Source organism: Notolabrus celidotus, chromosome 21, assembly GCF_009762535.1.
Source record: "Notolabrus celidotus isolate fNotCel1 chromosome 21, fNotCel1.pri, whole genome shotgun sequence".
Taxonomy (NCBI): Eukaryota; Metazoa; Chordata; class Actinopteri; order Labriformes; family Labridae; genus Notolabrus; species Notolabrus celidotus.
In genome coordinates, this window is record NC_048292.1 from 4,056,030 (window position 1) to 4,315,637 (window position 259,608).

At 41.7% G+C, this 259,608-nt stretch overlaps 4 protein-coding genes and 1 long non-coding RNA gene across 12 annotated transcripts in view; 2 read left to right on the top strand and 3 right to left on the bottom strand.

The window, feature by feature from the left end:
* syt1a (synaptotagmin Ia) overlaps positions 1-14,525 on the bottom strand; it is a 262,791-nt gene extending 248,266 nt beyond the window's left edge. For 2 of the 7 annotated variants that reach the window (XM_034673888.1, XM_034673889.1), the window contains exons 1-5: positions 14,086-14,525; positions 13,632-13,749; positions 13,233-13,350; positions 12,846-12,954; positions 9,751-9,885 (exon numbers count right to left, since the gene is read on the bottom strand). The gene's annotated coding sequence lies outside the window, so the exon portion shown is untranslated. The remainder of the gene's footprint in view (positions 1-9,750; positions 9,886-12,845; positions 12,955-13,232; positions 13,351-13,631; positions 13,750-14,085) is intronic. The other 5 variants (XM_034673887.1, XM_034673882.1, XM_034673883.1 and 2 more) reach the window with 4 other exon arrangements.
* A 14,434-nt stretch (positions 14,526-28,959) lies between these two features.
* On the bottom strand, positions 28,960-120,401 carry pawr (PRKC, apoptosis, WT1, regulator). Of its 2 annotated transcripts, XM_034673890.1 has the most exons (7): positions 120,252-120,400; positions 119,335-120,013; positions 55,887-56,012; positions 45,370-45,404; positions 39,307-39,433; positions 35,308-35,412; positions 28,960-30,308 (listed from the first exon to the last, which is right to left on the bottom strand). In XM_034673890.1, the coding sequence occupies exons 2-7, from the start codon at positions 119,887-119,889 to the stop codon at positions 30,222-30,224; spliced, it is 1,035 nt and encodes a 344-aa protein (XP_034529781.1). In that variant the 5' UTR covers positions 119,890-120,013; positions 120,252-120,400; the 3' UTR covers positions 28,960-30,221. The 2 variants fall into 2 exon arrangements, with proteins under 2 accessions (XP_034529781.1, XP_034529782.1); XM_034673891.1 differs by having other exon boundaries at positions 119,335-120,401.
* Positions 48,748-50,442, top strand: LOC117805219. Its single transcript, XR_004629372.1, has 3 exons — positions 48,748-48,944; positions 50,064-50,142; positions 50,320-50,442. It is a non-coding gene; the product is annotated as an uncharacterized LOC117805219 (long non-coding RNA).
* A 12,678-nt stretch (positions 120,402-133,079) lies between the features above and the next one.
* Positions 133,080-215,585, bottom strand: ppp1r12a (protein phosphatase 1, regulatory subunit 12A). Its single transcript, XM_034673304.1, has 26 exons — positions 215,216-215,585; positions 184,612-184,742; positions 176,979-177,097; positions 169,050-169,209; positions 168,305-168,449; positions 168,147-168,221; positions 167,972-168,063; positions 166,126-166,283; positions 165,946-166,037; positions 162,294-162,521; positions 160,692-160,783; positions 160,317-160,430; positions 158,367-158,519; positions 156,207-156,374; positions 155,667-155,828; positions 152,520-152,610; positions 151,930-152,106; positions 151,675-151,849; positions 149,814-149,935; positions 149,565-149,630; positions 148,271-148,287; positions 148,071-148,179; positions 145,719-145,823; positions 145,578-145,625; positions 142,239-142,289; positions 133,080-134,845 (listed from the first exon to the last, which is right to left on the bottom strand). Exons 1-26 carry the CDS (start codon positions 215,450-215,452, stop codon positions 134,759-134,761), a joined length of 3,174 nt encoding a protein of 1,057 aa, XP_034529195.1. The 5' UTR covers positions 215,453-215,585; the 3' UTR covers positions 133,080-134,758.
* Positions 215,586-245,400: 29,815 nt separating this feature from the next.
* Positions 245,401-248,577, top strand: rps16 (ribosomal protein S16). Its single transcript, XM_034674139.1, has 6 exons — positions 245,401-245,524; positions 245,612-245,663; positions 246,568-246,669; positions 247,018-247,114; positions 247,223-247,270; positions 248,390-248,577. Exons 2-6 carry the CDS (start codon positions 245,616-245,618, stop codon positions 248,533-248,535), a joined length of 441 nt encoding a protein of 146 aa, XP_034530030.1. The 5' UTR covers positions 245,401-245,524; positions 245,612-245,615; the 3' UTR covers positions 248,536-248,577.
* Positions 248,578-259,608: the final 11,031 nt, after the last annotated feature.

The following is a 259,608-nucleotide window of genomic DNA, read 5'->3' on the forward strand; positions in this document are numbered from 1 at the left end:
AAAATATAATACTACACATTGATACACTCAATATGTAATTAGTATTTCTCTTCCCGGCTGAGTGAAAGCAGTAAAACCGGACGTTATCAATGGACTTTTTTGATAAGGCATTCTGGGTAATAGACTTGTTGAAATTCTGATTGAGAGCCTTAATTCTTTCAGACGTGCCTGCCAATTTCCCTGATCTCTAAAGTGAGTAAACAGCTCTAAGTAATGTTCTGTATGCAGCCGGATGGATTAATCTTCTTACATTGATTCGTCCCATCCTGCCATCACTTAAACCCTCCAAACACATATTCTCCAAAAAGAAAGGCAATTAGAGGACCGCTGGGCTCGCAGTCAATACTGAGTGACAACAAGTTTTGTGTTCCTGCTTTCAATCACAGCGTCTGTGATTCTCAATCAGCGCAGCAACACAGATCTATAGCGCTCTTTCACAACAACAGACCATGTGGACCCTGCTACATTGTGAAGGTATTGTTCCCTTCCCCCTTTTATATATCTTATATCCCTTTTTTATATTATATTAATTTTTTTATATTTTATATTTCTTATTTTACATTATATATTTCTTATTTATATTTATATTCATTTTCTGTATCTAATATTTCTTTTTTATATTTTAGATTTTGTTTTTTATCTATATATTTTTTTATATTTATTTTTTATATTGTATATTCTTTTTTTATATTGTATATTATTTTTTATCTTATATTTTTATTTTTTTATATTCATTTTCTATATCTTATATTCCTTTTTTTTACTTAATATTTATTTTTTATATCTTATATTTTTTTATATTTCATATTTATTTTTGTATTTTATATTTATTTATTTTTTACTGTATTTATCTATTTTTATTTTATTATCATTTTTTTATATTTTATATTTCTGATCTTTCAATTGTTTTAGTCATGTATATTTTGTTGTTTTTAGTATTCCAACATTGTTTTATCTTTACCTTTTTATCTACCTTTCTGTAATTTCTTTTTGCTGTCATCTCTCTGCAGGTTATGTCTTTTTTTTATTATTTTATAATTTTCATTGTCTTCCTCACATTTCTCTTTTATTGTCTTTTAGTTTCTTTCCTATTTGTAAAGCACTTTGTAACCCTGTTTTGAAAAGTGCTGTATAAATAAAGATTATTATCATTATTATTATCAATCATGTCTGATGAAGGGAAACGGCCTGAAATGACAATTGTGGTGATATGTTTCATTCAATCCTAACTTATTGTTCCCACTGGAGCCTTTACATTTTATAATATCTGTGATGCAGCAAGCACAGATGGATTTGCAGCATTTGATAATAAAAATTGAGGTATAATGAGAATAAAAAAGAATATTTTTAAGGCCCGCTTCCACAGCCAAATCCATCTTTGGGATATTTTCTTACTGAATTATCGAATTTCACTTCATTCGCCACCAAACTTTTCTGCAAGCTAGAACTGCCAAACTCAGAATTCAATATTAGGAATAAAAATCAATGGTTTGTCCAAATTTGTTTAAGTGGAAACGACTGCATCCTGGAAGCTGAGGATCCAAACCAAGCCTTTTATTTGTTAAACCATTTTCAGTGTCTCCCATTAGAAAATCAGCAGAGGTTCTGATGACTGTCTTCACCACTGTTCTCGTCCTCTCTTGTGAATGATTACTGTCACAGGTCATCAGTCATTTCCCGGTAAATTAAGCTCCACATTTGAAGGCAACCAGATGTGTCTTGGCAGTAGCCTCAGTGGAATTAGTTACCTTTCTCTGCTTCCACAGATAAAGTAGCCTCTGCTTTGCTACAGGTCAACGAGGGTACGGCGCTCCACAGCTTCATTGAATTGCAAATCCATCCCTGAACAAGTCTTTCCCGAGTCCCTTTCATTGCTGTGTGCATTGTAGCGTTTCCGGACACTCTGGGAATTCCTTTGTTAAACGACGGACGGCAGGAAAACCTCAGGAAACACAGGATAGCAGCCTTTTCTGGAGTTCTGTGTGATAACTTCACTGACACAGGATGAAAAAAAACAATCATCACGCCAAAATAAATCAAATTACGTTTGTATAATGTTCATTTAAACTGAATTAGGCAGCAGTTTCAGCACTTCACTAATCCAAGAGCCCTGAGGGGCAGAGAGATGCTGTAATGTTTCACCACCACTGAGCCCGCTAATGGTTTCCATTGTTGTGGCAAAATTGAGTTTAGCAGATTGGCTTAAAGCTGAGACATGGTGAGGTTATTCTCTAAATACACTCAGCGCATCACTGACTGAACGGGGAACTGCAATAATATCAAGTCTACTTCCTGGTCCTTTGACTGGAGATGACAGGACGGATGTTTTATTTCATTTTGAGTTACTTGAAGAGTCCATAAATGTCCTTCACCTCAACAACCTTCATCCTCTCCGGGGTCATCTGAGTAGAAGGTCCTCTTATCAGTGCATCCAGACCTCGCAGCAGCCTTATCGCCCGGCTCGCCCTGGAGATGTTTGGGCTGCCATGCACCAACACCTTCACGTGGTCGCACGATAATACCTGTGATCGTGTGATCAAACATCGATCCGTCTGTCTGCTCAGTCATTTTCAGGTCCCGGAAAAATAGTGCTAGCATGTTTGCCTGAGAGCACATCATCTTCCTCTGCTTACAGGAGGCAAGATGGCCGCCTGGCTGGCTCCCAGTGACAGGGCAGCAGACTCAGAATATATAGTGCCTGAGAGGTAATATATAACCATGCAGTGTGGTACAATCCCATGAGAAATGACTGATACATGAGATCGTTACTCTGTTCACCCGGGGGCGGCACACCTCACACATACATCAACTAAATCAATGAGCAGAGTGTGGTTTACATGTTATTAGGAGAAAAGGTGATGGTACAGTTATAGAAGCGTGCAGTCACATATATAACCTTCTGTTAAGGCAATAAGCTGTCCGATATACGGGCACTAAAATACCAGAATGAAACAGAAAGAGAAGTGTTCCAGTATTTTACCCAGAAGATGCACTAAAGCCATCGCTTCACCAGGCAAAGCATGCTGGATACTAGGTAGACCAGTCTAGCGTAGAGCTGGGCAATATTATCATGATAAAATATTTAATATCAGTCGATATAGACAATTATCACAATAAATATCAAATCAGTATTCCATTTAAATTAAATTTTTATTTTGGTCCTGAGTGAAAGTTGAAGACATCAGACGGTTTATTATTTTGTATCTGGATTTAGTTTTCGGATAAGCTTCTTGAATCCATCGTTTCTGAGTGCCGTCTTCTTCTTCCATCTAATGGTGGGTGGCAACTAGCGTTTAAGGCTCATTAGCGCTAGTTGCCACCATTCCAGTGGTTGGGAGGTGTAATTACAGGTTTATATAGATTGATTTTTTTATTGAACATTTGTTTTATTGGTATTGAGAAAAATCACGTTAATTATTGTTGTTGAATTATCGCCCAGCCCTACGTACACTATCTAAACTTTGTGGAGAGCTGCTTTGATTGAGAATGCAACAAGCGACCAACGGAGGCGGGTGGGTCTCGTGCAAATACGTAGGTTGCCGGGAGTGGGTCCATCGATCACAAAAATCAAGCCAAGTTCAACTATTGTACCTGTATGGGGCCTAGGGCTGTCAACCAATATTCTAAATTCGAATATATATTCGAATATTAAAAAAAAACAGAGATTCGATTGTGAAAATTAATATTCCACTGTGGAAAAAAACACATCGGCGGCTGCTTTGTGAGTGGGCGCACTGCATGACGGGTCAGGGACAGGTCACAGGAGTCACACATGCACAGCGTGAAGCAGACGGCAGAGAGAAATCCTTCCGTCCCCGGATCCTCAGTGTGCTCTGAACGCCTCTTTTCCTCCGTTGGGAATACAGTGAATAAAAAGAGATCTGTCTTCTTCACATGTGGACTGTCTTCTTCACATGTGGACTGTCTTCTTCACATGTGGACTGTCTCGTGTTTTTGGCAAATAACCTGTCAGGCCTAAGACCCTACATTGACAGTGGACTAAAAGAGCCCAACAATCAGTGACACTGGGATAAAATGCAGTTTTTCCTCTCTTTTTTTTATACAAGCGCCAAGAATGTAAGTGGAATACTTTTTCGTTTTTAACTTCAATTAATGTTAATAATATTTGCTTGGGGGCGCTGGTGGCCTAGCGGTCTAAGCGCCCCACATATAGAGGCTACAGTCCTCGTCGCAGGGGTCGCCGGTTCGATTCCCGGCCGGTCGACCATTTCCTGCATGTCTTCCCCCACTCTCTACTCCCCACATTTCCTGTCTCTCTCCACCTGTCCTATAAAATAAAGGCAAAAAGGCCAAAAATATAACTAAAAAAAAAAATAATATTTGCTTGAATCACTGAATGAAGCCTGTCTATATTAGGGACAAGAGTCGGGACCTTTAATTACTCGCACAAGTCTTGTTCAGCACTCATGCAGTGCATTACGCACAGAGAGGGCAGAGGGGCGAGCGAACGAGAGCTCTACGGTCTTAAAAGTGTTACGGTATAGACCATTAGGTCATTTACTTGTTTTGTAATGTGTAGGTATGTTGTAGGCATGTTATATTTTAAATAAAAATACATATACAAGTAGTTATGTCTCCTTGTATTAGTTTGTCCACCTGTTATTGACATAATGCGCAAATATAGATATTTGAATGGTTCGAACCTATGTTTTTTTTTTAGAGCGAATATTCGAACGTCATTTTGGAGCAATTTTGACAGCCCTAATGGGGCCTAGCAGTCTAAGCGTGCGCCCCATATACAGAGGGTTTAGTCCTCGTCACAGAGGTTACAGGCTTGATTCCAGCCTCGACCATTTGCTGCATGTCCTCCCCCACTCTCTGCTACCAACATATCCTGTCCCTCTTCAGCTATCCTATCCATTAAAGGCGAAAATGCCTAAAATACATAACACTAAAAAAAAAAAAATTATTAAAAAACCTTGTGGAGAACTGCTTTTATTGAGAATGCAACAAGCGACCAGTGGAGGTGGGTGGGTCTTGTGCAAATACGTAGGTTGCAGGGAGTGAGCTCATCGATCACAACAATCAAGCTGAGTTCACTAATATACCTGTAGCTCAACACAGCAAAAACAGATGAAACCAGAAGAGCTACATGGATACACAAAACTACACGTCGAGCTGATGCATATAAACTGGAGTGTTACTAAAATTACAATTTTACTATGACAACAGCTCTTTAGTTGAGTAAAGGGTATAAAGGGTAAAACTTATAAAAATACACATGAAAGCACAGTGTAGACTCGAGAGCTTTAACCACATGCAAAGATTGAATTTGTACATATTTTCTACAACCAAGTATGACAAATATCCAGAGAAATTAACTTCTGTTGTATGAGCCAGTACGTTCTTACCACAGCGGGGACCAGCTAAAGCAGCTGCAAACTGAAATCCTGTTCCAAACAGTGGGGGGGAATAAACTGTGTACCATAACGGTAGCATAATAGGATGATACACCGCTCAAGACTGAGAGCTGGGTATGGTTGGTTTAAAGAAGCCTCTCAAAGCAATTGTTTCTCCTTCCCACCAACATCGAATCCCAACATCAATCCCATCATTCTCGCTGCACTCCTACAGTTCCTGTAAGAGTTAGCAATAAATTCACAGTTTGCATCCAAGACTACAAACAGCTCCTTAGCTCCAGGTCAATGTCCTGCAATTCAATCTATACGCCACAATCCTTTCACTTTGAGGTTCCTCTTCTTTTCTTTGTGTTGTTTTGCAGAAGTTGAACATATAAAGTGTCATCAGTTGCCATGTTGGCTGTCTTTGTTTACCCAGAGCTCCAAGGTTACAGCTAGATTTATTTTCCACCAATCCTTCCTCCAGTCAATTAGCAGCTTGTACACCTGACAGGTACCGAGCTCTAGCTGTACCCGGCAAATTATCCTGTCACAGGCTCTGCTGATATCACATTGTTCCCAGGCCGAATTATTAAAACCTTTCTGTGTTGCACCACAGCCGCTGCTTCACTCATGATTTACTATCATACCGTTTCCCTCCAGTGCGCCTATTCTTAGTGCACGTATCATGCTCATCATGTGTGTTGGAGAGAGGGTTATTTTTAGTCCGGCTGTCACGTGATGTCAGAGCAAGTGGAGTCTCACAGCTGTAGGCGACTGGTACAAACATGTTACAGACTCACAGCTTCCAGCCTGGAACAAATGACTGGCTTCCTGCAGACCTCAGGATCAAATATTGAGTATCATCGCCTTAATAATTCAGGCAGATTCATCTACATGCATTTCTGCTTTCCTCCTGTGCTTTGGACAACAATCGGCTCTTCAACCTCGTTTTCCAAATGCACTTAAACTGTTACCCCAGTGGTCGTTTCTGATGCGTAATTGCAGCGTGTCAAATGAGACAAACGTTTAATCAACGACTCGCCTGCACACGGCAAATCCACCGGCTGACAGTATGTGGGAACAACTCATACGCCTGATTGAGAGTCCTTCTGAAACACTGACAGAGACAAAACATGAATGTAATTACTTATTCTCCCAGTAGAAAGGACATTTTCTGCTTCACAATGATTCCCCTCTATAAATTATGAATTAGAGCAGTTTGTATGCTGCGTCAAGTGGATCACTTGAAGAAGCTTGAATAATTTATTGACGCGCTATACCATTTCAGAACCCAAGGTATGTATAAGCCACAGAGACGCAGGTGAAGGGTGTGCTAAATGTTCATTATTTGATGGCTTCATTTTTGTATCAGTGCTTTAGGGCTCCAGGATATTGGAAACACTTTACTTTGCTGCAACAACATTTAGAGTTATATATAAAAGTAAGTCTGGGGTGCATGCTAACGGCAAAATTCCACCAGATCCGTGTCCAGTCCGTCTCCGATCTGTCACAGCACCGAATCTGATAGGTTTCTATTCTAGTCAATGTGTTAACTTCCACTGGATCTGCTCTGTTGCGTTCCGGCTGCGTCTCTGATCCAGCAGGTCGGAGTCCTCCGGATCAGATACACAAGACTTCTATTTTTGCCAGATGCCAGGCAAATGGAGCGGGACAGGAGGTCAGGCACCAAAACAAAATGAAAACATCCGGTTAATTTTCAGAATAAAACACTCTGTGTCATCACCAGATCGTATTTCACTTAACTACAACAACAAACCGTCATGATGAGCGGAGCCAGGCCTGGAGTCAACAGGTCCGAGGTTTTCAGAGGACCAGAAAGACAACATGGATGAGGAGAGGAGGAGGAGAATCCTTGATTCAGTGATTACCGCAGGAAAACCTCGGTCACATGACTCCAGCTGTCTCCGTGCTGCGTTCTGAAAACGCAACCGGTGGATGTTGACGGACAAAAGAGCACGGAGGCGGACCAGACACGGATCTGGTGGAAGTCCTGTATGACATTTAGTTGACAATTATGTGACACTCAGACTCTCCAGACAGAGCAGTCGCCTCTTTTTGTTCAAGTGAGTTGCTCATCGGTGGCATCAAATACACTGAATGACTTATTCACTGTAGATAACTGGTGGCAGCATGACCTGCTTCAGGTCATGAGTGTCATTCCACATCCTGTGATGTGACTGTTATGCTTCAACGATATATTATCACGCCCTCGCGTGCATTTCTCTCTGTCTCCCTCTTTTGTCTGCTGTTTTTGCACCTGTATGTAAATCAAGGACCTGTTGTGATTGTGAATACATGAATACTTAACGAATGCTTGACCCCGGTAAAATCTGTAAAACAGAATCCTTAAACTTAAACCCGCCCTGTTAAGTGAAGGCTGATTTATGTGTGTCTTATTTATGTATATTAATTCAAATTTACAGTTGAGCACATGCCTTGTAACCCTTTCCTGCATGGAATCAATCTCTTTCACGTTTAAAATGGCCTAGAAATGTTACAATTATATAGTGTGTGTCTCTGAAAGGAGTAAATCTAACAAACAAAGACAGGCTGACAGCAGAGACTCACACAGCAAACACGCAGCTGGGATGAAAACCATGTTGGTGGGAGCTGGAGCCGTCATGCAGCCGACACCTTGGCTCGTTGACGCTGGCCTGAGGCGCTCATTTGCATAAAAAATAAAAGCTATTTGTTGCATTTTATGACTAAACCTACAATTTAAAAGTAGATCAAATAATTATACAGTATCACTTTGAGATAAATGTTGAGATTAGCGCCTGTGTTCTAAATAAACCTGAGAGGAACAAAGAAGATTTCAGATGTATTCTTGTGAAGCAGACTCATCCACACCTGTAGGGATCAGAGCTAATCTCAGGGCCAGAGTAATTAACCACAGGAGCATGTGACACCCTATAATTTCACCGGCAAGTATTATCTATAATTTAGCTCATTACATAACTCAAAGACACCTCCACCATTACTGAGATGTGCTGATAGGAGAACCTTCTGTCGCTTTTTTGAGGAACCAAAGGTTCTGTCATACCATCATGCTTGGAGGATCTGCACTGTAATTTTCATCTCAGATCATCCACGGTTATAAGTCATGGTCAACAGACTCACTCGTCCGAGCTCCCACCGCCTCAGAGGGAAAAGGATCGGTTCAATGGTTTCAGAAAGCAGAGGGAAATGAAAGGAGGTTGACCCGGCAGCCAAAGTTTGACTAAAGGGAAGAGTTGAAAGGCTGTAATCAAAAACTTTCTCTTCTCCAAGTTTTCGGTGAGGAGAAAATGGGAGGTCAGGTGTCATGTCAGCATAAAGCTTCCACAAATTGTTTACTGTGTTGCCTCAGCACAAACTCGGGCTCTGTGGCTCCTCTGAGATGAAATAATATCAGAGATTCAGTAAACTCACAAAGAGCAGCTCAGACAGCTTTGAACAAGGTACCGCAGTTTCTCTAATATTTGAACAGAGATGATGGTCTTGCTAACAGACAGGCTGTGCAATCGAAGGCGACAGTGTGACAAATGTCTCTGTGACTGTCATGTTGACATGTGGGTTATAGGAGATCTGGCGGCATCTATTCTCTCCTCATACCTCAGTAATTAATCAGGACAATGTCAGGAAACTGGAGGGAACAAGGGTTTGATGATTTAGAGCAGAAATATTTACATTAAGTCTGATTGCACTATCCTGTAAGTGTTTTAAATGATAATCAACTGGCCTTAGAGCGCATGCTATGAGGGGATTATTCAAGCGGCAACCTCCGGTCTCAAAATATGAAGCCCATGCTTAAGTGTTATAACTGCAGTTCATCGAGAGTCCACTTGAGGCTGGCTGCAGAAACACGAGAGGGGTCCAGCTGCAGACCTCCACTCTCAGCCGACTCTCTTGCAGGCTCCACTCTGAGATCCCCTCCACCGTCAGAAGGAAGTGACGTCAGGATTAAGCCGGCTGCAAGTGGAGGTCTGCAGCTTGACCCCTCTCGGTTTTTCTGCGTTTTGATCACCTTGGTTAACCTGATTCCTCAATAGTGTGACATTGAAAAAACAAAGTACGGTAGAGGAGGGGGAGCTGGAGCAGGAGGAGCCTATCAGAGTGTTACTGTGGGTGAAAAGTGTTTACATAAGAAGTAGGCAGCAAAAGCCAAGGTATCAGGAAATCAGTCATTCCTGCCTATGATTTTCTGTGACTTCTTTTAATGTTAGCTCATCAAACACGCTGGGTAATGATCTCTCCTACTTTAAAATAACACAAACATTTCCATGTTGCTTTCAGTGTGTATGTAAACATCTCTAAATGTGTCAACGTAAATTCTCACATTCAGCTTAAAGCAGCCCAGACTGACTCTTCCTCCATCACAACTCACCAATCACAGCCTCAGCATGGACCAGTCGGGGTGGAGGGGGCTGATTGCATCTCATCAGAGTGTCAGCTGGAAGCGCAGACTGAAGGGAGCACATGGTCCAGTGGTTTCCCCCGCTGCCACATTTTCCTCACTTGACTGCAAATCAAACGGTTGTTGTTTTAGTCCTGAGATCAGTTAAGTTGTGGAAAAGATGAGAGACGGACAATTATTCTACACGGCTGAGAGAGGCATTTGAAAAGCAGATGAAGGCCCCGGTGAGATAAATGCGATGCGAGTGGACACATGTGATCAGCTGTTCTTGCTATCCTCCGCCTGCAGCTAGGTGCTTTGGTGAAAAGCCATTACAGCTGAGCCTGCTTCCCCATACACTCCGAGCTGAGCTTATCCTACAGGTTTCACTTCTGTGCCGTCCTTGGATCCTATAGACGCAACCTCCGGCGTGCACTGCAATCCTTTAGCTGCTTAACGCGATTAAAAGTGATGGAAGTAGCTGTGCCATTCTCCAGCCTCCTCTAAACTGTTAAAAGTGAGGGACTCCATCTCTTTGTTCAGCCTCGACACTTTGGCTGTGTCTGCTAAATGAACTTTCTGCTGAAGCCCTGTTTGTCATCATAAAGTGACTGCTGCTGCTGCTGATACTGATGCTGCTGCTGCACAGGAGTGTATTGAAGGAACTGCAAAACCTAGAGAACATCTATCTGTATTATTAAAAACAGAGAACAAATAAATACTGCATTTCCTTAAATGGTTTAAAGACTTCTAAAACCACGTCGGAGGATTACTGTTGAATTTCAGTGACATTCTTTATAGTACACTGCAAATAATTTGGCACTTGCCAAGATTTGAAAAGAGAGAGCATAATTGTGTGTTGAATGTAAATAAACCCGTTTGATGTCAATGCACAGAGTTTGGACCGTCATTCATTCATCCTGCTGAGGAGGACATGCATCAACTGAGTCCCAGAAAAGCAGCCGCTCTGTGGCTTATAGGGTTTACAGCAGTTTGTATGCTGCGTCAAGGGTTATTGTTTCAATTGGCGAAAGCAAGCCACTAAAGACTGTTTTAAGATAAGATAAGATATACTTTATTTGTCCCCCGTTGGGGGAAATTTCTTTTGTTACAGCAGCTTACAACACGGGACAGGGGAATACAACAATGTACTAACATAGTTAAAAAATATAATAACAGTAAAAATAAAATGTCTTGAAGTATGCATCAACCCTGAGCCACTATTAATAGTGTTCTTGATGTTATATGTTGTTAATACTGATTTATTAAATGTTGCCAGTAATCCAGCTTGCTGTTGTGGTGTCTGTAGAAATATTAAAGAGGTATATTCTAAGAATAAGAACTGGTTTAAAGATTTTAATTTTAGTTTTAAAATGGATTAGGGTTTAATTTAAGATGAGCCAGCTTATATCAAGAAACAGCGTAATCATAGTTTTGAGATAGTGAGTCATTTATTGCTTACATTGGTGTTTTTCTTGTCCCCAGGCATTAATTTGCTCAAATTAAGTATACAAAATAATTAAATGGGGCGCTGGTGGCCTAGCGGTCTAAGCGCCCCACGTACAGAGGCTACAATCCTTGCGCAGGGGTTCGATTCCCGGCCAGTGGACCATCTCCTGCATGTCTTCCCCCACTCTCTACTCCCCACATTTCCTGTCTCTCTTCAGCTGTCCTATAAAATAAAGGCAAAAAGGCCAAAAATATTACCTTAAAAAATAATAATAATAATTAAATGAGATTTTCTTTGCTTATATTAAGTATATTTCACTTATAACTGTGCTGTAGGAAGTTTGTTTTCAAGTATTTTGAGCAAAAAATCAGCATATTCTACTTATTTCAACCCTTTTAATACTTTTCAGAGCCTGCTTATTTCTAGATTTAACAATCTCATTTTAAGATGTCTTGTCAAGTGAAATTAACTCGCTGCATGGACAGATCATTTCACTAGTTTTAAGAAATTTTCAACTTGAATTAATTTTTTTCATCCTATATTTAAGCTACCCTTTTTTGCAGTGTATTCAGAGTGGAATCAATTCCAACAACGAGCAAACACATGCCCTTTTATTTTCAAGGCTCCAAAGGCTGTGTTCACTGTGAGTGTGCATATCATTTCTATGAATCAATTGCTCCAGTTGCAAATAAATTAGCAGAAAATATCACATTATTCGTCTCAATTACAGAGTTTTTAATTAGGGAGTGCAAATGTGTTTTGAGAACACAGATGCAAATCCAATCAAAACGTTTTTTTCCCCATTTTATTTGCTTCTTACGACTATCTGCACTCCTTCAACGGCACTTCAAGCAGACAATCTCCCACACAAGTCCACATCAAAGTAGTAATACTGCAATTTTAAATTAATGTTTTGAAAAGCTGCAATTTTCAATGATGACTGTGTGTTGTGAAACCCCAAAAGATGTGCCTGGAACAGACTCTGCTAGTATCCGTACTGAGGGAGAAATCTGAAGCACAGAAAGTGAAAACCCAGACACAGCAAGGTCATCTGTGTTTGTGGCGTTCTTTGAAAAAAGCTGATGTACTGTATGAAAGAAAAGAAAGCCACAGTGTCAAATCAATAGATGGATTGCTGCTTTCTGAATGTCTCTCGCTGGTCTGGGATAATAACTGCAGCAATTCAAACTCTCAAGGTTGGAGAAAAACAACCTACAAACTCACAGCTCTGTTTATGCAATTCATGCAGAGAGTTATTTGAAGTGAACGCGGGATACAGATTATATTAAGTGGACTCTGATGTTGTCAGTATCAATAAGCACAACAACAACACGCTCAGATGTTACAGTGGGATGATAAAAGTCACATTATGAGTGCTAGAGATATTCTTTATGTTATGGTAGAAGAGACAAAACAAGAACACAGCAGAATCATGCTTAAAGACTACTCTCTAGGTGGCCAGTTATGTAGATTGATGGAAGAGGATAAGTGCATGTATAGGTTTGCAGAGAGTACCATAATAACACATCTAGTGAGCTGTACACATAAATACAAGTGTTTCTTGAATTACAGCTGCTCACAATGCAAAGATAAGTATGGAAACCATGTCTGTGTGATGCATGCATCTTGTACATACCGTATTAAAGAGCTGAACATCCACAGAAAGGTCCCAGGTTCGATTCCAGCCTAGACCACATCACCCCCCACTCTCTGCTCCCCACGTATCCTGTCTCTCTTCAGCTGTCCTGTCCATTAAAAGGGGAAAAATGCCCAAAAAATATGACTTTAAACATCTACAGAAAATGCTAAGCTGACAGCAAACACATGTAGCAAATTGTAGACCTTACAGCAACATTTAAAGTATTGAAACATAATTTATTATCTTGAATATCTTTGCAAAGAGCACCATATGAACAAGCCTAGTGAGCTTTACATATGAATAAAAGTCTTCTTAAATTACAGCTGCTTACAACGCAAAGACAACGGAAATCATGTCTGTGTGATGCATGCATCTTGTACTTACCATATTAAAGAGCTGAACATCCACAGAAAGATCTCAGGTTCGATTCCAGCCTTGACCATTTACTGCGTGTCCTCCCCCACTCTCTGCTCCCCATATTTCCTGTCTCTCTTCAGCTGACCTGTCCATTAAAAGGGAAAAAATGGCCAAAAAATATTACTTTAAACATCTACAGAAAATGCTAAGCTGACAGCAAACACATGTAGCAAATTGTAGACCTTACAGCAACATTTAAAGTATTGAAACATAATTTATTATCTTGAATATCTTTGCAAAGAGCACCGTAAGAACAAGTCTAGTGAGCTTTACATATAAATAAAAGTCTTCTTAAATTACAGCTGCTTACAATGCAAAGACAAGTATGGAAGTCATGTCTGTGTGATGCATGCATCTTGTACTTACCATATTAAAGAGCTGAACATTCACAGAAAGGTCACAGGTTCGATTCCAGCCTTGACCATTTACTGCATGTCCTCCCTCACTCTCTGCTCCCCATATTTCCAGACTCTCTTCAGCTGTCCTGCCCATTAAGGGGGAAAAATGGCCAAAAAATGACTTTAAACATCTAGAGAAAATATTAAGCTGACAGTAAACACCTGCAACATTCTTGCTATGATTTAGAGTGTTTGAAATTAATTTAATATTAAAAGCAAGCACCAAACAGGAAGCAAATGAGCACAGCAACAACATAAAAATAAATTAATTACAACTCTAGTCAGGTAGCAGCTAGCTAGCTTGCAAGATTTGCTAACTTCCATGACCTCCTTGCTCATTATACGATGCTTACCTTAATTTTAAACACATTTACTCACTCTCTTTAAGTTAACTGTGATGGCATAAAGCTGAAATTTCATACCTTGGTGTTATAAAAGCAGACATAAATCCTCCAAGGGGGACCAGGTAACAGCAGGACCAGCAAACTGCTATTAGTTTCAGGTGTTCTGTTAGCAGTTGGAGTTGGCAGCAGCTGTCTCCTGAGCTCGTTCGAATGTGGACCGTTAGAAACAGAGCGCTCGCGCAGCAACAGTTCGAACGTAGTTAACGGTTTGAAGGTTAGCTAACCAGCAGTGAAGCTAATTAACGTTAGCAGGAGCAGCAGGGGATACAAGATGAATATTTCACTCAGAAACACTTCAAAAGAGACATTCAGAGAGTGGGCTGTCGAACTGTAACAGTTTTTCATTATATACTGTTTATACAGGCCGGTTTCAGGGAATCACGTGACCAACGCACACGTCTAAAGGGCAAAACGGGAGCCTAGTAATCTGACAGCCCCCATTAGACGCTCTAATGCAGGGGTTCCCAAAGTGTGGGTCGGGACCCCCTGGGCGGTCGCAAGACACAAATGAGGGGTCGTGAGATGTCTGCCAGAATTTTTTTTTTTTTAAAGTTATCTAAAAATATTACATTTTACCCATTAGTAAAAAAAGAAATCTACAAAAATAGTAGCTAAACTTGAAATAAAACCTTGAAAATAGAAAATGTAATGAGTTTCCTGCCTTTCTTTTTGCCAGATGACTCCTAAGCATACTGTAGACTGTATAAATAATGGACGTAGTATCCGTGACGTCACCCATCTGTTCCTGAGCACTGTTTTGAAGCCAATTGGCGTCAGCAGCCATATTGGAAATGCGGAACTCAACCAGTCAAAGTGTTGCGTAAAGGGGCGGAGTTTGAGCCCCCTAGCCAACACCTATGTGTTCCAAGCATAGACTGTAAATAAAATGGACAGCGTTGCTCTGCCTCTTCCCGTTGTACGGTTCTGAAGGCAAAAAATCCCGCTCCTGGGCGCAGCCATTGTGCAGCCAGAGCCTGTGAAGCCACTGTAACGAGCGCCACCCTACAGTGTAATGTCACAAGACGCTGTGTGTCCTTTGGAGTTTCACTCTACGGCGGCTGTGAATCAAAGGAAACCCGGAAGTAAAACCCCGTTTTTTAACCTCTAATAAGTAACGAAAAAGAAACTTTTCAGGAAAAAGAGGCCTTGAACACAAAACAGTCAAATAGTAACTACATTTCACCACAGCAAACGGATGTGAGAAACATTCGTACGACGTGTATTTATTTTTTGAAGTTTGACTGCTCCCCCTTTCTGACCTATACTGCAGCCAGCCACCAGGGGGCAGACACACTGCTGAAAGCCTCACCACCAGGGCCGTGTCCGGCACGCTTGGGTGTGACGTGTTGTCCATCAGAGAAGATAGCTTTGTTATCATCCTCCTGTCAGCCACCACCTCCACAGGGTCCAGTGGGCAGCCCAGGCCAGAGCTGGCCTTCTTCACCAGTCTGTTCAGCTTCTTCCTGTCTGCAGCAGAGATGCTGCTTCCCCAGCAGACCCCTCCAAAGAAGATGGCTGATGCCAACACAGAGTCAAAGAAGGACTTCAGAAGAGCCCCCTCCACACCAAAAGACCTGAGTCTCCTGAGCAGAAAGAGTCTGCTTTGTCCCTTCTTGTACAGCACATTTGAGTTGTCTGACCAGTCCAGTTTATTGTTCAGGTGAACACCCAGGTACTTGTAAAATTTCACAATCTCAAGCCTTTTGCACCATATGGTCATACTGTAAGTTTCCTAGTCCTTTGGCTTTTAATACAGGAATTTAAATATTTTTATGAAGACCTAGTGCTGCTTTGCTGTAAGTTAAAATTGGATCTAAGTTAATTTTAATTTATTTGATTTAAGTCAATATATATGTGCTATCTAATCCTTGTTGTAGATTAACTTGAAGTAGTTTGCAGTATATGGTATTTTTCTTTCTTTTTTGATCTTATACCTTACCTTAATGCCATATTTCTGCCTGGCATGTGTCATTCTCTCCTTTATTGTATTATATAATAACTTGTTTTCTGCTTGTCAGTCAGTGGAAAATATCAGAGCTTGTAATCAGACATAAAAACCCTACTTTATTACAATTTAAGTGTCTGATACAGCTCCTTAACGTCAATCAAATCCGACAAAATTGCCTGAACCAACTCTGGCTCAACTAAATTCCAGCCTTCATATTATTCATGCTCCTATTTCTTACCTATAAGCACTGATCAAAGCAGACAGGTGCAATTGCAGGTGGCTGAGTGGCCATACGCTGCCTGTAAGGGTAAAATAATGTCCACAACAAAAGGCCTTGTGAGGCTCTTGCTGTCTTTCATCTGTGTGAGGCGGGAGATAAAGAGAGAGAACATGCGAGAGAGCATCATTACAAGTCCATCTACACTCTTTATCTAATCACTAATGGCTTTGGAGAGGAGTTTCAGAACCATCAACGCTGCTGTTTCACAGTGTTTCCCGCAAATATCCTCCTCACAGCAACCCATTATGCAAACCAGTGCAAAAACATGGCTCTTCAAGTCCATTCTTCCTCCGTCTCTCGCTCTCATACGTCACAATCAAGATGATCTTTTTCTGGTGATGGATGTTAAAGATACAGCGGTCCCTTGTGGACTTCCAGTAGTTTTGACTTCTGATGTGACAGCCACATTTTGAGGTGATTGTAAAGCTGTCAAAGTGACCCCCGTATCTGAGAAGTACAATCTTTACGTGCAGATTGATTTACAAAGACACATGATAAAAGAAGAATGGTATGAGGTGGACATATAAACTCACTGACATGCTTTCCTTGTGTTAAAGGTCATTTTTTCATATCGTCCTGGAGGCCACCTCATACCAGCAGCATACACCTTCCCATGGATCTATACCATCATGCACACAGTGGATTATTCCTGCTAGTGTGGGATCATGGGTAGCACCACGTGGAGAGTGACCTTTTCAGCCATGTGTCACCTGCCCGTGTTCCTCCAGGTGGCCTCTCTCAGCGTAGCGTGTCTGACTGTCTGTGTCATAATGCTCCAGTGACTCCTGCAACTGGAAGTAACATGAATATGAAAAATGGACAAAAGATCACAGAGATAAAATTAGACTGAAGCACACTGACACACAGACTCACAGTCACTGACACATTTTAGTTTTGAGCAGTTGTTGAATTTTTAGATGAAATATGGGTACTTAGCCGATTTGTTTAAAAGCTGCAGATACATTTTAAATCCTGTATTATCATGACACAAAATCAAAGCAGCATAATGTTAATACATTGCATTGCCTACCTGGAGCAAAAATAATCTACAAAAGTGACAGAAGGAAATTATGGATGACCTTTAACAGGTCGCTGGTTTTGGCGCGTAATGAGGAAACTAACTACAAAATAAATGTAACTGCAACTGGTTACAGTTTCTTAAAAAAAAATTGAATTATAATGTAGCTCTAGTGAAAGTTCAGACATGAAGACTATAAAAGCAATCACAAAAGTTGTTTAACTCTCACCCGCTTCCAGCTGCATGCTCCAGAGCTGTCATTGGTTAATCAGCGGCGCCTGTCATCCAATAGCTCAGTGGCACGCCCTTATCATCAGCCTATCAACTCTCTGCTGTCTTTTTAAATGTGTCTCTCTCTCCAGCTAGTTCCTTCTTGCATTGATGGTGTGCACCCCTCCACCTCCCCATCTCCACCTGGTCTCTGCAAAGTCTTCAATTCCTAGGATCATCAACCACCACCACCAGTGTCTGGACTCTAGGGGGATTTCTTCTGCTGCCAAATTCACACATCCTACGCTCACTAAATGATCCCCATAGAGTCCTTACAGCAAAGATTTATGTCAAGTTTCATTATTCATTAAGTCGTAATAAATAACATTTAATCTTCAAACTGTCTCTCCTGATTGAATTACAGTTACTGATTAATATGTCGGTGATTACAAAGTTTAAATAGCAATTATACAATTTTCTGTTCCTAGTTTATTTATTAGACTCATTCCTGTGCTTCACTATATCTTATCTCTCTTATTCTCGCGGCTGCAGGTTGCCGCTTGACACATTTTCTAATATATTTTCAGAATTGAAACGAAATTCAATACAATTTTTTGTCCACTAAATTAGAAAACAGCTCAAATTTAATTGAATATTCAAAGCTTTTGATGTTTTACAACTTTTAATGTTATCGATCAACACCTTTAAAAAATAGGGCAAGCAAAGCGTTAAAAATTACGGACGCCTTAAGCAGTCATGCATCCCAACATGTGCTGTAAAGTGATTTTTAAAAAGAAATCTAATTAATAACAGGCTTTGTGATGAATCACTCTCATTACCTTACTTTCTTATTAATCACCTTGCTGTTAAATACTTGATTCTGATTGGTCAAAACCTCATAACAACAGTTGTTAACTTTGAATAGCAAAAATGAATACTAATAATCAATATCAACCCTGAAAAAAACATTGTGATGCTTTTTATAGAGTGACTTAGAAAGCCATCTCTTCTCATGCTATAGGTCGCAAACCAGCCTGGAAACTTTTAATGGACTGTCAGTAAAGTAAACTAACTTTTGAAGACATTAGGCTCATAACTAAAGAAACCTAAAGCGATCATTTGTCCTGTTTATCTCCAACAACAAGAAATTAAAGCCTCCCAGACATTCAAGGCCCTCCTCCTCCAGGACAGGGCATCATCTGCTTGAGTAAAAAGCAGCCTTAAAGCCTTAATTATCTTCTTAGGACTTTGAATGAAGTAAGCTCCCCCACTGAGCATCATGGGAATGATCATGAATACATGGATGAACCATGTGCTCCTCCTCCTCCTCAGCTAGTAACCACCTGCGAGCTGTCAGGAAACGCACGTTTTCCATAGATACGGCGGGCGGGCGGGCGTGGGTGGTGATGGCTGACGGATGAATGGAAGGACAAAGAAGATGGAGACGGCTACGTTTAGAAGCGGCTGACAGCCATTTTTCCGTTGGAGTGTGGATGACAGATGGATGATTAGCGTACGTGTCTCTCTGATCCATCTGCACACGCTCTTTTCACACTCTGTTTACATTGTGAAGGCCGGAAAGAGGAGTGGAACTGTGCTCACTCTGCTTCTGCTCAACCACAGCTCTGAACGGCATGCGGGAGGGAAACATGGGATTGCATTGTTCAACATCACAATAACAATATTTGTGCCATAATTATGCACATGTTAGTGAGTGTGTAGTAGCTATAACACACATTCTTTATGTCTATGAGATGTTCTACACATTGTGCACCGTACCAGTTGGACACAACAACCTTTGTTGGCGCTAATTAGACGGAGGTAGCTGACACTGAGATGCATAATGGTGTGAAAGCATGTGTCTGTTGTAATTAGGATGAATTCATACTGCTGTACTAGCTTTATCTTGAATGCTCATATTGCAATAACACTGAATTTCTGCTTAAAAGAGTTTACAAGAGACAGTTTTGAATTCTGTCCTAGGCTGTATGTATTGGGTGACCCATCTATAGTGAGAGGCTGCAGAAATGCAGAATTGATTCAAACAGCCATAATGGTGGGCAGACAGACTCTATTAAGAGGAGGGAGAAAAACAGAAGCCCCCTCATATGGAGAGTGGTTCCTTGAACTAGGCAGGGTGGCCTCAAATGAAGAACTTCTCTATAGACAGAATAACAAGTGGAACAATTATCTTTTAAAGTGGAAGAGTTACCAGATCTTCATTACTAACTAACAAGGATACAGTATAAATTTTATTATCATGTTTGTTTTTTTATTTTTTTATCTATTTGTGCTTTTGTTTATTTTCATGATCACTATTTTGTTGCAATTATATTTGTCTATTATTATTATTATTATTATTATTATTATTATTATTATTATTATTATTATTATTATTATTATTATTATTATTATTATTTATATTACATATATTTTTTCTGTTTGCTGACTGAAGCAGAAACACAATTGTTTTCTGTTTTGTGCGTTAATGAATATCTGTAAATGCATGAGTGCTGCAAAAAGATGAAAAAAGCAATAAAATTGTAAACCATATTAAAAAAAAAAAGAAATTGGGATTTTCTGTGCCATGCTACACTGCAAAAACTCAAAATCTTACCAAGTGGAATTGTCTCATTTTTAGTCAAAATGTCTTCTCCCACTTGATTTAAGATACATTTACTTAACAAGTAACATTTGAGCAAGATAGAGGGACTTGTTTTAAGACATCTTAAATATCTTGTTGAGTCAAACAATCTTGAAATGATCTTGTTTTGAGTTGTAATTAAGAAGAAACAAGGTTTATTTCACATTTCAAACATTTTCAAACTGAGATCTTATTTGTAGAAGACGGATAATCTTGATTTAAGACAAACACTTTACTTGATTTAAGTAAATGCCTTTTACTGGAGAATCCATCAGAAAACAGCTCCATTGATAAAAGAAAGAAAGAAAGAAAAGGTTGTTGTTTTTAAGGGTGGGTTTCAGTTTTCAGACACTGTTTCTTCTAAATCAGATAAAAATATACATCCTCAAACTACATGCACACAATGAAACACCTACTTTAGAGCATAGCTGGCTTATCCTAAAAAACAACATGACTGAATATTAGTATATCCAGCTCACTATGAGAAGACATTATATCTCAAAATGCTCAAATTAAACTTTGTCATCTTATTTTAAGTACAAGATGGTCTTAAACCTAGAGATGTGCCGCTATAATACAACTCAAATGAAGGTGAATATATCTCAAATGAAGAAGTTGACATGAAATGTATTAGTGCAAACATGTTTTTAGAGTAAAAACATACTAATTGTAAACATTCCTGGCTTATTCTGAGACACTAAGCTTTAAAATACTGGTCAAATATTACTTAAAATAAGTTTTCCCTGCTAATTTTAAGATCACAGTTTTCTAAATATTAAGTCTTATTTTAAGAAATCTTACCAAGCAAATTTCACTTGTTCTATCGGCAGATTTTTTTTCTTATTTCAAGGTAAAAGTGCCTTGAAATAAGTTATATTTTCTTGTTTTTGGAGGGGCATTTTTTCCAGTGTAACGACCCAGGTTCACTAGTACGATTATTTTTGCCTCTCAGAGAGCTCACTTGATGTTTTTGTTCGCCCTTCCCTGGAGGAAACTCAAAATGAGGCTCTGCTCAGGGCTGAACATGCACCTCTGCTGCTCCCCTGCTGACTTAGTAGTGCTGCTGATGATAACAAGGACGAGGAGGAGGAAGAGGAGGGGACGCACATGCCGAGAAGGACTTGCTGTTTTCACATGCATCCCAAAAGGCAGGTCCCCCTCCTCTTAAACCATGCTACGACTACGACGACAACAACAACAACGACAGCAGAAACAACTTCTCAGAGGGAGGCCGTGGCTGTCATGGTAACAGCGTAGAGTGACCTTCAGAGGCTGTTGCTGCTCCCCAGAGCCGCCTCCTATTCTGCTTGGCACGGACTTTGTGAGTCATCATCAACAACATTTAAATTCACATGCTCTCTCTCTCTCTCTCTCTCTCTCTCTCTCTCTCTCTCTCTCTCTCTCTCTCTCTCTCTCTCTCTCTCTCTCTCTCTCTCTCTCTCTCTCTCTCTGGAGGTTGGGGCTTATTAAAATGGATGAGCAAATGGGGAAAATGATGCAAATAGCCACAACTGCTAACAGTGCAGCTCTGTCATTAACAAGATACATGAGATGATGATGGAGGTACATGCAGCGTCCGGGACAGTTTATAGCTGTGTTTACAAACAATAGCATGAGGGCTATTATAAAGATTCTTACACAGGGAGTGTGTCATGTTAACATCACTGAGTTTACAACAATAAAAGAACAGGTGGAGTATGACGCATGACTTTATAACTGCACCGTTTGGCACAGAACGCCCTGTTCCTGAATGAAATGTTATTCTTCTATTTTCACAGTGTCACATTCTGGAGTTTCAGCAGACTTTTTATGGTGTTCAGAGACTGACAGACCAACTAGTTCAGACCCCTCCATCTTCACAGTCATGGATGTGTGTGTTTAATTTCCATATTCTACATCATGATAATAATTAGAATAACTTATTACCTGGCTTTCTTTTGAGTGGTCGAAACTCAAAAATAACATTTGTTAATTCTCAACAGCAAAAGTAACGCCAGAGACAACCTGATCACACGTCATATTAAATCAATCCACAGAAATGTAATATTTTAGGGGCGCCGTTGGCCTAGCTGTCTAAGCACGCACCCCCTATACAGAGGCTATAGCCCTCTTTGCAGAGGTTGCAGGCTAGATTCCAACCATGACCATTTACTGCATGTCCTCCCCCACTCTCTACTCCCCACATGTCCTGTCTCTCTTCAGCTGTCCTATCAAATAAAGGCAAAAATGCCCCAAAAATATGTATTTTTAAAAATTAAAAAACAGAAATGTAATATTTTCCCTCTGCCTGTTGACACTGTGGTAAAACATTAGAACAGAATGGAATGGAATGCTTCTGATTGGTCAAAACCCACATAACAATGGTGAACAATTCTCAACATCAAAGCTCATTCCCCCTCTGCCTGTTGACACTGTGGTAAAAACCTTTCTGTGGTCTCAGGTTGGTCTTGAGAGTGAGGAAATAATGACAGTTAGAGGGCACAGATGTGAGAGCATCCTGAGGAGCTACTGGACCCCAAACATCTCTGAGAGGGAAAAGTGGAGAAACATCCTGTCCTGTGATCCAGACAACAGCAGCAGAGCTGGAGAGAGCATCTCTAAGCTGCTGATCTCTACAAAGACACTTAAACCCGAAGAGGTAGTCAACATCATAAGTCCCGTTCACCTCCTGTAATGTTACCTTCAATGGAAATGTTCACTTTAATTTGAGTTACTCTCAACAGGACTGTAAATAAATCATTTTAAATCAATATTTTGAGTCAGCTGACATAAAGTTGAGTTATTTAATTAACATCTTAAAAACAAGGGTTTACAAAATGATGACAAAGATGCAAATCCCCAAACTTAGTTGGCAACATAAGAACCAAAACATAACGTGGACAACATGAAGCTACAGAAAATATCAGGTTAAATCAAGAGGACAGAAGATGTTAAAGTTTCAAAATGCAGCACAGAGGGAAAAGAGTTAAAATGGTTAAATAAATAAAAGACAATATAGAAAATATGAAAAACACAAAAGCAACAAAAAGAAATGAAAGGCAAACAAAAAGCAATAAAAAAGCAATAAAGGGAGCTCCATGACAGAGTGAGAGAGGCTGAAGAGGAGAGAGATACGTCTGCATACGCTATCATGAGCCCGCTCCACCAGAGAGGCTTTCACCAAGCATCACTGAGCATATAAGCGTGTAAAATAACAACACCAGAGACATGATATGATATCTGTTGGTTCCACACTAATGGGCTCCAGCACTGCCCCCCTCTGGAGGAGGACAGGAAGTGACGTGAAGGGATGGTGATGGTGGGAAACTCTCCTTCGTCTCTTTCCGGTTACTGCTGGAGCAGAATGTTTTTTGTCAGCGTGCAGTCCAATTAGAGGACGGCAGTGATGCATGGAAGAGATAGAGCATCAATAATGCTCCTGAAAAGCATTAAGGGCCTGCGGGTGGCAGATGTAGAGCAGCACTTTGTCATCACAGTTGTAGTAAGAGTGAGTCATCTATCTGGCAGCCGATACTTTGGCATTTTGAGCACAGTGTGATGCTTCTATATGCGTCCTGTTTATGTGTATCTGTGTGTGTGTGTGCGTGTGTGTGTGTGTCATACCTCTCAGATGGATGGGACCGGACATCCAGACATTTTTTTTTTTTTTGACAGGATTGATTGAGATACACATGTCATATCCCGTCGCTTTGGCAACCCCCTGGAGGGCACAAGAAATCCTCAGAACAGACGACTTAATCCCAACGGAGGACACGAGACACTCAGGTCTACGTCCTCTGTTTCTGCTGGGCATAGGGGGCTACACCCTCTGAGGAGAACACCCCGGCTGATGATGCCGAGAGCTGTGAATGTAGATTTGTTTGCCTCCACTAGACACAGTCTCAAGGTGATGAGAGATTGTATGCAGCTGAAATTGCTCAGAGATGAGAGGTTTGAGACGATAAGGTGAGAAAGAAAATGTGGCATCAAATATAATATGAGTATTTTTTATTTAAAGCTCCTGTGAGGATTTTTTTTGGATCATGTGATGTTGGCGCCCCCTTGTGGACAAAGTGATACCTCTTATTTCTTCTCCTGTTCATCCAAAAGTAGTGTTTTCAAGAAAACCTCATCCTGTTGTCTTTAACAGTCAGATTTATCATGCAATGTGATTACTGCCATGAAAACAGTAAAATAAGCTGTTTCTAAAGCCAGATGTCCATCATCTGTTCTGACACTGACCCCCTCAGAGCGGCTTCAAGCATTAAAAACGACAACAGAGAAGGTATCAGTGTTGTTGCTGATTGTCTTGTTTGCTTTTGAAGGTCATAAAGAGGCACCTGTATCAGTTTCAGTCGGTTTTTCAGCCAATTAAATACTCCTCATTGTGCCTTTAAGCGCCTGTGAGGAACTTTGAGGATCATGTGATTTTGGCGCCCTCTGCGGACAAAGTGGGGCGTCTTATCTCTTTGCTGATCTTGTCCTACATCTAAGTAGTAAAGCAAATCTTCTCCTACTGTCACTTAACAGTCAAATGTATCACTCAACACTAATATTTACTGTGAAAAATGTGAATAAGGCTGTTTCTCACCTCATCTGACACCTACCCCCTGATGATGAACACAGGTGTTAAATATAAAAACACAGGGGGCGCCGTTGGCCTAGCGGTCTAAGCATGTGCCCCATATACAGAGGCTATACCCCTCGTTGCAGGGGTCGTGGGCTTGATTCCAGCCTCGACCATTTACTGCATGTCTTCTTCCACTCTCTACTCCCCACATTTCCTGTCTCTCTTCAGCTGTTCTATCCGATAAAGACGAAAATGCCCAAAAATTATATCTTAAAAAAAAAAAAAAATAACACAGAAAGGTTTTGTTTGCTTTTTTGGGGTCATAAAGAAGCATCAGCATTCATTTCGGTCAGTTTCATAACCATATAAAAAACTCCTCACAGGAGCTTTAACTCAAATGTTGTTTTTCATTTACTGTCTTTGCATTGTTTCGCTTACATAAGGTGTTTAAATCATTTAGAAACCATCAAATCCCCAACTTCTTTGGATTTCGTTGGGGTTGCACATTATAAAACTCCACTATCTTAATTGAGGTAAACTACCAGAGTCCTACTTTCTTTAAAAGCAGCCAAACATAACCACCAAGAGGGAAATTAATCCGCCTACAGGAGTGTAATGGGTCCAAAGTTTACAAGCCAAAGGGAGTTCAGATTATGGGTTTGTAGTGCCCTCTCAAACAGGTCTCTCTTTTTTAGGATAATGGAGGATGCAGGGTGAAGAGGTAGATGGAAGTCATTTTTGGTGGGAGAGTAATTTAGGTGACAGCTCAGTGATAAAATGGGCCGGATGGGACCAGTAAAAGGATCTGGATGTGCTTTATAGAGGATGATAATGCAGCAGGCTTTGGGGAACGGTAATAACTCGCCAAATGGAATAAATGTAATCCAAATGGGTTAAAATATCATTCTGCTTCAGGTGATAGGAAAGTATCATCAGCATATCATCACACTTTACATTTACCGCCATTATCATTACTCACAATGATTTTTGGGAGACCTTTAGGGGTTATTTCACCAAATTGTGTTCCTTTGTTTTCATTGTAAATGTTCCTCTTTGGGATATTATTCTAGTTTTGTTGTACTGACTCCTAAAAGTCTCATTTTCTCCTCTGTACACTCAATGTTTCACGCCTTAAGGTGAAGCCAAAAAAGACAACAAAACTTTTCCATCACTCCGAGCCAAACAAGTTAAACTATGCCAGTTTTCAAATGTCATGCCTTTGGACAGCCATTACTTGATTCCTCTCTGTTTATGAACTGTATCAGAATCCTGTTGACTTTTACAGGACATTTCAACAAAGGGCAGCTCCGCATGTGGTCCAGGTGTTGACAGAAGTGCGTCTGAAGTCTTGTTTTTTTTTCAGTTCCAGCTCCAACATGTCACTGTTTGTCTTCAGAGAACGCCGGGCGACACAGCGGGACTTCAAAAAGCACTCACAGTGAGGCGTGGGGAAGAAATCTCTCTGACTTTAAAGTGGTGTTGAGAGATTGTTCCTTCTGCTGGAAGAAAAGTGTGACATGAAGGCGAGATCGGAGGTCTGGACGCAATCATTTTCCAAACACAGTCAATTCAATTCGATTCAATTTGAATTCCACCTCTGATATCACTTAGTTTGAGATGATGAGGTATGAGAAGTTGCACAGGTAGGCACAAGACCTTTTCAGACTGCTGTGATAAAGTGCATCAGGAGGAACAGGCAGAGGAAATTGCATAAATATGTTCAGTATCATCCTGACCATTCGCTCTGGCTCTCTCTGGCATCCTGACCCCTGCCTTACTCGGTGTGGATGAGTGCTTCCCCGCACCACAGACCCTGGAGATTGAGGAGATTGGCCGTAGAACCCGAGAGCTTGAAACCAGCTGATAATGAAATATGGCCGAGTTTCTACAAGGACAAGATAAGGCCTGCCTCTCATCTCGGTCCGGACTATCAGCCTCTCAGGATCTAATGGACTTTGTGGAGGCAAACAAACAAACCAGATAGGACACAAGATCTTCATTACAAGCTATATTCGGCACTTTGTGGGTGCATTAACGTCCAACATTGAATAAATGGTCCACTGAGGTGATGCAGAAAGGACAGAGGATAATGTTTCAGTGTGTTAGGAAAGACAATCCTTGTAGTGAACTTAAACATTTGCTGCTGTTTCATGTCTGGTATGTTAAACTTGGAAGCAACTCTTCATGTAATGTATTTAGATTACACTTTGACTAAATTTACACAGTTTCAGGAACGTCTGGACTGAAAATAAGCTGTGTGGATGTTTTTGCCAGAAGATTGAAATTCTGTGATCTTGTGTCCTGAGATGAGTGCTCACTGTCTGGTATGTGAAAATAAAAACCACATATTCAAAAAAGTTCTGTATAAAATGTCATCAGCAAAACATCCAGACCCCATTTTTAATTAAAAATAACACACAGACAAGATATCAAATGTCAATATTGAGGAAATTGTAATATTTTTGTGAAACTATCTGTCTATTTTGAATTTGATGCCAGCAACACATTCCGAAAAAGTTGTGACAGGGTCATGTTTACCGCTCTGTTTGATCACCTCTTCTCTTAACAACACTCGGGAATCCAGAAGACCAGTTTCTGGAGTTTCACAGACCAGTTTAAGACCTGGACTCTCCTACTTCTGAGCCTTGCTGTTGCAATACAAGCAGAATGTGGTTTGTTATTGTCTTGATGATATGTAAATGGCTGTCCTTCACCTTCAGCATATGTTGCACCAAAAACTGTATTTATCTTAAGCATTAATTACACCTACCTACATACATGTGCAGGTCACCCTTGCTATATGTGCTAATGCATCCCCGAACCTTAGACCTTTTGAACTTGGTGCACTTAACTTCATCTGACTCATGGATGCACTTACTCTGCTGCTTTCTAACAGCTCCAGTGTCTGGTTCAGTGCAGTACGAGTATATCTATATCTTCTCCTGAACGGTGGAAGGTTTTCGTATGTTGTGCACCTATGTGTTTTCTGTGTTTTTGATGCCAGTTGCAGACTAAGATGCCCTTCAGGATAATAATGATAAACTTGAATTAGAGCAGAGGACACAGCGTCCATGATTTCCAAAAAGAATGTCAGATTTTGTCACCTCAGTCTATCTTGAACAGGCTCAGGTCCAGAGAAGTCTCTGGTGTTTCTGGATCATGTTTATATGTGGTTTCCTCTTTGCATGGTGCAGTTTGAATCTGTGTTTGTGGATGCAGCGACAAACAGTGTTCACGTTTGTTTTTGGATGCAATTTCGAGCCCATGCAGTGACTTCCACTACAGAGTCATGTCTGTTTTTAATGCAGTGGTGCCCGAGGGCCTGATCCTCACTATTTTCTTTTAGAAACTGGGTTGTATATGATTTTAAATTTTAATTTTGGTACTTTAAAAAACTATTAGTTTGTTTACCATCTTTTTAAAATATTATATGCATAATAGAGGTGTGACAAAACAGCTGAAATAGATATACCATGTCAATACAGCAATATGAGTCGTCATGCGCACAAGTAATCTCATCTTACAGAGATCATAAAACAGCTTTAGTCTAAAACAAAACAATGGATGGATGCCTTGGTTCCTCTCTCCTTCGTCTCTTCCTTGCCTCCTCCCTTATTGTCTCTGGTAGAGTGAACAAAGACGCAAGAAAAGGAGGCAAGGAAAGACACTGAGGATTTGAAACCTGCAAAGAACAAGGAAGCTGAAGATATTTGCTCAAATCATAAACCTTCATAATTCCTGGAATGATTTGATGGTACGGTTGTTGATGTCGTCTGAACTTCAGCAGAGGTCTAATTTCTCTTTTAATAGCCTATAAGCGGCCTCATGTGGAATATCTATAGGTAGATATGAACCGTCTTTGCCCTCTGTCGCTAAGAACAACCGCTTCTCATAAAAATGCTAATAGGAATAATGGAGAGAGCCTCAGGCACTCTGGATCGACTGGAATCAGACATTATCTGGGAATGTAGACGTCTCCTTATGTGCTTCATATGTAGGAGGATTAGTGGTGGTGTAATAGAGGTTCTGTAGGGCGGGTGGAGGTTCTCACTTCACAGGATGTTGGCTGTAAATAGTCAAGATGCTGATTGACATGTTGAATCATCAGGACTGTGAGTGTGTGTTTGTGTTTCCACTGCCTGGCAGAGGAAGTGAACCCCCCGCCGCCGTCACATTGCATTACTGCCTCAGCGGCGCGGCATCATCTCCGCAAATTAGTCTTAATGAACACGAGCGAGTCGACTGAGGAGAGAGATAATCAAACTTTTATTAAATGTCTTAATCTTCTGTACATGCATAATGTAATGGAAAGAGAGATGGGTTTGTGATGTCTGTCTTTACCCTCAAAGTGTGAGCATGGATATGAACGCAGAGCTACCTACTGACCGTCTACAACCTAAAGATGAATCACCACAGAGCAGGAGTGCACTGAGCAGCCGCTCTGTGGGATCAGAGGATTTAAATACAGAGACTAAAACCAGCCAAGCCGTTTCCCTTCAGTAAACAAAGGAGATGCATTTCATAAAGTCTGATCCTTCAGTTCATTTTGGTTATCATACAAAAAAAATGCACTGTAGCTCACTCCACACATCTTAGATGCCTTAAACAGAGCAGCTAAAACATCTATGCAATATCACAAGGAGATAACTTGTAAACAATTACAGGAAGAAGAATGCGTTAAAAAGGATCCACGTATAGAAACTAGGCGAGTGTTCACTCTAACGTCACTCAGTGTGACACTCAGAGGTTAACTCAGAGTGAAGTATGAAGTTGTTTGTCTTACATCTGATATTTGGAGTATCATTTTCTGTACTCGAGTTAAAAATGTACCAAAAAGAAAGTTAATCCGGCACTACTGATTCTGATTAAAGCACCAGGCTTTAACTACACTTTCAAAGAACTGACAGGTTAAAATTGCACATGCACTGCCCCCTTTGGCTGATGGTCATAAAGAAGACACTGTGTTTAATTTGGTCCAAGTGTTCCTCGACACAAACGCCATCACTGATGAAACTGAAGCCAGACTAAAGTCCGACGCTGCAACACTGGAAGTCTTTAATCTGAAGGGTGTGAGCAGAGAGAGTAACGTTTCTGAACCTCTGTAGACTCGGTGTGCTCGTTTGTGCTGCACATACATTCATTTTTACTTCTGCTTTTAAAACCTTATCAAAAAAAATCTAAAATTAACAATCTTAACGACCTATGTACAATACATTTACATTAAATATGGATATGATGACAGACAGTCCCCGTGAGAGTGTTGAGACAGGACAACCATAGCCACGAGTCCCCTCAGCTTTCACTCCTCCTCCTCCTCCTCCTCCTCCTCTTCCTCCTCCTCCTCGGGGATGTATCAGAGGCTGTGAGGCTGAGGGAGACGCTACTTTACAGACAGAATCAAACAGGGAAAGGCCGTGACCCAGGGCGGGAGGTCAGGTAGAGAGGACAGAGTAGAGATGCTCCTTTCATCTGTGTCGTCCGTGTCGGGTCCAGGTGGGTGCACTTCTACCTCGTCAGCTGACCGACCACTTTCAGCAGAGTCTTGTTCTCCTGTTTGAGCTGCTCGTTCTCGTCTTCAATGTCATCCAGGTCCTGCAGAGGAGAACAAAAACACACAGCTCTGAGGATTCTGGACACACTCAGACGACATGAATATTCAGGGCCCTGCCTGTGTACCTGTGAGGGCTCGGTCAGGCTGGAGTGTTAGTCTGAGAGTTAAAGCGAGCGTTACATGCCAGGCGGCCTCGATAGCAACAAATTAGACATTAACAGCTTCAATTAGCTGCAAATGAGAGAGGCTCTCAGTTGCCTCAGTGCCGTCTCATCAGAGTGACGCCGCCGGTTCTCAGTTTCCTCCATTACTGGTCATGATGGCACGGCTCCTGAGATCGAGCCCGGCTGCACTTACAGGGACTTTTAAAGTGAAAGTAAGGAGAGAGGTTTCTTAAGAGCACTTTGTCTCCTCTGCAGAGGAAGAGAGCTAACTAGAGAAGTTTCAGATGAACTCTCAGATGTTAGTTTGAAGCCGCCATGATCAACATTTTTATCCATATGAAACCAAAAGATGCAACATTTTATTTATTCTTTAATTCATTTTTGCCTTTGTGGATAGGAGGAGACAGGAAATGTGGGGAGTGGAGAGTGGGGGAGGACATGCAGTAAGTGGTTGAGGCTGGAATCGAACCCGAGACCTCTGCGACGAGGGCTAAAGCCTCTGTATGTGGGGCGCTTAGACCGCTAGGCCACCAGCGCCCCGAGATGCAACATTTTACCCTCACTCAGCTGCTCTCCTTGGCTTTGTGAATCTATTTACTCACAGTTTAGCTGCTCGATTAGCAACATTTCTATTCTACAGAAGAGGCAGTCCAGACCTCGTCACAGTTAAAGACTAGCTTGTAAACTATGGAAGCATTTAGCGTCGACTGAGCAACATATTTCTATCAGGAGGTGGCAGCAATGACATAAATGTTACACCTCTCTTTCTGCTACCTTGCATCACTCCACTAAGCCCCTCCCACCAAATCATGCACCAATCAGGCACCTCAAGCAAACTGTTAGCTCCACTCAGCTAGTTATGCCAGACTCAGAGGACAAACAGCTGCCGACACAGGTTGCACAGAAGTTGGATGAAACTAGTTTGTACAGAGTCGCTGTGATTGGCTCATTACGTGCAGAGCTACTCCTGATTGGCTGTTTGATTTAGACTGAACTGGTTGAAAAGTAAATATTAAGGGAGTGGCACTCACACACCGATCAGACACACATTAATATAAAGGGCCGTTCTAATTTACTGTAGTTAGTGACATGCAGTTATCAAAATGTGTTATTTAGGGCATGAATTTAGCCTAATGGTTAAGTTGAACATCCATAGAACAGGCGGCCTGGGTTCATTCCAGCCTGCTGCCTCTTCCCCCACTCTCTCCTGATTTCCTGCTCCATCCACTGTCTTTGTTTCTAAAATAACAGGTGTTAAATCCCCAAAAATGTCATATTTAACCAAAAATATAAAAGGTAACGTTGCATACTGTAGCTTTAATGCTCTGCAAAGCTTAAATAAGCAACTTTAAGCTTGTGTCATGGACTAATTTCAGTGTTCTGTCCACTTTGTTCCTCATGTAAGCACTGATGGAGCATTTCCATACACAGCATGACTAATAAGATCAGGTACACACTTACTTAATTCCTTAAATCACTATGTTTCAACCTGCTGTTCTTCATCAGGTGATAGCTTCATGAAGAAATAGATTTTGCACACCAGTAGGCTGATGCATTGTCAGCATAAAGTCTCTGTATTATGTTGATTAAAAGGCATATGCATGTTGGAAGACGCTACCTAGCCTGGCTGCCTATGATTACACCATATACTTTCTGATTGGTTGTAGCGTCATGTAGCATTTGTTGCTAGACTGAGTGATCTTGCGATTCCAAGCTTGGAGGATGTCATCACTTTGAATTTATAAAGAAATGTTATCATGCATCAGCTCTCTACTGACAGTATTTCTCTCTTCAAAGCACATCAGCTTCATCTCTCCTTGCTCTCTTAAATAAACTTCTGCAGTGACCGAGGGTTCAATCAGCAGAGACGGCACACTGGATCAGCCTTTATCTCCTGCTTTCCCATCATGCCTTGCAGGAGCCTCTCTCTGGGACATTTCTGATAGCTATCACGCTGCCAGCTGCCCTCCTCTCATGACCAGCTTCCTGTCCATGCGATGCTATCAACAACATGTCTCTCGCAATACTGCTGTCAGTGTTTGCAGATTTGTGGCGTCTCGTCAAGACTTAAGTGTAAAGATAATACCCGAGCATTATTTCATGGGCTCTAAACGTACACATCTCTAACTGCTGTGTTTGTTGGCAGCGCTCAATCTCGTCTACATTTGATTGGCTCCACAGGAGAGAGCCGAGATCTCTTTTCTCCCACTTTTTGAGACATCGCAGTCTTTCTGATCTCTCCCCTCCTGCTGAGATTCCCAAAAAACAGAAGTGTATTTTACCCCCAGCCTCGGTGACCCAGAAAACACGGGCAGAGGCTGTGAGAGGAGACAGATTGTTGACAGACTGGGGGTAAAAAAAAGGAGATGAAGGTTCAGGAAGTTCAGGGAGGTTTCACTCCGCTTGCTGAATACAAAACAGACTCTTACATGAGAATCCTGAGGAGGACCTGGACCCCGACCTGTTAGGGCAAACCAGACCTAAAAAACACCTCCGATAGAGTGAAAAACTCCAGACTGAGATAACCACAACATCTCTCTAAGATCATATCATCAAAGATCTCATCTTGAAGATTATCTAGAGGAATTAAAGACAGTTAGCGGGCACAGATGTGAGAGCAGCCTGAGGAGCTACTGGACCCCAACTATCTCTGATAGAGAAAAGTGGAGCAACATCCTGTCATTGAAGAACAGCTCCAGGTTTCAGTCAAAATTGAGATGCAAATCCAGCTCGCTCAGGGCTTTGTTTACAAAGACGTTATCAGTGAAGAAGCAAGCACTGACAGCTACATGAGGACTGTTGTTGTCCTGAAACCATCAAAATTTCCCACCGAGATACTTTCTGAGACGTACTAAATAAACAACGTGCACAGAGGACGGAAAGCTGATCAGTGAAACTGACTTTCAATGTGAGGGAAAATCTAAACAAGCTTCCGGGTCGGCATGTCCTTCAACGTTGTCCTAAGAGGACAGGAGAGCATGATGTCACATCAAGGCCAAGTGTTGCAAAGTTTTTGAAACGAGCCGTTCAAGGAACCCAGAAAACAGGTCTGGTGATAAAACCAGCATCCCAGTATCTTGAGGTTTAGGCTGATTTATACTTCTGCGTCGCCCCTACTCATCAGTGGTCGACGCGGACATGAGAAACACATACTTGTGCGTTGATGTGTCCACGATGGACAACAACTCTCCACCGAAACGCCTGAGGGCAGTGTGGTCTCTCTGATGGCCAGTCGCCTCCTTCCATCCCCGCTACGATCTCTGTTTACTTTTCCACAGAGATTCAGAGCGTGTTCTGTTAATCTACAGCTGATACATGTTGCTGTTTATCATACAGACATGATTACATGAGGAATAGAGAGAAGGAGATGAAATACACGGCTGATGTGCGGCCGATTAGCGGGGATCCCAGAAGTGCTGTAAATGCAGGAAATACAATGCCGCCAAGTGGACCAATCACAGGGCTTGCGGTCCGTGTCGATTCTATGCAAAGTTACATTTTGAGGAGGTGCACGTCAGCTACGTGTGTAGGCCTCTGTCTAAGTACAGGAGCTATGCAGACCTCCGGCGTAGGCTATGCCCTCGATTCAACGCAGAAGTATAAATCAGGCTTTAGTTTGGACATCCAAGATTGAAGCATTATATGCATGTAGGAAAATACGGATCAGCATAATAGGTCACTTTTAAAACAATATTCTGTCAACTTGTTCATGTCTTTGGTTGGAAGCTGGGTAGTAAACAAGATGGGGTCTTTGAAGTGATTCTTATCAGCATAACCACCTGCTCATGATGCATTAATCTCCTGCGTGGAGGCTGGATGGGTCAACAAGTCAGCGAGTACACATTCCTTCCCAAAGTGGTCATTTTCTCCTACTTATGATTGTTGTTTGACCTCAAGAAGGTAGATTATTTTGATCCAAAACATGGCCTTTCACTTGTTTTATATAAACTTTTCCAAACTAAGCAAGACTAACAGACTCAACAACCACTTTCTGCTGCAACCAACATGTGAGACATCTGTTTTTGGCTCTCCATCAGAGTGACGGTGAGTAAACTTAGCTAGGTATAATCAGTAAACTCTCTGCAGTGAGCAGTCATCGTGTAAAAAGTAATCTTAAGGTCTTTTCTTCTTCACAGAGGCTGATTGTAATCTTACCAGAGGGAGACTGACACACTGACTGCATGGAGATGAAAAGGCTGTAATTTGTCGATCATTGAGTCTGACTTGAGCTTCTACTTTACTGAATAAGGAATGTTTAATAAATGATTGAGTGTGAGGTTAGAATTCACTTTGATAATTCACCATCAGGGTGTTTGAACTTCAGAGTCCACCATTAGAATAATAGTTAAAGTTACCGAGAGAGAAGCCGGGTGTAAAAGTTAGAGATTGTTGTGTTCACAGCCGTCACCAAAACACTTTCCAACTTATCGATCCCTCTTTTTGTTTTTCACCAGAACAATCTGTCCAATCCTCTCTGGGACGAGGACAACAGCAGAGATTGTCGATTGTGGCTGAAAGCAGCCTCAAATTTAAGTCAACAAACAAGGCTTTCAAAATTTCTTTAAGGCACCTGAAATTCTTGTTTTGCTGGAAAAATCAATGAAGCAACACAAAGAAAGAGCTGGATTGTCGACAAACTGTTTGTGAAATTGAATTTGTGCTAATGCCTCTGAGACAAAATTAAAATCCAAAAATAAAGGTCTGCTGGTGTTTAAATCCTAATGGACTTTAAGTAATAAACAAAGCTATTAAATACAACCCTGTTAAGTGCCAGATGATGATACACAGCCCCCTCACGCCTCCCACACATGGAAACACAGAGAACAACTCAAACACATCAGACATCAGAGCAGAGAGTCTGGCAGGCTGGACTCACTCTGTTCAGCAGGTCGATCTCCTCCTTCAGCTTCCCGATGAGGTCGTCTTTGTCCTGGTGAGCCTTCACGAGCCGGGCGCTCTCCTGACGCTCTCTGGCCAGCTCCTACAAACACACAATGAAGTCACATGAGATCACATCAGCATGGAAACAAGAACATGCATATAAAGATGGACAACGCGCCTCCTCTCCTCCCTTTGGAAAATAATGACGCCAAAATAACACCCCGACAGGTGCTGAAATATTCAGGTAAAATATTTTGGAGCCAAGAAATGTGCAACAGTTATTCAGCAGGTGGAGCAACAAAAGTGATGTCATACCTCTTCAACTTACCTCACCAATAAGTCCTAGTTATGCTGCTATAGGGTTAGACTGCTGGGGGAACTGACACACTGGAATCCTGTCTTTCTCTCTCCCTCCTCTGTCTACCTGTCTCATTTAAGTTACTAACCATAGACCTTTCTGGAGTCCCTGAGCCCCCTTGTCTCGTAGGTTCCTGCTGCTGTGGACGTACCAGAATCCTGCTACTATCCGTCTCCCCACTATCATCTCTCCCTCTCTTCATCTCCCTCTATCCCTCTCTCCAACACGGTCTCAGCAGATGTGTGTCTAACATGAGTCTGGTCCTGCTGGAGGTTTCTGCCTGTTAAAGGAAGTTTGTCCTTGCCACTGTAACTTGCTAAATGCTGCAAAGTGCTCTGCTCATGGTGGATTAAGATGAGATCAGACTGAGTCCTGTCTGTAAGATGGGACTGGATCTGATCCTGTCTTGATGTTGGGTCTTTGCTGATAATAGAACATAGAGAGTACGGTCTAGACCTGCTCTGTTTGGAAAGAGCCTGAGGAGAACATTTGTTGTGATTTGGCACTATGTAAATAAAGATTGATTGATATTAGAGATTATATTTGAGCAGAAAGGTGATGTGTGTTACATGAATTAATTAAAATTTGACATCAAGTCACGCATAAAATTCTTGCCTACATTTCTAAGACATTGTTTCGTCTTGAGCAGGCATTCATGTCCTCGGAAATTCATTTTTCCAACATATCTGACAGCACGTGAAGGCAGCATCAGTATTTGTTTTTATCCTCTGTTTTTAGTTCTTATTTCATCACCTGTAATGGTAATATCGGTTCCCTTTGTGTTTTAAATTGTGATGTCTAGACCTCCTGTACCTCCCGCCTGAATACTCAACCCTGTCCTGGTGCAGATACCTGCAGCAGACAAAGGATGTGAAGCATACTTTAGAGGGAGTTTCCTCAGGTATAAAGGTTTAGATCTCCCCCATGCTCGGGGTCTTTCTTCACTATGACCGCTCGTCTGTTGATCGACCTTTTCTTTGCAAAGAAGATAAAACCTTGTCGGCTAGCAGAAGCCTCTATTTCATTATTCACCAGTGAGAGGAAAAACTTCAAAGACATCGCCTCCCTCTCAGAGAGAATAAAGTTTTTAAATTGAACTCTAAATTGATTTAAGAAGTCATTCTTCTTCTTCTTCTTCTTGATTGAAGGCTTCTTTTACTCTTAAAAACATCCTTTGCTGAAAGCTGTTCAGCCTCAGTCAATGGGAGCATTAGCTTTCATTATATGACAGTTTAAATAGTAACTCTTTTATTCCTGTATTCTTCTGTGGTGATTAGCAGGATACAAAGTGTCAGTGAGCGGAGCATTAAGAGCTTAAAACTGTACCTTTCTTTAAAGACAGCGAGTGTGACTGTCCGCCTTCTTCTACAACTGAACGTTTCAATAGACTCACATGCATCCACGTGAAAAGTGTTGCCATAGAAACTACAGGAGCAGGTTGAGGTGAAATATAACTAAGCTTTGAATAACAAGTGTGTGCGTGTGTGTGTGTGTTTGTGAGACGGATATTTATGACGATCAAACAAAGCAAACATCCCTGCTCTCGTGAGGCGTCGCAGTAACGTCTTAAGTTGCACTCTGGAGAAGGTAATCTCATATAAACGGATCTGTCCCCGCAGGAGAGTGAAGGAAACAAGGTGTCAGAGATAAGTGTGTGAAATCTTTAAAATGCCTCTCCCCCCCGTTTGACTCCTCGCACAGAGAGTCGCTCAGGTCATAACAGTACTTACTTTAAAACCTTTCTGAAAGCCGCCCAGGCGACATTCGTTCAGAGTTGAATTTCTCCTCTGAGGGTTTGAGAGTTTGATCGGCGCGGCGTGGGAGGAAAAGACATATCTGCGCCGTGAAAAGGTCATCTCCTCGACGGAACCGAGGAGAATTTCTGACACAGCAGAGCCGCGGATCCCAGACAGGGGAATCAGAGCCGGGGCCGGTCAGTGCTCGAACTTCTCAAAGTGGAAATTCATCCAAATAAATTGCTGCAGATGGAAGCTTTCAGTCAGAGAGAGGAGTTCAGGATGGAGCCTTTCAGAACTCAAGGAGGATTTTAAGGTTGATGGGATTCGGATGTGACAGCAGCATGAAAGGAAAAGCTTTCTCTTACTGACGTTTTGTTTTCACAGAAAAGAGGACAATCTGAAAGTTTGTCTAGGATGTGCTCTTTCAATAACGTCATCAGAAGTGTTCGTGTCTTTTAGAAATAGATTCAGCACATGAACAAGGAACGTGTGGGCAGGGGACGAGAGACTGGGAGTCAGAAGCTTTCTGGTTTGTCGCCCAAGAACCACAATCCACTTGAGTTTCTGGCGGTTTCACACAGGAAGAGTTTGTGTAGAGAGCAAAAAAGGCAAGGAGAAGACTTAGCCTTTATTAACTCTTATATTCAGACCACTTTATGGAAATGGAAACAAACAACCCTGTCCCAGAAGTCATCTCTCAGCTCCAGCTTTATTCTCATAGGACATAAAGCAATAACCAAGACATGGGAAAGAGATCCTTTATCGCTCAATTGATGCAGCATCAGCAGTAACTCAGGATGTCATGGTGAAGAGGGAGCCAAGCCTTAAAGCAAAGCCAGTCCATCTACGTAGACTTTTAAAGAATGAGATCCCAGATACACGCCGACAAAATGAGTCTCTTTAAAGGGAGGCTGGGTCAAGCTCAGAGAATAGCAATGTAGTTTCCTGGGAGAGTCCTTTTGGAAGTTTTCTGGCCATCTCAAACTAGGAAGAGACCCTAAGGAAGAACCAGAGCTTAAGTATCCCTTGGAATCCTCCAGGAGGAGCTGGAAATCATCGGAGCAGAGAAGGATGCCTGGATGGGCTTCTCTAGCTTACCGCCACTTGAACCGACCCCTGATTAAAGCCGGAGATATACCTGCTGTGTAGCCTTGCATTCGAGCGTAACTGTAAATATGCTTGGCTCTCTGCTACGTGTGTTATAGGAGGATACCTCCAGAGGGTACGCCATAAAGCTAAGGGTATTTGGGATGTAAACAACAGACATGGAGACACTGGAGAAGGTTACTTTATGTTAATGCTGAGATCAGGGCAGAAAAGCGACAGCAGCAGGTTGCCTGGATCTCAGCGTGTCTTCAAAGCGTTCCACCATTTTTAATCCCTGCGTCTGTTTACGCCATTCTACCCTCTCTGCCTCTACACTGCCCCCTACTGTTCACATACATACTGCACCTTGCATCTGCATTGTGTTCATTTTTGAGGACGTGAAGAGTGGACACCCCAAACGAATGCTGGGGATGCAAGGCAGCCTTCATGTGCTCGCTTATGTGTCTTGACTGATGACTTTTCAAGAAGCCATGAAGAAATAGCCATCAGTCCCAGAGGCTTTGTTGCCATCAGATGATAGCTGATGGATCCATCCAACACTGAACCGTGTGACAACTGGAGAAAGATACAAAAGACCAGGAGATCTCCACCCTGCTGTCTCTTCCTGAGTCGTCTAACTTCTTTGAACCCAACTGAGAGTCCTTCCTCATAGCCTCCCCTAAATCCTCCCACATCCAGGTCTTTACTTTAGCAGCCAAAGAAGCACATATAAAAGCATTACCATGTTTGTTCTAAGTGAGGACATGGCAGACTTCATAGCAAATCTTTCCCACAGAGGAAGAAGACGTACCTTCTCCAGCTCTTCGACCCTTTTCTCCAGACTTCCTGTTGCCGCAGCTCCTCCATCTCTGCCGTGACGGGTGTGTCTTTGTCTGGTGTTCCCGACCCCGTCCTCCTCAGACGCCTGCCCTTCAGCGCTGTAACAAACAAGAAAAACATTCAAGCAAAGCACCAAATACATGCAGAAACTCTCACATGAAAAATAAAGATGTAAAAGCTGAGAATTATGAGGCAGCATCCACTCCACAAAGTGTCCAGCACTGTTCCCACTGAGGCTGTTTAAAGGTATGAATCATCGCCACTTTATTAAACTTCAATAGGATGACGCATCCATCATCAAAAGAGCAGGTGGGAATATCTTCTGTGATTTTGCCCTTTCAATTAGGCATGCATTATTAACAGCCCTCTGCCTTTTATTCCATTAATGGAAAAAAAGGCCTGTCAAGGTTTTCCAACTCGGGTGCAGCAAGGATTCTGATGTAGAGACAATTTACATGTTACAGCTTCAAATAGACTCTAGAGAAGAAGAAGCTGTTCTCATGCTGGAGAGAAAAGCTGCAGTTTAAAGGTTTGTACTTGCAGCTCCAGCTGAACATCAGCCTCTCTCAGACACATTCAGGAGCAGCTAGGGAGAAATATTCATGTGCAGTTTCTTCTCCAACTGACCTTATTTGCAAAACGATCGATTTGGAAACTTGGAATGAGCGGCTGGTTCTGTAACCGCCCCCTCGAAAAACCTGTCAGATTGAGCCAGGTTTAAAAAAGTCTCCCTGGAAATCAAATTACTGCCGAGTCTGAAGACGCTGCAGGATTTTCTGTAGGAGGCTGTCTGCATATTTCTGCAGCTGAAACAAACAGGAAAGCTGCTGGCAAGACAAAGAACAAACACTATTCCTTTGTACCATCTGGACTCTTTTCAGGATCTGCCAAATATGATGTCCCCATTATTAGACAACTTTACAGAACACTTTTGACTATGAGACGGGAAGCAGCAGAGGGCTGAGTGGTTAACACTGTCAGAGCACAGATTATCTTTGTACGGGGGGAAAATGGTGAAGAGGAAACACGGCATGAAAGAGAGGTATGAGAATGTTTTAGTTAGGTGTACTTGAGAACCTACAGTGCAGCATTTCATTCAATAAATCTGGTAGAATATCAGACGGCGTATCAAGGTCACTGTAGAGGGAATAAAAATGAAGCTGGAGAAGTGTAAAACTCTGTCTATTTCTATTATAAATCTACAAAATTAAGGAAAAAGTCACAGAATTAGAGAAAAAATTACAAATTTGGGTGGAAAATAATTGTAAATCTGTGACAAAAAAAATCTAATTTGTGAAGGAAAAATGTTCCAAATTTAAAGGAAAAAAAAAACTTGTGAATTTGTGAGAAAAAAAATGGAAATATGAGAAAAATGTGCAAATTTCCCACATTTCCTTTTTAAGAAGTCAAATATTCTTGTGACTATGAAGTCACACAATTGGAAGGAAAAAAGTTATACATTTGTGAGAAAAAAAGAGTTCAAAATTTGTAAGAAAAGTCATGAAACTTTGAGAAAAAAAAGTTGCAAATCTGTCAATTTTGCAAGAAAATTAAAAAAAAAATGTGTGAAGAAGAATTTGCAAATTTGTGAGTGTTTTTTGGCTGAATTAGTGAGTTTATTTAGATAAAAAAGTCACATATCTGTTGTGAGTAGGGACGCACCGATCCTACTTTTTAGGTCCCGATACTGATATCTGGGCTTTGGTGTCTGCCGATACCAATACTAGCCGATCCAATCCCGGTATTGATTTAACAATCTCTATTCCTTAATGTGAGGATAGAATCATGTTTTGGCAACTGCAGGCTTTTCTGACTTTGTAAACCAAAATAAAATGAACATTTTTAAACTGACAGTATCATTATTCAAGAGATTATAAATGTGTACCAGCAGTCTAGTGAGTTAATCTTCATACGAATAGACACTGTAAACACAGAAAAGCATAGAACTGGGATGAATAGATCTGCCATATGGATCGGCACTATATATCGGCCCCTTGTCACCGATATCCGATCTAGCTTTTTGAGTTCGATCTAGCCGATATCCGATACCAGGATCGGATCGGTGCATCCCCAGTTGTGAGATAATAAATCTGCAAAATTTGTAAGTAAAAGTAATACATCTTAAAAAAAGAGTTGAAAAACTGTCAGATAAATGTATAAATATACATAAAAAATAAAACTAATTGTGAAATTACTAAGTAAAAAAAAATTTGCAAAAAAAAGGCTTCAAATTTTGTGAGAATCATTATTTTTTTAATTTTATTTATTTAATTTTTTTTTTTTTTATTGTAGTTCTTATTCTTATTCCTATTCTGCCTTGTACAAAGAGAGCACAGTTTACTGAAGTCAAATTCCTTGTGTGTTCAAGCATACTTGGCGAATAAAGCTGATTCTGATTTTGCAATTTTGTGAGGAAAACAGGCAGATGGTGGACAAGACCCCTTTAAGTCTTGTGGTGGCGTCTTGTCTCACCCTGTGAGATTCTGTTTTGAGTAACCACCTTCTCACGTTACATCATCTCTTATGTGTGTAACTTTTCATTTAGCTCTTTGCTCAGGGGTTTTAAGTTGGATAATGTGACGTCTATTACTGTCATTCATCAAACAAGTCAGAGGAACTTAAGTGCTAAACGTTTCAGTTTTATTTTTAAATTTAAGTTGGATTCATGAAAAATAAGAAACTCGTCTTTTCATGCTTTAAGTAATTGATGCTCTTATATTTGCTCCGTCCATTTGGTCTTAAAGCTAGAGAAACACTTCAGTAAAGCTCTACTGAAAGAAACTGAAAGGATGGAAGTTTGTAATGGACGTGGGATCTTTTCTTAGTTTTATTAATAACAAGTTCAACAATGTTAGGCTGGAGATCAGAGGTTACTTAAAAAGCGACAGTAGAGACATGAACTAAACAAACTTCTCTCTCCTCTTTCAGAGTTTCATATCTCTTTAACTCAGCCCGGCCTGCCTCCCGTCTTTTATTGGAGCTTAGTTTCTCAAACACAAGCTGAGAGGTTATTTTCTGTACCTTGACATTTACGGGACCGACAGCTCATTTTCGCTCACTCTCACAAAGAGCCGAACATTAGAGCGACCATGGCTTTTGATCAAGAGGGAGTCCTTGAAACATTCTCCTTTGCGCTCGCCCACGCCAAGATAGAGTGAATTCATTTGTCTCCCTCATCGTGGCCCTTCACGGCCACTTGTCCTTTATCAGCATGAGCACACACACACACACACACAGCACACACACACAATAAAGGTGCATAAACACACGTTTACACATGCAAACTTAACAAAACATGACAACACATACATCTTCTCACCATGAAGAGTCAAACGTGCATCTTTATGTGCATGCTTATCTTTTCTTTTTCAAGATATATCTCCATGCTGGCATCCTCACACACACACACACACACACACACACACACACACACACACACACACACACACACACACACACACACACAGCAGGTGTTGAAGCTAAGCCTAAACAACCATGGCCTCCATACTAAATATCACACCACGGCCCATTAGCACCCTGCAGGGGGAGGTCTGGGGGAGAGAGAGACTGAGCCAATCACATACTCTTTGGAGCCTCAGCAGGTGGGCAGGAGAGAGAAGAGACAGCAGCAGCAGAGACGGGTATGACAATGTCTCTTATGGGCTCAAGTGTCAGCGAGGAAGAAGTAAAGACTACACAGAAATCACAACACACGATACACAACTATCTCATTAACACTCCGCCTGCTGCTGAGAGAAGCTGTTTCCTTTGAATGGAGAGAAAACGTCCATCTAAAGTCTCTTCAGTGCTGATGTTAGTGATGCACTCATCTCATCTGCAGAAGAGTTGTAACAAAGAAGCTGAACTGTCGGCCATCTTTGTGCCACTCTACACAAACTGGAGCGCCCATGTGTGGCCAGGCCATCTGATCAGAGCAGCAGCCATGATGACACAGCCGGGCTGACTGTCAGCTGGTGAACTCGGCTATTGTTGTTGCTCACTGTTTCTCAGTTTGGTCACAAATACTGGAAAATAAACACACACTTCACACCAGGAGTTCAACATCAGAGTGATTCTGTGTTTGAGACTGTATTGTCAAGAGTTTGGCTCCACAGAATCGTCACTTTTGTTAATTTAAGGCATCATAAGGTTTGTTATTTCTACAAGGGCCCCAGAGAAAACAAGAAGAGACACACAGATTATCCCATACAGAATCGCGGGGGGCTAGGGACTATCCCAGCTGAAATCAAGAAGAAGTCAGAGGGGAAGAGAGAGAACAAGGAAGAAAGAGACAAAAAAGACAAGGAGAGGGAGGACAAGGAAGGAGACAAAGAGGGCATGGAAGAAGGAGACAAACAAGATAAGGAGAGAGAGGACAAGGAAGAAGGAGACAAACAAGACAAGGAGAGAGAGGACAAGGAAGAAGGAGACAAACAAGACAAGGAGAGAGAGGACAAGGAAGAAGGAGACAAACAAGACAAGGAGCGAGAGGACAAGGAAGAAGGAGACAAACAAGACAAGGAGAGAGAGGACAAGGAAGAAAGAGAAAAAAGAGAAGGAGAGGGAAGAAAAGGAAGTAGGATACAAGAAGAGAGAGGACAAGGAAGAAAGAGTCAAAGACAACAAGAAGAGAGAACAAGGAAGAAAGAGACAAAAAAGACAAGGAGATGGAAGAAAAGAAGGAAGGATACAAAAAGAGAGAGGACAAGGAAGAAGGAGTCAAAGACAACAAGAAGTGAGAACAAGGAAGAAAGAGACAAAAAAGACAAGGAGAGGGAAGAAAAGGAAGGATACAAAAAGAGAGAGGACAAGGAAGAAGGAGTCAAAGACAACAAGAAGTGAGAACAAGGAAGAAAGAGACAAATAAGACAAGGAGATGGAAGAAAAGAAGGAAGGATACAAGGAGAGAGAGGACCAGGAAAAACAGAGGCAACAAACGTAAAGAGAGTAGATGAGTCTGCACACCAGAAGCTGCTGCAATGCAAATGTATTAAAAAATGTCACCACAAGTAAAGTTTTGGGATGTTATCAGCAGCATTGGAGCAGCTTCTGGTGTGCAGACGTCTCTATTCTTTTTACATTTGTTGTCTCCTTCCAAGACCCAGCCCTTTACTATTTGGATGTGCGTACCACCCTTATTTTTGCAGACGGTCCTTTACCTAGAAAATGGCGCTTTAACCCAGCTAGAGCTAAGTCACTGACATGCACCTCCATGACCGCCAGTGCAGGAGGAATCAGAACGAAGAGATGCAAAAAACATCGATATCAGAATCGGTAATCGGCTGAATTGTTAAACGTCAACATTGGTATCAGTGTTGGCCTCGATCATCACAATCTGTGTGTCCTTAATTATTTCTTTGGGGCCTGTTTGCAGAAATATGAGACCTTAGGACTCTTGACAATACAGGCTCAAACACTTAGATACATCAACATTTTTAAAGTAGCGTCTAATAATTGAATCGTCTGTCTGAGTTTTGCATTAAAAGGCACAGTCCACTTTTGAAATCTTGTTTTGAAAAGATGGAATAAAGGTGTTTCAGTGCGTCTTATATGTTGAATTTTGTGTCGACTGTATCCAACAAAGAAAATAAATCCCCCTTCTTTCCAAACATTGATTTTTCTGCAGGTTGTTTGGGGAGAAGAAGCCTGTTATCAAAACCCAAAAGCAACCTTCACAGGATGGAAGCACACATTTATAACTCCCAACCTCTGAAAGCAAATGATAAACTCTCAACACTCCCAGCCAGCAACAACAGAGCCGTGTCTGAGGTCCAGATGGTGTCCTGTCAGCTACTGCTCAAAACACTCACTCACACACTTTCTCCGGCTAAGAAAGTAGAAGAAGAGCAACCCTGAGGGGAAAAACAAACAGTGACGCACGAGGAAAAAAGGCCCTTCGGAACATTTCAGTATCTGCTCTTGTAATTAATGACTTCAACTGCTGTTTCGTACTCTGCCCCGTCTCCTGACACATTACCAGAGATCCTGCAGCAGATAAACTCAGCTCAGTGAGGATAATAAAAAAGAGTCTCACCATTTGTGGCGGCCGCTCCCAGATCTGGGGGTATCCTGGAACAAAAAGAAGAGAGCAATACATTCAGTCCAAAAACAATGAGAGCAGAGAGATATGAGAATGAGTTTAGGGAGGTATCATCCGTCCTGCTCGTGTGCCTTGGGTTGAAAAGAGGAACAATCGCAGAATCTCATCAAGTGGATAAGAGAAATTTATCAGGAGCAGCGTTAATAGAAAGCCTTTAGGATGTGTGTGAGCTGATATATATGATGAGCTTTGGTGCATTTAATAGTTCAGCAGGAGCCGAATAGCCTCAAGTTGTATGAGGCAATCTTGTTTAGCAGCGTGGAGTTGAATGTTTATCTTCTTTTCCCATTATTGTATGATCTAAAGGTTGTTTAGATCTATAAGGCGCTGATGCTCCAATAAAGACGCCTCCGGTGAAAGAGCCGCGCTGGAGAAATGAGGCGCTGTGAGACGAATACACATCCTCCCTCTCCTAAGGTCTTGTGCAGTGAAGGGTCCCGGGTTTGATGGAGCGGCCTTGGCTCTGTTGCGATCTATCAGTCAGAACTTTAGCGGGTGAAGGGAAACGCTTTCCCTGAATCTAAGCGTGCATCGTCCTCTCTGTCTCAGTGACATGTCATTTATTACCAAAGGATGCAACCCCGGCCCGGCCTTCATCGCTACTCGGCTCAGATAGATTTACTAAGATGATGTCAGCGAGCTCTCCACGAGCTGCAGGAGGACTAGAAATAACTCTTCATCTGGACGCAAGTTCAAGTTCAAGACACGTATGAATTAAAGAGGGAGGAGACAGGTCCAAGGATCAGGTCAAATCCTGATTCACTGATGGTTCCACTTCTACCCGTTTTAGTCAAAGAAGTAGAGGAAGAAGACAACAAAGACAAAAGAGAGAGAAGAAGAGGAGGTAGATAAAAATATAGACAGGAGAAAGATGACAAAGAAGACAAGGAAGAGGAGACAAACAAGACAAGGAGAGAGGACATGGAAGGACACAAAGGAGATATGGAGAGACAGGACATGGAAGAAGGACATAAAGGAGACATGACAAGAGAGGAAAGGAAGAAGGACATAAAGGAGACATGGAGAGAGTGGACAACGAATGAAGGGAGAAAGAAGACCAGGAGAAGGAGGACGAGGACAAGGAAGGATCCAAGGAGAGGGCGGGCAAGAAAGAAGGAGACAAAAAGAGAGGACAAGGAAGAATAAGACTAAGAAGAGATGAGAAACACATAAGGAAAAAAGGAGGTAGGGGAACGAGGCGACAAGGAGAGAGATGACAAGAAAGAAGAAGACTAAGGAGACATGGAGGAAGGGGACAAGGTAGAAGGAGACAAAGATGACAAGGAGAGAGAGAAGAAAGGAGGAAGGGGACAAAGACAACAAGGAGAGAGAAGACAAGGAGAAAGAGGAAATGGGAGACAAGTAGAAGACGAAAAAACAAAGACAATAAAGAAAATGAAAAAAATGAGAACAGGGAAGAAAACAAAGAAGATCAGGAGACAAGGAAGTAAAAGAAAAAGAGGAAGAGGAAGAAGACTTGAAAGAAGGAACGAAGAAGACAATTATGACAGGAAGAAGAAAAAGAGGAAGAAGGGAATACTAGAGAAGAGTAAAAATAGGATGACAAAGAGAAGAAGATGAACACATCTTCTTCCAGGTAACTCAAGGTCAAAGTAAAAGTATCTCTGTATTGAGGAAGATTATTTGAACATGTTAAGAGACGATCATAGCGTAGACTCTTCTTTCTCTGACATGTCTGAGGTTGGATTATTTAACATGTTTACTTTAAAAGTTTCTCTAAAGCTGCCTCCCCAGAGATTGTTCTCCTGAAGGTAAACAAAAAACCTGAAAATCATCACTTTCAGCTGAGATATGCTGCGTATAATTTTCAGGGCAGTTCTCTGAAACACAGACTCGCTCGCTGCAGCATCCGAATAAAAATGCTGTCTAAATGTAAATGTGTGTTTGCACGAGCTCTGTCACAGTCTCCTGTAGCCTATATGAACCATAAGGATGTGCTGAATAAACAATTGACCTGCAAACCAGGACAGTATCTCCAGGAGGAACCTGACACAGGATGAAAGAAGAGTTTGCTTTCAGATTTCCTCGGATCATTTGAATAAATCTGTTTTTATGAGATCCAACCGGAGCCAGACTCGTGTTTGAGGGTCAGGAGACTGGATTGATTGTTTTCTGAGGTGAAAGTGACAATATGGGAGAAGGTCACGACAGTCAGGGGGTCTGGAGGTTGTGTCAATCCTTATTTGCACTTTACGACGTCTGCAGTCAACAAACGAGGAAGAAAGATACGTATCGTTTCGCTTCGTTTTTGACAGCTGAGATAACTATGCACATCTTTTTTAGACTCTCCAAAGTGCACGGCTAGTTCCTCACTTTTGATCTTGACAGCACTGAGAAGACTTTAAATGATGAAAGAAGTCACAGAGCATGATTGGGTTTTTAATGACAGCTGATGCTCCTCAGTGTCAAACTGCACAAACTGAATCAGAGACCAGAACAATGTTACAGAAAGAAAGCATCGATCTGTAAATAATCACTTACATTTTGCACGACTCTGACAGGATAATGGACTTTAAGATAATGGAGTGGCGTTAGATTCTGACAGTTTAAATAATCCCTCTCAGGCAGCTGCTCCACCTTAATGAAGATATACCAAAAGAAAGTGATATTTAAGTGTCGACTCTCACAGAAGTCAGACTAAAATTACAATCCTATATTTCTTTAAATGACTGAATTATTGTTTTCTTTCTTTAAAGTCAAAGTTATTCTTTCTGGCATGTTTTTGCTTTTATTGATTGGACAGCTGAAGAGACAGAAAGTGTGGGGAGTAGAGAGAGGGGGAAGACAGTCGAATCAGGGGCTGTATCTCTGCTTAATGTCTGCTGTCCATAACGCTCTAAAGCTCTACTACCTGGATGTAAACAAGCACAGGTGACAGATGTTGTCTTATAGCGCGGCGTGGATTGTCAGTATGTTGATCCAGTAAATGGAGAAAAAGTTGTATGTAGGCTGTGTCTAGTTAAACTGACATATAACCACTCCACCACAGCAATGAGGAACCAGCACAGGCATGAGGACATTAACCTGCAAGGAGGACTGGAGGCTGGTGGTGCTAGCTCTGCCATTGGCAAACCAATGTGACATTATTTACCCTCAGACCTAGATGTGCATTTTAAAATCTTATAGTATTAACACAGTTTTTAATATGAAAAATGCATCCCTGTCATACTTGTATAGTTTCTGAGATGCTTATGTCACGGCACACTGTCTCCCCATTGGCTGATCGCCATGGCTGTCAGGCTAGGGGGTGGGTGAGTTGATTAGAGACTCTGAACAGGTGAGAGACGCCAATAGAGCTGCAGCTGATTTGAGAGTTTCGGGAAAAGAGAAGATTGTTGCCGAAGCTCCCCTTATTTGTCTTTGATTGAGTTTTGTCTGCGTCTATTTATAAAGTAACTGGTGTCGGAGTCATGGAGAGACGCCGATGGACCACAGTCAGGGCTGGCCGAAGCCAACTAGGTTGAAGACAGAGGAGAGGCGGCGTAAGGGTAAGCCCATGTTTTACTGGTTTCCTCTAACTGGCAATCAAATGTATGCACGAGCATCCAAGCCTCGGAAGCCCTCGACATGACGTGAATCCCTAGGGTTGTGTTGCCGTAACACATATGTTTAAATTATATTTGCATGAGATGATTTGTAACATCATAATCTGCATCTTAAAACTTTTACACCTCTAGTTTTCCCTCATCGAGCAGGTTTGATTATAAACATTAGCCTGTAAGCCATCTTTATGTCTAACGTTGAGAATCTGAGTCTAAGACGATCATCCTCATCCCTCTGAGGCTGATAAGCAGACAAAAAGCTGAAAATGAATCGTATTTATAGAAAACATCCCGGACTCGATTTGCCACATTACACATTACTATTGCTTCTTTGGAATTGGTCCCCCGTGTGCTCCTCCTATCTGGGATACGAATCTGTGAGACAAGGTCAGCGTAATTCATGTTCTTCACTGAACACAATTCACGCCTGTGCAACTTTATTTATCATGCTTGAGCTGCGCTGACAGCTCCCATAAGCCCCGCTGTGGAGCTCCGAGCTGCTGAGAATACCCAGAGACAAATATCAACAATAAAACATGCACTTTATCACTGAACTCAAACCCATCACTCCTTCATGTGTTTGTGTGTGTGTGTGTGTGTGCTGCTTTGAATGTTTGAAAACACATTCATCTTTCTTGGACATTAATGGTTTGATTTGATCTCTGAGTTACGTCCTGACAGCTCATTAAATTAGAAGTCTTTAAGTGTCCCACCTCCGTCTATCGAAAGGGGATACTTGCTGTTCAACCGGCCACCCAGCAGGGCAGCGTTCAAAGCATTGCTCCGGGAGGTTTTCAATGAATTCAAGAAGAGAGCTCAAAAGGAATGAGAATCTAGTTTGTTTATTTCATTTGCACTTAGAAGAAGTCTGCAGGTCAGTTATTGTCACCAGCAAAACTAGACTTCTGGAAAGTAAAGGTGCATGATACTGAAAAAAAGAACAATTTTTGATCAATAAACTAAGTTGTTTCAAGTATCTTATTGATATACAGATAATACTAATAGCCTATGGGTACATAATTAGACCAGCAAAACAAACCATCCTTGCACTTCTACCACACTCAGCTTGGACTCCTTCCCCTTCAAGATTCTCGTCTGTGACCCTGACACCAGCATGGATAAATGAAGCATCATGGACGGAGAGGTACGAGGAAAAAACATCAAACTTCTTACTTAACTTTACAAATGTGTGGCGCAGTGTTTCTATCAATGTTTCAAAGGATCACCAGAGTGTTCAGTTCTTCATGCGGTACTGTTCTACCTACGTAAGACTTTTACTGTGTTTCATTCAGGATCTCAAAGTAGTTCTCTTTTCCCTCAGGATCACAGCTCTTCCAGGATTTTGAACTGTTTGCCTCAACCTGCCCAGCTGCCAGATCATCTGTTCCTTCACAGCTTTAAACTACATCCAGCCTCACTTTAAAAATAAACCTTTTGAACAGTGCCCTCTGTCTGTTGTTGGGTCAGAGAACTGCAAAACCTGACACATAATACATCCAGACGTGTTCAATGTGCACATTATGATGTCAACGCTGACATATTTCGTCCAGTATGAATCAAAGAGCTCCTATAGTCGAAAACATCCCCGGTGAGAGCTGTATGTTTGTCTAAGAACACATTAATTGTTTCTTTAAAGAGATGTTTTGCAGTTCTGTCATGCATCGCTTTAATTTAGATGCCGGCCTCACCTGGCTGTCTCCGGCTTTGAAGCTGGCTGAAGGGATAAATGTCAAAATGCCAAACGGAAGCATAAATTGAAGGCTCAAGATGAAAGCAAGTCTGTTGCAAACTCAACAGTAAACACCTGCAGACAGGCATGTTGGACTTTTGGCCTTTTGTGCCGATGCAAGTGTTTTATCTAATCCACTTTATTTATATACACATTTAAAAGACATTCAAGTTTAGCAAAGTGCTGCACGGTGAGATAAAATGAGTTAAAACAGGAAGAACTTAGGGGAGCTGGTGGCCTAGTGGTGTAAGCGCCCCACGTAGAGGCTATAGTCCTCGTCGCAGAGGTCACTGGTTCGACTCCCGGCCAGTCGACCATTCACTGCATATCTTCTACTCTCTGCTCCCCACATTTCCTGTCTCTCTTCAGCTGTCCTATCAATAAAAGCAAAAAAGCTTCAAAAATATAACTTAAAAAACTTAAACTTAAAATGCTGTCAGAAGAATAACAGAATAAATAAAATAATAATAATAAATAAAAAATGGTAAAAAAAAAACACAAAAAAAATAAATAAAGAATAATAATAATTATAAAATAAATCTGGTTCCATAATGTAGCGGTTATCCCATCTGCTATACATGCAGAAGGTCCTGGGTTTGTGCCCCAGTGGAAACAAAGATTCTTGGGGCACAGGTGGCCTCGCGGTCTAAGCGCCCCACATACAGAGGCTTTAGTCCTCCTTGCAGAGGTCACCGGTTTGACTCCCGGTCGTGACCATTTGCTGCATGTCTTCCCCCACTCTCTACTCCCCACGTTTCATTTTGCTCTTCAGCTGTACGATGAATAAATGCAAAAAGCAAAAAATAAAATAAAATGAAAAAATAAAATAAATAATAAAAAAATAAAATAAAATAAAATAAAAATAATAATACAAAAAATAAAATAAAATAAAATGAAATGAAATGAAATAAAATAAAATAAAATTAAATAAAATAAAATAAAATAAAATTAAATAAAATTAAAACACTGCAAGAGCAAATAAAAATAAAATAAGACCACAGAGACCACACAACTCTCATGCTGGGTTAAAGCCAAGGAGTAAAAACATAAATATTTGAGTCTAATATAATTCTTATTTTGTTTCTGCAACTATGCAAAAGTCCTGTGCTTCTTATTCAATACTCTAAAATAAATCTGAGATAACTGTGACTTGCTTTTCTTTAGTCTCCCTCTGACTTCCTTACGTGTTTTCGCTGGTAACAGTCCCATCAAAGATAAACACTGTAAGGTTTAGTTGGCTTATATAAGAGTATCCCTACAATCTTGAACCAACAGAGGTGTGAACGTGAACAAATATTGTTTCAGGCAACAGGATGAGGTTTCCTGGTCTCACTGAGGCTGCAGCTCCTGGATGGAAAAGCCATGTGACAGGTAGTGAGCACGTCCCCACGGCTCAGACAACATGCTCTGCATCAACACCAGGTTTTGGACTGGAAGGTGATAATTAAAAATGCAAATGAGACTTAGAGGGAAACTGTTAGGGGAGAGTTGTTTTTTTTCCAGAGACCTGAGAGAGGCTGTGTTTTGGACCTGGCGCCACATCAGATGCAGATGATCCCGAGGAATGTTACATATGGTTCTGGCTCCTGGATCAGTGCAACAGGTTTGCTTGTAGCACATGCATACCAGAGGGAGGTAAGGCCTGATAACCAGGACCACATGCCTGCAGAGGGCCTCTCTGAGCCGGCTCATATCAGATACATGTGTCCTGTCACACACACAGACAGGACAGACACACAGCGTCCCAACACAGGCACACATATGGGAAAAAGGACGGAATTTTAACCATCTGATAAAATATTTCATATGCTAAACCCTCCGTGGAGTTTCCATTAAGTCTCCAGCAGCTGAGACAGAAGAGTTACAGCCTGGTTTGTTTGGGAAACGCTCCAAAACCTGAGGAGACTGTGAGCAGCTCGGAGCAGAAGCTGACGTGAGCTTCTTTTTAAGATCTCTTTGTCCTGATATCTTGATACCGGCTACGAGGCCCGACTGGACGCTGTAAATCATAACCCCGGCCTGACATGGCAATTGCTTGTCTCCCGTTGATAAATGGGGCCCTGGAGAAGAGGCACATTTTTGGGATGCTCTGTCTCTACAGATGTCGACCTGACAGCTTTGTTGTAAATCCACTGACCGCGCTGTCTACTCTCTTATTCCTCCCAGCCTGCCTCCTTATGAGCGAGCAGGCAGCGGACCCCCAGCAGAATATGAATGTCTCATGTGTTTGATTTGAGTGACAGTGAGACATCTAATGGTTACTTTCTGCATAGCTACATCTGGTCTGTGTTAGCCTTCATACAAGACGACTGTAGAAACAGATCCAGGAGGCATGAGTGGACATATTCTGTTTCACATGTCTCTCCCTTCCTTTCTATGGAAGCTGCTGGATGTTGTTTACTCCGTGGACTACCTCATGTAAACAGCAGAGCCTTTTGATTTTTGATTTTTCCTCCCCACATCTCAGCAGGTGCTGTCACAGTCTTCCTGTTTGTGTGGTGTTTGTGTACATATTTCATACACAAGCCCTCGCTGCTCGTAAACAGCCTCAGACGGCTCCGGCCCAAAACAAAATAAGCCTGCTGATGCGTATCAGCCGACCCATCTGGAACACGACTCTGAGCCACATCCAAGGAGCGTCACTCAGCAGCAGAGATGTTTCATCTGAAGGCTTGATTTCAAACTGAGGTTTTCACATCAGTTAGATGAGATTTTTAATTTGTGCAGAAATCAGGGAGGAGGTTTCAGTGTGTGTCAAACAGCTGGATGCTCTTATATGCTCACTGTGTGCACTTCAAGTGGTGTTGGAAATCACACACACTGCTCTGCTGAATATCAAATACTGTTCTCAAATGGCATAAAAAGACTCATGGTTCCATTTTTGATTTTGTTTTCTTTTTTTGTAATTTTACATGTTTTTAAACTCATAAATTAAAGATTTGTCAAACTCAAAAAATCTGGACTTTGTAATCTAGTACATTTCTGAGTTTCTAAAGTTGTAAATTTCTGACTTTATAAATTCATAAATTTGTGAGGTCATAAAGTCGTAAATTAACGATTTTACAAACTTGAAAATTTTGAGTTTTTCCTCAAAAATTTCAAGTTTTCTGAGGGGTCCTCAGAAGGAAGCAGCATGACCTGGTCCTGGGACCCGTGCATGGTGACCGGGGAAGGTAAGGTCCGCCTCTCTTTTGCCTTTGCTCGACAGCCACCTGTTTTTTTCTTCCCTTGTTTGTTTATTTTATTTTATATGAAGTTAAGGTGTTAACTTAAATTCGGGAGCAGGACCACGCCTAAACCACACCCTCAATCACCTGACAAGCCTACTTAAACGTAGCACGACTACTCAACCGTTCGTCTGTTGCTCTTCAACCCACCCTCCCTCACCTTGCTCTGCTTCAGTTGCCTTTCTTCTTATCCCTTACTACTCAACTTGTCTTCGCTCTTTTGTGCCCTTGTCTAATTCCAGGTACTGCCTGGGATCAAGATCAGCTCCGGCTAGGATAACGCTGAGACGTAATCCCCATCCTGAGTCTCCATCTGCTGGGCTATACGACGCACAATAAATCATTACATGTTCAAACTTATATCCTCGTGTGGCGTGGTTCTTGCTAATGAATTTTTATTTTAATATTTTTGGGCTTTTTCGCCTTTATTGACAGGACAGCTGAAGAGAGACAGGAAACATGGGGAGTAGAGAGCAAATGGTCGACCGGTCGGGAGTTGAACCGGCTACCTCTGCGACGAGGACTGTAGCCTCTGTACTTGGGGCGTTTAGACCGCTAGGCCACCACCTCTTCCTTTGTTTTAACACGGGCAGCAAACGCTTGCATGCCCTGGACTACAGTTGTGCCAGGGATGTATTGCAATGACACAATCATGTAACTAGTTTGTAAAACTGAAGATTAGAAATAGTTAAATCTTTAAATTGCATAGTTTGTTTATCTAAACCTTCATTCCCACTCATTTCTTCCCTGCATGTTCTCTGAGTGGCGCCCTCTAGTGGATGCATTATTTAACGTAAATGCTCATGTAAAGAACATGTGGCAGTAAGTGGGTAGTGATGGGTATATCTTTTAAAATGTACTTAAGTAGCTTCTTATTTAAAGGAAGAATAAATGAGTCTTAAGTTTCGATCTTAAAATTGAACATTTAATTTAGATATGACCTCAAAAAGCAGCAAATCCAAACTTAAGAGAAACTGAAACTAGACTTCTTTGGTAAAAATGAGGATCAAACTTCCTTCGAAATGATAAAAACTTGAGCTGCAGTCTGAATCATTTATGTAAACTCTTAAATTATCTGCTGATTTCCTAAACTGAGTCATGTTTTCAGACCAGAAATTCTAAGTTTCCTGTTCTTAGTTTCAGGAATGTGAACATTTTGTGGATTATTTTCTCCCCTGTGACAGGAAACTAATAATCTTTTGGTTTTGGACAAAAATAGACCTTTGAGAACCTGAACTTTGGCTCTGGGAACAGCTGATCCTTCTCTTCTTACAGAAAAAAGTCCATGTTAGTTACAGTCAGAATATATTCTAACACTTCTATCAGTACAGGCAATTTATCCACCACTCCATGAAGTCAGTTACACCTGCAGCTGCAATATCTCCCAGCGTACGACCCTGGAGGATTAAGCACATTACACCAGCAGAACCTCCCGGCTCCAGACTTGTGAGGAAGCCTCTCTTTGAGTATCTTTAAGAGCATTTTAGGCTGTTTCTCTTTGCTTTAACAGATTTCACAGCAATGATGAAATGCAGAGACACCTTTGAGTTTTTGCATCAGAGGAGTTTTTTCAGGCAGACTCAGATCGGGAGCTCTCTGGGTTACTCCTTGGGCAACAGTGCCTCTGTTTGGCAGCACTGATGCATCAATCTGTGCAATATCTCTGCTGAAGTGAAGCGAGAAGTAAAGGGGAACATAATGTAAGTTTATGCACTGGCACTGCTACAAAATATCATGCTAATTCGATGATAATGAAAGTCCTCATTCCGGCTGTGAATGAACTCTCTGTGAACTCGATTTGAAATTAAATTTTCCTTCATTTCTACAGTATTGAGGCAGAAGCTGAAACCCCCCCAGGACTATCCACATGCAGAAAATATCATATTGGTGCCTCTGTACTCTACTCCACCCTCTTGTGACGTCTCCTCTTACCATTAAGTGTCCAGTGACGGGGTCTGCTGTCATGGACTCGTTCTGGAAAGTGTTGGCCTGAACCAGCTCCTCTTCCTCCCTCCGCCCCTTCTCTCCTGCATCGTCATCGTCCAGCTCATCCAGGCTCTGAAAGAAAGAGGAGAGGAGGAGATGAAGATAAAGGTAAATCATGTTGTCCAATTTAAGAGGAACAGATATAGTCACAGAGGAGAGGAGCTAGATTAAGACCAACAGAAGTTAGGGATTGTGTTTACATGAGAAGAAACAACCTGGGACTTGTTTAAGTTTTGGGTTACAACTTGATATCAGTTCTTCATTTTGACACATTATTACACTGATGAAAACAAACACAGTAAGCATTTGAGAGCACTGCAGACATAGGGGGGTCCACAATTCACCATTGTGTGCTTTAAAGTGATAGTCTCTGCTGTTTTTATATCTGGTACTGTCAAAAGTGCTAAAGCTTTTTTGAAAACACAGATCTACAGGGTATAGATATATTTCTTTTTAAGTTACATTTTTGGGGCTTTTACACCTTTATTTCATAGATGAGAGTGTGGTGGAAAATGAATGAATAAAGTGTTATGCTTTGTGTTTCTCTGTGCTTCTGTAAAGGCTGATTTATACTTCTGCGTCTCCCCTACGCAGCAGGGGCTGACGCAGACATGAGCACCACATACTTGTGCGTCGGTGTGTCCGTGTCGCGCAGCAATTCTCCGCCGAAACGCCTGAGGGCAGTGCGGTCTCTCTGATAGCCGGCCGCCTGCTTCCGGTCCCGTTACGATCTCTGTTTACTTTTCCACAGAGATTCAGAGCGTGTTATGTTAATCTACAGCTGATACATGTTGCTGTTTATCATACAGACATGATTACATGAAGAATAGAGAGGAGGAGATGAAATACACGGCCGATGTGTGGCCGATGTCCGGGATCCAGGAAGTGTTGTAAATGCGGGAGGAGGTGCACATCAGCTACGTGCGTAGGCCACGGCGTAGGTACGGGAGCTACGCGGACCCCCGGCGTAGGGTACGCCGTTGATTCAACGCAGAAGTATAAATCAGCCTTAAGACTAATAGTTGCAGGTGCAGTTCTGTTTTGATTATTTTCTATATACTGTGTGAGCTCACATTTCTAGGGGCAGAAGACATCTGACTTCCACTGAGAGAAGTTCACTTGTTTTCTCCCTCTTTGCAAAGAGTGCTGATAATACAACTTGACAAAAGACAATCATTTGTCTCTCCATGAGTTTATGTCATCTATCACGCTGACATCATAGCCTGAACAAGAAATTGCCATTACAAGAGGAAAGTGGATAATGTAGGAACCTGGGGCCCAGTCTCAATGTCCACCCTCAAGCACTCACTGACTTTAAGGCACGTTCCGCTAAGTCCATGAGGCCTAAGGGCTATCCCACTGTCAAATCATCAAATGTGTGAGGGGATCTCTCACTGACGTTTTGAGCCCTTTATGCCCCCTTTCCGTAAGTGGACATTTTTGAAGACTTAGCGTACAGGAATTACCCAGAGTTCATAGCATTGTGACGTGAAACACGGGATTCCCATTGTAAGCCCACAAGCTTGGAAGGGTAAACGAATGGCGTAACATGACATTTTAAAAAGTGCGACAGTACAAAAGAAGCATGAAAGATGCAATGAAATTAACAGGCAAAAAGGTTTGCCATAAAGACACAGGAAGGAGAGAGTGTCAATAAAGAAGACAAAGTGGTGAAGGAGACATAAATGACTGGTTTTTGATTGTTGTGATGAAGGTTTATTAAATCAAACAGACATCAAAAGTGTTTTTATCCCAGAGCTAATTATTTCACTTGACACACAAAACATCTGAACTCTCATTGTGCGATATTCCTCTCATGCAAAACCACTAACCAATGTGCAATATATCTTCCTTTTGTGTATTTATTTAATGCAGTTTTATCACTAAAAGATTGTAATCCAATCTCATTTCACTTTCCCGCCTGCTGCGTGTCTCTGCTCTGCCCTCTGTCACAGCCTCTTTATCACCAACCATTCTCACACAGGAAGGCAAACACTGAAGTTTTGTTTGGCTTCTCATAAAGACGTACTCAGTATGTTAACGTCTGATGCAGACAGACTGAGAGCAGAGGAGGGAGACGGCTGTGTCGCCTGCTCTTTGAATGATTGTCAGTCCCAGAGTGTGAGCTCAGACGCAGACGCCGATAAAAGGTCTAAATCATACAAACAGAGAGCACACTCTCTGCAGGTACACACACCTCCACACACTCCTTCTGGATTATTATTGATAATGCAGAGGTAATGTTTATTTTCCTCTGCATGGGTCCACACATTAAGTCAGGAAAATCGTATTTATTCTACCTTTCATGACTACAAACAGGAAGTCAAATGTTGGTCTGTCTGCGGTGACTTTTTCTGCACCACCTCTATGTGCAGGTTGGAAATTGAAAATAATGAAACTAACTAGTTATGGTTGCCCAGGAGGATTATTTATTTGAAGCATATCCAAGTTATAATTCTGGTATCCTGACAACTCTGCTGCAGACGTGCAAATGTGTCCACAATCATTCAGAAAATTGCATTTGGCCACGATTTGCTAGAAAATTGGCTTCATAAAAAAGACCCAAGATTCCTCTAAAACAGCAATCTGACTTCTTCACTAATGAAGCCATATTTTTAAAGCTTGGCTGTGTCTTGTCGAGTCCTTATCTGAGACATTTCTGAATGTTTTTGTCGACTGACAGTGAAATTCGCAGCTCTGTGGTGACAGCTCTGCAGTGAAAATAGCTTTCTCTTGTGTTGGAAAATTCATCCAAACAATAAAGTCTGTTCAGTCCTGTGCATTTTTGTAATTATGGTTGGAAAGTTGTGATTCTTCTCAGGGCTGATAGTGTTATTTTGGATACCAAGCATGACTATGATATTTCCTTTAATCCCACCACAATTCCTCCTCAGCTGCCTTTTCCCTGGTGGAATTTTTGCCATGCTAATCAGACCATCAGAAACTAGTGGTTGCTCTTCATAAAGGCCAAGAAATCATCTTCCTCCAACAGGAATGTGGTGTTTCTTTAATCCTGTAGTTCTCATTGGTTTTCAAAGAAATCATGTCCCTACAGAAAGCTGACAGTAACTCTGTCGCCTCACTGCAGCCCAATACTGACAGATGTGCTGTGACAGTCGAGGTCGTTCCCACCATAACCATGATGTTGACCTGTGGCTGAACACCACCAGGGTCTCCTCTTAATCCTCTTAAGACATGATCACATTCACTTCCAGGAATCCCTGAGGAGCCGCAACTCAATACAACCAAACACTTCAGGGACTGTTTCTATCAGGCAACAGGAAGACGGCCTGTTGGAGGGCCTTTCACCTCGTGGAGACAGTCTGAGGGGGATTTTACAGCGGAGGAATGTCCCCTTGAAAACACGATAAGAAGGGAGCAAACATCTCTGACAGCAGAGCGGGGAGTCGGCTAGCATTTTGGAAGAACCTCCAATTTCACTCCTAAAGCTTTACTTTATCATGAAGTAGGGCTGGGCGATAAATCAATAACGAAAGGGGGCACTACTGAGTCTTAAACACTAGTTGTCACCCAACATTAGACAGAAGAAGAAGACGACATTGAACAGCCAATCATGTCGCAGGGTGGGAGGTAGGCGGGGCTTAAAGACGTTTGAAGCGGAATGTAAACACAGCTGAAACGAGCGACAGCAACACTGAAGAAAACTCTAAACCTAGCAGCTCAAAGCAGAGTCGTTAGTCTGACACTGAGTTGACTCTGTGATGACTGTTAACTTAATACACTTCATTAAATATTCTTACAGGATGAAGGTAAAAGAAGAGGACAGAGACAACTTCTGCTGTGAATTTCTAACACTTTTAACCGCGGCCGTAGGAAAACTGAACACTGAATAACTGTGATGCATTCACTGCACTGTGGGAAACAACAACACTCTGCCTGTAACTCTTAGTGATCTTAAAGGGGAGAGCACAACTCAAAACAATACTCTACTACAGTGGTTTTCAAAGTGGAGGCCATCAGGGGGCGCTAGGGGTGCCTCAGAAAATTGGAGGGAAGGGAAAAAATAGAATCTAATTTTTTTTTTTTTTTTTACAACATGTTGTATTAATAATTTCCTATGCTAAACAAATGTAATAATTCTTGAAAAGTGAATAAAAGTAAGAAAATACATTCTAAAAGTTGATGTTTCTTTGCATACTTTGGAGCATTGACTGTGGGTTTGCAAAGGGGGTCCACGGCCAGAAGCTAATGCTGTTTGAGGGGCCCTGGCATGGTAAAGCTTGGGAACCTGAATTTGATACATCTTTGTTGTAAATCTAAATCAAATTCTACAAATAATCTCAACCTGAGAAAAATAAGAATCTACAAACTAAAATCAGGAAAAACTCATCTTACAGTAAAGACCTGCTTCCTGTTAGCAAGGTCAGAAATGAGGTATTCAAGAAGCTTATCAGAAATCTAAATCCAGATACAAGCGAACAAACTGTCTTCAACTTTCACCCAGAACATTTAAACTAAATAATGATTTTATATTTATCGTGATAACATGATTTTCATTATCGCCCAGCTCTATCATGAAGTATGTGCATGACCTCTGCTTCCTTTTTGCATTACTTCACACTGACCTGTGAAGCAGAGTTACAGGGTTCAGCTGTCAGGAGCTGTTGAAGATTCATTGCGCAAACAGAGCTCGACATTAGGATGGATGGTCGGATGGTTGGATGAGAGACGGAGAGATGGCGGCCAAACTCCCACGGGACCACAATGCAAACTGGTCTTTCCTGTTTCACGCTGCAGGGCGAACAAAAGGTGCCCGCTCAAAAGGCTCTTCAGCGGTAAAAATAGCCTTACAAGGTTAACAAGGAATGCAGTCATTTCCAAAGCCTTTCCTGCCAAGCAGTTTATCAGCTGTCCTTCGGGAAAACTCCAGGCCGCCTTTCTTTTTGACTTGGTCTCTTGCTCCTGATGAACTCTCAACATGCATGCAGAACCAATCCCTGCTATAAAAACCAGCCTACTCATCACTCAAAGACTTTAAGTCAGTGCTTTGCATCAGACTCCAGTCCAAGCTGCACATGGAATACATTCCTGCAGCAATTTCTATTTACCAACTTGCAAGGGCATCAATTCAAGACTCCACCAAACAATCTACGGGAAACAAGGCACAGAGGTTTCAGAGTTTAAAGTCTGAAATTAAACAGAAGTTTGTCCGTGTCAAACAAAGTGAATTACGCACTGACTAACCGCTCTGCTATGCACTAAGTTGCCTGAAATGTGGAATTGGGAATCTAAAAGTTTACCTTGGAAACAGTCGCAGCCAGTTTTTGCCCTCCAGTATTTCAAATTGCTGCTCATTTCGTTCTATCCCAAATAAAGGGGGGAAAAAAGGGGAACAGTGTGCGACCATATAAGGGATGTTTTTGCTCCTGACATCATCAAATGGATCTGTGTATTTTTCTAGCCAAGTTGGAGCGTGGAAACGAGAGGAGACGAGATGTGGATGGATGGATGAGGGATGCGTTGATTGAGGATAAGAATGCTTTAAGGAAAGTGTTCACTCTCAGAGTCTAGAAGTTAGAGTTATTAAATCTTTACTCATTTTTCAGCAAAACAAAGTCAAAATATGAGCTTAGGCTCTTATGGATCTATACGTGGTGGAGGATTTTGAATCTTTGCTAAAGTTTCTGCATGTACAAGCTGGAATCATCATTTAAGAATCAAGAAAGCTTTAATGCCAAGTGAGCTCACACACACAAGGAATTTGACGTGGTGATTGGAGCACTGGTACTTAACAAGACAATAAATGAAGAGTTCAAAACAACACCTGTTGCAAAAACAGATAACTCCAATTTTATACATTTTCAAAAAACATACTTCTATTTAATATAGATTCCTGATAAAGTTACATTTTCAAGATATCGCTGATTAGTAAAGTCATTTTGACTTAATCAAAGCTACCCGACCTCAGTTGATTGATCATACCAAAAGCTAGTATTAGAATAAACATATTTTGAAACATTTTTTTAATGTTTCAAAAGTGAGTTAACTGTTTTTGCAAATGAACTCTTCAAATATAGAAACCTAAAATCTAATCTAAAAATTCTAAATAAAATAAAAATACTATCTGTACAAAGAAAAGTATAGAAGTACTTTTTATGTATTCTTTTTATATCAAATCTAAGAATATAAATTAGAATCAAGGGACTTCTTTCTAAGAGTGTAACCAGTAAAGAGATGGATAATCTGGCTTTCCCTCTTAAAATATTCATTTTAAAATCCTCTCCTCTCAATCTGAACTTCACTTTTTTTTAACTGGTGCACACAGCTCAGGTGTGTCAGATTAAACATGATAGTTTTAATGAGAAATCATGCTTTTAGATGAAATTGAAACCTTAAAAATTTAATTTCAATTTCAATTCCAGTTTTTTTTTTTTTTTTGTTTTGTCTTTATTTATGTTATTATTTATTTCTTACTAATGTATGATCTTGCTTCCCCTTTTGCTTACTTAAACATTATGTCAAATCTGGGCTGTGGGGATGAAGGGAGGGCTGGGGTGGGATAGGGTTGGGCATGGAAGGGGAATGGAAACCTTAAATGCTTAAATACTGCAGCAGCTTTTCTATGTTGTTTTTTTTTTGTATTTGTTTACCAGCAATGTGTGCTGCAAATAAAATGTATTATGGTAAAGTCTTTGGAAAACTCATTAAAGGAAGAATTCATGCTTTTAGATTGATTTGAAATGTAAAAAACATTTCAAATATCTGAAAACTTGATTATTATCCAAGGAGTGAGTTTATAAATCATCATCTGTGATAAACTGAGTCATAATTTAGGTAACTGCCGTCAGGAGTCGATAAACAGAACTTGACTGACACTGATGATGATCCATGACAAAGGACAGAAGTGTGAGCCAGATTCCCAGAATCCTCTCTGCTTCCTGTTTACAGCAGGACCAAGTGTCAGGGCCTCACAAGACTGTTTACTTCAGGGAAAGGAGTAAAGCACGTATCCCTGCTCTGCTCCAGCTTCTGTTATCGTGTCCATCACTCTGCACGTGAAGAATTAAAGAAGCTCCATCTGGAGCCGAGCTCCACGGTCTGTTGCAGAGTCTGATGTGGTTGGAAAGTCGCTTCTCAGGGAGGAAAATGATCAGACTCTAAACTCCTGTCCTGTCCGTCCCCCGCTGCAAATATCTGAATGCACTCGACTCTTTGCACAACAGGAGCAGGCAGCGTGCTTCAGCTCTCAACTTCAGCATTTACGTTTTAAGTGGCTGTCAGCAGAGTGAGGCCGCTCATGGTTAATTTGAGTGAGTGGAGGACATTGTGTGGTAGTAGACCTGGAGCATTAGCTTTAATATAAAAAGGTAGGAAATGATGGGCTGCCAGAGGCTTATGTCAAACTAATGTTCAGCAGCACGTAGATGCAGACGGGAGAGGACTGTGCTGAAGAATTCTGCAGATGGTGTGAACATTTTTAGGAGAATATTCATCACAGACGTATGAGTTAATAAAAAGAGGCATGTTTCTCAGTAAGCTGTGGCAGGGTACACAGAGTTCTTGATAGGAGTTCAAAATCATTAACCGAGCAGAGATCAATTTCAGTGACGAGGAAAGTTTCCCCCTGGGACTTTAACTTTAGGGTCTTGATTCTGATTAAAGAAAAAGAAACTCAACAATAAAGTGGAGCTTGCTGTGTGTCCTTTCTGTCGTTGCATGCGTGCTGAACAAAGACAGTTGTAAGGTAAGGACTCCAAATTACATCAAATCTCCACAACAGAAAACTGATCAGCAGCTTCAACACAATGCAGACAGTTAGAGCTACAGTGGGATCTGTGGCAACCACGGGTGCAGAAATGCAAACATACAGAGATTAAAGAATCAAATGTTGCTTCAGACTCAGGTGAAATATCAACATGGCAGCATGTGTTAATGCTAATAAAAGAGAGTCTGGAGTCTGGAAGGGTGTCAGTTTTGCAGATTCTGACGTCAAGCAAAGAACTGTCCACTTTGACATTTGTGCCAAGTGTGCTGCAGCAGAGATCAAGCAGTCAGAAAAATACCAGCTGAGGGTGACACTAAAGGCTGATTTATACTTCTGCGTTGAATCAACGGCGTACCCTACGCCGGGGGTCCGCGTAGCTCCCGTACCTACGCCGTGGCCTACGCACGTAGCTGACGTGCACCTCCTCCAAAATGTAACTCCCTGTAGAGCCGACGCGGACCGCAAGCTCTGTGATTGGTCCGCTCGGCGGCTTTGTAATTCCCGCATTTACAGCACTTCCGGGATCCCGCACATCGGCCGCGTATTTCATCTCCTCCTCTCTATTCTTCATGTAATCATGTCTGTATGATAAACAGCAACATGTATCAGCTGCAGATTAACAGAACACGCTCTGAATCTCTGTGGAAAAGTAAACAGAGATCGTAGCGGGACCGGAAGCAGGCGGCCGGCTATCAGAGAGACCGCACTGCCCTCAGGCGTTTCGGCGGAGAATAGCTGCGTGACACGGACACACCGACGCACAGGTATGTGGTGCTCATGTCTGCGTCAGCCCCTGCTGCGTAGGGGAGACGCAGAAGTATAAATCAGCCTTAAGCAGTATTTAGAGCTCTCCATGGTCAGGCCACACAGAACTTGTCAGCCAGTTCCCTCAGGTCCAACTCACTTCAGTCTCTGTCAGTCCCACTAACACCTTGAGAGTAGAGGTGATCGACTTTGTGCCTTTGCATACAGCTGACTGCTGAGTCCTCCAAAGTTAGCTCCTATTAGACAGACATGAGTAATCACACTCATTCTGCTGTGAATGATCTGTTCTTATTACACCATTTATTATTTATGGTTCTTGTTGTTCTCACAGGAGTTTTATTCTGTGTCTCAGTGAGCATATCTTGTGTTTATGCTCTTGTTTCTGTATGATATATTTTGCTGATTTAAATCACTTTTCCTCTACAGAAAGTGCTATAAAAATAGTATTTCCTTACTTACATTCACTTCAGCCTGGCATTAAACCATTATATGTTCAACAATGCGGTGCACAGACATAAGATCGTTTTCTGGAGTTGGATGCTGAGGAGTGAGACATCGTGCATCCTAACTTATCTTCGTTGATTTGCTGATAGCGGTGCATGCCAAACAACACCAGGAAGCAACAAGTTAGCAAAACATAGCAAGACAAATTACTGAGGAGCGAGACATTTCGCATCCTTACGGTCACTGCTGATGGTGGTGCATGCAAAACAGCAACCGGGAAACAACAGGTAAAAAATAACACTGCAACATTGCAGCAATCGATGCAACATCATCACGTCATAACATGTCTTAAGTCCAGACTCAGAGCCTTAAAGAAAAGACCTGTGAACCAGATCATGCTTTTCATGGGAGCATGTCAGTATGAAAGAGCGTTTGAAGGAAACAAAAATGACCGAAGACTGTATAAAGAAGGACAACATGGCGGCTCCTTAAAAGTGAAGCCAAAACATCTGGAGCTCCTCCCACTGAGTTAGTTAAGTTCAAACACCATGCTGTCTTCATGTTAACAGATAGAACAGGAGTCAAACTATATCAAATGCACGTCAAATTGGGGGCCGGTTTGGCCTAGTGGTTAAGTTGTGTACCCCGTGTGCAGAGGCTTTAGTCCTGGTATGATTCCAACCTGCAGCCGAATGTCACTCCACACTCTCTCCCTGTTTCCTGCTCTATCCACCATCCTATCTTCCCTGTATAATGACACAAAAGCCCAAAAATATAACTTTGAACAAAAGTTCTCTCAAACTTGATTTCTGTTGTTATATCACAGCTCAAAGATTGACATCTCTGTTGACAAATCTCGCTCCTGCAGCACCTTGTGCACTGGATTAGCACACTTTAGAGGAGGCAGGGCGAGAAGGGATGTGACGTACACTCACGCAGGAGTCATTAAACGTTCCATAACTGTAACAAAACCAACACAAGAAGCTGTAACAATAAGACCTGGGTAACATTTGCAGCCTTATAGCAGAGTTAAATGTGTGTTTTGGTCAGCAGAAGAAACAGGATTTCAACCCTGCTGACTCTGGATCACATTAGCACAGAAAGAGGAGGTGGAGAGGAATGTCAAACTTCATGTTGGTGTTTTGGTTTATAGTCCAGCCTGAACTAATGCCCCCTTCCTCTTCTTGATCCAGCTCCAATATGAACATCCATGCTGCGTTGTCACCCTGCCAGCGCCCTGTCCACTTATCCCTCAGATTTATCTCTAAACAAGCAAAGGGCAGCTTCACTCGGGGCACGCTCTCAGGCAGCAGGCTTAATGACTTGTGTGTATTAATCACCTGCCACATGCCACAGCTCGGTGACTTCATTAGGATGATCTATCAGAGGAACGGGGACGCTGATGCCCACTGTCTTTTAATCAGGACGACCAGTCAGCTCAGACGACAGAGCAGCGCTGAGCACAGGTATGGCACGGATCAAAGTGAGGACGAGCTGCCCCAGAGCTGTGGGCTGATTAATGCCACACCTTCAGACTGCCAACAGCAAGTCCAGGAGAGGAACGCCAACTCTGAGCAGGAGTGAAACACATTTGATGGTGTGACAGGCCCTTCACTGATCTGTGTCCAAAATGTTTGACTCATTTGGATGGACTTTAACTCTCCCTGTCCCATTAAAGTTACTAACCATAGACCTTTCTGGAGTCCCTGAGCTCGTAGGTTCCTCTGGATCTCTGCTGCTGTGGACGTGCCAGACTCCAGCTGCTACAACTACTACTATCCGTCTCACCACTATCATCTCTCTCTCTCTCTTCATCTCCCTCTATCCCTCTCTCCAACACGGTCTCAGCAGATGTGTGTCTAACATGAGTCTGGTCCTGCTGTAGGTTTCTGCCTGTTAAAGGAAGTTTGTCCTTGCCGCTGTAACTTGCTAAATGCTGCAAAGTGCTCTGCTCATCGTACTTTAAGTCTCTAAAAAGTAGTATGGGAGGTAGAACCTTCAGTTATCAGGCACCTCTCCTTTGGAATCATCAACCAGTCAGGGTCCGGGAGGCAGACACCCTCTCTACTTTTAAGAGTAGGTTTCAAACTTTCCTTTTTGATAAAGCTTATAGTTAGGGCTGTCTGAGGCTTGGACCAGCTCTTAGTTATGCTGCTATAGGCTTAGAGGGACACACTGGGATCCTGTCTTTCCCCTCTTTCTCCCCTCTGTCTGCCTGTCTCTTACTTTAACTCTACCTGCCCCATTAAAATCACTACCATAGACCTTTCTGGAGTTCCTGAGCTCCCTTGTCTTGTAGGTTCCTGTGCCAGACTCCAGCTGCTACAACTACTATGGTCTCTGCAGATGTGTGTCTAACATGAGTCTGGTCCTGCTGGAGGTTTCTGCCTGTTAAAGCAAGTTTGTCCTTGCCACTGTAACTTGCTAAATACTGCAAAGTGCTCTGCTCATGGTGGATTAAGATGAGATCAGACTGAGTCCTGTCTGTAAGATGGGACTGGATCTTATCCTGTCTTTATGTTGGGTCTTTGGGTCTTCAGATAATGTTTGTTGTGTTTTGGTGCTATATAAATAAAGATTGATTGACTGACTGGAAATATCATCAGAATTACTGGCAGCCCTGAAAGAGAAATGTTTGCACAGTGGAAAGAAAACTTTGTTCTGCTCTTCTTCAGCATCTGTAGGATTTGGTTTGACTTATAGGATCTCTGGAGATCAGGATGTCAAGCTGGGGCCAAAATGGGAGCGTAATTATGTTACATAAACCAACACTGACCAAGCAAAACAAACATAAAAGGCTTTCTCAGCAGAGAATAAAGATGTATATTTACAAGATTTACCACCAGTCCACTTAAAATGAATTACCGTTGCGACCCCTGTCTGGTTTTATTCACTTTTTCCCAAATCGAATCCTTTTTCATTTGATTAAAGCCCCAAAATTGCACAACATGGTTTTTATGTGGGGAGGTTGTTTGGGGACAGAGTCGAGTCAAACGGCGTACAAGACATTCTCAGGAATCAAAGCTTGTATTGGCCACAAAGCCCCGGGGTTGCTTTCTTTGAAACAGCCTGTTTATCAAGAGAAAGCCTCACACTCTCTGGCTTTGAACTTGAAGTCTGCTTGACCATCATTCTCACTCCAAGAAAGACTATAATATTTTAATCAGCACTCACCCAGACCTCAGAATGAGCTCGCTCCTCATGGGGGGGTGCGGAACAAAGACGTAAAAAGAGAAACTTTTGACAAACAAACAACAGGGGTCCGGCTGGGATTGTTGACCCAGAGATAGCAGCATCAGCATTCCTCTGGATGTGTCAGACGGCGCTGAGGCCTGAGGGCAGGATGGTCAGACTCAGCAGGGTCGGGCAGTGGTCCCTAGCTGTCTGAAAAGCTTCACTACATCTGTGGGAAACAGCCCGTGGCACACAGTTTAAGTTTGCCAGACGTCTTCTCTGCTCTATAACCTTCACAGCAGGTTGGAACGAGGCAGCGTTTTTCGACCTGGCTCGTGAGGAGTCTGCCTGCCAGTGTGTTTGAATCTGTGTGTGTGTGTGTGTGTGCAGGATGGGAGAGGACAGATTTGGAAGGGTTCATTCTGGACCTCCACAGAAAAACCACATGGCTCCTGCTCAGCTGTCTGCTCAGACTGATCAGGAAGTGTGAAACTTGAGCTGGACGATACCTGACGGGCTGATATCAGGCTGTGATGGAGATATCAGAGACAGAGCGTGCAGGGAGAGGTGCAAAAAGTTGGAAAGCAGAAAAACTGGCAGCATTCATGCATTTTCCAAGTACAGAGCATCTCCCAAGGCATTGTTTGCATGGTCTGACTTTAATCCTTTTTGAGTACTGATTGTTATTAGCCTATAAAAAGTATCAGCACAGCTCTTAAACCAGGTTTTAACAGCACAGGTGGTTCATAACACTAAATATTTTACAAGGCGTCATTTGTTTTCATCCTCTCGTGTTTTCTAAATTTGATCTGGATGTTGTCAAGTTGCCTTTAATTGCTAATAACTGCTGCAACAGATACTACAATATAGTTATAGTTAGGGCTGGCTCAGGCTTGGACCAGCTCTTAGGTTTGCTGCTATAGGCTTTGACTGCCAGGGGAACTAACACACTGGGATCCTGTCTTTCCCCTCTGTCTTTCTATCACTAACATTAACTCTTCCTGTCCAATTAAAGTTACTAACCATAGTCCTTTCTGGAGTCCCTGAGCTCCCTTGTCTCGTAGGTTCCTCTGGATCTCTGCTGTGGACATGCCTGACTCCATCTGCCACAACTACTACTCTCCGTCTCACCACTATCATCTCTCTTTGTCTCTCTTTATCTCCCTCTATAACTACAACAGGGTTGTCGGGAAAGGCATGCACCCGTAAAAGTGTGCAAGTTAAAGAGAGAAAAGATTTATCGGTAACCGTCATTTATTCCTTCCATGTCTTCAAAGTGGATTACAACACAGAGCAGAGTCCAAAAGGCCAGAGGAAGTTCTTAAATAACCCTCCTCCTCTGCTTTAAACAGGCTCTCTGCAGCCCCCACGCTGCGCTCTGACCCTCTGCAGACCATAATAATAATCCTGTGACTGTGACTCCTCTCTGCACGCCCTCACTCACAGGATTTAAGAGCAACAGTAGGTTACCAAACTTTTACAAACACCACAAGCTGTGCAACCAACTGAAGCCTAATCCAATAAAACATCATATCAGACTAAGAGAATCATCGCCGAGCAGGATCCAGCTGAGAGGAAGATCGTGAGGAAATTAAAATGAAGACGCAGGTGGAATTAAGAGTTGCACATATGCAACACTCAAAGTGACATGACTGCAGCATATGACTATAAAACACAGCTAATGTGTGACATTAAACTAATTGGTTTAAAGATGTGAAATTATTGTAGATCATGTAAATTGTTTAATTACATGTTCCCGGATTTAATAACTGATGAATATTCAGTTTCATCTGATTGGTTTTACATATCCGTTGAATCTGTTGGGGTTTTTTTGAGACGCTGTTTCTGCTTCGTAAGATAAAAACATCACCTTAAAAGACGGTGTTTAACCTTCTGTTTCCTGCAGGAGTAAACATCCTCACCCCAGGAAACAGAGAGCAGACTGAACCCTCCGACCAGAGGTCTTTATCTTTTTGTGTATTTGTTTAAACCCTCTACTCAAAACCTCATGAGCACACTTTTTAAAGACTGCTCACAGGCATTGATTGGCCTGTGTCAGTTTCTATCAGAGAGGTAAAGGAGCGGCTTTAGGGACACATCTGAATCACACTGTGTTTCATACTTTATGTTTTAATAACCTGGTGCAATTGTATCTGTGCAATAACTTACCTTCCTATCTATTCATAAGATAGAAGTGGACACAGTGTGTACATATCTGTAATATTTGCTAGATTTTATTTTATCTTATTTTATTTTGACCTTATTACTATTATTATTTTGATTTGCCACTGCCCTATTTGAGCTTTTTTAACTCACTTTAAATGCTAATTTTAATTTTTCTTTTTATATATTTCTAATTTTCCTTTTCTTTTCTGTTTGATTATATTTGTCATTTTAATTGTGCTCATTTATGCTTGTCTGAATGTTTCCAATGCTTTTAATGTTTTAATGTTAAGCACATTGAGTTGCCCTCATGTATGAAATGTACTGTACAAATAAATCTGCCTTGCCTATGCAGGTACAACTGTTGTATTCCCCTGTTGCATGTTGTAATGCTGGAACACAATAATTTCCCCCAATGGCAGATCAATAAAGTATATCTAATCTAATCTAATGCAAAAATTAAGGAGATTAAATTCAATAGATTTAATTTAATTACATTTTACTTTTGTTTTTTACTTTCAGCTTAATTATTATTATTATTATATATATATTTTTTTTACTATGAAAGCACAATTGTATCCCCCTGTCCCGTGTTGTAATGCTGGAACGAATCAAATTTCCCCAAAAGGGGATCAATAAAGTATATCTAATCTAATCAAATCAAATCAAATCTTAACTAATCTAATCTAATGCAAATATTAAGGAGATTAAATTCAAAAAAGTGCATATTTTCTTCATTAAACTATGACTGTCTCAATGTGAGCTACTAGTTTTTACATAAAACTGATATTATTTAAAATTCTGTTACATTCAAACAGCTGAATGTGAGTAAAATGGTGCATATACTATCCTCTACATGTAAGATGAAATCAGTAATTTGCAGCAAATTGTGGATGAACATCATGAAGATGCATTCAAACAAGTTTAAGACTTCTCTAACTGAATGTAAGTCATCAAGAATGAAGGAAGTGAACCAAAACTGGTCTTTAAAGTGAGAGTGTTGCACATTTAAGAAGGTACTGATTAAATAATATAAAACAGCATCTATACCAAAAGTTCAGAGAACACGGTGTCATTTGTGGAGTAACACTATCTGACCTGACATGCCTGCACGGACACTCATCCTCTTAATACATGACATTGACTAATAACTGCTGTCTCCTTCAGTTAGGACATGAGCTTCAGGCCGTCTTGAGGGGAGTAAGATAGTTTAAACATCTGCGTCCCGACCGCAGAGCAGAATGGCTGTAACTCAAGACAGATAGAGACGGCTGCTGCTAGAGCGTTTATCCCAGCAGCCTCTCCTGAGTCCTGTGTCGCAGTAATGAATCCAGTTCCTGCAAAACCAGCAGTAATAACGGGGTGCCTGCTGTGTGCCGTACAGAGGCCTCGGGGGGGAAGCGGTCCTGTGTTTTGTCTAAACCCTAATCTTGTTTTTCGCCCTGGTGCTGGCATCCGCACTTCTTCTTCCTTCCTGTCCCGATGTTTTCGCACAGCGCGGTGGAAAGCATAAACTCGGTGCTGCGACCAAGCTGCTGCGCCGGGTTGTTATTCCAATACTTCCACAAAGCAGACTTTATGGTCCTAGAAACATGCAGAGCGGGACAGAAATGCTGACACACTGAGTGACCCTTTTGTTTTTTCTTAATGTGCCAATGTGACTTCTCACTCGCAGCATCCAGAACACAGAAACACGTCTCTTCTTAGAATTTAAGACAGCTTGGAGAGGATTTAGAATCTTGGTGAATTCTTGAATTAAAGCCAAAGAATGACAAAGTTAATTGTCATCAGTGTTCCTGGAGATCACCTGTTTTACTTGAAAGACGGAGGGAGTGAGAGTGACAGATTTCGTAGGTGTTTTAGGTGCTTTCCAAAAAGTCCCATGGCTCTTTGCGATGTAGCTCAAGTTTCTGAAGTCAACTTGATGTTGTCTCCTCTGATGACGAAGGGGTTTTGTATCTGTATCAGCTACTTCCAGATATTAGTGAAGGTATCAAGGGTAGAAAAACCCCAATCAGTGCATCCCTACTTACAACAGGAAACAGAGCTTCTGGGTACACAAGCACATGAAGTTGATTTTACTAGCTTTGAACAAGCCTCATTCAAGGGCGGCACAACATATCAAATCCTAGCTGTGTCGAGGAGCCATTGGCCTAGCAGCTTGAGCAGGCGCCCCATGTACAGAGGCTGCTGTCCTTGTTGCAGTGGTTGCAGGTTTGACTCTCAGCCTAGACCGTTTGCTTCATGTCTTTCCTCACTCTCTGCTCTCCACATTTCCTGTCTTTCTTCAGCTGTCCTGTCAAAAATACCCCAAAATACCACTTTACAATACAATACACGATTTTGGCTTGCCTGCGCTCAAAGAAACACGATCGACAGCGATCACTGATGTGTAAAAAAAAGTGTGCTCTGCCTGTAGAAAACTCTACATTGAAAATATTAGGCTGTGGAAGGAGCGAGATGAGACGAGGCAGGCTGGAGGGAGGTCAGTCTTTACTCTGGACTTCCAACTTACAAATACATACCACATACACTCACTACTTCATATTTATCCACCTCAATTCTTCTTCTCCTCCCTCCCCTGTTCTGATGTGAATATAATGATACCACCACTTAGTGTCCACCACACAGCCCCCTCCTGAACACCCAGAATAGGTACACACAAAACAGCAGAGAGCAACCAGCGCAAAAACAGCCTCAGTCCCGTACACGAGGCCTGATGACCCGGCCAAACAGACTGCGCCGAACCGCCACCGGGGCAGAGACAGGGACAAGGCCAGAGGGTTGTCTCTGTGGCTGGGCATGTTTCCCACTGATATCAATATTTCTTCTGAAACAATTAAAAAAACCTGCTTGACTTGCATCTCTTCAGTTTTAATCCTCCGATACACGCACACACTCTCTGCCTGTACCTTTGACACAGAAGCTTCTCCCACCCTAACTTTCCTTTTCTCTTTACCTGCATGTGTCTGCTCTGATGACAGTATTCATCAGGTGTTCATTTTAAAAAGTCCCTGACAAGTGATTTGTGTGTTGACGAGGCTTGTTGTTAATGACGTAGTAAATCTTAGAGTTGTAGAGTAAAACTTCTGCAGAAGAGCGGGCTGAGAGCAGGAGGCTCGGGTGTGTGATAGTAAAGCAGAGGGATAGAGCGAGAATGGAAGCTGCAGCACTCCAGCTATGACAAAAGGAGAGGAACTGTATGCATTTTTAAGTAACAGTAAAAAAGTGTCCCTAAATTGAAAGATAATTGTGATTAGTGGTCAAAATATGGATCTAAACAATCATGATTTCTCATTTTGGCCATCTTCTTGCAGCCCTATCTGCTACTTCAAAAATGTCTGGATCGCAGGTCAAGGTTGAGCCTCAGGCCTCATGCTGAATTCCAAACAGACACCCTCTGGACATCAGTGCACCTTCATGTGACTGTATGCATGTTTGCACTTGTGACAGAGATGAACATGAAGGAGTTCTTACACCCAGATTTCATAACTGCTTCTCTAGAGGGGAACTTTATCAGCAGACTGCAGCATGACCACTGACCCCGAGCTGAGGCTGGCAGCCTTCGATTCTGCATGAACCTCCTCGCTGGAATGTCTGGTGTCTCCTCTCGCGTGAAGCTGATCCCTGCCCTGGTCCAACGCGTGATGCCGAACCATTTGTTCTGCCAGATCAGCGCGCTATTTTACCCACAATGCCTCTTGAGTGTGTTGGCTCTGGTTTGTGTTGCAGAACTTTATCGTTTGGCAGAGGAGGAACAAACCCAGCACTTAGACAGGGAGGTATTGTGTCACCAAGGACAACTCACTAAAAGAAAAGAAGTCTCGAGGCTTTGTGGGTTTCTGCAGAGACCTGCCCCTCCCCCCTTCTCTCCCTCTCTCCCTCTGTAGATTGGGTTTATCTAATGAGAGTGAAACAAGTCAGAGAGCCAAGTGCCATTCAGCGCTCTCTGGCTTTGTGTTTTTGGCTGCTGCTTCTGGGTTTTCTTGGCCGCGGTCTCGCGCTCATTCAGAGCTCCAACAACTCTGGGACTATTCAGGTTTCATAGACCTATCAAAAGAACCACAGACATGCTGGGCAGGAGTGCAGCCAGGTCCATGGCATCCAGGAAGCTGCAAAAGTGGCAGCAGTAACCACAGTGCAAATGGCTTTCACACATTGTCAGAGCGCTTGATGATAATACTGCCCAACATCCTCCAGAACGCCGAACAACAACACGATTTTGATTTCAGACGGGCGGAATAACAAGTCCTTCCTACGTGCTAAAAACACTTCAGTCCATCCTGTTACTGGCAAAACTGAATTTCAAAGCTTTTTATTATCTCTGCAGTTCTTTGTGTTTCTGATTCGGGTTTGGCTGCAAAGGTTTGGTGGTTGTAAAGGTTGGTGATGTTTATACGTGGGAGGAACGTCTGTATTTTTCTTTCAAACCAGGGCAGGCGAGGTTAGCCAGACTAAAGGAAAGGCTTGACAGTGATCCAAATCAAGCTTTCCAGGGAAAGTAAGCCGTTTAAAATTCAGGATATGTAGTGCGTCTCACCATGCTGGGTACTTTGTTAGGTTCTCTGTCAACGTAGAATGTCTGTTGTTCTTATTTCTATGGAGTTTTGGCGGTATCATGATTTCTCATTCAGTCAGAACCACTCTCTTCAAAGAAAATTAATCATTTGCATGCAATAAGTTATATTTGGTGGTATGGCTCTGTTCTGGGAGCTCCCTGCCCTTCCATATGCTTACGTGGAAGGGTAAGGTCTGAGGTGGGGAGAGCACACCTCCCCTCTCTTTCATGTGCATACATTAAAAGCCAAGGCAGGGGCGCTGGTGGCCAAATGGTCTAAGCGCCCTACACACAGAGACTTTAGTCCTTGTTGCAGAGGTTGCCGGTTCAATTTCCAGCCGTGACCATTTGCTGCATGTCATCCCCCACTCTCTACTCCCCACGTTTCCTATCTATCTACAGCTCTCCTATCAATAAAAGGCAAAAACACCTAAAAAAAGATACTTTAAAAAAACCAAGGCAGGGAGAGCAGCAGCAAAGACCCGGCAGAGCAAGCATCAGTAAGAATACATTACAGTTTAGTTTACAGTTTAAAGAGAACGCACATTTTGCTATTTGCTGATTGGCTGCGTGGATGTGACGTTAGGAGCAGCTGATGTTCTGTTGGCCAAGCTTAAAGCTGATATAAACATCCGTTCAGAGAGAGATTGCGAATGTCAACACTACCCCCCCACCAGATTTTGCCTACTTCTCATGCGCATTCTATGAGGAAGTAGTGCCGGCTTCCCAGCCAATCAGGACGATGCAGTAGGGGCCGCCACTCGACCAATCAGGACAGAGGGTCGGAGAGTAGCTCTGATTGGTCTGTGGTAAAGGGAACAAGGGGAATAATAACATTGCTTGATATAAAGGCATTGGAAAACAGAGATTTCGCCATAATCTCAAATTACTTCAATTACTGATGATGAGTAACGATGGGTATTATCACTTTTTTCCAAACCCAGCACAAAAAAGTACGTTTTTTTTACCCCATTCCTACCAACTGCACCTTTAACTTTGTGGCCTTTGCTCAATTATTGGTATTTATTGGGTTTTCTTTGATGGTGTTCTGCCATCCAGTCACCTGCTCTCTTGCATATTTTCCATCTGACAATCAAAGCATTCTGGACACTTTGAGGTGAAACTTTCATTAAGTATTTCCTCCAGATATCTGTTTCTGATTATAGCACCAGAACCAGCTCTTGTTTATCAAACTAAAGTAAAAACAGGTTCAACGTTTCAAACATTCAAAGTGTTACGTGAAGAAGTAGGAAACATGTCTTTCTCACATTTTCTTTTGAATGAAAAGAAAGTATAGTCACAAAAGAATCGATACCTCACCATTGACAACAAAGAAGCATTCGTAGCAGCAGACGTATGATGTGTTTACAGATGTGTTCTTTTTCTAAACATACTCTATTTCCTTCCTGGACAAAATAATGACAGAATGCGAATCAGGTTTGACAAAAGGAGAATCAGAATCGATACAAGCTGAACAACTAGATGATGAAGTGCTGAAATACATGAGATGCCTCTACAATGTATCTGAGAGGGATACTTCACAACACAAAAGACTGTTTCTGAGATGGCGTGTACCTGCTGAGTGAACGATGAGGACAGCTGTTTGGAAAACAAGACGTGATGAGTCAGCCTTGCCCTCATCATGTGTGTGTGTGTGTGTTTGTGTGTGTGTTTGTCAGGTGACTGCTGGGCAGCTGGAGAGCAGTAGCAGCCTGAGGGCACCTGATGGCAGTGCTTAACCATCCTGATTCCTGACCAGCACCTGAACACCACACCTGGCAATAAAGAGGTCTGCGGTTCTGTCACATGTCCTGGCAAACACAGGTGCTGCAAACATGGAGTCTCACGGGAGACGGGAGGAGGATCAAAACCTGTCCTGGTAAACACCTGGGCGGCTGTGTGGACAGTTGGCTTGCACGAAAACGCCTCCGTCAGTGTTTGATGTTGGTGCTGAAGTTATCTCAGACTTCTTTTGTTGCTGTTTTATTTTCTTTGTTTGCTTTTTTCAGTTCCTCCGAATATTCGTTTGGAGAGCTTGTCTGTCGGTGCCTCCACAAACTTAAGTTATCATAAAAGCTGAACAGACGTAACCCTTTGGTTTAAATCTTAATTACAGGCAAAAGGACCCGTTTCTACTTCTGACACAGAACTTAACCGTCTGCATGCAGTTCCTCTTCAATAAGTCTGCAAGAAAGTCTGTTAAAAACTTTGCAACCTTCAAAAATCAGGCTCCAGTGTGAGAGAAGTGCAAGGTTTCACTGCCACCCGCTGTGATTTGATTAATCAATGCACTCCTTTTGAAGTAAAAATATCCCCAGTTTCTGGTTTATAAGGACTCGCTTCCTTCCCTGACATGAAAGAGTTTGATTACCTGGCTTTCTTAGTAATCACCCAGCTTTGTTAAACACTTTATTCTGATTAGTCCAAACCTCTCAACCCAACTTACCAAAAGTTAACTTATTCGGAGGAGCAAGAGCAACGCCAAGGGCAACCAGCTCACACACGGCATGGTCATAAAGTTTCTGATTTGACATCTTACTCTTGAAGGTGGCTAAAATGAAAGAAGCCGAGGAGCAGAGGGAAAGAGACGTCAAGCAAATTGAAGAAAATAGAGGCCATAGTTATCTGCCAAAAATGGTGGATTGCTCTCTCTCGGTGGGAAGTGAGTCTTTGCCCCAAGTGGGGGAGTTTAATTATCTCTGGGTCTTGTTCGCGAGTGGGGGTAAAATGGAGCATGAGATTGACGGAACGTTCCAACCCTCACTTATGGTCATGAGCTGTGGGTCTTGACCGAAAGAATGAGATCTCGGATACAAGTGGCTGAATTGAGTTTCTTCTGAAGGGTGTCTGGGCTCAGCCTTAGAGAGAGGGTCAGGAGCTCGGACATCCGGAGGGAGTTCGGAGTAGAGCCGCTGCTCCTTCGCCTCCCGGACGCCTCCCTTTAGAGGTGTTCCGGGCATGTCCAACTAGGAGAAGGCCCAGGGAAGACCAAGAACTCGATGGAGGGATTATATATCCCGCCTGGTCTGGGACCGCCTCAGGATTCCCCAGGAGGAGCTGAAAAGTGTTGCTGGGGAGAGGGGTGTCTGGGTCAATTTGCTTGGACAGCTACCTCCGCGACCCAACTCTTGATAAGCAGAGGAAAATGGATGGATGGATATGGAGGAACCACAAACTGCAACCCGTATGAGCTTTGTAGAAGTTACAGGACTGGTTGAGTGAGAAGGAAATGCTGTGATCTTATAAAGGTGCTGCGGTTATTTTCTGCATCTGTTAATGCAAACAGAATAATGCTAATGTTTAGACTTGACTGTGAAAATAACTCAGACTAAGAGGAGGAGCTGTGGTTGCTTTGACGTGATGCTTCTGATACAAGAAGCAAGACTTTAAATAAACCAGGATGTCTCATGGCTAACAGATGGTAACCACACCTTAACAGTGGTTATTTAATTTTGTGTGATGATACATGCATTACAGAAGGAGAGTGCATTCCACCCATGCTAACATGTTTGTTTAGCTGGACTCCTCCACGCTGGAGCAGGGATCTCTTTGGAATGAATGAAGGTATTTCACTTCTCGCTGCAGAGCTGATGCGGGTCTGATTATGGGGCTTAGTTCATCGCCTGCAGGTGTACTTCTTGAAGGACTTGAGCTTTAAAGAATAGTCTTAACCACTTGCTGCGAGGCTCACATGAAATATTTAATCTGCAGAGTGCATGAAACCAAGCCAAACCCTAAAATTGCTGGATATTTAATCACATGGAGACGTGGAATGAAAAATGATGCCAGATTTTAAGTGCCTCTTAATATGAGGTCCTGCAGCTCCCATTTGTGCTTCATATTGCATAACAATCTGCGTGGCTGAACCATATGTGGAATTCATAGTTGAGCCAGTTAAGAGTAGCTGCAGACTGAGGATCATCTACGTACCCTCGTACCTACCTACCGCACAGCACGGCAGGAGAGAGGCCTCAGGGACTTCTGTAGGTATGACTGACAGAGTAAAGACAGAAAAACAATGAGTGGAACACACAGCAATACTTCTATTTAAAGCCCACTTCTGCCAGACTATTCTCCAAGCAATACCATTCCCCCCTTTCATTTCTATTCACGGTGGCTCCCGTTGAGAGAGGGACCTTTACAGATGAAAGAGAGGAGAGCTGGCGACAGACGCAACAAAACAAAAAAAAGATTTACAATGAAAATAAAAAGTGGGATGACTCACTCAGGATTCTTTATTCACGGAGGCATGTGTGGTGAAATAAGATGTTGAAGCAGGACGAGTCTTTCAGCATCTGTGTTTTGATGGCTGCTGTGATGTTTTGAGCCCGCAAGATGGGCAATAATAATGTCACTTGAACAACACATTCCCCGAGCATTTGGTTCCATTTAAGCCCAAAAGTATGCAATGGTTACGCTGGAGCATGGAAGTCTTCCCGTCATAAAACAAGACAGCTACAGAGGGTTCTCAAAGACTGGAGTAACTTACAGTGTTAGGGTGTAAAAGAGAAATGACAACATGAGCTAGAAGTGGTTGAATGAAGCTTATGAGGATGTAAATAGTACAATTAAGGACTTTTATCTGAGTGGTTTAAACAGATATTTGAATTGAGATGATTTGAGATGAGCCAGCTAGTCTAAAAGGTAAGAAGATGCTCAAAAAACAGTCACAATTGAGCAGCTTTATTTAAACATGGCCAACCATAAGATCTTAGAGTCTGCAGGTAAACAAAGCCAGATTACAAAGCATGGCTAAAGCTTGCAGAGCTAGCACCACCAGCCTTCAGTCCTTCTTGCTTTCACTGGTTATTAATCAAACACTGGTATCAGGTGGGTACTAGGCATCACGGTAAACCAACCTGGACTCAGTAAGCAAACGCCTGCTTTGCCTTGAGGCTGCATGTGCAGAGATAACCGCGTGCAATGACAAGTTAATGGCTAAAGCTGCTGACCAGGAAGCAAAGAGCTACAGCAAAGATATTTGCATCATAAGACTTCCTGAATAAATCCTGGATCCACGACCAATTTACCTTTTCTCCAAATTGTTGACCCAACTTTTTGCAGCACAAACCCTGCCGACCCCTCGAAAGCTGGAGTGGGGTCGGCAGGTAACACGTCCACCGCAGCTGCCGTATCTACCTCTATGTCCCTCACACTTCTCTATACAGTTTGGCAGTCGTTCAATTCATTTGAACATGTCTGAGTTCGTTTTTCCAAGGTTTCCTGAATGTACCATGAGTCCAACTGTTGCTTCCACCTCGGCGACCTAGGGCCACCACAAATGGTCACAAAAATATTCACCACGATGCAGGGAATTAAGTATGACATGCTCAAAGGGTTCTGGGGGAGGACCCTCAGAACCCCCTCTTATTAATTCTGCCTCAAGTACATTTTAATTCATCCTTAACTGGGAGTATCAGGGGACTGAAAGGAGATGCCCCCAAGTCCTTAGGCTCCAGTCCTTAAAGCAGCACCCAATTCTGGCTAGGACACGTCTTTCTCTGCTCCCAAGTTTCCTGTCCCTCTTCAGCTGTCCTATGCAGTTATAAAAAAAAAGAATAATAATCTAAACATCAAGATTAAAACACCATTTTGCGCTGAAATCTTAACAACCCTAACAATTTGTCCCCCTCACGTGTGAAATGATGGCTACGCCCATGCCCACAGGTCCTTGGTCCCAAAACCCAAGCAAGGTGAGAGGCAGAGGTGAGTAATCATCTGATTCCACAACTACCAAATCAGGGAAAAGTTTTACGTGAAGCTTGCAAGATGAGAGGAGCACCGTGCTACAATATCAGGGCAAACCTGTGGCCTTTTTCAAAGATTAAAACCCTGAGGTTGTGGAGCAGCGGGCGACATGTCAAGAGGTTATGGCAGACTTAAATAAGCTTGTTCGTCATGGCAGACAACGAGGACAGAACACAACTTTCTTAAGTCCATGAGATTAACAAGTTGGATCAATACATCCTTTATCCTTGTAGGCATAGTTTGTTGAAGACTCTTATCTACCTCTACTTATATAAATGCTCAAATATGTACTCCAGTAACTCACTGTGCTTTCTTCGCTCTCAGACTTCTAATTCTCAGAGCTTGTTTAAAAACCCTGATCCACATTCAGGCATCCCTCTGCATGGCTAAGAAATTAGGCCTCTTCACTAACAATCTAGCTTAACTAGGTTTATTCTTTAATCCCCTCCAAGACTAAGAAAACCGGATTTCCTGTTAAGATGAAAGAGAAAGCCGACATAACCAGGTTACATGAGTTCATCTCTGAATGTTACTGGACAGATCTGCAACCTGGATTTGGAGCTACATGAGTTTGGGAAGAGGAGAAAGAAGGATCAGGTGTTTGTTTGATACTAAAATGTATAAGAGATGTATTAAAGATGGTGTGTGTGAGTGGGAGTCTGTTCAACTAGGAGGAGAGACAATCAGCCCCAAAAAAAGGCACACAGTGGAGCGGTGAGTCCGGTTCCAATATCAGAGGAATTTCAATGAACTGCGAGTTGATCCCCAGAGTCACGGCAGCGGGACACTCATCAGGTTTCTGTGGCTTTGCTTTGGCAGGTTGCAGCACATTCTCTCCAGAGTCGGCTGTTCTCGCCAGCAGAGATGAGTAGCAGACACTTAGGAAAATAACCCCTCTTTCCCCCCCGTGCAGCTGCTGAACATGAAAATTACATCTGGTGGAGTAATTAAACTTGTGTGGCTACCGACACCTCCGGCCAAACCAGACTCTCCACATCCCGATGCAGATGTTCTAGTATGAAAAGTAAACACACATACAGAACGCTGCTTCCACCCGTCAGTATATTGAGTCTGCTGCTCTGTCAGGAATGCATGGTGTGAGATTAATATAACATGACAGGCCACCTGTGCAGAACTCGTGTTCAATAAGTGAAAAGATACTATCCAAGGCTTTACAATAACCAGGCTGAGACACCGGTCTCATCCCAGCAGCAGGTACAGTCTTATCTTCCTCCAACAGGCACATATCCAAACAGGAGACAACAAAGATGCTGCAGAAATGAAACAGAGTTACTTTTTTGTGCACCGGTGGGCTGGCTTTGCGTGATACTGGAGCTGCAGGCCGAGGACAAACAAAGATTGGTAATTCACCAACTCCAGAAACAGAACAGACTTGTCTTCTATTTTTCTTCTGGTGCAGGATCCTAACTGTGTTTCAATGCTCTGACCCATAAATGGCAAACTACCTGGAGAAGAACTCTCAGTTCCATGAAGTGTGCAAAATACAAGTCTTTGAATTACATCTAAGGTAGGTGTTAATATGTTTGTGTGCAGCCTATTTTCTTCCAGGTATCTGTGGGTAGTTTCTGTTCTATGTGTAGGATTATTTGGCCAAGATTGTAACTTAAAAGATCAATTCTGTTATTATATTACCTTCATTTCCATCTACTCTGTATCTAAACATTGTTCCCTCACATGGTCGATCCCTAGGCCGGTTTTCAAAGTACACTGCCGACCATTTTCATATGATTTTCTTTTATTATATCCATAAAAAAATCTCCATCCATGATTAGCCTTCAACTACATATCCCAGCATGCTCGGTTGAAACACAAGCATCGAAACAGGGAAGACTTGACCCTGATTAAAGATTTAGACAAGCTCTTGGTCGCTCTCTGCCTTGACGTCTAGTATCCTGCGGCATCTGACATGCTCTCCTGCAGGTGACAGAGAGGGAGAGGTGCTTCCTGTTGATGCATTAATTGAATAGGAACCATTCTGCACTCTCTTCATTTTGGATCACTGCAAAATGTAACGTCATTAACAAGCTTCATGCACACGCCGATCACCTATTGTGATAACAGGTTATCGACTGAGAGATTTCAAAAAGTGATCTGCTTTTTTGTTAAATTTTTCTGTAATATGTCCTGCTGGTGAAAATGGTGAAATTTACAGAAGCATCCAGGCAAAGAGAAAGGGTAGGAGGCGGGGCAGGGCACACCGCTGTGTGCATGAAAAGAGGAGAGCTGTCGGTGCAGTGCGTGTTGTGGAAAAGAGAAAATCCTGCACACTACTCTTGCTCAGCATCACCATTTTTAAGAGTAAGAAACACATTTGAGTCTTTTTTCTGATAAACGGTGATGCTAAGTAGACTTTAGTTTCCCTTCATAAGATAGTTTGACATGCATCTCCAACTATCTTCTTTAAGCATCGTTTGTGAGCATGATATAAAGCGGAGAATCAAGCACCACTAATATACAAACTAACCTAATAATAGAGGGAAGAGATAGATGATATAATCTAATTTAGAAAGAGTCATATGTTTCAAGATGTTCAACAACTCCTCCTCCTCTCTGGAAACTTAACTTGTGGCTCTGTGAGATGTTCCTGCAGCAGTCTAACTACTCACAACAACAAGGTTTCATTTTGCAGCTCCTCCTGTTGTAAGATAAAAATTCTCAGCATGCTTACAGACATATTTTCAATGTAACTTTGTTGATTAAAAACCTGTGTGTAGTCTTAAACTGTGACACAGAAAAACTGCTTCCCTCCCAAAATCAACATGTGGCTCAGCTTTACTGGAAGCTCTCCACCAGTGAGTGGGGGGATTTGATAAAGGCAGAAGAAGCTGCTTGTGGAATCCTGTAGTTACTGTGTGCAGGGCTGCAGCTTGTGATTATGTTATGTAATTTCCACTGGAGGTAACAATGGTTTGCCTCTAACTTTTACATGCCTGTGGTCCTCCCTCTCTCTCCCTCTCTCTCCCTCTCTCTCTCTCTCTACACACACACCGATTACATCCTTCCTGGCATTAATGGGGTCAGACCGGGCCCTTATCTTTTTAGGGCAGGGGTCTGTGTTTCCATGCACGGTAACTTTGCACTCTGCCCTCCTTCCTCATGCCTCAAGGGCAAGAGCACACTGAGGAAACTACAGGCTGCCATCTGCTCCCCTCTGGGTACACTCTCCGGAGCAATCAATGCCACAATCTCAACCATAAAGCTGCGGTTAAACCAATCTCTGGAGGGAGAAAATGGGACTCAAGGAACTGTGGAAGCAGATATAGCCTTCAACTACATATCCCAGCATGCTCGGTTGAAACATCGAAACATGGAAGACTTGCTCCAGCTGCACAGATTGCAGTACTTTCAAATTAATTGCTTTCTAATGAAGACCGGTTGCACGAGTTCCAGATGAAGCGATGTGATAATGTGCGTTCACATGCAGCACAGCACGCAACCTTCCCTGAATGATGGTGGCGTCATCGCCGGGCTCTAAGTGGTTGAACATGTGCAGGTCTTTCAGTTTATGACTCTAATTAGTTAAAATTCACTGTTTTTGGCTTTTTGAAGGACTTGAATCCAAACATCTGTTGAATGTGTGAACATTTAGCAAATTACATTGACTTAAACTTGACCTCAGAACCATAAAAGCCTTGCATCATGTCTCTCTTTGTATCGTGTTTATTGTGTTAGTCCTGCTAAAATATTAGTTAACACTCTCCGTCTAAAGAGGACGTTTGGAGCCTCTCCTGTGAACTCAGGGTCTCACACATCGTTGTGTGTTGAGTACACTTGGAAAGGTTTGATATATTACAACAGACATTGTTTCAGAAACACGGTACAGTGCATCTTGTACTCGTTCCGTGCATTTAATGTTCTTATATTCCACATTACATAATTACAGCGTGCGATTGGCTTCGTGTATTTATACGGGCTGTAAAATAGCAGATTAACTCGGCCTTGAAACAGGTCAAAAAGGCCAGCTCTGCAGGGAAGAGGAAAGACAAACAGTTGTGTTAATGTACAGGTTTTATAGACCTCCTTTTAAATGCCTGTTAACCCTTCACTGTCCGCTTCTACGTGCACACAACTCCTGAATACTCTGCTGACTCTGAGTGTGAAGTTAAGTCCTGAGGGCCACATCCTGAACTTGAACTTGAAGGTCTCTCATTGTTGGACTTCCAAGCTGATTTAAAGACACATCAGACTGAAGGTTTGACTAGTCTGCTATCAGTGCACTTAAAAGATGAGTGATATTTATGCAAAACACAGGATATTAACGTCGGACTTCCACTAGATCTGTGTCCGGTCCATCTCTGATCCGGGACCACCGGACAGCTGGACTCATGACCAAGGTTTTCCTGCAGTAATCACTGAATCAAGGATTCTCCTCCTCCTCTCCTCATCCATGTTGTCTTTCTGGTCCTCTGAAAACCTCTGACCTGTTGACTCCAGGCCTGGCTCCGCTCATCATGACTTTGATTTGTTGTTGTAGTTAAGTGAAATACGATCTGGTGATAACACAGAGTGTTTTATTCTGAAAATTTTGTCTTGGTGCCTGACTTCCTGTCCCGCTCCATCTGCTCTGTTGCAGATCGTCTTAAGTATCTGATCCTGAGGGCTCCGACCTGCTGGATCAAAGACGGAACCGGAACGCAATGGAGTGGATCCAGTGGAAGTTAACACAATGACTAGAATAGAAACCTATCAGATCCGGTGCTGTGCCGGATCGGAGACGGACCGGACCTGGATCTGGTGGAGTTTGGCACTAGGAGTTCATATTTATGTAATGGTGATGCACGGTGTCGTAATTTTGCAGGTATCCAATATTTACCATCTCAGTTTGACCAGTGCTTAAATAAACATGTAGTTTGTTCTCACTTAAACTTGTTGAGCTGATGCAAACATTAAATTATTTCTTTAAAAGTGTCAGAATCATCTGGACAACAAGCTAACAACTTCAACTACTCCAGGAATCTTCATTTTGGGTTTCCTGATTAATTCTAAAGCTTCTATTGTTCTCTTTAGAGCAAAATCCCTCCCTGTGTAGTTATGAAACCAGTGTTGGTGTAATGTCCCTTTATGCTCGACAGCTGACACTCATCTGTCATTTCATCTCTCACTCTTGATTCTCTTCTGGTCTCCTGCCTGTTTGATATTTCCTCTGTGTTGCACAAAGCATTGAAATGTAACATTTGGTAAATGTCAGATAAGACGTCTCTGGTCTCTGACTGTGAACAAAGTCGATACTGAGTCCACTTTGTCGGAAAGGTGTCGTGAAACACTGAAAGTTACTGCGAGTCAAACTGCCGGCCTTTATCGCACTGATTGGTCGTGTATCTCTGGGTTCAGCTGGCAGCTCCTCTTAATCTGACTCCGTGATTATGATGTTGTGTGTTGTGCTCCGGCACTCACTTAACTCACATTAACCCTGAATTAAAATAAGTGCTTTAATTTGGAGCCTGAAATGAAGGAGCTGGTTGAATGCAGTGATCAGCAATTTGAAAGCAATAACCAGCTGAAGGCAGAGACACCCCTGTGTGCTTTTAATCAAAGAGTAATTATATTAATGTGTCACTGATATCACTTATTTAATTGTGGTTTGAGACTCATTGTTTGCTCTGAAGCTCCTGTGAAGATCTGATTGTGTGGATTTTGGCGCCCCCTGTGGACAAAGTAGTACCTCTGATTTTATATGACATATTGAAGTTGTGTTTTCAGACAAATCTGATCTTTCTTTCTTTTATATCTCTGGTGGAAAAAGTAATTGTTTGACAATCACGAGGCAGCTGCTCCTTATGTCGTACCGTCTCCAGCCCTCATCAGAGTCTGACAGGTGCTTTCATGGACACCTCTGGACAGCACTTTCGTAAATTTGTAATTTTTAAATGCAGTTGTGGCATTACCAGCCTCACAATGCATCATTTAAAACAAATCCAGGAGACTTCCCCGCTACCTGACACTGCTGCGTCTGTAATTAAACACATCTCAGGCTCAATCTGCTGAAAGTAGGACAGGAAACTGGACCCGCTGCAGCATGTGACACACAGAGCTTTGATCAGCATGTGAGCGGCTCACAGGCTCCCTCTGAGTTTGCTTTGACATCCAGAACAATTGAGGGTCTTTAGTGTTTTGACTAGCGTTCTCAGACCCTGACATCTTCTTATCCTGCTGTCACACCGATGGATTCATTTCGAAGGCAGTGCGGCGGGTTATGATCCATAAACGAGGCAAACCATGAGAAAGAGAAGGAAGAATTGGTTCTTTGACAACCGCGGCTGCTTGTTTAACCAGCATGAGTCACGTAGACGAGTTGTTATGGAAGCACTTTGTGGAGTTAAGACGCACTAAATTTCCATCACACACTTCAGTTGTAAATTTTGGATGAAGAGAGAGGGGGGGGGGGGGTGATTCTGCACATGTGCAACTCTCTGTTAAAGCAGACTCACACCAGACGACTCTACACACTGCTTTCATTAACACAGTTTTCACATGATGCAGTCATCGTAATTATTTGGTCAATCAAAAACTCTGAAACCAGTCTGTCACAGACACAGAAATCCAGGCAGCTTATCTTTTGTCTGGTGCCTTTTAAAGGGATCACCAAACAGGGGCTTATTAAGCAGGATGAAGGGAGTCTGTGTTCAAATCTAACAGGCACCGGTAGAGCTGGGCGATACTGAAAAAGTTGTGTTACGGTCACGGTGTAAAAGTTGTCTCTGTGCTCTTACTTCACCGACATCCTGAAAGTTGATTTAATGAAGTATATTAAGTTAATAGTTAACGCAGAGTCAGCACAGTGTTAGACTAACCGTTTAGGTTCTTTCTTTCTTCCTGTTTTTTGTTCTTTTTTTGGGGTTCTTCCTTCTTTATTTGGTTCTTAACTCTCTTTTTGGTTTTCTGCTCATTTTTTGGTTCCTTGTTCTTTTTTGGTTCTTTATTCTTTTTTATGGTTCTTTGTTCTTTTTTTTTGGTTCTTACTTCTCTTCTTGGTTCTCTGCTCATTTTTAGGTTCTTTGTCCTTTTTTGGTTCTTTATTCTTCTTTATGGTTCTTTGTTCTTTTTTTGGGGTCTTAATGCTCTCTTTGGTTCCCTGTTTATTTTTAGGTTCTTTTTTGGTTCTTTATTCTTCATTTTGGTTCTTTGTTCTTCATTTTGGTTCTTTATTTTCCTTTTTGGTTCTTTTTGGTCTTCTTTTGGTTCTTTGTCCTTTTTTGGTTCTTAATTCTCTTTTTGGTTGTCTGTTCATTTTTTATTTTTTTGTTCTTTATCCTCTTTTTGGTTCTTTTTTCTTTTTTCAGGTTCAGGTTCAGGTTACTTTATTTGTACCCGTAGGTAAACTTGTTTTGCAGCCAGTGAGATGTTAGGCCGATACAAAATTACAAGATAGACTTCAGACATAACAATCTACTTAATGTGCAAAACATAAAAAAAAATATCCTAAAAACTAATCTAACACTAAAAATGGTTCTTCAGTGCTGCTGTCGCTCATCACAGCTGTGTTTACAGTCCACTCTGAACATCTTTAAGCCCCGCCTACCTCTCACCCTGCAACATGATTGGCTCTTCAATGCAGTCTACTTCTACTGTCTAATGTTGGGTGGCAACTAGCTTTTAAGGCTCATTAGCGCCCCCCTTTCCAGTGGTTTGGGGGGTGTAATTACATGTTTATTATATTGAATGTGTATCGAACATTTGTCATATCTATATTGAGAAAAATTACATCGGGATATTCAGCATTATTGAATTATCGCCCAGCCCTAGACACTGGTAAAGAATTATTTCTGTAGACATGCTGAGGGTCAGGATCTGTGATGCTGTATAACAAGAAAAGACCAAGTATCTAACATTAAAAGTGAGTCATCTACACTGGAATCAAAATGCATCAGGAGTCGTTAATCAATCGATTAACTCATCAGAGCGGCCCGTCACTCTTCAGAGGAAAAAGAAACATTCCTCACTTTTATAAGTTTGGAAAAGTCGAGAGCTGCAGCTCAATCAGTCACAATCAGGTCCTGATGAGCCAGGAGACAAATCACTGTTTCTCAATCAAACACGCGGTCTGATTATACTTTTGTGCTCTCACACAGCGCTGATGTAAACAAACCCGACACCCTCAGACATGTGGAATAAAATCCAGAGGAATATCTGTCACCTTGTGGAAGTGATTGAAGTCAATCAGTCAAGTCAATCTCAGAGACGCAGCAAAAACAGAAAACAACTTCTGCCATTAAAGTTTAATATTCTGAACCTGCTGCAACTTAAAGAGATGTATCTTACATCATTAGAGAAGCATGCAGATGTATTGTTTTCATGATAGTTTCCAAGTAAGAGCTAACAGAAGAGTTCATGAGTGGTTCGCTCACTTCTTAATGGTTGAAATATGCAAAACAAAGAAAATATAATTAACTTGGTGCAAAAAACAATGAGTCAGTTTGATGCGTGTGCCCTGAGGAAGACGAGGAGAAACTTCAGAGAACATGAGAGCTCTGCTGTCTGCGTCCAGCTGTCAATCACTCCTCCTCCAAACGGAAAAATACACTAGAGGGGAATAACACAAGGCTAATGAAAAATGTTCGCTGCTCCAGGCCAAACCATCAGATCAGACGCACACCAAGATTTATTTTCGTACAAATGCGACTGGTTACGACATTACACGGGAGCTGCTGTATGGTTTTACTGCAGGGAAGTGGAGCACAGCGTGTTCTAGGAAATACAAAGTTTTATGTCTCAGCTCAGGTTCAATCTCTCTGCTATGCGAAGCACTTGGCTCCTGTTCGGACACTTTTTGGCACAGTTTACCTGAGCGGCTCATTGTCTCGTGAAATATTTTAACTGAGTAAAAACAAAGGAGCTGGAAAACACCCCGACTGTGTTTGCATGCTGCAGGAGGAACACAAGAAGTCATAGTGTTAGTAAAGGCAGAGTTACTGTGACAACAAGGACACGTTTCTATGGAGCGCCGTTTGTAAAGTGGTGCACACTGAAAATAACATTTCTCCACATTTAGATCCAAAACGTCAGAAAAATGTAGAGTGAATTTTAAAAGTCACTTTTCACATTGAGAGGAATAATTGTGATCCTCTTCACATTTAATTTTGTTGTGAAAAATATATTAAGTTAAAATCATTGTTAAATCCAAATGTTAAATATAAATATAAATGTTAAACGATAAATCTAAATGTTAAATGTTCAATCTAAATGTTCAAAGATAAATCTAAATGTTAAATCTAAATGTTCAATCTAAATGTTCAATGATAAATCTAAATGTTCAATCTAAATGTTCAATGATAAATCTAAATGTTAAATCTAAAAGTTAAATTATAAATCTAAATCTAAATGTTAAATCTAAATGTTAAATCTAAATCTAAATGTTCAACTATAAATCTAAATGTTAAATATAAATATAAATGTTAAATTTAAATGTTAAATACAAATCTAAATGTTTAACGATAAATTTAAATGTTAAATATAAATATAAATGTTCAATGATAAATCTACATGTTAAATGTTAAATCTAAATGTTCAACGATAAATCTGAAAGTTAAATATAAATATAAATGTTAAATACAAATGTTAAATGTTGATATGCAGCTGTGTGAATTTGCATATCAGCTAAATATTTAGAATCGCAGAGCAACATTTAACATTTATATTTAACAATGAGATTTATATTTAACATTTAGATTTAGATTTAACATTTAGATTTATTGTTGAACATTTATATTTACATTTAACATTTATATTTATATTTAACATTTATATTTATATTTAGCATTTGTGTTGAGAATTGTCATTTTCAGTATACACCACTTTACAAACGGCCCCATAGAAACGTTTCTGACTGCATTGCTGACTTTGTCACAACATTCCCGTCATCTAGGGAGTAAAAGATGGGATTTAGAATCTGAAAAGGGGGGGGGGTGGGATCTTCCTGGAAGACCAAACAATGCCGCTCTCCTCTCACAGCCTCTTTCTTTCTTCCTTTATGTCACCGAGTGAGTAAAAGAAAGAAGGAGAGAAAGAAAGAAAGAAAGAGAGAAACGCTCCAAACCTTTGCAAGTTTTTTGTTTTGGTTTCCAAGTGCAGACAAAAGGCAGGGTGGCTGGCAAGGGCAGGGCAGCACAGTTGCATGATTAGTGCATTCCTCAGCACTCCACCCCGCCCGGTGCAACAGCACAGCACGGTACAGTGAGTGGACGAGCAGCAGCAGAGCAACAATAAAATCTCCCCTTCTCCATTCCCAGCCAGCTCTCCCTCTCTCCCTCTCTCTAAAGGGCTGATTCAACGCATCGCTGCATCGGCGTATTTACATACAAATAAGAGAGAGGATGTGGATAGTTATCGCTGCCTGCCCCCCCCTCTCTGCGTTCCAGTGTGTCTCCGGTTATTTGCCAGCTTTTCTTCAAAAAAGGCTGTGGGGATGTCAGATTAGAAAAGCCCCCCGATTTGCCGAGGGCTATGAGAGCCGTGGAGCCTGCGTGAACCTGGATAAGGCAACAAAAAGAGGAACTGAATGACAAATATGAGCAGCACTGTGAAACATATATGCTTATGATGACAGCAGTAGGGGGATAATGGTCTCTTAAATAAAGGTTTGTGTATGCAACACCGCCCTGTCGACTTCCTCTCCAGAGGAGTGTAAATCACGTCTCCTCTGCTCTGCTCCTCAGGCACGAGGCTCCGTCTCTCCTGTGTTTGTTATTTGATTGCAGCAGGTAGATGTGCAGCACGTCCACCCAGCTGCGCCCTATCTTTAAAGTCTAGCCCGCAGAGAGGATCACCCCAGAAATGTGCAATAAACTCTGTGGGGGCCTTCAGAAGCAGCCTGTGGATCTGAGGTGAGAAAGCAGAGCTGGAGAGTCGGTGTGAACTCTGAGCAGAGCGGTGTTTGTTATTCATGAGAACGCCGACTCTCCTCCTGAGATTCTGGGGGGGAAAATGACACTGTGGGGTCTGGGACAAATGGACTGCTTCTCTCTGCCCCGCTTGACAGAAATGGCTGCCGTCAATCCGCAGTGTTCCACGACCCTGCCCTGCTGTGGCTTATCTTGCCAAGCAGAGTAAAGAGAGAGAGAGGGGGGAAGAAAGAAGGATGGTTGGATTTGGTAAGTATGTGGGAGGAGGAGGAGGAGGAGGAAGGGGGAGAGACGGAGGAAAGAAAGACAAGCACAAGATGGAGTGGGGGGATTAGTTCAGTATTTCGATAATGGATATCTTTGGAGGAGGACCAACTGCTCATCTGGGCGTGAGGGGAGGTGGAGAGAAAGGATGAGGACAAAGAGTGCGAGATGAAAGAATGTACATCCAGGTACGTCCTGAGGCTGAAGCCAAAAACTCTTACACGGGACTCCCAACAGATCCGTGTCCAGTCAGTCTCCGATCCGCTGCGGTCGGGCTCCATGCTCTCACGCACCGGTTGCGTTTTCAGAACGCAGCACAGAGCAGGACCGCCGGACAGCTGGAGTCACGTGACCAAGGTTTCCCCTGTGATAATCACTGAATCACTGATTCTCCTCCTCCTCTCCTCATCCATGTAGTCTTTCTGGTCCTCTGAAAACCTCTGACCTGTTGACTTCAGGCCTGGCTCCGCTCATCATGATGGTTTGTTGTTGTAGTTAAGTTAAAAACGATCCTACAATGGGGGCGCCATTGGCCTAGCGGTCTAAGCGCACCCCATATACAGAGGCTATAGCCCTCGTTGCAGAGGTTGCAGGTTCGATTCCAGCCTCAACCATTTACTACATGCCCTCCCCCACTCTCTACTCCCCACATTTCCTGTCTCTCTTCAGCTGTCCTGTCCTATAAAAGGCCCCCAAAAATATATTTAAAAAAATAAGCGGATCAAGTGGAAGTTAACACATTGACTAGAATAGAAACCTATTAGATCCGGTGCCCTGAAGGATCAGAGATGGACTGGACACGAATCTGGTGGAATCTGGCCGTGAGATACTCTCCTAAGGAGGTGGTGGAGACCAAAAACAGAGCACAGAGTAACAGACTTAAGGACTTGCAGTTGTCAGGTGGCTTTCAATGACGACTTAAAATAGATTTTAATGGCAGACATTGCCTATATAGGTGAGTGAGTGACATCAGATCCAGTGCAGTGACAGATCGGACACGGATCTGGTGGAATTTTGCCGATACTGCATTATTCGAGGTCGCCTCCATGCACACAGAACTTTCACTCTCTGGTCTTGTAAGTGACGGTCTCCACAGTGGAGTGGAGGTATTGGGTTGCAGCACCTGCAACATAATATATATACGCACAGACGACTGATTGCACCCTCTTAATTTTTCAAGACATAAGCCTCTTATCTGTTCTTTGAAGCATCACTCCAGGAAAAAAGAGGAGCAGTTCTAAGCATGAAGAGAGAAAGAGAGAGAGAGAGTTGCAGCGGCAGAGCTTTGCATGCAAATGAGGAAGCCGGCTGAAAAAAGCACGTTAATTGAAAGCACCTCACTCCAGAAGGGCTCTCAGCAGGTCCTGAACTGCTGCTCATGTCCATCAACGTCTCACTGGAAATAACAATCAGAGCAATAAATCAGTCCTTCAAAGGAGAGGCATGCAGACGTGGATCAAGATGGCTCCTATATGAGAACTCTGTTTCATAACATGTCCAAACATTATGTAACAGATCTCTGGAGGAAATTGATCCCAGTTATAAATCACTCTCCTGAAGAAGTCAGGTTTTTATGGATCTCCAAGTAAAGAGCATCATCTTTAGGAGGCATACCGCTGTGTAACCTCCCTCACAGTTTCCTTCCAGCGTGCAAAGACATGCTCTTCAAAGAGAGGAGGGGGGAGCATCAAAGTGGAGGGTGGACGCTCTCTAAAGAAGGAAAGGCCTCACATTAACCCTGAGCGAGGGGGAGGAGGGTGGACCGTCGATAAAGACGGCCAGGAAACAGAGTGTGATGTGACAGTGCGACAGAGTCGTTTCCTCCCGTGGTGTTCAGAGGAGCGTTGTACTGATACACTCTTTCAGAAAGTCTGGAGCACATGAGGATAAGTCTGACAGCTGGAATGTGATTGGCTGTATCTTCATGCTGCCACAATAATCAGGGTAATGTTTGTGAATGTGCCACAGGTCCCAGAGGAGCTGGACTTCCAGGCACTGACATCAGAGACCTCTGCTCTGTCTCTTCAAAACACTTCCTGTTTAGACAAGTTTTAATATCAACACAGACGCTCATGTTCTTAAAAAAGAGCTCCAAGTTTTACATTTCACCAGATTCTTCTCCTCATATTGGACGCTCGTGCAGACGACGCTGCACAGTCCAGCACAGGAAACTTTATTGTTCCTGAAGGGAACATTTTTCTCAGACACGTCATAAAAACACAAAAAGCCTTTAACATGATGCGAGACAGTTGCTGCACATTAAACATTTAAGAGACATTTATAAGCTGGAGTGTCTGTTTATTTATAGCTCATCTCTCTGTTTTGCACAAAGAGAGATGTGCTCTCTGTTTCTGAATCTCACACCACTACACGTGTTTCTAGAGACTGAGCATGGCTGTAAAATGTAAACACACACGCCACGCCACTGTGTCACAGAAACACCAACATAAAGATGGAGACAGACGCTGTCAGTTCCCGCTACTAGCAGCACCTCGTCCTGCTGCTGGTTAACGTGGGTACCGTGAATGGGACAGGTCAGGTGTGTGGATGTGTGTGTGTGTGTGTGTGCCGGGGGGGGGGCAATGATTATCGAATAATATTTTGGCTTGAAATGCCCATCTCTAGTGAAAACACGACCATAGATCTGTGTTCTTTTATAAGCTTTAAGACTTTTGGAAACTATCAAACATTAACCCTCCTGTTATGTTCCGGGTCAGATTGACCCATTTCAAAGTTAAAAAATAAAAAAAAATGTTAAAAGTGTTTTTTTGGTATGGAACTTCTTCTGCTTGGCTTAATTAGCATAATCAACATATAAAATAAAAATGGTTCCCTTCACATATTTGCAACCCTCTCCCTCCCACGCCCCGCATGTTTATATTACATAGACACTGTTTGTGGGTCAATTTGACCCGGCAGTCAAAGTGGAGGCTAAAAGGAGTCAGAAGTGTCAAATACTAATTGTGTGACATATTTCACCCCAATCCTGGACAAACACACACACATGAAAAACAAGTGAGTTATCCTCCTTGAACCATGATCTGTGAGGATTAAAGAACACCAGTGAACTAAATATTTGCAGCCCTTCTACTCTCAATATATGTAGATGGGGCCCTGAGTTTGTTGCTTTAATTAACTTTAATGTGTTAACTCAGATTAACTTACTATTATTTATCTTGGGTCCTTAAGCAACCTTAGCACTGTTAGATATAACACACTATTAGGAAACCACCTTTAAGAAATAGAAAAGTGTACTGTCCCTTTAAAACCGTACTCACAACTACCACAGGCAGATAAATGTAAGCTGTTAGGTCTTCAAACCTTTAAAATGATAAAATACACTCAGAATCCAACTTTAAAATTAAAAGTGTCTCTTTCAATTAAATGTAAGGCAAAATAAAAATTATATCAAGTGTGTTCTTTTGTTTTTCACAAATTAAAAATGTCCTCTTGCAGATTCTCTTGTCGAAAATCCCAGACAACAGGTACAAAACAACAACTTCAGACGTCCACACCAAGCTACTGCATGACCTCGTTAACCTCTCACTGCTCACTCCCCCCTCCCCTCCTGTTTCTCCTCTCATCATGAGCTCTCCGCATGTCCACACACACACACACACACACACACACACACACACACACACACACACACACACACACACACACACACACACACACACACACACACACACACCATTTGTTTACAAAACCCAGGTGACCAGATAATATTTCTCTTGAAAATTACCACTCTAACATAAACAGATTTTTATCAAATTAAATGAAATGAAACCCATATGCAATTTTAACATTTTTAACATTTTAACCCATGAACTTGAAATTTTACCACACAATGAAAAACATGCATGAGTAGGGATGGGTACCTTTCACATTTGAACCGATACGGTACCGATACCCGGTACCTGGGAATCGGTACCGGTACTCAATGGTACCAATTTTCGGTACTGTTGTGTTTATGTGGTAATAAATTTTAATTTAAAAAAAAAATCTCAAATTTGTTTAATGTAACATATTTATTTAATTTAACATGAAATGAACAGAAACAGGATTATATAGATGATTAGATATATTAGCTGACACGTGCTCGTGGCGTCTAATTGCTCTTTCGGGAGTTTATCAATGAACACACGTGAACGCCTGCGGACGGGAAAAAGTCAGTTCTCCGTCTCTTTATAATAACAGGACACACAACTTACTTGTTGGGCATTCACGCACACAGGGACGGTTATAAACAGGGCAGGTAGTTGGAGCGAGAGGGTCAGTCTCAACCATAGACTCTATAAAATAAACGTAATCCTCCTGCTCTGCCTCGCAGTGAGTGCGCACGCCCGTCAGCTGCAGGCTCCGTTTGGCGCGCTCCCGCGCAGATGCAGAGAGCAGAGAGCAGAGACGTCCACCTGATCAGTCTCTGACTTTATTACAGGGCGAAAATGTGGAAACTTGCCTTCTCTTCCACTCCCTCACAGTCACAGGGATGCGTTCAGGTACCGAAACATGGTACCGTTTGGTTTTACGTGAGTCGGTACTCGGTAGTACCGACGGAATTCGGTCGGTACCTATAAAAGTACCGAATTCGGTACCCATCCCTATGCATGAGCCTTTTTTTTTTTTTTTTTAACCTTTTACCAAATCCTATTTATTCCTGTATTTATCACATAACTATATACACAATGTATGCACATTGTATGCATTTACCTGGGCTACATATTGATTTAAATGGTTAGTAGTGGAGTTTATAATGAGATTTTAAAAAATTATATTGGGTTTTTTTTTTGGTTCTGACACTTTTGGACAATTGAATATGCCCCGGGTAAAGTTGACCCAGGAACATTATTGCTGTCCCTGAGAACTTAACATGACAGGAGGGTTAAGTAACAGATGGTGTGGTTTCAAAGCATGCAAAGTGAACTACTACATAAACTACAAATTTGTGTGATGCAGGAAAACAAAATTCACACTCATAATTCAGCAGAGCACTTTCTGACTCAACTCCACTGAAACCAGGTTTCCAAAGAACCCTCTTTCATTTAATCCGGTGCCCATAAAAATCAATTTCCCTGGAAAAATAGGTCACCGTGCCTGTGTGTGTGTGTTTGTGTGCATTTTTGTGGGTTTGTTGTGCACCTTGCCCGCTCGTCGGGTAACACAATATACAGTATCGGAAACCGTTGAAGCATGTTTTGCATTCCAGCAGGACAGAGGCAGGACTATTGTGTACAGAGGCCATTGTGTTTGTCCTCTGGCAGACACCAAACCAGACCATGAGTCATGCTAAGCACCGTCTGAACTGCCCACCAGCAGCTCACACCACAGGCTGGGAAAGGTTACAGCCTGTTCGACACACACTCACACATTCACACACACTTTGAATCAGCTTTAAAATTCAAGCCTGGTTTACTTTTACTGTTCCTGCCATCCGTGAAAGACACACGCTAAGATATGACACGAGTACATGAGCCTGGAAATGAAAAACTGGATCACAGTACAAAAAGCACGCTGAACGTAAATAGTGTTTCCTGCCAAGAGAGCATGAACTGTGAGAGAAGGAGCACCGCAAATAAGAAATTCAATTTGACTTGTCAGTCTGGATATATCAGATGGTCGCTCTCCTGTAAGCAGAAGGAATTGATTTATCAAATGTGGAGGCTGGTTGTTTCTGCAGCGCCTTCTGAAGGAAGCGAGTGTCTGTGTGAGAGCAGCCAAACGAAAGGTTGTTAATGATCTACAAGGTCACAATCAGACAATGACAGGCGCAAAGGGAAGTGGCCGTCACATGATCCACTGCAATGCTTGATAACAAAGAGGCTGAATGCAAAAACTGTTTATGGTTTCATTTGTGGGTCCATAAAAATGTCTGTTTATGACTGAATTCCCACAACAGAAAGTGAACAGTTCATCACATGAGAACCACTTTCACAGGGTTTTTAGGAGGAATAGTTTCAGTGTTTGAAATGTTTTATCAAAATGATCCAAAACTAAGATTCACTGCAGAATACCCTCAGCAGCAAACAGGTGCAAAAAACTAGTTTAAAGTTATATATTTCAAGATCATATATGCCGGCCTTTGAAAGTGCAAGGCCCGACAGAGTGGATAGATGTCTTAAAGCATCTTGCTTGGTCAAAAACTAGAATCTCCAACCTCTACACTACATTTCAGACTATGGCCACCGGAGTTTCTGACACCCTCAAGGTAAGCTGGGAGGCAGAACTTTGGGAACAATTATCAGAGGATACCTGGAATGGAAGCTTGAAATATGTGCACAAGTGTTCCATTTATGCACAACATTGTTTGATGCAATTTAAAATTTTGCACAGACTGCACTATTCAAAGTCCAAGTTGCACAGAATATTTTATACATATTGAAACACAAGTTATATATTTTTAGGCATTGAGGCCTCTACTGGACAGAACAGCAGATGGAGCGAGGGTACAGCCTCCTTATATGGGGTGCACGCCCAAATTGCCAGACCAACGGCGCCCCTGAAGGTTTATCTTTAGGATGAGATGTCTCACCTCGCTCTGGAAGGATGTAGCGATGACCTCTTGACTCTAAGATCAGCTGCAGTGCTTTTATCAGACACTACTTGCATGGATGTGATGGGGTTGAAAGCAAAGAGTGGAATCCTATGGGGATACGTTCAAGTCAAATCATGTCAGCTTTATTTATACAGTACATTTAAAAGACACTAATGTTGGCCAAAGTGCTTAACAAGGTAAAAAGTACAAGGAGTCAGCTATAAACAGCACAACATACTCATATAAAATAGTAAAATCCAGGGAAATCATGTAAAATCTGTCGGGATATCAATGTTTACATCTTGAGAAGAGGCCAAAGAGAAGACATGAAGTACAAAAAAATGGTTTGTAGGTGTATGAGCCATGTTACCTATGTTGTTTTTTGTCACTCCCCTTGTGGCACAACCACCACAGGGGGCACTTCAGGTAAACAGACATGTAAATGCTACAAAAGAGGCACAGGTGAAGCAGTGATCTTGGGAACTTGACACTGTTTTACCGCTAACCTAAGACAGCACTGTTACCCTCATCACGCATATCACCTTCAAAGTAAGTTGTCTGTACCTGTTTTTTAATTTGGATCAATAAATATCAACAATAACCTTGGATTGGACATTAAACTCTTTTAGAAGCACGTCGAAAACACTTCACTCCCGCACCCAGACAGTGACTAAAATCAGGTCAGAATAGTCACTACAGTAGGGGTGCAACAATTTGTTGACGTCAACAAAATTAGATGACAAAACTAGCTGCAGATTAATTTAATTGTTGATAATTAGTCAGTAATGTTGTTGCACGTTGTCATGCTGCGCACAGACATAACAGTGTTCTAGTTCTACTGAATTGCTGCAGAGTGAGCCATCTTGCACCCGTGCTATCTCGGCAGGGATTGGCGCAGGGGTTGGAAAACGACGGGTAAGAAAAACATATCAACACAGCGTCAGATGATGTCATGCTGTTGTGTTCTGAAGCATTTCACCCTGGGTGCTGCTGCAAAGAAATAAGGCTGCATGCAAGATTTGTAAACTGGACCTGACTTTGGTAATGTGGGAGCATTTGAAGAGCATGCATGTTACATCAACTTAGGAGTACAAAGTGACCGCCACACCGCCTGAGGTTGACATTTTCAGTCCCTAACCTCCAAATCTTACCATCCTGATATAGTGACAGCACTTCACATTGAAACTAAACAGTCTGCCTTTCATTGATGGTGGTTATGTTTAAAGCCAAGACAGAAAAATGGCTTGAATTTAGATTTTTAATGGCAGTTTTGGAGATGGGTTAAATGTCAAATTTAAAGGCTGATTGCTAAATTAGAGCCTTTAAGTATTTGTTCAATTTATCATCCATAAAGTTGACTAATCATGTCAACAATCGATGACTTGTCAACAATCAAAATAGTCGCCATTTGCAGCCCTAAAGGTTGGGAAATACACGGTCATATATAGTTGAACCTAGTCATGAATGTTGGACATTTTCAAGCGACTTCAAGGTGCCAAACTTCAGGGCATGAATTAGTTTATTATGTGCATGTAAGCATTGACAGAAAGGTCTTCAACTTTGCATCAACTACCAGCAGACATCTTGAAAAGTTGTCATTAAATGACCCAAACACATTTTGAAGCACTTTTCATCAAAGCTGCTTCAACTCGGTCAATCTGAGGCACCATACTCCGACAGTACAGGCCTGGTTGGTGGTGCTAGAGTGGCTCCACTTTGTGATAAGAGATGTAAACATCATTCCTGTTAGAAATTGTATGTCCAGAGCTTCGGATGTGTCATACTTTTTGTCCTTTGTGACAAATATATAGCTCTTGCTCTCCAGAGGCATCCTGTTTACACCCAGTAACATCTCAAATGAATTCCCAGCAGCACACGCAGCGCTCTCTTTCTGTCCTCTAGATAACGCTCGGGCCAGCGAGTGTTCGCAGTTGATTGTGTGACCTTTCAAGCTGACATGAGGAAGATGAATCCAGCCCTGTGGAAAGACAGAGCTGCTGACATCAGGCCATTCATCCTCGCCTGGACAGCTCCACATTCAACGAACAGGGGGAAGAAGGAGAAAAATAGAGCTGAGAGGGAAAAGAGGGAGGACAGGGCAAACAGGCCACACACAGGCGTACCTCATGTTTACTTATGAGCCTCAAGCCCTGAAATCTGTGAATGCAAACAAATCAGTATGGACGTATGCAAGCTCCAGGACTGACTTACTAATGAGCTGTATGAGGACGCGTCTGAGGACAGAACAAACAGAAAGCACATACATCCAGAGGCAAAATGCCAGAGGAGAGATAAATCACAGAGAGAGCGAGACCAGACGAAAATATAAATAAGGACCCGGTGGTGGAAAAGAGGGAGATTCGTGACACACGGAAGGAAGAAAAGCATACAATCAAGCAGGGTGGCTTGTGATGAAAAACCAATCTGTCACGCTGTAGTGAGAAGTTTCATTGGCTATGAATCTTTTAGGAGCCACAGGCAAAGGTTAATACCCACAGAGGAGAGAGGGGAGAGCCAAAAACCACTGCTCTGCTCCTCTGTTCTCTGAACACAGAGGCATGACTGAAACGCTTCCACATCTGTCTTTTCAACTCTCACTTTTGGGATTTTTTGTGGCCAGACAGTGAAAGAGAAAGAAAAAAAGAACAAATCAGTTGCAGCATCAAATATGTAAGTGAGGGGGAAGTACAAAGAGAAGACACACCACAGACAGGAGAACAAATAAAAACTGAATAAAAACTCAAGGCTGTCGCCCCGGGGTCTGGAGTATCCCTTTGCTGTGCCGAGCTCAGTCAACAGTTTAAAGCTCAAAGCGTGGAGGACGCTAAATTAAAAGGGTGCATGGACTGACCCCCGAAGGAACAAACATGGAGGAAATTACATGCTCGGTCAAAGTTTGGTTGCGAGTCGTTCTCCGCTGAGACGCTCATGTTTGTGTCCCTTCTTCTAAATTAGTGAGCGGAGAGGAAAGACAGAGCAGGTTTGTTGATGGTTTAAATAACAGGCAGGGACAGAGCTCTGTAATAAATCACAGTTTCATCGATGCTGCAGGATAAGCATCCCAAAAGAGTCCACCCCATGTATAGAGGCTAAAGTCCTCATAACACTGGTGGTAGAGTCAGTTTCAGGTCAGGACAGTGTTTGGTGCATGCATCCTTCTATCAGCCAAATTCCACCAAATCCATGTCCGGTCCGTCTCTGATCTGTCACAGCACCGGATCTGATAGGTTTCTATTCTAGTCAATGTGTTAACTTCCACTGGATCCACTCCGGTCTCTGATCCAGCAGGTCGGAGCCCTCCGGATCAGATACACAAGACTTTGATTTTTGCCTGATCCAGGAGCACGACGCATCAATCTCAACAGAGCAGATGGAGCAGGACAGGAAGTCAGGTTTCACCAAAACAAAATGAAAACATCCGCTTAATTTTCAGAATCAAACACTCTGTGTTATCACCAGATCGTATTTCACTTAACTACAACAACAAACCAAAGTCATGATGAGTGGAGCCAGGCCTGGAGTCAACAGGTCAGAGGTTTTCAGAGGACCAGAAAGACAACATGGATGAGGAGAGGAGGAGGAGGAGAATCCTTGATTCAGTGATTACCGCGAAAAAACCTCGGTCACATGACTCCAGTCTGACGGTCCTGCTCCATGCTGCGTTTCGAAAACGCAAGCCGGAGGGTGTTTACTGACGAGAAAGACTAGACATGGATCTGGTGGAAGTGCTGTGTCTTTCTCCCCACATTTCCTGTCTCTTTTAACCTGTCCTTTCAAAATAAAAGCATAAAGCTCAAAAATAGTCTTCAAAATGTGTTTTTAAAAAGTGTACATTTCTTGCTTTCTCATTTCACGTTTGTTTCTACCTGTTTGATTAAGTTCTGGGTATAATGTCCGTACTTTCACATCACTCTACAGCAGTCAGATGAAGCTTCAGCTAGTTAGCTACTACCCCCAGATTAATAAGCGCCAATTTAGTGGTGATAATAACGTTTGGGGTTATTTTGTATTTATAAAGGGACATGGTGCAGAATTTAAAACATGAAGAGCAGTGATTAAAGATCACTTTTTGGGCTTAATTTACCTTTATATGATATTACATCCTAAGAGAGACAGAACATGTGTGGGGAAAGGACAGAGAAAGGAGCTCGCTTGAAGGAAAGGGTGAGGACGTTCAAGTATCTGGTTGCCAAAGTTGTGAAAACCTGTCTGTCACTTGATTCCAGCTGTTGGTTGTACCTGCAAGTTTGCACTGCCCCAATTAGCATAACAAGCCTCAACATTCTGGCGTTCAAATACACACGTGAACACAACACAACAATCTTTAAGCATGCATGAATGAATCATGCCAGAAATATAAACATTATTCCAGAGCAGAGACGTTTAATGTGTCCTTGCGTTAGAAATAATCAGGATCACTGCAGGCAATGACCTTGACCTTTAAGAGAGCACTCAAGTGGTAATTTCCACGCCTCGTTTGAACGCAGCACCTTTAAAGGTGAGGGTTCAAACACTTGTTTTTCCAACATTTGAATATTTGCGTCTCCACATCATCACAGCTATTAATCAGTGTGATGAGAGCGAGAACAGGTGCTGATATGGTGCCAATGAGCGAAGGTCAGAGATCGGAGTAAACACAAATCAGAGCGCTGAGTTCCCGCTCGTTGCTTCGACCTTCCTCTTTGATCATGACGGGCATTTTAAATGAATTTATTGCAGTCAGAAGCCATCAGTCTGAGGGCAGAGAGCACGGAGGAGAAAGGCTATGCAACAGTGACAACAGCTGCAACATCAAACATTCGTCACTTTAAAACAGAAAACACAGAAACCTGATGTAATATTTATCATCTGTTGGTCTGAAACTCAGCGTGCATGCCAGAACTCTGCAGCTCGTTTGTAAACAGCTTGGCAACAAATCCAAGAATCTTCCAGGTCAAAAACAGCTGATGACTCGAGGATCAAGGCGAGGTTAACACTCGTGGATTAAGGTACTCATTACAATGAAAACAACAACAGAACATTCAGCAAAACAAAGGTAGAACAAAGCAAAGGTTAACGTGAGTCAGACATGAGTTGTTTATGAGAACAGAGTGAGACTGATGACCGATGCTAAAGGAAGGCAGGAAGGATGTGCAGCATGTTTGTGTTTCTGTGGCAGAAGCATCGTCCTCGTCTTTACTACGTGACAGCAACACATTTGTTCATGGGCTGAAAGAATCTTTGCAAAGGAGACATGAACATTCATGCAGGATAAAGAGAGATATATGTGATACATGTTGTGAAGAATAGGTATGTTTACATTCCCTGGTTTTCTGTTTCTTTTGTTATTTGTTGGTCCTGTTTTTTCAAGTTTGGTTTTATTTTGAAAGGGTGTGCACTGTATGATAAAAACAGAAACTAAAAAAAGGGAATATTGCAATGACTTTGTAGTTAAGATCAAGCTGTAATATGAAGGTGTTTTTATCCACATTAAGGCTGGGAGAAGCCAGGACACTCAGGATACAGTATGATCACAATCTGGCCCATGATGTCAAATAAATCACCATACAGCGACTCTGTGATGATCACATGACGATACATCAGGATATTTGATTGACAGCAGGAAACGAAACACTCTTAATAAGTCAAAGTGCAGGATTCAAGTATTTCATCACTGCACTTTAGTTTGGTTTCACAGAGATGAAACTATGCACATGCTTTTAGTCTGTGAATTCAAGTTACAGCTGTAAAATTAGTGTAAAAAGACACAATTTGGGGCGTCTTTTTGGTCTAGTGGTAGCCCAAAGCACAATTGTGACAGTCCTCAAAGCAGACCGCCCTTTATCACTTCATTCCCCACTCTCTCTCCCAGTTTCCTCCTCTATATTCTCTTTCCTATCCTCTCAATAAAAAGCATAAAAGACCAAAATAAACTGAAGCACAAACACATTTTGAGACGACAGCTGTGTCTTCTTCAGTCAGCTTCAAGTCCTCTGCAACCTTCAGTAAAACTTCTGCCTTATGATCATCCCTGTAAGCATTGTGCATCGTGCTAGTTTGCAGCACGAAGGGATGCATCTTTAAGTCCCTCCATAGCAGGTGAATGCAACTCTCTCTGCAGACTGGCGTGCGTCCTCCATCTTTCTTATCATTTCAGCATCAAGAGCTGGAACAGATTTCTCTCTCCTCTTCTTTACAGCTTTGAAAGTAGCTAAAGGATAGTTTTATTTCCACACCATGGTCATGAAGTAATGACACAGTGAGGAAATCTTTTAAGAGTGCCGTACTATCTCAATAAAACTATCCATATTGGATAATTGTATTACATAAGTCAGGACAACTATGCATCGCAGGATCAATATTTCCACTTTTTAAGCACTGTCTTTAAAGAGACAGCAGCTAACATGATCTTCACTCTTTGTTGACTCTGTGTTTTCAAGTATTGCAAGCTGCCAGACACATTTATCCTCGTAGGTTTGAAGTAAGCTGCTGTGAATCTGTACAAGCTGTACCACAGTACTACACACGAGTATCAGACGACAAGGAGCCAGAACAAGGCGCAAAAAGTTGCAACAAGGGAGAGCTGGAATAATAAAATAAGGCGATTTGTGAGTACAGGACAGTTTAAGAGGACTCTCTCTGGTGTTGTGTGTCAGGTGAAACACACACATACACACAAACACAAAGACACTCCAGCTTCAAGGCATGCTCTTCCTCACAGGTAGGCCCTTCTCTCGACTGAAGCAGCTTCCAGGCCCCCTTTGTTGGGAAAAAAGGCTTAAAGATCAAGGCTCTGTGCGTTTGGCAGTTCAGAACCACATATTTATTCAATTTCAAAGGTTCAGCTGCATTCCTGAGCTGTCTCACTGAGCTGTGTTTCCAACGCTAGTGTGTCCTCTTGAAGAGCCACTTTCTGCGGCCTGTGTGCAGTTGTTCCAGCAGCCATGGGGGGAAAAACCCTGCACATCTATCACGTATAAAAGTGTCAGGAAGCAGAAATGAAACCAGTCTTCTGGTGGTGAAAATGTTTTTACTCCGATCTCAATTACAACATAAATCCTCAAGTGTCTAATTCTAATAAATCCTATTTGTTTTCGTTGAAGGGCAACACATGCGCCAAGAGCATCATTAAACTCAGGCCGGATTTATTTCTTCCCTTAAGTTGGGTTTGACCTCTCTGTGCAAAGACATGAGAAGTAAAAACCGCCAAACAAAACATCAAATCATGAGCCTGCATGCATTCCTCCAACTTTTACTTTCCCACTGAAGCAACACGAGGAAATCATGTCGGTTCATTGTTCCTCAGGTGCAGGCGGGACCGTGAAACCACCTTGACTCATAACACAGATGCTTATCAGAGTCTGTCTGAGAGGGATCCATGGTGACACAGGGGCAGAGCGTAAAACCTGTTCCACTGCAGACAGAATCAGTCCGTCGGTGTTCACTTGCTCTTACAAACATTACTGAAGCTGAGTGAGAGGAGGAGAGAGGCTGCACCGAATATTAAATATCAGAGAGGATTTTACTTTCAATCAACTATGAAAGGTGTTCATGTGAAGTGATAACTGGGACATGATTGGTTTGATAATGACTCCAGGCTGATGTTGGCTTCAAAACACTTTTAGTCTTACGGCCAAATTCCACCAGATCCGTCTCCGATCCGTCACAGCACCAGATCTGATAGGTTTCTATTCTAGTCAATGTGTTAACTTCCACTGGATCCGCTCCGTTGTGTTCCAGCTGTGTCTCTGATCCGGCAGGTCGGAGCGCTCTGGATCAGATATGCAAGACATCTATTTTTGAGGGATGCCGGAGCACGACGCATCAATCTCAACAGAGCAGATGGAGCGGGACAGGAAGTCAGGCACCAAAACATAATGAAAACATCCGCTTAATTTTCAGAATAAAACACTCTGTGTTATCACCAGATCGTATTTCACTTAACTACAACAACAAACCAAAGTCATGATGAGCGGAGCCAGGCCTGGAGTCAACAGGTCAGAGGTTTTCAGAGGACCAGAAAGACAACATGGATGAGGAGAGGAGGAGAAGAATCCTTGATTCAGTGATTACAGCGGGAAAACCTCGGTCACATGACTCCAGCTGTCCGGCGGAGTTAACACATTGACTAGAATAGAAACCAATCAGATCCCGTGCCGTGACGGATCGGAGATATTCCCCTAAGGAGGTGGTGGAGACCAAAAACAGAGCACAGAGTAACCGGGACAGACATTGCTGATATAGGTGAGTGAGTGACATGGGATAGGTTACAATAATTCTAGTTATGTTTATCATTTTTGTCTTGCTTTTGTTGGTGGCCTTATTACTTCTTTTCATGTAACAATACATTTTGTGGGGCGCTGGTGGCCTAGCGGTCTAAGTGTCAACATACAGAGGCTACAGTCCTCATTGCAGAGGTCACCGGTTTGACTTTCGGCCGCGACCATTTCCTGCATGTCTTCCCCCGCTCTTTACTCCCCACGTTTCCTGTCTCTCTTCAGCTGTCCTATCAAATAAAGGCAAAAAAACCCAATATATTTTGTGTCTGTATTATTTTTTTATTTCTTTCTTCTGATGTTCGTGTTCTTCCGTTTGTTCCCTGATTTGAAAACAATAGAAACCTATCAGATCTGGTGCTGTGATGGATTGGAGACGGACCAGACCCGGATCTGTTGGAATTTGGCCGTTAGTGGGAACCGGCGACAGGAAACTTATACATTTAAGCATCTCTTTGTTTTTATGATGAGTCTGCTTTTCAGTCATTGGCTGCTGGTTTTGTTTACTCATGAGTCCAAACTGGGAGAAACCAACATTGAGCTGACTTTAAACATACTGATCTCTGAGTCATGACGCTGTAATTGAGAGTCAAATAATAACATAAACGGATTGGCCTTGGAATCAGACGGATCTGCCAGAGCTCATGTTTCATTAGTCCCAGCAGATTTGCTGGTCTCCCTCCAGTTCAGACCTATTTCCAGCTGACCTGGCCCTGATTGGACCATTCACAACAATTTATTTAATGGAAGGGGGCGCGATGACAGCATAGACAGAGGAGCGCCACTGAAGTGTTGTTATACGTGTGAAACCCACCCTTCTTTATTTTATCTGTGAAGGTGATTTTTTTTTGGAGGAAAATGCAAACTAAGGCAGTTTGAGGAGCGTGCAGTTCAACACTACGACTCACAGGAGCTTTGAAGTAGCATGCATTTAAACACGAGTTGTCTCAAACTTCTTTATATGTCTTTGAAAAGAGGAAGTCTTGCTTGAAGACCTCTGAATTCATCTCTCTCTGTTCTCAAGAAAGTGAGAACCACGCTCCTCAAATGTTCGCCAGATTCTAAAATAGAGTTGGAACAGTGGGAAAATGAAGACTGAGGTCTCTAAGTAACTTTAACGAACACAAACAGACAGCCTCCCAAATGTCTAATCATGCACAGTGGCCTGATTAGAGCTGACTCACTTATTCCCCACAGGCGTCAGCAAACACACAGGAATGTCCGACAAATAGGTTACACATTACAGACACAAAATCACAACATGCACTCCCTCACTCCTTTTAATCCACCGCTCTGTCCCTGCACACCCCCTGCCATGTGTTTTTGTGTGTGTCTGCATTCTGTCAAACTAGCGATAGACGCCCCGAGAGCCGAGTACAGAAAGTCCCCCGACAACCGCAGATCAGGGGGAGAACTTGTTCCCCCGAAAGCAGAAGCATGAAACCGATTATCGCTTATCACAGCGTGCGTTCGAACTATTAAGACTGAACAGTAAATTTCTATAAGCTTCATGTCAGATAACGCTACCAGATCGTGTTAATGTTCTCAGCGGGAGAGCTGGTAATGAGGAGGAGAAGTACCAGACAGAAGTGTTGAAAAAGATGCAAATGAAAGTGACAATAAGGTGTAAGATGTCTCAGAGAGGATGGTCTGACTTGGACTGGAAACACTGGCCTACATTCAGGGTCAGACGAGGACAGGGCAACTCAGTGTGACATTGTTCGGTGCCTGAAGACACAACAGTCAACACAGATTTGGTTACACATTTACACGGGTTATTCTGCAAAGTGAAGCATTTTGTTCAGCTGATGTAAATTCCACAGGATCAATCACTTCTGCTCCAATAAGTAGCTTGTTCCAAATTTCCGGACGACAAATGTGGGTCTCCTGCATCTGCACACATTCAGAGGTTACATATTCGTGTCATTCAGCAGCTAAGTGTCACTGGTCGTCCATGCTGAAGCTGACAATATTAGCTTCAGCTGACCAGATTTTTTGGGAGAACACTCACAGAGATCTGAGCGAGCGCCTGCAGGCCAACAGCATGGCTCAGTCTCAATTCTTCACGAGATGTGCGCATGCGACGTCAGCGCTCTGGGGCAGTGCAGGTTTGCATGACTGTGCATTCTGGTGTATGCATGCCGTGCAGGGGGGGGGGCGGACTTTGGTAATAATCTACAATCTGTTCTGCAGCGCTTCTTAACAGCCATAACTGAAGAGCGGTGACCTGGATCAAACAGGACTTTGAACTAAATGTGCAAATATCAGCAAAATTCCAAACGGCAAAAACCGAACCAGGAAGGAAAAGATCTGCCTCTGAATGCTCCTATCACAACTGTAGTACTGAGGATAATAACAAACACAGAAACAGATTAAAGTGACACTATGATCCCCTGATCAATTTAAAGTAATGTGAACAAGTTCATAGACTTTATTTTTGTTTTGAAGCCTCACAGAGCAGATCATTTCAACAGACACTGAAGCTCAATTTTCTGGATTAGAGACTAACTTTCTCCCAGAACGCTTTCTAGAAGGGTATCTAGAGAAACTATAAAGTTTCATAATAAATTAGTCATATGTCTAAGGCAAACATTGTCACCCTAGAAGGTCAGCCCAAGAATTACAACTCTGCAGCATAGTTGGGGCTGCAGCTCCGGTTTATGGCTACTGCTGCCATAATGCTATAAAGCTCTACTGTAAACAAGCACAGGTGACAGATGTCATCCTGTAGCACGGTGTGGTTGGTCAGTATGTTGATCTAGTAACTGGAGATAAAGTTGTATGTAGGCTGTGTCTGGTTCAACTGATATAACCACTCCATCAGAGACATGAGGAACCAGCACAGGCATGAGGATGGTAACCTGCGAGAAGGACTGAAGGCTGGTGGTGCTAGCTCTGCAAGTGGTAGACATTGATAACCCGCAGACTATAGGTGCATTTCAACCAAGAGTTCCGGGGTCTTTAAGCCCCCAGAACTACTTCACCCTGAACTAAAAGGTTCCTGTGCCCCCATTGTTGTCTGTGAGTAGCAAAGATGTTTCAACACGGCTTTAAAATCCTTTATAACTCAAAAAGCCGTGGCAGAGATCGGCCGGTGTTTTGGTTTAAACAGCGACCCTGTTAACTGGAGACTCTCAGCCGGATGCATCCCTCATAAACGTCTTTAGACGATCATTAAATATCTGATGAGGATATTGAATTGAAAACTAGTTTTCATTCCCAGGAACTCCCTCTGTGTTTCAACAGCTGTGTAAACTCCACAAACACTGACACGTTCAGCTGAAGGTCTCCAGTTTACAGGGTCACTTTTAAAACTGTAACACCAGGAGAGACGCATTCACGGTGGGCTGAGAGAAGACTACTGTTACAAGCTGCTAAATCAAGAGAATCACAGATGTGTGTGATGCTATTGTGATCGGCGGTTGGAATAAAAACGCTGCGGTTAATCGACCAATCAGACACGTTCAGCACTGCAGGGCCTGCCCCCCGAAAGTCCCAGGACCTTTAAAAAGTACTACTCCCCTAGCAGGGGCTTTTCAGGGGGGAGATTATCTACCCCTGAACTAAATTCAGACCCTGGGTCCACCGGTCGAAACGCATGTAGTTCGGGGTAAAGTTCTTGCTGTCAAAAAACGCCTTCTGTGAGACTGAATAAATTGATGAATGATGTAACTGAACAGATGGACTCTATGGGTTCTACCTGACATCATGTACAAAGCACCGACTGCACCCATGGGCGTGCTGCTGTTAAAATACTGTGTCGTCAAACACTTTGTTAAAGGTCATGGGAGAGGACATCTGATTGGTCTCATGTCTTTGCAATGACTTGAAGAAGTACATGAAAAGACACGTGTAACTAACATACATAGCTCAGTATATTTCTTTACAAGTAGCAGTGACCTGTATTTGTGTTCCATGAGAGACTAGAGGTCAACATCTCTTCACCAAACCATGCAAAGATGCTCAGATAAGAACGCCTCCAGCGATGACAGAGCGAGATGGAAAGTTGTTTCCACCCATAGCGGCTAACATTTCCTTCTCCCAACCTCTTAATCTCTAATCCAGTGATGTGACGCCATCTGACAGCATAATGGGCCCTCACCTAGTCAAAAGGTCACCTCAACGGGAACCTTAGTTTACGTAACGTTCCCACAAACTGAACAAAACCACGTGCCACGGCTCATTACAAGGGCGCTGTGTGTTTTACGAGGTGTTGAGGGACCCTATGGTGCCTGTATGGAAAAAGGGGCGAGCTGGTAACAACTTCATCCCCGAGGCAGACGAGCTGCACTTCCTCTTTCTTCTGGAATTCCCTTGAATTCACACGGCAGCTCGACTGGGACTTTTTCCCCACATGAGTCACTGGTTTAAAATGCTCCCAGTGATGGTGGCCTTGTGAACAATCCAGGGTTCACTCTGATAAGTGGACCAAGGATGCTTCTGACTCGGCGGACTTCACTTTCTCAAACTGGAGTTTTAATTACCGAGTTTAGCATTCCTGTTGTTCAGCTAACAAGTGAAAAGAAGGAAACAGAACACCCTGCCCAAATAGCTCAGTGCCTACTAAGTCCATGAGTAAATCCCTGTGGTATTTGCTGTGATGATGTGCCCTTGTTTGGAGAAGGTTTTAACAGCAAGTAAAACACGCTCCACGTCATGCAAATTAACATTCTTGCATTCTTTAGCACAGCTGTGAGTGTGGAGCTCATTTAAATTTGATTAACAAACAAACAGAGTTAGGGAGGTAGTTATTCCCAAATTGCATGATTGTTTTATCAAGTTGTGTGCAGAATTTAATAATAATAATAATAATACATTTTATTTATGGGCGCCTTTCAGGACACGCAAGGTCACCTTACAAATGTAACAATAATAAAAGCACTCCATAAAACAGACAATATATAATATGAAAAGAACACAATGAGCAGAAGGGTGAAATGCAATAAAAATGTGAGGAGAGAATATGCTGTTCTGAAAAGGTGGGTTTTGAGGCGGGTTTGAAATTTGGAAGAGAGTCTGAGTTACAGATGGTTAGTGGTAAGGGGTTCCAGGGATTAGGGGCTGCACGGCTGGATGCTCGAGATCCCATGGTGGTGACGGGAGCATGGGGGACAGTGAGGAGCATGGAGGGAGAGGATCTGAGAGTGAGGGTAGGTGTGTATGTTTGAAGGAGATCAGAGAGGTATGGAGGTTATGGAGAGCTTTGAATGTGAGAAGAAGGATCGTGAAGTTGTTGTAGGACAGGGGGGATGGGTTCGATGGAAGGGGTTCTGGTTATGATCTGGACCAGTTGAAGTTTAGGAAAGAAAGGAGGGAAAGGTACTTTATCAATCCCCAGGGGGGGTTCAATTTTTTCACTCGTGCTATTTTTTGGACAATCTACACATAGTTTTTTTGGTATATACATTCAATGCACACACATGCAGTGAACATGCTTAGGAAGAGATGTTGATGACACTGCCATCAACCAGCGCACCCCAACTAGTTGGGGGTTCAGTGCCTTGCTCAAGGGCACCTCGGAAGTGAACCAGCACCTCTCCAGCCACCAGTCCACTTACCAAACTTCGTCCATACTGGGACTCGAATCGGCAACCCTTCGGTTCCCAAGCCAAGTCCCTATGGACTGAGCTGCTGCCGCCCTCTATGGAGAAGTTTGTGGGGAAGACCGAAGAGGAGGGAGTTGCAAGAGTCAATACGGGTAGGGATGCACCGATCCGATCCTGGTATCGGATTTCGGCTAGATCGGACTCAAAAAGCTAGATCGGATATCGGTGACAAGGGGCCGATATATAGTGCAGATCTATTTGGCAGATCTATTCATCTCGGTTCTATGCTTTTCTGTGTTTACAATATCTATTGGTTATGAAGATTAACTCACCAGACTGCTGGTACACATTTATTATCTCTTGAATAATGATATATTTTATTTTGGTTTACAAAGTCAGAAAAGCCTGAAGTTACCAAAACATGATTCTATCCTCACATTAGGGAATAGAGGTGACATTATTGATATGGGCTTCGAAGGAGAGTGTACTCTCCAGGATGACACCCAGACTCTTGACTTTTGGGAGAGAGAGGGACCGTGGAGTTGTTGATAGTTAGAGTGAAGCTGTTTGTTTTGGCTAGAGAGGATTTGGAACCAATGAGAAGAATTTGCATTTAATTTGTTCAGCTTTCCGTTTCACTGAAAACTTTTTAACGACCTCAGAAATCAGGATGTGGACTTCATCAGACGGACTAAAGAGAGAACCTGACAGCGAGTTCAGTTCTCTTATATCTCCATCGCTCTAATAACACTGGCAACATTAAACACTCATTACTATCTATTTAATTAAACCAGGGGGAAACCATGCGTTCACTCCAGCTGCACTCGAGTGAAACTAGATCTAATGTTGTCCAGAATCTGCCGTGGGCATGGCCCGTCTCCAAACAAACAGTACGACTTCACCCTCCACTGAACTTCAGCGCTGCATAAAATGGAGCAGAAACAAATTAGGGCACAAACAAGGCAGGGGTGTTTGAATTTAAGGCATCCGCTTATTTATGCCACAGCGGGCAGATGAAAGAGCTGCCGAAGCAGAAAGAATCATTTGATTCAACAAAGATTTACATAAAGTGCTCCGACATACGGATCCCACACTGAGGGAACTTTGAGTTTCACTTTGAGAGTGTAGCATCTCCTGTTGGAGTAATAATGACAACACGCCTCTTTAAGGGACAAAAACATGGTGGCAGGTAATGTAGACGATATAATCTGAACACTCAATACTTATAAAGCTTATAGTTAGGGCTGGCTCAGGCTTGGACCAGCTCTTAGTTATGCTGCTACAGGCTTAGACTGCCGGGGGAACTGGCGCACGGACACCCTGGGATCCTATCTCGCCCCCATCACTTACTTTAACTCTTCCTGTCCCATTAAAGTTACTAACCATAGACCTTTCTGGAGTCCCTGAGCTCCCTTGTCTCGTAGGTTCCTCTGAGCTGCCGTAGATGTCCTCCTGCTGTGGAAGTTCCAGACTCAAGCTGATACGAACGTGCTGGACTCCAGCGGCAACAGCTACTACTACTCGTCTCATCACTATCACCTCTCTCTCTTACTCCCCTCTATCCCTCTTTCCAGATCTAACTTGGTCGAGGCAGATGGCTGTCTAACGTGAGTCTGGTTCTGCTTGAGGTTTCTGCCTGTTAAAAGGATGTCAGGCCTGGAGTCAACAGATCAGAGGTTTTTAGAGGACCAGAAAGACAACATGGATGAGGAGAGGAGGAGGAGAATCCTTGATTCAGTGATTACTGCAGGAAAGCCTCGGTCAGATGACTCCAGCTGTCCGGCGGTCCTGCTCCATGCTACCAGTGAGCACAGAGCCGGACCGCAGCGGATCAGAGATGGGCCGGACACTGGTGGAAGTCCTGTGTAACCCAGTATATGTGTAAAAATAAGAGCTTTAAAAAAATGTTTTATTTGGTGCATCAAAAGGTAAGAGGGATAGCTCCTCTGTTATCCCAAAACTTGAGTGTTAAGCTGACAAATAATACTTTTGCCCTTCAGTAGTTTATTTAACTTTGTAAAGAGTCAAACTTTTTATAACATATATGTATCCATCCGTCCTTTCCAGCTGTTAAAAAGCCACACTATTTTATGGTTACACTTATAAACTTCTCTCCAGGACCGCTGGTGACTGCAAAGCCTGACTCATCTATCACCCTGACAGTAGTGTTAGAGACAGAGGTTAAGATAAAGGTGTGATTGTACAGAAATAAAAACTATTAACAACCCTCTACATTCACAAAAGTTCAGGCTCTAAACAAGGAGCCCTCTTGTCTGCGTGCTGTCCTATCAGCAGAGTGCTAACTGCCCCGGACGCCCGGCACAGTATCGCATGTTGAACCTTTTGACCTCTTTAGTGACGCTGCAGACAAATATCTGTGAGGCTCCACGCTCCCAGCCTCTGTGTGGGGGCAGCTCCAGTAATCCAGATGAAAACAGAGTTCACACTCTGTCTGGAAAAGAGCGACCACAGCCTCATAACTCAGTACGGTCATAAAAAAAAAGGCTGCACACATGAATCACCAGGAGACGGCGTGCGGCGTGTCCCATGGGAATCATGCTTACATCACACAACCCAAAACACATTCAGAGGCGTGAGCTCAACAATCACCGTGATGCTCAGCCTCCCTCTGTGCGAGCTCACGCTCTCGTTTCCACATTCTCCTGTTGCATAAGCACGCCATGAGAAGGTCAAAGGTCAGTGTAAACACAAACGCCCTCCAGTCTAAGGCAGCAAGCAAAGTGACAGAAAGGAGACACCTTGCCGGGTCGAGGAGGTCGTCCTGATTGATGCCTTTTCTCCAGTAGAGTGTGGAGCTTTTATGGAGCCATTATGGCCTCAACAGGCCAAAGATTGGGTTCCCCTGATGCCCTGAAACCCCGTTCAGGCGCTATTATGCTGCTGAACACAATCCCAGGCATCCCTATTCATACCTGTCGACTCATATTCACATCACAAAGAGAGTGTGTGTGAGGGGGAGCCTTCATTTGCATAGTTTGGTCTCTTAAAAAGCAACAAGAAGAGGAAAGGAAACATCTGACAAGAGGAATAAATATGTGCAGAGCTGCCAGACTTTGTGTTTTCATTTTTTCTCTCTTGCTGCTGTGAAACGTCTTTACATGGATGACTGAACAGGAATACTTCACAAAGGCACAGGGGTCCAAGAGGTCCAAGGTCACCTAAGCCGGAACCTCTCTGAGATATAATGTTTGCAAAGAGTCAGAAGTCAACAGTGCTGCTGAAAAACGTCTCTTTGAAGACATCACACTAAGTAAGTCATGATGACACCTGTGAGAATGATGTGCGTCTGGAGGTTAGCAGGCGCTGTCAGCGGGTTTGCAGCGGGGCCAAGGCGCTACAATGCTATTGATGAGGTTTCAAGACCATCTTTGAGTCAGACGAAAACACTAAAACAGAAATTAGCATTAGCAATGAGGAGTTTATGAGAAATAATGTAAACCACATGATTAAAAAGAAGTGAAGTGTCAAACTCTAACGGCCAAATTCCACTGGATCCAGACCTGATAGGTTTCTATTCTAGTCAATGTGTGAACTTCCACTGGATCCGCTCTGTTGCGTTCCGGCTGCGTCTCTGATCCAGCAGGTCGGAGCCCTCTGGATCAGATACACAAGACTTCTATTTTTCAATCAATCTCAACAGAGCAGATGGAGCGGGACAGGAAGTCAGGTTTCACCAAAACAAAATGAAAACATCCGGTTAATTTTCAGAATAAAACACTCTGTGTTATCACCAGATCGTATTTCACTTAACTACAACAACAAACCAAAGTCATGATGAGCGGAGCCAGGCCTGGAGTCAACAGGTCAGAGGTTTTCAGAGGACCAGAAAGACAACATGGATGAGGAGAGGAGGAGGAGAATCCTTGATTCAGTGATTACAGCGGGAAAACCTCGGTCACATGACTCCAGCTGTCCGGCGGTCCTGCTACATGCTGCGTTCTGAAAACGCAACCAGTGGTTGTTGACGGACGAGAGAGCTTGGCGCCGGACCGCAGCGGATCAGAAACAGGACAAACACGGATCTAGTGGATTTCCTGTGTCTCTCTCCCCACATTTCCTGTCTCTTTCAATCTGTCCTTTCAAAATAAAAGCATAAAGCTAAAAAAAATAGCTACAACAGTGTAAATTTCTTGCTTTCTCACTTCACATGTTATTTCTACCTGTTTGATTAAGTTCTGGGTATAACGACCTGACGTTCACACCACTTAAAAGCATACAGATGAAGCCGAAGCTAGTTATCTACCACCCTCAGAATTTTTAGAGCCAATTTAGTGGTGATAATAAAGTTGGGGGTTATTTTGTATTTCTAAAGAGACGGTGCAAAATTTAAAACATGAAGAACAGCATTAAAGATCAGTTTTTGGGCTTCATTTACTTTATTAAGAGGAGGAGGAGAATCCTTGATTCAGTAATTACCATGGGAACACCTGGGTCACATGACTCCAGCTATCCCGCGGTCCTGCTCCGGACCACAGTGGATCGAAAATGGACTGGACACGGATCTGGTGGAAGTCCCGGGTGAGGCTACACATACTCAAGACTCCAGTCACAGTCAGACTTTCACTTTCCTTTATGCATGTTAGCACAATACCTGTTTAACTGAGTATTACATAACCACACCTGTTTATGTGCACACCCTAATATCCATCCTCCATCTTTGCACTCTCACACCCCTTCTCAGGACTCTGCAGGTGGACTTAAACAAACTATCTCACAGATAAGCAGCTCCCTCAGCACCAAAGCCAGAGCTCTCAAGTTTGGATCAAAGCGTCTGGTTATTTCCCTCCGCCACACTAACACAAATCAGATCACCACTTCATCAGATTACCTCCCACCTCCCCTGGTAATAGCCTGTTCGCTCGCTTTACTCGATAATCAGCTGCCTATGGGCTCCGTCTAACATATCTGGCACAGCCCAGAGTGCTGCAGGCCTGTATTACAGCCTGGCATGTGACCAGTTTTTCAAACGGCTTTGCTCGGCACTGCTGAGCACCTAATAACAGGATGTGGAGCGCCAAGTGAGGAACTGGTCAAACTCCAAGTTGTGCTTCCCTGAGGGTAACGAGAGTCAGGGAAGAGATGGGAACACGGGATGAGATGTGGTTGTGGAGAACTTTACTCACCATCAGATCCAGAATTCAACATTTATGCATTAAATGATCAACATGGAGGAGGTGAGAGCGTCCATGTCTGGCACAACTTCCTATCAGAGTTCCTGCATGTGTCTGAACCACAGGAACGAGCAAGAGTGTGACTTGATTTTAATTCAATAACAAAGGTTGCCCAAACGCTGCCACCACCAGCCGACAACCCCTCCCTCTCTCTCTCCCTCCCTCCTCCTCCTCCTCTTCTCCCCCTCTCCTACATCTGAGAGCCGCTTACATTTCTCTCTCCACGGAGGGTCGATTAAACCAGACACATGTATGGGAGGAATTTGGAGACTTTTGGACAACAGCCTCTCTTCAGCCTCTTTTTTTTTTTATAAGTGAAGAATTTATGGATCTACAGCACACAGGGAAAACGTGTTTAAGTGAGAATGTGTTCTGACATGTTCCCAAGATGTTTGGAAAGAGAGGCTGCCAAGAAACCTGAAATGAATTAAGTTATAAGGAGGAAGAAAAGCCAAACTACAGCGGTAGGAACAAACCCTAAAAAGGACATGTGTGTAATGCAGAACAATAACAAACTTACAGAACCGAGCTTCTACCTCGCACCAACGATAACCCCTGATCCAGCTCCTATAAGTCCGTCTGTATTCGGAACGCTGTGGTAGTTTATAAAAATGACTTCTGTGGGCACAAGTACTCAAGAGCATGCCCAAACATTTGTTCTAGATAAGAGCCAGACCGATACGTCAAGAGGGTCGGTTTTATGGGCTGATGTTAGTCCTCAAAAATGTATATGAAGCCGTGTGAGAGGGTGAGGAGTTACAAATCACACAGGGAGTTCAGGTGAGATCATAACACAATGAAATGCATAGATTAGAGGTGACTGTGGATGCATGAACCTATCCAAATGGGTATCAGTAGATATGTATATTTCTGTAGATATGTACAGCCACTAATGTGATGCATTATGTCTGTGCATGCAGTTCCAACATCAGACTTCATCTCAGAGGGAGTTCAGGTAAATAAAAGATGAAGAACACAATTAAATGCATGAGTTTCAGGTGATGAGGGATGCAGGATACAGTCCTCATCTGTACCGGCAGATAAAGGCTTAAAAAGTTGACCATTGGTAACTGTGGACATGTATATTTCTGGGGACATGTACAGCCCCTAATGTGATGCATTATGTCTGTACATGTAGTGCCAACAATGGGCTTCGACGTGTTTGAAGATTAACTAAATGCAATGCTTGACACAAGGAGAAGCAATAAAACACTCAGTACCAATTTATCCATGCATCATCCTGAACGGCATCAAGTAGGTAAAGTAAGAATGAAAGAAGCACCAGGGAGCGCTCAAAGCTGTCAGCAGCCTCAACTTGAGTCATTCAATAAAGCTAAGAAACATAACAGAAACCACAGAAAGCGTAACAAAAACATCAGTGGATTCATTGCTGTCATGAGCCAGTCTTAAAGCTTGGTGAAGGATTTAGCCTTCTGCATGCTGAGGATGTATTTGGATTGGTATCAGTAGCTGTATCTGCAAAAATGTGCAATAAAGGGTCTGCAAAACTTCTAAATCGTGCACCTCTACTGGAGACAGGCCATGCATACACCCTTAAATGTTTCTGTGTGATGTTCTTGGCAATTTCTGGTAATATTTGGACATCTTTAGACACTTTCAACTCAGTTAACTGTTTGTAATCTACCTGGAAATGTTCAAGTTTGCAATTTAAGAGCATCTCAGTGTGCTTTAGACATTAAAAATGGCAACTAGTCCTTTCTTTATGCCACTTTCAACACAATCCAGCTGAAGTATTGGTTAAAAATGAGTGAGAGATTATGGAAAAAGTTGCTGATTGTTGTTGGAACATTTTGTTTTGGCTGAAGTAAGCTCCAAAGTTAGAGTGGCCATAGCTCTTAACTTTACAGGATGTTATCTAAGATGTTTTGTTATGGTTTGTCATGTGTTAAAAAAACTACAGAGACACCATGTTCAGGTTTTGATATTGGCCTCAGAAACTCAGGGGTGCAGACTCTTTGTGTTGCAGGACAGAAAGCCTCCTCATGCTGTCACAAGATGTTCTGGAGGGTGTGATTGAGTCAAAAGTGTCTGTGCATGTAAAGACACAATGCTCTAACCTTTAATCCATAATCTAACTTCTGGGACTGCAGTCTAAAAAAGAAAGGGGTTAAAAAAAAAAGCCTCCATAATCTGGATTGACTCACCTCATTGGATGGTATACTGACAACACCTGTTGATCTCCTCTTCTCCCTCAGCTTCCTCTTCTCGATCTGTCCTTTCCCCTTCCTGGCACTGTGCGCAGAGCTGCTCTTCTCCTTCACCTTGCTGGGTGAGGGGCTCTCCTTGCTGTCGCTGTCATTGCACGCCATGGGGCTGGGGCTGGAGTCCGGGGTCACACACTGAGCCTTCTCCATCTGCTGAGGAGGGGCCTTCTTCAGGTTGCTCCCAGGGGTGGCAGCAGCAGCAGCAGGGGTGGTGGGGTGGAGGAGGGCAGCAGCAGCAGCGGGGTGGTGGTGCGTCTCCTCCTCGGGTCTCTTTAGGGCCGAGCCGGAGGAGGACCGAGACACCGAGCAGGAGGAGGGGTGGCAGTTCCCCGTGGAGGCGGTTCGGTCCGGGTTGGTGGTGTTTGTGGCACCCAAAGGAGCACCAGTCGCTGCGGCAATGTCCCCCAACATCTTGGTCCTCATTTTCTCCCGTTTCGCCTTCCACTCCTCCAGGAAGTCTGTCGTGGCGCTGGACTTGAATCCTCCTGTTGCCATGGTCCCCCTTTAGAGTCTCTGAAGTTTATAAAAGTGATCCTAAAAAGTTGAAGTTGAAGTTGAAGTCCCAGCTCTCAGCTCCAGTCCTAATGGCACCACATTCCTGGGTTGATTAAGTCTCGAGCTGTTGACAGGTAGAGAGACAACAGTCAGACTATCTGCGCGTGAAGCTCTCCTCTCCTCTCTGGCACCTTCTCCAAACCCACGAGCTGTCTTTCTTTCTACGTCATGAGTCTGAATAACTTTAAAAAGCTGCACCTCTCTGTGTTTCTATAAAACTTCTCCCTCGAGTCAAAGTTCCTCAAAGTGTTCTAAAGTTCCTTAAAACAGGAGCAGAAGTCCAGAATGAGGGGCAGACTCACCTGAGAGGATCCGTTTCAGGCTCTAAAGGTCTCGTTTCGGTCCGACCAGGTGTGCGCGCGGTCTGCTCTGATGAATGGCGCTGGACCCGAGCGCGGAGAGGCGCTGCGCTCGTGCTCTGCCCTCTGGCACGCCGGGTGGGTCCGAAAACTACCGAGCAGTTCCGAGTAGAGCCGAAGTGACGACAGCGCTCGGGAGGGAAATAAAAGTCTGTCAATTTACCTGAGAAGAGGATTTATGGAGCTTTTAAAGGTGTGTAAGGTGTTTTATGGTACTTCTACTAAAACAGTTATATACATTAATGCAGAGTTTTACATTTATTATTTTTTTTTTGCAGTTTGCAGTCTTTCATTCACCTTTTTTTCCCCCTTTCTGTTGCTTTGAGTTGAATAATAACTTTATTTTTATAGAAACATGTTCACAAAGTGATTTGACAAGCAAATCATGGCAGGATTCAGAAGACAAAATAAACCTTTAACAGACAGAGAGGAGTGTAGGAATTCTATCAATGCAAAAACAAAATACAATGCAAAATATTAAAAAGAATAAACGCTAATTAAACAGGATAAAGTGGTGCAACAGTAGACCATTAATCATTGTTTGAGGTTTTTCGAAAAATACATAAATAAAAAAAGATTAGTAAATAAAAATAAAAAGTAAATTAAGTAGATTGATAAATAAAAATAGATAAGTAGAAAAAATAGATAAATTAATAAAAAAATATAAGTCAATACAATAGATTAGTTAATATAAACAGATTAATGAATACAAATACATAAGTAAAAAAATAGATAATTAAATAAAAATAGATAAGTTAATAAAAAAGATGAATAAATAAAATTGATCACTAAATAAATACAGAGAAATAGATAAGATAGATAAATAAATACAAAAGATAATTAAATACAATAGATGAGTAAATAAAAATAGATAAATAAATAAAAATAGAAAAGTAAATAAAGCATTTAAGGACAATATAAAGGTTTTAAGAAGAAGACAACATCACATTGGTGATAAAAGGATAAATTAGCAACATTAAAATAACTGAAAAATAAATAAAAGACCATAAATAACCAAATAAAACTAAAACAGTTCATTAGTTAGATAATAAATAAAAATAAGAATTAATCAAAATAAGAATAATAAGTGGTTAAAAGGATGAAGTCACATAAAAGTCACATAGTTTAGCAATAAGTAAACTTGTACAGCTACAGTTTTGTAAGGAAATACACATTCAACAGAAATAGTTTATTGAAAAACTCTGTACTCCTCTGTGACTCTAACTTACACCACCTCCACATCGTTACTGTTTTTTTTTCTTTAAGCTTTAAATAACTGCAGAGCCAGAGTGCAACATTTCCACGGAAGACTTTTTGTTACAGATTAAGTTCTCCCACGCACATCTCACAGACTGACTCCCTGAGGCTCCACATGACTCACCCAACCAGCTCTGATCAGAGGAGAGACTCCTGCTTCACCTCATCCTCACACATGATGATGAGCACACTGAGCTCCAGGTAGGGGTATGATTGAGGACACTATCAGATGACTGACAGGTTTAATACTTACACTTATGTTATGATTGATAGGAACAGTTCCTGTGAGGTGAAACCTGCAGACTTTGATACTCCTGGATCTTTACGGGTCACAGAAACAGCATTAGGTCCTCATTAGTTTTAGTGAGAGACATTTAAAATATCCCATGGATATGACACACATCTATGGCACAGGTATTTGCGTCATCTATAGATATATTTCTCTATCTAGGGTTTTATTCCTGAGGAATACTACAAGGCATATGCAAGGAAATTACAATGTTTAATTTGCTTTAACAGGAAGTTAGTTTACTTTAACAAGTGGAGCGTGATATGGAAGCCCTAAGCGGTCATGCATCCACACCAAGCGGCCAACTCCGGTCTTAAAATATGAAGTCCATGCTTAAGTGCTAAAAAACTGCAGTTCCTCGAGTGTCCACTTGAGGCTGGCTGCAGAAACACAGGAAACCACATACACACCCATTCAAAGAAGACGATCTTAACAGCAGAAATAAACATGTTCACAGCCTGGTTCAAAAAACAGTTTAGGTCTGAGTAGCTCATATCTCTATCGACACACACTGTCAAGGGTGATTTTTTTTTAAAACTTCCGAGTTTTGCCCATATAAGGACAGGTTAATTGACAGGTGGGCACCCTGTAGCTGTTAGCGAAGAGGCTAAAGGCCCGCCTCTTTACCTCACACTAGCTTGGACAAAGTTAGGTTGACTTCAGCATTTCCAATATGGCAACCGCTGACGATCGACTTCAAAACAGCGCTCAGAAACAGATGGGTGATGTCATGGATACTACGTCCACACATGTATTGCCTCTGTTTCCCTGTGAGGATTAAGTCCTTTCAGTTCTTTTCTGCAGTTGTACTTAACAGCACATGGTCATAACTTGTATCTCCAGAGTTACAAAAGAAGTAAAACAAACATAGTGATAGGATTAACTCGGAGCGCTGTTGGCCTAGTTGTTTAAGGGTGTGTCCCGTGTACAGAGGTTTAAGATCATGGTAGAGGTTTCTGGTTCAACACCTGACCACGTCCATTTACTGCATGTCTTCCCCACTCTCTACTCCCCACATTACCTGTCTCTCCTCAGCTCTACTATCAATAAAGGCAAAAACGCCCCAAAGAATAGCTTTAAAAAAAATAAAGACATAGGCTGAATTTGGAGAAATGCAAGAGGAACATTTTATTTATTTATATTTAACTTTTATTTAACAAGATGAGAACCCATTGAGATCAAGACCTCTTTTACAAGGACGACCTAGCAAAGAGGTCAGCAGCACATATCAAAATAAATACTACAGTTCAACAGAATGGAGCATATATACAGACAATATGTAGAAGCAATCCATAATTTAAAAGTGCAACTAATCTGCAAATAAAGTGCAATTCATGAACACAAAACAGCATGTTTTAAAAACACAGGTGCTGATCTTGGGTCTGTCTTTCTTTAAGATGGAGCTAAAGGCTTCAAGTGAAATAAAATCAGACAATTTCAAGTCCTTCTGGAGTTTATTCCAAGCAGTAAGAGCAGCAAAACTAAATGCTCTCTACCTAAGAACACGGGGAACACACAAAATAATGTGATGGGTAAAAAAACCTCCACACAGCTTAGATTTAATACAATAAATAGTTCTAAAAACTAGTCCCATAATCAGCATCCCTCTGCAGCTCTCCCATGTAATGACTGCATCTTAGAGGGGATAGAATATAATGAATCCACCTCACTACAAGTCCTCAATCCTGTAATAACTCTGCACAGCCTTCCAGTGATATTCCATCTCCCTGCATTGTGCCATTACCTCTGTGTGCGAGCAGGTTTCTCCCCATGCGGTGATTTAAAGCTGCTATACTGTCAGACGGCTAATTCCATGAGGATAATAGCTCAATAAGTTTGCTCTCCTGAAGCGTATGGGTCTTTTGGGGGTGTGCGTTCAGCCTCCTGAGGGTGCACTGACTCTCAGGTATCATTCAAAGTGTATATCATGTGCATGCTCATGGACCTGTTTGCCTTAAAATATGACACCCGTCCACATTGTGCCTTTATCTCTGCATGCACCAACCACAGCTGCAAGATAATGAGAAAAGTTGGGTGGAGCAAAGAAGGGAGTGAGGCCTCTCCTGAACTAAAAATAAATCTCTGCACCGAGGTCACTCTGCTGCATATTTAGCATATTTCTGTCTGCACTTGAGGAGGAAGAAAAGAAGGGAGGATGAGGGGGCACGAGGGTCGCCGCTGAGCATTTTCCTCCATGCCAACACAAACTTAATCCCATTAAGCATTCCGGTAATGGATTCCTAAAGTAAGCATGCTTAGTTTCCATTTTATTCAAATGTTTAGATTCAGACTGTCCTCACTGAAAGCTGGATTTGTATTCAGATAAAAGGCTGGGTCATGCTTTTGGTAACAGCTCGCAGTAATGTGGAAAAATGTTAAATCAGCACAGTAAGTAATCTAACATGCATATTAAATATAAGAGCGTGTTAAAGCCACTGGTGCATGCACACGGTTTTATTTATTTGACATTAATGCTGCAGTCCAAGACGTTTATAGGCCGGTCATTTTAAAATAAGGAGCTCACTCTCCTGTTAAATCTAAGAGTAAGCACGGACTGCGGATGCTGTTTTACTGGAGAGACGGAGAAATCATGAGTTAAACAACATGAAACCATTAAAGTTTGACAGCTAAGAAGGTAATAATAATAATAAGCTTCCTCAGTTTGTGTGTCAGAGATTTTAACTTTTATTTAAGTTTGATGAAGCCATTAATAAAGGCTGTTTTCTGTTTTAATGAAATAATTCTCTCTTATCCATTAACCCTGAATCCCTCGACCATCTTTGGGGGCGCCAGACTCTCCTGAATTTATTTTGTATATGATGAATGAGACAAATGTGGTATCAATGAAAAGCTGAGAATATCCGCTGTAACTAAGTTTTTATAGCTTGTTGGTAGGATTAGCGGTTCAAAAGTTATCAAGCTTTTAAGAAGAAGTAGCCGGCGGCTGTCTAGGTCTTTGAGGGTTAAAGCTCCAGTAGGGAACTTTCTGTTTGTGTGGATTTTGGCGCCCCCTGTGGACAAAGCAGTACCTTTAATTTCTTTCGCTGATTTTTTCCTGTACATGTGACGCAATCATCTCATCCTGCTTCCTTTTTAGCTTTTAAATCTGTTACTCATTGGGAATATTTGATGTGAAAACATAAAGAAGCTGTTTCCTTAGCATGCTGTTATTCGTCATATCTGACACCTACCCTGGGGCAGCATTTACAGGCATCAAAAACAGCTATACAGTGGTCAATAAACCTCTCCCTGATGGTGGTGTGTGCTTTTCCAGGTCATTTTGAGGGATTGGTATTAATTTGAATTGCTTTTATTTCCAGCTAAAAACTCCTCACAGGAGCTTTAAAGCCCCTTTAAGACGCCTGTAACCACTCTGATGGGGGGTAGGTGTAAGACGGACCGCCACAAACATTTTACTGTTTAAAGAAAGCAAGATTTTGTTGTCAGAAAACACAACTCACACATGCACAAGACAAAATCAGCAAAAGGTGCGAGGGGAACTGTTTTGTCCACAGGGGGGCGCCAGAATCCACTCAAACAAAGTCCCTCACAGGAGCTTTAAAGACTAAAAGAGTCACTATAAGTTCTACATTTTAAGTGAAAACGTTCCAATATGCTTTAGGTGGTTGCAAAGATTCTCATGTTTCATAAAATTTTGGTTGTAAATAAACAAAATAAGAAAGTAAGATGTGTTATATTTATGACATTTCTTGCTAGCTAGACGTTCCCTTTTTGTTTGCAGGGCTAATGCTATGCTAAGCTAACCAGCTGTAGGTGCATTTCTACCCTACAGTTTCAATCTTCTCATCAAACTCTTAACAAGTGTGAAACTTTGCATGTTTGCAGAAGTTAAAGCAGAGAGTGTTTAAACTTGTTTTATTTCTGTATCGATCAGATGATGAAGTATGAAATGTGTCGTCTACGTTCAGATCTGGACTTTCCTCTTCACAGGACTTCACAGTGTGGATGAGTTTCTGCAGTTCTGTCCTCTGAGGGAGGATCAGCTCGGTGCAGTCACTTCATAATCACCATAATAAAGTCCTAATGTCACACTGAAGCTCATAATCAGGCTGAGTCTGCTGCAGGAGGTTTGTTTTCTGCTCCTTCACCGGCTTTAAGAGGGATTAAAGAGACTCAGGTCAGCACACACTGAATATACACAGTCCTTATCCAGGAAATCAGATTCATTTAGAGAATTCTATTCGTTGACTTCTTATTATAAAAAAGAATAAGGTTTTATTTTTGTGTCTTGAGAAAGAAGTAGCTGAAATTTCCACCTCCTTAAGGAGCAGGGGCGTGTCCAGTGGGGTGGCACTAGCCCCCTTAAAGTCTGATTGGCTACCCCAAAATCCCAAGCTATGATTGGCTATTTGCCTTGTTAGAGGCAGGATTAATATTAAGTGTGAAGTGTTTAAATGACCACAGGGGGCGCCAAAGTCCACATATAGTGAACATTCCTCTGTGGAGCTTTAAAGAGAGGAAAGCAGCACATTAAGGAAGCTGGGACCTGCTTAGTTTATGCACTTCAAACAGCCCGTCTGTGCTCTTGAATTTACCCATGATCCATTGCAGCGTAGGTTCTTAAGTGTCCTCTGAAGCAGCCTGTGAACCTGTCGCCTCTAAAAGAAAGAGCCGTCTCTACATCCTCCTTTCTGGAAGCATCCACAACAAATCCTCCTCCACTTTGAGCCGCTCTCTCTCTCTCTCTCTCTCTCTCTCTCTCTCTCTCTCTCTCTCTCTCTCTCTCTCTCTCTCTCTCTCTCTCCGCTGAGTGTGTTTGTCTTTGTTTCAGCGACAGACTCGAGCTGCCACTTCACCGGGACGCCTCCATTTGTCATTGTTTGTCATCGCGGAGGAACCCCGCTGCTGCTTGTCCTCGCGCTGACTGAGGAGGGTTTGTGCTCATCCACTGTGTCTAAGTGTGCTGTTTGTGTTTGTGGGGCTTTAAGAACTGCAATTTAGATAGGGGGTGGAGGAGAGAGAAAGAGAGGAAGATTAGACCATGGTGGAAATAAGAATGAACAGGGGAGGATGTGTGTGAGTGTGTCCATGTGGGTGACAGCAGTTTCCAGCTCCTTCTTCATGGAGGATTTCCAGCCTGGAGAAGCGTCTGCTGCATGTCAGGAATTAAAGACAGAAGACCACAATCAGGAGCTTTCTTTGGAGGTCTACTCGTCACATTTCTAGAGCTTCTTACAATAACGCTTAAAGGACTGCATGTTAAATCACAATCTAGGAAACACATTTTGAGGGGTTTTGACACCTAGCTGCAGGAATTGGCTCACATCCAGTCACAAGAGCATCAAGGGTTGATGTTGGGTGATAAGGCGTGGCTCCTATGCATAGAGATCCAGCTCCACCATCTTCCATGAGGGCTCAGTTTCTGTAACCCAATAGAAAGGATGAGCACCCAGTGAATAAACTCACCCCACTTTGCCCTTTACTGATAAATTTAGTAGCCTACCCCATGGCTCCTGATGTCCCCTAAAGCCTGAGATAGAAAGGACAGATAGGGAGTGAGCCATCACTAGCGGGCTCCTCCCTTCACTGATGTTTCCTTTAGTTTGGCCCACGACACCTTCGGAGAGGCTAAACAGTTAGCTCTGGCGTCCCAGAACCAGCTCCCACTGTCCATCATGTCCACCACCAGAACACCCCAATTCCATAACCCAACCCATACAGAACTTTAACGTTCAATGGACCCAGGCTCCGTACATGCAAGCTCCAGGTAGTGACAACACCGATACCACCTACTCTAGCACCTGGCCCCTTGCAGACCCCACCACCTAACACACAATAAGAAGAGTCTGGAGCTAGATATTAGAAGACTTTATAGCATTATAGCGAGGTGGGGCATCCCAGATTTTATTAAACATGGACGTAGTCTCTGTGACGTCACCAATTGGTTTTGGAAGTGGAATTTTTAAGCCCAATGACGGTGGTTGCCATATTGGAAATGCTGGCTCAACCTGAATTTTGCAACTTGTAACCTTAGTAGCTCATTTGTTTTGAAGATATTTAAAAAATTACCCAGAATGCAGTGGGTAGGAAAAGAGGAATAAGCTAGCTAGACTAAAACATGTTTTAGTGCCGGGCTGTAAACATGTTTAATTCTGCTGTGAGAATGTGCATTTCAACATGACTGCTTATAGGATCTCTTAGGCTTTCGGAGCCAGCCCCTAGTGGACACTTAATGAACTGCAGTTTTAGGCACTTCTGCATTGGCTCCATTTTTTCACATTGGGGATTGTTGCTTGGATTGTATGCCTCCCTTGATATCTGATTGGCCACCCCAAGATCCTCCGGTATGATTGGCTACTGGCCGGACCAGAGGCGGGACTTATGCTCAAACATAATCTTTAGGGTTGTGTTTGATAATTTCTTCTTCTTCTTTGCTGCAACTTCAAACTTTAAAATCTCTTTGAGGAGTTTTCATGATGTGTTGACTCGGACGCCCCCTGTGGATGAAGTCCGTATTGCTTCTCAGGGATGAAGACAAGATTTCCAATGAGCACCGTCACCCTCAGTGGTTGAATCGAATGAATGAATATAGATCACCTTTTTATCCTTTGTTCAACTTCTATCAGGATGCAGAGTGACGAGGTCATGTTTTGATTTGTAGCTACGTCAATTTATTAACTGTGGCGTAATGATGTCATAATTTGTTGGAGTGTTAGCATACTTGAGTTAGGATTAGCAACAGCACTGTGCAGCCTCAGAGAGCTGCTAGCATGGCTGTGGATGTACAATGTATCCAGTAATATATAACATAAATGCAGCCCTGGAACTTTGCAGGTCAGCAAACCTCATGATGTTACTTAAAGAGCCTCCGTCAGTGTGGATTGAATACTGCAGAGAATCATTTATCATTCAGGACAGATGTGGAATAAAACCTAACATCACACTCTCAGATGACACAGACTAATCGCCTCATGTTGCCCTTCAGCCAGAAAGGCAGCCTGGCTTCAAACCCTTCATCACTCCACTCACACTGTGAGACTCTTCAAGGCCAGAAATCTGTCCTGAAGACTCTGTCCTCCTTCTGTTGGGATCCTGATGAAGACTTTGAGCTCAGGACGGTTGAGTAAGCGTATCCGTATCACAGCGCAGACACAAACCAGACTTCCTCACCACGCGCTGAGGCAATGGAAAACAGAGGAGCCAGGCAATTACTGCAGATACCACCGCTGATCCTCTGAAATCGAGTTTAAGTATTTGAGAGCTTCATCAGAAGTTCAGAGAGCAAGTGATCCAGCTGTGACCGACCTGCAGCACTTAATGAAGCAGAAACTAGATGGAGAACTCACACGTGTTGTCACTTTAAGATACATGTCTTCACACTTCGATTCAGGATCAAATCACAGATGAGTGATGCAGATTCAGAGAGCTGTGAGTGTTTAGATTTTGATGTGAGCTGCAAATTGGCCGCCTAAAACACTTTCTGGGTCCCAGTATGCACGGTTCCTTTCATGGAGTATACCCTGCACACAGTTTGGACTCTCGTCTTCGTCACAGCCTCGCCTCAAGTCTCTCAGTTGTTCCTCTGTGACAGTCCAAAGAGCAAAATTTGAATATGGCAGAAATAATGACCACTTTGAGGATACTGAACGCTCATTAGACCCGCCACAGTCTGCCTTCTTCACCCTCTAATGACTGCAAATCTTATGATTTCTTTTAACTACACACTTTTACTGTTTCAAATAATTTTGTAAAAGTCATTTTTGGGGCGTTTTATGAGACGGCTGAAGAGAGAGAAAACGTGGAGAGCAGAAGCAGGATTAACACCAAATTCCACCAGATCCGTGTCGGGTCCGTCTCCAATCCATCACGGCACCAGATCTGATAGATTTCTATTTTAGTCAATGTGTTAACTTCCACTGGATCTGCTCCACTGCGTCTCTAATCCAGCAGGTTGCAGCCCTCCTGGATCAGATACACAAGACTTCTATTGTTGCCGGATGCCGGAGCACGACGCATCAATCTCAACAGAGCAGATGGAGCGGGACAGGAAGTCAGGTGTCACCAAAACAAATGAAAACATCCGGTTAATTTTCAGAATAAAACACTCTGTGTTATCACCAGATCGTATTTCACTTAACTACAACAACAAACCGTCATGATGAGCGGAGCCAGGCCTGGAGTCAACAGGTCAGAGGTTTTCAGAGGACCAGAAAGACAACATGGATGAGGAGAGGAGGAGGAGAAAACCTTGTTCACATGACTCCAGCTGTCCGGCTGTCCAACAACGCAACCGGTGGGTGCTGACGGAGGAAAGAGCACGGAGCCAGACCCATCGGATCGGGGACAGACCTGACAACGGATCTGGTGGAAGTCCTGTGTAAAACGCAGCAAAGGGTCGAGGCCTTGAGTCGAACCAGGCACCACTGCAACAAGGACTACAGCCGATCTGTTCTATGTGAGGAGTATCCTGCAACCTTAAACTTGACATCTCAAAGATGGAGGACATCCTGGGTTCTCTGGCTCTGCAGGACACTCAATCCTCCTCTGCTGTAGAAATGAATCCTGCATATTTGACCTCACACGGTTACCTCTGTCAACATTAAAGGCTGAACGGCTGAGAGAAGGATCTGCTGGAAGTCTGGAGGTCGAGATATTTGACTTTGTGCAGCTGATGAAGATGAACAGGATCCAGGACGCTTTCATCTGCATGTCAGATTCATTTGTAATATATTTGTAATATAGAGTTACCTCAGCATTAAAGTGTGAAGATAAGTCATTGGAACAATAACTAGTCTGCACACTCCATAAAAACCATGAGCAGTAAAACACAGTCAGCACATCTGTGCACCATCTGCTGGTGTGACGGTGTGTAGCAACAGCTCTCTGCTGCTCTCCTGCATGAGGTGCAACATAAGGCCTTAACACTCACACACATTCCTATCATTTTATTAACCTTTATTTTTCCAGGAAGAGTCCCATTGAGATACAAAGTCTCTTTACAAGGGAGTCCTGGCCAAGACAGCAGCATACATTTATAGATTAGCCGTGTTAAGATCTAAAACGTGAGCACAAGCTGATCAGATGATCCTTTATCCTGGTTTTAAAATCCTCCAATCAAATCAAAGGATCCAGTTTTAGGTGAGTTTGAAGCTCAGACCAAGATGAGGGAGCAAAGACATTAAAAGCACTTTTACCAAAAACAGAGTGAGTCCAAGGAATGATGAAAAGAATTCGTCCATTGGACCGAAGATTACAGCCACTGATGACTTTTGGAGTCAATCCATCCATCCATTATCTTGATTGCTTATCCCGTTAGGGGTCACGGGGGGCTGGAGACTATCCAAGCTGGCTTCGGGCGGGAGGCAGGGTACACCCTGGACAGGTCGCCAACCTATCACAGGGCTTTAGGAGTCAATAAAGAGCGTAAATAAGACGGCAGCTCCTGGAGCATGGCCTACTAATGCTCCATTCTTCTGTTGAGTAAGGAAGACAAGCCTACCTTTTAATACAAGACACAGTGATGTGTGTGGAATCCTAAACCACCTATAAAAGGTGACAGTCTTAAAGGGAAAGTTCACTCAAATTGCAGATTCCTTTTTATATTTTTTCCCCCATTTCTTGTCGAGCCATGCAGGTGCTTTTGGTTTTATAAGCCCTTACTCTTCAGGTGGTGAGTCTTCAATATGTTTAACTCTTCCCCAGTGCAGTAAAGTCAAATAAGAAGGGTTTCTGGTGCTTGCATTTGTGTTTCCTCAATCAGTATCCAAGTCGTTAAACTTAATAATTTTCTTATCTCGAATACTGTCTGCACCTTAATATCATTTGCACTATTATCTATTTTCATTGTCCATTTTTAAACTGTCACCTGCACTGTGTACATAGGATGTTTTTATAGAACTGTATTTTATTATATTTTATTGTATTTTATATTTAAATTTTAGATATTTAAAAGCTGGAGGAGAGAAACAGCATCTTGTTTTTCCTGTATGTCTCATATATACAGTGAAAATTGACAATAAAAACCTTTGAATCTTTGAAACTAAAGATTTCTGTCAAACAAAAAGTCTGCAGGAACATTTCAGGGATGTTTTATGATTCAGTAACAGAGAAGAATTGTGTTTATAGAGGAATATTCCTGCTAATTTGTGTTAATCTAATATGCTCGAGGTGATGCTAGTTCATGTTTATCTGTGTTTTATTGAGGCAGACAGAGAAATCTGAAGTGTGTACTCCTTTAAAGGCCCTGTGAGGAGTTTTGAACTGGCTGAGAAACAGTCTGAAAATGATACCAATGCCTCTTTATGACCTTCAATAGCAAACAAGACCATCAGCAACAACACTGACACCTTCTCTGTTGTCATTTTTAATGCCTGAAACCGCCCTGAGGGGGTAGGTGTCAGACCAGATGATTGACATCTCGCTTCAGAAACAGACTTTATTTTAATGTTTCATGAAAAATAATCACATTGCCTGATAAAGTTGACTGTTAAACGACAACAGGACGAGATTTTTGTTGAAAACACTACTTTTGCATGTATAGGACAAGAGATAAGAGGTATCACTTTGTCCACAAGGGGGCGCCAGAATCGATACAAAACAAAAGTTCCTTACAGCAGCTTTAACTGAACATGGAAGCCTTAATATTCCACCAAATCCAGATTGTGATTGTAAAACCATAGACTGTATAAATAATGGACGTAGTATCAGTGATGTCACCTATCTGTTTCTGAAGCCCTGTTTTGAGGCCAATCGGCGGCAGTGGCAGCCATATTGCTGCTGTCAAGCGAGAGTCTGGCTTTGAGCCTCCTAGCCAACAGCTACAGTGTTCCCACCTGTCAGTCAAGTCAGCTGAGCCTCTCATTGGAAGACTTGTAATCTTAATATCTTTATCTAGTGTTATGAAGAAATTCACCCCCCGTACAGTGTGTAACAATCGAGAAATGAGCTATCAAGACTACACTTGTTTTTTGAACCAGGCTGTAAACATGTTTATTTCTGCTGTAAAGATCAGCTTCTTTGAATTGGTGTGTATGTGGTTTCTGGTACTTCCGGAGCCAGCCTCAAGCGGATCCTCGATGAACTGCAGTTTTTAACACTTCCACACTGGACTCATATTTTCAGACCAGAGGTTGCCGCTTGTGTAAAACCAAGATGAAATGTTGGAGCATGTATCCCTTTAAAAGGATCATTTCCACAGAGCTGGATGAATCAGTGTGCAGACGTGTCAGTATGAGTGAACAATGATGGAAAGAATCAGACGTGGGAACTTTACAATGTACAAGTTTATTTTTAATGAACTCTTCAGTGGTTGGTAGTCACAGCACAGCTTGCATGTATTAAGCCACACACCTATTTTACAAGATGACGGGAAAAAAAAACAAAAAAAAAACAAAAACAAAAAAAGTCTAAACCAGAGAAGATGGTCGTCAGTCCATCTGCAGTGACTTTCTCTTTAAACTTCTTCCACTAAAATATCCTTAAAAGGCCACTGAAATGCATAAAATGTTTTCAGATGCGTGAAATATTTAACGGTGGCGATTTTTGCGTTGTAACCTGACATCAAGACTCCTCACATGGCGTCGACAGTGCATGTAGACATTGTAAAAAGGACTGGGTTAGCGATACCTAAGATATTCTTTTTTTTATTTTAGTGACAACACCTCGGCTAGAATACTACAGCTTTAAAAAAAAAAACGAAAATAAAAGAGCACTCTTCCAAGATACTGGATACAATGAAAGTGAAATGTAGTGAAGCGATTATTTCTTTTTCATCTCACATTATGTGAACACGTATTTCAACTGGAAAAAAAAGAAAAGCACTGAACACTGCCGTCTTCTACTGTATCCAATGTTTTTATAACTAGAGTAAGAATTAAAAACACACCTGTTTGTCCTCTGGAATTTGTATACTTTTAATAGTAACAGACGGGAACCATAAACGCATGCCATGTGCTGCTCTCAAACAAATACATACAGGTATATACAGCGTCACTCAGTACCTGCTAAAACAAAGTGAGAAATACAGAGTATAAACTGACTACACTACAAACTTAAAACAAAAAAAAAAGAGGAGGAGGAGGGTGAGCGATGAAGCGGTGGAAGAGTGAAAATCCTAGGTGTGATGGACTCGTCATTAAAGCATTAAAAAGAAAAAGAAAATGCATATTGCACATACAGTGAAAGCTTAAATTCCACCAGGTCCGCCTCTTTTTTCGCTAAAGCGAGAATTCAAAATTTTTTCCCTCTTGGAGGAAGACACACAGAGGTACAAAAAAATGGAGGAGGATGTGTGTGTGTGTGTGTGTGTGTGTGTGTGTGGGGAAAATGAAGTTAAAAGGAGCCACGATGAGGAGGGGCAAAAAAAGGAGAAGTGGCACTTTAAGGAGGGAGGAAACAGCACAGCACACAAAGAAGGGGGAAAAAGGGGGACTGTGGCACAAATAAAATCAGGTGTGGGGTAATATCGGTCGTTCAGTGATAGCCGAGAGAGAAGAGAAGAGATCGATGCAGAGTGTTTTTTCTCTTTATGTACAACTAAGGCTTATTGGTTAAATAGTTCTCAGGCTTTTCCCCGCCCAGACGATGCTTTTACATGCTCATCACACGACCCCGCTCTCCTTTTTTCCGCTCTGTAAACTCAGTGGATCTAACCGGGACTCGATCGAGTGGAGTATAGATGATGGTGGTGGTGGTGATGATGGATGGATGAATGGATGGAGGGATGCTGCTGCAGCGGCGGCGGAGGAGGAGGAGGAGCAAAAAAAAGGGAGCAAAAGTTTGCAGGAGAGAAAGAATAAAAAGGAGTCTTGTCTCTGATGTCTGTTGCAATTAATATCTAAATGTGCAATTCCATTAGTCACTGCCATGGGGAGGCTAAAAGGGGGGAGGGGGTGCAGAAGACGGGGGGAGGGGTGTAAAAGGAGGGTGGGGGGGGGGGGGTGTTCTACTTGGAAAGCTTGCTAATGACTCGAATGAGCGCTCCGTTCTCGTCCTTTAGTCTCTGGTTGTCGGCTTTCAAGTCTGGGAGCATCTGAAAGGAGAGAGAGAGAAAGAGAGAGAGAGAAAGAGAGGAGGCTTAGACAAGTCTTGACAGACGTGGTGTGCGTCGTTAAAAAATAAAACCAGCCACGCCGGTCTGACAAATGTTAATAGCAGCCTGTGTAAAAGCAGTCCTGGAGTCACACAGCAGCTCTCAGGTTTGAGTTTGTCCTTTTTTTTTTTTTTTAAATAAATAAAACATCCTTTTTCCAAGAGAGAGAAAAAAGCGGACACACCACAGGCCAAAGATCCTGAGAAAGCCATGCAGAGTCTGACCGGCTGCTCGCTCACAGCCAGAGAAATGCACAGCAGACACAAACTCAGTCTTTGTTTGTTTTTGTTGTTCTGTCTCTGAGAGCTTCGTCTTTAAATGTTTGATCTCACTAACAGCAGCAGTCGATATCGCAGCAGCTGAGTACAAGTTCAGACTTAGTTTGTATTTACATTAGGACGAGTCTGAGTCATGAGTCATGTGTTTACAACATAAAGGAGGTTTAACCAGTGAGGAAATTACAACATGATCTGAAGCTACGCCTCCTCTCTCTCTGATAGTTGAAGCTTTTAATCTGTTATTGTGTCATACATACATTTATACGCTCAGCCCACATGAGCTCACATCACACCGTGGATTTAAACAGTCTCCTCTGAATGTTCCTGTCTTTAATATTCTTTAACTCACTTTGTCTTATTTAAATGAACACTACTCTTTAAGGGAGGGATGTGAGGAGACGGATAAATCAGTACACATTAAGGTTGATTCAAATGGATGGGATGAAAAATGAATATTGATACCCTTTCTGAACAGCAGAGGGCGCTGTCTGTCTTTGACTTCTGCTTGACCTCATTACAGCTCTAATGTGCGTTGTATCTACAATGTTGTGATTACTTTGTGACGTGGTGACATCAAAGTAGTGAAAAGATCAAACACGTTATAACAATGTAATGACAAAGTTACAACAACTTTATGATGCTACGACGTTAAGTTACAAATACGTTAAGATGTTACAACAATCTTATAAATTTGATGTTATGACTACTTTGATGTCATGACAATGCTACAACAATTTTAAAACAATGTAACAACAACTTTATGATAGGACAATATCACGATGTTACAAATACGTTAAGATGTTACCATAACTGACAACACTGTCACGGCAATGTTGTGATAATTTTGGCACTATGACTATTCTGACGTCACGGAAACTTTATATTTAACATTATAACAATATGACAACAGGGTTACGACTTATTAAAAATGTTACGACAACTTTGACTTTAAGACAACTTTTTGATGTCACGAACATGTTAGACAACTTTACAACAATGTTCAACAAACTAACAACATTATAGAAATGTTACGACAATGTTATGACATCATTGACGTTATGATGTTAGCGTAAGAGCTTATGTCTCTTCCAACAGTGTAAATACTAGTGATGCAACAGATCATCGTTGATCCGTACGGATGCCTCTTCACGGTTCGGCACGGACGTGGTCCGCGGATCGGTTGATGAAAAAAGTTGCGCGTGTTCACGTGATGACCGCATGTTCAATCCACACTCACTCGTCAAGCGCAGCTGTAGTCATGGCAAGTGAAGGAGCAGAGGAACTTGAAAAAACCTCCTGCATCTCTTAAGTCACATGTATGGGAGCATTTTGGTTTCCCTGTGAAATACAGTGAATGCTGAATGTGCTTGAGCTACGTTATGAAACTCCGTTGCGCACCCACTACACCACAGGCCGTCAATACGTGGCCCGCGGCCCGCATCCGGCCGCCTATGTGTGGTCCCCGAACTGTTATTCCTTCACTCTGTGTTTTGGTCTGGTCACCCTGTGTTTACTGGGACTTGTCTCCATGCCAACGATACGCAGACAGGCTGTTACTGTGTGACTTAGAGTCCACTGCTGCGAGTGAAATCTTTAACTTTCACTTTCGTTTTTGGAGCAGTTCGCATGTTGGCACTTTGCCAGCTGTAGGACCCTAGAATAAAACGGTGTGTTCAGTTTGCAGCTCAAAGAAAAGTGGACGGTGAAAATCAGCGATTGAAAGAAGAATGGAGTGAAACTTTTGAAGTTCCTCTGCTCCTTCACTTGCCATGACATGAAGTGCAGTGAATGAGGCAGGACTGGGCCCACAGATAGGGTGCTTTGCACATGCAGTACATTTTGAGTTGAATGTTGTTTTTATTTAATGGGCAAAGTGTTTTACAAAATAAATGGAGGGACAAAGTTATATTTGTCTTGTCTTCTTTTTTTTTTTGCTGATCCGAAAAATGATCCGATCCGTGACTCAAAACCGTGATCCGATCCGAACCGTGAGTTTTTTGATCCGTTGCACCCCTAGTAAATACATCAAACATAATTTACTGTTGATCATTTTTCCACCGTTTCCATTTGCTCCTATAACTTTAGGATTTTGCAGAAGTACCTTTATGTCTTTTCAAAATAAAAGCACGTTCAATACCAAACAGGAAATAAAGTAACTTAGCCAATGGCCAGTAAGAAGGCAAAATAAAAGCATCACAAATAATAGTTTAAAGAGGCACTTTCTTTTGAAAACTTACTTACACCCTTATAAGAAATCATAGAAAATCGTATCGTATGGCGAGTTGACCTTATCGTCACATTCCTGCTTTATAATTTAGAGAAAGTGATTTTGATATAGTTCAGATTTGTTGTCAAACTGTTGCTTTATCACGTTATTATGAGAGGAATCTTTGAAGATAAAGACTAAGCGTGCTAAAATCACATGTTGTGTTTTCTTTTAGATGAGTATTATTGATTTCATTTAACAACTTCAATAATTCAAGAGCTGAAAATGTCCTGCTTCTACGTGACACCTGCTGGGTGACCTGGTTCTAAATTTGAATTTTTTTTACAATACTGACTGAATTTGTTGATTCTGACCTGACTGTTGTATTACACCAAATAACACTTTAAGCACTTCTTATGAGAGCAGAATAACTTTGGAAAATCCACAGATTTGTGTATCTGTTCGGCTTCAGATCCACTAGATGCATTTTTAACTCTTCTTTCACAGAATGTGAAGGCACTGTGGTCCAGAAAATCAACATTTACACTCATGACAAAAACACTGAAACACTTTGATTACCTGTTAAAAGCTCACACACATTTTGATCATGTTTTAAAAGAACACTGACTTTCTTTTTCAGGCACAATGCTACATCTCCACATACAACCAGTCAGTGCATGCAGCTGACTGAGAGTTTTATATTGACTGATCGTTCATCAGTCAAATTCAAATCTGGGGAGTAAAGAAAGAAGGAGGGAAGAGACGGACTCAGTCTCTAGAAGGTTTGGACCAACAAACTGATGCCAAATAAAGAAGCCACTTCATGCAGAGAAGCCAGAACAAGCCAAACGGAAAAACGGAGCTCCTTCTGAAGGAAGCATCCCAACTAGGAACCACAAAGAGGACACTTTCCTTTACAGTACTGCAGGTGTCTGAGTGGAATTAAGAACTTCAGACACCTCTGACCTTAAATGAACCTCACCCGACGCCCTCTGTGTCTTATTCTTAGTGTGTTTGATGTGTTTGAGATGCTTCTGTTAGCTGAGAGGTAACAGAAGGTGCGTACTGTAAGAGGAGAGTGTCCTGCAGAAACAAAAACACCCTCCCCAATCTGAAAACCAAAAGCTCTGGGGAGGCAGAGGGGAGTTGACAAAAAACCAGTGGGCGGCTGGGCACCTGCCTGTCTATGGGTGCGGGCAGAGCACGAATGGAGCATGAGAAGAATGAGGGTTGGGAGGAAGGGGAAAGTGAAGAGGAGGGAGGAGGAGAAGAGGAGGAGATGGTGGTGGTGGACAGACGGACGTGGCTTTACAGGTCGACGGAGGGCAGCTGGCTGCAGGCGGACTGCGTGAGCTTTGCCAAGACGCGGGACAGCGCCCGGTTCTCAGCCTGCAGCCGCTCTTTAACCTGCCGCAGGGCCTGAACCTGCTTTACCTGGGGGAGGTTCTGCAGGGGAGGGAGGGGGGGAGAACCACAGAACAAGAGGACAGAGAAAAGAGGAGGGTGAAAGAATGGCAGGAGGAGGAAATGTGTGTCAGAGGAAGGATTAATGAAAGACAGGAGAGCGTAAATCAACAGGAGAGAGGAGGAAGAGGAGGAGGAGGAGGAGAGAGGGAAACAGAAGAGGAAGACTGTTAGAAAATGGGGACAGATTTCTGGAAGGAATGATTAAGAGCTGGTCTTTCTGCCTCAGCGTGATGCGTGTAGATAAAACCAGAAAGTGACACTGATAAGATCGGCCAGCTGTCTGGCACCTAAAAATAAACACACTTTGTTATCACAGCCAGGAGAACGACTCTGCTCCAGCAGAATTTAATGGATTTTTCACTCTATTTCCTCCTTGACTTCCAGAAAGGAGCGCTTAATTGGCCGTCTCTTAAATAATATGTCAACACAGATTACAACAGAGGACCTGAGATGTGCCCGGAGCAGAGGGAGAGATGTAGAGTTAACGCTCAGTGTGGGGCTGGATGTAAATGTTCATTCTGAGGACTAGATGTTCGGATATTAGCGACATCACATGACTTATTTAAAGATGGTGGATGATTTCCTTTGAGTCAGAGTCACCAGCTGTAGCTGCGATAAGTTTAACCAGTCGGTACTTGTTTTGCCGCCACAGTTCGTCTCTTCTGACGTCTCTGCTGCAATAAACGGATCGAATCATCTCTACAGCTGCCAAGAGTTACAGGTGTCTTCACCTCGTGAGTCACAGTGAGAGAAATCAGAGTGTTTCTATCTTCCTGTAGAGATCCAGGATTTAACATGTACTTAAAGTTGCTTGTGTGGGATTTAGTGGCCTCTAGTGGTGAGACTCCAGATTGCAACTAGTTTGAAACTCTATGACACTCACACTAAATGCAAAGACTCATCTCTGGAGCTCATATATGATCATCCTCTCCAGATATTGCAGGAACAAGCTCACTTTGGATTTGAAGAGCTAATATTAAGGGAGCAAAACCCTCTAATTCATTCAGAAATGTAACCCACATGTGATTAATGAATACTACTTCATTTAACAGATGAACCTCCTTACATAACTTTACAAACTAGTCCTTTAATGCGAGTATTTCAGACTTTATGTTGCAGAGGATAAAAGCGGTTGCTCCTATATTCAGACAGTTACAGTAGTTTAGCTTCCTGCTCTGCTGCATCACTGATCTGACTTCATGTCGTCTCTTCTCTGTCTTGTCATGTATTTTAGGTTATTTTTCTTTCCTTCAGTGTTTATAATTTTGCTTTTTGTTGTCACAGCATTTCAGTGTTTCCCACATAAAGACGATACCTGGGCGGGCTGCTCAGGTTGAACATTTTCTCTCTTTCTACCTGCATGAAATCGTTTGTAATTAATGACCTAAGAGTTTTCTCATCACTCCTTCCTCCTTGTGTCTGATATCCTGCAGCACCCGACACATGTTGATGCATCGATGTCTCACATTAAATACAAACCTTCTCATTCCACTGATTTATTCGCTGACATCGTCCTGCACTATCTTAGTTTGCATCCCTGCAAATTGCTACGTCATTAACAACCTTTGTTGACACGCTGATCACCTGATGTGATAACGGTGGATCAGGTGACAGAGTTCAAAGAGTTATAAAACACGCTGCTGATTAATATCATCAAAGATCAGACACATGAAGAGAAGAGAAACAGCAGGAGGCGGGCGGGAACATCGTTCTGTGGGAAACACTAAACTCTATAGACTGTTTTTAATGGGGCCATTTAAATAAACCTTTTATTATTATTATGATTATTATTATTATTATTAGTAGTAGTAGTAGTTATTATCACCATTATTTTATTATGATTATTATTTGTAATTATCACATTATTATTTTTTTTCATTATCACAATTTTCTTTAATTTTTATCATTAGTTATTAACTATGATCACTATTATTATTATCATTATTATAAGTATTACTTGTTATTATCACAATGTTATTTCATTATCACCATTTTTTAAATAAAAATGATAATTATTTTAAGTTATTATCACCATTATTTTTGTAACTATATTTTCCTTTTTAACCATTTAAAGGCACTATGAGGAGTTTTTAACTGTCTGAGAAACAGACTGAAACTGGTACTGATGCCTCTTTATGACCCTCAAAAGCAAACAAGACCATCTACAACAACACTGATACCTTCTCTGTTGTTATTTTAATGCGTGAAACTGCTCTGAGGGGGTAGGTGTCAGAACAGATGATGGACATCTCGCTTTAGAAACACCCTTTTTTGGCTGTTTTCATGGCAAATAATCACATTGTGCGATAAATCTAAATGTTAAAAAACAGGATGAGGTTATTGTCTGAAGACACTTATTTTGCATGTACAGGACAAGAGATAAGAGGTATCACTTTGTCCACAAGGGGGCGCCAGAATCGATACAAACTAAAAGTTCCTCACAGCAGCTTTAATGTAATAACAATTATCATTATTATTTTATAATCATTCCTATGCAATAGAAATTCATATTTTTGATGACTATGGCGGCTAATAGTGCATCTGAAATATTTGAAGATTCAGAAAATTCACACTTTTTGAAACAACTCAGATAAAATAGAGTAACTGCAGACGAAATAATGTGATTTTTTTTATATTCTTCCTATTTTAAGAGGCACAAGTCATAAATATCAAAATTAATAAAGATTAAATGTTTGAAACATCTTAGTTTGAGTGTAACAAATGTAGAATATGTTGTATTTTAGTTTTCTTTAATAACTGGTGAGGAGATATTGAACATTTTCATGTTATTCTGATTATTGGTACACTATTGTATCGCCTTATTAGCTACCAAATAGTATTCATTTATCACTGTCATTCAAAACTGACATAGGTATAGTTTATACAGAATTTTTAAAGCAACAAGTCCCTCTTTTAGTAGTTTGAAAGTCTTTCATATCAGTAGCATTAATATTTCACTGAAGAGGTTTAATACTGTCGTCTTAAATAATAACAACAAGGTTTTCTTTGACTGATAATCTGCTGCGCTCTTTGGTTAAATCTTGGAATTACTTTTTTTCCCCATTGATGCTTTAATTTAGTTCATTATTAAGAGTTGTTATAATATTTAAGTGTGACGGTGTCAGAGAAGATGATTCTGTTCCATCAAAGAAAAGAAGGACTGAGGTCTTTATATATTGAGACACTGAGTGACTGAAGTGACAGCTGTTAGCGCTCTGCAGGAGCTCACAAGTACCACCTACACACTCACTGTGATCCTGACTCCATTAATGGAAACCTTCTACATCAGATATTACAAATCACTGTGTGTGAGTGTGTGTGTTTGTGTGTGTTTGTGTGTGTTTGTGTGTGTTTGTGTGTGTTTCTGTGAGTGTGTATATACCTTAAGTTCCTCCTCCATCTCAGAAATCTTCCTTTCTAGAGCTCTTCTTTCCTGCAGGGTGGAGGAGAGGCAGGTTAACTCAGGACTCACATTCTTCACAGACACACAGCAGGAACCTGTAACACAGGCTCTACACACACTGCACGAGGTGCTGAAGGTGGTGAGGGTGGAGTGACAGCACACACACTTTGAACACACACTTGTGAGAGAGGCCTTCAAGCAAACAGCCAGTTCAGATGATATTCAGAGATGGAAACACAGAGTCTGTTTGAGGAGTGGACGCAGCCTTCAGTTGTTCTTATGAAGCGTCTGATTAACAGTAACAAAAAAGCTGTTATGAAGGTTTCAGTTATTATACAAGGAAACTTTTAGATGACTCATCCTGCACACAGAGGCATTTACCTTCTTCTGATAAATCTGAATCTTGTGTTTTGTTCTCTCTCCTCCTCTGGTCCTGAGAGACAGCGAGCGATGAATCACTGCTGTGTTTTTATTAGAGTGCTCTCAAATCTGGTGTTATGATTACATGTGAAAAGTCTCTCTCTAGTTTGCAGCTTTTAAAAGGAAAATTTAAATATGCAGTGTCATGTTGAGCTGTTCCTGCTCTCTTGTGTGAACTATAAAGTCTGCATCACAACAGTATCGTAGTCAAAGCTATCGCCTGCGTTAGACGTCGACCATCTTTGGAAAATCTGTTCTTAGTTTGCAGCTTTTACTGGAAGAAGTGAGCAAAGTCTAATAATTTCACAGGAGCTTTAAAGCTAGTTTTTGCAAACGTTAGCATCATAATTAGCATCACAGCAGCAGAATACTGTGTTGTTATTGGCTTTTGTCTGCATAAATCAACATCTGTGAAAGGTCTGACTCTAATGGCATTCTCACAATTAGCATCCCATTAAAAACTATGGTGCAGGTAGTCTGTCATGCTACTGGCTGCCTTACACATGAATCCATAACTGTGAGAACTCCCTCCCTCACTGATGGCTTATAATGTATAACTTCCAATCTGCAGGATGCTGTTTCACTCTTTATGGAAACTTTAAATCCGGTTGCTGTGAACCAGAACTAGCTCAGCAATAAATAGCATCGTCACAGTAAACTGTAGAGCTATTTGCTGCCTCATTTATCCATCCATATAGAATGTATAAATGGATCCTCATAGAACACGATGCAGGCAGCTTCATGTGAACTTGAAGCCTGCTAGTGCTGAAATTAATCTCACAGCAACAGTAGACTGTAGTGCTTTTGGCTGGCGTAAACACCAATCAACCAATAGGGAAAGGCCTTCTAGTAATATTGTGATTTATCCATGATGCTAGATTTATTTTTAATTAATGTTTTTCCTTTATGAAATCCCTGTTTTCTTATTTATTTTACTGTTTTTTGAATTGTTTTATTGTTTAATTTTACTACAGCTGTTGCTTTAAGTTGTTCTTCTTGAACTCTGTATGTCTTGATAGCTCAATATGTCTCCCTGTTTTTTTTTGTTCATTATTGTTGTTTTTTAATGATTTAAAGCACTTTGTAACGTCTGTTTTGATAAATGCTACATAATTAAACATTCTTATTATTATTAATATTTAATATATTATGATTTTTTATATTATATTAACATGTATTTTTATTTAGTACTAGTTATTATCATTATTACTACTATTTATGTTTATATCCTCATTATTATTATTATGTATTATCCATATTTGTTTATGTTTATGTTTATTTATTTGCACAATTAAAAGAAAATACATACAAAAATAAAAGATAAATAATATAATGTGCAGGAAGAGGCAGAAAACTCAGAGAGCTTATTTGAAGCCTCCTCCCAAATACTGTTCTAATATCAAAATGAATTAAAAAAACACTAAATTGAAACATAAAGACAATAGTTGATACTAAAAATAAAATAACAAGAATATACAAAATTAACAATTCATATAATTACAGTTATTACATCAACAGAATTCAAAAGTACAAAACCAGAATATGATGTGCACTGACACCTACTCTGAGTATTTGGTTGAGCATGATGAGTATATTAAGTATTGTATTTATTATTATTATTACTAATATGTATTATTATTATTATCATAATTATTAATACTATTATTACTACTCTTTATGTTTATTTTATTATTATTATTATTATTAATACAAATAATAATCAATATCTGGGATAAGTCCCTCCTTAAGCTTATGGAATTACATGCAAAAAACCTGATAATATGGAATCATATAGCACCCTGCTAGTCGTGTGATGGGACTGTAATGATAATTTCTGCAAGCTAATATTAGCAGACTGTAGAGCTACAGGCTGCCTTACAGACCCTGATCAATACCTCTGAACAGTCCTGGTTTTTATGGAAGAACTCAGCTAGCTTACTTCTCCCTAACGCTCTGTGACCACTAGCTTAATCGAACTACCAGCACTAGTCGGTACGGTGGCTGCGTCCACTTCTGTGAGCTTAAATTAAACTGAGGATATCAGGTTTGAATCATTACTAGCTTTACTGAAGCTGAGAATGACGTGAAGAGGATGTGTTGGATGTAAGTTAATGAAACGGTTCATGACGGGTTCAGAATGTCTCTTTTTGTAGATCAAAAAGAAAAGACATTCTCGTGTCATGAAAGGACGTGAAGACAAATGACACATGGAGGATGGTCTTAAATGTGGTTTTAGATGAACTGATGATGTCAGGGGTTTCATGGCTGCACAGCTGGAGACTCAGAGTGAAACATGACACACACACACAAACACAAACACATGCACAAGTTCCTTCAACAGCAAAAAATCCAGCCTAGGACTGTTCTACTTTCTGCAGGAATCAAAATAAACACACTTGTTTGTTTTCCACACACAAAAAGAACATAAGCTTGAGAAGAGGTGACCACACGCTGCCTCTGAGGTTCAAAAACAGGTGAGAGAGAAGGTGGCGGTGTTCTGGGTGGCGAGGAGGGAGGGAGGGAGGGAGGGAGGGAGGTAGGGAGGGAGGGAAGGAGGGAGGGAGGTAGGTAGGTAGGTAGGGAGGGAAGGAGGGAGGAAGGGAATCCCCTCCAGTTCTGGCTACAAGGGGCAAATGTGACACGACAGGAAGCAGCAGAGAGGAGGCTGATGTAAGAAACTCAGGTTTAGATCATACCACCACCCAGATGATATTGGGGCCTGCTTGTCACCTTCAGACATAAACCCAGCGGGAGTGTTACCAACATGTTTAAAGCAGGACGGGTTTAAGAAGCGTCTGAGCTCTACATTTACTTTAAGATCAGCTTCAAAGAGACACAAGTTAAACATCTTTAATAAAGTTGTGTTATAAAAGAGTGAGTAAAAAGACGTGTGATTACCCTTTTCTCCATCTCAAGCTGTGATCGGTCAGCATAGCGTTCCTGCCTCTGTAAGGACACACAGGTAAACATTAGTAAACTCATGTGGAGTCATAATCAGGGAACAGATACTGAGGATGAAGGTGTGTGAGCCGTGTGTACCTGAGTAGCCTTCTCTAGTTGTAGCTTCAAGTCTGTCAGCTCCAGGTCTGTGTCACGTAACTGGGCCTTCAACTTCTCGTTCTCAGCTAAGATCTGCTCGTAGAGCTGGAAGAGGAGGAGGAGGAGACAGAAATATCAACGTCTGTGAAAATCATTCAGAAATATAAAAACGGATCCCAAAAATTAAAAGAAGTTGAGGTTTTCAGAAAGCCTTGTTTTGATAGTGGACGACATGCCAGCGCCCCAAAAAGGGAAACCATAATATTAGAGCTCCCCCTACTGGTCAGCTGCAGTTTAAAGCCTGCCTCCTCCATGTAAACAGATGGGACATGAGCCAAAATTAAGAAGCGAAATAAACATCACAAAGTCATTGTAGGTCGTACTTATCATGCTGATTTATTAAAGGGGTGGGATTAGAGTTGTTTTAACCTCCTCCTACTCCTTTTCACACGTGTAAATTGAATATTCAGTGCTTGCTGATTGAATTGTCAGATCTCTTCTTTTTACTTGTTCAAAATAAAGACATAAAAAATAAACACTCAAACATTTGATTAGATTTTTGATTTGATAAGTTAAAGCTAGGGTTTGTAGTCATGGAAAACTAGCATGAATTTGAATGTAGCATTTCCTCAGGACTCCGATAATTGAAGTGAATCCTCACAGTGATGGAAACTTCATTAACTCTTGTTTTAGTTCTCTCCACTCTGATAACCTGGCGCACACATTTGTCAACAGAGCTGTCAATCCTGGCATTAAGACCTTTTTTATACGATCAGATAACTCAGCATGATGAGAACTACCTTTAAAGACAGAGAGGATGTTTGAGAAACGAGTATCAGATGAGTATTTTGATTTTAAAGTTTGATCCACGTCCCATCTGTTCGCATGGAGGACGCAGGCTTTGTTTTGGCTTCAGTTTTGGGGAGCTGGTTAAATTCACATTCTTAAAGTTGTTTTTCCTCTCGATACTCACGCTCATTAATCAATCATCCAAACAGTTGTTGATTCATTTAACGATTGTCAAATAACTGATTTATGGTCGATTCTCTACGAATCACTGGTATTTCATTTCCTGTCGTAAAGACGCCAACTGCACTCCCTCTCTCGACAAACGTCATCTTTGGCATCGTGTGGCACACATTCTTTAGTAGCTTTATTGGCCACCGCACACCTGTGTGACAACAATGCTATTTGATCAGCTGATTGAGACGCCACACCTGTCAGGTGGACGGATTATAATTAAGACTTACATCGATCAACACGTTTTACTGATGTTAGAGCGAGAAAAAGTCTGGCTCTTTAATCTGAACTCATGAAAGTGGGAGTGTTACCATAACGTTTGGTTTCTTGATGAGCTTTCAACACCTTTTTGTCACCTGCTTGTAAATACCAACAAAGAGAGAGAAAGTGTGTGCTGCAAAGAACTCCTCTCTCTGTCAGCAGTAGTTCATGGTGAGCATACAGGTCAGGGGTAGATAATATCCCCCCTAAAAAGCCCCTGCTAGGGGGGGTAGTACTATTCAAAGGTCCCAGGACTTTCGGGGCCAGGGCCTGCAATGCTGAACGTCACTGATTGGTAGATTACCTGCAGTGTTTTGTGTGTGTACTTTCCAAAAGAAGAAGCTGTGATTTCTCTTCATTTAGCAGCTTGTAACAGTAGTCTTCTCTCAGCCCACCGTAAATCCGTCTCTCCCGGTGTTCCGGTTTTAAAAGTGACCCTGTAAACTGGAGACCTTCAGCTGAACGTGTCAGTGTTTGTGGAGTTTACACAGCTGTTGAAACACAGAGGGAGTTCCTGGGAATGCAAACTAGTTTAGTTTTTATTAAGATTTCAAAATATCCTCATCAGATATTTAATGATCATCTAAAGACGTTTATGAGGGATGCATCCGGCTGAGAGTCTCCAGTTAACAGGGTCGCTGTTTAAACCAAAACATCGGTCGATCTCTGCCACGGCTTTTTGAGTTCAAAAGGATTTTATCCAAAACAGCGCAAGCTAAGTCTCTTCCTTGCTAACAGGCTAACTGTTGTGTTGCTCATAATGATACCTGCCTGTCCATCTGCTGCTAGGATATCATCTGTGATGAATGGCCTTTGTCTTTGTTTTACTGCCCCCTACTGGTCTGGTGGTGTAGTGCATTTACTCCTTTTTTCCCTCCATACGTCACGGGCCTGATTTGCACAATCTACCCGGGACTTCAGCCCGCGGTCGAAACGCAGACAACAATGGGGGCACAGGAACCTTTTAGTTCCGGGGCAAGTGGTTCTGGGGGCTAAAAGACCCCGGAACTCTTGGTTGAAATGCACCTAATGTGGACTTTATTATTATGTTTTTTTTCATGGTGTACAAACCTTCTTGTAGTCAGTGGTGTCGTCTCGATCCAGTCGGCTTGAGTAAGTCCTTCGACTCTCACCGTAGCCACGACCAGAATAGTTGTCGTTGCGATCTATGGATGAAGTGCTGTGAAAGGTGACATCAGGCTGTTATTTACACTCTTATAAAGGAATAATAAAACACACAAAGGATGGTAGGTGAAGAGGGTGAAACATACCTGGACAATCTGTCACTCTGTAAGAAACAAACACAAAGATTGGAGTCAGTTTCATTCTGTGAAGTGAATCTATCGCTACAGATTCAACTAAAGCGGAGTGTAAAACAGGACATGTTCATGTTTCAGATTCAGCAGCCTCCTACACACACGTTACACTTCCTACAGATACATGCACTCCTATTCCTAAACATGTCAGACAGCGCCTAGAGGCCTGCTGTACTTGTGCAGCGACCCTGTGAGCGGGGCAGTGCATCAGATAGGGAGCTCGGGTTGGAGGGTTTGGGCTTCCAGCTATTTTAAAGTTGCAGACGGCTTCCTGAGGGCGGTGAAAAATACAATGCTGAGCAGAGACGCCCAAAATCCCCACAGGGTCTCAATCTGCGTGTTTGCAACTTGTGTTACGTTACAGTGAGTCAGTTTTAAAATCCATTTCTTGCTTTAGTTTGACATTCTGCTGCACAAATAAATAAGAGACAGTTTTTGTCTCCCCTTGCAGAGATGATTGCTTGTTCCTTTTGTGTGCTCTGCTGCAGCTCCACCCTTTATACTGTCCTACTGTACTTAAAAGCTGGAAGCTGCGTGTGTCCTTCCTGCTGATTGTTCTCCTGTTATTCCTTCTGTTTGATCTCTGTGTTGTTCTGCAGAAGACACTCCCACGCAATCAGGACGTTTTTCATAATGCTGTCTTTACTGACGTACGCTGTGTCTTTTCACTGGATTCAAAAGCTTGAAAAGCTTGTTTTCTCCTTTATTTTCATGCTATTCCAGTTTAAATTTCTCATTACCTCTGCCTTCTTCGGCACAAAAGAGCCAAACAGCCGACACTGAGAGTTAAAAAGTGTTTCTCATTTCAGAATTTCAAATTGGAAAAACTTCCCACTCTCATTTAAAGTCCCAAATGACCCAGACTTCCCCTCCTGCATGTTTTTAAAACCCGCTAATCTGTCTGGGACTTCTTTTTGGTTTGCAAGGTCACCTCAGCAACCAGACAATCACCAGAAGATGGAGACGAGGAGGAGGAGGAGGAGGAGGGGAGGGAAACACAAATCCAGGAGCTGCTGAGGGTGCAGTGGGGAGATAAGTGAGAGGGGAGGAAATCAGAGCTGGACAGGGCAGAGTTCTGAATATCAAAGACTGCTGGACCTGCTTGGACTCAGACATGAGGGGAGACCAGACTGACCGCAGGAGGGCAGGGATCACATAGAGGTCTGGCTTGATTTGGGCTGGAGGGCTCCTGCTTTAAAAGTCAGTTTCCTCTACTGTCTGTCTTCTGCATGTGTGTGTGTGTGCTCACCTGTGTATCTCCCTTGATGCTGCCCTCCTCTGAGTCGGACTGCTGGTCGGGGTCATTTTCATCACCCTGGAATTAAAGAAGAAGAAAGAGGAGGGTTACTCAGGACACGAGGCGTTCAATGACCCCTCGATCAAGGAAAGTGTCGTAAACTTCTGCGCCTCAGAGCGGAGAAGACGTGTAAATGTGAAATGTGTGATCTCATGATATTAAAAGGAGCTTAAATCAGTGTCTGTGGACAGTGTCTCTTACATCTTGAGTCCAGAAGGAGACTCCAGTGGAGCGTCTCTTCTCGCGGGGCCGCCTGCGATCCCGTATGGAGCGAGGCTGAGACTTGTCCTCTCCCTCCTTCTCCTCCTCCTTCTTGTCCAATTCTGCAGATCAAAAAGGACGACATGAAAATCACCACATTAATACATCTACACATCCCTTCATATTTGGTATCCAACTTTTTATTTCACTTCATCTGCTGTGCAGCATTCCCTAGTTACAGCCAAGCGGCGACGTCCGGTCTTAAAATATGAAGCCAATGCGGAAATGATTAAAACTGCAGTTCATCGAGCGTCCACTAGAGGCTAGCTGCAGAAACACTGGAAACCACACACACATCCATTCAATACAGACGATCTTTACAGCAGAAATAAACATGTTTACAGCCTGGTTTACAAAAATGTCTTAGGTCTGGGTAGCTCATTTCTCTATCGGCACACACTGTACGGGGGGTGAATTTTTTATGACTCAGTATTTTTAAAGATATCAAACCATAGACTGTATAAATAATGGATGTGACGTCACCCATCTGTTTCTGGAGTGCTGTTTTCTGGCCAATTGTCGGCAGGGGCCATATAGGAAATGTTGCTCTCATGTGGTTTCTGGTACTTCCGGAGCCAGCCTCAAGCGGATCCTCAATGAACTGCAGTTTTTAACATTTCTGCATTGGCTTCAATTCTTGCGGCCGGAGGTTGAGCTTGTATCAAACTTACGAATTATGCCCAAATAAGGGCATGTCTGACTTGATTGACAGACGGGCACACTGTAGTTGTTAGCAAAAAGGCTAAAGGCCTGCCTCTTTACCTCACACTAGCTTGGATGAAGTTAAGTTGAGTTCAGCATTTCCAAAATGACACTTCAGGTTGAAAACAGCACTTCAGAAACAGAAGGATGACGTCACGGATACTACATCCATTTATTATGCAGTCCATGGTTACAGCATGATGTTTCTGATGATGGCGATCCACATGAGTGAGCGAATAAATTTGTTTACATTCATTACCGAAGCTGAAAAATATAAGAAAAGTTCAAATCAGCTTGTTTTGCACACTCCCGATGTCTCTCCTCTTCCTCTTTTGAGCCTGTGTGATTCCTGCACATGGCCCTGCAGTGTCATGACCTTACATGGGCATGTAAGGGGAGTATATATATGCTAATTAGGATAATCGAACAAAAGCTTCAAACTTAAGAGGATATGGCATTCATTAATTTAAGAGAACAGATGCAGTATAAGAACCGTTCATGACTCCGACGTAAACTTCTCTTAAGAGGAAAGCTATAGATGATATTTGTGAATGAGGCCCAGAGTGTTTGTTTATGACAGAGATCATTTCAGTCTCTCCTTCCTCTCTAAGTTATCTGCTTGTGACCTGATTTCACTCAGAGTTTAAAGCCTCACTTCCCTCTGTGAAGCATTCCTCACATGAAGAGCAAAAGAGGGAAAGTTCAGGTCAGTGCTTTCACTTCCAAAGGTACAAACAGAACAACAACTGGACTTGGCTCGGCTTCAAAGGGACATAAAAAACAGGATCTGGTCATGGGAGAACAGAGCAGTCAGTGTTTCCCTTCCCTTCAGTGTTTTCCCAGGGATGTTTGGATGGATTTATTGGTTAAGAGAGGAGATACTTCAGCCAGTCGGCAACTCTGAGTCCTTTTTGTCTTAACACCCGTAATCAGCCTGTGGCAGTCTGCCCATGTGAATGTCAAAGCTGAGGAAGCGTATCAGCGTTCAGTGGAACAAAGCAGTCATGCATCTGAGACTCTCTATGTGGATTTTAAAGCCCTTAAATAAGAGTCAGATTATTCCTGCAACATGAAAGAGGTGAAATAATCTTTGTTTTACCTTTTTCTGTGTCTCTGGATGAGCGGCTGTAGGAGGAGGTGATCCCCGTCAGACTGTTGGGCCTGTTGAGGGAGCTTGAGCTGGAGGACAGTGCTGTACTAGAGTAGGATGGGGTGGAGGCAGTGCTGACCGTGGATATGGCGGAGGTGGAGGAAGAGGACGAAGGCCGGTAGCGCTGGTGGGGGAGACAAACGGCACGTTAAGAGAGCAACATGTTGGGGGAAGGTTATTTCAGAAGCACTGAGGGAAACATACCTCTTCATAGCTGCGGTACTTTGATCGGTAATCGTCCTCCTTCGTCTCCGTCTCCTTCCTCTCCTCCTGCTTCTCCTTGTCCTGCTTCTCTTTCTCCTCCTTCTCCTCCTCTCGGGTCTTTGGGGGACGACCCTTGCCGATTTTCTCGGCCTCTTGCAGGTCAGTGAGAGTCACACCCTGGATGAAGAGAGAAAAAACCCCAATGAAAATGACTTCGTTTTTTGATTTCAGGATCTCATTCACTCGACCCAGCAGGGAAAATTTGGAGTCAAACTGATGCCTCACAATCTTTAGTGCAGCTCTCTGGTGCTTGTGTTTATGCCGAGACAGCACTCAAATTGAGTCAGCTTGTAAAATATTCAGCTCTGCAGAAGTCCAACATTAAGAGCTGACTGTGTACACAAAACTCAACCTGCATGACGACATTTATTCCAACAGGCTGAGGCTGTAAAACCAGAAAGCAACCAGAGCTCACCATCATGTCAAAACTAAATATTTAGACTCAGCTTACATGTTTGTTTAGTACTAATTTGTGGAGTCCTTCTTGAAGGAAAGGAGGGCTACAAACATATTAAAAGTGATGCACTGACCTGGGTGGACCTCCTCGACTGTCGAGCCTGTCTAGAGCGAGCTTTCCTCTGAGACTCTGACTCCTCGTCTCGCACCGGCGTCAGGTAGGACCTGAGAGAGGAAGAAGACACAAACAAAAACAAAGAGGTTTTTAGTTTTGTGATAAAAACAGATATTTTACTAGGGGTGACCCCAAATAGTCAAATATTGGACGATTCGTTCTAACGAGCCTTAGTCGACTGCCAATCTCATAGTCGAATATTTGCATATGAAATGTGGATCATTCTATTCAAACCATGGGGGTGCTCAATGTCTAATTTTACATTATTTTCCTGCTTCCCATAAAAATAGTGTCTCATTTAGCCTATTGTGATATAAATAGAGACTTATTTAATGTAATTCTGAGAACAGCTCTTGAAGTGTTAAATCCCCTTAAAGTGGTAATTAAATCTCCCCTGGTAATTAAAGGTGGACTCTCCCATTTAGCGGGGACCTGTGGAGCAGACGTACCTCAGCTGGCCTTTAAATCTTTCTACTTTCATGGCAGCTCAAAATGTCAGGAAATAAAACTTCAGTTGATCCTAAAAAATAGTGATGAAGATGAGGAGCAGCTTCATGAAGAGGGCTGTGAGATCAAGGATTACCGGACCACACAAAAACTGTACGGGGCCAAAAGAACCAGGAGGGATACCCAAAGCTGTCTGAAGCCTCAAAAACAATCCACAGCATCCCATCCACCTCCACGCCATCAGAGAGGATATTCTCAAAGACAGGATTTACAGTCAACAAAGACAGGAGCGCACTTCTGCCCGTACACACGATGGTTTTCCTCACGTACAATTTGCAAAGACTCAAGCGGACAAAGACGCGATGAAAGACTGTTTTAAAAGGTTCTGTTAAGAGATTTAAAAACCCTTTATCTGGTTCACGTTTGATTTTGAACATTATACAAATGTTTAGTCTTAAGTTGGACAAACTACCCTCTGCAGTGCTGCTCTCTGCTGTGTGAACACTGTTTAAATATCTCCTGATTCTTTATTCTATAGTGGAGCGTTGTTCCATGTTTAACGGATGGTGGCCTTATTTGAGTTTTCTCTCCTTCATCCCCTCGTTGTTTTTGTAATACAGATTTAAAAAATCTAAGTTTTATGCTCATAATATTCTGTTGTCCCTTTTACTTTAAGCTACGAGTCTCTTGATTGTAAAGGGTTATGTGTAATATTGTCATGCGGTCACCATCATGCAGACTTTGGGTCAATAAGGAAAAAACAACAAACATTCCACTATTCGTCGACTATGGGCAAAATCTGATGAATCAGATTCAACTAAGCAAATTCTTAGTCGGGCTCACCCCTATATTTTACTTTCATTTTTTAGACCCGATTTCTTCTATATTAAAAGCCAAGACTGTGTTTTGATGCTCTACTACCTGGATGTAAAAAAGCACAGATGATTGCACTCGAATGGAGCAATGAGTAACCAGCACGGGGTCATATTCCCACATTTCAAGGACATTTTCAAAATAAGGTCTTGTGTTCCTAACTTCCCCCTCAATTTAAGCCCTATCCGATTTTATTGATTACTTTTAAAAGTTCTACATGGACTTACTCTGAGCTGTATAACAGACCTTTTAGTACTTTATTGAGATCCTTGGGCAGAGGTTTACTGTGCATTCCAAATACAAAAATGAAACTAAAGAGGACAGGGCGTTCACAGTGAGGGGTGCAACACTCTGGAACAATCTGCCCGAGGAGATCAGGTCTGCTGAGTCAGTTAGCTCTTTTAAATCTCTTCTGAAAACATACTTTTATCTTAGAGCCTTCCCAGATTTTATCTGAATTATATTTTGTTTTGTTTTAACCGTCTTAAGAGAGATATTTTAAAAGAATTGTATTCCTTTGGCCCTGTGATGGGTTGGCGACCTGTCCAGGGTGTACCCTGCCTTCCGCCCGCAGCCAGCTGGGATAGGCTCCAGCCCCACATGACCCCTAACGGGATAAGCGGTCAAGATAATGGATGGATGGATGGATGTACTCCTTTAGAGTTCTTTTGGGGAAATTTTATGTCTTTTAAAATATGTTTTATTTCTTTATCTTGACTTGTGTGTTTTTATGAACTGCCTGTTTTATTTTTATTTTGCTGCCCATGTGAAGCACTTTGTAACTTGGTGCTATAGTCCTCGTTGCAGAGGTCGCCAGTTAAGCTCCCGGCCGCTACCATTTGCTGCATGTCTTCCCCCTCTCTCTACTCCCCATGTTTCTTGTCTCTCTTCAGCTGTCTTATCAAATAAAGGCAACATATCCAAAAATATATCTTAAAAAAAAAGAATTAAAATTTCTGTGTAAACAAGTAAAAAAGCTTCAGATCATCAAAGTAGCTCTCAAAGTCAAAGATGTTGCTGTTTGAGGATGTTTTTTTAGGAAAGATATTCCTGTGTTGTGTGTTTGTGTGTTTGTGTTCCCTGAGATGAAGCTTCTTTAAGTTACTGTATTAAAACAGGATGTGTAACCTCTTGGCTTGCTACAGCACCAGGCTCAAACAGGCAGCACAGTTTGGGAACCAAAACAGTGAGAGCTATTCCAGCACTCGCTCCTCAGTGTGCCTCTGTTTGGCTACACACAAGTATGAACTCATTCAGCGCAGGACGGAGCTCAGGCTTCGAGGAAAATGTGGAGCTTCTGCCCCCCCGCCCTTATAAGGAGAAGTCGCTGGAGCGCCTCGGGCTCTGAAACACTCCCACATCGACAGGTGGCTTGTTTCAGCGCCGCACCAGGAAGACACACTCGACCCCACTCTCTCACATACACACGTGCAAACATGAGCTTTCTGGGACACACACTCACAGGGAGCGCTCCTTCCACAGTGGGTAAACAGACACAGACACACACACACACACACCCTCTTCTCAAACAGAGGAAATGCATCCGGATTACTGTTTGATTGAGTGTTTGAGCTCTGAAGGTTAACACCCGTTCTTGTTTTACTGTAAGCTCTCCTGCATTCAACATCATCTCTTGAGTTATTTTCCATTATGGCTGCAGAGGGAAGCAGGAAGACACTGCGGCAGCTCAACTACGGTGTGCCAAAAGGGACAAAAAGGCACGGGGATATTAAAATAAAGTTATTGCAGACTTCTGCAGGTGAAAGAGTGTGTGAGGGGATGTTACCTGCGTCTCTCTGGGCCGGTGCCAGTGCCAGTAGTGGTAGATATGGCAGTGGTAGTGGTGGATGTTGTGGTCGTAGTTGAGCCAGTGTTCATAGTGGGGATGACCGCAGCAGACTCCTTCTCCTTGTCCTTTTCCCTCTCTGCACTCTCCTCTGACCAGTACCTGTTCAGACACCAGACATTTAATAACGAGGAAGTCACAGAGGTTCAATTTCAACACTTATTTCCACCGGCTTCAAGTTTATTTCCATAATATTTCACATTTTCATGACTAACTTTAAAAGATGCCTCATTCCATCTAACCCTGTATGAGCCTGTGCATCCTCTGGTACAGATTTGATGGTTGTTCCCTAGCCAGTTTGAAGACTGAGGGCCAACTGGATTATGCAGACCAGGCTCCCAAACTCCATAATGACCTACCTTCTGAAATCTGGCACCTTCTTAATACTAGGCTTTACTTCTGTGCACATTTTTAAAGTGTGTTCGTCTGCCTGAATACCTCTGAGAAAATATCTCCAAGCTTCGAGTCCTGTCGATGTACCTGCTGGTGAGACTGGTGGAGCCAGTGCGGGTGGAGCCGGAGCCCAGGCTGGAGAGCAGGCCGCGGTGGCCTGTGGGCGAGGTAACAGATGAGGAGGTGGTGGTGGTCGTGGAGGAGGAGGAGGTGGTCGAGGAACTCAGATCCTCGTGTCGTCTGCCGAAAGAGCCGCTGCAGGGAGAAAGGTCAGACATCAAACATGGCGGGTGTGGATGCAGCTCCGTGATGATGCTGATTGAAGTGATCATTTAGCTTTGCTAGTTTTGGAGCATTCGGGACTTGAGCCTAACTGTTTTTGCAGAACATGACTACACTGTGAAAGCTTACTGTTGCAGCTTTTTTTCTTATAGAATACATTTTTAATGCTGGACGTTTTTACTTTGATGTGCATACTCAAACTAGCACGTCTTGAAAGGAGGCTATCCTGAAATATTTAGCCAAACTTTTTGGGAATGAGCAGAAATAACTGGGATTTATTTATAAACTACAGCAGAAACTGAAAATCTGTCACTCTGTGTCTCATCCTGCTCGTTCACTGTATAAAAAGTCTTTAAACTGATCTCGGGAGACATGATGGAGCAGTCAAGAACATCTACCAAGGGTCTTACCTAGTTAATACACTAATTTAGTTTCATGAATAAGCACTATCTCTCAGAAACCTTGTCTCTAATTATTGTCCGTTATTGTCGTATAAGGCCAAGATTCCTGAAAACAAGATTATCATTGAAACTGAGGAGAAAAGTTTCTTTCCCCTCACATTGCATCTTCTATTTTTGTATGTTGCATTAACCCCTTAAAGACCTAGACCAACTCTGGGGGTGCCAGACTCTCCTGAATTTATTTTGAACATGCTGAATGAGAAATGTGGTATCAATGGAAAGCTGAGAATGTCTGCTGTAACTGAGTTTTTAAAGCTTGTTGAGAGGATTAGCGGTTCAAAAGTTAACCAACATTTCAGAACAAGTAGCCGCCGGCAGCTGTCTAGGCCTTTGAGGGTTAAAGAATCCTCTAATTAGGCTTTAAAATAAAATAGGAAGACGCTGTAATTTTCCAGAATGTATATTGCATTTTTATGCCCAATCCCAAACTCCAGACTCACAGATCTTCTTAAGCCTATGAATGTTTAGTGCTGCCCCAGTGTCACATCATGAAGTGTGAGCTCTCTTATGCAGATTTTGAAATGCACCTTACGTGAGACCAAATGTGCAAACTTAAACGTGTGATTTACCCAGAGTTTATTGCAAACTTGAACATGTGAGGGGCGTGATTGTCCAGACCTTGACTAAATGCAAACAAATGTCATGTGCACAGAGGCAGTGCTCAATTAAGTCTGCTATTAAATCTTGTATGTTTTTATTCATTCCATGTTTGCAGATTTTTATTTAAGAGCTCAGTATTCACAAAGGACTTAAATTTAGGCTTTTGTTTGTTTGTTAGTCTGCTTTAAGATATGAACACGGTGCTAAAAGATGCATTGATTTGTGCAGCAAATCTGTGTGTATGCAATTTTTTAATGGTGCATCTTGTTTCCAGGCATCCTGTGATGCCATGTAAGTGTTCCCCATTCTTCATTTTTATACCACCTGAAGCCCTGACATTCTCAAGCACTGCACACCTGAGGTTACAAAAGTCTGTGAGGGTCTAGATCTAGGGTCTAGGTTTTGAGGTGGACACTGGGATTGGGCTTTTGTCTGTCTGAATGTTTCAGGTTTCAGGTTTCAGATGATAATAATCACAAATCTGGGACTCTAACTTTGAGGATCAACACAGTAAATGTAAACGTTATGTTTCTGTGATGATGAAAGTTATATCTTTAAGAGTAGCTCACTCTCTTTGTGGGATGATGGTTGGATTAGTGTATCTTAAGGGTTAAGAGAAGGTTAAGTGTTTAGTTAATTGAGTCTAATACTTGTGAACGATTGGACACTAATAGTGACGGTTCAGTTATACAGAGGGAATCTTAAACCTGCTGTTTGTAAGCTGAACATACTTTGATTGGCTGCAGGGTGGTTCCAAAGTATGCTGCAGACTTGAGTAACAGTTTAAAACACTCATTACAGGTAACATGAGGGACACAGCACACTCAGTGAGAACGTGAGCAGCACAGAGACACACGTTCAGAGAGGACAGGTGGGTGGAGGAGCCCCGGTGAGGCTGGTGTACCTGCGGTAAATGCTGTAAGACTGGTAGTGGGAGGAGGGTGGCTGCCAGGGTTTAGTATTACAGGTGTTAGGGTCCAAGCTGGAGGTGGACGAAGACTTGGCCGGCACGTCCCGCGTGCTGCCGCTCCGCCCTAGTGCTAGCGTGTGGGACGTGCTGGTGTGTTGGCAGGCGGGTGGTGGGCGAGAGAGGCATGTTAGCGGTGGAGGCGCACACACACAAACACACACAGATACAGTTTCAAGAACATTTATATTTACGACTAAAGCTTGGCGCACTAACGCTGCATTCATGTCATATGGGGACAGCGGCTGACTGGACTTTAGAGAAGGGATCGTGGGGTTTGAAGCTTTTCGAGATGCATTTTAAAAATTGGAATTTGGAACTTTAAAAAATTAAAGGATGCAATAAATTACCAAGTAGCTTTTAAAATATAGAACAGCTAAGATTTCTGTGGTTGGATTTTAGTCAAAAGTCGATTTAGAAACTGTCTAATATTATTTCCCCTATTTTTGACTAAATAAAAAAAAACAGGTTCCTTCAAGAATTATTTAAATTGAGATTTGTTTTCTACATTTTTGTTTGGAGCTTTAAAAATACATTAAAAAGGTCCAGGGTAGCTTCAATGATGTAAAATAAATGTGATTAAATTCAATTTTGTGAACTTTCAGATACAAAGAGCAAGTTCCTAAGGCTCTTTAACAGTCTATATATTTTTTTATACAAGTGTTCATCATTTCGCTTTTAGAATTTGGGAAATATGGGGTGGAAGAGTTGAATAGATAAGGTGAAAATGTAGTTTTTTTTAAACATTTTAAGAAAACTTTAAGAAATACAAACTGCAATCTCTTTGGAGTCTTTAACATGTTTAAGTCTAGATTTTTGTAGACTTGATTTGGGAACTTCAAAACACAAATGAAAAGTTCCTAAGGAACTAAACAACTTAAAATTTATATTTTTGTGTCAATTTTTGCTTGAAATTTACAATTTTAAAAATACAGTAAGTAAATTAATAAATAAATAAATAGTAAAATTTTAAGAAATCTATATATATTTGAAAATAAAGTAAAAAAAAATCCTAAGTACCTTAAACAACTAAAAAATGCAACCTTTTTGTGAATTTTTTGTTGAAATTTTTTAGAATTAATAAACAGGAAGTTCCTGGAGTGGATTCTTGAGTTTATTTATTTCTCATTTTTCCTTATTTTTTAAAAATAAAAAAAAGATGCTGAGTAACTAAATAGGCATCAAAATCCAGGTTATTTTTTCTGCCTTTTTTTGTTCAAATAAATAATGAAGCTTGCTGTGGATCTCACAAGTGAAAATTAGGATTTTTGTAGACTTAATATTTGATCTTTCACATTTTAGAATAAGTTCCCCAGTTGTTAAAACAACATTCAAATTGAGATTTTTTTTGTGCTTTTTTTTTTTTGAGGGGAAAACTTTGATAAATACATTAAAATTCGTCCCTGTGCAGCTTTCACAACTAAAAAATGATTTTTGCATCTGTATTGCGAGGAAGTTGTCAGCCAGTACTTTTCCCACATGACATGCATGCAGCTAAAGTCCATGTCTAGGTTCTGTGCCATGATCAGCCCTGAGAGTCTGATTTATTTGGTCGTCAGACAGGTCTACAGGCTTGTAAAACTTTGAGTAATGCATTGTAAAGTCATTGGCACAGCAACCTGACAGGACAGGTACAGTCATGCAACACACTCTGTGGCAGTGATAGAGAAAGGCGTTTCTGCATTGTTTCTCAGGAGCTGTGCATCAAAGCATGTATGTACACATCTCTGATGACATCATAACCCCAGCTCAGCAGAGACTGATAATAACTGTCTCTGCCGTCTACCCAGAGACTTTGTAATGACTGATCAGATCAGGTGGACAGAGATCTGATGATGAAGATGATGATGAGGAGGGATGAAGGATTGTGCCGCAGCTCATGCTGACCTGCGCTGGTAGCTGGGGGTTCGGTTGGTGGTGGTGCTTCCTTCGCTGTTCTTCAGGTCGTCGTCCCAGCGTCGCCGGGTGTACGAGCCGCTACGTATCAGAGAAGTCGAGTCCCTGGAGAACCACAAGCTACAGTTGGACCCCAAGATACTGAATCAATACTGCTATATGTTCCTCTTAAGATAGTCCTTCCCCTTAAAACTTGATCATCAAATGTAACCCACTAGTTTAACTTCCTATGATCCTAACCAAAGGCAGTGACTTAGTGCCACACACGCCATGCAGAGCATCGTGGCCTTGGCCGGCATCACACAGCAGTGGGCAGCAGGTGCCGCTCATGCTCAGACAACGTTGACACAGAGCGGTTTCACTCACCTGTTCTCCTTCTCGTCGATGTCTGAAGTACTGGCCAGTCTCCTGGGGATGGTCGGGGCCACATAGGCGAGCCGGGTTCCTTTGTCCTTCTCCTGCAGACCAGAGAACAAAGGGGACTAACGTTGATGAGCATTCATGGAAACCGTTGGAATATTATCCCAGGATATTCAAGCTTAATGTGCCATTTGAACAATATAATGAGAGCTTAAGTTATCTTCATGATAGAAGGATGTGATGGTAAAGGACAGATCAGGGCTCTGCACATTTTAAAGTTTTATTTTAAAGCTGATTTGAAGCTTTCAACAGTCAAACATATTATTGCAGCTTTGCATCAAATAACTAATCAAATAATGATTTCTGTTTCAATGTGTCACCATAGGAGCTGTTGATGCCTGCTTGAAGTCTGCAAAGAGAGGATAGTAAGCTGGCTATATTTTGTTAATTATGTCCATAAATAAACAACAATATCTTAATTATATAGATACATATCCCTGTTTTTTAATTAGGTAACAATAACCAAAGTGCAGAACTCTGCAGCCTTAATTCATCAAAACATGGGGCCCCATCTATAACTACTATTATTATTATTATTATTATTTATTTACTTATTTTTATGTATTATTATTATTATTAATAAATTATTTGTATTCATTATTATTATTATTATTATTATTATTATTATTATTATTATTATTATTATTATTATTAATTTACTTATTTTTAAATCATTTATTATTATTTTTTTTTATTGTTATTATTGGCTGCTTTTTCGTTCATTCACTTATTTTGTTTTCTTATAAAAAAACATCACTTGCTTTAATTGTTTACATTTATTTTTGTATGTAATGTGTAAAAATGTAAATAAATAGATATTTAAGAATAAAAAAACATGGCGTCCATCTTTAATTACTATTATTATTTATTTACTTATTTTTATCTATTATTATTATTTTATATTTTTTTAATTGTTATCCTTATATATTTTTCACCTTTTGCAGTTATTTGTTTTTTAAATATTAACCTTATTATAGTTTCACTATTTTTTATTTTCCTTTGTATTTATTGATAATTATTTTATATTATTATCATTAATGGTTATTTTTTTTAGTTCTTTCACAGTAGTATGTCAGGTGTAAAATTTTAAATGAAGAGATCTTTGGAAAAAAAAAAAATCTGTCACCATGAAGGACGTGTCTAACGTCAAACAGCCAGGACGGCTCACAGCAGTCATTTTAAATTCAGTAAGATGAGTTCAAGCTCAACACCAGCTTACAGCCTCATGGGTATTTAAAGACTCCTGGGTCAAGTTTTAAGGTCAGAAAATCTGAAGAAGCCTCATTATGTGGTTCAAACAGGTGAGACAGGGACTATACTTTGATTTCATGTCCCAAACTTGAGTGTTTTGATAAGTAACCTTCTTAAAAACAGTCTCATAATATCTATAATCACTTCCTTATTAATGTGAATCCTTGTCAACCATGAGAGTTAGAGTTTTTGGTCGTACTGTGAAGCGGAGTCTGAGCAAAGACTAATCCGGTCAGTGACATCCTGGAGGATAAGCAGTCATAATTAAAACAACAATGATCCCGTGTGACAGCTGACCTTCTCTTTCTCTTTGTTGTCCAGCGAGGAGGAGAGGCGAGGGCTGGAGGCGGAGCGCATCACCCCGGTCGTGTCCTTCTCCCTCTGCGCCTCCTTGGTGGCCGTGATCTCCGCTAACGCTCCGTAGCTGCCCGTCTTCCTCAGACCCAGCCGCCACGACGCCGGGGACTCGTCCTTCCTGTCGTCGTCCACAGGCTTAGCCGAGACCTTCGTAGCGGGCTGAGTTACCTGAGGAGGATGAGAAGGTGGAAGTTTAATGACGATCTTCATGATGTATAGATATGATCAGCTGGATCTTTGCTGAGTCACACGAAGAGGTCAAAATGTTTGGATCACTCTCCACGGAGGCGTTGATTTTTAATAAGAGGACGCTGTTTTTGAGGTAGGGCATGCTGGTTAAGAGGTTCACTCACATTAACTCCAACTCATGATGTCACCTTTTGGCGTTTAAAGGTCAGACTGGAGAACTAGACAAGCTAGACAGGCAACTAGAGACGCAAAGAAGCCACACAGACACACGGTGACAGCACAATCAGGACGGTGCATTCTGTGACTACAAGTGAAAACAAAACCACGAAGGGTCGATGAGTGAGAGTCAGCGTCACCTGGAGCGTACCAGGGAGGTTAGACGGGGGGGGGGGGTGTTCAGTACTTTTGTCAGTGCACAGGTGCATGTAAGGATGAGAGGACAACACCGGTGCACACCAAACGCCTCACCATAGGTTTTTTGGGCACAAGAGAAATGCCAGTTTTGCGCAAGCCTTGACGCCACAATGCAGGACAGCCTGGCTCCGCCACAGGCATGAGGGGGGTAACACAATCAGACTAAAGCCAACCAAGACAAGAGCCCGGGATGAGAAAGACGCAGAGACAAGGAAGGGAGGGAGGAAAGGAGGGAGGATGAGACAGAGAAAAAGCCAGAATAAGACAGAAGCAGCAGCAGCAGCAAAAGAAACACACAGTACAGCAAGGAGGACAGGTTCTTTAAAACGGCCCAGTCACACCACACAATGCTTACTGCCAGGACTGCTGGGTAGTGTCAAAACTGGACAGTGTTAATGTTTCTCACTCTTGTTAAGACAGAAGACATTGTGTTGTGTGAGCAGCTGAAGGCCTCAAAGAAGGATTGAAACAAAGGAGATCTGAAGCAGAGAAAAACAACACTGAGGAGGTCTTTGAAGGAGTCGGACTGAAGGGTGCAGACGCAGGGAGAAGACAGAAGAGGTGGCCTCTCTGTAGCCTGTCGGTGACGACTGAGTTTCTTTGGTCATTGTTTTAATATTTGTAGAGTTGTAGTGTTGTCATGATACCAGAATTTGAAACTTTAATAATTTTAAATTGTAAAAATCAAACAGCATCAGTCGTCTCTGCTGCTTACAGCTGGTTCAGAATGAAGCTGCACGGCTGTACTGACCTCTCTTCTCTTGCTCTTCAGGATCCAGTTCAAGATTTATTACTTGTTTTTAAAACTTCTCACAGGCTGGCACCATCACACATGTCTGATCTGTTGCACCTACATTCTCCAGAGAGAGCGCTGAGGTCAACACACCAGATGCTCATGGATGTCCTCAGATCCGGGTTAAAAACCAGAGGTGGCTGATCTTTTAAAGAGACTCTCTACCTTTGATATAAGAACTGTTCAACTGCTTTTTATTGATGCTATGTTTTAGACTTTGGTAGATTGCTGTTATTTTAAACGTGCTCTATAATAAACTTTGACCTGACTCGACATGGATACCTGTTCAATGTCATGGGACCAAAAACTGAACTCTTTGAAACCCAAAAATTATTGATTTTGTTACTTTTGATTTCCAACCAGCACTCTCTCACTTCACTTCATCGCTCGTTCTCTCTTTTGTTCTCTATTGGGGGCAAAGATTTGGCCTGGTGGTTAAGTTATGCACCCCATGTGCAGAGGGTATAACCATCAAGCAGGCAGCCTGGGTTTGCTTCCAACATGTGGCCCCTTTCTCACATATCACTCCCCTGCTCTCTCCCTGTTTCCTGCTCTATCCACTGTCCTATCCTCTCTGAATATATGGCAAAATATAGATTAGAAAATATCATTGCAGGTCTGTTTTTTCACAGACTTCAGTGCATCATGATGAAATTGAACTTCAAAATAACTGTTGGGTTGGTTTTCAAAGAGTCAAGAAAATTTAAGTTATGCAATACTCAATTTCTTACAGTTTGAGCTTTATTTGTTTATCCATACTTTTGTGAAGAAACTTTTAATTTAGGTAATGCATTTTCACTTCTGCAGAAAAGTCTCATTTTATTGTATTTTAGGGTGTTTTCAGAATATATTTTATAGTGCACCTCTGCTTTGATGCATCATCATAACTTTGATATTAAACCTGTTGATTTGAACATTTATAAACATGAGGAGCAATCTAATATTATAAGTCATTGCTGTGTTGTTTCCTCCTTATTATTAGCACTGCATCTGAAAGTCTCTTTGAGCTGTTGTAACATTTTTCTTTCTTCATCTCCCTCTATCCCTCTCTCCAACTCGGTCTCAGTAGATGTGTGTCTAACATGAGTCTGGTCCTGCTGGAGGTTTCTGCCTGTTAAAGGAAGTTTGTCCATGCCATTATAACTTGCTAAATGCTGCAAAGTGCTCTGCTCATGATTCAAAGACTAAGACTTTTTTATTTGCCACTGCCTTCCTATCTTAGCTTATTCTAACTCGCTTTAAATTAAAATTTTAATAACATTTTTTAATATATTTGTAAAGGTTCCTTTTCTTTTCTATGTTTATTATACTTGTCATTTTAATTGTGCTCTTTTGTGCTTATCTGAATGTTTCCAATGCTTTTAATGTTTTAATGTAAAGCAAATTGAGTTGCCCCTGTGTATGAAATGTGCTATACAAATAAAGCTGCCTTGCCTGTAAAAAATATAACTAAGAGTAGACTCTCTAGAGCTTCTTTATGTGAAGTGTCTGGAGATAACATTTGCTAAGAATTGGTGCTATATAAATAAAGATGGACAAATTGGTCAAAGGGTCAAATGTGATGCCAGATCAAGTGTTTGCTGGACTGAAGGAAGCAGACATGACCCTTGAAATAAATGCACAGTTGCTTGGCCTCATTTCTCCAGCAGAGGGCAGCAGACTCAACAGTGGGACAAAGCAGTCACATCCCCTGCTCTGTGCTGACTAACAGCCTCATGTCCTCACAGTCTATCAATAAATGCTCACTCTCTCTCAGATTTTCCACCAATCATCCTGACTGTGCAACCAATCGCTATGTTTGTTAAACAGCACTGAAAACCAGGCTTTGAATTAGCTTTACATGCTCACTGTGCTGCAGCATGGGGAGTTAATCAGAAGCTCTTCCTCTGTTGGCCTGAAGTCTGAACTGAAAACTCATTTATGTAAAAAGTGCAGTCAGCCGCCTGTGAAATGAGGTTTGTGTTCACGGAGGAAGAAGTCGATAGATTGTGAAATTTGCTGATTTGTGTTCATAATAACACAGTGATGTCTCTCAGTGGAGCAGAGCGTCACTCCTTCGTGTATCAGAGGAGGAGCAGGTATCGAGCACCATGTTGGGTTTGTTTAAGAGCGTCTACCAGCTGTCTGCGCAGGTCAGATGATAAAAGTTCATCCACCAGATCCTACCTTCTTAACAGGTGAAGTGGGGGTCGTCACCTGGTTAGTTGGACTTGCTGGAGAGGTCACGGTGATGGTGGCCGGAGTAGGCGTCGTGCTGTTGCTCACGGATGCTGCAGGCTTGGTTTTGTCTGTTGACGTTGAGAAGGAGATAATCAGGCTTTGAACGCGTGTGGAAAAACAAAACGCTTCTAAAAATAATCCACCCACACACTGTACCTGCTTCAGTCTCTGATTCGGAGTCTTCGTCCTCCTCTTCCTCGCTGGAGCAGCTCGACTCGTCCTTCTTCCCCTCCTCTTCTTCATCCACCTTCTCCGGCTCCAAGGTCTCGATGCGTGGGGCGATCTTCTCTGGCTCTAGAAGCAGCGTTTCTTTGCTGGAAAACACAAATTCAAACACCTCTAGTTCACAGAAACATCTCAGCAGAGCGTTAGTTTCACCCTGTGAGAGAAAGTACGGATGCTCAGGGGGCTTCAAAATATTTTGAAGCACTATACATTGAGGATGACTGGCAAGAGGCCAGTTAGATCAACCTTCACATGTAACAGACTCAGAGAAAGACACTATAAAATGTAACCCCTTACATACTAAATAAGATGGATTGCAAGACCTCACTCCTATGCAATAAATGTGGAAGGGAGGTTGGAACCTATTATCACTATTTTTGGCAGTGCAAACTTAATTTTTGGCATTTTCTGGACCTGCATTAAGAGGGACTCAGGCCGGTTCATTCTCGGCCTCCCCTCAGAATCAGTTGCATTAACACAACCGCATTTTAAACTGTGTGATGAACTGTTGTTACTGGCTAGAAAATGTATTTTGATAAACTGGATTAAGGATAAACCGCCAACTGATACACTGTAGTATCAAGAGTTATTGAGGGTCCTTCCTCATGAAAGGATCAGAGCGGTTCTGAGGGGTAATGAGAGGTATTTCACTGACTCAACTTCTGATGCACTACTCACCACTGCACTATTATTATATTCTTTTGAGCCTGTACATATCAGTCATGCCTATTTGTTGTTCTTTTGTGTTTATAGTTGATGTTATTATTATTATATATATTTTTTTATTTGTATGCCTTATTCTTATGCCTTTGTACAAAGAGAGCACAGTTTACCAAGTCAAATTCTTTGTGTGTTCACAAGATCAAATGGCCAAACCTGCAGAGAGCTAATCAATAAGCATCCTCCTCCTTTATTATTGTGTCTCTATTATCCATACAGCTTAGCTAGCTTTGCTTTTTGTTATCAGGTGTTATATTTGCTTATACTTGGTGTGTGAAAAATTATTATAATAGCAATATGCATGACATTGGCCTGTGGGGGGGGGGGGGGGGTCTGGCAGCTGGGTTTTCCTTGTTTGCAATGTACGCCATGGTGGCAGTATTTTATTATATATATATTTAAAGAGTTCATTTGCAAAAACAGGTAACTCTGTTTTTATGCATTTTCAAAAAAACACATTTCTTTTTGATATAGATTCCTAAAAAAACATTTTTATTCCTTGGCTTTCAACCCTGCATGAGACTCTGCTCCTGTTTTAGTGTTTTATGGTTTGTTTTTATTTATTGTTCTATTGTTTGTATTGTTTTATTATCCTGTGTTGTAACTGTTTTATGCCTGCGTTGTTTGTCTATTTATGTACAGCACTCTGTTTCGGCTGTCGTCGTTTTTTAAAGTGCTTTATAAATAAAGTTGAGTTGAGTAAAGTTACATCTTCAAGATATCTCTGATTAATAAGTCATTTTGACTTAGTCAAAGCCACCCAACCTCAGTGGATTGATCAGACCAAAAGCTAGTATTAGAAAAAATCTGTGTTTTTTGAAACATTTTTTTGATTTTTCAAAAGTGAGTTAACTGCCTTCATTTTTTTTCTTTCTTCTCTTCTCTTTCTAATGTAAATGTCTTTATATAATCCATTCTTAATGTACTTGTTTAAATGTGTAAGTGATATGAAGGCAAGATGTATGATTCTATTTAATCCTCTTCTGTTGGTGGAAACACAAAAAACAATACAATCCTTAAAGAAGCCAATCAATGCTTCTACAGTTCGGCAATTTACCTCTTGAGTGGTTTCAGTGATTGGTTGTTGTCCCCTGTGGTCGTTGTTTCGATTATAGGAGATTTCTTAACATCTTTCTTGTCACCCATCAGCTGCAGGAAAGAGAAACAGATATTGTTACAGGAGAAAACACATGCTTTAGTCTGAAACAGCTGCTGCAGCCACTCTGACTCACCAGATTCTGTTTCTTCTGTAGTTCCTCTAAGTATCCCATAACGTCCTCGTCTGCTACATCTAAAGCCGTCTGGCCCTGTAGGAGGAAGATATTAAAGTTATCTAATAAAAGGAAGCAGTGCTTAATGACAGGTTTTTCTGACAGAGCTACTAACTCACCATTTTATTAATGAGGTCCATGTCACACAGGTGCTCCACCAGTATCTTACAGGCCTCCTCTTTGCCCCAGTGTGCAGCCGCATGTAGAGGAGTCCAGCCATCGTAGTCCTTAATATTTACATCATACCCTGCTTGGATTAAAAGCCTGTAGAGTGGAGGGAACAGGAAAACAAAAACAGTTTCTCTTTAGAATTAGCAGCTTTCGCTCCATTTTCTGGGGTTTAAACTCTATGAACTAATCTTCCAAAGTGCTGCCAGAGTCCAGGCTTTTAGAAGTGCGTCAGCGTTGTGGCCCCGGATCAGATTTATGAGATACAACCTCCCGACACGTGAACGCGTAATCTGAAAATCTTAGTCATCCCTAAACAAGAGCAGGATGAGATTTGCAGATTTTGAAACTGTGATGTTTCAGCCGTGACGTGCAGAACGTTTTGGATCCGTGTCTTTTATAAGGCGGTCGCACTAAACATGAGAGATCTTAGAGCTATCTATGGCAGCAGAGTGTGCTGGCTGGCTTCCCAGAGCAGATGGACAGGCGGCTGAGGCTCCTCTCCTCGAGCTGTGGAGCCGAATTAACGGCCCATAGAAACTGTCAGAACGACACTTTGATGAGATGCAGAAAGCAGGAGAAACTGCAAAGCTCGGCCTCTGCTGTCTAAGTTATAAATAGATTTTATGTCATGTAAAAATAAAATACACATCAAAGAGCAATATCTAGCTTTGTGAAATCAGAAGCAGCACTTACTTTAAAACCTCAACGTATCCCTTTGCAGCAGCCACGTGGAGCGACGTTCCTCCAGACTTAGCGTGCCGGACGTCCTGGATCTGGCCAATGTTGACCCACTGCCGGGCGTCCCTCAGCATGATCCGCTCCTCCTCTTTCCGGGCTGCTTCGATATCCACCCCTGAGGAGTGACAGGAGAGAGTGATGCTGTTAAAAGTGGCACGAGAGGATTACCTGCTGCTTAGACACAAACGAAGAGCTGTAACACTGAACCCTGGAGGAGGCAGAGGAGTGAGGAACGAGAGAGGTATGTGGATGTTTGGAGCAGATTTGAGTTGTTTGTGACGATGAATTACAAAGAAAAAAAGAAAAGATAGTGGTTTAAATTTATTTATTTATTTATTTATTTATTAATTTATTATTATTATTATTATTATTATTTTTGGTAGTGGTTTACATTTATTTATTTATTGTTTTTTATTTTGCAAGAAATGTGCTTTACAAGAAAAGGGTGACCAACTGATAGACAGAATAACAAGTAAGAAGGCATGAATATGGACAACATAGGAGGAAAAAAAAACAGGGAAAAACAAAGGAGTGATAGTAATAGCAGCACAACTGCTAATAATAATGATAAGAGGAAAACCAAGGCAAAAACAAAACAGCAAAAAAATAATTGATGTTTATAAAAAAGAAATAAAGCAGAAATAACCTAAAAAAGTAAGCAATGAAAGAGGGGGAAAAAAAGAAATAATAATAATAATAATAATAATAAGAAATTAAATTATATCAATAATGATTATGAAACAGATAAGGCGGAATGACAGTTTCCTAATTATTAATTTCAAGGGGTTAATATTAAATACAAAAAATAAATAAATAAATAAATAGACTATAATAATATATATATACATATAAATATATATATATATATATATATATATAATAGTCCATTTTTAAAACATAGAAATATATCTATTTGTTTATATTTATGTAGTATTTAATCATAAACCCTTGAAATTATTAATTAATATATATATATATATAAATATAAATATATATAAACAAGTTTCTAAAAAAAAAATAAAAATAAAAAGTGTGTCTTATATGGGTTAACGTTTTTTGTGGGAAGGTTGGAAGTATGAAGGTTAGTGAATATTTTCCAGTGAATTCCAAATATGAGAAGTGTGAAGTGGATTGATAAGAATAAAAGGAGTAAAGATTTTTATTTTATTTTTGTACTTTTTTCTATTTATTGGTGCTAAACATTATAGTCTGAATTTTATTGGTATTAGAAACTCGTTTTGTGAGCTTTGAAGAGAGGGGGAAGGAGAGAAAAGCAGATTGGAAAAGTAAGACAGGAAACAGACAAATAATAATAATAATAATAATTTTAAAAAAAGATAAATAATTATAAATCTATAGTAACAACATGAATAATAAAATAACTAAATAATAATAATAAAAAGAGGGAGGAGGGAGGCTGACGTCTAAATACTGATTGTGTAAGTGGGCCCTCAGTGTAAATATATGAGCTTCATCAGTGTGAATCGTGTGTTTGAGGCACAGAAGAGTGAAAAATGACATCAGTGTGTTCTCCATCTCTCCAAACACTAGAGGGAGTTGTTAAACACTTGTTCTGCTTCATTTTTGTGCCAAAATCCTGTCAATTTAACAGTGAAATAGAGGCTGCAAACACACACAGGCCTCAGCCGGTTAAGTGGGTCAATATGTCTAAGCTATAAGCTGCATGTGGCGCAGCAGTGAAAACAGGCCTGTATTGTCTTGTTGACACCTGGCTGGAACACGAGACGGGGCTGACATGTGCCGCAGTGAGTCGTCCAGTCGTCAGCTGAGCGTTAACTGTGGCCGACTGTATAAACAGAGATTTGAGAGGCGCACCGGGGACGGAGCCAAAAACTTCAGCTGATCTTATAGCTTCTTTTTTTTTTTGTTCTACATCATCACTCACTTCCTGACACCACTAGAGAGCTCTGAGAGTGCCTCCAGCTCTGGAAAGCACTGAAAGAGGACATCTGTGTGTCCGAGTGCGGCTGCAGAGAGAGTGCAGGAAGAGAATTAAAGAAGAGGATGCACAAAGAGATCTGATAAGCACAGAGAATATCCTCCAAAGTCCGGGCTCAAAGCGAGCAAGGCGGCGGTAATATCCCGCCTTGTTTGAGAGCGGACGTGTTACTCATCCTGATGATTTGTGAGCTGAAGTCCAAGAAAGTGAAACCAAATGGGACGAGGATGAGTCAGTGTCTGAGTTTATGTTTGAGTGGATTTCAAGCTTTTCTTCAAACCGAGTGTTTGACACTGTGTTGTTGGCCGTCAGCGAGGAGCTGTCACCATCGCAGAAATTCAAACTTTGATATCATACTATAAAAAGACGCTCTGCTTTTTATTTGTTCACTGCTTTGGAGACGTCTCTGAAGCAGCCTGCAGGTAATAACACACACACAAACACAACACATATACACTGCATCTCACTGACCAGGTAACTCTGGATGTGTTTACATGTGCAGCTTTTCTTCAATCTGATTAGAGATTACAACTTCTCTGTTTACATGAAGGCTGAATAAAGAGATCTGATTGAGACCTGTGTCATGCATCGAGTATTTCATCTGAATAAAAACCTTCTGACAGTTGTTCCTTCGGTCTAATGGGATGAAAATAGCAGAACTGTCTCCTTTATCTGCTTCTGATGCTAACAAACTCTGCTGTCGCTGCATCATTGTGCATCATCTCTAAATTTTGCTCCTCTGCACAGAAGACTAGTCTCCTCTCTCCTCCAGGGCCACTAACTTTGGAAGTCTGTATCTTATTCCATTTTCTTTTATTTTCTTCCATTTTCTTTTCTCTTATTCCATTTTCTTTTATTCTATTCTATTTTATTTTATTCCATTTTATTTTATTCCATTCTATTTTATTCTATTTTATTTTGTTTTATTTTATTTTATTTTATTTTATTTTATTCTATTTTATTTTGTTTTCTTCCATTTTATTTTATTTTATTCTATTCTATTTTATTTTATTTATATATTTCATATGTTGTTATTTCATGTTTTGTTCAACAATCAATCTTTTATCAATCAATCAATCTTTATTTGTATCGCGCCAAATCACAACAAACATTATCTCAAGACGCTTTTACAAACATAGGAGGTCTAGCCCACTCTATGTCAAATTATGAACAGAGACCCAACTTCAAGACAGGGTAAGACTCAGTCTGACCCCACCTTAATCCATCATGAGCATTGCACATCGCAGTATTTAGCTAGTTACAGTGGCGAGGAAAAACTTCCTTCTAACAGGCAGAAACCTCGAGCAGGACCAGACTCATGTTAGACAGCCATCATGCGTGGACTGAGTTGGGTCTGGAAAGACAGATAGAGGGGAGTAAGAGAGTCAATCCTGAGCTCCTTTTAAGTCTATGCTTAAAAAGTTGTTTCGGCAGGCGCCCATATACAGAGGCTATCGTTCTGTTGGCAGGGGTCATCATGGGTTCGACTCCCAGCCTTGCCCATTTACTGCTCGTCCTCCCCCTCTCTCTGCTCCCCACATTCCCTGTCTCTCTTCAGCTGTCCTGTCTAATAAAAGGCAAAAATGCCCAAAAACAAGTTGTTTTGGTTACAGGCCATTCTCACTTCACTCTAGCTCTGACAAAAAGTGGCATCTTGTTGAATCACATGGAGCGGACATGTGCAGTAAGAATAGTTTCACCTCAACCAGGAAGAACGGATGGAATGGAGTGTTGACACGGCTGATGATCTGAACATCAAACAGCAAAAACCACCCTCTTGATCAGATTAAAATCTCTTCCTCGGCTGGATTGACATGATCTAACCTGAATGAGGTGTTAACATGAAGCGTTATAATCAGAATAGCAGACTGATCAGGATGATAAGTGCTCCATGAACATAACCATGTCCATGTCATGCAAAGATGTTGCTTTAAGAAATAAACCCAGTGATAAAAATCTCACCTTTTTATTCCCTTATCAACCACTGATGCCACTAATCCCACTTTCTTTCTCTCCTCTTTCACGCTCTCGGTCATGCATTCATCACTGCTGTCTCTCTCTTCCTTGTTTTTGCGATCTTGGTTGAAATCTGAGAGTAGAGATTAGATGTAATCTGCAGATTTGATCCTTTTGGCAACTTTAAGTGACGCACTGTGTTATCGAACTCCATCAAAATATCACCATCTTTTGTTGTTACAGAAAATCTGAAGTCTTGAAAAAACTTTAACTGCATCTATGAACCATATGATATAAATTCAAGTGAACTGTGGGATAAAATGTGAATTAAAAATCTGTTTTATGCACCAGATATCTAAAAGCGAAAGAAATAACTACAAAAAATGTATTGATGTGAACCTCTTTCAGGTATTTACATAGTAAGTCTTACACTTACAATCTACCTGCAGCTTCCATGTAAACTTAACAACCTTCTATCCCTCAGTGAGTGAATGAACACAGGTAACCTTGAAGCAGTTCATCTAATATAGACAATGGGAGCCGGCCAGGTAGGCCGACGTCCTGTGATCTCTTGGGAGGCAGCCGACACTGCGTCTATAAAAAGCAGGAAGCCTAATGGCCTCTAAGTAGGACTACGGATTGAGAGTGGAGCGGAGGAGCTGGCAGCGGTTCAAAGTTGAGATTTTTAAAGAGAACAGCACATCTTCTTCACGAGCAGATCAAGAGAAAAGCCGATAGACTGAAATAAAGATCCGGCAGTGTTCCCTGAAGGAGGTGAGATGAAATATCAACAGAGATCTGCCCTGAAGGAAGCACAGGACGAGAGAGTGACTGGGTTTTAAGAGAAGTCACAAAAGAAAGGAGCCAAACGGCAAGAGTTAAAAACATCTGTTAGTCCGTCCACCTTCAGTCTGACAGCAGCTCTCTTAGAGCAGCTGATGAGGGAGGGAGGGAGGGAGGGAGGGAGGGGGAGGCTGGCAGACCAGCTATTCAGTCATTTGAACCAATCAGGGTCAAGGAGAGCATCTTGAGGTTGTTCCCGCCGAGGGGAAACCATGGTCACTCGCTAACAAGTTTAACCCCATGACTGGTGTCTCTTTGAGAGGAGAAAATCACATTACAAACATACAGAAGCGTTACACAACAACTCGTTGCATAATGCTGCATCCAGCAAAGAGAGAACTGAGCGGCGGATTGTCTGCAGCTGCCCCCGGGGCCAGGATCAGCGCAGATTCACTCTTCACAGGAGATTTATCCCCCGAAAAGCAGATTTATGGAGCGGTCTGCGTTCACGAATAAATACATACGGCTCAAACCGGAGTACGTAACATCGTCCACATACTGAAAAGGTTTTAAAAAGTTTGGCTCTGGAGTCTGGAGAGTCTGGGGGCATGATGAATGAAGATGCACTTTTTGGCTCTTCATCCGTTAGTGATGGATCTTAGAGGAGGCGGCGTGTCTATCAGGCGTCGGTAAATCAAAGCCGACAGCAGCCGGTGGCAGAGAGGCTTCAGGTTCAGGTTCAGGTGGGTACAAGTCCGGCTGCTGTTATGTAACAGAGTGAAGAAGAAGAAGCTCAGTGTCTCACCAGCACTCTGAGGGTCATTATCACTGGATGCCATGTGCTTCAAAGACTTGGACTTAAAGGACTGTCAACGTCTACAAGTTTGAGACCTGTTTTTCTCAAGGCCTGCTCTATAAGACGACTTAAAGGCACCGGTCTTCTAAAATGTCCTTTGACAAGCTACAGTCTGCAGCCAGAGTCCAACATAAGGACCAAGTGATATCCCTGTCTCCCTGTTCTCCGTCCATCTGCAACAGGTGTCTTTTTTAGTTCCTAAAAGAGCTGACAAACCTCAGTGTTCACCAACCTGCAAATGAGGAGTCAGCAGTGCAATGGCTGTGATGGAGGGCAGAGCAGAGACACACACAGCAGGCATGAAGAAGCTGAACTTCTGCAGCACCTTCAAGCTCATTTTTGGGGAGGTGCGGATTTGTTTTGAAGTTATTTAGAGCAGGGGTTCCCAAACTTTTCAGCCCACGACCCCAAAGATATAGGTGCCACAGACACGCGACCCCCACTCTCCCTCAAAGTGATTTAATGTGGCTTCATTTAGCTGGTCTGCAGAGAAATAGCCAACCTGTATGAGCATGTGGATGTGTTTCCACTGCTACTGATGCTTTTGATAATTAACTGTTCACGAACACTAAACTTAGGAGTCATCTGGCAACAAAGAAAGGCAGAAAACTCATTACATTTTCAATTTTCAAGGTTTTATTTCAAGTTTAGCTACTGTCTTTGTCAATATTTTTTACTAAAATGGTTAAAATGTTCTGTTTTTAAATAAAAACATTTTGGAAGACATCTCAGACCCTCCATTTGTGCCTCACAATCCCCCAGGGGGTCCTGACCCACACTTTAGGAGCCCCTGATTTAGAGCATAACCCCTGTGAAACTATAAGAACATTACATCTTAATTTGGAGTTTTGCTGCTTTTTACTTAAGCAACACTCTCTTCCAACCTTATCTGGGAGAGAGGACTCTTTTTATTGGCAACATAAGTTGACTGTTGGATCTCACAGCTCACACAGACACAAAGAAGTCCAATGAAGTAATGCAAAATACATCAACTATCGGCTAGTTGTTATTCTAAACATTGGTGTTGGCCCCGATTTTCACATCTGTATTTACTTGGATGTATTGCACAGTGTTTGCACTATTCTTCATTCACCTGTCCTTAAACATAAAGCACCTGCAAGTATCCTCTTATATGAAACATGTGGTATAAATAAAGTTTTGATAAACTTATCAAGCATGAGGCTGATGACATCATTGTGAACATTTCTAATCAGGATGTTAGACGCATGGATCAGCAAGTCTTAAACTAACAGCTACCTTTTCAGACGTGCAGTTTTTATTGCGGCCGTTAAAGCAGCATTCCTGTCTGCACGCACACAACACACACCTGTAGTAAAATCAGAGAGTTGAACGCTGGTGAACGCTGCCACATAGAAAGCAAAGCCAGCAGAGCTTTATTAGTGAATATGAGCTGAGGAGCACCCCTCTGGCCCCGGGCCAGTTAACACGTCTATGCCTGGCCTCTCACCGTAGGGGAGGGCCTTTCATCATCTTAAGAATGCCCCGGCCTTGCCCGGCCAAAAATAGAAAGACTCGACTTTTCAGTTTGGAGTCATCACATGAGAGAGAGAGAGCGCACAAACACAGCTGGATCACTTTCCAGTGTTATGTAAGTTTTTCTTTAAGTGAGTGAGTGAAAAACAGCCGGTGACTGGCGCTCAGCGAGAGCTCGGGTTCTATTTGACAACAAAGTCAGACGTGCGTGAAATACACAGAGGGCCCGACCATTAACACGCCAAGCACATCCAGTGTGGTGATATGATTTAGCTTGCTACATGTTATCACAGCCTTTAGGGTTACTTTGACACATTTCTAGTCACTACAGCAAATTTATATGTTCAATAAGCTTTACAAAACATTTAACAATGTGCATATGCTTCATATTTGACTATAACCATAGACTAAATAAATAATGGACGTAGTATCCATGACGTCACCCATCTGTTTCTGAAGCGTCGTTTTGAGGCCAGTCGGCAGCGGCAGCCATATTGGAAATGTTGAACTCAACCTAACTGATGTCGAGCGAGTGTGGAGTAAAGAGGCGGGCTTTGGGCCTCCTCGCCAACACAGTGTTCCCGCCTGTTAATCAAGTCAGTTGTGCCTCTCATTATGGAAAACTCGTAATCTTAATATCTTTGAAATTGCTTGAGACTTTAACACATAATAAAAAGCATTTTCCTGTCTGTTATACTTCCTCTATTGGGCAGGTGTAATCAGAAGTTTATCATCAGTGGCTAAACATAATAAGGACACTTTCATGTTGTGGTTCACTCTTAAATTGTACTTTCAGAGGTGAGAGAGGGAGTTGAAGATGTCTTGTATATTGTACCTTGTCTGTTGATCTCATTCTGTAGGAGCTCCTCCATCGCCTCCTCTTCGGCGATGTCCAGGGGAGTCTCACCTTCACTGTTAACGACTCCTACACTGGCACCCTGGCTGATGAGATACCTGCAGAAAACACACACAAACATTTAAAACACAAGGCCTAAAATAATAATAATAACTTTATTTATATAGAACCTTTAAAAACAAATGCTTACAAAGTGCTTTGTAAGCACTTGGACAGACAGGGAGGAGGAGACCACTGAGATGAGAACTAGAGCCTCTGTATATGGGAACCCCCTTGAAACAACTTTTTAAGAAGAGACTTAAAAAGAACCCAGGATAGTTGAACAAAATATGAAATAATAAAATAATAAATACAAAAAAAATAAAGTACAATACAGTAAAATAAAATAAATACAACGCAAGAGGTTACAAAAGAATAAAGGTAAATTAAACAGAATGAAGTGGTGTGACAATAGTCCAATAAATCATTGTTGAAGATGTTTTTCCAAGGATGAATAAATAAAATAAATAAAAATAAATAATTAAAAAAGGATAAGTAAATAAAAGTATTAAAAGGACAATAAAAGAGGTTTTCAGAATGAGAGCAGAGGATAAATTAGGAACATTAAAATAATAAATGTAAAAAATAAAAGGTAAATTAAAACAATAAATAATCAAATAAAATTCAAAACAATTAATTAGTTAGATAAAAGCTAAAAATAATAATAAACTAGAAGTAAAAGTGGTTAGAAGGATGAAGTCACATAAAAGCAAGTCTAAAAATGGGTTTTAAGAAGAGATTTAAAAGATGCCTTGAGTATGAATGAACAAATCCTGCTTTTTTACACGTTATCAGCTCCATGCAGGAAGAATAACTAGCTGGTACAGGTCTATAAATACATGAGAGGGTAAAAGTGGAATAACATGATTGTTTATGCAGTGCAACCAAGTCTTACAGGTGGCATAAAATAACTTTACACCCCTACTTTATGCTGGTAAGTTAAGATTCCTGAAAAATAGATTTGAGCCCAGAGGATATTTATAATGGATTCTCTTCTGTATGAAACCAAAATCTGCAGCTTCATTCTCACACTTCTAAACCCACGGCTGGCAAAGGATGAAAAGGTCAGAGCGTGCACCGTGTTTATTTACTTCCTCAGAGTGATGAGGAAACGGTTAAAAGACAGGAGCGGTGTGTTTTGTTGCTTTTGGGTCGGTGCCAGCATTGGTTGACAATCACAGTCTGCACCTCCTGTTGAACCAGTCACATCTTTTAACACCTCTAGGGCCAACGTAAATATATTGACCAATTATAGTAATTATATAATTAACTACGATAATTTCGAGTATTATGTAAGGAAAAACTTTAATTTGTCACAATTTGGATCGTTACTGCAGGAGAAACCCCAGGGACATGCTTTTATGAGCGTTCTTCAAAAACTAATAAAGTTTGGAGAGAGTTTCACGTGTACGTTAACAAAGTACATATGTATGGTGTATGTACACATAACATGCTAATGTCACAACTCCTGAAAAGTGGAGACGCATGAGTCAAACGATGTGTTGAAATGTCACAGGGTCTTCCCGAGGCTGTGCAAACAGAGACGACAGCCACACCTACACAATAAAGGCTGAGAGGAGTGGCACACATCCAGACAGGTTTATGGCATGGATTGTTTACTACTCCCTGATGTTTGGCACTAAAGTACCGCTCGGTTCCTGTTACAGCACAGACACTTCATTCATTCATACCGAAACATAACGAATATCCAAACTCGGGGAGGTAAGCGGTAGAGTTAATAATAATATCAGAGATTAAACTGACACTGTTGCATAAGGAGGCAGTTTCCACACATCTGAACAGTGTTTGTCATCTGCTGTTGCTCTACCTCTCGTGCTATTTTAAGATCAGCTTTAATTTAATATCTTGCAGCATCAGTTTCAGAGACCTTCTCACCAGCGCTGAGTGTTGCCAGTTTAGCAAAAGTTGTCTGGTGGCACTTCAGCCTCTCTTAGTAGTGACCTGTTTAAAATTAAATCTGTTTGCTTCATATTGAAGAAACTTTGACAAAGAAAACGGAATAAGAAACTAAAGAATCGTGTCATGCATTAGCTGCAGCTCTAGACCTGGAAATTATGCCATGCTTTGGACTCAACGGGGTCCAACTTGATATATTGTTTTGGGAAAATCTAAGCAACAGGATTACTTTCTGCTCCGCCGCCATTGTTGTTGACAAAGTTGACGTTGAAGTCCCGCCCCTTCTTGATTTTGATTGGTTGGTGATTAAGTGTCATGGATGAGGTTGGCAGTCTTTCAAAAGTTGAAATATTTTCAACTGATGGTGCAACTAATTTACTTAAACTCATAATGCCCACTGCATAAGGTTTATCATCTAAAAAGTGTACTACTATTTCCTTTATGTGGAGGGTTTTGACCATAGACTGGATAATTAATGGACGTAGTATCAGTGACGTCACCCTTCTGTTCCTGAAGCGCTGTTTTGAAGCCAATTGACGGCAGCAGCCATATTTGAAATGCTGAACTCAACCCAACTTCTGTCGAGGTAGTGTGAGGTAAAGAGGCAGGCTTTAAGCCTCCTCGCCAACCGCTACAGTGTTCCTGCCTGTCAATCAAGTCAGGCATGTCCTTATTTGGGCAAAACTTGTAAATCTAATATCTCCTGGAAAATTCAACCCCCGTACACTGTGTGCCGATAGAGAAATGAGCTCTTCAGACCAAATCCGTTTTTTGTACCAGGCTGTAAACATGTTTATGTCTGCTGTAAAGATCGTCTTTATTGAATTTGTGTGTATGTGGTTTCCGGTGTTTCTGCAGCCAGCCTCAAGTGGACGCTTGCTGAACTACAGTTTTTAATACTTCTGCATTGGGCTTCATATTTTGAGGAGGTTGCCGCTTGGTTTTCACACAGTAGCTCAGGTATAAGCAGGAATCAGGCAACTGCAAAACACAATGATCGGGGGCAAAGTTCCAGCTGCTTTAGGCACAGCAAGTGATATAAAATGCTGCTGGTGGACACAGGCCCTTACTCAGTCTATGTGACACCATAGGCCTTAAAAGGACACCTGGGTATGTTTTGTTGTGAGCAAGATGTGCATCAAGTAGATGATTTTATAGGTGGAAAACTTTTGATTTCCCCCTAAAAAAATAATAATCATCCAGACTGTTGAACTGAAGATTTAACAATGCTTATAGGAAATCAATATCTTATATGGTCTTTCAGAATATCCCAACTCTGAACAGTCGTCGTCTGCAAGACCCTATGCAAACCCCTTACTTAACAGCCCGTCACGTCCATAATAAAACTTTAAACTCTTATAAATAACAGCAGACATCTAAAATAAGCACCTAAATTAACACCTCTCCCTCGCCTTCTTCGTGACTTAACTCTTTATAATTTCGTCCTCCGTCAGCAGAGAGTCTGAACCTTTTTAACTCGTTCAACATCTTGACTTCAGCTGCTTCCAATTACAGCTGCGGTGAGACTCAGGCCCTTCTCATTAGGCCGACACACCACTTGAAACGGGCTCAGTGCTTACGACTTCCCCCCACACATGGCATCGGACCGACTGCAGTCACGTTTCAGGCTTTTATATCTTCTTGATTGGACTTTCTATTGAGCCCGTTCTAGGTCAGGTTCACTGGGTTTGATGGGCTTTGTGGTTCGGACTCCCCTCTGTGGGAGTCTTAACCAACCCTGGCTTTAAGTGGCTGTGGTGACATCGGGGTCTTTTGGAGTTCCTGTCACTGTGAAATGAGGATGCAGGGATTAAAAATGAGTCCTCTGAGAGTTCACCACCCACATCAGGTTGCAGCGTTTCTCTCTATGACATGATGTCTCCATTAGTCACCCATAGCAGACCGGCCACTTGACCTTTTCACTCAGTGTGTGGCAACAAAAAACGTATTGTTTGCTGTAATACTAGCCCATGCTGAGGCTGTGTTCATGGGGACTACTGGAAGCAGACTTGCTGGGTCTGGGAAGTAAACAACACTGAATTATCTCCTGTTTGTGAGGACATGTTGACGAAGCTGATCATTTCTTTGCATCATTGTTCAAACCAACAGATGGTCGGAGCTTTCAGTGATATATGTTTAGCATTTGTTGGACTCATGAAAAGGGAATTCAGAATCATTTTCAGGATTACAGAAAGTCTCACGAGCGAGGAAAGAGGATTTCTCCACTGCTGATTCTTTAAAAATGAAATGAAAATTCCTGATTTTGCTGAGCTCTGAAACTACTTCAAATATTTATGGATATTTACACAAACCAGTACAAAGTCTTCCCCTCAGAGACATAAAAACACAGTGCTGGGAAAAGGAGGCTCATAGAAATATCAAAGTCTTGTTATGTGTGGGAAACCCGATGAACTTTCATTAATTCCCTGTTCTGAAGAGATTTCTGCTGGAAAATTCAGATTTGGCTTTTTCATTACATCAGATAAGTACTGCAAATTAAGAGGGCCGCAGGAGGGATTGTTGAGTGGATTTCACAGGATATGGTCATATACTTTGGTCTTATTCACATTTGAGTCCTTTTTGGACATTTAGCCCGAGAGAGAACCTGAAAGAGTTTATTTGGAGTTTTTCTCTCTTAGAAATATCCCTTAATGTCTAAACAAGAGACACATGGCTACATACACAAATGTTTTAAGGGTGTTAGTCCTCAAAGTGGCCACTCTCTCTTCACTGTTTTTGACTCCACACAGAGTCTATGCTATTGATAAAGACAGGAACCAGCCCCAAAAATATTCTTAAAAACAATGCTAGCTCCAGACTAATCCTTCTACCCTTTAACATCCTTGTATATTTCCTTCATTCCCAGCACTTTTGTACAAAGATAATGTCTAACTATTCTGCGTTTCTGTATAAACTTTATCATTTAATTTATCTTATTTGTATTTATATCTTATTTTATTCCTTCTTCTATTCATATTTTGACTTTCTTACATACTGTTTATAAGAGCTCTGTAATGACCGAATTTCCCATTCTGGGATAAATGAAGTATTTCTGATTCTGAATCTGATTCATCTCCTTGTAAACATCATGAAGTAAATGTAAGGTATGTAGTAAAACAATATATTTTGCTGTTCAGCTTCCAAAGGTGGAGATAAGGGCCTGTGTCCACTGACTGCAGTTTTGGGCTTGCAGCGCCTACTTCCACTCAGCATCCAAGGGGCAAAAACACCCTTGGTATCAGCTGTTTTTGTTGCACTCAGTCCTCTCAGGTGAGAAGGAGTTAGACTTTTGAGACCATTACGCTTTCCAATGTCACTTTTCTATCGCAAACGAATCAAGATCAAGAAGGGGCGAGACCTCTAAAATATCTACTCCGTCAACAACAATGGCGGAGGTCTGTACTGAGGAGAGACTAACTACTCTATAGAAACAACTTCAGGGTTTAGTCTGCAGGTCTAGAGCTGTTAATAGCTGCTAATGTTGAGACATGATTCCCGCCAGGTGTTATTTTTAAAATCTTCTTTGTAAAATTGCATCAAACAGAAGCAAATATGAAGCATTGGTGCAATTTAACACTGACAGTCACCACTAAGGCAAGCAGAAGTGCTTTGGGACTACTATTTTGACTTAGCAACATTTAGCACCAGTGAGATACGCTTTAAAATTAAGATTGTGAGTGCTGCCAACATAAAAAAAATGCTTTTAGTGGACACAGGCCCTAAATCTGGAAAAAGTGGGACTATTTATTCAGGAAGACTTCTCTAAACTTGTTTTTATGTGTGTCTTAATCTTAATAAAGAGGTATCACAATTGAAAAGCCATGCAGATTTTTCCCAGGTAAATAATTTGTACCCAAGCTCCATGTTTATCTTCCTGCAGCTAGCTTCACTCGTCATTTTTGGGAAAACCTCAGGAGGAGGTTAAATCAGTAGCCAGGCTTCCTGTAATGCAACTCAGAAGTAAAGCAGGTCACAGCACACTTCCAATATGCTGAACAATGAGAACAACTGAGCCCCTTCAGCTCCCTTTAGCCTCTTTAAATATCTTCAGATAACATCTGTGTTGTGTTTGCTGCTCTCAGAGCTGTCTTCTTACCTGAAAAGGACTAGAGGCAGGACTGTGCTGGAGTGCAACGTTAGAGTTCCAGATACAGTGTCTGATAGAGATCTGCCCAGATTTGATTACATCATTTTTAACAACGTGTCGGAGATATCAGATGGGCTGCTGCTGCTGACAAACTGTGCTGAGGAATACTGAACAGGGCTAACTAATTCAAACATTATCGCTTCGGCAGAGTGCAATATGCAGGTCACAGATGCTGCAATTTACAGCTAATTATTTCACATTTTGAACATTTAAGTGCTGTAATTATGCAGAGGACAGTCTGTCCTGTAAGTCAGAGGACAATCTTGCTTTCCAGATGCAAGACGAAACATGTTTGGTATTATTTTTGGACCCGATGAATGGAACATAATTATGATTTTCATCGTTTTTTAAGAGAGAAAATGAAAATAATGAGACAAAAAATTTAAACTCCTGCTAATTATGGATGACAAACCAATCAGGATTCATCAAACTACCCAGAAGAAGTTTTCTTTTTTCGTCTCTTGGAGCTAAAACTTGATAGCATCTAGGGATGTAATTGATTGTTAAGAACTTACTTGAACACATTTTTATGTTTTAGATTTTCTCTCACGTGGAACAAACATCATGTTGTCTCATATTTGGTTCAGCTATCAGGGAGGTGTTTCAAGTTTAAAGCATGTTTCGATTTGAATCAGCTGACTGAAGGAGTGACACTCAGCTGGGGGCTGCGGCTGAGTGACAGGTCTCCATGAGCGCTTTTTTTCTCCGCTGCCAGACTGATAATGACCCGGTAAAATATGTTTCTGTTCAGTTCCCTTGTTGAAGTCTGAGCCTTCACTTTTATGAATGTGCGTCCGCTGAGATTATGAGCCTGCTTCACACGTTGATATTCAGCATGTTTAACATTTTGAACGCCTCAATACGATCCCTAGCTAATCAATACTGTCAGTTATATACATTGTGTCATGAAGGAAAATTTGATTCAGGGGAAAAAAACGCATTTGGAATTGTTTTTGACATGGAACACGTTTATGTTTTCTTCATGATTAATCGATAATTGATCGTTAACATTTAATACTTGAACTTTACATCCCTAATAGCATCCAATTTGTTGATCATGGCATGCTGGCTGAAAAAGGATCATCTCTTTTTCCAAAACAAGGTCGATTAGAAATCTAAATCCTACTTTATGTAGCTAAAGAATTTGATTAAAACGCTGCACTAGGCCAGACTGCGAGTGCATCAATCTTGCTAGCACTCTAATAAAGACAGGGGTCACAAATGGGGGTACGCAGAGGTGACACCAGAGTGCAGGACTCAGCTGGAGCGCAGCCATGTCAGCCCTAATGTCACTTTGTGCTCGACAATCTAAATGACATTGCGCTGCACCTGTGTTTTTGTTTTTTTTAACAGTATCACTGCTCAGACGTCGAGCTTCAGACTGCGAGGTGGTGCAATCACAAAGACAAGCTTCTGAGAATAATGTAGATAAAAACAGGATGAGGAAGCAAACCAGATGAAACAGATAACTCTGCTTCTGAGAAACTGAGTCTTCTTCTTTGGACTTACTCTGCTATGTCTAGGTATCCGCAGGAGGCTGCAGCGTGGAGGGGGATCCAGCCCTCATTATCGGGCTGGTTGATGCTGGCTCCATGCTCCACGAGGAAAGTCACCATGTCGACGTTGTCATCTATGCATGCCTGCGAGACAGAGAGAGAGAGAGAGGCAGGTTAAGGTCACTGCAGAAGCTGGAAATGTGACCTGCTCTGTGTGTCTGTGTCTGTGTCTGTGTGTACGTGCATATATGCATATGTCTGATAGAAAAGCCACGTGCGTCCGGATTCGTCAGAGAATTTTGGCAGCCGGAGCATTCCCAAAATGCCGGCACATAGCAGGGGAGCTTTAAATACCACATAGCATAGCACTGCTGGTGGAGGCATGGAGGTGCTGCTGTGTGTGTCTGTGTGCTTTATATATACTTTCTGCAAACCCTATCATTTGAAACACTTCCACAGGCTGCTTGAACTTCACTGAAGTCACGTTAGCCGGATGTTTCCTCAAGAGTGATGAATCGAGCTGTAAACACAGAAATAAAACAAGCACTCTTCTTTTTATTCGCCAATACATCCAGTTTGTTTTCTTCAAGTAATCAAGGACCGGTCTAGTCCTTCGTGGTCAGGATAAGCTACAGATCTAAGGATGAGAGGCACGATGATGTGCCTTTAAAAGGGAGGTGTCCTTCACAGAGAGATCATTTGTGTGGAAGGAAAGTGGAGCAACTACAGGAATCTCTGGAGTGACACTAACTGGAGCATTTTTAGTCTCACACATTCAGCCTGTTGTTGTTTCTCTTTCTATATTATTTTCACTTCCATCTAGTCGTGGCAGGAGGTTGTGGTTCTGCTCAAAGTTTCTGGTTCCTGTTGCCACGTTTGACAAGTTTTTCTCAGTGCTTGATTATGCTGAGTTCATGTATTTTTTCTGTGAATAATAGTGTGACTAATTTCCTAATCTGTTCAACAGAAATTTGAATTCCAGCTAACCGACTAGTCTAGAGGAAAGAAAACTCCCAGAATAGTCACAACAGAGCCGAATGTATCAAACACGGCTAACAGTGGATCACAGAGTCTGCAGGTTAACGTCCTCATGCCTGTGCTGGTTCCTCATCGCTCTGGTGGAGTGGTTATTTGTCAGTTTAACCAGAAACAGTCTACATACAACTTTGTCTCCATTTACTAGATCAACAGACTGACTAATTGATGATTTGGAATTAAGTTAAAGCTCCTGTAAGAGACTTTAAGTTTGGGTTGATTTTGGCGCCCCCTCTGGACAAAATGTGGAGATTCAAATCTCGTCTTAGACATGTGCAAGTTGTTACTTGGGATCCCTTTTTGAACTATCAACATTCTCTAGATTTCACCTCTAATAAGGAGGATTGATACGTGCAATTTTAACTTTATTTTATTTAATACTATTTTTTGTATTTTATTATTATTTTTTCCTATTTATTGAAATCATTATTATTTTATTTTATTTATTCATTCATATATTTATATTTTATTATTATTATTAATATTATTCATTTTGATGTAATTGTTGAATGGCCTTGTAGTGGGTGATGGGTGGGGAAGGGAGTCAACATTCAGATGTGACAATTGATGTTTATTCCATATCTTTTGTACCTTATGTTGTATATCACATTGTCTGACTAAAATGTTTAAAATCTTCTATAAATAAAGTTGAAAAAAAATTATAAAAATCTGCAAGTTGTGTTTTCCTGAATGCCTTTAAAATGTCTCATTACAATCAGTCTATGGTGTAGAAAATGTAAAATGTAAAAGCTTGTGTGGTGCATGCCGGGTATCACCTCATGTGACATCTACCCTGCAGCAGTAGTAACAGGCTTTTAAAATAACTATAAAGGAAGAATCAGTCTACTCTTTTATGGTCTAGTTTGCTTTGGTAGCTGATAACAAGCAGCAACAAGCCCGCCTCTTTACGTCACACTCGCTCGACAGCAGTTATGTTGAGTTCAACATTTCCAATATGCCCGCTGCTGCCGATTGGCCTCAAAACAGTGCTTCAGGAACAGATGGGTGACGTCACGGATACTACGTCCATTATTTATACAGTCTATGGCTCATAAGGAAGTGTTAATACTAATTTCAGTCAGTTTCATTCTGAGTTAAAAACTCCATACAGGAGCTTTAAATATTTCCCCCTCATTTTTTTTATGTTTTAAGACACAAAAGAATATATACTCAGTATTTCTGCAAGCAGTCCGCCCACATAAACACAACGCCTCTTTGATAATGATTGGCACATCCTAGACTATCCAGGGGACAGACCACGAGGAGGCTGATAAACCACTTTCTGGAAATGAAACCAAATATGACTGATGATGGTGTGAAAACAAAAAGAGAGATACCCGCAGAAGTCAATAGCTGCTCTCCGTGGGAGGCGTTTAATTCGAGATCCTCTGACTCATCCAGTGGGAGGTGTTGTAGATTTACCTCCATTGAGATGCAGAGCTCTCGACAGGGTGGGTGTACGGTGGGTTTCCGATTTACATAAAGTCAAACCAGCCAAGGGCATATCTTGAGAATTTATACCACTGGGTGTTTATCATCTAGTAAGTTATTTGGACGATCATGTGTGCGATTTTTAGCCCAGAGAAAGTTGCAAATATTTCCTGTGCATCGAGGGACACAGCAGCTTTTCTTGGCTTCACACCGGAGAGGGAGCAAGCTGTCAAAGAGGTCAGATTTCTACTTAACAACCAAAACAACATGGCCGAGGAAATGCAGCCACAGAGAGCCTGCAGTGCCCTTTTTATTCAGGACACACACACACACACACAAGGGTCAGGTGTTACCTCAAATAAAAAGATGCACAACAAGGTGAGCAGGAAAGCAGTGTTTAGATTAGAACCGTTACCTCTAAGTTAGATCAAAACCAAAAGTCAACCCTGCCATCTAAACCCCTCGACCCCCACAGCCTGCTCCATCTCCCTCTCTTTCCCTCTCTCTCTCTCTCCTGGGGTTGCAATGACAACAAAAGCGTTGTCAAGAGAAACAGACACACACCGATACACACAGCGGCCTCACGTTCAGGGCACACGACTATCTGGCTGGAATCCTTGTCCAAATTTGGGCCGTTTACAACCGCCGTACATGGCCAGAGCTGAAGAGCGCACTGCAGAGGCCTCACTGAGCTTATCTCACAGTGTGTGTGTCTCTCTCTCTTTGAGTGAGTGTGTGTGTGTGTGATCAGGCAGAGTTTCTCCAGGTGCAGATGGACGCTCCGTTACTGGGCAGATGAGAAAAGAGGATATTATTTTGAAAGTGTTAATGTGAAATAATGTAACCATGTGGGTTTGTTAGCCGGGCGTCTCTAGCATGTGCAAATAATGAAGCAATTTGCCGTCCCAATCTAAGTCCACGATTCAGCAACAATATGAACATCGCCATAACGTTACGAATAAATGATCCTGAGCCCAATATCTAGTTTAACAGGGAATCACTCATCATTATCCTTATATGGGCATAAGGATGTCACAGCATTTGATTCTTTGATACTTTTCAACACCTCACGCTCTAAAATAATCAAATCTGTGTTCATTTTTACATTGGATAGTACAGAGAAGTATTGAAGCTCATGAAAGAGACACATCTATGTTATATATTTAACATAAAGATGTTGTGATGGCCAGAGAGAGCAGCAGTGGATGAGTTACTAGGAAAGAGAGTGATCACGGCGAATAGAAACAAAGAGATGGAACAGAAAATAATAAGTTATTTATCAGTATTTGGAATGATGGGGGCCGAGAGTTAGGGTTAGTTATCGGTTGATTTTTTAACATTAATCAATGAATCAGACTTTATTTTTAAAGCGCTTTTCATGCAATTATATTGTAACACAAAATTCTGTACATAACAACAAATTAAAGAAGATTAAATTAACAAATATATACACAAAATAATAAGATCCTACTCCCAACCCCAACCCACAATCTCAATGTTAAATTCATGATATATGCAATATATATATAAATAAATATAAAAAATTGTGAAAATTGAAATAATAATAATGATAATAATAATAATTGTAATGTTAATGAGGAATCACTGGAGGTAAAACAAGATGTTAAAACTCCACTTAATAAAATGAATTAATAAAATATTTAAACGCTAAAATATTAAACCAGTAAAAAATTTAATAATAAGATGCTATACTAAAAAAAGTGACTAAAATTTTAACTAGATAACAAATCCATAAAGTAAGGTGAATTAGAAATGTTATAAGAATAAAACTCGAGACTGAGAAAGGTCAGTCTTATCATGGTAGTATCACACGGATGTTTACATTCTGATAGTGTCAACCCCTAATAGGTAGTGATCATTTTGGCCCTAATTTACTGATATGCAAAGGGGGTGAGGTCTTTGTTTTCACCCTATAGTGGTACAGGAGGACTGGATGCTAGACTAGAGAACTAGTCCTCTACAAACACATCTTACAGCTCTGTACTTTGTCTGTAGTCGCCTCTACTGAATTGTAAGTTTTCAGTGTCTTCTCCTTCTTCAGCTAACATTGCAAATGCCACTAAAGTGAAGCGCTTCCTTCTTCCTCAAGATCAATGATGACACTTGTGCAAAGTGTAGATTGATGCTCAAACTGCATTACAAACACAGTGAGGAAGCATCAAATCTGAGTCCCCAAAGAGTGGAAATGTATTGCAGTTTTTTCTATGACACATTTTGTGCTAATATGCTCAAGCAGACTTAATCAGCCTGGACTTGGTGTTTCATGTAGCTCTAGATAAAATGTCTTTTTCGTGGAGGAAACAGAAAAGGATTGCTCCTCGCCTCCCGTCTGAAAACTGCCCTCCTTACCCTCGTCTCAATCCTCCCCCTCAGTCAGCCCCTGTGTGCTTATTATCTCTTCAAAGTCCTCTCCCTCTCTAAGAATGGAAACAAGCCCCTTAAGGCGAACTCAGCGCTGGCTGTGACCTCCCTCTTCACTACGTCACCTCCCTCCTTCCACCTCCTCCTCTGCCGGCTCCTCCCAGCAGCTAGCAGAGCCCAACAAAGGTAATCCCTTAATGGCTGTAATTGTCCGCGGTTGACAGGTGCCGAAGTGACAGTCTGCATCAAGATTATGTGTAGCGTAGTGGCCAGAGGGACGGCACAAAGACGGGGAGAGCTGAGAGAAAGTACTGTAGCATCCTCTGTATGTTCTGCAGAAGAGGGAGGAGGGGCGGCACGGTAGCAGCCGAGAGTTTCCCAATCCTACGTTGGACAAACATTAAGCTCTATTGTTCATTAGGCAGAGTAAGTGACTCAGAGTAGAGGAGTGGGATTGAGGTTATATGCGAGTTATTTAAAGAAACAAAGTGGGTTCAGTCCTGTCTCGCACATTACAATAAGCCTACTGATTGGCGTATAAGACCCGTGCAGAGCTCGCAGCGAAACATTCAGACGTGTAGTGACTCACTTATATAGACGCGTTGCCATTTAAACCTGTTTGGCCAGTGTGTGTTTGAGAGGGGGAGAGGAGATGAGGTGCTGTCATGACTGAAGGCAAGACGATGGATAGCATAGTAAAAAAAAGAAAGGATGAGAAAGACATGAAATAAAACAACAAGGGCGGATTATTAGCACAACTATCCAATATCCAAGCTGGCTACACCAGAGTACAAAGTAATCTAGATACATAAGAGCTTAACTGAAAATTGCAATGCCAAAATGTATAAATGTTGGCTCACAAACAAATGTGATGATGCATTTAGCAGAGCTGGAAGTTAAAAGAAAAACAAGCTAAAGAATAAAAGGCTTTTTATAAAAAAAAACTGTGTTTAAGATTAAATATCTTTCAAAGGGGCTGCAGGCTGAGCTGCAAGTAGCTTTTTTCTAGGTGCTTTCCTTGTTTTAAAGTCATGTTACCTTAACTGTCTTATCAAAATTAAGCAGTTCCATGTTAGAAACAGTGTTTATCCTTTTTTTTTTTTTACAGGTGATAAAGTGTTTCAGGGGGCTGCAGGCTGAGCTGCAACTAGCTAGCTTGTTTGCAGGTCATGTTTCCTTAAGTGTTTCTTTCTCACATTGTTTATATGGTGTCGAAATACAGCTGTTTCACTTTACAAGACATGGCCTTGTTGTTTTCAAGAAGACAAAGCATTCCATGGGGGCTGCAGGTTGAGCTGCCGCTAGCTAGCTTGTTTGCAGGTCATGTTTCCTTTAGTGTTTCTTTCTCACAAGGTTTTATAGTGTTGGAGTAAAGCATTACAATGCAAGAAACAATGTTCCTCCGCATTGTCAGGTGACGATATTTCTCTGGGGGCTGCAGGCTGAGCTGCCACTAGCTTCTTTGAAGGTTCTCAGCTTTACTCCAACCCTATATGAACATTAAAGGAGTCATGACCTGAAAACAAGCTTTTTTTCTCCTAGTTTTAAAGGCAAAAAGCATGTCAGGGGACTGCAGGCTGAGCTGCCGCTAGCTAGCTTGTTTGCAGGTCATGTTTCCTTTAGTGTTTCTTTCTCACAAGGTTTTAATAGTGTTGGAGTAAAGCATTTCAATGCAAGAAACAATGTTCCTCCACATTGTCAGGTGACGATATGTTTCTGGGGGCTGCAGGCTGAGCAGCCACTAGCTTCTTTGGAGGTTCTCAGCTTTACTCCAACCCCATATGAACATTAAAGGAGTCATGACCTGAAAACAAGCTTTTTTTCTCCTAGTTTTAAAGGCAAAAAGCATGTCAGGGGACTGCAGGCTGAGCTACCGCTAGCTTCTTGCTAGGTTCTTAGCTTGTTTTCAGATCATATGTCCTTTAGTGTTTATTTCTCACAAGGTTTTAATAGTGTTGGAGTAAAGCAGTTCCATGTTACAAACAGTATTTCTCCTCATTTCAGGCGACCAAATGTTGCAGGAGCCCAGAGGCTGAGCTGCTGCTAGCTTCTTTCTAGGTTCTCAGCTTATTTTAAAATGTCATGTCTCCTTTCGTGTTTCTTTTTCACATTGTTTATATGGTGTCAAAGTAAAGCAGTTTCACATGACACAACTGTGTTTCTCCTCGTTTTCAGGCAACAAAGCGATTCAGGAGGCTAGAGGCTCGGCAGCCACTGAAAGGTCATGTCATCTTAAGTGTTTCTTTTTCACAAAACAATTCAAAACTAATGGGTTTGGTATTTAAGACGGGCAAAAAAAAATACTGAAAAAGCATGAAGGTAAAAACTTGTATCACTTTGATGCATTTCAGTGGTTTCCAGGAAGCTGCAAACTGAGCTACTGCTGCTACCTCAAGCTAACTGAGTAAAGTGTTCGATCTAGTCGACTTATAAAGCTTCATAAATGGAGAAAGAATTAGTGGACTTGGAATTAAAGTGGGGTCAACACCCAGTACTTGTTTATATCTAAACTTGATTGTTTCACATAAAACAAAAGACTTAGACTCAGGTTGATGGCAAGATTTTCTAATACATCCTTTAAAAAAACAAATTCATGTATAAATCACTGACTGGCTCACTGATATGTGGACGTTACATCAGAGAAATCCTCGATGCATCGGACTCCTGGACAAGTCCTCGCCGTCCTTTCTGATAGGAGGATACCTCTAATGGAAGCTGAGGCTTCCGGGAAGCCGATGTAAAAGTTCGAGCACTAAACGAATCAATAGACACAGGATGCTTCATTTGATTTGTCGATAAGAGTTAAATGTATGCTGTGTTTCAGGCTTCTGCACACAGCTCTGCGTATCCATTAGGGGTTGACGGATGTGGGTAGAAAGAACAGGAGAATCTCGTATGTTTGAGAAGAAATCAATCAAAACTGAAAAGTAAACGTGAGACAGCAAGTAGGGACTGTAAAGGCATTTTATTTAAGACTCAGGAGGATGAAGTGACAGACTATCTAATGTTTGTATCTGAAGGAATGCACAGAGCAGCAGGATCTACTGTAACGCTTCAGCAGAACGTATTTGATCCCTGAGGTTGTGACAGAGCACTTTGCTTCGTATTTCACAACACAGGACAGCTCGCACTATGTTCCTTTCCAAGTCCTCAAACACTGGCTTTAAAATCTCTTCATGTGTCAGCTGGTTTACTCTGATGGGAACCCGTTCAAATAAACATCAGACAGACGTTACTGGACGATAGGTTTGTATTTGTCAAGAAAGAAAAGGCTTCAAGTGGCTCTTTAAACGTGCAGTACCCAAAGAGAGAGAAACACACATGGCCTTACATTTGGAAAACAACCTGTTGGAATCTCATTAGTCTTAGTCTTAATCCAGCCTGATAAAAAGGAGACATAAATGTTAGATATGCAATGTTCAAACGCTGTAAAAACTTCACACACTCGTCAATTAGCTGCTCTCAACTTGGACTGATTAGCTTCATAAACCTTGGAGAACCAGTGGGGATAAATAACGAGAAGATTAGCGCAGAAACAATATAGTGTCCCTCTTATGCACCGCTCTAATCCTGAAATAATATGGAGGAATTTGCTAACGCCCGCAAAGAAGATGGGCTAAGCCGTTCTCTGAGCGGGCCCAAAAATGTACCCATGACATGCACCTCAGAAAGAAAAAAAAAAGAGGCCGGTCTGGAGCCATGACGACAAAGCCAAAAAGGGAACACGGGTTCAGAGCTGGTCGGGCTTTTGAAAGAAACATAAATAAATAGAGAACAGACTTCATTATGGAGCACACGGGGGTTTGCTTGGACAGCCCGGGAAGGCGGCGCAGAGAGCAAAGCACTGAGAGACGACTGATGTTGGACGGAGCGTCTCGAGGTGCCACCTTTCTTTTTTTAACCTCTCGCAGGGATGACTTTCTGCTGCTATCTGGTGATTCTCACGGCCTGTTGTGACAGAGAGACGTGTCCTGTAGTGCTAATAAGGGGAAAGTCTCATTTTGAATACCATTCCAAACCAACCAGTTGTAGAATACATAAATAAATAAATATAAAGACCCGTGTTGGGATATTAAATCACTCACTCAAAACTGTGGCTAATATGTTTTGACATAACAACATAAACCACATTAGATTACAGAGATATGAACTCTCCAAGCGGCAACCTACGGCCATGAGAATCAAAGCCAATGCAGCAGTGTTAAAAACTGTACAGTTCACCGAGTGCCCACTTGAGGCTGGCTCCAGAAGTACCGGAAACCACATGCACACCAATTCAAAAAAGCTGATCTTTACAGCAGAAATAAACATGTTTACAGCCTGGTACAAAAAACGAGTGTAGTCTGGATAGCTCATTTATCGATCGGAACACACTGTACGGGGAGTGATTTTTTTCATAACACTGCATTTTTTGGAGATATTAAGAAGACGAGTTTTCAATCATGAGAGGCACAGCTGACTTGATTGACAGGCGGGCACACTGTAGCTGTTGGCGAGGAGGCTCAAAGCCCGCCTCTTTATGTCACACTCCCTCGACAGCATTTATGTTGAGTTCAGCATTTCCAATATGGCTGCCGCCGCCGATTGGCTTCAATATAGTGCTTCAGAAACAGACAGGTGACGTCACGGATACTACATCCATTATGTATACAGTCTATGGGTGTTTCTCAAAGATCTTTAGGTGCTCCCCTAGTCTTAATCTGACACCAACGTAAACACAACCATGTTCCAATTTGCAGCAGCCCAACACACTGTCACCTGCTTTTAAACCCTACATAATGTAATATGATAACATCATCAATGATTGTACAAATTAATGACACACGGAGGAAATGTTATGTCTTCATTTTAAAGATTAAAGCTCCAGCTACTATAGTTTTTGTGGGATCAATGAAATGGGCGTCTGTTTTAAAGTTTGAATTGGTCCAAACTACTTGACGATCACAAAAAGTACTTAAAACATTAAGATTTACATGTCATTGCGTAAAATGTCAATGTTGGATATCCACATTCCACCTCCATCCCAACAATAGAGGTCATGATGAGCTTCAATCAATTAAGCAAACTGAAGTACCTTAATCTATAAGCACAGGACACAAAAACACACTCCCTGGCTGCTTCCCTTCAGATACTGAACTCTGACATTGCTGTAAAGGAGTAAAGCTACTGTGTGTGTATAAAAAGGGTACGTTTATTATCTTCTGGCCCATCATGTTGAGAGATTCAGGCTTAATTTAGCAGCACTCCACATCAAGGAGACACTTGAACACCCCTCCCCTCCTTGACTTCCTTTAGCAGCACCCTCAGACGTCCAACTCGCGCTCCCCTCAGAAAGAAGCTGCTGCTGTGTCTCCTTCATGTTGAGCCGCTGAGGGTGGCACGAGCAGCCAGCTGAGCTTACTGTGTGCACTCGTGATGGTAAACAATGCCAGGACTGTCAGAGGATGCACAAACAATGAAGTAAGGGTGGTCATTCAAGGCATCAAAAGGGGTTTCATGCCTTGATTTGCCTTGGTTCTCCTTCAGTGTTCATTCCTCACTAACAAGATGTCTCATCTCTCTGGTAATAAAGAAGGTAAAACTCTTAATACGGCACTTTCACATAAATAAAGAACCTGTCCTTCATTCTTCAACGGGTCTTGGAGGCTGTGAGCTGAGCTACCATGTACTTTAGACCGCCTGCTGTCTGAATCTATCACCTAGTTATACCAGCTTAAAAATGTTAAATATAAGACTTGATTACTCTGATATTGGAGATGGATGTGGTTTTTAGTTAAAAAGGAAAATTTTTATTATCATTGTTTATTTGGATTGGCATTATTCTATAGTTGTTGTTTTTTTTTTACCATTTGCACTTTTTTTTCCAAATATTAACCAATTTATTCTGTTGTATTTTCAATATTATTTATATTTTATCTTAAATGTATCATGTATCATTTTTATTTTTTTTACCTTTTGCACTTATTTATTTTTTAAATATTAACCTATTCATTTTACTGTTTTCACTATTATTTATTTTCTTATTTATTTATATTTCAAATTGTTATCATTTAATATTATTGCTATTTTACCTTTTGCACTTATCTATTTTTTTAAATTTTAAACTATTTATTTTATTATATTTTCACTACCATTTATTTTCTTATCTATTTATCCTTTATTTCAAATTATAATAATTTATAATTTTTGCTTTTTTTCCCCCATTCATTTACTTATTTTGTTTTCTTATACAAAAAAACATGACTTGCTTTAAAGGTTTACATTGATCTTCCCTATATAATGTGTAAAAATTAAAATAAACCGATTTTTGAAAAAATAAATAAATAAATAAAAAGAAGAAGAAGAAAAACAACTTTCCTTCTCTACGCTCTTTGGTGGGTTTTGGGAGGCTGCAAGCTGAGCTGCCATGAGCTTTAGCCCGTGTGCACCTGCATCTATCATCTTGTTATACCAGCTTCATAAATGTAAAATATAAGACTTATTTACTCTGATATACGACTTGAATGTGGTGCTTGGCTGAAATGAAAACCCTTCGTCTCTCTACGCTTTAAGCAGGCCTTGGGAGGCTGTGCATTTGTGTATATTTCTATCCTCCATGTAAAGGTCACTCAGATAGTTTGATTCTCCTGGTGTTGTTCAGCTTTCTGCACGGTTCAGGTTTGCGCTTTATTTACCAATGGTGTTGAATGGAATTTCCTTTGTGGTGCTCCATCGTAGAATACTGTCATCCAACAGAGACGTGTCTTTTCAGAAACAATGTCCAGATTCTTTCGGGATAATCCGCAGACCTCTCTGTCAACAGTTGTCATAAAGAACAACTGAACTTTCAACTGAATAAACAGTCCCCGTGAAAACTCTGCTCTGGGATTATGCAACAGTCACTAAATGTAAAACTAATACAGCAACAAACCGAGAGATTATCGCCGTGAATGTTTGCGGCAGCTGTTCAAACCTCAGAACCCGCAACAGGGTTTCTGTAGGATTGTGATCTGGATCACAGGAACAACAAACCGCACAGAAAAAGCTTGGCATGTTGAGAGGAAAGGTGATACCACTTCCATTTTACTCTCGAGGAATTTTTACAACGTTAGAGTGTGGGGAGGAAGGGGAGTCAGGACCGCCAGAGCTCTCTAGGTATTACAGTGGAAGGATTCTCAAATATTTCATGTACAAAACACACAGAGAGACGAGAAACTGTGCTTCAGGCGTTTACAGTAGAGCCAACGAAAGAGAAAGACCGGTTTCCTCCCATATAAAGCAAAAACAAAATCTGCTTTTCTTCCCCCTTCGCTCTCTAGAAGTATACAATCCTCTCTGCAGCCACCTCACCAGTAAGCAGTAAGCAGCAGAGGCCCTGGACTAGCATACCAGTGGAGAAATTCCCAGATAAGTAATACTCCTAGCCTTGGGGCTTCAGGCATCAGCGCTTTGGCCACTCCTCGCGGGGCTACGTCATTGGCTCAGAGGCGCGCAGCCACTTCCACAAAAGGAATTCCTTCTTGCCGCCTGCATGTAAGTATGAGTGCGTTATGTGTCTGTGTGTTGGACTGATCTGTCTCTGAAATGAAGAGAAAACGTAGAAAATAAACCAAACAGGACGATGCAGACGTAAGATTAAACCAGGATGAGTGAATCTATATTTGAGGAGGCTGGAGAGCTCATGTTGGTGCTGTAAAGTGGTGTGTTTTTGTCCGTGTGTGTGTGTTTGTGTGTGTATGTTTTCGGCAGAGACAAAGAGCTCACAGCTCCTGTGCTATTGGCAGGGTTCATGAGGCCAGAGGGTACGAGGGGGAGGGTTAGAGCGCTGCAGGGCGACCAGCTGGGTCCCTCCACTAGATGAGCTCTGTTGGGAGCTGTAACCAGACTACACACACACACACATATGCATACGTACACACACACACACAGCTTCAGCCTTCAGCGCTCCTGCTACTGAGGACGACCATATATGGCCCTGGGATTCCCATGGAAAAAGAAGACCAGGATTGAGGAAGAGAGAGAGAGAGAGGAGGGGGGAGAGAAAGAAAATGCAGTGAGATTGTAACTGTATGTTTCACTTGGGCTTTTCGCTCGGCAGCCAAAACAATAGCCCCACTTGAGAGCCAAATTAGTTTCCATGTGAGGGGTCCAAAGGCGAGAGGGGGGTGCCGGGATGGGGGGGCGGAGGCAGAGAGGTCATATAGCCACGGAGAGATGGCAGAATACAACCTCTGTTGATATTTCCATATAATAGAGGCCTTATGTGGAGGCTGCTATACGGAGGACAGTAGAAAGCTCAGTCAGCACTCACTGACAGTCACTCCACTAAAGAGGCATTGAGAATGGTCCACACTGCACCCCCCCTCCTCTCTCCTTTTTTTTCCCCCTGCGTACTGACACCGTGTCCCCACTCACGCCAACCAGCGCTGGACCTCAGAGGTTAAATGGATGGTGTGGGTGCCAGGGTCTGCCCAGCAGGCATTCTCCCAATTTATAGCCATTAGAGCACAAATATGGATCCACAACAGAGTATCTCTGCAGCACAATGTGAGCTGGAGTGCTAGTGTCACGCAAAGACCAACGCTGATTCAACTAAAGGGCATCATTAACTAGTTTCACATGATCAGTGCAGCAGCAGTATGTAATCTTAAATCAGTCCTGAACATCTATTTCTATCGGAAGCCGTCCCACATCTTAGCCCTGGAGTTTTATTTAAACATGTCGGGTGGTTGTGGTTCGGTGGTGGAGTTGGTTGTCGCTCAATCAAAAGGTTGAGAACCCGCAGTCACATACCGAAGTGTCCTTGGGCAAAACTCTGAACCTCAAATTGCTCCAGTTAGCTGTGTGTGAATGGAATCTGTTAATACTGACGGTCTCCTACAATAGCATCGTCCAGCACAACGCTATAAGTACAAGTTCATTAGCCATTTAGAATGTTTAGCACTTGTAAATTACAGATGTTTAAAATGTATCTGAAATGAAAAGATTAAAGCGCTTTGTGTGTTTAGGAAGCTGATAGAGCTACAATCAAAACAGTCGCCAACAATGACGTCACATCTCTTGTTTAACACCTGCCTGTGTTGTTAAAAGTAATCCGAACAAGGGGCATGGACTTCGCCTAATGATTAAGTTGCACACCCATGTAGCGGGTGGCCCAGGTTCGAATCCAGCATGTGGCCTCTTCCCAAGCGGCAACCTCCGGCCGCGAGAATTGAAGCCAATGCAGAAGTGTTAAAAACTGCAGTTCCTCGAGTGTCCACTTGAGGCCGGCTCTGGAAGTACCGGAAACCACATACACACCAATTCAAAAAAGCCGATCTTTACAGCAGAAATAAACATGTTTACAGTCTGGTACAAAAAACGAGTGTAGTCTGGATAGCTCATTTCTTGATCGGCACACACTGTACAGGGGGTGATTTTTTTCATAACACAGCAATTTCGAAGATATTAAACGTACGAGTTTTCCATTATGAGAGGCACAGCTGACTGGACTGACAGGCGGGAACACTGTAGCCGTTGGCCAGGAGGCTCAAAGCCCGCCTCTTTACCTCACACTTGCTCAACAGCAGTTATGTTGAGTTCAACATTTCCAATATGGCTGCCTCCGACAATTGGCTTCAGAAACAGATGTGTGATGTCACAGATACTACGTATGTTATTTATATAAAGTCTATGGTCATTCCCTCACTCTCTCCTACACTATCCACAGTCCTCTCCTCTATAAATAAAGGTGTAAAAGCCCAGAAAATATAACTGAACTACCTTCGTTCCGTTAGCTTACACCGCTATTGTCTTAATAAAGAGATTACGTTCATTTTAGTGCCTCAAAAGTTTCAGACGCAAAACAGCATTCTTTCAAACTCGCTCTCAACGTGATAACACATAAGCTGCCTCTCTGTTGTTTTGACCTAATGTAACGGACATTAAACAAAGCTTATGTGCATCAAGTTGTGTACAGTGTTATGTTGTCAGACAGTCGTTTCCCCTGTTGGCTTCACACATGGCATGTCCGACTGTGTGTAAGGGGCGAGGGAGAGAAAGCGTGCTGCTGTACACAACCATGCTAACATTTGATGTGTGACACACGAGGGCATTGTGACAGATCTGGAAATTATGACCATTTATCAAATATGAAAATGGTCATCAATTCCCTCCATATCAGGTAAATAAAGAAGCAATGCAGCACTTGTACTTGTGTGTTGTGTACTTGTGTATTCTCATGTCAGTGCGAGAGGCTTGTGTCAGTAATAAAGAAGAGGGAGTGGAAGAAGCAGGCTCACTAGTGGAGCCTCAAAGAGGAAATGAGAAAAATAAACAGCCACTTCCTGTTCCTCTCTGGCCTGAAATCTCCAACACCCTGATCCCTCCTCCCATCACCACCTCGGCGCGGAGAGACGAGCAGTACACCCCCCTTACTCGACCTGATACCACAAGGTACCGCCGTTTAAAACCGCCAGCGTCAGACACAAAGGGATCTGGATGCAGATTCAGCTGCCTTGTTTGATGAGAATTTACGATCAATAATTAACATCAGCAGCAGCAACAAACATAACCAGTGTCCAGAGATGATATATCACTCGCTTCATTTTTACACCACATGGTTTATGGAACGTCGACCGTCATGTCGCTGCGTTGTAATGAATTTCCAGCTCCGTACGCAGCTGGATGAGAGGCTGTGCTTCATTAAATATTCATTACACAGTCTATTAACATCTCAGCTTGATTGGACTCAGTGACCGGACACTTGTGCTCAACAAAACATGGAGATATAACTCATTGTGAGGGACGGTGTAACGGCTGCATTTCAGGATCTGTTGTTATTTTTCAATCAGGCAGGTTATTAAAATTTGAGGGGTTTTGTTTCCTGCTATTAACAATAAATAGCAATATATATGGGTTACAAATCCCTATGTTGTATTATTGTGATACTGAATTATCTAAAATGATATCCCTGTCCATTTAAAGTTACTAACCATAGACCTTTCTGGAGTCCCTGAGCTCCTTTGTCTCGTAGGTTCCTCTGAATGTGCCAGACTCCAGCTGCTACAACTACTACCATCATCTCTCTCTCTCTCTCTCTCTCTTATTCTCCTCTATCCCTCTTTCCAACCCCAACTCGGTCAAGGCAGATGTCTGTCTAGCATGAGTCTGGTCCTGCTGGAGGTTTCTGCCTGTTAAAGGAAGTTTTTCCACACCGCTGTAATTTGCTAAATAGTGCGAGGTGCAATGCTCCTTATCATCACTCTTTCTCTCTTATTCTCCTCCATCGCTCTCTCTAACCACAACTCGGTCTCAGCAGATCTGTGTCTAACATGAGTCTGGTCCTGCTGGAGGTTTCTGCCTGTTAAAGGAAGTTTGACCTCACCACTGTAACTTGCTAAACACTGCGAGGTGCAAAGCTCATGGTGGATTAACATGAGATAAGACTGAGTCCTACCCTGTCTTGATGTTGGGTCTCTAGAGGATGGTCTAGACCTGCTCGGTTTGTAATGTTTGTTGTGATTTGGGGATATACAAATAAAGATTGATTGATTTATTGATAAAAAAAAAAGAGCTACAACGCGATAAACATCAGTGCCTTGCATTCACTGAGGCCATACAAGCCATAAGACTGTCATGGTCCAGGCTCATTTACTGACCTTGCTTTTTGTCTGTATGGAGAATCACTCACAAGAAGGCTAATGGGCTAGCATCCCAGCTAACAGGAGGTTCATTTACTCTCACAGAAGCTCACGATGAAACGCTATTCGATAATCATTGGCATCTATTCCAGGATTATTCGAATAATCAGCGTCTGTCTCGATCTTTATGTCGGTGTTTCTGTGACACGGCGTGGCATGTGTGTTTACATGTCACAGCCATGCTCAGTCTCTGGAAATACGTGTGGTTGTGTGAGATTCAGAAATGGAGAAAATCACTGCGATTGTTGCTGATGTTTTCTTCTTCTTTTTCTATTTAATGCAGTTAGCATTCTTCTTCATTTACAACCAGGCACCGGTCAAAAAAATGAAAATTTTACTTTTAAAATGAGAAAAAGGGGCACTGGTGGTCTAGCGGTCTAAGCGCCCCACATACAGAGGCTACAGTCCTGGTCGCAGGGGTCGCCGGTTCGATTTCCGGCCAAGACCATTTCCTACATGTCTTCCCCTGCTCACTTCAGCTGTCCTTTCAAATAAAGGCAAAAAAGCCCCCCAAAAAAATTTATAGCTTTAAAAAAAAAGAGAAAAAATTCTAAATAACTTTGATTTTTACAAAGTGAACGAATATTAGAATATTCAAAAATCATTGCACGTGACATCCCTAATGAAAATCATTGCCCATCAAGTGAAAAGCAGCAACATGAGCTTTAAATGCCAAATCCTTCTTTTATGACCCTTATTTAGAGAAATGAATGTCATTCATTTTTCTTAAAAGGATGTTTTTGAAGCTACTGTCCAATCAGCAACAGATCAAGTCATAAAGTATTCTCTAAACATAGTTCAACGTGTCATCATGTGCTGTCTTTGAAACGGTCCAGTCACAATGTTAACCTCTACCCCTCATTACGTCATCTGAAGATGCAGCCGTTTGGAGAATAAATGGAAAGAATGTGACCTCACCCTCGCACAGACAACAAATGGACATGCGCTCTTTGCCTTAATTGTGCTCGCCGCTCTGGAAGACAATGAGGAATTCACAGAGTCTCCGCGTCCAGGTGTTTTCACTTCAAAAACACAGCCCGTAAAAAAAAAACACCCAGCGTGAGGCATGTGACTGCCGCCAAGCAAACAACAGCGGGACGGCTTCAAGAAGACCTGGGCTTAAGTGGAAGACAGACACTATGTGCCACGGGGTGGGAAAAAAGAATGAGCTGAAGTCATCACACAAACATTTCACAGCAGCTCGATACTATGCAGGGCCTGGAGAGGGGGCAGAGGGAGGGGAGAGGGTGGGCATGAGTTTGTTATGGTCAAGTTATCAATCTGCTTTTAACTGAAGTCTCTACAAGCTGCTGCAGCGGACGTCATCAAACACATTCAGGAGGGAAAGAGATCAAAACAGAAGCTTTTACTTTTCTAATTCTGCAGTTTCATAGATATCCCAATGTAACACAACACACTGATAACATGAGGTCAGAGGGACTTAAACAGAGCACATCAATGAGCTTTTAAGGCAAGGTCAAGTCCATAGCCTTGCTGTTGAAATGCAGCCAGCCCGGCTCATATACGTGGCAGCAGGTTTACTCCACTGAGGAATTCTCCTTACGACCCCAGGTGAACCAGTTCCAACCTGCAGCAGCAGCAACGCTCATCTGAAATACTTCAGAGAGTCCTCACTGTTCCAGATCTTCCAGCAGGACGGCCTCTGGCATTTCATCCCTGCTATGCATTAGCAAGCCAGGTTCATGAAGAGAGCTGGGGTGCAGAGTGGAGTCGTCTGAGCCATGTGGGACTGGACGACAGTGAAGGTGCTTTCTGGAACTACGACTGGAGACCACTCACACAACATAAATACGACTTTCTTAAAAATAATGTAAAACTAAAACTAATTATTTCCTTTGCATTATCAAGGATAATCCACAGACGGCGTGTGTATTTGCAGAGGTCCATATTTTCTAATTTGCTTATTTTAAACATTTGGTGCGCGTCTGCTTTTGCAAAGTCTTTTTGCGCTCCACAGGTCAAGCCTGATAAACATAAAAGGGACCAGGTGACATCGCTACCTCTTTCCTCTGCTCTCTGCAACAGATATACAGTCAATGCAAAGGGTGCATCTTTATTAGACGCTTGAAAATCTGTATTTGCTAACCTGTGAGCGAGGAGAGTAAAGGCTGATTTATACTTCTGCATTGAATCGACAGCATAGCCTACGCCAGAGGTCCGCGTAGCTCCTGTACCTACGCAGAGGCCTACACATGTAGCGGACGTGCACCTCCTCCAAAATGTAACTACATGTAGAATCAACGCGGACCACAAGCCCTGTGATTGGTCCGCTTGACGGCATTGTATTTCCCGCCTTTACAGCACTTCCTGGATCCCCGCTCATCGGCCGAGTATTTCATCTCCTCCTCTCTATTCTTCATGTAACCATGTCTGTATGATAAACAGCAACATGTATCAGCTGTAGATTAACATATGTGTATGTGGTGCTCATGTCCACGTCAGCCCCTGCTGTGTAGGGGTGACACAGAAGTATAAATCCACCTTTAGCGATACAGAAGCTGTGATGGAGGGCGGAGCAGAGACCCAGCTTGGAAGAATACGATTGTAAGAACGCAACTAGAGCAGCAAAAACAGAAAGTCCAGCACCTCACTGTACGTTTGTGAGGAGATGTAGACGTGTTGATACATTTTTGGGGGGGGAGTAACTGCTCTGAAACATTTAGAAAGTAACTTATATTTGTCTTTTTCTCCTTTTTCCCCCTTATGAACGCTCTCTCTCTCTCTCTCTATTCATGCCAATAGATCACCGCTGCCCTCCATCTCTCTCTGCTCGTGGTTGCTTTGGGTTGAAAATGACAGTCGATCTCACAAGTTTGTGCTTTTTGACACTTTCAAATCATAAAAATAAAGATTGTTTTGTTTTGGCTGCCAGGAGGTTTGACGAGCACTTGAATGGAAACAGTGACATAACATGCACCGGAAACGTTCAACTAAAGTTTCATTTTGAAGATCAAGATATGGATCAATGTTTACACTCTGTACCAGTGTTGTTACATCTTTGGATCACAATATTTATACCAATGTCAAATGAAATACACCCTGAGTATTCATCTACCTTGTCATGATATGTTCACTTGCTGTTCATGGTATATAATCGTTGACATTAAGCCGAGTGTGTGACTTCCTTTTAAAAAACACTCCATTGTTTGAGTTTCTCTGCTCTCGTGGCTGCATACTCTCAAAGTCATACATGTTATCGTGACACACCGTGCAAGGAAACAACATTGACGTGTCACAATCAGCAAATGACCTGGCTGCGTTGCGAAGCATTGGCGCGCAAACACCCTGCAAAGGACTTCCTGCAGTTGATTACAGGGTTGGGTAGGACGGCTGAATGGAAACAGAGCGCAGAGCCAGCTTGACAAGGAGAGACCTGACAATTACACACAGGTAAAATATACATGTTCAGGGGCTCCGTTTCTAAAATTAACCCCCGAGCATTCTGAGGTTAGAGTGATTCACTACAGACAGGAATTCAGCTATCCATGCAGTGACCTATACTCAAGATGAAACGAGGGTGTGTTGTTTATCTCATTTGTAGTGATTCAACACACAAATTGTACACACACACCAGCTTTGTGTAGATTATGAAAATAAAAACAGAGAGGAGTTTGCAGAATATGAAATAAAACGTCCTTTATCTGTCTCTCTACGATTGTTTCTCCTGGCTGGCTTTGATCCATATTGACCCAGACATGCTTCCTTCCCCGTATCCCTGATGTGGCTGCAGCCATCTGTTTGAACTCAACAGAGAGGTTACAGTTTACTTCTGCAAGACCTGTTTTGTTTCATGAGGTTCATCATTTTATGATGCAATGATATTTCCTCTACTGTGCCCTTTGGAAAGTGATCGTTCATCACGATTACGAGGGACGACAACAAGAGGCTGAATAAAATAAATTATTATCAGTGTGTTGAAGGCGCTGCACTGACAGCTCCAGCTTTAAAGCTGTGTTTTAAATATAAAAATGCCTTATTAAAGTCCAAATATTACCATGACAGTAACCACATTCTAAGAGTAGTTGATTTTTTTTGGGAGCTAGACAAAGAACAATAAAATCTAGACCGTTTAGATTCCAGTCCATGAATTATTAAGTTGCATTTTAATGTATTCTGCAATATGTTAGAGATGCATGAGTGAGTAGCTGCTACTGTACGAGAGCCTGCAGCCAAAACAAAGAACCTGGGAGCCTTGTGCAACCTCATGCAGGAAATGTGATGTGAAATCAGACTTCTTCTTCTACAGAAACGAGCTGATCAGATGCTTTAAGATAGGATGAGGACAGAGATGCACACTGCACTTTAAGTTCTAAGTTACTGTAAAAACCAGCTGCTATGTTGTCATTTATATTTCCACATATTGTTCTGCAGTTTGTCTTAACAATGCCAACCTAAAGCCGATCTACCTGATCATAACTCTCTGCATTTACAAGGGATGGGACCAAGCGGCAACCTCCGGCAGCGAGAGTGGAAGCTGATGCTGAAGTGTTAAAAACGGCAGTTCATCGAGTGTCCACTTGAGCCTGGCTCCAGAAGTACCGGAAACCACATACACACAAATACAAAAAAGACGATCTTCACCGCAGAAATAAACATGTTTATAGCCTGGTACAAAAAACGAACAAAAAGCAAACCTTAAAGTCTGATTGTGACTTTAAACAATAGTGCCCAACTGTGCTATCATCTGTGACAAATGAGCCGCAAGAAAAACTTCCCTTTACTGTAAGAGCATCATAAACAAAACAGAAAGTAAAGGGTTAACACGCAATGACGAGGCCATACTATGAAGCAGGAGTGGTGGGATTAACCCTTTGATTTAGGGACCAAAAGGAGTAAATAAACAACATGACGTGCTTTACAGAAGTACCCCAGGTAGTACTTTTCAGAGGTCCCAGGACTATGGGGAGGCACCGCCTGCAAGCGGCACATTTCTGATTGGCCCGGAACTTGTAGCATTTTCATTGGACCTGCCATGTTTTTGTTTTTTTTTAGGTTATATTTTTGGGGCTTTTAGAGGAGAGGACAGTGGATAGGGTAGAAAACTGGGAGAGAGTGGGGGAATGACATGCTGGAAAGAGGCTGCAGGAAGGATTCCAACCCGGGCCTCCCTCTACATGGGCGCGCAACTTAAACATTACAGCATAATTCCGCCAAATCCGTCTCAGCACCAGATCTGATCGGTTTCTATTCTAGTCAATGTGTTAACTTCCACTGGATCCGCTCTGCTGTGTTCCGGCTGCGTACCTGATCCGGCCGGTCAGAATGCAATGGATCAGATATGCAAGACTTCTATTTTTGCTGGATGCCGGAGCACAACGCATCAATCTCAACAGAGCAGATGGAGCGGGACAGGAAGTCAGGCACCAAAACAAAATGAAAACATCCGGTTAATTTTCAGAATAAAACACTCTGTGTTATCACCAGATCGTATTTCACTTAACTACAACAACAAACCGTCATGATGAGCGGAGCCAGGCCTGGAGTCAACAGGTCAGAGGTTTTCAGAGGACCAGAAAGACAACATGGATGAGGAGAGGAGGAGGAGAATCCATGATTCAGTGATTACTGCGGGTAAACCCCGGTCCAAATCGCAACCGGTGGGTGTTGTAGACAAGAGAGCACGGAGCCGGACTGAACACGGATCTGGTGGGAGTCTCGTGTTAGATCTCGAACTAGTCAAGTCTCAGTTCTGCTCACCTATCTACTTAGGATGCAAAATGGGGAGCGGTGATGCCTGTGCAGAGGTTCAACAGCGCCCCTTTTATGTGAACCTGCTCATGGTTTTCTTTCCAAGATGATAAGCATCATCATGTGAGCACAGAAGCTAAGCTAAATGTGCTTCATATACAAGCCTCAAATCAAACAGCTGATGTATAAAACTCTGAATATGAAGACACACCAGCAGGATTCCTATCTAAACCCGACCTGCAGAAATAGCATCATCATGCTGAACGCCCCCACAAGCTGCTGAGAACTCAAACCAGCACTCTGTATCACATCTCACCCTCAAAATATGTAATCCACTACAGTCTTTCTCTAACCGTTGTTAATCTACCAGGTTATTACGCTGAAAGATTACCAAGCTAGAGCCCGGACAGATTTTTGGGGGTTGAGTAACTAACCTGCTTCTGTTGTGTAAGCTAGCAAAAACAGGTGAGAGCAACAGGGGAGGCGTAGTAATGCAATGTGATGCTCTGAAGAGGGGGCCTCTCCACATGAGATGGCAGGATTTTCTCCCTCAGGCGGAGAGACGGGAGGCTCGGGGTGTGCAGGAGGATGCCTGATGTCTTTGTCAGAAGGACAGGGACGTGTCGAAGGGCGGTTGAATTCTGGCACAGCTGAGAAACTCGAGGCTGCAGTGAGATCCACGGCAATTATGTAATGTGTTAATACGACTGATGCTGCTGTGGATGAGAAGAAACAGCCACCTCGCCATCTTCCCCTCATCACATGCTCTGTAATTGTTCCATTACAAGATTCATAGAGGTTGATTCTCATTTCTAAGTGCTGCCAAACACTCTCTCTCTTTCTCTCTCTCGCTCTCTCGCTCTCTGTTCGCTGTGTTATGCAACTCCCACTCTGTACATGCAAATCCACCAACACAAGCGCAAAGCAACCTTGCCTGAGTTGTAGTCATGGAGACAGTGCGAGATAATGTTGGTAGACTTCAGGGCCATAATGAGGGTGTGTAATGTCAACAGAGCGGAGGCATTGTAATACCAGACTCGGACACGTTAAGCCGAGCTGAGTCCTGTCACCTCGGTCCTGAGGATCATGGACGCTCAGAGACAAAAGTTCAGGTGTGGGTCAGTGTGGAGATTTTCCTGTGTGAGGCGACAAGCCCGGGTTACCTCCACGCTAATTGCCTTGATGGAGCTCAGTGGGCAACAGTCAGCCGGGGCCTTGGCGTTGTGTGGGGACAGGCGAGCCAGAGAGAGAGAGAGAGAGAGAGAGAGAGAGGGAGGGAATGACTGGAGGGAGGGGTTTAGGTGACAGCTGAGGAATGTCTGCTCTGCTCTGTCTTTGCCATGGTTTCCAGCGACTGTCATGTGAGGAATGCACAGGCCGGGACGACAGGACTTGGAATGCTACCCTATGAGACGAGTTTAGCCGACGAGATCTGGAATCTCCACTTGTCTACTGAGCCCCTCGTTCACTTGTACAGCCTCTCTGCTGAAACCTGAATCCACGCTGTTTGTGTTTGGGTGAACTTCTCTGCCTCAGAAAGGGAAATGGGTTTTCTTTTACACAACAAAATCCAAAGAGTGCCCCCAACTAAGGTTTTTATAAGTTAAAGGTAGTTGTTAGTTAAAGCTGTAAGTTGTGAAGTCATTAGAAAACGTACTAGTGATTATTGTGAGCTAAATATAAGCAGCACTAAAGCCCAAAACGATTCTCCTTCAATTTGTACAATATTATATCATATTGTATCGTACCGTACCCTACTGTATTACATTGTAACTTTTAACATTGTAAAATATGGTATCGTACTTTTTCGATCATACAATAGCATATCGTACCGTATTGTATCGTAAAGAACTGTATCCTGAAGTACCATATTGTATCATACAGAACCGTACTGTATCGTACAGAACCGTATTGTAATCATACAGAACCGTATTGTATCGTACAGAACCGTATTGTATCGTACAGAACCGTATTCTATCGTACAGAACCGTACTGTCGTACAGAACCGTATTCTATCGTACCGAACCGTACTGTATCGTACAGAACCGTATTGTGTCGTACAGAACCGTATTGTATCGTACAGAACCGTATTGTGTCGTACAGAACCGTATTGTATCGTACAGAACCGTATTGTATCGTACAGAACCGTATTGTATCGTACAGAACCGTATTGTGTCGTACAGAACCGTATTGTATCGTACAGAACCGTATTGTGTCGTACAGAACCGTATTGTGTCGTACAGAACCGTATTGTATCGTACAGAACCGTATTGTATCGTACAGAACCGTATTGTGTCGTACAGAACCGTATTGTGTCGTACAGAACCGTATTGTGTCGTACAGAACCGTATTGTATCGTACAGAACTGTATTGTGTCGTACAGAACCGTATTGTATCGTACAGAACCGTATTGTGTCGTACAGAACCGTATTGTGTCGTACAGAACCGTATTGTATCGTACAGAACCATATTGTATCGTACAGAACTGTATTGTATCGTACAGAACTGTATTGTATCGTACAGAACCGTATTGTATTGTACAGAACCGTATTGTGTCGTACAGAACCGTATTGTGTCGTACAGAACCGTATTGTGTCGTACAGAACCGTATTGTATCGTACAGAACTGGACCAGGACCATTTCCTGCATGTCTTCCCCCACTCTCTGCTCCCCACATTTCCTGTCTCTGTTCAGCTGTACTATCTAATAAAAGGCAAAAAAAATAAAAAAAAACCATTGTTGACACAATGCTATATCACCGAAAAATACAACAACAGCATCAAATGCCTCGAAAATATCTATTCTACAAGCACACATGCTAAGGAAGCTGCCTGTTAGCATCAACACTTTTAAAGAAACCGTGTCCTCCTGTGTCTGGCTATATGACTGAACAATGGTCATGAGATGTTGTGGTAACGCTGCATTAAATAGGTGCTATTAATATTAAGTTTGTTGAACACAACACGCAGCTTTTTAACAACTGTTGAGCTGGAGGCTGAAACATTCTGACACTTTTTGCAGACAACTTATTTTGCAACTTTCTTACAGGGGTGATTCACTTCCTGTATGTAAACAACTGGACTATGTTGCATGCATAGTTTAGAAGTAAGGCCACCTTTCTTAAAGGGGAAGACTACAGATAAATCGAAGATGCACAGGATACAGTTTCCTCTCCTTGCATCTTACTTGGGAATGAAAATCTTGGGTAACAGACTTTTTCATCAACTTTAATTCAGACCAGAAAAACCAACACAATCTTTTTGCATGCATCACGTTATTGTTTGAATCCTCCAAACAACCCTGACGTTATCTTCTTGTGGAAGAGGTTCCTGTAAATGGTCTTCATCAGGAATCAAAACAACAGAAGACACCGTGTTTACAGGTCCCTCTGCAACAAATCATCTATAAAGTGACAGACGGTCCATGACTCACATCAAGACACAATCTCTTGCCTAAATGTGAGTTCATGCCAGAGCTGCACTACAAAGCAGAGCTCCAGACTCTGAGTCATACCCAAACTTAGTATCATCTCCTGAAACCCAGTTAGGAGAACTTGTGGTGGGGGGGGGGGGGGGGGGGGGGGGTATTTATAACCCTGGACTGGTCACCAGTTGGGAGTGATACGAGTGAGGAGTGAGCCCTCGTGTAACAACATGGCACACTTCACAACAAAGCCAGAGGTCAGCCATTCAGAGTTTACTGTCTTTAATGAAGGAGGGGAAAACAAAGACATCAAATACCTCCACTGTCCATCTTTTCTTCACTTCATCAAAGGAGACTCACGTCAGCCTGACCTCACTGCAAGTCTGGGATTAGCACTTTAAACATGACTCCCAGCATCGCCTTCTTCAACTCCTTTAGAAGACCCCAAAACCCCTGGATCACATGCTGGTCTACAACACTCTCCCTCTCTCTCATACACACACACTCACACACACTCACACACACTCTGCACACACAGCAGCGTCTCCAGAGATGGTTAGGTCTGGAGAGCGGCACTGCAAATCAAATTCTTTCCTCACTCCAGCTCATCCCTGGACATCGGCCCAAAAAAAGGCAACGTTTCCACCCAATGAGTTTGCACAGGGGCTAATTCCAGATTTAATTATAGCAGCCTCCGCGCGCACAGAAACAGCTGCTTTAACAATAAACGCACGGGGAAATGTCCACACAAACAAAATGAATCCGTCGTCTGAAGATACAGCTAATGACCTATCTCGGAAAACTTGCCTTTAAAACTTTTAATAGGCGAGACTTGGACAACAAACATTACATGTAGCAAGGTGGTGCACTTAGCAGCACTGAGGCTTACTAAGACGAGACATGTGGGCATGAGTAATGAGGTGACATCATTGGAGATCTATGCTAGCATTAAACATTTAATGTAAGAACTCCTTCATTAATCCTGGATTATATAAACACTTGTCGTCCAAACAAACAGGTGGATGAGGCAGCCGGGCTTATGCAATTAAATTACACTGCAATGCTTTGTTGTGTCACAGACTGAATCACCTACAGTAGACACCTGGTGCAGACCCAATACAGAGCTAAAAAAGACTGACTTTTCCTTTATGCTTCATTTTTTTAACATGAATCCCTCTTATTAACCCTTATGTTTTGTTTTTGGTTGTATCTAGATATTCTGTTCCACATTGAGGCTTTGTCTTTGTGTTGATTGTTAGTGGTTAGTTTTATTGTTGAATTTACCTGTTATATCTTGGCTTAGTAATGTTTTGTTTTGTTCTTTTATATGTGCAATACAACAAATAAATACAAATAAATGCTGGAGACTTATTGACAAAATAAGTACTGATGTTTCAAGACTCTCTGCAGGTTTAATATTGAGTTATCCAGAGTTTACAGGTGTTATGAGGCTTGTGAAATCAGCTGTTTGAATATTAGAGAAGCTGGTGATGTGATAAATGGGACTGTCCTGTTTCACCATGGTCTAGGTTAAACATACCTGCGTGATCCAGGTACCTACAGATTGTATCAAATGTTCACAACCTACAACTACAAACACTCTGTAAGCATTAAAAACTGAAAATTAGCTCCTGTTTTGATGTAAAGCAGCTAATAATGTACTTTTATTTCAATCACTTTGTAAGAAATGACACTAAATAAGTCCCAGGAGCCCTAAGCGACATGCATCCATTCATTCATACATTTGTAAACTCTGTTTTCCCCATTATAATGAGCACTTACTGATTGTTTTCTTCAGACCTTTGCGTATTTGCCTCATGGTTTCAGGGAAACTATAGTTTCACCATGATGACAGGCTGATTTGTTGTACTCTCTCAAGATATTAAAGCGTGTAATCACCTGACAATGGTGTAATACAACTGGCTTGTCACTGATGAGGTAAGCTAAGCTTATTTCTAACTTTGTTTGAGCTTTTGTAACTCTAAGGACATGAGTTATGATCATCTGATGTAAAGAAAACAACTGAAGCAGGGGTGTCAAACATACGGCCCGTGGGCCAAAACCGGCCCGCCAGAGGCTCCAATCCGGCCCGCAAGATGACTCTAGCATAGCAGTACTAAAATACAACAGCTGTTTTTGTAAAAAAAAATAGTTCATTAAATGTGAAGATTTACAGAATTGTATCTTTTATGCACTAAAACAAAGGGAAACATTTGGAGTTTACATTATTTGTAGGTTATTATGTTGTGATTTTACAGGTCAGGCCCACTTCAGATCAACTTGGGCTGTATGTGACCCCTGAACTGGAATGAGTTTGACACCCCTGAACTTAAGTGATCCTTTTATCATGGGAAAACACACAAATGCATGTCCTCCTTGGGCTTCTCTGCCTTTTAATATCTACCTGGTGTGATTTATGAGCAATTGGTAATGATGTGAGGCTGCATTTGGAAGTATAGCAGATGAATAAGCAAACAGTGGATAAAACAAACTAACCTGAGGTGTTGAACCCACATTTAAGTAGTCTTTGTAAAGTACACATCATCACTAGGCTGTATCAGAGAGAGTAACTGCACCTTTATTGTTGTATTAATGGCTGAAATGGTGTTTTAAGAACCTTGAAAGTCAGACATTTTGCAAAGCTCTGTGTCAAAAGCCTCTTTCATTCTGCAGCACCTGGGGTTACCGACTAACGACAGCCAAAACTGCAGTTTCACTGATTTATTGTACTATCTCAAGTTATTAAAGCGTGTTTTCACCTGACAATGGTGTAATACAACGGGCTGGTCAATGGTAAGGTAAGTTGAGCTTATTTTGAAGTTTGTTTGAGCTTTTGCAATGGTAAGGACATGAGTTATGTCTAATAATTACTAATAATGTACGTCTGTTTCAATCACTTTGTAAGAAATGACACTAAATAAGTCCCAGGAGCCCTAAGCGGACATGCATGAAAACCATGTTTTCCCATTATAATGAGCAAAATTACTGATTGTTTTCTTCAGATCTTTGCATGTTCATCTTGTTATCTGAGTAAACTATAGTTTCCCCATTATGACAGACTGATTTATTGTATTATCTCAAGATATTAAAGCATGTATTGGTGTATACAACTGGCTTGTCACTGATAAGATAAGTTGAGCTTATTTTTAAGATTGTTTGAGCTTTTGCAACCCTAAAGGACAGGAGTTATGATCATCTGATGTAAAGAAAACAACTAAAGGGAATCCTTTATCATTGGAAAACACGAATGCATGTCCTTCTTGGGATTCTGTGCCTTTTAATATCTACCTGGTGTGATTTATGAGTACATGGTAGTGATGTGAGGCTGCATTTGGAGGCATAGCAGATAAATAACCAAACAGAGGATAACATAAATCAACAAACAAACTACTCTGAAGCATTGGACCCAAAGGTAAGAACTTAAAGTAATCTTTGTAAAGTACACATCATCACTAGGCTGTATCAGAGAGAGTTGCTATCTGTAACTGCACCTTTACTGCTGTATTAATAGCTGAAACGGTGTTTTAAGAAGCTTGAAAGTCAGACATTTTGCAAAGCTCTGTATCAAAAGCCTCTTTCATTCTGCAGCACCTGGGGTTACCGACTAACGACAGCCAAAAAACAGGCTGCCATTTTCATTATTTGGCTTTCAAAGTTACAGAGGGCTAGAAGACGTTAGCCCTCACGGTTAGCGGGTAAAGGAGCTAACTTAGCAGCGCTGACAATCAGGGGAAATGGGACAGAAAACACCAAATATATGACCCTTTATCAAACAGACACTCTTTAATCTCCAATGTTGAAGATTTGACACCATAATGTGTCAAGTGACGTTTGTCAACCAAGCTAACGAATGAATCAAACCCCTCGACAGCTAGCTTACTCTGCTAATAGCATTAGCTTACATTCTGTTGGCATCGAAACAAGCTAACACCGACTTTATCACAATTACACATCAAACAGTGCTTTCAAAACGATGAGTTTGACATACATATGATATAAAGTTAGGTTTGCAAAGAGAATATGAGCTTGAAAGTGAATGACGTAAGTAAGTAAAGCTAACTAAGCTAACTCGCAGTCCAGTACAGGGTTTATCAACAAACCACTTTTACTGCTTTTAATTCAAGCTAGGTCACACACAGGGGAATGGACATTATTCTGGCATAATGAGGAATTCAATAAGTGACAATATAAGCAGTGTGAGTCTAGAATAGCAGCAGCTGAAATGAGTTTTATCCAACAACAAGTCAACTGTGTTACAATCTGAAAATGCAGCAATCCAGGAATTAGACTGCGCCCACCAACTAGGGGGGTACAGGCTGGTTTACAGGAGAAGTAGGGGCGAAAAAGGAGACACTTCTGGGTGCAAATGTGGTGCTAAGTTAGTAGTATTTATGGTGGTATGAACCATAATGGAAGTGAATGACGTTTAAGTAATTGAAGCTAACTAAGCTAACTCGCAGTCCAGTACAGGGTTTTATCAACAAACCACTTTTACTGCTTTTAATGCAAGCTAGCTTACACATAGCGACATGGACATTATTTTGGCATAATGAGGAATTCAATAAGTGACAATATAAGCCTTGTAAGTCTAGAATACCAGCAGCTGAAAGGAGTTTTATCCAACAACAAGTCAACTGTGTTACAATCTGAAAATGCAGCAATCCAGGAATTAGACTACACCCACCAACTAGGGGGTACAGGCTGGTTTACAGGAGAAGTAGGGGCTAAAAAGGAGACACTTCTGGATGAAAATGTGGTGCTCAGTTGGCAGTGTTTGTGGTGGAATGAACCCCAGAGTCGAGCCCAGGTAGAGGCCAGTGTTCAGGTCTAACTGCGTCGACACCTACGGGTGTGCTAGGTAGGTAAACAACGGGATGCCTTCCATTTGACAGGTGTTCCAGCAGCTAGCATACATATATTTATATAGGTGTGTGTGTGGAGATGCAGTGAACACACACACACACAGCTGACACTAACCTGGTGGAGGGCGGTGAGTCCGTCCACATTGGCGTAGTTGATGTCAGCGCCCCGGTCCAGCATTCGCAGCACCTCCTCGGTGTCCCCGCTGGAGCAGGCGGCCAGAAACACGGCGCCATCATCGAACTTCACCTTCGTCTTCTTCTTCTTCAGAATAGGAGGCTCCAGGTCCGTTTCCGAGCCCAGCCATCGCTTTAACTGCTCATTCCTCTTCTGCTTGGCGTCCGCCATCTTCATCCCCCTCCTGTCTCGGGCTTCTTATCTTTCTCCGAGAGAGGATATACTTTATAGTGCCACTATCCCACAGCGCACTGGGGCGTGGGAAGGGAGGGCTGGGGAGGAGGGGGAACTGAGAGAGAGAGAGAGAGCTACAGAGAGAGAGAGGGAGAGAGAGAGCTACAGAGAGAGAGAGGGAGAGAGAGGGATGGCGTCTGGATTGCTCTCCAAACTCTCGCGAGAGTAGGAGCTCAGGATCTGCAGTATAACGTCATCATCAGCAGATTATGAGGGGAGAGAGTGAGCTGGGTAATCCCTTATAGACTGTGTACACCAAATAAGACAAGAGCACTTCAAAGTATTATATAACATTCAGCACAGAGAGGCTGGTACATACAGGAGCAAGTATTCCTCCTCTCAGATTCAGGTCATAATTAATGGACTGTTGTTTATTGTGGTTTACACAACAGGTAGTTTCAAACAAGTTCATTTATTGGACTAAAGGCGTTGCATGAGTGCTGATGAGGAGTATACTGAACTTTAAACTACATATAAGTTAGTACAATGTTGAATGTTTTAAATCTTTGTTGAAGACCCATCTCTTCTCTTTGGCCTTCTCCTTGTGAGGAGGACAGTAGTATCCTGTTGTGTTGTTTTTTATTGTTGTCTTCATGTACTTTTTACTTTTTATCTTGTAAAGCACTTTGGCCAACACTGGTTGTTTTAAATGTGCTATATAAATAAAGTTGACTTGCCTTGACTTGACTAGTACAACTCAGGTTTTCTGAATACTGTTAAATAGCATAACAGAAAAGTGTTTAAATTAATAATACATTGTGCTAAAGCATCATCAACAAAATTATTACTTCGCTTGCTGGATAAATGTAAAGGATACAATGGAGCTGGTCTATGAGAAAGTGTAGATATGCAGAATAAGAGCGCGTTGAATGTTTGGGTTCAAAAACTAAAAGAAAGTAACGTCAAGTTGGTTAAAAGTTCTTTATTCAATTATGAATCAATCAATCTTTATTTGTATGGCGTCAAATCACAACAAACATTAGCTGAAGACGCTTTTACAAACAGAGCAGGTCTAGACCACACTCTATGTTAAATTATTAACAGAGATCCATTGGTGGACAGTAACAGAGTCAATTTACTTGAGTACTGTACTTAAGTACATTTGTTGAGTATCTGTACTTTACCTGAGTATTGTTTTTTAGGGATACTTATTACTTTTACTCCACTACATTCAGAAGACAATTATTTTACTTTTTGCTCCTCTACATTTCTATCAATGCTCTAGTTACTCACTACTTTTGCTTTGAAGTCAGCTCATGAATTTCCTTCTCTTTTCTGAAATCTGATCCCTAAGACAGTGAGAGGTGTTTGTGTAGTTCTGTTTGTCTCAGTGGTTGAACGTGGAACAAACACAGAGCAGATTTAACTCAGATCAGGCAGTTCATGTAGAGGTGGTAATGATGGCTTTAATTCTCCACCTGAGCACCCATGGTCATATCTTCAGATGTGTTAGAGGTTTTTGAAATGAAGAATGATACATGTTGTTTGAAATGTTCTCCCTGTTTCCCACTCTGCACAAACACACAAAAATTCACTGTCCAACCTGAGAAAGTGTGTTGAGCAACGTAACATTTGTTTAACTCCAGGTGAACATTTCAAACTAAGTTGTCTGTGTAGTAACTTGGTTGCTGTTTTTATTCCATGGTATAGTTTTTTAGAGATTTCAAGTAATGGTTTCTAAAGAAACATAATGTAACATAATGTAAGTAGTGAGTAACATAGTGACGTCACCCATCTGTTTCTGAAGCGCTGTTTTGAGGCCAATCGACGGTGGCAGCCATATTGAAAATATGTTAAGCGAGTGTGACACAAAGAGGCGGGCTTTGAGCCTCCTAGCCAACAGCTACAGTGTTCCCGCCTGTCAATCAAGTCAGCTGTGCCTCTCATAATGGAAAGCTTGTAATCTAAATATCTTTGATATTGCGGTGTTATGAAAAAATTCACCCCCCGTACAGTGTGTGCCGATCGCAAAATGAGCTATCCAGACTACACTTGGTTTTTCTACCAGGCTGTAAGCATGTTCATTTCTGCCTCAAGCGGATCCTCGATGAACTGCAGGTTTTAGCTCTTCGCATTGGCCTCATATTTTTAGACCGGAGGTTGCCGCTTGAAATAAACTCAATAAAAGAAGAATAAAATATGTTTTAAAGTAATCTATCAACATTAAAACCTCTCAGCTTCCTCAAGAAAAAAAGTCTCCGAATGGCACCAGTGTGAGCATTAAAGGTCAGTTTGTCATCAAGGATTGTGCCTAAGTATTCATACTCAGTAACTGTCTCTACAGCTGATCCACTGATGACAGTTGGTGCCTTGGTTGGTTGATTCTGATGAAAATCAATCAGCATTTCCTTTGTCTTGGAGATGCAAATAAGAATCATCACACCGTTTAATAAGCTGGTAGTGACTGATGTTTTCACAGGGACCTGACTGAGATCGTCTTTTTCAATACTTCCTTAAAGTAAAGCTCTCTAAACAAACTTTCTTCAGAGGTGTTTCCCCTTTTCCCCCACACATGAACGCTCCACAGGAAAAAAACTATTCCAACTATGTCATGTGCAACATATTCAGTTTACATCTAATAAAAACAGTTTGCTCTCTGAGGGAAAAAGAGCGCCTCCTAACCACAAAGTACCTGTAATGATCTGATGGGTAACACTTGGAGTGTCTGGTGGATTCAAACACCGGGGTGGTCCAGCTCAACCTGGAGTAAAAAGCAAGGCGGCCAAGCATAGGGTGTTTTTGATTTTTGGCAGCGCCGTGTGTTATTGTTGGCAGACGCCCATGTGTACTCAGCAGGGGGTGCGGTTTTGCCTCCTCATGCGCAAGTTTTAGGTATGAAGCGTGCAGCCACTATTTTTGTTTTACTTTGAGGTGTCATTACAAGTGATAACGATGTTATTCTTGGGTTTTAAAGACGTTCAGAAAACTCACAATGATGCTGCTTGAGCTTGATAAGATACCACCCACCTTCTGACATCCTGAATAACAAGCTGCTCAAGCAGAATCATGATAAAAAACATTTGTACAACCAGAACCATGAGTCATGCTAACCCTATATTCTCATTTTGCTGTCACTGACACTAAATGGTCGTCAGATTAAAAATAATTTATTGCCTAAAGATGCAGTAAATAAGCCTGCACAGGGACTCGAAGCCAGAACACAGGGGTCAAGACCCCGAGAGAGGCAGCAGCCGAGAGGATCCTTAATGTTACAGAAATGTCATGGGAAATTACTGTGGTTATTCTGACTCATAGGGACGGTGGAACACCAACGGCGTCAGTGTCAGGAAGCTGCTGGCCAGAGGCTTTTAATGTGAAAGTGATGTGTAAGCTGCGTTCAGCGAAGGGCCGACCTTATGATGAGTGACAGCACAAGGCGAGCCATGTGGGCCGCATCCAGCCCATTAGGAGAGTGTATTGTGTATGAGGTCTTTGTGTACTCCAGAGTTTTATGAGTGCACACTGTGTTAATACCTGAAGCATCAACAGCTGTTTCAACATGTTCTTTGAATCAAAACATTAGTTTTTATTTGAAATGTCAGGCTTTAAAAGTGTGATGTAATGTTTTACTAAGATAACCTTAGATATGAGTGAGGGTACTGAACATCCAATCAAATGAGTCAGATTTGAGCCTTATTTAAAAGCTATAATCTATATCATTCACCATTTTCACATAGCTACAATTTTCCTCTTATGTTGGCTCAGAGTAATAAGCTAATTTGCTTTAAAAAATCTGGGTCAAATCTTGAATAAGCATAGGAAATCTGACAGTTTCTGGGACTCAAGCTCTTCTTAATCAACTACAAAAGGTAGATAGTGAAACCCAGAGGACATACATGCTGTTAGCTAACACCAGAAATGGGATGGGCATCCACTTGTCCCTTGAACTCACATGTTTGAGTGTTGTCCTCCTGAATGTGGTGTAAGTTGTGATGCAGAAACAACATGAACACTACAAAGAGAAGATGTTTTGTTTTTTCTAAGACCTAAACTGAGTTATTCTTTATAGACATAAACTTAATAATGATAATAATAACTGGGATTTATATAGTGCCTTTCAAGAAACCCAAGGTCACGTCACAGGGTCAGGTAGGGGGTCTGGGGGGTAGGACTAGCTAATGGGGAAAGGCCTTGAGAAAAAGGTGCGTTTTGACTGCTTTCTTAAAACTGTCCAGGGTTGGGGCGCTGCAGATGTCGGGAGGGAGAGAGTTCCACAGAGTAGGGGCTGCCACACTGAAGGCTCTGTCTCCAAAAGTCCGCAGCTTAGTCCAGGGGATGGAGAGGCGACCCAGGTCAGAAAGACCGTAGGTTCTGGGATGGAGTGAGTTGGTGGAGGAGGTCAGCCAGGTATTGGGGGGCAAGGGCATGCAGGGATTTGTAAGTGAGGAGGAGGAGTTTATAAGAGATGCGGTACTTTAACAGGGAGCAAGTGCAGGTGCATGAGTAACTTACAGTTACTGTCTAATGCTACAAAACAAGGCCTTGCGATTGAGAAATAAAGCCAGTATGAAGAAGTTCAAAAAACTGCAGTTCCTGAAGTGTCCACTTGAGGCTGGTTGACCATTATAGGTCCTATTGTTGATGCCCAACTTTACAGCAGAATTAGACATGCCTATAGCCTTGTTCAAAAATGGTTTTGGTCTCTTTGGCTCATTTATCTGTTCATACACAATGTATGATTATTGACTGCTTGGTTAAGGTAATAAAAAGGCTAAGAGTTAAACATGAATTTGCATAATTAGGGGCAAGGCTGGGCTGATAAGTTGACCGAAAGTATGGTTGAGTCAGCATTTCCAATATGGCGACCACCAGAAACGCTGCTTCAGAAACCACAGGTGACATCACAGAGACTAGGTCCATGTTTTAAACAGTCTATAGTGATGACATGCAGCAAATGGATGAGGCCAGAAGTCAAACTAGTGTCCACTGGGTTGAGAGTGATTGCCTCTGAACATGGGGTGCACTGTCAATCGCTGAGCTAAACTTGCCAAACTTTTCAACCATCAATTTTTTTGCTGCTTTTCTGCAAATGTTAGATCCGTCCAGTCAGCAAATCATGGACCAGAATATTCCCAGACTTCCTAAGTTGTTCCTTCAACATGAGGGTGCAGTTTCAGATTATTCCAACACCTAATGAGGGTGCATGTTTCCCATCGTATCATGTAACACCAACAACATCAAAGATAAGTGTCCAATTGCTAACATGCGTTGTCTTTTGTGAAATGAGAATTATTTTTCAGATCAGAAAATGGATGCTGTGTGAATATTAAATAGTAAGACAGTAAAATACCTCCACACGGTAGGGCTTTAAAAACTCCCATGGCCAAAATTACAAATCTCATCAAAACCAAGCTTTTCAAAGACAAAATGGAAGAATATTTCTCATGTGTTTCAGTCAGTTTTCACCTTGCAGCTCTCCTCTACAGTTATCTCCAAATCTATGTCAGCAGTATGGTTATGTAAGAGGGGCCTCTTGTTGCACTGAAGGCATGGAAACTCTTCATTGTATGTCTGCACACTCCACTTACTTACAAACATCTTGGAGGTACAGTAATACATCCTGTTTATGCATCCTGTCGTGCCCCCTCAGCAGCTGTATTTACCCCGGTGATGTCAGGAATGAGACGCAGCACACTGTGGCTACTTTAAGAGATAAATCAGAGAGGGGGTTTGATTTTTATGCTGCATGTACTTGCTGTGAAATTGTCTGTAGAGTTTCTTTTGCCTCAGGGTTGGCCTCCTGCAGATGCAAAGAAAAATGTGCAGTATTTTACGTCCTGGAGAATTGAATGTTTGCTTTGAGTGACTGGCTGTCATAGATTAAGCAGGCAGTACAGTACTTTAAGAGTCCTTCGTCAGCATCAGCTCTGACTTGTGACTGTGATGGCGGTCTTGCCGGTACATCTGTCACGAAGCTCCATGACAAACTCCTGTCTTTTATTACCCCTCTCTTTGAGCCAGCTGACTGTTTGCTTTTGTTCCTGTTCCTTGAGCGAATAAAAGAGCCTGTGTGTGACTCAAGTGTATCAATACCACAAAATTACACTGGCGCACTCTCGCTGTTTGTCTTCAGCTGCTGAGACCTGCATGAGCGAGCTCACTGACAGAGAAGTCATGCTCTTGGAGGTTGGTTTTCAGCGGTGTGCATCACTGTCAGAGTCCTCAGCACCTATGACTGATCCCAAGAGGAAGCTGGTGTTTACTGCTTTAACGAAGTGTTTCCTGAGGGACTGTTCTTTGGTGTAGTTTGTAAAGCTGCATGAGGTGTTCAAGTCAAGTGTTCAGGGAAGACAGCTTCAACGAAGGAAGGGCCCAGCTGTTTGATTTATCAATGTGTTTCTAGGAATGATGGACTTTTACTGAGTTTCAATGTTTTAAAAAACAACATAGGGTCTGTTAGTGTATATGCTACATAAGGAATAATGTATGGTTAGCAGGTAGTTATGGGAAACAGAATCCCGACAGGGCCACGTTGCGAAGCGAAGCGGAGAGGTCTTGTCCTTCAGGGTGGACTCTAATCTATGTATCTAATCTATCTACTCTATGGACTCAAATAAATGCTAAACGATGCTAGGCCCGATGTTCCCTGCGAGCTGAGGAGAATGAGGCAAGGACGACGTGCTGGTACTGAGGTGCAAGCTAAGAAAAGACGACATGGACCTGTCCTTCCACCCACTGTTATGGGGAATGTAAGATCTATCTACGATAAGGTGGACGAGCTAACCCAGCACCAGAGGGAATACTGGCAGAGTAGCATCAAGCTAACAGAGCTAACACCATACACGGATGCCACATTGGAAGGATTTCACCTGCTGTGGGCGGACAGGATACAGGAGAGCAAGACTGAACACACTGGTGAAGAAGGCCAGCTCAGTCCTGGACCCTGTGGAGGTGGTGGCTGACAGGAGAATTATGGCCAATCTGTCGTCTTTGATGAGCATTTCTTTTTTAGATATATATTCTGATAGATTAGATATATATTGACATAGAGTGGTCTAGACCTCCTATGTTTGTAAAAGCGTCTTGAGATAACGTTTGTTGTGATTTGGCGCTATACAAATAAAGATTGATTGATTGATTGATTGATAATCATAAAGTATCCTGCTTATATCTAGCTACTAACTTAACATATGAAAAAAAAATAGTGATTTCCAGTGATTCCTTGCCAGTTTTCGTCCATGGCGATGGATTCTTATCTGCCTGTTGCAGTGGATTTAACATGAAACCGTCCTCATTCAGCTCTCCTTCTCTGAGCTCTGCGGTTCACACACCTTTAAAAATAAACTAATGTCTCAACTTTGAACCCTGCTGCTATCATCACCACCGCTCACGGTTTAAGTTCCTTTGTAGAGACCGCTAATCTAAAGTTTGTCTCACCTGCTTCGCTGCCATTGCTAATATTGCTGGACAGGGTCAAATATGAAAATGTCTGTAGCCTGCCGATTAAGCATGCTAACCGAAACTAACGTTTTAGCCACATTGTTTTGATGCTAACGGAAGCTAACGGATTTAAGTCACCTTACGGTCTATGGTGTCAACAAGCAGAATCAATGAATGTGCCGGAACTCTTTTCCGCGGATTGATTTGACGTGATGTGTGATCAGTTTACCTCTGGTGTTGCTCATGTTAGTGAAAGTTAATAACTGTTGTCAAGGGGTTTTAACCATAGACTGTATAAATAATGGATGTAGTATCCGTGACATCACCCATCTGTTTCTGAAGCACTCTTTTGAGGCCAATTGTCGGCAGCCATATTGGAAATGCTGAATTCAACATAACTGCTGTCGAGCGGTTGTGACGTAAAGAGACAGGCTTTGAGCCTCCTCGCCAACAGCTACAGTGTTCCCGCCTGTCAATCATGTCAGCTGTGCCTCTTGTAATCTTAATCTCTTGAAATTGCAGAGTTAGAAAAAAAAAATCACCCACCGTAAAGTGTGTACTGATCGAGAAATGAGATATCCAGACTACACTATGTGGTTTCCGGTACTTCCCAAGCCTGCCTCAAGCAGATCCTTGATGAACTGCAGTTTTTAGCACTTCCACATTGGCCTCATATTTTCAGACCAGAGGTTGCCGCTTGGTTTTGACCAATCACAATAAAGCATCTTAAAAAACCTGAAGATCAGTAAGAGGCAGGGTAATAATGTATGCTAATCTGCAAAGTCTGAATGATGTAGGCCCTCAAGGAACTGCAGTGTTTTGTTCAGTGCACCTCTGCATTGGCTACATTTTTCAGCCGCTTGGTTTAGACTGCTGACGATGTAATCTCTCCAAACATCCTCGACAGTTGGATCAGACATGGAAAATACCAAATTCCCAATGCCATACAGTAACTGTACCAGTCATACCCCACCAACACGTCAGTGCAGGTGACCCAGACAAGCAGCACTCTCAGGGGGGTGACTGGTGAAGTGTGGACAACTCAGCCGCATCTGAGAGAAGCCAGACGCTGTGCTCCCATGCTCTCATGCTCTCATGTCACCCAATGCCTGTTATTGGCGCCCGGGACACTGACACACTCATCTCCTTCTCCAATTCACAAGTCCAGACAACACTGCTATCGAGCAGATAGAAATAGTAATGCTTTGATGTTATCAGTGAATGTCTTTAAAGTGATTTAGACATACCCTGATAGCGCTGGCTTTAGACCCTTTCAATTAGACACTGGCGGTTTTAAAAGCTTGTCCTGGCCTGTGGTATCAGGTGACAGTCAGCAGGTCTACAGACAACAAGAAGCCAGATTCAAATGGAACATAAAAATATAATTCCTAGAAGAGTGCATCCATGAAACACCAGCCCCAAGGTGACATAGCATGTTGGACTGAGCTCAACCTGACATCTATCACTAATGAACAGACCTACATTTCACTGCATGTCAGCTATTAGCACAGCATCCCTGTACAATGCCACCAAGGGCTTCAACTGTCAAAGTATTTTGGGGACGGAGAGGAATGGGAAGCAGATTCAGTCCAAGGCCAGTCACTTCCAGGTAGTGAAGGAGAGGTAGAGACAGAAAGAGAGAATACAGGCCGTTGATGAGAATGGGCCTGGGTGAAAAGGGGGGCAAGCCATTCTCATCAAGACGTGTAATAATAGCAACCTGATCTGGCCGGGGGTCACATGCTGGGGCCTTCCCCGAAGCTGTGGATGCTACTTGACATGCTTGTGTCTGCAGCAGACAAGAGGGACCTGTATCCAGAAGGGCCCAATGGAAAATGAGTCAGTGCTTCTGTCACATATCTATAAAATTCAAGCATGGATCCAAGAAGATTTATAATATCTTAAATGCCTAAAACTGTATCGTCAGCATAATTTTTGTAGCATATCCTTCAGAATACCATATTTATAAATCATGGATTCTAGATGGGGTAAATGGCGTCACCAGATTTGAACACAGTTGCATAAAGATCCAAAGAAATGTGATTATGTTATTTTTACCTCTCTTTTGTTCAAACTCGGCAAGACTTTATCAGCAAACATCAAGGGTATGACAGATTTTTTTTAAGGGAATGCCAAGTTGACTCATTTTCAGATATTCTAACACAATGGACAAAGGATACAAGTTTTGGTTTCTTTAATTTATGGTCCAAATGTTTTCTTCCATCCCAGTGGAAGCCATCCAGAAACCCATCAGCGATAGTCTTATGACACTTAAGCATTTTATTATTATTATTTTCAATCAGATATCTTAATATCTGTGAAGCTAACAATCTGGTTGCGGACTTTGGCCCTCTAGTTAACCCCCATTCTTTTTCTCAAGTGTCTAGTTGGATCGTAACAATAATGACTTCAGTAAAGAGGAAGTCTTGGCCAGGAAATTTGTAATTGTTGGCTATATTAGAGCTGGCAAAAATTGGTTATATTGTTGTCAGACAATGGCCAATAGCTTCAAAGATAAATTCAAAGCCTGAACTGAAGTGAGCTTCAGAAAGAAGTGAAATGTATCACCTTATAACAGATAATACAGCCCTGCACAGCTTACATCATACATTATAAATGATGCTGGACCTGGTCTTAGGTGAGCAAAGGAAAATTGGCCGATGGATGTATGTATGTATGGACGGATGGATAACAGATGGATAAACTGATGCATAAATGGATGGATAATCTGATGGATGGATGGATGGGCAAAAGGAGTGATGGATAAAAGGATGGATGAATAAAAGGGTGGTTGGATGGCTTCATTGGTGGCTAGACTGATACTTGGATGGATATATAGATTGATATTTGGATGGATGGATGGATGATAGATGGATAAATGGATGAATAGATTGACAGATGGGTGAATAGATGGATGGATGGATTGATAGTTGGATGGCTGGATGGATGGATGGATGGATGGATAGACAGATGGATGGATGGATGGAATGGATGGATGGATGGATGGATGGATGGATGGATGGATGGATGGATGGATGGATGGATGGATGGATGGAAAGGTCGATGGGTAGGTGGATGGTTGTATGGATGGATAGATGGATAGACAGATGGATGGATGGATGGACAGATGGATGGATGGATGGATGGATGGATGGATGGATGGATGGATGGATGGATGGATAGACAGATGGATGGATGGATGGATGGATGGACAGATGGATGGATGGATGGGCAGATGGATGGATGGATAGACAGATGTATAGATGGACAGATGGATGGTTGGATGGATGGATGGATGGATGGATGGATGGATGGACAGATGAATGGATGGATATAAGTTCTTGGTTCCTCCTGTGGGTTTGTTCACTCTTTTTCACACTAGGCCCCTTCATCATTCAGACACAATAAGTAACACCTCATGCATTTCACAGAACAAACTATGAGAATTTCACAAATACCCCGTTTGGATTGTTGGGTGAGAAATTAATCCCACAAACTGGAGTTATGGCGGCCTCTATGTGCCATCTCTAACACACTTGAAGGATGCACTGGGGTGGCCAGAAACTCTTTGGTGGTCTTTAAGAATCACCAGCTGGACAGTATAATCTCTTGCTGTCTGACCAGTCTGCATTAACATGAGGTGACATTTTAGCAAGAGCACCCAAAGTGAGGTTCAAGGCACGGCGGGGATGATAGTGAAATGTTGGGGAGTGTTCAGGGTGATCCGCTCCCAGACGACAGCTGAGCTCTAACCCTGGACAGAAATAGGGCAGTGGCTTTCACTTAGTGAGGGACTGTACAGCTGGAGCATCACTTGACTCTGCTCTGTCAATCTCTTGCTGTAATGCTTTAATGAAAACAATAGCGCTTTAACTTATTCAAATATATGCTGACAAGGTTACGTCAGGTATGTGCAAATGAACAGCGAGCTTAAGTTTGGAAAGTGTGTGTCTTTAAGGCTGAATGAGTAGTGACAGCTCTAATAAGCCAAGGCTATTTGAGTGACCTTGTTTCCTGGAGAAAAGAGGCTAATAATAGGCCAAAATCTGGAGCTGCGGTGGAGCCTGTAATGGTTTAATGCTACAAGCTAAGATGAATCATCCCAGCCCGGCAAGCAATGGAAAGAAAGATCATCAATTTGTGCTGTCATAAATAAATACAGAGCTCTGGCCAGATAACGATGAGGCTGTTTTATGTCTTGATACCGATGAAGAGGATTATTGGTTGAATAAAATGACGAGACTGTAACCAGACTTGAACTGTATTAAAGGGTAAGTTCGTATTTTTTTAAAGTACGTCTCAGAATTCAAAAGGCCACATGTTCATCATTCACAAGGCAGTTTTTGGTCACTCATCAGTGAAGACATCATCAACTTTAATGACTCTCATATGTAAGGGACAATCTGCTATTTGGTAGACGTCTCTTGTATTCAGCTCATTGGGTCTTTCAATGTCCCTTGCAGTTTCTCTGCTGTTGCATCCTTCTCCAGTCAACCACTTACTACAAATCTTAAGATTCATGCTCTTTCAATAAACTAAAGACAATAATACTTGTGGTGCCTAGTGGCCTAACATGAGACTCCCACCAGATCCGTGTCCAGTCCGTCTCCAATCCACTGTGGTCGGTTCCGTGCGCCCTCGTCCGTCAACACCTACTGGTTGCGTTTTCGAAATGCAGCACAGAGCAGGACGACCGGACAGCTGGAGTCATGTGACCAAGGTTTTCCCGCTGTAATCACTGAATCAAGGATTCTCCTCCTCCTCCTCTCCTCATCCATGTTGTCTTTCTGGTCCTCTGAAAACCTCTGACCTGTTGACTCCAGGCCTGGCTCCGCTCATCATGACTTTGGTTTGTTGTTGTAGTTAAGTGAAATATGATCTGGTGATAACACAGAGTGTTTTATTCTGAAAATTAACCGGATGTTTTCATTTTGTTTTGGTGAAACCTGACTTCCTGTCCCGCTCCATCTGCTCTGTTGAGATTGATGCGTCGTGTATCTGATCGGTTGCGTTTCGAATTGCTGGATCAGAGATGCAGCCAGAACGCAACAGAGTGGATCCAGTGGAAGTTAACACATTGTCTAGAATAGAAACCTATCAGATCAGGGGATGTGATGGAGACGGGCCGGACACGGATCTGGTGGAATTTGGCCGCAAGTGTGCCCCATGTAAGGGGGCTGTGGTCCTCATCCCAGAGGTTGCTGCTTTGACCCCCAGCCTTGACCATTTACTTCATGTCCTTCCTCACTCTCGACTCCCCTCATTTCCTGTCTCTCTCCAGCCTTCCTCACAATAAAGGGAAAAATGCCCCAAAGAATATCACTTAAAAAAAATATATATATATATATTACAAATATCCTCCATGTTGTTTACCAATTACGAATGCTAACTGAAGCTAACGTTTTTGCCACAGTGTCAACAGGTAGAGGTGAAATGTGCTGGACATTTTTCTGCATGCAGATTTTAATAAAGCATGTGATCAAGTTGTCTCTGGAATCACTTTGCTGTTAGTTGTATCACTGTTGTTCTAGGTTTCGACCAATCAGAGCCAAGTATTTTGGCTTAAAGTGATATAAGCTACTATGAGATGATAACACAACTTTTCCGGACATGTAAGATACATAAAGACAGTCTGCAGAGAGTGCTTACCTGTCCTTATAAACACAATACATTGGCTTCTTTAGAGCTCAACACAGCTGATGCACTCATTGTTGAATTAGTCACACAACAATCCTCTGTGGTTTGCTGAGGGTACTCATGTTCTTCCATTGGCACTATTTCTGTTGTTGTGTATTTTAAAGCTTTGTTTGTCCTGTTTTTAGAGTTCTAGTTTTAGCTGTTAAAACCTCGTGCCCTCATTATTTCCGTTGACCTTGATGAAAAGAAGCATGAGCGGAAAATCAGAGCCGCGTTTGCTCTTTAAAGCCTCGGACCTATCGGGTTTAAATACCACTTACACACTGTGAGCTGAACTCAACCCCCTGGATGTTCAGGAGGCACAGGCCTATGGGTTGCATTCTCCAGGGTCAAAGGTCACCGACCATCTCGTTTGTCATGAAGGATACTTCAAGGCCCTTACCTCCACATGTGGACAGGTTCACGTTTCAATTAACAGGTGTCATATATCTCGTTCTCCTGGTTGTGCCCATCTCCCACGACCCCGGTAATCCTAAAGTCTACTGCAAGTTACAAAGAGTACAGTGTTTCCCATGTCAGGCATCTATCCTGCTCAGTTTTCTTAAGCCGGGGGTCAAAACCTCAACTCAGAGACATCTTTGAATACATAAATTATCTTTATGAAACACATTTGAAAACCCATTAAAGGCTACTTAGCTAAAGCTGTCTCTTTATCAGGCAAATCAAGACCTGAATTGCTTAAACAGAAATGGTGTCCAGCATTAAAATCCAGATTTAACTCTCCCCATTATGCAGAAATGACTTTCTGTTGAGCTCCATCCACACACTTCACAAAGGAAGCCCTCAAGCAGAGGCTTAAAAATAGATAAGTGTTACTTGTGCTGCTCTCCCACTTGCAGCGAAGCCACCCACATATGATTATTACCCTTTATGCAGCCGGCTGAGTGAATTATCAGCACTAACATTGCTGTGGAAGGCTTGCAGGCAATATGACATAAAGGAAATGTGCATTGAGACAATCATGTAGTTCTCAAAGGAGGTAAAACATCAGGAAATGCAGTGTGGGAGTACGGCTGTGTGTCTGACACGGTGTTATGTGTGATGGTCGGTTATGTAACACCGCTGTGAGGTGTATTTTTACAAGCTAACACTTCAACCACAATTTGTAGTAGGTGTGAAGAAGCAGAAAACAGGAGAAAAGGAAAATATCTGTGATAATCTTTGAGGTTAAATGTAACCGCATTAGAAATTCACTGAAAATCACCTCAACTGCTCTCTTATAGTCTCAGCTGTGGCATTATTGGATGCGATTGAAATAAATTTTTTTATGGCTGAGATTGGAGTCTGATCTGCTCTCTGTGATGTAGTTTAAATTTAGAGTGCACTGTGAATTGGGTCAAGGCAGTTTTAGTCTGAAATGCAGCCAGGGAAATGTAAATGAAGAGGATTTTAAACTTGGACTTGGAAGAATCGCAGTGACCTATCATTCAGCTGTGTTATCAGTCAGGTATGTGCCTCAGAGCAAGGTGCGGCTCTGTCACAGCTGACAAGCAAACAGCCAGCCCTGTTCATCACATGTGGCGCTTATCAGCACAGCACCAAGTCTGATTTCTACCTGAGCTGCAGACGAGGACGATAGAAGGAGTGGGAGAGATGTGATGGCAGTGAAAGCATGAAGGTGTGTTGGTGCTTGGAGAGTCTCACTCACCCCCTTCACACGCCTCAAGGGTCTCTTACCCTTTCCCTCGTTTGAGCTTCCATACACAGACAGAAAGGAGCACAATTCACCTGTCACATGGGATCAGAAGACACCAGTACAGACCAGTTTTGTTAAGAGTTTAAGGCTTCTGGAGTCCTAAAGGTTGACTCACTTTCCAGTCTCGTCTGATCTCCTTAAAGCTCCTATAGGGAGTTTTAGGCTGGTTGTGAAACCGACTGGAATTAAAAATGATGTCAACTTATGACCTAAAAAAGCAAAGAGGGCCATTAACAGAAGGAGTAACTACTTCTAAATAGTTATTTTTAATGTCTGAAACCACTAGTTGGGGTCGGCGTCAGACCAAGTGATAAACTGAGCGCTGCTGATACGTCATGTTCCACAGCAGAATCTCTCAAGAGTGATATTTATCTGTAAAAAGAGAACAGAATTGTCAAGAATTACAAATTAAAAGGCCAAAATCAGCAAAGACAGCTTTGTCCACAGAGGGCGCCAAACTAACAAGTTCCCTCACAGGAGCTTTAAGTTACCTCAATGCTATCCGTAAGCATACCTAAACGCAGACTGATGATTCCAACTAAAATAGTTCAACTTTTTCCAAGAATTGTTATATCCTGTTAAGCTGAGAATTAGAAAAAGGCAAGCTAACCAACTACTGCCGTCTAGCTGCTAGCTCCAGCTACACTTAGTATCCAAATGTCTTCTCGATTGGGATACTTGAGCAACCTAGCTTCAGGTTTTAGAAATAATAGCTTACAGGCTATTGGTTTTACCTACATGATTAAGACAACAAGTTGCAGGTTCTAGACACTCAAGTTAGCACTCCATAGGCTCCAGCTCGATTTGAAGCTAACCAGCTACAGGTTCTTAAAATATAAGCTAACAGACTACATAAATTAGATAACTAGCTACAGGCTCCAGCCATTTAAGCTAACAGGTCACTGCGTCTAGCTTCTATTAACCCAAGCCGTTTCAGCCCCCTTTTATTCAAGCTAACAGGCTGACTAGTTCTTAAAATATAAGCTAACAGGCTACATAATTTAGATAACTAGCTACAGGCTCTATCAATTTAAGCTAACAGGTCACTGTTTTGAGATACTTATCCCAGCTGGCTTCAGGCTCTAGATTTATAAGCTAAAAGTCTTTGTTCCCTGTAGAAAATTAAAATATATCTGGTAGAGGTTGTAACACAGCAACTTGCTCTTTCAAGCTACATTTTAAAGATCTACTACGAGCTAATGACACTTGATATTTAAGCTAACCGGTCACTGCCTCCAGCTTCTATTAACCGAAGCAGTTTCTATTCAAGCTAACAGGCTGCTTAGTTTAGCTAGTTATCTAAGCCAACCTACCATTGACTTTAGAGAGGCTATTAAAGCAGCCGCAGATTGAAGTTGACTTGCTGTTAGCTCCAGCTACTCTTTATTTTAACCAGCCTGCTACATAAAGGCTACAGGCTCCCTTGTACAGTAAATTGGTTTGTTTCATACGAGACCTCAGTTGTACCATATATTGACTATGAACTCTTAATACAGCAGACAGCACTCTACAGATCCTACATCAGATAAAACGGCTGTGGCAGACTGCTTGAGTCAGTCAAGAGCAGCAAAAAGTATCCATGGAAAAATTAAATTTGGTGAGTCATACTCCTCTTTTGCATTACATTTTTCTTTTCCCTGTTTTTTTGATGTAAAGAGCCAAACTATGGTTTCTTTGAGGTTTATTCATATGAGGTTACATAATATACAGTAAGGATTAAAGGGACTTTACACATTTTCTGCATTTCCAGTTGAATCAGAATCAGAATATGAACGCTGAATTCACACATCATGCTCACACCACCATGGAATTGTGCACCTGTCCCTTATTTAGTAGTGAGAAAGTTGGCGACCCTAATTGTAGGTCCAGTGACTGATTAATATACATAAACTAACTGGCACAAAGTTTGTTTTTTTGTTTTAAGCTAACTGGCTTTAGCAACAAAATGAATAATGCTCCATAATGGTTCATGCTTTGTTCTGAAGTGAACTGGCTTTTGGTCCCAGGGTGAACACGAGAGTGGTATTCATCATCTCTCTGCAAGAACTCCTTATGAGAAGTGTGTTTCAAAACCCTTCTAAATAACATCACGTGAACTTTGTGCTTTTTATGAAGACTAAATCAACATGTTCTTTGAGCAGATATTTCAGAGTCCTTATCATATTTTGAGAATAATACAGGATAAAAGCTCAAGATGTATATGTTTGTTGAAGAGTCTCTTTCTGGAGCAGCTAAAGAAGAAGTCCAGCTCGACAGATGAATAAACACAAACAAACATGACGTGAAAAAATGAGCAGGAAGTGTAACCAAAGATAAACAATCAGGTCTATTTTGAAAGCCTGCGTGACATCACTATAACAACCTCCAGTGGCGGGTTGGCGCTAAAAATAGCAAAGATGTCAAAGCGCTGGTACATATATGTCCATGAAGTGTGTGCAGAACATTCCCCAGATAACAGCAGATGGTTCAGAGATTGTAGCCTAGAGAAGAAGCGGTGAAAAGCTCGCCCTCACACGCTTGATGCCTACCTGGGAAACGCTGAAACTAAAAGCTCCATAATGATTATTTTCTGGAGGGGTGAAAGGGGGCAAAGGGATCTGCTGTGTACGTGAAGTGGTTCTTGACCTTTAACACAGAGGCTGTGATGGAAAAAGTTAGTCAGGCCTTCAAAAACAGAGAAGCCAACAACTGCGTGTGAAGACAATCACTCTTTAACTCTGATTGGTCGGAGTGATCAGGAAGGAGCAGATCCAGACGATGTGTGTGAAGTGTTTCAATAAAAAGGTTTCACTGAACTTGCAAAAGAGGACTTCTGCATCTCTTGTCAGTACCGTGATATTGCATGTCCTCCTCATTTCTGCTTTTGCTTTGCACATAAAGGGAAGTTTGCAACACTTCTGCATTTCTTTAACACACTAAAACTGAAAATACAGGCTCATTTCAGAGGAGTCAGTGGGTACAAGGACTCAGAATGATTCCCAATCTGGGAAATCCTATCTTTCATAACATGCTCTTTCCAGCTTTTGAAGGATGGGAGCCTTATTTCAGCTCAATGAAGTCATCAGTGTCGTGTGTTTCTCTGATGTGCATGATGAGTTTGGCCAAAGCCTGGCTCTGCTCCTGCTGCCCGGGCTTCTCCACAGCTACGGGGAGGGAGGGAAAGAAGCACAAGGGGGGGGCCAAAAGGAAAGAGTCCACGACATCATCTCTCCAGGCCTTTTAAGGAGCTCTCCAGTGGAGGGCTGAGAGCGCTGGCCCACTTTCCCATCAGAGCTTCCCAGCCTCGTCTCCTCTCCCCCTGGGAGCCTCGAACACAGAGTGACTGAGCACAGACACTGCAGGAAACACAATATGGATATATTACACTTTAAAAAACACACCCGAATGAGTGATGATGCGCTGAGACAGAAAGTCAAACTACACTAAACCAAAGACAGGAGCTTGACGTGACGTTCATTTATTATGTGCACTTGAGTTTGAAATGAACCGCAAGTCGTAACATGTACTTATCATGTAGTCAAGGCCGCACTTCATCATCTGTTGGACGTTTTAATTTGTGTGCAGCCACAAGCAAAGACAAGGAGAGGGACGAGGCGATGCTGCTTCATCATATTCATCATCGTATTCCCAGATGTTGTCAAGGGCCGCAGCGGGCTGGAGCTCTGTGTTCCACTCTCCATCTGATAGAAACTCTGAGAGGAATAAAGAGGGCTTTACTGTAGCTGTGACCTTCTCTGGCTTTATCGCCGCTGAAGTCAGCCAGACCCCACATGGCCTCATCCTCACCCCACTGCCACTGCCTCCTTACCAGACCCGACCCACACATACACACCCACACACACACACACAGAGGGTGAGGGGGTAGAAAGAGAGCAGAGAAGGAGGGTGATGGAGCAGATTGTGGGGGCGAGCTGTGTGTGTGTGTGAGTGAGAGAGATTGATCGAGGGGAAGTACCATGCATGTGTGACAGCGCATGCAGACTAATGGCGAATGAAAGGCTGTTGTGTTGGCAAGTTTGGCCCTGCTCTGCTGCCAGATCAGCCCCACGAATTCATGGTTTGAAGTGCAGCTCTGAGCTCAACAAACAATACGTCTTGATGAAACATATAATGAGGGTTTTTGAGTCAGCTGGATGGAACGTTTTTGTTTTCTTGAACTGGATCTGATGGTGTGTTGCGAGTCATTTACTTTAAATAATGGCACCAGAACTGAGGAGAACTTTGCATTTTTTCAATTCATAAATCATAACAAAAGTCATTTTAAGTCTTTCTTAAAAAACACACCTACATTTGCTAGAACAAGGTTCAAGGTTACTTTATGTGTACCTGTAGGTACATTTTGTTTGCAGTGAGCCAGCCTCCTTTTTACATCAACCAACAAACAGCACAGGACAAGACATGAAACAAAGTGACAAAGTGCTCAGTACTAAAAAGGTAACCCTCAATAAAAACAAGAAATTAGCAATTCAATAAGAACAAAGTCAATATAAACAAGATAAAGGAAAATAAGATAAAAAGATCCATACATAGAATTATTGTTGGCATGCTATTTCCCATTAAAAGAGAAAAACTATTTTTTCTGTTTTATTTTTAAATAAGTACAAAATTAAAGCCACAAATATGCATTCCTCCTACATCACAACCTGACAGATCTTATGGATGGATTTTATTTTAAATGTGTATTTGCACCCCCCCAAATAACCCCAACAAATAACATTTGTTTTTCTCCATTTTATGATGGCCGACAATGGCAGACAATCTGCAACAGCCTGCACAATCTTCATTAGGAGAACCATGGGTCCAAAAGCAGAAATGATGCAAATCAAAGTTGAAAAAGAATACAATGGCTGAAAAACAGTGCTGCAAAATCTGAAGCAAATGCTTTACTGCAAACCAACCGCAGGTACACAACAAATACACACAAAACCAGAAAACAGCTGCAAAATATATAAACTGTGAAACTACACTTCTTAACAGAAGTGCTCCAGGCCTGTAGGGGCGCTGAGTGACACAGCGTCATTACTGTTGACCTTTGGCTTATTACAGTCAGGTAAAAAAGGCTGGCCTTCTCAGGACAGTTCTTAATTATGATATTTTACTCGTCAGTCATCGTACAAAATATCTGTTTCACAATCAGCAGTTTGATCAAGAAAGAAGGGGATGAAGTAGGATTTATAATTCAGTTAAATTAGATTCAAAACCTTTATTTATCCTCGAAAGGATTTGAAAGTTTCCCTCACAGGCGCATCAGAAACAACAAACAAACACACATCATCATTCACAAAACAATAGATTGATTAAATCAGATACAATTTGACATCAAAGTCTTAAACTCTGCAAAAGAGGGATTAGATATCATCTTTAAAGTCTGTTAGAGGGTGTTCCATAAGTTAGGGGCATCAGTGGAGAATGCTGACTCGAGGGGGCTTCAGAAAGAGCCTCTAATGCCTCTGTTCAAGTTAATGTCCCTGTCCCTGAGATTAATTCACTGAAATAACAGGAACGGCAGCAGGACACTGTTCAAATTTGATGTCCCTGTAAACCCCAATATTAAAACAGTAAGTTAGCATGGACTGCAGCAGGACCCCCTTTATTAAGAAAATGTCCCTGTAAACCATAAGATTGCTTCACTGAGGTAGCATGAACTGTAGCAAGACCCTGTTTACCTTAAATGTCCCCGTGCATGATGACATTAGAACTCTGAGGTATCATGGGCAGTGACAGGACCCGGTTCCATGTCTCTATAATGTCCCTGTAAACAGCTGAACACAACATTTGCCTCCACACTTAAAGGTGAGTATCCGACAGAGGAGAGGGAGATATCTTTGGGACATTTAGGTCCAGAGGAATGAGGAGTCCACACTGAACCCCTGAACCCGTTTACTCCTGCATTATCTGAGGCCCCGGGAAGCTGACAGAGCACAGGACAGCTGCAAGGCCCATCGCTATGTGGTCAATGCGTGCTGAAATAGCCAAATTAATGGAAGAGGCTCAAGTCCAAACTGGGTTCAATACCAGGCTACACATTTTAGTGCCCTGACTGTCACCCAGTCCAGCAGACGTCAATATTTACTGCTGCCATGGCACAGAGACGGGCCCAAAAGGGGGGGCATGGCGGCCACTTTGGTACCTCTGACTTCCCAGGGGTTACTGTGTGCCAGGAAATCCCCGTTTTTTGTGGCACAGTGGTACACCCGAGGATTTTTGTGTCTCAGGAAGAGGACTGGAAGTGGGAGACTGGGAGTGCTGGGAGGGATTAGAAAGTCTGGCACTGACATACACACAAAAAGGTTTCAATACCCGATCAAAGTGTTGTGCTTACAGCTGAAAATGTGACCTAGAAGTTTGGATTTCATATGCGATCTGTAGGATGTAGGAATGCACTTAGGGGCCAATGTTGCATTTACACTTACACTGATAGATTTTCGCTCTTATTCTGCACCTTCCTGCACAATTGCACAACTCTGCATCACAAATGTTTTATGTATTTTGTTCAGGTTGTGTTGTATATAGTTTTATACTGTTTTCCCAAATCTACAAGAAACACTAAACAGACAGCACAAGGGAGGAAACACTTGGACTAAATACACATGAGGTAACAGACAGACACAGGAGTGATAACGAGTCACAGGTGAAACTCATGAGGGTGCAATCAAACTGGAGGGAACACAAGGGCAGGAAGTTAAACTCCACTAGACACACAAAGAAAATACTAAACCAGAATAGAGCAACTCATGACACATGCCCTGAGAAAAAATGACTTGTTAGGTTTCTTGAATTAAGATATTCTTATCTCAAGAGACGTAACAAGTAAATTCTGCGTAACCAAAGAGTTTTGAACTCATTAAAAGCAACCCAGGCCTTATTTTGGATTTTTATGTCTTGAAGTGAGACGTTCATCTGGACTTGTTTGGCTAATGTGGCTCATTTTTCAGCCTGGCATTGTCAAATGTTGATCCATTCAGTTAATTCCTTTTCTACAGGAGACATTAATAACAGCCACATGAGGAAGTGCTTCTGGAAGTGATAAGAGAGATCTAGAACCAATCAGATAATCAGATTGTAACGTAACAAAGAGTGGCATACCAGTGGAACTGTCATTATTTGGATTTTTAGTTACTGTTTGAAGTCTGTTTCCCTGCTGTGTGTCTTGTATTTGTTTTTTTTGTTCCCTGTGCTCCTTTTCAGAGGCTGGGTGTGGTCACCAGGTACTCACCTGACATCCATCTTCTCTTGATTAGCTGCCATATATAAGCTCCTGTCTTCTCCCTACTTGTTGCAAGATTGTACCATTCCTCTAGTGGGATAGTCGGCTAACATTTTTTTGTCTCCAGTGCCTCCCTCCACCTTGCCTCAGTGCCTAACCACTTGTTACCCAGCCTCAGCCATATCCAATGCCTCTCAACTGTCTCATACAGCCTCTCTTAACCCCGTCTGTGGTTTGCATTTTGGGTCCTGTAGGGGCCATAATGTTGATTTTCTGTCTTATTCGTTAATCATGATTATTTCCTTTTTTATGGCTGACTTCATTTCTGGTTTTGGGTTCATGGGTGTGGTTAACCTTTAAAGTACCTGTTCAGTGGAGGTATACAAAGAGGGTGAGTGGGGTTGAATATTTTTTGTTGGCTGCCACCGTCATCGTCATTATCATTGTTTATTTCCATCTTTTTTGGTATTGATTTATTTTGAGTGTTTTGTTAATAAATAGAAAACTTTCCTTGGACTTCGATTTTGATTTATGGCAAGACGCGTCACAAACACGACCCCATTTAGTCTCTACGGCACCTTTCAGTCTGAGCTGCTTCAGGTCCAGTAAAAATACTTTGATACAAACCTTAACAGAAGCTTTTTTATGAGTTCAGCTTTCACCAAATCCGATCAGCAGTGAACGCAAACACATCTTTCTTAACGATGAACTTCTATAAGTGCAACTGTTTGTTCTTGTTTAAAAATCGGCCACTTTGGCGGATTCAACAGACCTCTCTGCGACGGAAGCTGACATCTTTGTTGTTTACGAAAAAGCTGAAGTGGCACTCGTGTCATCTTATTAAACCCCTGTCATTTCTAGATAAAGCACTCTGATTGGTCCAGGTTAGCTGAGATCGGCAGCTCCAGACCCACCTGCCAGCAAACTGAATATGAGCTGGTGGATGTGTCTGATGACGCCTGGCTAGCTTGTTTAAAGTCTAAAGAGCAACTTTTTACAGGAAATAGAACAAAAACACTTTGTTTTGAGTTTCTGCAGTGCAAATTATTTGCTGATAAGCCAACATTGAAAAAGTGGGTCAATGCTGATGTGTTGGTGCATCCCTTGAAGGTTACAAAGGAATCCCATGTAAGTGCACAAAAATAGAAGTTTCTATTTTATTAAGTACTAAAAGACGAGTCCAAGCCGTCTCAGGTTTGAAGCGTAAATGGAAAGTATTGGTACATTTGAGCGTTTTACGGGGAAAGGATGAGATAAAGAGTTATTTCAGGGTCCGTGGACAGGGATATAAAAGGTAAGACCTGTTGCTTTGAATTATATTTCTCTTGACTTGCAGATTCATGACCATCATATCTTCTTCCCAGCAAAGACACTTTTTTTTTTTCTGCCTCATGAGCTCCTTTAGAGTTTTCTCCCGTTCCCATGGCACCCGAGCTTCTGTATACCTCACAAAACCTTTTCGCGCCCCGTCCCGGCCCTCTCCGCCCACTGGGGTTTAGCAGATCTTCTCCTCTCGCTCAGGGAAACTTCAATTACCCGCAACACTTTTTCAACCACCGCAAGGCCTATTATGGTCAAATGAGACGCTACGGCCGGCCGGGAACGGCATCTCCTCCCTGTAAATCTGAGAGTGTTGTCTCATGCTCAGGGTGCTGTGACAAGACGAGGTCGAGGGGTCGCGCCTCCAGGTGATGTGTTTCCATAAGGCCGTGGAGAGGAAATGCACATATATGGTGTGGTCTTTATTTATTGCCAGCTCTTTTACTGGGTGACTGCAGACTCTGCTCCTGCTGTAAGCTCTGCACCTCTTCCAAAGCACTGAGCTCGGTGTCTGCCACTTCAGAAAATAAAGGATTTTAAAAGCCTTAAAACTCAGCCACTCTCTGGTTTTCTCTCCCCTTTGTTAACAGGATGAGTTATTGTATCACTGTGCTGTAGTTAGGCTGAAAACCTCTCTCCCTGGAGCTTTGCACCTCACATAGTTGAGAGATCTGGATACTGTTACATGAACCTGACAGTTAGCATCACAGAGGGATTGTTAGCTTTAGCAGGCTGTCAACCAGAGCAGGAAATCAGGGACATTCTGGGTCTAAACACGCTTCCTATACAGACTGTGACCGAGCGCCCCCGGTGACCCAAAACACAAACATAGATTTATCTTAAAGCTTATCGTCCGGCCCGGTGTTCCCGCTCTGTGCTTCCTCTGTCTGCTCTCTCTGTTGTGGATACTGGCACCTTCAATCTATAGCTACATCCCCTCAGGTTTATCTGTTGGCTTATAAAGTCCTCAGTCTTGTCACGCAAAACCTTAAAGGGGAAGAAGAAGGACGAGACAGAGCATCCTTCGTCTCCTATAGAAGAGGACAGAGTGGACTCTGGTACAGGTCCTTGTTATTTTACACTGACTCAATAAAGAGGAGAAGGTCAAAACATCTACAAGAAACCTTTTCTGATCCCTCTAATTCTGATTTAATAGCGTAGGAAAGCATCCTTATGATATTCAACAACCACTTTAAAGCAGCAACACCCTGTTCTGTCATTTCTCTCAGCCTCATGAAGCACTTTATCACCTGTTGTTAAAAACGGGGCGCTGGTGGCCTAGCGGTCTAAGCGCCCCGCATACAGAGGCTACAGTCCTCGTCGCAGGGGTCGTCGGTTCGATTCCCGGCCGCGACCATTCCCTGCATGTCCTCCCCCACTCTCTCTTTTCAGCTGTCCTATCAAATAAAGGCATAAAGCCCAAAAATATAAGTTAAAAGATAAAAGAAAGAAACTTAAAAACTGTACAAAGATGGACGACCTGACAGCTCCCAAAAAGTGAAGCCAACATGTTTAGAGCTCCTCTACCTGACTGGATTACCTCCATGTTAGCAGATGGGACATGAGTCAAACTGTAAAATCAAATTACACATCGTATATAATTATCTCAAACATGATTTCTGTCGCTAAAGTTAGATTTTGTCATGACGTTTTATACCCAAGATTTTATTTTTTGATGATTTGTTGTTTGAAACTACAAAATGTTGTACACCATCATGATTTACCGTATATCTCCTGCAGCTGTGTGTGTACTGGAAGAGCAGCAAGAGGAAATCTTAATATCATCATAATTTATACTAATGAACACCATATGAGTGTATTTGTGATGAGGCCACAAGATTTAGAGCTCCCTCTGCTGACTGGCTGCGGTATAGATCATAACCCCGCCTCCATAATAGAGGGATAAGTGACCAAACTACAAATTCATTCATTTTGACCTAGTCAAAGCTACCCAACTTCAGTTGATTGATAATACCTAAAGCTATTAATAGGAAAAAAATACGTTTTTTGAAACATTTTTTTAATTTTTTAAAAGTGAGTTTTCTGTCTTTGCAAATGAACTCTTCATATTGAAATACAGGTCAAATATGTTTTTCTCAAACATGTTGTCGATTCTTATCATGCTGATGTAAGCCCAAGTGTTTATTCTTCTGATAAGCTTTGTTTGAATTAGTTATCTAATTTTAAAAAGATGATTTATTGACAGTTTTTTTTTTTATCAATGAGGCTCCTGCTGTGTGCTCAAGATGATCAGAGTAGAAGAGGAACGGTGAGAGGAAATGTAACAAACACTGTCTGCTTCAAACCCAGGTGGAGGTGGTCTTTTGGCTTCAAAGAACGAAGCTGTACACTAATCGGGATCATGTATAGTGAGCAGGTTGTTATTGTGATAGTACTTGCAACCTGCTCACTCTGTCTGTGGTGGTTTAGATCTGCCGTAACAGCCTGCTCATCTCTTTGCTGTCTCTTCCTTAGTCGCTGGTAATCAGACTGAGGCCTTTAGCAGCTGAAGAGCTGAAAGGTTTATGATAATTTTGTGTCTCAGAAGTTCAGTTTTCTAATTGCTTGTTTAATCATCACACACACTTTTTGAGGTGCTTGTTCCACTGCCCCCAAGTGGTCAAAAGCTGAATTAATGCTTCTTCAAAATCTGTGACTGTGCTTTAGGAAAAAGAATTTAACACCATGGTCCAAGAATGCATCCAAACCTTCTAATCTACCCTCTCTCACACACACACACACCAGGTTTAATGCACACACTTGTGGTTGGTCGTCCCTCGAGGGAAGCACACATTCCCTCTGACAATAAAAGAAGCCAGGTGCCTGCTCACCCGTGGCCCACACTGTAAACACCAGCCTCGCTCTAGTAAATGTCAGGCATAGGTAGGCATTGCATATCGCACACATGACTCACGCCACTGTATACAGATTCCCAAGATGTAATCTGTCTTCAGTCCTTCTCTGAACCAGGATCAGCTCCACCGCTTCCCTCCTTTAAGGGTAAGACTGCCTTCAGTGTCACACAGCAGGGTATGTATGTGCTTGGAAACCCTGAGAAGTGTCCCACTACAGATTTTAAGAGAAGAAGGGACAACTTTTACTCTCAGATCAATCTAGCTCGGTCACTCAGAGCAAAGGTTTTATTTGTTTTTACTGACTGGACATCCACTGGGAAACTTACAGAAGAGGATAAGGGCCACTGGAATAAAAATGTTTTGAAGGCAGGCATGCAAAATATTTTTTATAGTGTGTTCTGAAATCAAAGTTAGAACTCTGAGATCAAAGTCGAAATTCTGAGATCAAAGTTGGAATTCTTAGATCAAAGTCAGAATTGTAAAATCAAGGTCAGAATTCTGAGATCAAAGTTTGAATTCTGAGATCAAAGTTTGAATTCTAAGATTAAAGTTTGAAATCTGAGATCAAAGTTTGAATTCTGAGATCAAAGTCTGAATTCTAAGATTAAAATTTGAAATCTGGGATCAAAGTTGGAATTCTGAGATCACAGTCAGAATTCTGAGATAAAAGTTTGAATTCTGAGATCAAAGTTTGAATTCTAAGATTAAAATTTGAAATCTGAGATCAAAGTTGGAATTCTAAGATTAAAGTTTGAAATCTGAGATCAAAGTTGGAATTCTGAGATCACAGTCAGAATTCTGAGATAAAAGTTTGAATTCTGAGATCAAAGTTTGAATTCTAAGATTAAAGTTTGAAATCTGAGATCAAAGTTGGAATTCTGAGATCACAGTCAGAATTCTGAAATCAAAGTCAGAATTGTGAGATCAAAGTCGGAATTCTGAGATCAAAGTTTGAATTCTGAGATCAAAGTTTGAATTCTAAGATTAAAGTTTGAAATCTGAGATCAAAGTTGGAATTCTGAGATCACAGTCAGAATTCTGAAATCAAAGTCGGAATTCTGAGATCAAAGTCGGAATTCTGAGATCAAAGTTGGAATTCTTAGATCAAAGTCAGAATTGTAAAATCAAGGTCAGAATTCTGAGATCAAAGTTGGAATTCTGAGATCAAAGTTGGAATTCTGAGATCAGAGTCAGAATTCTGAGATCAAAGTTGGAATTCTTAGTTCCAAGTCAGAATTGTAAAATCAAGGTCAGAATTTTCTAAAAAAGGGAACACCCCCCTAAACTTTAGCTCGCCTGTCCTTAAAAACACATGTTTTCCAGTGGCCCAAATCCTCTGCTTTATCCTCTCCAGAAAGCAGAGTGAGAAACTGTTGTCTAACATTGTGGTCGGATCAAAGACCGTCTCTTGTGTACAAGGACAAACTGAATATCATCGTCCAAAAACCAAACCACTTCCTTTTTCCCATGTCATGTCCTGCTCCCATACCCTGACCCCGGCACCACATCCCCGAACCACGTGATCTCTGTGGTTTGGAGCTTAAAAATAAAGCTGGATGAAAACAATATGTGTGTGTTTTTATATAAACTATCATCCATTTATACAGTGGAAACCATTCTCTGCTCTGATCTCTGCTTGACGGAGCTTTGCTGGTGATACAGGCAATGATGTCACCTTTACACTACTGTTACTCATTTCATCGACACTAGAGGGAGCTGTTGTGTTGGGTTTAGTAACATGGATGAGAGGTGACTCTTTAAGACATCAGATATGACCACCTTCCGACATTAACCAGGCCTCTGAGCCGTCTATTGACTCATCACAGTTTAAAGAGGTTTTATTTTCATATACTTCATGTTTGATGGATTACATTACCCCTGAACAAATCCATTTTAACGACGCATTATAAACACTGGAGCTTTGATCCGGCTCCAACTAATCCTGTAGAATACACAAACTGCTTTATCATGAACTTTATCACTTTGCTCTCTGAACCTGCAGCAGTTTGTCACTATTTGTGGCAGCATTCATGTAAAGAAGCTGAAGATGTCTCCTTTTTGGGTCTCATGATTCCTCCACTTTACAGTGACACAGTTTAACGTCTTCTGTTTTCTCTTGTTTAGACGCCTCTGACCTCCTCTGTGAAGGAAATTCCTCTTAGCAGGAAAACTTATCATACTTTCAGAAATGCTTCCAGATTTATTCAATAAATTACTTTTGTTTGTTTGTTTGTTTATACAGTGTGGATGCGATTACAGATAGCATTAGTCATAATTGAGCTTATTTAATCAGGACAATGCACATTAATTAACATTTCAGCAGCATGTGTAAATGTAAATATGCCGGAATTAGGTATCTGCTGTGAGAGGGTCGTTGCTGATTGGATGAATGCACTGTCGGTAATTAATGTTGATTAGTTTTCTGGTTTGTAGTTGTGTTTCTACTTTGTTGCTGTATTTATCCTTGTGTTTTCTGATTTGTTGTTTTATTTTTTGTTGATATGTTTTCTTTTTTTTAACTTTGTTTTCCCTTTTTTGTTGTTGTGTTTTTTTAATTTCTTATTGTGTTTTATTATATGTCATTGTGATTTGCACTCCAGGGAATTCCCTTGCCTCAATGCTTCAATTGTTTAATTACATTCATATTCAATATTATCTTTTATTAGCTACTGGCCATTACATTAAAGAGTGGTCATCAACTCTCAACTCAACTCATTTTATTTGTAAATCACCTTTCATAGGTTCAAGCATGCAGCCCAAAGTGCTTCACAAAAGAACAGAGAGACAGAGAACAACAGCAACAGATAATATGATACAAGGTTAAAACAAGATAGAGGCATGTGATATAAAATACTAATAAAAATGTAATTAAATAAATCAATTAAATTAAATTAAATAATCACTAGAGAAATACAATCAAATAATTAAAAAAGGAGATAAAATAAAAATAAAATAAATACAAATTATGCTAAAATATGCAGCCCAAAGTGCTTCACAAAAGAAAAGAGACAGAAAACAACAGCAACAGATTAAATGATAAGGCTAAAATAAGATAGAGGAATGTGACAGGAAGTACTTCAAAATAAAAATGAAATTAAAGTCAATTGCAATAAAATAAATCAATTAAATAACCAGAATGAAATAATAATAATTGAAAAAGAATGAGATAGAGTAAAAATAAAATAAATACTTTTTATGACCATTGTTTTAGCATCATTTTTATTTATCTTATTTTTAAAATGAATTATTTTTACATACAGACAAGCTTTGAAATATTGTCTAACCTATCTCCAGACCGACTGACTGACAGAGTGCCCTCTTCCCCTCTTCCTGATCTCAGGGGACTTCAACCATTTATTTTCTAAGTAGCTTATTCTGTCTTCTGTACTTTTATAATCATTATTTTCATTGTATTTGTATTTATATCTTATTAATTACTTCTTCTTTTAATGTTATTTGATATTCTTACTTATTGTGTATAGGATCAACTTTAATGGCTGAATTTCCCCCCGGGATACATAAAGTATTTCTGATTCTCATCAATAACACTTATATCTCTTTGAAAAGACACTTTTAAGATCTCCTTCAAAATACTTTTTTAAGCTGGAAGTTATTTTTTTTATAATTAATTTATAATTATTTTTTAGTCAGTCTGTTTCTTTTTGTTGTATTTACTGATAATAATTAAGTAGAGTGTATTTATGAGGTTGAAATACTGGACATTTGAAATGGCGGTAGAGCGGGAGAGACTGTCGTAAACCCTGCCGTAAAGTGGGTGTAAAGTGTCGTGACAGCCCCTGATGTTCCGTGGAGCCACCCCGTGTCCGGCCTCTTTTCCCCCGTACGGCTCACTCGAGACGGTATGTGCTCAGCTCACTGATCTAAACTCACTAAACTGAAGATATTCAGAGGGTTTTAAAGTCACTGTTGTCTCCTGTGTGTTTCAGAAACATGCCGGCTAAAGGTCCTCTGCAGTCTGTCCAGGTGTTCGGACGTAAAGTGAGTAAAATCATCAAAAGGGTTCCACGTGCGGTGTTGTGGCTAATCTGTCGTGCTAGCTAACCTGTTAGCATGGATGAGCGGCGGGCCTTCATTTTACACAGATACATGTCAGTTATTCACTCTTATTGAAGGTCGCTTTGTTTATTAAACGTACTAAAAACGTATTAAAGTCTGTAAGACTAATTTAAAACCTCTGAAACTGTGAAGTTGTTGCTAACTGTTAGCTAAAGGCTGTTTTTAGGCTTTGTAGCTGGTAACTTTAGCATAGTTTACTAGCTTGTTCGCTTCTTGTCATTCTCCTCCTTCTGTCAGTGTTCAACTGCAGTGATTCTGCACTCAATCATCATATTCAGTTATTATAAGTCTGTTTAACCTGGAACAAGTCAACAATGCTAACTAATTAGAGTGGTTTAAGACAGTATTAGGGGTTCCTGTACCAGGTGTCAGACTGAGATGCATGTTAGCACCATTCATTTACAGGTAAACACATTAAGGATGGATATTTTAAGCTTAAACTCTATTCGAGTAGTCCTCTCCATTCAAAGAGAAAGTGGAGACCTAGTTTTACTTTAAAAAGTTGCACTAAAGCTCATTTTTAGTTCACATTGTTGCAGAGGTTCCTCCAAGAACTCTTTGGTTCATCAACTGAGAATTGTATTACAATATTCTGAAAGTTTTTAGTTATTTTATTGTTAAAAGTGAACAGTTTTCAGACACCTTACAGCCACTGTCTGACATCTGTGCTATATTATAGCCAGGGACGAGTGGAAACAATTCCAAAAAGTACATTTATTATTCAATCTGTTCAGTTTTTTAATGGTAAATGATTATTTAGATATTAAACTCATTCCTAGATCACATTTTACATGAGATTTAACATCTGATTTTTTTTCCATCACAGAAAACCGCCACAGCAGTCGCTCACTGCAAGAGGGGGAATGGTCTGATCAAGGTGAACGGCAGACCCCTGGAGGTTGTGGAGCCTGCCACTCTCCAGTACAAGGTAACATGTCATACATCTTTCCAATGTATGCATCCTGAGCCAATCGGTGCACAGTTTTGTAACCCACATGGTCAAATAATTTAAGGGTTTAGACTTGAGGTGTAATATATTTCAATTTGTATTACTCTAGTGGCTCTTTTCTTCGCTACGGTTGCAATGATCTTGAATCTGTTACCCAAACCACAGCACAGTAACTGAGATATGGTGAACTTAAGAGAATAGCTCCACTCAATTGTACCTCTAAAACCAGAAGAGACCAGGACACCTTATAATTCTGTGTATAGCCCATATCTACATGTTGATGTGTTTTTAAATGATGTGGTCCTCATCACTTTGTGCTCTGTGTAGCTCCTGGAACCAGTGCTGCTGCTCGGAAAGGAGCGTTTCGCTGGAGTTGACATCAGAGTCAGAGTTAAGGGTGGTGGACATGTCGCACAGATCTACGGTACGCTGGATGATACATTTGTCCTTACATGTTTGTGTTTTGTATAAAGTGGTTCATGTTGTTCTTTACGTTTTATTACATTAAAACCATATTTTTTGTCATCTACAGCTATCCGCCAGGCTATCTCCAAATCTCTGGTCGCCTACTACCAGAAGTGTGAGTATCAATGTAGTTTAATGGGGGTAGGAATCACAGTGTAACTTGCAATATGACCCAGGAACTAAACATCATGATGACCGCTTTAATTGAAATATTTGAAGGCTTCCATACAGCTATAACAAATTCAGATACCTGATTAACTCCGGAATACGAAATCCCCCAGAAAGAAAGTGCAGGATGTTTTTATTCACTGCACTGAAGCTTGGTTCACTGAGGAGAAACAATGAACATGTTTTTTAGTCTGTAAATTAATTTTAAAACAGCTGTGGAACTGAACAATCTAGTCTATGAAGACACATTACATACACATTAAGGCATTTTAAAATCAGAAAGCATTCTTGAGCTTGAACAAACGAAACCAGCTCCTGTATTTCAACATGGCTGGAACTTTCTCAGTCAGCGTCCTCTCCTACAGCCTTCAGTAAAATTTCTGACACTTGAGCTCCAGTCTAAGTCGTCTTGTGCATCAGGCAAGCATTTGAATGCATCGATAAAATAAGCAGTAATTGTCACGCAGGACTCTGTGGAATCTCATGTCCTCTCTTACATGCTGCAGACTTGATCACATCCTCCACCTTTCCTCTCAGCTCAGCATAAAGAGCTGGAGCAGCTTTTCTTCTGTCCCCTGTCTGGTTTTAAAAGCTTTGATAGTTTCTCTTTTATTTCAAATTTGGTGCTTGTAATTTGTAGCTTGGTCCCCCGTGTGTCTCTAATTTTGTGCTGTTATTGCCGCCGCCGGTCTTGCCCACGTCTCCATTAGCAAAAGAGATTTTTAATTTCAACAAGAGTGGCCTGATGAAATAAAAGCTAGAGCATCTCGTCATGTCAGCATTAACCCGCTGTGATGTGTCGACTATCTTTTTAGCTTTCATCAATTTTTGAAACATGTTGTGGCAAAAGAAAAGCTGCTAAATATGTACAATAAAATGTAATAACATCAAAAGCAGAAAAACAAAACCTCTAAAGAAATCTCTGTGCTAATATGCCTCCCTCACAGATCAGTTCTTGAACTCTAGATCCACCCAGTGAAACCAGCATAAAAAGATGCACAGATGCACAAGAAAAACGCTGATCATTTCCAGAACGTGCAGACTAACGCTTCTTGTCCCTCTGCAGATGTGGATGAGGCTTCCAAGAAGGAGATCAAGGACATCCTGATCCAGTACGACAGGACCCTGCTCGTTGCCGATCCCCGTCGCTGCGAGTCCAAGAAGTTCGGTGGACCCGGAGCTCGCGCCCGCTACCAGAAGTCCTACCGTTAATCCCCCTGTGCATTTTCTCAATAAACTGGAGAAGAAAACTCATTCATGTCTTTTTATTCTTTTCATGTAATATCTGTGAGTCGAGGACGCTCCTTGAGTTTAAAAACTGGACATTACTAGTACAAAACAGAATTTTTTAAGAAATGAATCACACATTAAGATGTTCATGTTCCTGAAAGGCTTCAGAAGTGCAGAGAAATATGGATTGCAAGTGGTGTCGAATGAAATCAGCCGTTCCTCTGGCGTTGAGTGACCATGCTTCCAAAATCGAGAAAAGTGAAAATATTGAACCAAAGATAACTGACACTTGTTTTTTTGTTTTTTTATAAATATATTTATTAGATTTTTTAAACAAACAAAACATATACATTTGGCTCACATATATATATCATGGTTAGCATTCAGGTGAAGTTAATACAGGTGTCAGAAACAGGGTTCACAATGTACATTGCAGAAGTGCCAAGATAGAGGAAAAAGAAATATAATAAGGGAATAAATAGAATAAAAAATAATAATAATAGTGATATTAAAAAGTTGTGTCTATAGCACAAAGCCTCTTGTAAGAATAGTGGAAACATTAAGCCCAGTGGTGTCCAAACTTTTTTCAAAGAGGGCCACATATGATGTCAGAATACATCAGGGCCAGTGGCTCCTGCTGAGACTTTGGAATCCTCAACGTTATGAAATATCTATTTAATAACAATTATTTTATTTTTTTCTCAATAAAACAGTAACTAGGAAGTCCTCAGTTTTCCACAAGCCATGTAAACATTAGCAAACTTTATCTTATTCTGGAGGAAAATATTTTTCATTTGGGTCGGGCAATGTGAGAAAATATATTGTACCATTATTTTCCTATGGCAGGATCAAGATCTGGATTTCATCACATTTGTTTTTCATGTGGTTTTAAAGACTTTTATGACCAGTAGACAACATTTCAAGAACAAAATAATTATTTCCCTGAGTTCTGAACATTTTTTATGTCCATATGAAGCTTTTTGAGACGTTTCTGGATTGACTTTAGTTTTGTTTGTGCCATTGAAATAAACTGCAAATGTACAGATGATTCAGAAGGTTATTAATTTCTTTGCTATAAATAACACATTTTAAGATGGAAGCTTGGGGCCATAAATAAATGGACCTTGGGCCGCAATTGGCCCCCGGGCCGTACTTTGGACATGCCTGATTTAGCCCAATATATATCAGGAAGGGTTCCCATGTTCCACGGAAAACATCGTCTCTGGAATGTAATTTACATGTTAGGTAGTCCAGCGGGACATATTCAAGTATAACTCTGTGCCATTGTACTTTAGAAGGGACCCTATCTGTGATCCAGTTTAAAAGAATACATTTTCTGGCACAGAAAGTTAACATCTTATAAAGTTTCCTCTTATATTTATCAGTAACAGTAACATTAGGTATACCTAGAAGTAATGACAATGGTCCACCTTCTGTATCAATATGTAGGATCTTGTTAATTTCTTGTTCTATGACCTGCCAGAACCGCTGGATTTTTCTACATGACCATAGGCAGTGTGTGAGACTACCGGTTTCTGTCTTACATTTTTGACATTGTGGGGATGAGTTTGGGTTAAATTTATTAGATATATGAGCTCTGTGCAATATCATTAATTGAACTGCCTTCACTCTGTTACATACACTCAGTGTTTTTGCATTCTTCCAGTTATCATCTGTGATATTAACATTGAGTTCTCTTTCCCATATGCTTTTTAAATATGACGTACTTGACACTTGTTGACAGATATCATGTATAACTTCTCTAAATCTGTTAAATCAAGGTTAATGTAGATGTTCTTACATTGAATTTAAACATTTGACCTCTTCATGAGGATGAGAAATCCACCAGGTAAGATTTGGCAAGTCAAAGTGATCCAAGGTTGTGTTCACTAAAATAATTGTTTCTTTTAATGGTTCTAGTTTACAAAAACAACATCAATTACCATAAAGTAAATATATTTGTTTATAGAACCCTCAAATCAAATCAAATTAGAGCCTAAAATAGATCAATCAATCAGACTATTTATAAAGCGTTTTTCATACAATGAGATTGTAACACAAAGTGCTGTACATGAAAACATCTTAAAATGATATATACATACATAATAAAAAGACAGTTCATCCTTTCTGAGAAAGAAATCAGAGTTCTGAGATTTTCAGCATTCTGACTTCATCTCAGAATTCTGACTTTTTTCTCATAATAGTAATAAAACAAAATATTTCCTTTTTTTCTTCACTGGCCCTAATCCTCTTCCGTACACACATGTATCCATAACTATTTACATTTAATTCAAAATGACAAATGTTAAGGTCAGGGAAATATCTGACCTGCATGTTAAAGTCAGTCTGAGGCAGGCTGTATAAACTCATTGCTGCAGCTGTCTAAATATACAGTCAGGATAGTCTTGCCTGTGTCAGTGCAGTTGCATTTTTTGACCAGCAGAGGGAGCCGGAACACAACCTGAGTAAGTCTGGCCTCCATTAGAAGACGGCCCTGTTGCTACTTCCTGAAGAGACTTACTCTCCTCATGAACATACATGATTAAAGAAAACAAACCACGTCATATTTTACACCATGAAGGTTTCATAGAACCACATAACGCCTCTCTTAGAGAAGGAACTCAGTGATGATGTGAGAGCTGACTTTACTGTGACGTCTCCATAAACACTGAGGAACTCTAATGCAATGTTGCTGCAATACAAGGTCACTGTGAGTGTTTTTAATATTCAAATACAGAGCAGACAGAGTGATGCTGATGGTTTGATGGATTATTTAAGGCAAACTTCAGGTGATTGAAAGTGTCTCATGATGTCAGAGTTTCGTCAGCCTTCTATATGATATGTCAGGGAAACCTTGCAGAGATGATCTTCACTTATCTCTAAATAAAAACCCTCTCTCCTCTCAGTTTCTCCTGGTTCCAGCACGTTTCTGCACTTTTCCTCATTTTGTGCTGATGTCTTGTTATTCCTCACCCCCAGTGCTGATGCACAAACACTCCTCTCCTCCACCACAACAACAACAGTGCTCTAATGAGGTGAGCGAGGCTGAGCTGAGGCCCAGATGTTGCTGGCCTCTCTGTGGGCAGCCGGCAGCAGCCGTTCCCGCTCGGTGGGCTCCCGGGGGGGGATCAGGCCTGTGTACGGCCCTCCAATAATCAACACAGCAGGGAGGCCCACTCCCCCACTGCTACTGTTGTTTACTACTGTTTGTTTTCTGCTCCTGCCGCCTGCCTCACCTCTAAAAGGCCGTATAATGCAGCGCCGGTGACATTCAGTGCCACTGGAAATGGTCGTGTTTTCTGCAGCAGAGCAATCAGGGCTGACAACAGAGGGGAGACTAATGTGGGTAATGCAGCAGGCTGCCGGGAACACGGAGGACGGAGCACAAAGCTGTCAGAATTGATGTCTGTGCTTGTTTTTCTCTGGAAAATTGGTTTCCATCCTTTCTTTTTTCTCAGCATAATATGTGTTCATCATCGCCGTCCAAGTAAGACGGGGATGTAATAAACAATGATGGGAAAACTGATCATTTCACAGACAGAGAAATCTCACAGTCATACTTTATTCTCAGTTTTTAAACTACTGAATAAATGACTCTTCATATTCTGCACTGAATCCACAGCACAGGACACAACTTCCTAATGAGTCACCTTAATAAAATGGCTTTATCAATGCCTAATGAATCATGCACATAAAACAGAGCATGCCCTGTGTTTGGTCTTCAGTAGTCACGTATTAAAACATTCATACTGATCAATACATTCATCATTAAGCCAATAAATCATTAAAGAGTTTCTAATGAGATTCCTGCAGGTTCAGATCGATTAAAGCTCCTGTGATGATTCTTCAGTCGGTTATGAGACAGACTGAAATGAGTAGTGACGTCTCTTTATCGCCTACAAAAGCAAACAAGACCATCAGCATACTGTTAACTGTTTCTATGAGGTTATTTTAAAGGTCTGAAGTCAGTGGTGGGGGGTAGGTGTCAGACGGAGTCGTCATCGAGCCGTCGAAACAACCTTTATGATGTTTACTATGGAAATACTTCTTGATGAAGGGGGTTCAAATAAAGCAGGTTGGGGAAAAAAATTGTCAGGAAACAATACATGTACAGGACATAATCAGCATTGAGATGTAGTACGACTTTGTCCACAGGGGGCACCAAAATCAACACTTACCAGAAGTTCCTCACAGGAGCTTTAAGAAGATGGAAAACTAAGCAATCAACCAAACAAGAGATTTTGTCTTGAAGGGAAATAGAAACATTTAAAAAGTTAGAATAAAAGATAATTAAGTGAATAAGATAAAGCCAAAAATACAGGTGTGTGTCTAGAGGGCTGGCCCTGTTTGACCACCCTGGATGCAACCCCAAAATCCTGAGCTGTGATTGGCTACTTGCCTAAATTTATGAGATGACAGTTAAAAAATGATGAGAATAAAGTCATAATCTGAGGAAATAAAGTTGTAGTTTTATTTAGCTGGATCAACATATAGGGTGATATCAGGAGAGAATCCACCTCCCTGCTCTTAAATAAAGAACTTGATAAAAAAAAGTTTGACTGAACAGCTGAGGACAAACAGCGTCTGCAGGAGCGTGCACAGGCCGCCTGTTCGCCTGCCTCTCTTTAATCAGACACAGTCGAGAGTCCTGATTCTGTGGAGCTGATGAGCTAGAAGATCGGGTATTGAGTCAGCTGTGACACCTTCACTGAAGTTTAATCTCACAAGATGCTCCTGGTCCCTTTTTAAGCTCAGGCGGCTGCAGACTACACTCAATTTAACTGATTCTTGTAATTAAAGTTTAAAGTTACATGTCTAAATATCAATTTTGTTCCTGTAAGGTGGCTCTAATGCTTTGTCATAGTTTCCTGTGATAAGATATACATTTAATTGATTTTATTTCACCTGTTCATGATGCTGAAATAACATGACATCAGCAAATATTTCACAGACGTCCTAAGACTCTGATTAAACTCTTACTCTCACCAGCAGCTGTCCTCCAACGCACCAAAAGAAGTCTGTAGAAGTCTAAATAATTAATGATTTATTATTATTTAATATATACTCTGGACATAGGAGATCTAAAACAATGCATATGAGTTGAATTGTTCCTCATAATTATTCCTCTATTCCTCAAAGCATGACTGCAGGAGGTTACATAAAACTGAACTCAGACTTTCAGAGTTTAATTTCATATTTTAGAACAAAGAAATTAAACCTGTCGGCACCTGTATCCTCTCTCCTTCCTCTCTTTCCGCTTCACTGCTTCTTTCTTCTTCTCTTATTAAAAATAACAAATGAAATGTGAATTTAAATCATCTTCATTTGATTCAACACAAAGAGGTGTCGGCGTTATTTGTGTGCAACAAGTCGTCACTCCTCGGGTCTTAAAGTCCCGTCATTTAGTGTGCAGGACTTATTCCTTTATGGCTGAGTGCACACACACACACATGCACTCACTCACACACACACACACACACACACACACACACGCTGAACATAACACCTGCCTTTCCTCTGTTAACACCTCTGTCTCTCCGGGTCTCCAAATCACACAAGCACAGAGGTGTTAGGCCAGGATGCATTTTGTCATCACTTGCACTTCATCCTCCTCACCTCTCCTCACGACACTTCCCTCCATGAACACACACACACACACACACACACACACACACACACACACACACACACACACACACACACACACACACACACACACACACTGCAATTAACACATGAAAGAATATAAATTCAGCTACATGCTTATAAACACAGACTAATCCTCGAGCACACACTGCAGTGAATCGGTTTCAGATCTCAGCCTCCTCTCTGCAGAGAAAAAAAGCAAAGGTGGGATGTTCATTAACATATATTGACTTCTGCTCTCCTCCTCCTCCTCCTCCTCCTCCTCCTCCTCCTCCTCTTTCTCCCCATGGAGGTCGACCCCTCGTCGAGCCTCATTGCCTTGGATGAGTAAACAACAATTGGCTGAAGGTGACGGCACTGGAGGATCAGGGGACAGTAGCAAATGTTGCCTCAGTGGAGAGGAAACGCAGCTTAGCCAGGCGACGCGCTGCTGTTTGGAGCAAGTGTGATAATGAGGAGCTACTGTAGCTGCTTATCTTTCTGCCTGAGTGGATCCCAGTGACAGGGGCGGCACTGGGAAGATATCACATCGGGCCCCTGCACCTTGAGTTATGAGTCATGTTCGTCTTTGCAGCCAATTTGATTTGATTCTTTAAGGAACTCTTCCTGCGTCATTAGTCCCACTGCCCCCTCTACACTGAGATGTGATGTTTAAATGTATTTATTTATGCATCTATGTTTGCAGGCATGCTAACAATCATGTCTGTGAGTCTGTAGTTAAGAAAACATGTACTTCATTGGATTAAATGTACTCAAAGTGCTTTTATAATGCAAGAACTCATGCATTGAGTTGTTAGTAAAGGAAAAGCTGCCCTCTCTGTTCAGATATTCAGGTTTTTTTTTTGCCTTTGTTTTGATAGGATAGCTTGAGAGAGACAGGAAATGCAAGGAGAGAGAGGGGGGGATGACATGCACCAAGTTATGCTGCAACCGGGGTTCTATCCTGCAATTGTAGCCTCTGTACATGGGGTGCCTGTCTCTATCAACGGAGCCAAACCAGTGCCACAAGATATTCAGATCATTGATTTACTTTCCTGCACAATCTAGTTGCTCAAAGCTGAGAGTCTGAACTCCAGAGGGAGAAGCAGGAACAGTCCAGCTCCAGAAGAGGGCCCTGCTCTGGATTTGAACCAAGCAGCAACCTCCGGTCTCAAAATATGAAGCCCATGCAGAAGTGTTATAAACTGCAATTCATTGAGCATCTACTTGAGGCTGGCTGCAGAAACACCGGAAACCACATACACACCCATTCAAAAGAGACGATCTTTGCAGCAGAAATAAACATGTTTACAGCCTGGTTCAAAAAACGGCTTGGGTACAGTAGCTAATTTCTCTATCGGCACACACTGTATGGGGGGTGAATTTCTTTAGAACGTGACAGTTCAGAAGATATTAAGATCACAAGTTTTTGCCTAAATAAGGACATGAAGGACTTGACTGACAGGCAGGAACACATAGCTGTTAGCTAGGAGGCTCAAACCCTGCCTCTTTACCTCATACTAAGTTTGGTTGACTTCAGCATTTCCAATATGGCTTCCGCCGACGATTGGCTTCAAAACAGCGCTCAGGAACAGATGGGTGACGCCATGGATACTACATCCATTATTTATACAGTCTATGATTTGAACCTGCAAGTTAGCAGTGCTAATCACAGCACTAACATGCAGCCTGGTGGTGTGTAAACATAAGGGTTTATTTACTTTCCAGTACCTTCTTCAGCACATTACATTCTCTGATTTACTTCTATGTGAATGAAACACCAATTAAAAGTTGGGTAGCAGATTTTCAGACGGATAAATGAAGACATCGGAACATTTAGATATTGGAAACATCAGCAGTTGAAGCCATAATTTTAAAGAAACAGTCCAGAATATCTTTGAAAAAAATGACACAGTCACATATATGCAATATAAATCCTGGATTGACATAAAAATAACCAAGAACTAATATTTCCAGGAGTTGCAGCAGTCATTTCTCTTCTTCAGCTTCTTTAAAAAATAAGTGAACAAGCTGTAATGTGGCGATGAGTCAGCTTCAAAGGACAATGCTAGGCTAACCATCCATCAGCTCCAGCCACCTTTACCCATCAGAGAAAGCACAGAGTAGAAGAAGCTGTCAAAACTGTCTAAGTAAAGAAATGATGAAGAAGACTGTGAATCCATGAACTTGTAATCATTCACAGGAAGTTTATGTTCTCTGTTTTCTTCAAAATAATGAGCCTTGACGTGCGACCACATGATCATTTGTGATGAATGTTCTCAGGAGACGGCTCATTTCAAAGTCAGGTCTCTTCATCCCACAATCCCACGCTCCAGTGTGTTCCAGCCCCTCCTGCTCCCTTAAAGTACCCTTCGTTAGCGTCCAGAGCTGAGAGAGAGAATATTGAGCCGATGATGGATTTATCTCGACTGTTTCACTCTGCACCAAAGAGGCCTCCTTTACTCTCCCCCCTTGGACAGATTTTTGGGTCTGAAAGCAGCCAGAAAAGAGCTCCCTGTTGCAGACTCGTGTGTTAGTCACACTCTCTGCAGCCAGCGTTGACTCATCTCTCACACATTTAACCTACAAGTGAACTACAACACCAAAGACGCTGTGTTTCCTGTCAATGGAGACGAATTCTCAGCTGAGAGGAGAGTGAGGCTCCCTGTGAACACGGCTCAGAGGAGATAGAGATGTGGACTGTGTGGTGGAAAGAATCAATTAAAACATTCTTATGAAATAAACAAACAAAGACACAAGAGGGAAAATAAGGAAGATGATTGGTTGGGTCTGTGGTGTCTTTGTTGGACACACCAGCAAAATAATGTCTCATTTCAGCATGATCCTCTCAAGAGGCTTTCTGCTCTTTGGAACCAGGTTCATGCACTCATCCAAAACCAATGATGCAGCCCTCTATCCGTCTGCATGTTCCCCTGTTTCTACAGCCTCACCTGCGATTGTGTAGGTACCTATAAATCAGATTAGTAGGCTGCACTGTAAGCTTCTGTCCATCAATATTTAGTGTCATTATGTTCATGGCTTTAGCCAGTAGTTGGTATTAAGCGGGATGTTGAATAGTGAACGGGTAGTTGTGGAAAGTCTCAGCCCATCGCTTGATTCTGATTGGTCAAAACCCCTTGACAATGGTTATTAACTTTCACTAACATGAGCAACACCAGAGGCAAACTGATCACACGTCATGTCAAATCAATCCTAGGAAAACAGGCACATTTAGCTTCTGCTTGTTGACACCATAGACCGTCAGGTGAGGTAAAACCAGCAATATGATCAACAAGCGGAGCAGGTGAGAGAACCTTTAGGTTAGTGATCTCTACAAAGAAACTTAAACCATGAGCGGTGGTGATGATAGCAGCAGGGTTCAAAGTTGTGACATTTGTTTATTTTTAAAGGTGTGTGAACGGCAGAGCTCAGAGAAGGAGAGCTGAATGAGGACAGTTTCATGTTAAATCGACTGCAACAGGCAGATAAGAATCCATCACCAAGTTTTTTGCCAATGTGTTTGTATTTTAAAATAGTAGCCAGGACGTAGCCGCTTCATGTCGTGGTCTTGGCTCACTCTGTCGGGATTCTGTTTCCCATAACTACCTGCTAACCGTACATTATCCCACACTTAAAGTATTCTTAAACTCCGCAAACCAATCCAACGCTCCCCTAATGCCCATGCCTGTGACCATCAGACTGTACAACTCCTCCCTCTGATCACTGAACAAAAACAGTACAATATCCTTACCATGTTAATGTCCTTGAATATATATCTCCTTCATTCCCTGTGCTTTTGTACATATGCAATTCTTACTATTCTGTGCTTCTGTATATACTTTATTATTTTATTTTATTTCATTTTATTTATCTTTATTTTATTTTATTTATATATTTTTTACCTTTATTTTATTTTATCTTTACTTTATTTTATCTTAATTTTATTTCATTTAATTTTAATTTATTTAATTTATCTTTATTATATTTTATTTGATTTATCTTTATTTTATTTTATTTCATTTCATTTCATTTATCTTTATTTTATTTTATTTATTTTATTTCATTTTATTTTATTTTATTTTAATTGTCTTTATTTTATTTTATTTATATATTTTTTATCTTTATTTTATTTCATCTTTATTTTATTTTATTTATCTTTATTTTATTTTATCTTTATTTTATTTTATCTTCATTTTATTTCATTTTATTTTAATTTATTTAATTTATCTTTATTATATTTTATTTTATTTATCTTTATTTTATTTCATTTCATTTCATTTTATTTTATTTTAATTATCTTTATTTTATTTTATTTATCTTTATTTTATTTTATCTTTATTTTATTTGATTTCATTCATATTTATATCTTATTTTATTCCTTCTTCTATTAATACTTTGACTTTCTTACATACTGTTTATAAGAGCTCTGTAATGACTGAATTTTCCTCCCCTGGATAAATAGAGTTGTTCTGATTTCTGATTATGTTGTGACTAACATATTTACAGATTTAAGTCTGAGATATATGCAAATAGAAACATCAATCTGGCTTTCTTTACAATCTGGGGGATAAAATAGATCCACAGAAACTATTTGTGATTGTTTGGGTTGTTAGTTTTTGAAGTTTTTTAGTTTTATAGAAAAATGCCTCATCAATTCAGCTTGAGGAACACATTTGTTCAGATGTATTTAAATTAAAACCCTGAATTAAATAATCATATTTATCCGTCTCATATTGATCCAGCCTCCTCATAGATTCCATCCTGCCTCCATCTTTGACACGGCCTGCACACAGGGTGAGCCGGGTCATGCAGCGGTTTCCCCCCAGAGATCTCCACTCTTACCCCGAGCCAAATCACGGGGTCATAGGCTACCTCACACACCCTCCAACCTTTTACCCCTCAGCCCTGACTGCGGTGCTCCTTTCTCCCTGCAACAACCTGCAGAAGGACCTGTGCTGATCCCCCTCCTCAGGGGTCAGCTGGGATCTATTTTAGTGAAAACACACAGTTCACACGTTGGAGCGTCACCTCCTGTGCGGCCGGGGTGAGCAGATTACCGGACGGCTTTGAAGTGTGGAGGTTATCTTTCACTCCTGACACGTTTGTTGTTGTTTCTTTTAACGTCATGATTAAAGGGAAACGTCAGGATTGATCAACTTACCTGAAAGAGATGAGAAGTTATTGTCTGAAGGTCCTTTGATTAATGGCAGTGGATCTCCTCCGTCATGCCTCACTTAAAGCTGTTTTTAACAATAATTCATCCACTATTGTCTCATCTTTGTGGCCCGTCTTTTACTTTATGAACTCTTCTACATAAATCAGAGTCAGGGTAAAATATTAGATGTTTGATTGCATCCTGATTCTGTTGCTGCACAGTGATGCTGTTTGGTTAGGGTTAAAGTTTTGTGAGTATTGTTATGTCTAATAGGA

What these genes read in the sequence shown, in the direction of transcription:
- pawr (XM_034673891.1), bottom strand. Translation starts at nt 119,889, where the DNA reads ATGGCAACAGGAGGATTCAAGTCCAGCGCCACGACAGACTTCCTGGAG. An exon ending in GGGTCGAAGAGCTGGAGAAG is followed by an intron (nt 35,413 to 39,306) that starts GTACGTCTTCTT and finishes GTGTGTTTGTAG; the next exon opens with GAGCTGGCCAGAGAGCGTCA. An exon ending in AGATCGACCTGCTGAACAGA is followed by an intron (nt 30,309 to 35,307) that starts GTGAGTCCAGCC and finishes TCTCCTCTGCAG; the next exon opens with GACCTGGATGACATTGAAGA.
- ppp1r12a (XM_034673304.1), bottom strand. Translation starts at nt 215,452, where the DNA reads ATGAAGATGGCGGACGCCAAGCAGAAGAGGAATGAGCAGTTAAAGCGA. An exon ending in GGATACCTAGACATAGCAGA is followed by an intron (nt 177,098 to 184,611) that starts GTAAGTCCAAAG and finishes TGTTTTCTGCAG; the next exon opens with GTATCTCATCAGCCAGGGTG. An exon ending in CGAATCAGAGACTGAAGCAG is followed by an intron (nt 166,038 to 166,125) that starts GTACAGTGTGTG and finishes CAACGTCAACAG; the next exon opens with ACAAAACCAAGCCTGCAGCA.
- rps16 (XM_034674139.1), top strand. Translation starts at nt 245,616, where the DNA reads ATGCCGGCTAAAGGTCCTCTGCAGTCTGTCCAGGTGTTCGGACGTAAA. An exon ending in ACATGTCGCACAGATCTACG is followed by an intron (nt 247,115 to 247,222) that starts GTACGCTGGATG and finishes TGTCATCTACAG; the next exon opens with CTATCCGCCAGGCTATCTCC. An exon ending in GGTCGCCTACTACCAGAAGT is followed by an intron (nt 247,271 to 248,389) that starts GTGAGTATCAAT and finishes GTCCCTCTGCAG; the next exon opens with ATGTGGATGAGGCTTCCAAG.